General features: G+C 38.7%; 2 protein-coding genes and 1 long non-coding RNA gene across 6 annotated transcripts; 2 read left to right on the top strand and 1 right to left on the bottom strand.

Moving 5' to 3' along the window:
• The first annotated feature begins 92,095 nt into the window (after window positions 1-92,095).
• On the top strand, window positions 92,096-217,423 carry ARHGEF26 (Rho guanine nucleotide exchange factor 26). Of its 2 annotated transcripts, XM_037842194.1 has the most exons (15): window positions 92,096-92,188; window positions 92,599-93,705; window positions 95,006-95,045; window positions 98,542-98,687; window positions 126,599-126,655; window positions 129,795-129,955; window positions 164,464-164,616; window positions 167,006-167,135; window positions 170,049-170,123; window positions 177,477-177,566; window positions 182,453-182,607; window positions 200,174-200,383; window positions 214,029-214,096; window positions 215,369-215,473; window positions 216,245-216,387. In XM_037842194.1, the coding sequence occupies exons 2-15, from the start codon at window positions 92,650-92,652 to the stop codon at window positions 216,385-216,387; spliced, it is 2,589 nt and encodes an 862-aa protein (XP_037698122.1). In that variant the 5' UTR covers window positions 92,096-92,188; window positions 92,599-92,649. The 2 variants fall into 2 exon arrangements, with proteins under 2 accessions (XP_037698122.1, XP_037698131.1); XM_037842203.1 differs by lacking the exon at window positions 92,096-92,188 and having other exon boundaries at window positions 92,650-93,705; window positions 164,464-164,613; window positions 216,245-217,423.
• Window positions 217,424-246,869: 29,446 nt separating this feature from the next.
• DHX36 (DEAH-box helicase 36) lies at window positions 246,870-285,818 on the bottom strand. 3 transcript variants are annotated; one of them, XM_037842157.1, is made up of 25 exons: window positions 285,506-285,818; window positions 280,643-280,767; window positions 279,766-280,000; window positions 276,940-276,978; window positions 275,404-275,574; window positions 273,604-273,683; window positions 272,778-272,852; window positions 272,463-272,629; window positions 271,562-271,643; window positions 267,684-267,824; window positions 267,272-267,374; window positions 266,782-266,869; window positions 263,678-263,733; window positions 262,209-262,273; window positions 261,312-261,455; window positions 259,080-259,197; window positions 257,586-257,684; window positions 256,675-256,848; window positions 256,429-256,515; window positions 255,348-255,431; window positions 251,568-251,667; window positions 251,380-251,470; window positions 248,717-248,837; window positions 247,901-248,053; window positions 246,870-247,524 (listed from the first exon to the last, which is right to left on the bottom strand). In XM_037842157.1, exons 1-25 carry the CDS (start codon window positions 285,767-285,769, stop codon window positions 247,339-247,341), a joined length of 3,048 nt encoding a protein of 1,015 aa, XP_037698085.1. In that variant the 5' UTR covers window positions 285,770-285,818; the 3' UTR covers window positions 246,870-247,338. The 3 variants fall into 3 exon arrangements, with proteins under 3 accessions (XP_037698085.1, XP_037698095.1, XP_037698102.1); XM_037842167.1 differs by lacking the exons at window positions 246,870-247,524; window positions 247,901-248,053; window positions 248,717-248,837 and adding an exon at window positions 248,962-249,823; XM_037842174.1 differs by lacking the exons at window positions 246,870-247,524; window positions 247,901-248,053; window positions 248,717-248,837; window positions 251,380-251,470; window positions 251,568-251,667 and adding an exon at window positions 253,593-253,951.
• Window positions 269,658-279,592, top strand: LOC119539060. The gene is made up of 3 exons (XR_005217782.1): window positions 269,658-271,619; window positions 275,702-275,796; window positions 278,760-279,592. It is a non-coding gene; the product is annotated as an uncharacterized LOC119539060 (long non-coding RNA).
• Window positions 285,819-288,358: the final 2,540 nt, after the last annotated feature.

Genomic DNA, 288,358 nt, shown 5'->3' with positions numbered 1-288,358 from the left:
CGCAAAATAATCATTGTCAGTTCCCGAGGGGAAGGCTATTAGAGATATCTTACTCTTCCTCTTTGCTGCTCTCCCTCCCTCCATTCCTATCCCAGCCCTTGCTGTTTAAAAACTTCTTCTCCTAGAAGTCTTTTCTCTAACTTTTTAGTTAGAAAATGGGCTCACATTTTATTTCTATGACCACAGGATGGAGAGCCTGGATTTGGTTCTAGGCAAAATTGTTGAGTATACAAAGCTAATTTTGTTATTGTTGTTTTCTTTATTAGAGAAGTTGTGGGTTTACAGAACACTCATGCACAAAATATACATTTCCCATATACCACCCAATCACCAAACCCTACATCTATGTGGAACATTTGTTATAATTGATGATAGCACATTTCCACAATTGTACCATAAACTATAGTCCATGTTTAATCTTGGATCCACTGTTTGTATAGTGTAGTTCCATGGATTATTTTTTTAATTTTTATTCCATCACCATATACACAATCTAACATTTCTCCTTTTAATCACATTCAGATATATATTTCAGTGCTGTCAATTATGTTCACTGTGTTGTGCTATCATCACCACCATCCATTACCAAAACATTTCTATCATTCCAAATAGGAACACTGTACATTTTTTAATTTCCCATCTCCATTACTCCATTACCATTCCCTTTTTCTTCTTTTTTTTTTTTTCTTTTTTCACTTCATATATTCTTCAACTCAATCTAATTAAGAAACCATGGATTCTGGAAGTATGTAGCCACTATTAAATCACAGCATAACAGGGAGGAACTCAGGGAGATATGTACCCTCATCTTCTCTCCTCTCATTGACTGAGCCCAACAGCAAACCAGAGACAAGGAAGCCTGGGTAATGAAGTTCAGAGAAACTAGCTTCCCAGGGCACAAAGACAGGTACAGACAGGTGGACAGACAGATGGAGAATATCCAGCACACCATTTTCTTTCTGTTTTCTCCCTGTTTGTCAAACAACCCTTCTCAGTCTCTTTGATAACTTCATTTCCTCCTGTCTGACCACTAAATGTCACAATGGCATAGTGCTCAGTCCAACGTCCTCTTTTCTTCTCACCCCATAGTTTCTCCTCAGGAGAACTCTACCCATTTGTAAGGCTGCAATTACCACCTGTATACCAATGACCTACAAATTTATCATTCCAGCCCAGACCACTCTGAACCTGAGGCCTGAATCTCTGAATGCTTACTGGATAGCTCCAGTTAAATGCCTCAAAGTGCCCACAATTGCTCCCAGAATCTTCTCCTCTAAATGGGACCACTTCCAGTGTTCCCTGTCCCCAAGAATGACTTCATGGTCAGATAGTTCTGCAAGTCCCAAATCCTTTCCTTCACGCCCCATATGCAATACATTACTATGCCCAGTGGTTTTGCCTTTGAAAATTTCTCAGATCTATCCAGTACTCTTCACACCCACCATCATCAAGATCCAGGGAACTTCATCTTCACTAGGACACTATCATCAGCACCTCACTTCTACCTCCATTCTAATCTGTTTTCAACATAGTAGCCAAAGTGATTGTGGTGGTTTGGAGCTATGTACCCCAGAAATACAACTTCTTAAACTTAATCTATTGCTGTCTGTGTGAACCCGTTGTAAATAAAACCTTTAGATTAAGTCACTTCAGTTAGGGGGTGACCCAACTGACTGAGGACTGGAACTTATTCCTGACATTGAAGGCCGTATAGGAAAGAAAGAGAAGAGAGAAAGACACAGAGGGAGTAGCCAGAAGCTGACACTCAACAGAGCCCAGAAGAAAGAGGAGAAGACAAGAGAGGCCACCACCTACACTGCCACATGACAGAAAAGCCAAGCACCAAGGATCACTAGCACCCAGCCCCAGATGTTTTCTGAAAGAAAGCATCACCTTGATAACACCTTGATTTTGGGCTTTTCCAAGTGTCAAAATCATGAGCCAATAAATTCCCATTGTTCAAGCCAATCCATTGCAGGGTTTTTGCTTTGGCAGCCAGGAGAACTGTAACAGTAATATTTAAAAATAATCACAAGTGAGAGGTGGGGCAAGATGGTGGCATAGGGAAGTGTGGAATTTAGTTGATCCTCTAGGGCAGCTAGTAAATAGCCAGGAACTTTCTGGAAAAAATGTTCAGGGCGGAACTAAGGTATGTCTGAGAGACAAAGCAACTAGTTGAGTGACAGAGATAATTCCCTTAAGGGTGTAGAGCAGAGCCCAGCACAAATGGTGGCTCACATTCAGAGAATTCAGACCCCAGGGGCTGGAAAACAGAAACAGTTTAAGCCTGCCATCTACCTCAGCCTATGTCTCAACAGCCATCCTTGGCAGGAAAAGGGTCTGCTGAGATTTAAAGGCACTGTACCATTTTATGCTGGTAAGGAGCTACAGGCTGACACATGCCACCTGCTGGGCAGGATAGGAAAAGCACAGAGTCAAGAGATTTCACAGCAAAGACTAGCACCCTGCAAGGTCTCTTCCCCAAGGAAACTTGATTCTGTTTACACCCTCTTCCTGAGTCCTGGGCCTGTCTTGTTTGAGAAAATCTGACTGTGTTTTCTTTGAGACCCTCCTCCTCAAAAAAAAAAAAAAAAAACACACAAACTTCCATTTAGGCAGGGCAAGAATAAGAAAAAGAAGAGCTGAGGAATTCTGATCAGTTAAATGGAAGCTGTGCTACAGGTCTAGAATAAGTGGAACTGAATGTCAAAGAACAGATAGAGAACCAAGCCAACCAACAAGAAAACTCTAGGTAAAAGAGAGAAAATGACCACCAGAATGAACTAATCAAGGAAACCAGATGCCTAGACACGAGTAAAAAATCATGACTCATACTGGGAAGCACAAAGATATGGCCCAGTCAAAGGAACAAAGTAGTACCTCAACTGAAATACAGGAGTTGAAACAACTAATTAAAGGTGTTCAAACAACTCTTCTAAATCAATTCAGTGAGTTGAAGGAAAATGTGTCCAGAGAGATGAAGGATAAAAAGACACAGTTTATCCATACAGAAAAACTCAAAAGCTTGAAAAAATATGTGGCAGAACTTATGGGAATGAAAGACACAACAGAAGAGATGAAAAACACAATGGAGACATACAACAGCAGATTTTAAGAAACAAAGGAAAGGATTAGTGAACTAGAAGACAGGACATCTGAAATCCTACACAAAAAACAACAGATCGGGAAAAGAATGGAAAAATACGAGGAGGTTCTAGGGAAATGAATGACAACATGAAGCACATGAATATAAGTGTTATGGGTGTCCCAGAAGGAGAAGAGAAGGGGCAGAAAGAATAATGGAGGAAACAATAACTGAAAATTTCCCATCTCTTATGAAAGACACAAAATTACAGATCCAAAAAGTGCAGCATACCCCAAACGGAATAGATCCAAATAGACCTACTCCAAGACACTTACTAATCAGAATGTCAAATGTCAAAAACAAAGAGAGAATTCTGAAAACAGCATGAGAAAAGCAATCAATCACATACAATGGAAGCTCAATAAGCCTATGCAAAGATTTCTGAGAAGAAACCACGGAGGTGAGAATGCAGTGGAATAATATATTTAAGATACTGAAAGAGAAAAACTGCCGGCCAAGAATTCTATATCTGGAAAAACTGTCCTTCAAAAATGAGGGAGAGTTTAAAATACTTTCCAACAGACAGACACTGAGAGAGTTTGTTAAACAAGAGACCTGCTCTACAAGAAATACTAAAGGGAGCACTACAGGCAAATGGGAAAAGACAGGAGAGAGAGATTTGGAGAAAAGTGTAGAAATGGAGATTATCAGTAAGGGTAAACAAGAGAGAAAAAAACAAGATAGGACATATAAAATCCAAAAGCTAAAATAGTAGAAGAAAGTACTGCCTTTAAAAGTTAAGAACACAGGTTATCAGGTGATAGAAAGAGGATGGAGATAGAACATTTAATGCTGAAGGAGTACAGAATGTTCAACAGAATTGACTGTAAAGATCCAGAAATGAATAGCACAATGCTATCTGATAGCAGCACAATATTTTTATAACTATAATGAATAAAGCTGAGTGTGAATATAGTTGAAAGAGGAAGGGTAAGGGTATGTATGACATCAGAAGGATAGGTAAGAGGATAAAAACTGGGACTGTATAACATAGCAAAACCTAGAGTGAACAATGATGGTGATAAAATGTACAAATATAAGGAAGTTTTTACATGAAACAGAACAAATGAATGTCACCGTTGCAAGGTGTTGAAAATGGGATGGCATATGGAAAAAATACAATCAGTACAAACTAGGGTCTATAGCTAACAGTAGCAGTGTAATATTCTTCCATTAATTGTAACAAAGGCAATATAGCAAAGGTAAATGTCAGTAAGAGGTGGATATAAGGGAGGGGTGTGGGATTCTTGCTGTTGTTGTGGCTGTCTCTCTTTTTTATTTTTTGATTATTATTTTTTTCACTTTCTTCTTTCTTTGTGGAAGAAATGGAAATGTCCTCATATAGATCGTGGTGGTGAATGCATATTATATGATTATAATGGGAGCCATTGATAGTTCATTTAGGATGCATTGTATGGTGTGTGAATAAAACTGTTTAAAAAATAAACAGAAAAAAACAAGTGCTGGAGAAGAAGGGGAGAGAGAGAGATACCTATTCACTGTTAGTAGGGAAGTAGAATGGCATAGCCCAGCTGGAGGGCAGTATGGTGGTTCCACATGAAGCTGGGTATAGGGCTGCCATATAATTCTGCAACCCCATTATGTGGTGTATACTTGGAAGAACTGAAAGCAGGGACACAAACAGACATTTGCACACTGGGGTTTATGACAGCAGTATTCACAATTTGCAATGGACGGAAATATTCTAAGGTACATCGATGGATGAATGGAAGGGTGAACTGTGATGTATACATACAACAGAATATTGAGCAGCAGCAAGAAGGACTGATGTTGTGAGGCACGCAACTAGGTGAATGAATCTTGAGGACATTATGTTGAGTAAAATAAGCCAAAAACAAAGGGAAAAATAGTGTAAGTCCTTACTAATATAAACTAACTATAATGAGCAAGTGCTGAGAATTGAAACTGAGAGCATAGGTTATCTAGGGATGGAGCATGAGCAGAGTTTGGGCAACTGATGATTAAGCAGTACAGAATGTTCAATGAGGCTTATTGTAAAGGTCCCTAGATTGTAAGCTCTTAGAGCAGTCACATCTATTCCTGAGTTTCAACTGTTATTTCTAAATTCTGAGATGCTGAGCTCTTCATGTATAACCTGGTAGTTCCCTGGAACTTTGGGTATCTGTGTGACACCTGAGATTCAGAATTAGAGTTCTGCAGCTCTGAAAGTCAGCATTACCCCATACACCAACTGTTAAAGAAGCTGAAAAAGAGATCAGACTACAGTTAGAGATATGAACGAAATGGACTTGGTTAGGATAAAGGTAAATAAGAAAACAGGGTAAAGGATGATATTGACTCTAATTTAAAACTCCAACTTCTGTATGAGATCAAAGTAAGAGGTTTATTTGGTACAAAATTTATATTTTCTGTAGCACAGTATCTAATTTAACCTGTCTGGTCAGTTTATTTAAACAACATAATTACATGCACCTAGAATAGGGAATGAGATCTTGTTATTCTGTACAGGCTAAAGTAATACCCCAATACATCCCAGAATATTTTGGGCAGAAAATAAAAAAAATAATTGCAAAGTCTCCTTGAGGGACTGGGGGAAATGTTGAACTATTAACTTCCCCATCTGGAGAATTCCTGCTATTCTCTTAAGCAATAGGGCTCCAAATTTAATAAGCCAAGCCCTCGACCTTGGGGCTTGCCCTTATGAAACTTATCGCTCCAAAGGTGAAGCTGAACCTACATATTACTATGCCTAAGAGTAACCCCCAGAGAACCTCTTTTGTTGCTCAGATGTGGCCAGTATCTCTAAGCCAACTATGCAAATTAACTCACTACACTCCCCCCTACATGGGACAAAACTCCCAGAGGTATAAGTCTCCCTGGCAATGTGGGACATGACTCCCAGGGTTAAGCCTGGCCTGGTATCATGGGATTGAGAATGCATTCTTGATCAAAAGGGGGAAAAGAAATGAAACAAAATAAAGTTTCTGTGGCTAAGAGATTTCAAATAGAGTTCAGAGGTCATTCTGGAGGCTATTCTTATGCATTATATAGATATTCCTTTAATTTTCTAGTGTATTACAATAGCTAGAAGGAAATACCTGAAACTATTGAACAGCAATGCAGTAGCCTTGATTCTCGATGATGATTGTATTACTAAAGAGCTTTTATCATGTGACTGCATTTCATGAAAACCTTGTGACTGAGAGTCCCTGGATCCAGTGTATGAGCAAGAAAATAACCACAAAAAAATATAAAAATTATGGGGGGGGGGGGGAATGGGGGTATGGGATGTTTTGGGTGTTCTTTTTTATTTTTATTGTTTAATTATTTTTAATTTTAATTTTCTTGGAGTAATGAAAATATTCAAAAATTGACTGTGTTGATGAATACACAGCTATATGATGATACTGTGATCCATTGACTGTATACTTTGGATGGATTATATTGCGTGTGAACACATCTCAATAAAATTGCACTTAAAAAATATGTATGTATATATATACCTGAAAAACAACAGCAACAAACAAAATAGAATTACTCTGGCTAAGAGATTTAAAACAGAATGGGGAGGTCATTCAAGTTGCTTTATGAAAATCTCAGCCAGATATCACAAACTGCCAAGGTATGCAAAGCCTCAAGTAGCAATGTTCCTCTAAACCCTAAGGACTTGGGGACACCAGAAACAAATGACAAGATAAAGAACCCAGTAAACTATCTAACTTAAAGGACATTTGGAGCACCCCACATATCTACCAACCACAAACAATTATGTAATCATCTTCCTTTTCTTTAAAAACCCTTGCTTGGAAGCGTCAAGATGGGACTCAACTTGGGCTGCTACCTGAATCTGTGCTCTCCAAATTGTAATTCTAAGACCCCAAATAAATGCCTTTGTTGCCTTGCAAAAATAGAAAAATAATCATAAGTCTGTTCATTCTGCTCAGATGCTTTATAGTTTTTAATGATTTCCCTCAGACTTCTGATCAGAACCCTTGGTGTGATCCCTAAGGCCTCCTTAGATCTGCACTACCCTATTACTTATTCTCTCTGCTTTTGTGACACTGTTCTTCCTTCAGTTCTTGAGATACGCCAATCCTCCTCCTGCCAGAGGAGCTTTATGCTTGGCTTCTCTGTCTGAATACTCTCCTTCTCCATTCTTCATTCCTTTTCCTAGATAATTCTAACTCATCCTCCAGATCACAACTCAGACAATTTTTCTGGGAGAAAATATTCCCAACTTATCCCCCCAATCCCTGTATGCTCTCCCATAGTATCAAGTAACTTTCCTTTATAGAACTTAACCTTGTTTCTAATTTTAAATTTATTGGTGGTGATCAGTTGATTAATTTCTCTTATCCTCAGTAAATGGTAAGAGCCATGTGGATAGGACTATGTCTATTTTGCTTACTATTGTATTCACAGCAGTATGCCTGGTGTATGGTATATGATCAACAAATAATCTGTTAAAGAAGCTGTTGATGAGTGAATGAATGAAACAATGCAATGCTAATCTGATGGCTGGAAAGCACTGTGATATCTTGGGTGGAGGCCAATAATACAAGACTGAGACATGAACTAAAATGCAGAAATGTAATTTTTAATGATTTCAAGATTTCTGTGAATTAGAAAGTCTATTCAGACAATCCCTTGGGTGTGCCTTGACTCAAGGAATGCTGGGACCTTCACAACCCAGGCCAGAAGAAAAGGGGACGAACCCAGAGCCTGAGAGAATCTCACCTGGCCTACAGTACACATTAGAGGAGGGCCTGCTGTGAGGTGAGAGCTCAAGAAAACAGCCCAAGCTGCTTAGGTTAATGCTTGGGTGCTCAGAGTTGACAGAGAGTTTATCACATAACTCAGTACTTGTTACAGAGAGCTGTCCCGCAGGGCTTTGCCATTCCTGTCAGTCAGATGCAAAGATTTTCCAATCAGATAGCACAGGAGAGTGGCAGAGTTAGAGGTAGAAAAAGAAACTGGTCAAACTGGCTGTGTTTACATGGCTGAGTGCTCTCATTTCAGGGAAACCATTTTGTGCAGCCTAATGTTCCCTGCAACCATGCTAGCACCCTTTTCCCACTTCCAAAATGTTTTGGAGTTGTCATGTAAACCCAATCTGTAATTCAAAATAAACAGTAAAATTATTTTTAGAAACAAAACATGCTGTTTCATCTTTTAACCTAACATGAATAAAAATATAGTTAAGAAACATGTTTTGTAAGTAGTGCAAGATTTCTTCTATATCTGAATTTAACATACTACCGTGGATGAGAGACAAAATCTGTGACTAACAACCATAACTGATTAGGTTGAATTGTTAGCCTGTGGAGCTACCAAAGATTTACAGGATTAGGATTTTTTAAAATGCCATGACAACTGGTATCCCCCAATATCAGATAAACTTTGTTTAATCTATCTATAGAAAATATCAAGTCTCAGACTCTGGCCAATTGGGTCTTGTTTGTTTGTTATTTGCTTAACTTTTAAAGCATTTCTCCATTTTTGAATGTCTGTGTTATTCACATCTTGATGCAGCCATTTTCAATTATTTATAGAACTAGATTGGAGGCACACACCGTGCATACAAAGAGTGAAAGAAAGAAAGAACAGATCCAGGAAATGCCTGCCCTTAGAGGCGTGATAATGCCAAGACTCAGACTTGACTGCAGTTTTCCAAACTCCTCTCTGTTTCCAATGGCAACTGAAATACAACCAGCAGTGTTTCACATTTAGATTGCTTTTGTCAGTAGGTTGCATAATTAGGTTGACTATCTTAATCTCTCTTAGAGCTAAAACATAGAAATACCTTATTTGATAAAGAAAAAAAAGAAAAACACTGTGAAGTATTTGAAATCAAAGCATCTGTGGATTTCTAACATCAACACATAACATCCTTTCCTGCTTTGGTTTCAGAGTTTGAACACTGGAACTGCGTCTAATGGTGAGGTTTGTAGAAAAAATTGCTGTGGTTACTTTTTACAATCAGAGTCAGAATGAAAATGGATTGAATCATAATATCTCTCACTACAAAGTTAGGAAAAGGAAACAAAGCGATCACACTCAACAAGCATTTTATGAGGATTTATGATGCCAAAGCGTCATGTTTGGCCCAGTGGAAAAGAAATGAACAAGACAAAATCCTGCCTCACTGAGCTTATAACCTATTAAGGAGAATTTTACTGTTAAAAATAAGAACATAACAGTGACTATTTTGTATGTCTTGAGATTGTCAAACAAGTTCTTATAAGAGGAGAGAAAAATTACTCTGTGCTGACGAGATCAGAGAAGACTTGGTGGGAAAGAATGTCAGTAGAGTGAAGCCTTAAAACAACAGAGGCAGGAAGCCCCAAACCCCATTACAGTTCCTGTCTTAGTCTAAAATTTTTCTAAAACAATGAGTAAAGTGCCCATTTTGAAAATCGCAAGCTGCTTTTCTGATTGCTTTAAACCCTCAGGTTTATCTCCTAGAAGGACTAGTTATTTATTTACATTATTTTCAAGTAAGTGAAATACCGGCATTGGTTCTAGCAGAAAGAACTCCGTAAAGCATTTAAACTAATCCACATATTTCCACCCTTCAAGACAAGTAGAGATTGGTTTTGTTTTTGTTTTTTTTAATTTCACAGTCACATAGGCATGTTGTTTTTATCCCAGGTAAGGATTAAATCAGGCCCCCAAATGCTAGTTTTATAAAGCATCACTTTTCACATTTTCATCCACCCCCATTGTCTTAGCACTTCAAACACTTCCTCTTCCACATGTCTAATGTTCAGTTACCTCCTACTGGATACTGCTAAGAGACTAAGAGGTTCCTACTTTCTTCATACAAATATGTACCTGTTCATCCTAACACTTTTCTTCAGCACACACACACACACACACACACACACACAGGCATCATGGAGGAAGAGTAAAATTCTCTCCCCAGATAGTTCTTTCGTTGTCACAAGACTATCCCCTGAAAACCCATAGTAAAATATTGATGTGTTACAGAGAGAGAGTGTGTGTTAAGTTTTGTTATAGAAGGTCGAACTTATCATAAAGTCACCCACTGAAGATTGACTCCAAAAATATATATATAACATATATATAATATACACTACATATTATATATAAGTAAATAATATAATATTAATATATTATATATAAATATATAATATGTTACTTATAAATGTAATATACATATATATATATATATATATATATATATATATATATATAGCCACTGGAGAGTTTTCCTATCTCCTTTTGACTGCCTCAGAAATAGAGGACTTAATGCATGCCAAATAACCCCTTTGGCAAGGACTAATTTATTCAATTAGCTGTCATTCAACAAATGTTTATTAAGTAAACATTGTGATCTCAGGCTTTTTATTTTTAAGTAGTAATTTATATTATTTTAATTTTTATTAACATAGTAAAAGTTGACTGGAAATTTAGGAGATATAAATAAGCAAAAAGAATAGAAATCTGCAATTCAGCCACCACTCTCTGTATTAAAACAGTTTATGAGTGCCTTTTTTCTTCTAGATTATAATTCCCCCAAGACCAAAGAACATATTTTGTCTATCCTTTTAGCATTCCATGCATATTGCACATAATTGGGAGTTTATAAATGATTAAAACCATCATTTTCAATCTGGCTGGTGGAAGATTGTAGACACATACATGGAAAGCCATTTCCAAACCACACAGCCTGCCTTAGATCTCTCTTCCACAGCTATTCCAGGGAGATTCTAGAACCTTACTTGTATATTGGCATCACCAGATTAAACCCTAAACCAAAGTTTCTCAGTGTCGGCACCACTGACATTTTGGACTGGATAATTCTTCTTTTGTGGAGGCCTATGCTTTATATCGAAGGATGGTTAATCCCCTGGCCTCCATCCACCATAAACAAGAACCACCCCTCTGCCCAGTTGTGACAACCAAAAATGTCCCCAGGCATTGCCAAAGGTCCCTGTGGACATGAGGATGGGGGACAAACTCATTCCAGTTGAGAACTGTCCTTGACCAATTAAATCAGAATCTCAATTTTTTTTATTAAGCTCCTTAGGAGATTCTAATGTACAACCTAGGAAGTTCAAGAGAATGGGACTGTGTCTGTCACTGTCATGTTCACTCACTGCTCTAGCACCAGCCCCTAGTAGATTGTCTGGAGCATATTAGGCTCTCAAAAAATAGTAATGAATTAAACGGTATATGACAGAATCTCAGTAGGGGTAGGAAGACTAGTTTGAAAAGTCTCCTGAGGTAATTCTGATGACCCAATCAACACACACTCTCCCAGCAGTGGAGGACATATAGACTGATGGAATAGAATTGAGAGTTCAGAAATAAATCTAAGGCCAACTGATTTTTGACAAGGGTGCCAAGACCACTCTGTGGGAAAGAACAGTCTCTTCAACAAATGGTAGTGGCAAACTAATATCCATATGCAAAAGAATGAAGGTGGACCCATACCTTATACCACATACAAAAATAAACTGAAAATGAATCAAAGCCTTAAGTATACGAACCAAAACTATAAAACTTCTGGAAGAAAACGTATGTAAGCATATTCAATACCTTCTGTTATGTAATGGTTTCTTAGACTTTACACCAAAGCACAACAAAAGAAAAAAAATAGATAAATAGGTCTTCATCGAAATTGAAAACTTTTGTGCATCAAAGGACCTTATCATCAAAGTACAAAGACAGCCTACACAAGGGGAGAAAATTTTTGGAAACCACAACCTGATAAGGGTTTAATATCCTAATATATAAAGAAATCCTAACTCAACAATAAAAAGACAAATAACCCAATTTAAAAATGGGCAATACACTTGAATAGATATTTCTTCAAAGAAGATATACAGATGTCCAAAAAGCACATGAAAAAGATGCTCAACATTATTTACCATTAGGGAAATGCTAATCAAAACCACAATTAGATACCTTTTCACACCCACTGGAATAGCTACTATTAAACAAAGAGAAAATTACAAGTGTTGGAGAGGATGTGGAGAAATAGGAACACATTCATTTTTGGTAGAAATATAAAATGGTGCAGCTGATGTGAAAAACTGTTTTGCAGCTCCTCAGATAGATAAGTATGGAATTACCATATGAGACAGCAATCTCACTTCTAGGTATATACACAAAAGAATTGAAAGCCAGGACTCAAACAGATATTTGCACACCAATGTCCATAGTAGCATTATTCACAATTGCCAAAAGATGGAAGCAACCCAACTGTTCATCAACCAACAAATGGATAAACAAAATGTGGTTTTTACGTACAATGGAATATTATGTAACCATAAGAAAACATGGAGTTCTGATACATGTGACATGTATGAAACTTGAAGACATCATATTGGGTGAAACGAGCCAGACACAAAAGTACAATTACTGTATGATCTCACTGATATGAGATAATTAGTATAAGCAAATTGGTAGAGTCAAAAACTAGAAAATAGGTTACCAGGGACTGGAACGGGGGTAGGGAATGGGGAGTTAATGCTTAGTTGGTACAAGCATTTCTGTTTGGGGTGATGGAAACATTTTGGTAATAGATGGTTGTGATGATAACACAACATTGGAATGTAATTAACAGCTGAATTATATACTTGAATGTGGTTAAAAGGGGGAAATTTTAGGTTGTAAATATATATTACGTGAATAAAAACTAAACAAAACAAAACCATAGGAATGTACAACAAGAAGAGTATAAAGTATGGACTATAGCTAATAGCACAATTATAACAACATTCTTTCATCAATGTTAACAAAGCTATCTTACTAATGCATAATATGAATAATAGGGCAAAGGTGTGTGTGAGGGGAATTGTATGGGAGCTCTGTGTTTTCTGCATGTTTATTCTATAAACCAACAAACTTCTCTAATAAATTTTTTTTTAAATTTAAAAATAAAAAAGCCCAGTACCAAGACTAAAACCTACTTCCTTTAACACCAAGCCTGGTGGTCTACCCCCATAACATTCTGCAGTTCATAAATAATGGTTCTGTGAAAGAGCTGAGGCTGCATGGAAGGCCAGGAGATCTCCTAGGCCTTCCAGCTTCCTCATAAATAGAGCTGAGTCATGTAAAAGGCAACTTCCAGTAGCTTGGTATACCTGTAAGTATGAATTTGGGTGCAAGTAACTGAAAACCCAGTTCATACTGGATTAAACAATACAAGAAATTTATTGACTCACATAACTGAAAAGTCCAGAAGTAGGTATTGTGGCAGAAAGAAGCTTGGTCTGTTTATTCAAACAATGTGATCAGAATGTAGGTTCAGCTTCTCATTCCTCAGCAATGTTTCCTGAGTGGTGGCTCCATTCCCAACAGGGTTTCCCCATTAGGTTTCAAGAAGGCTGCAAGGCTATAAGTTTCCAGCAGAAAAGAGAAAGTACTTTCTGCAATTGGAAGTTCCAGAGCACAGTCTTACTGGTTCTGATTTGCCTGATTCATCTTACATGTGGTGTTTTGAAGCTGTATGCACCCCAGAAAGGCATGTTCTTAAAGTTAATCCATTCCTGAGGTTGTAAGCCCATCATAAGTATGACATTTTGATGAGGCTACTTCAGTTAAGGTGTGAGCCACGTCATTCAGGACGAGTCTTCATCCTATTACTGGAGTCCTTTCTAAATAGAATGATTTCAGAGAGAGAAAAAAAGCCACAGAGGCAAGAAGCTGAAATCAACGAAACCTGAAAGAGAAGGAAGGAACCAGCAGACGCTGCCATGTGCCTTACCCTGTGGCAGAGGAGCCAAGGATTGCTGACAGCCGGTCTTTGGGAAAGAATCATCACCTTGGTGATGCCTTGAATTAGACATTTCCCTGGACTCTAACTGTAAGCAAATAAATTCCCATTGCTCAAGTCGAATCATTTCATGATATCTGCTTTAAGCAGCATAGGAAACTAAAACATCTAATATGCTAATTGGCTTAAGACAACTGAGGCCCACAATAATCCACAATGCTGGGAAATTTTTTTTTTTTTTTATCATTCAAATAGCTAATATAATTAAGATCTTACCTACTAACATCTGAACCAAAACCTTCAAGAAATTCCAAATGCTGGGAAATTTGAAGTGCTTTTAGGAAAAAGGAAGAGTAGAATGGATGGAGGGAAGGAACCAACAAATGAACACACTGTACTGGCTATTCTAAAGGATTGTATCTGAATCTAACTGAGCAGCCCAATTACCCTGTGGGAATTCTAATGAGAGACATATATTTTTAAGAGTTTATTAAACATGCAAATAAGAACGCCAAAACTTTAATGGTGGTAGGTTTCCAGGTTATGACTTCCTTAGTTACAATTTTATGTATAGTTCAATCTTTACAAATTAATATTTAAATAAAGTTTAAAAACAGTGGGAAAAGTGTTTATTGGTAATGCACATTTGATTCCTGTACATCCTCCAAGGTTATGCAATAGGTGGCAAATAAAAATAAATAAAAACGTTGACTTAGTCACAATCCTGGCTCAAAGTAAAATAAACTTGATCTATTTGCACTTGAGTTCTAAATAACCACAAAAAAACAGTTTTTGCTCGAAAGTACAATTGATATTATGGCACACAATGTGGCTGCTCAATTGTTGCTTCTAATTATGAATATCCATGTCAGGTTATATTTTCTCAATGTGTTGATTTGACATAAAAACAAGTAGATACCATAAGATTAAAATTCAGCCTATGTTGATTTTAATGACAGAAATTGCTTTCTCTTCTCACTTCTGAAATTATAACCTTTCTGAAATTGTATAAATTGGTCAAAATTATTTTATGTGCGTGCACAATGACAAGTGATTTCATCTGTTTTATTTTTTACATTTTATTTCTTAGATTTAGACAATTCAGAAAAAAAAACATTTTTAAACTAATGATTGGATGTTTGAAGGAGAATCATCTGGTGTTGTGGGTGATTAAGGTAGCATGCATGAAGTCCACTTTTCAGCAATGCCGGAAACATGGCCGCCAGGGCTGATGCAACAACAGCTTGGGTTGTCCTCCGCCTTCTTTACGGAAGCGGTTCGCACCAAAAGCACTAACCATACATCTGCCTTCCACCCCAGCAACAGCAACCGCCAATCCCCCTACATCTGCCTTCCACCCTAGCAACAGCAGCAGCCAATCCTAGATCGCCACCGGTCCTTACTAGCCACCCCCATCCTACCCTAGAGTATATATGCTCAGCCTCCTCAATAAAATTTTGCAGCTTGATCAGAAACCTGTCTTGCTGTCATTCCTCGTGTCTCTTGTCCCATACCATTCTTCCTTCACAGGACTTGGAGCTTCCGTTGATCGTCCCGCGGGCCGGGACAACTGGCCCCCAACGTGGGGCTCGAGCCTTGTGAAGGATAGAATGCCGTGCTTAAGAAGAAAGCTCTCACACTCACCACACCCGGGATCGCCACGAAGAAACTCGCTCGTGAGACAGATCCGTTCAGCAGTCACCAGCGCCGGCGAAAAGGAAAAGAAAAAGGTAGGCCCCGACCCCCACCATGGGACAAGCAACTTCCCAACACGAATTATATGTTAGTCAGGTCAAACAATCGCTCAAGGCACGAGGAACTAGAGTTAAGAAAAAGGATCTCACACACTTCTTCAATTTCCTACTAAAAACCTGCCCTTGGTTCCCCCAGGAAGGTACCATAGACCAGCGATGCTGGCAAAGGGTCGGTGATTGCTTAAAAGACTACTTCAGAACCTTTGGTCCTGAAAAGGTCCCGGTTACTGCCTTTTCTTATTGGAACCTAATTAATGAAATCCTAAGAGTCCATTCTTCCGCCCCAGACATTCAAAAACTCTGCAAAAGAGGAGAGGAAGCTTTAAGGGAACACTCTCGTCCCGCTTCAGCATGCAGCTCAGTAATTATTAATATACCTGAAAACCCCCTAAACAAAGACCCCAACAAAAGTAGGCCAAATACCCCAACCAGTCAGGCCAGTCTATCGCCCGATCAGCCCAAAGCCGAACCAGAGGCTAAAATCTCTCCCCTTTTGAAAAACCCGGAGGCTAAACCAGAGGCTAAAATCTCTTCCTCTTTTAAAACCAATTCCCTTCCCCCGTTTCAGCCACCCCCTTATAATCCTGATTTTCCCAATCCATGTCCTCGTTTTTATCCACTCACATCTCTCCCTCAGTTCCACGCTTTAAAAGAGGCCACAGAAAATCTCTGGCTACACGCCGATAATTTTAAAGAAACCTTTATTCAAGAGCGGCTGCGAGCCACCAATTTGCTCGCCGACCTCCGGTCGGCAACTCAAAGCATTGCTGCCCTTGCACTCCTGAAAAATGCCCACTCACCACGTCCCCATTACACTCGCCACACCTACACCTTTCCAGTTACATGTAGTCAGACCCAAAACCCTTTCGCTGACACCCAAAATGGCGCCGCTAGCTCCCAAAATGGCACCGCTAGCTCCCAAAATGGCGCTTCTAGTAGCGAAAGCAAGGAAGAGGAACAATCAAACCCCCCCAGTTCTGATGAAGAGGAGCAAGAGGAAGCTAGTACTACCCCAACAGCTAAATATAAAAAACTCAGTTTAAAATATTTAGAAAAATTAAAAAAGGCAGTGAATGATTATGGCGCTACCGCCCCCTTCACGCTCACCTTATTAGAAAGCCTCAGTGAAAAGGAACTCACTCCTAACGATTGGTCCCAATTAGCCAGAGCTGCCTTGTCCGGCAGCGATTTCCTGTTGTGGAAATCCGATTATGAAGAGCACTGCAAAAGGTATGCCACCCGTAATGCCCGTAAAGCCACCTCTAAAAAATGGACATTAAACAAATTTTTAGGTCAAAGCCCCTACCATCGAAATGACAAGCAAGCTCAATTCCCCCCAGGCCTCCTAGCACAAATACAAACGGCCGCGCTTAGAGCATGGAAAAAACTTCCACAAAAGGGTGCTGCCACTGCCTCTCTCGCTAAATTAAGACAGGGACCCGATGAACCATATACCGATTTCCTCAGCCGCCGACAAAACATGGCTGAGCGTCTATTTGGGGCCAGCGAAAGCGAGAGTGATTTCATTAAACACCTGGCCTATGAAAATGCCAACGCTGCCTGCCAAACAGCAATCCGCCCCTTTCGCAATACCAGTCTTAATAATTACAGAAAACTCTGTTCTGGCATCGGGCCCACTCAAACTCTTGGAATAGCCATTGGCGCCGCCCTTCAAAATTTTGCAGCACAAACTAAGCCTCCAACATGCTATAACTGTAAGCAACCTGGCCATTTTTCAAAAAATTGCCCCGTGCCAAAAACCAGTTCCTCTTCACCCATCTCTAAAAAACCCCCATTGCCACCCTCTATTTGTCCCCGCTGTAGAAAAGGGTTCCATTGGGCATCTGAGTGCCACTCTCGTGCAGACATTAATGGCCAACCCCTTAAGCCTAAGCCCCAGGGAAACTCACAATGGGGCTGGCCCCAGGCCCCAATCAGAACAAACCCAGGGGCAATATGGTTTGTTCAACCATCCCCAGTCGCAGTCCCTGCGCTCCCAACCACAAACCACGCTGCCATATCTCAGACTTATGGAGAGCTACAGCAGGAAGCGCAGGAATGGACCTCTGTACCGCCTCTGAATCAATATTAACCCCAGAAACCAGCCCTCTCCTCATACCTACAGGGGTCTATGGACCTTTACCCCCAAATACCTTTGGTCTCATTCTAGGGAGAGCCAGTGTCACCCTGCGCGGAGTCCAAGTCATCCCAGGTGTACTAGATAATGACTTTAAAGGTGAAATACAAATAATCGCAGCCACCTCAAACAATATTATCCCTATTCCCTCTGGCACTCGAATAGCACAACCTATAATACTCCCCATTCAGCATGTCAACTCCAACTTCAAAAAACTCCAGCGCCCCACAGAGGGCCCTGGATCCTCTGACATTTTTTGGGCATAACCAATATCCCATAATCGGCCCACCTTAAAACTAAAACTTAATGGCAAGCTATTTGAAGGAATCTTAGACACAGGGGCCGATTCCACAGTTATATCCTCAAACCACTGGCCAAAATCCTGGCCCCTCACGGCCGCTGCCACCCACTTACAAGGAATAGGCGAAGCCACAAATCCTCTACAAAGTTCACAAGCCCTAAAATGGGAGGATGAGGAAGGGAACTCTGGTACAGTTATACCATATATTATCCCCTATCTCCCCGTTAATCTCTGGGGTAGAGATATCCTAACTCAAATGAAAGTTTTTATGTGCAGCCCTAGTGATACAGTTACTGCTCAAATGCTCAAAATGAACTTTCTCCCTGGCAAAGGCCTAGGCAAAGCTAATCAAGGAATAAGACAGCCCATCTCTATAACACCTAATACAGCTAGAACAGGACTCGGGTTCTCCCAAAATTTAGCCTGAGGGCCGTTGACATCCCTGTACCCCATGCTGAAAAAATCTCCTGGAAATCCATAGAACCAGTATGGGTTGATCAATGGCCCCTGACTCAGGAAAAAACCCTAGCGGCTATAGAGTTAGTACAGGAACAACTTAATGCCGGACATATTGAGCCTACTCAGTCCCCTTGGAACACTCCCATTTTTGTCATAAAAAAAAAAAAAAGGTCAGGCAAATGGAGACTGTTACAGGATTTACGAGCTGTGAACAAAGCAATGGTGCCCATGGGGGCGCTACAACCTGGTCTCCCCTCGCCAGTTGCTATCCCTATCAGTTTTCACAAAATAGTTATAGATTTAAAGGATCGTTTTTTTTCCATACCGCTTCACCCGGAAGACAGGCAACATTTTGCCTTTAGTGTTCCACAGATCAACTTTCAAGGCCCTATGCCCCGATTTCAATGGAAGGTCCTGCCACAAGGTATGGCCAATAGTCCAACTTTATGCCAAAGGTTTGTTGCAGACGCTGTTAACCCCATCAGGCACCTATGGCCACAAATCTACATCCTTCATTACATGGATGATATCCTGTTAGCAGGTCTAAACATGTCCAACCTACACTCTTGTTTTCAAGACCTTCTAAAAAATTTAACAGCAAGAGGTCTTCAAATAGCTCCTGACAAGGTGCAAACTTCGGACCCCTTTTCCTATCTGGGGTTCGAGCTTTGGCACCAGCAAGTTTTAACACCCCGCATTCAACTGCGAACCTCCCATCTATTAACGCTAAATGACTTCCAAAAACTTTTAGGGGACATTCAATGGCTTCGCCCCTACCTAAAACTGCCCACTGAAACTCTTCTGCTGCTCAATAATATCTTAAAGGGAGACGCAAACCCCTCCTCTCCCCGAAGCGTAACTCCAGAGGCAATGCAAGCGCTTACCATCATAAATCAAGCTATCCAAAGTCAAACCTGCTATCAAATAAATTACCACCAACCTTTAATCTTTATAATTCTTGCTACAACTCACACACCTACAGGAGTTTTCTGGCAATCCAATTTAAAACAGCCAAATGGGCGAGGCCACCCATTGCTCTGGGTTCACCTCCCCGCTACTCCATCAAAAGTGCTCTCGCCATACATTTCTCTTATAGCTGCCCTCATAATTAAAGGCCGACAAACTAGTCGCCAATTGTTTGGAAAAGACCCCGATTCCCTTACTGTCCCGTACACTCAAGATCAAATCCATTGGCTCTCCCAAACCGACGACGAGTGGGCTATCGCATGCTCTTTGTTTCCAGGCAATATTAATAACCATTACCCCGGCGATCCATTAATTCAGTTCGCCAAAATCCATCAATTCACCTTCCCAAAGGTCACTAAAGCAAAACCCATAGACTCTGCTGCCTTAGTCTTTACTGATGGTTCAGCAAATGGGACCGCAGCATACGTCATCCAGGGTCAAGCATTTTCCGTGCGCTCTCCCTATATTTCAGCTCAACTTGTTGAGCTCTATGCAGTCCTGCAGGTTTTTTCCCACCTTCAAAACCAACCTTTTAATTTATACACTGATAGCGCATACATAGCCCAGTCTATACCGCTATTAGAGACAACTCCATTTATCAAAGCTTCCTCCAATGCAATCCCCTTATTCTCACAGCTACAAAAACTAATTCTCAAACGACAGCACCCCTTCTTCGTGGGGCACCTCCGTGCCCATCAAAATCTACCGGGTCCTCTTGCAGAAGGCAATGCGCTAGCAGACGCTGCCACTCAGTTAATATGCCCCAATCTCTGCGATTCTCTAACCTTAGCTTCCCAAGCCCATGCTCAACACCACCTAAATGCAAATACTCTCCACCTAAAATTCAATATTACAAGAGAACAAGCAAGGGAAATTGTTAAAACCTGCAAAAATTGTGTAACCCAATTGCCAGTCCCTCACTTGGGAGTCAATCCAAAAGGACTCATCCCAAATGAAATCTGGCAAATGGATGTCACCCACTTTGCCAGTTTTGGGCAACTCAAATATATTCATGTTTGTGTTGACACATATAGTGGATTCATTCAAGCTAGCCTACAATCAGGAGAAGCTTCAAAACACATTATCTCTCATTTACTACATTGTTTTACCATCTTAGGCCAGTCTAAGCTCATTAAAACAGACAATGGACCTGGATACACTGGCAAAAATTTTCAAACCTTCTGTCAACAATTACAAATCAAGCATACTACAGGAATACCATATAACCCCCAGGGCCAAGGAGTAGTAGAACGAGCACATCGCACCCTAAAAAATGCCCTGTGCCGTCTAGCTAATAGCACTCTCAATCTCACAAAACAACGCCCCCGAGATCTTTTACATCATGCTCTTTTTGTTCTTAACTTCCTAACTCTGGATGATGAAGGGCACTCTGCAGCTGATAGACACTGGCATCCCAAAACACAAATGCAGCAAGCCACCGTTATGTGGCGCGACCCCTCAACATCAAAATGGAACGGGCCCAACCCCGTTATCATCTGGGGACGAGGCTCTGCTTGCATATATGACGAAGAAAAAGAGGGTCCTCGCTGGCTTCCAGAAAGACTAATTAGACATGTTAATCCTCCACTGTCAGAACAAGCCCCAAAATCCCCCCTTCCCTTTGACAATAAACTTTCCAGGGAACAAACCCCTCCCTGAGAAAAAATTTTTCTTTCTCTCTTCCAACACGTCGCCAACTTTGCTGTAGCCTGCCCAGAACACGCCCAACCTACGTGCAGCCGGCAACCAAAAAAGGCCCAACTTACAGGTTTGCCCCATCACTAAGGCCACATGAACTATTGGCTCTTACTAATTGGCTCTCTGGCCTTGCTGTTTGCAGCCGGATTGACAGCTGTTGCCCCAGAACATTGGAACCCGTTAGAAAAAATCCTGCTTGCTATAACGTACTTGTGCGTTGTAGGGTGCATCACTCTGCTAGCTTGCTTTCCTTAACAGAAGAAACCTATAACCCCTATTAGTATGGCCCTGTTAAACCTACTGCCATTTAAGGTTGCCATCTTACATTTTCTCCTGCAGAGTGTGCTTACTGACCCAGGTACCGCTATCCACAGTCCCAATCCCCACCAGCCTTGGAAATGGACCTTGGCACGATGGGAAGATTCCAAAATTGTGCAAACCCACGTTACCGCAGGACGTCCTTCCTTCGTTGTTTACACCTGTGACCTAATCCTGTTCCCGGAGGGCACACCTTGCCTTAACCAAGCCCAATATTACATGTGCCCATCCTCAAACCCCGGGAAACAGTACTGCAATGCTCCCAACCAATACTACTGTGCATACTGGGGGTGTGAAACATTAGCCACTACTTGGAAGCCTTACACCCCTGATCATTACCTAACTTTAAAATGGGCCCCCTTTGGCTGCAAGCCCCGTGACCATTCCATCAATCCTTATTACGATAAATATAATTGTCAAAAACTAAATCTCACCGTACAGCTCCCTACTGATCCCTCTTGGCTAATCGGTCGAACTTGGGGCTTCAGAGTCTATTTAGAAGGAGTCGACCCAGGGATTCTTATCATAAGAAAAAAGGAAGCGGTACAGCAAAAACCATTCGCCATTGGGCCAAATGTATTGCTCGCTCCCCCGCCCCCAACTACCCCTCCTCGCACACCCGCCAATTATTCCTCTACTACCATCTCAGCTGCTTCTTCCTCTACTACCAACCTAACATTGTCACCCTCAAGCTCTTCCATAGAGCTTAAGCCAATCTATAACTCACTTTGGTCAGTACTCCAAGCCACCTTTCCCTCCCTAAACTCCTCCCAGCCTAACCTTACTCGCAGTTGTTGGCTATGTTTCTCTGTCAACCCCCCTTTTTATGACGCTGTAGCCCTTAATACCTCATTTAATATTTCTAACGAAGACAATCCTCCCCAATGTCCTTGGAATACAACAAAAATCGGCCTCACCATGCAATCCGTTATTCACTCTGGTATTGGTAACGTTTCCCCCTCCTTAAAAAAGGTCTGTGCACAGTCGTCCTTTCCATCGCAAGGTAAATTCTATATTCCCCCAACAGGGGCAAAATGGCTGTGCTCTTCCACGGGGCTTACTCCTTGAGTTTCAGCAAGAGCCCTCACTGAAACAAAGGAAATGTGCCTCTTAGTGGCTGTGCTGCCCCGTGTCCTCTACCATGAAGAAAATGACCTTTATCAACACTGGGACGCGCAGCCTCCAACCATGCTAAGAAACAAAAGAGAACTTATCACGGCTGTCACTATTGCCTCTCTTTTAGGTATTGCTGGCCTAGGCACCGGAACCGCCTCTATCATTCTCCAACACCAAGGCTTCTCCCACCTAAGAGCTGCTATAGACGAAGATTTGGCCCGCATTGAAACCTCCATCACCCATCTTGAGAAATCCCTTACATCTTTATCAGAGGTTGTTCTCCAAAACAGGAGAGGCTTAGATATACTTTTCCTTAAGCAAGGAGGGCTTTGTGCTGCACTAGGGGAGGAATGTTGCTTTTACGCTGACCATTCTGGCGTAGTTAGAGATTCCATGACCAAACTTAGGGAAGGAATTGCAAACCGCAAACGTGAACGGGAAACCCAAGGAGGTACCTCCTGGGGGTTTGACGGAATCCTTCCTTACCTCCTCCCTATACTAGGCCCCTTAATAACCATACTCCTTATAATATCCTTTGCACCTTGGGCCATCAAAAGAATAATACAGCTAGTAAAGGACCAAATTGATTCTGCCCTAGGCAAGCCTATTCAAGTGCACTATCACCGGCTTCACCTCGCTGACCAAGGTATAAATCCAGCTTAACTAACTGCTACCCACCCTTACGGGTGAAAGGCCCCCTCCTACGGGAGCAGCATATAACTCGAAAATATGCTTCAAGTGTGTGCCTTGATTGGTACCGCTGGGTGCAAGGCAAAGCACTGCAAAGGAGGGCCAAAACAATTAAAGGCCATTTTCGAGCTCCTTGAGAAGTATGCCTCATTTGCATAGGGGTTCGCTCTGCACAAATCCGCCTCCCCAGAAAAACAGAGCCACAAACAACTTGGGGAATGAGGCCTCTACTTCCCCCAGCAGGTTAATGCCAAAAGAATGCTCAATCAGCATTCTTCCTCCATCCTTTTGAAAAACAAAGGGAGGAGATGTTGTGGGCGATTAAGGTAGCATGCATGAAGTCCACTTTTCAGCAATGTCAGAAACATGGCCGCCAGGGCTGATGCAACAACAGCTTGGGTTGCCCTCCGCCTTCTTTACGGAAGCGGTTCACGCCAAAAGCACTAACCATACATCTGCCTTCCACCCCAGCAACAGCAACCGCCAATCCCCCTACATCTGCCTTCCACCCTAGCAACAGCAGCAGCCAATCCTAGATCGCCACCCGTCCTTACTAGCCACCCCCATCCTACCCTAGAGTATATATGCTCAGCCTCCTCAATAAAATTTTGCAGCTTGATCAGAAACCTGTCTTGCTGTCATTCCTCGTGTCTCTTGTCCCATACCATTCTTCCTTCACAGGACTTGGAGTTTCCGTTGATCGTCCCGTGGGCCGGGACAATCTGGCAGCCTTTATATGAGTCCTGGCTATGCAGCCTATTATTTTGGATCTAGCATAGTCTCTTGTCAACATAAGCTACTCAAAAGCTTGTTAAATTGTATTAAACACCACAAAGTTACCTATAAGAATCATATATGTCAATTTTTTATGCCTTCTCAAAAATTGCTATTTTTTACATGCAATTTTAAACCATATCTCGGATGGTTCTTGAATAATTTGAAGCTGTTTTTCTCAATTTGAATAAGTGTCATGAAAGTGCCAAATATAAAAACAAGCAGTAAATAAACAGGGTTTTATAGTAAGATACTCAGAGATGTATATGAATTTTCTATTTAAAAAAATGAAATTTTTAAAACCTATGAGGTAGGTTAACAATATCAAGTTACATATTTCCTAAACTTGTTTCTAGTAGTTGAAGCAAGAAGAAGGGGGAAAATCAGGAATGTTTAATTTAAGATGTCATTGCAAAGTACTACTTAATAATTAAGATAATAAACACAGAATAAAACAACTTCATAAAAAATCTTTAGAAGAACACACAAAAGTCAAGGACAAATTGTAAGCAAAGCTTTTCTTAATGAACTCATCTGTGCTTTGATATCCTAAAAAAACTTATGTATAAAACCCTTTGTGTATGCTAGGCACAGGATCTCTTAAAGAGATTTTACTCTTCTGCAGCCCATATGAGAATCGTGACATTTTACTTCTTTTCCTAGAGCAGAGATAAGATCATTATTTTGTTCCCAGCTGTCACATTTCCATTATTGTTGATTAGGGATGTGTGATTCATTTTATGATGCCTACCCTCCTAAAAAATTATGGTTGCTCTGTGCCAACCAACTATGTGGCATATGGTAGATTAAATATACATTAAATATATATATTAAAGAAAATATATTGAAGCAAGTATATTGATTGCAAGTGAGAGAAATCCAATTCAATCTAGCATACGTAAAGAAAAAGAGGAGAAGGGGACAGGATGGAGTGGAAAACTGATTTCCTCATGAAACTCATTAAGTCAAGAGTATCTACCTGGGTGTTTTAAAATTTCACTTTCTATGTGTGATCAAAGGAAGAGATGTTTGCTAGGCACAAAATCTATATTTTTTTGTAACACACTATATGATTTACTTGTTTTGTCAGTTTATTCAAACACCATAATTACATAGAACTTTAAATAAATAGGGAGTGTTATCTGGTTGGTTTGTACAGGTTAGTGTGAAGCCCCAGTATATCCTAGAGTAATTTGGGCAGAGAATAAAAATGTATTTGCAAAGCCCCCTTGAGGGACTGGAGGAAAATGTGGAAATATTAAACTTCCCCACCTGGGGAATTACTGACATTCTCACAAGCATTGGGGACTACCAATTTAGAAGGCCAAGCCCTTATGAAGTCTGTTACGGCAAAAGGAGAGGCTAACTTAGAAGTCACCCCCAGAGAACCTCTTTTGTTGCTCATATGTGGCCTCTCTCTCTAAGCCACCTTTGCAGGTAAACTCACTGCCCTCCCCACTTCATGGGACATGACGCCCAGGGGTGGAAATCTCCCTGGCAACATGGGACATGACTCCCAGAGATGAGCTTGGTCCTGGCATGTGGGACTGAGAAAACCTTCTTGGACCAAAAGGGGGAAGACAAATGAAACAAAATAAAGTTTCATTGTCTGAGAGATATCAAATAGTCAAAAGGCCATTCTAGAGGTTATTCTTATGCATTATATAAATGATCTTTTTTAGGTTTTAGTATATTGGAATAGCTGGAAGGAAATACCTGAAACTGTTTAACTGCAACCCAGTAGCCTTGATTCTTGAAGACGATTGTATAACTATATAGCTTATACAGTGTGACTGTGTGATTGTGAAAACCTTGTGGCTCACATTCCCTTTACTTAGTTTATGGACAGATGAGTAGAAAAATGAGGATAAAAAGTAAATGAATAATAGGGAGAGATTGGGTGTATGGGATGTTTGGGGTGTTCTTTTTTACTTTAATTTTTGTTCTTTTTCTTTTTTTGTGTGGTAAAGAAAGTGTTCAAAATTGATTGTGGTGATGAATGCACAACTATATAATGGTACGGTACACTGTGGATGATTGTGTGGTTTATGAATATATCTCAATACAATTGAACTTTTAAAAAAGGACTATAAAAAATCAATTGAAAAAAAAAATGAGTATCTACCTGAGGAGGAAATCAAACTTAGGGAATGACTGCATCCAAGAACTCAACCTAATCTTCATGGCTGTTTCCATTCTTTGGTTTTTCATTCTCTCAGGATGTATTGACTTCATTCTCTCCTACTATAGATGGCTCCATCCTTGTAGCAGAGGAAGGAGAGGCATGGCTGCAGACAACTCCAGGTTTATTCTAGTAATCAAACAAAGAGAAAAGGGAGATCTCTTTCTCCCAGTGTCCACATATAAAATTCTAGGGAAGTAAGCCGGAATCTAGAAGTTCTTGAATGGCAGACCCACCAGAAGAAACTCATGGAGTAGGAGAGTATCAGTTTACCAAATGATGGGGAAATGCCTTTACCAAAAGAAGTGAATGAGCAATACTGGGCAGATAAAAACAACAGATGTCCTGATTGCCACATGGCAGATGCTGTTGATGTCCCCATATCCTCTTGGCCTACCATCAAGTTCACCAGTGGCTGTGGTAGATGGTTTCTGGCACACTGGTAGCTTCCCCTCTCAAGTTCCCAGCCCTTTCCGCTTGTCTGCCTGAGTGCTTTGCTCCACCACAGGCAGGCACAACATAAAGAAGCATGGACAAGTTAACCTCTCAAGGTTGGGGCAACTCTCAACAACAGAGGATCATCATCATCTAGTGGAACAATTTTGAAGCATACTCTATTTGGTTTATCAGGAAGTCCCCAGGAGTGAGCCTCAGTTGCCTACAATAGTAGCCTGCTCATTAGCACAGCTTTTTTTTGGGTGTTCTCCTTTCTCCATCTCACTTTCTCACTCCTGTTCTTGGCTGCCTGAGTTCACATCCAAATAAACCACCTGCATCCAAGAACTTGTCTCAAGGTCTGCTTTGCAGGGAGCCTAAACCAACACAATCAGGTTATTTATTAAATTTGTAAAACAATAATTGTAGTAGACATTGGGAATATAGCAATGAACAAGATAGGTATAGTCTTTGGGAGAAGAGAGCAAGGAAATATAAACCCCCATTTATAATTTTTGCAATATTTTTCTCATTTACATTCTTTGTGCCCATTAAAATGTCATACATTAGAAAATTATAGTTGTGGTTACATTCAATACTTTGTCCCCAATTCTAAGAATAAATCAAATTAAAAGGGTGGTAAATGTACTCAGGCCCAGCTTGCTTCTTAGCCCATCTCTTTCTTATCCAATTTGTTGCCCATCTTTAGGTTCAACTTCCATCTTAAATTCTAGAACCAATCCTAACCTTCAACTAAATAAATTTATATAATTCTTTTTTTTTAATAGTTCTTGCACAACACAATGGGATTGATTCAGTACTAGATTCCCTCTAACCTCAAGTCTCCCAATTCATAAACAAGGCTTTGGTCTTATTCCTGAGACTTTGGCACCTACTATAAATTATATTCTAACAAATGGGCTTCTTCATTATTGCCGACAAGTACCTATTGTATCAGGTGCTTTCATTCACAAGTGCAACTATTCACAAACTGGTTGCAGCAGAAAAAAAAAAAAAGAAGAATGCATTTGGTCCAGGCAACTAAGAAGTCCAGGAGTAACGCTGTCCTCCAACATCCCACAATCCTCAGGTAACCGTATCCTTAGAGCTTTGTGGACATTTCTTTGCCAATTTTCAGATCTGCCCATCTCCCTGTATCAGTATTTTCCTCAAGATGGCTCCTCTCATGGTACCAAATGTCTACAATAATGCCAAAGGGAGAAGAAAGCCCCTGCACTCCAGCATTCTTAGTAGAAGTCCTGACACTTACATTGATTGTTCCAGCTTAGATCATGGACAATATACTAATTTGCATAAGCCATTTAGCACTCACCCCAGAAGCAGGGTAGGATCAATTCTGTGCTTACAACATAGCTGGTTTTCCAAAGGAAATCTGTGGTGGGAAAGAAGGTAAAGAGGATTAGGTAGCATGGGCAAGTGCCCACTACACCTGCCCAGTAGTTCTGTAACTCTGTATTTTCTGCCTTGATTCCCTGACCTTAGTATTTTATCTTAGTTACCTTCCTTCTTACCCAAGCTTTGCAGTCCCCTGTTAAGGATCTGGGTTCTGGGGTTTGCTGTCTGACTCCCCTGAGGCAGACTGTCTGGGCTTCTGACCATCAAGCATCACTTGATTTCCTCTTACTTTACCCCACAGAGCTCCCAGGATCCCCTCGTGAAACCTCAACGTTTCAGTTTTCTTTTACCATATTGTTTTGGCTTCCCTAACCTACAGATGGGTGCCTTTCAGTCCTCAGACACCAGGTCTGTTTGTAGGCCGAGCATCAAGTCTGGCTCCAACTCCACAATTTTTGTCTACTCCACCTGCCATAGATTGTCATGCCCTGCTGTGCCAGACCCAAGATACATTTACACACAAAAAAACTAGACTTGAACTCATACACTTAGAAGGGGGAAATCTAATAAAGCATCAATAACACTATGCAAAGTAACTTAGAGAAATTGCTTTGAAAAACACTGATATTGACTCTGGTAAGAGTCTGGAACGAAAAAATAAGAATTATAGAGCTCTTTAAGAAAAGTAATCTTATTATATACTAGTGACATTTTAATCAAAGTATTTTCAAATAAAGATATTTATAAGTGGTGGGACTGAAGGCCAATGAATAACCTTTTGGTTCCTTCCAATTATGACAGGGTTTAGAATAGGTTTAAGTAATTTGCAAATGGCTCATCTGTTTCTTTAAGTCCATACTTTTAAAGTGTTCAAGAACAGTTTCTTCTCTTTTTTTAATCATATTTAAACATTTCATTTGCAGACTCATTTTTAAGATTAATTTGTTTTAAAATCTATTTTCCCCTTTTAAATAGTTAAAACAAATTTTACCCCATATCTCATCTGATTTATTATAATTATGAATTAACAAAAACAAGAGTTATAACATTTTACAGTACCAGAAACTAGCCCTTGAAACCAGAATTACATGAGTGGCTGAGGCATACTTAGGCCATTTCCTGGTCCTGAAGACAGAGTTTCCCCATTGAGCTAAGTTCCCACTGAAAATGTTGCTGTCTTCCATTTTTCATTTAAAAATGAAAAGAAAAACAGAATTAAAAATAACATGCTATACTGATTGACCCTTTCAAAACAGTGCCACCCTTCCATTTCAAGTTCTCACGAGCTGAGGGTTGCTCTTTGGGGCAACAACATCATTGGTAATTATAAATTTGCTAATTAAAGTAATTTAGCAATTTTTTGATCATACATTTATCAATGTTTCCTCTTAATGTCCTAGATCTGTACAAAGGACAACATATTGCCTATTTCATAGAAAAGAAAAAAAAAAAAATAGAATTTCAGGTCTCAGAAAGATCTTGAAGATCTGCAAATGCAGACACACATCTGACAGATTTTCAAGGGGATGTCTAAAAGATTTAATTATTTCACTGCTGAAATATGCATATAAAAGTTCTCTATCATCTCCAGAAGATAATGTCTGTGTCTTTCACTAAAGAAAAGTAGCCTTATCTGATCATCAGATAAAGGCCAGACACATTTTCAGTCTGAGAAGCAAATAAGAGAATTAGAATACTGATACCATTTATTTAATGTTGTCTGAACAGTGACTCTTGTAACTTTGAAATAATTATCTTGTCAGATGTCATGTTATTTTCTAAGGGAATAAAATATTTTGCTGTTTGGTGAACAATCTTTTTCTGCTTCCCCAAACATTTTGGACTCTTAACTGAAAATATTAATGCATTTATTGTTTGTCAACTCATGAAGCTGAAAGATGATACAGGATTTCCATGTGTTTCTTTAAATTTCAATATTTGCTTTAACTCCTCTCAATGATAACTAAAGCACATATTGAAAAAAAATATATGCCTGACCCTTCACATTTTTAAATTATTATTTAACAATGCAGTGTCATCTCCTCCAAGAGTCTTACTGGACTTTCTAAACTAGGTGCCTTACCCTGTGCTCCCATAATAATACTTTGGGTACATCCCTGTCATTGTATTTGTCACTCTGTATTAGAATATTATGTTTATCTGTCAAACTATTTCCCACCTACGTTGTAAGAAAAGGATGATTTTATGATATCTATGCCAGCAAGATCATTTTACTTATATGCTTATTGAATATACAAATAACAATAACATATGAGCCCTTGCTGTGGGAAGTTAGAGCCTTATACTCTGGTTTCTGTGTCCTCCCCTCTACTCAGAGATGGCAAATTAATAATTGTGGTTTACAAGAAGCTTGTAGATACATTTTCTTTGACTTGCATAATATTTTAGAAAAATTTGAATGAGCATATATGGGAGATTTCATACAAACCTCAGGATTTTCAGCTACTGTTTGATATTCTGAAGATCTGAAGATTTGGATGCACTTAGCCTGATTTCTCAAGTGGCTCTAACGCACTGCTGCTGAGCAATAGTTACCCTTTCACACAGGGCATGTGCACTCCAGTTACCCACAGTCCCCACTGCTCCCTATTGTATGTCTGACACCAGTATTAAAGTCATTTGCCATTTATAGTTGCACTGCCTTTCTTAATAGATAGAAATATTTCTATGCACCTGTGTTTTTTTAATCAAAAAAAAAAAAAAAAAGAAAATAGGAGGAATTATAGGAAGATACTGGAGTAGGATCTCTAGGAATCAGTCCCTCCACCAGAACAACTATTAAATAAGCAAGAACTGTTTGAATCAACTATTTTGAAACTCCAGGGTCAGTAGAATACTCTGCAGCATCCAGGGAAGAATGGAAGGAAGAAGCTGGTAAACTGTGGTAAATACCAGTGAATTGCTCCCTCTGAACATACCATCACCCATCCCAACTCTCACAGCAGACAGCAGCGGGGCCTGGCCCCTGGAAGAGCTTACTAGAGCAAAAGAGGGATATAAAAATCCCCCTCCCCAAGGTCCAGAGGGTTATGGGGGGAGGCGGCATGGATTGATCACTGACCACTGCTTTTGATTAGTTACTTTGGATCACTGGGGTCCTGGCTTTGAGGGTGGCCACTGTTCTAACCCATCAGAGACAAAAGCAGTGGAAGAGATTTAAAGATGCTATACTTCCTCAGAGCTGCAGAGAACAATTGAAGGGGTGCATTTACTGGGCAGGTGCTGAACCAAGAAAGCACAGCTTTGGGGAGCCAAGGAAAAAGCTGTTGGCCCCTCCCCTAGGCAGTTTGGAGCCAGATTGGCACTCCCTTTGTGGGTCTCTGGACTTGTTCTGACTGGGAAAGACTGACTTGGGAAACTCAACTTCGGCATGCCCCCCCCCCCAAAATTTTCCTTCCAGGCAAAAGCAGCTTGAGACAAAAAAAAGCAGGGTAAGAAACAATTGAGGCAGGAAGCCTCAGGTAAAGGCTTACCTGCTTTAAGCCCAGCAGCAGAACACCCAGGAGAGGGAGAATGTCTGTTCCCTGGAAAGTGGAAGGAGAGTTCAAAATCCTGTAAACAGGGGAGTGTCTAAGGCCACTAGCAAGCACAAGCCCAGGACAAGACATAGGCCCATAAAAAGACAGGGAGGATCCTGCACTTTGCATTTGTCTTGGGCTCACTTTTCTGATAGGAAGGCTGAACTCTGATGGAGAGCACCAGCCAATGCAAAGCTAATTTGCAAAGACGGTGAAAGGCATTTTTTGCTTAGGTTTATTTGGTTTTGTTATCTTCTGACACTCAAGAAAATCTCTGTCACATCACCAGCTGGTTACAAACTCAAAAAACATCTCAGGGAAAAAATCCTACAGGTAATATTATAAAATATTTAAATGTACAGCATGCAACAAAAGATTGCCAAACAAAGACACAGGAGAAGATGACCCACCTAAGGAAGAGGATAAAAATCCAGAAAACATCAGTGAAGAAGATAAGATTGTGGACATACCAGACAAAGACTTTTTAAAAAAAGGTCTTCAATAAGCTCAAGAAGATGAAGGAAAATACAAAGAAAGGACTAAAGGATATCAGGAAAACAATGAATGAGCAAATGAGAATCTCAATAAAGAGGCAGAAATTTTAAAAAGAACTAAACAGACATGGGAGGTGAAGACCACAGTAACTGAAATGAAAAATTCGTGGGAGGGTTTCAACAGTAGATCATAAAATGCAGAAGATATAATAAGTAAACTCAAAGACAAGAAAATTGAAATAACAAAATCAGAAAAGAAAAAGGGGACTTTACTACTGACCCCACTAAAATAAAAAAGACTATAAGAGGATACTTTGAACAACTGTACACCAACAAATTAGATAGCTTAGATGAAATAGACAAATTCCTAGAGACCCACCAACTACCTACACTGACTCAAGAAGAAATAGAAGAACTCAAAAAAAAACAACAATTAGTAAAGTAATTTAATCAGTAATGAAAAACCTCCCAGTTGGGCAAGATGGCAGCATAGAGAGGAGGGAAGCTAAGTAGTCCCCCTGGAACAACTACAAAAAACCAGAAACAACTAGTAAATAATCTAGAATAACTGCGGGGGGACAAACGAGACCATCCACTCATCCATCATACACCAACCTGAATTGGGAGGAATGCCTGAGAACACAGCATAAAATCTGTAAGTAAAGCCTGCGGATCCAAGTCATGAGACCCCCTCCCTCATAGCCCAAGCTACAAAGCCTCGTGGAGCCAGAGAGAAGCTCTCTCCCAGCAAGCGAATATAGCTCAGCTGAGCTCAAACCGGGGTTTTAAGTAGCGAGTGTGAACTGCTCACTACAGGTACGAATCCCCAGAAACAGACAGAGGCTTTGGGTGGCAACTGACCTTGGAGAGCCAGAGGGTCACCTTGGACTGGGTCTGAAGGGGACTATCTGTTTCTTTTTTGGCTCAGTGGAGAAAGCCCCATTTTCAGTTTCCAGGGCTGTGAGTTGGGGAAGGGTAGAGACAGCACAAGCAGAGAGAGAGAGACCATTGAAATGCTAATGACCTCCACCTGGGGGGTCTGTCATCTCTAGGAGGAAAGGGGTGGGGCCCTTTCCATTCAGAACCAGACCCCAGAGGCTGGGGGAAAAGGCCATACCTCCTCACACCAGTCAAGAATTATAGGCTAACAGGCATCACCTGCTGGGCAGAAAAGCACAGTGACTTGAGGCATCACAGGGTGGAGCAGTTTTCTAAGACACACCCTCAGGGAAACCAGATACTGAATATTTCTTCCCTCTGGGACCTGAGCCTGTTCTGGTCTGGGAAAACCTGATTTGGATAATCAAGGAAACCATGCCTAGACAACAGAAAATTACAACCTACACTAAGAAAAACAAAGTTATGGCCCAGTCAAAGGAACAAATGTACACTTCAACTGAGATACAGGAATTTAAACAACGAATGCTAAATCAATTCAAAAAGTTTAGAGAAGATATTGCAAAAGAGACAGAGGCTGTAAAGGAAACACTGAGCATATATAAGGCAAAAATCAAAAGTTCAAAAAATCAACTAGTAGAATCTATGGAAATGAAAGGCACAACACAAGATATGAAAGACACAGTGGAAACATACAACAGTGGATCTCATGAGGCAGAAGAAAACAGTCAGGAACTGGAGAACAAAACACCTGAAAGCCTACAAGCAAAGGAGCAGATGGAGAAAAGAATGAAAAAATATGAGCAACGTCTCCGGGAACTCAAGGATGAAACAAAGTACAATAATTTACGTATCACTGGTGTCCCAGAAGGAGAAGAGAAGGGAAAGGGGGCAGAAGCAATAATAGAGGAAATAATTAATGAAAATTTCCCATCTCTTATGAAGGACATAAAATTACAGATCCAAGAAGTGCAGCATACTCCAAACAGAAGAGATATGAATAGGCCTACGCCAAGACACTTAATAATCAGATTATCAAATGTCAAAGACAGAGAGAATCCTGAAAGCAGCAAGAGAAAAGCGATCCATTACATACAAAGAAAGCTTAATAAGACTATGTGCAGATCTCTCAGCAGAAACCATGGAGGCAAGAAGGAAGTGGTGTGATATATTTAAGATACTGAAAGAGAAAAACCACCAACCAAGAATCCTATATCCAGCAAAGCTGTCCTTCAAATATGAGGGAGACCTCAAAATATTTTCTGACAAACAGACAATGAGAGACTTTGTGAACAAGACCCCTCCCCTACAGGAAATACTAAAGGGAGCACTACAGAGTGATAGAAGACAGGAGTGCATGGTTTGGAACACAATTTTGGGAGATGGTAGCACAACAATGTAAGTACACTTAACAAAGATTACTATGAATACGGTTGAGAGAGGAAGGTGGGGAGCATGTGAGACACCACAAGAAAGGAGGAAAGATAAAGACTGGGACTGTGTAACTTGGTGAAATCTAGAGTATTCAACAATTGTGATAAAATGTACAAATATGTCTTTTACGAGGGAGAACAAGCAAATGTCAACCTTGCAAGGTGTTAAAAATGGGGACGCATTGGGGGAGGGATGCAATCAGCATAAACTAGAGACCATAACTAACAGAATCATTGTATTATGCTTCCTTTAATGTAACAAAGGTGATATACCAAGGTGAATGCAGATAAGAGAGGGGGATAGGGGAGGCATGTTAGACACTTGACATTGGTGGTATTGTCTGATTCTTTATTCTACTTTGATTTAAGGTTATTTTTCCTTTTGTTGCTTCCTAGCTTTCATTTTTTTTTTCCTCTTTCTTTTGCCTCTCTACCTTCTTTGACTCTCCCTCCTGCCTTGTGGAAGAAATGTAGATGCCCTTATATAGATAGTGGTGAAGGTGGTGAACACGTAAATGTATGACCATGCAGAGAACCACTGATTATTTACTTGGGATGGAATGTATGGTGAGTGAACAAAAGCATATTAAAAAAAAATGGGTTGATGACAAAACCTCGAGGGCAATATACTGAGTGAAATAAGCCAGACACATAAGGACAATTATTGCAGGGTCTCACTGATAGGGACTAATTATAATATGTAAACTCATAGACATGAAATATAGGGTACCAAGATATAGGGTGAGGCTTAAGAATGGGGAGTGGTTGCTTAGTATGAACAGAATGTTCAATTAGGATGAACTTAAATGTTTGGAAATGAACAGAGGTGTCAGCAGCAAGATGTGAGAATAACTAACAGTGCTGAATGGTGTGTGAATGAGGTGGAAAGGGGAAGCTCAGAGTCATATATGTCACCAGAAGGTAAGCTGGAGGTCAAAAGATGGGAATGTGTAAAACTGAATCCTGTGGTGGGCAATGTCCATGATCAACTGTACAAATACTAGAAATCGTTTCCATGAACCAGAACAAATGCATGACAATACAATTAGAAGTTAATAATAGGGGGCATATAGGGAAGAAATATATACCTATTGCAAACTATATACTACAGTTAGTAGTATTTCAACATTTTTTCATAAACAGTAACAAATGTACTATACCAATACTATGAGTCAACAATTGAGGGGGGTTGGTTAGGGATAGGGGAGGATTAGAGTTTCCTTTTCTTTTTTTCTTTTTTCATCTTTCACTTTATTTCTTGTCTGGAGTAATGAAAAGTTTCCAAAAATTGAACAAAAATTAAGTGTGGTGATGGATGCACAGCTGTATGAGGGTACCCAGGGGCAAGTGATTGTACACTTTGGATCTTTGGATAATTGTATGGTATCTGAATAATCTCAATAAAAATGAAAAAAAAAAAAAAAAAAACCTCCCAATAAATAAAAGCTCAGGACCAGATAGCTTCACAGGTGAATTTTAGTAAACATTGCAAGAAAAATTAACACCAATACTGCTCAGATTCTTCCAAAAAATTAAAGAGGAGGGAACACACCCTAACTCATTCTGTGAGGCCACATTACAGTCATACCAAAGTCAGATAAAGATACTACAAGAAAAGAAAATTATGGAACAGTATCCCTTATGAATATAGATGTAAAAATCCTCAACAAAATACCAGCAAACTGAATCCAACAGCACACAAAAAGAATTATCCACCATGATCAAGTGGGATTTATCCTAGGGATGCAAGGGTGTTTCAATATAAGATACTGCACTAATGTAATACGCCACATTAGCAGAATGAAGGAAAAATACCACATAACCATCTCAATTGATACAGAAAAGGCAACTGACAAAATCTAGCACCCTTCTTGTTAAAAACACTTAGGACATTAGAAATATAAGGAAACTTACTCAACATGACAAAGAGCATATATGAAAAACCCATACCTAAAATAATACTCAATGGTGAAAGAATGAAAACTCTCCCTATTTGCTAAGATAAGGAACAAGAAGAGGCTTTCCACTATCACCACTGTTATTCAGCATTTTAGTGGAAGTTTTAGCCAGAGCAATTAGGCAAGAAAAAGAAATAAAAGGCATGCAAATTGGAAAGGAAGAAGTAAAACTTTCCCTATTTTCAGGAGACATGATCCTATATACAGAAAATCCTGAAAAAAAAAAAAAAATCCACAGCAAGGCTCTTAGAGCTAATAAACAAATTCAGGAAAGTAGCAAAGTACCCCCAAATCAGTTTTTCTATACACAGGCAATGAACAATCAGAAGAAGAAATATTTAAAAACTCCATTTACAACAGCAACTAAAAGAATCAAATACCTAGGAATAAATCTGACCAAAGGACTTACACACAGAAAACTACAAAATATTGCTAAAAGAAATCAAAGAATACTTAAATAAATGGAAGGACATCCTTATTCCTGGACTAGAAGAACAATTTTGTTAAATTGTCAATTCTTCCTAAAACAACATACGGATTCAATGCATTTCCAATCAAAATTCCATCAACCCTCTATGCAGAAATGGAAAAGACAACCATCAAATTGGTACTGAAGGCAAAGGGATCCCAAATAGCCAAAGTTATCTTGAAAAAGAAGAATGAAGTTGGAGGACTCACACTTCTGATCTTAAAACATATGACAAAGACACAGTAATCAAAATAGTGTGGTATTGACACAAGAACAAATATATAGACCAATGCAATCTATATGAGAGTTCAAAAATCTACCCTCACATTTATGGCCAGCTGATTTTTGACAAGAGGGGAAAGACCACTCAACTGGGAAAGAATAGTCTCTTCAACAAATAGTGCTGTGAAAACTGGATCTCCATAAGCAACAGAATGAAGGTAGACCACTGTTTCAAAACATATAGAAAAATCAACTCAAAACAGATGAAAGACCAAAATATAAGAGACAGAACTATCAAACTCCTAGAAGAAAACATAGGGACGCATGTTCAGGATGCTGTGTTAGGCAATGGCTTATTAGACTCTACGCCCAAAGGACAAGCAACAAAAAACAAAATAAATAAATGGGATCTCTTCAAAATTAAAAACTTCTGTGACTCAAAGTACTTTATCATGGAAGTAAAAAGACAGCCTACACAATGGGAGAAAATACTTGGAAAGCACACATCTGACAAGGGTTTATTATCGAGAATATAAACAACAAAAAGTTAAACAACCCAATTTTAAAAATGCACAAAACACTTCAACAGATATTTCTCCAAAGAAGATATACAAGTGGCCAATAAGCTCATGAGAAGATGCTCAATATGACTGGCCATTAGAGAAATGCAAATCAAAACCACAATGAGATACCATTTCACATCCACTAGAATGGCCACTATAAGAAAAACAGAAAATTTCAAGGAGAGGATGTGGAAAAATAAGAACACCCACTCATTTTTGGTAGGAATGTAAAATGGTGCACCTGCTGTGGAATACAGTTTTGCAGATCCTCAGAAAAAGTTATGTGTAGAATTACCATATAGCCCAGCAATCCCAATTCTAGGTATATACACAAAACAGTTGAAAGCAGTGACATGTACAGATATTTGTACACCAACATTCATAGTAGTAGTATTCACAATTGCCAAAAGATGGAAGCAACCCATGTTCATTAACAGATGAACGGAATGTGGTATATATGCACAGTGGAATATTACTCAGCCATAAAAAGGAGTGAAGTTCTGATACATGCAACAATATGGATGAACCTTGAAGACACATGTTGAATGAACTAAGCCAGACACCAAAGGACAAAAATTGTATTATTTCACTGACATGAAATAGTTAGAATAAGCAAACTGATCAAGTCAAAATATAGAATATGGGGACAGGGTGGGGATTGGGAATAGGGAGTTATAGGCTTAAAAGATACAGTTTCTATTTGGGACTATGGAAAAGTTTAGGTAATATATGGTGGTGACAGTAGCACAACATTTTGAATGTAATTAACAGCACTGAATTGTATATTTGAATGGGGTTAAAAGGGGGAAATTGTAGGATGTATATATATTACTAGAATAAAAATTCAAAAAAAAAAGAGAAAATCAAACATAGAAAAAGAATGCCACATTATTTTGTTAAATCTACCAACATGCTTTATTTGCTCATCTGAACAATTTCAATAGCCTTCTGACTAATTAATTCAGAACACTAAAATGTTTGCCAGGATTTAACTGGTCTCCCCATCTCCACTTTCTGCCCCATTCCAACTCATCCCATGTGCCCTTAATCATTTCATTACTCTTTTCTAAGATCTTTCTTGTAGTCATCGTCATAGTAGTAGTAACTGCAAAAAAAGTAGTTAACATTTAATGTATGCTGACTAGCTATCAGGCACTGTTCTACATTACTTACATGTGTTAACATTTAATTCTTACGTCAACCATGTTAAGTAGGTGTTTTATTGCTATCTCTTCATGGACTCCGACCAATTTCATGCAGACACAACTCAATAGTTCCTTACTTCATGCCTCTACCATGCACCTCTCTTTTCCCACCCAGGGCTCCCCTTTTCTGAAGCTATAGACCCCAGAAGTAACCGCACAGTGCAAGACATTCTTCTCTATTTCCTCCTTCTCTTTTTTTTTTTTTTCAGTTGTTTTATTTATGTCATCTTCAAAGATCACCTCATCATATTTCCCTTTTTTATTTATTGTTATTGCAAGTGATAGGAAAACAAATAGGCTAAGCTAGAGAGGACATCTATTAGAAGGATTTTGGAGTATGTCCCATAGCAGAGGGTGGAGCAGGGCTACAATTGGGCCTCAGGAAAATCTCTTTCTCTCTCTGTGTTTGTGTCTGTGTCTGTCTGTCTCTCTCTCTGGTTCTTTCTATCTCTCTGTCTCTCTGTCTCTTTCTCTGTCTCCGTCTTTCTGTCTCTTTCATTCTCACATCTGCTCTTGTTGGTATATCAGCTTCATTTTCTCTATTATGTTCCAGATTCTTCCAAGTGGTGGGGTGTATTGATGACAAGCCCTAGCACACATTTCCCATGGTTCATATGCATAGAAACTGGTGGCTTCTGTTTCTTAAAATTCAACTTGAGAAATCCCAGGAAAGGGCTCTCACTGACCTATCGTAGGATGATCGGTAAGGAGGAGAAGGGTAGGAGATCACAGGATAGAGATATGGCCACTGGGGCTCACCCCAAAGGAGAAGACTTATAGCATGGGAATCCACCACTGTCAAGGCCCAGCCCCAGTGTTACTTCCTGCATGAACCTCTTCTGATCCCTGAAAGGCATCATGAGATAATTTATGGGCAATGGGGAAAAAATACCCGCCAAGTATCTAGCAAGAAGTGCCAGCAATGAATTTTTCACATGAATACTGTTCTCAGCCTCAGTTTCATCTGTAAGGTAGGTATAAATTCGACTTTTGTGAGAGAGCTGTGATACCTTTTTAAAGTGCCCAGAAAAGGCATTCAGCAAATTTCAGTAGCCAAAATCAGTATCTCCCTTCCTTGGACACTTACACAACGTATCTTTGTATCACTCTGTATTTTTGTTACCATCCATGTGCACATATTTTATCTCCTCTACTTGAACAAAAATTCCCTGAAAGCAAGGAATGTCTTAATTCTCTTCTTAGCTATCTTAGTCCTGGTACATTTCTTGGCACATTGGATTCAATTAATATAAATTTTTAAAAGAGTAACTTCAAATGGACTCAATAGATTGATTTGTTTTTCATTTGTGGACTTTAATCACTTTTTGAAAATGATTAGTTGCTGTCCAGATTCAAGCAAAGGTAAGTCTTTTCCCAACTGTTTTATAAGGAAAAACATCTCCTTCCTGCCTTAAAATATGCCAAATGCCTTCTTTATGCAGATATTGTTGGGAGTACAAGAATTGGAAAATAAATGAGACCATCTCTGCCCTTAAAGAGTTGAATAGTAACTTGTTAGTATAGCTAGTTAATTTTCAGATGTATATTTCTGTGTAGTTAATTGCACATGTTCCTCATATGCCAAAAAATAAACATCTTTAAAATTGGCTCCTTCCCTATTCCATTTTCTTTCAAATCCACTCCCATGATGCAAGTGGAAACTGCTCATGTGTATTTGATTACATGAAAAGAGCTTATGTATTTCCTTCCATTAATTACAGTGACTCTAAAATGTATAAACTATTTCCTTCTCCACTCTAGTTGCCATATTCTCACAATATTGATTACACATCCACATTTTTACTGGAGTCCAGAAATACTTACAATGTGTAAATAAGGGGCTTTAGCTCCATTAGTTTTCAGGGTTTTAATATATGAAATCCCTTATTTCTCAAAAACTTTTTTAAAAGGTTTATGTAAACGAACATTTTAAAGCATTCATATTTTAAGAATGACAACGTTAAGTCTTTCTGTCAAACTAAAAGAAACATGTTACTTTGCTACAGTCTGTTTCACTCTTGACGGCTTAAACCATGCTTTCTTTGACTACTGTAATAGATTCACTGCAAGTTGGCCAGTCCTGTGTAATTGAAGGCACTGAATGAAATAAAGAACCCCACCCACTCTGCACAGCTCCAACCAAATAAGCCTCACTTTGCCCACTATCCTTAACAAAATGCAGAATTTGCTTGAAGCTAGTTACACCAAACCAGTCTCCCTATTTCAGCACAGGCCTTTGTCAATGTGTGATGAACAGAACCAATACAAACATCTGTTCCGGACATCATTGGCATCCCCTGGACCTCAGTCAACTGCAAAGGATCCCACCTGGATACATGCTCTGGTAGAGCTGGAAGAAGCCTAGGAGATCAAGAAGTCTGGAGCCTTCATTTTGCAGATGAAGAAAAATCCTTCACAAGGTAAATATTGAAATGAATTGAATGACTTGCCCAAGTGTACATACTGTTAGTGATAGAGACTAAATGAACGAGTAGAAAGCCTGTTTCAGAAGGACCCCCTGACATCTAGGAGCCAGCTATCTTTGTTTTACTATTACTCCACCCAAGACAAAATTCTAAAACAAAGAAAACATATCTTGAGGATTTTTGTCCCACCCTTCCCCAAGTGTTCTCATGCAGCCCCACACCTATGCAGTCCTGCTTTCCCGGTAGTGCACAAATATTTAAATATATTCGTTCTTTTCCACCATCAGAACACTTTATTTTCTAGTCTTCCCAGTCATATCAGTTAAGCTAATCCCAACTTCACTGTGGATCATTGATCCAATCCTTCCAGGAGGGTTTGCTTTTTAGATGAAGAGTATCATTAGCCCCGAAGAAAGGCTCTTATGATGGAAATAGGACAGGATAGTGGTAGGGGGCTTGGCAGTAGCTTTGAAACCCCTGTAAAATAAATTTTAGCTGGTGGCAGAAATATTATGTCAAAGGCTCAGAGGAGTCATTCTGGTTGGGCGGCGGTGCTGCGTGGCCGGCTTAGTTTCCTAGGACTGCAATAACACACTGGGTGGCTTAAAACAACAGAATTTTACTGTCTCACAGTTCTGGAGACTAGGAGTCTGAAATCAAGGTGTCAGCAGGGCGGGGCTCCCTTTGATGTCTCTAGGCAAGAATCTGTTCCATGCCTCTCTCTTGGCCTCCGGCGGTGGCCGGCGATCCATGATGTTCCCTGGCTCATGGCCATGTAACCTCAACCCCTGCCTCCATGTTCACATGGCTTTCTCCCCTGCATCTATCTGTGTGTCTCTCCGCTTCTTATGAGACCACCAGTCATACTGGATTAGCGTCCACATTTTAATTGGCCTAATTTTAATTAACCACATCTTCAAAGACCTTATTTCTGAATAGGGTCGCCTTCACAGACTGGGAGCTAGGACTTGAATATGTATTTTGGGGGAACACAACTCAACTTAGAAGAGGGGCTTTTCTTGAAGTTGCATTTGCCTGGAAAACCCAGTGCATTTACATGAATTCTACAGGGAATTTATTCGGAGTGGCTTTGGGGATGATGAGGAAAATTGAGCCCAGCAACCCCTCAACACCACAACTGATTACAGTACTTTTCAAAATTGGTAATATTTGGTCAAAGGAGTTGATACAGACTCTTAATAATCTTATCTCACTTTCTCACAAATTCCTGACTTCCCAATCCTTTTCATGGTTGTCTTAACCTTTTCCTGAAGTAAAAAAGCATTCAGCAGAAGCCATGAATAAACTCTGAATACTTTTTAAAATAGTTTTACCAGAAGTAAAGAATAAGGCCAGTTTATGCAGAGCTAGTTCAAACATTTCCCTTTTTATGAGTAGATTAGAAAAACAGAATTTTACTATTATAACTTACACAGATTTTGCACACCCTGGAAGGAGGCAATGAAAGGCACTGCTGAACGTTTATCAGACTAGAGATCAGGTACCAGCCTGGGATCCTGCCTGGTCCCATCCTGACAGATGGCCTTCAGTGTCGGGTCAAAAGGGAAAGTCATTTTGGGATAGTGAGTCAATCCACTCATTGGTGCAGGTCACCATCTACTCCAACCAGCCAAGCTAAAACACCAGTCACTGTCACCGGGCCTCAGTAACTGGAGCAAATTATGAAGGTTGTACTGAGTCTTATTCATATTATTTTTTCCTCTTTGTCCCCACATTGATGCCAGCACAAAACAGGTGCTTAATAAATGTTTGCTAAATGGAAAATGAAAATAACTTTCTGAATTTAATTTAATATTCACTCTTCCAAAAATATACCATACAGGCAAGTCATTTCTTTAATGTATATCTCAATTTGCACAGGTATTATAAAAACTCTCTTTTCCATGCATACACATACTCCATCTGCTTTTTATTAATTATATAATGTTCATAATTTTCCATAATTATTTTCCTCAAACCCCAAAAGGAATAAGAAAGAAAAAATGAGGAATGAAAACTATGATAATCAAAGAAGAAAAATGTTTACATACACATTTTAGGAAAAATATGCCACCTGTAGTTTCATATTTAAGTTTCTTCATGGGACATATGTTCCCTGAAAACAGAGATTATGAATGCTTTTCCATATTTTATTAAACTGGATTCTATATTTATGTATTTTTATATATTCATAGTTAACAAACCAACAATTTAAAATAGTCATTAAACCCTCCTATTGCCCAGTAGCACTCTGTATATGCTTGCTCGCCATATATGATGTTTCATCTTATGTGTCTACTTGCTGAGGTTATGGTGTCCAGTTGCTAGGTCAAATACAAGCTTAGTTGTTATTGTGGAGTGTTTTAGCTTCCTTTCTGCTAAAACAAATTTTGCAGCATCCAGTTGGTTGGCTTAAACAATGGGAATTTATTGGCTCACAGTTTTTAGGCTAGAAGAAGTCTAAAACTGAGGTATCAGCAGGGCAATGCAAGTCTTCCTGAAGACTCTGGTGTTCTGGGCTGGATGCCAGTGATCCCTGATCCTTGTCTTTTCTGTCACATGGCAGTGGACATGGCAACCTCTCCTGGCTTCTCTCTCCATCTGACTATCACTCTGCCTATAAAGGACTCCAGTAATCTGCATTAAAGCCCAACTTGATTCAATGGGTTCACACCTTAACTGAAGTAACATCTTGAAGTGATCTTATTTGCAATGAGTCCACTCCCACGAGAATGCAGATCAAGACCCAAGAACATGTCCAAACTGGGGTACATGATTCAATCCACCACATGGAGTTATTTTGTAGATGGGACTAGCATCTATAATCAATTGACCTTAAATAAAGGAGATTACCCTCCATAACATGGGTGAGCTTCATCCAGTCAGTTGGAGATCTTAGCAGTAAGAACTGAGGGCTCCAGGGAACCAAAGGAATTCTTCCCCAATACCACTCTCTAATCCTTGCTGAGTTCCAGTCTAAGAAATTCAGAGTAAATAATTTAACATCCTTCTCACTGAAATTTCCAGTCCCCAGCCTGCCTACAAATTTGAACTTGCCAGCCCCCACAATCATGTGAGCCAATTCCTTATAATAAGTCTTTCTCTCTCTCTTTCCCTCTCTCTCTCTCTCAAACTTGATTTGATGGATCTATGGCAATATTTCACCTATCTGGTTTTCAGTCCAGATCCCAGTTTGATCTAACAGCTTCATAACATTAGAAAAGAGCTAGCACATGCCTGGTTTTATTATGCCACCCTCCCTGCTCCAAGTTGCCACTCTGGCTGCCTTTCACCCTTCAATCTTTAAATCTTTAAAGCCTTTCTTGTTCCATCTCTTAATGCTTCATTACCAACAGGACTAGCTTGGATCTCTTCTTCCAATGATTTAGCTATTGGGATGGGGATCACAATGGTTGAGGATTCTCCCCTACACAGGGTATTTGGTGAATTAAAAAAGGTAGTTCCATCCATCTATTTGTGTATTTATTTTCTAAACATTTGAGAGTATGTTGCGCATATCATGCTCCTTGGACACTTAATACATACATGTATATTTTGTAAGAACAATGATAATCATTTATGTAACCACATTAAGTACAGCAATCAAGTTCAAAAATTTTACAGTAATATAAAGCATACATTCTATATTCCAATTTTTTTCAATTGTTTTAATAAGGTCCTTGTGGCCATTTTCTCTCCCATTATTAAATTTAGTCCAGGATCATGTATTGCATTAATTGTCATTTACTCTTCAGTCTCTCTTTCTTTAATTGTGGAAACATATATACAACATCTCAACAACTCCTAAGCATACAATTCAGTAAGATTAATCACATCCACAATATGGTGCTACACTCTTCATTGTCAATTACCAAAATTTTTCCATCACCCCCAACAGAAACCCTTTACTCATTATTCATCAACTCCTCATTTCCCTTCATCCTTTCCACCTTGGTAACCTATACTCTATTTTCTGTCTCTATGAATTTTCATATTCTACTTATTTCATATAAGTGGAATCAAACAACATATGTCCCTTTGTGAGCAACTTATTTCACTCACTATGATATTCTCCAGGTTTATCCATGCTGTAACATATACCAGAACTTCATTCTCTTTGGATACTCTTTCAGACTCAGTCTTCTCCTTCTGGGACTCCAATGATATGAATGTTAGTTCTTTTGTTACTGTCTGTTACTGTTCTCTTCAGAGTCTCTGAGCCTCTGTTCTTCTTATTTTTTTCCAGTTTTTCTTTTTCTCTGTTGTCCATATCAGGCATATTTTATTAATATATGTTAAAGTTCACTGAGCCTATCTTCTTTCATTTCTACTCTACTACGGAGTGCATCCAGAAAGGTTTTTATTTCAGCTATTGTATTTTTCAGGTCTCTAATTTCCTGTTGGTTCTTTTTACAGCTTCTATTTCTTTGCTACACTTTTGTATTTACCATTTGTTCCTAGAGAATCCATAATTGCTTGTTGAGGCATTCTTATGAAGCCTGCTTCAAAATCCTTATAAAATTATTCCGACATCTAATTTGTCTTGGTGTTGGAATCCATTGATTTTCTTTTCTCATTGAAGTTGCAATTTCTTGGTTCATGAGTGATTTCCTCTTTTATTCTGGACATTTTGGATATTATATTATTAAACTGTGGATTCTATTTAATCTTCTTTTTAGCAAGTAGTCCCCATACTGAGCTGTAGTGCGAGGCTGGGGTGTAGTGCAGAGGCTCGGCCTCCTGCCAGGTTCTGCCAACACTGGCACTACAGGGTGCCAACACCACCCTGACAGAAGTGGAGCACTGACTACACAGAAAGTGAGGCACCAACTTGCTTTACCTCCCTACTTCTGAATGAAGGTGTAAGCTGTGCCCTGATGACACTAGAGAGGGGGGAAGCAGAGAGCAAACTCACACTACTTTGTTGCTGCAGGATGGGGGCAGAAGCTCAACTCCTCAGTGGATCCCACTGGGAAAGGGAAGGGAGTATTTACTATTTCCATCTTACAGTGTCTCTCATTCAATCTTTTTGCTGCCAGATGAGAGTGAAGGATCAGCTCCTCACTAGGCCCCAATGACATCAGGGTTGGGGGGTGGGAGTAGAGACTGGTTAGCCCCAACTCACACCACCTTGTTACGTCTCATTGCTGCCAGGTGGAATTGGAGGTTCAACTCATTACTAGATCTCTCTACCCTAGTAAGAGAATCATAGCACCAACTGATTCTGAGGGTAAGATCAGCTTCCTATTCAACTCAGCCAACATTACCTGGACAAAGGTATTGGAATAACCTGTTTCTATGGGATAGCAGGCACAGGGAGGAGGATGGAAAATCAGTTCCCTGATGAAACTTACTGAAACCACAGAGATGGAGGTGGGTTTTGGTTGGTATTTGGCTGGAGTAGGGAAGGTTTTGGCAATAGGTTTTCTTTGTTTTGCCACTCTTTTCCTGATCCTTTGGTTAGAGGAACAGGCTTTTCTTAGAACTATTTTTTGTCAGTGCCTATTGGCAGTTCTGGGTTGGAGACAACAACCTGTCTGAAACATATAGAAGGCAAGTAGGAAACACACAGAACTCACTGATATTTTTTTATTAGTAGTATTGTTCTTTAGAGATGTTTTCTGAAGGTTCAATCATTTGATGTTAGGGATTTCCTATAAAGTACTTTTCTTGTGGGAGGTGTCTAAGCCCATTTTTTAAAAATTAAATTTTATTGAGATATATTCAGTCATCTGAATACCATACAGTCATCCAAAGTGTAAAATCAGTTCACAGTACCATCGTATAGCTGTGCATTCATCACCACAATCAAGTTTTGAACATTTTCATTACTCCAAAATAATAAAAATAAGAATAAAAATTAAAGTGAAAAAGAACACCCAAAACATCCCATACTCCCATACCCCCTATTATTCATTTAATTTTTGTCCCCATTTTTCCACTCATCTGTCTATACACTGGATAAAGGCAATGTGAGTCACAAGGTTTTCACAATCACATGGTCACACCATGCAAGCTACATAGTTATACAATCGTCTTCAAGAATCAAGGCTACTGAGTTGCCATTCAACAGTTTCAGATATTTCCTTCCAGACAGTCTAGTATACTAAAAGTAAAATGGGATAGCTATATAACACATAAGAATAATCTCCAGAATGACCTCTCAATTCCATTCGCAATTTCTCAGCCACTGAAACTTTATTTTGTTTCATTTCTCCCCACCTTTTGGTCAAGAAGGCTTTCTCAATCTGTCTCCCAGACAGATTGAGATGGACTTGATAAGGAATAAAGTAAATTAGGCTAAACAGTAAAGGATGATATTGGTGGTTTTGAAGTTTTAAAACTTCAAGTTCTATGTGAAACCAAAAGAAGAGATGTTTATTCAGTGCAAAATCTATTGTATCCTCTAGCACACTATATAATTGAACTTGTATAATCAGTTTATTCAAACACCATAATCACATGGAACTTTGAATAGGGGGTGAGATATGGTTGGTTTGTACAGGTTAGCGTGGACCTGGCATTGCCAGGTCCAGGCTCATCCCAGGGAGCCATGTCCCACATTGCCAGGTCCAGGTTCATCCCAGGGAGTCATGTCCCACATTTCCAGGGAGATTTACACCCCTGGGAGACAGTTCCACATAGGGTGGAGGGCAGTGAATTTACATGCAGAGGTGTCTTAGAGAAAGAGTCCACATCTGAGCAACAAAAGAGGTTCTCTGGGGGTGACTCTTAGGCACAATTATAAGTAGGCTTAGCCTCTTCTTTGCATTAAAAAGCATCATAAGGGCAAGCCCCAAGATCTAGGGCTTGGCCTTTTAAATTGGTAGTCCCCAGTGTTTGCAAGAGTATCAGTTTAATATTTCCACATTTCACCTTAGTCCCTAAAGGGGCTTCGCAAATACATTTTTATTCTCTGCCTAAATTACTCTGGGATGTATCGGGTCCTCACACTAACCTGTACAAACCAACCAGATCTCACCCCCTATTCAAAGTTCCATGTAATTATGGTGTTTGAATAAACTGATCATACAAGTTCAATTATATAGTGTGCTAGAGGATACTATAGATTTTGCACTGAATAAACATCTCTTCCTTTGGTTTCACACAGAACTTGAAGTTTTAAAACTTCAAAACCACCAATATCATCCTTTACTGTTTAGCCTAATTTACTTTATTCCTTATCAAGTCCATCTCATTCATATCTCTAATTGAAGACTGATCTCTTTTTCAGCCTCCTTAACATTTGCTGTATGGGGTAATGCTGACATTCATAGCTGCTGAACTCTGGCTCTGAGTCCCACATGTCACACAGGTACCAAAAGTTCCAGGGACTGACCAGGTTTTACACAAAGAGCTCAGCATCTCAGAATTAAGAAATAACCATTTGTGCCAGTTTGAATGTATTATGTCCCCCCAAATGCCATTATCTTTGATGTAATCTTGTTTGGGCAGACCTATCAGTGTTAATTAGACTGTAATTCTTTGAGTGTTTCCATGGAGATGCACCCCACCCAACTGTGGGTGATGACTCTGATTAGATGTTTCCATGGAGGTGTTGGTCCGCCCATTCAGGGTGGGTCTGAATTAAACTACTGGAGCACTATATAAGATCAGACAGAAGGAGCAAGCTGCTACAGCCAAAAGGGACACTTTGAAGAATGCACAGGAGCTGAGAGAGTACCTGCAGCTAAGAGACAGTTTGAAGATGGCTGTTGAAAGCAGACTTTTGCTCTGGAGAAGCCAAGAGAGGAAAAATGCCCCAAGAGCAAACTAAGAGTGACATTTTTGAGGAGCTGCAGCCTAGAGAGGAACATCCTGGGAGAAAGCCATTTTGAAACCAGAGGTCTGGAGCAGACACCAGCCACATGCCTTCCCAGCTAACAGAGATTTTCCAGACACCATTATCCATCCTCCATTGAAGGCACCTGATTGTTGATGACTTACCTTGGACACTTTATGGCCTTCAGACTGTAACTGTGTAACCAAATAAACCCCCTTTATAAAAGCCAATCCATTTCTGGTGTTTTGCATTCTGGCAGCATTAGCAAACTAAAACACCATTACAACTCAGGAATAGATGTAACTGCTCTAAAAGCTTACAATCTAGTAACCCTTACCATAAGCCTTCCCCTGATAAGCTGTGCTCTCAGATTCAATTATCAGAGTTTGCACATTAGAGTTAGTCCAAATTAGTGAGGAGTTATAATGTTTGTCTTTTCATTTCTGGTTTATTTCACTCAACCTATTGTCCTCAATGTCCATTCACCTCACAACTTCACTCCTTCTTGCAGCAGTTCAATATTCCATTGTATATATAGAGCACAGTTTGCCATTTCCATTTATTGGTCAGTGTACTCATAGGCCACCTCCAACTGTTGAGAATCATGAATACTGCTACTGTGAACACCAGTGTGCAAATGTCCATTCATGTCCCTTATCTCAGTTCTTCCAAGTATATACCGAATAACAGGGTTGCATGACCTTATGGCACCCACATACTTAGCTTCCTGTGGAACCACCACACTGCCCTTTAACTTATTGTGTGTGTGTGTGTGTGTGTGTGTGTGTGTTGGCATTTACAAAGCCCTCTTGAGCGACTGGGGGAAAATGTGGAAATATTAAATTTCCCCACCTGAGGAATTAATAATGTTCTCACATTGGGACTACCAATTTGGAAGGCTGAGCCCTCGATCTTGGGGCTTGCTCCTATGAAGTTTGTTGCTGCAAAGGAGAGGCTAAGCCTACTTAAAATGGTGCCTAAGAATCACCCCCAGAGAACCTCTTTCGTTGCTCAGATGTGGCCTCTGTCTCTAAGCCTACTTGGCAGGTGAACTCACTGCACTCTCCCCTACATGGGACATGACTCTTAGGGGTGTAATTCTCCTTGGCAACATGGGATATGACTCGTGGGGATGAGCCTGGCATTGTGGGATTGAGAAAGCCTTCTTGGACCAAAAGGGGGAAGACAAATGAAACAAAATAAAGTTTCAGTGGCTGTGAGATCTCAGAGTCAAGAAGTCATTCTGGAGGTTATTCTTACACATTATATAGATATCCCTTTTTTAGTTTTTAGTGTATTGGAATAGCTAGAAGGAAATACCTGAAATTGTTGAACTGCAACTCAGTAGCCTTGATTCTTGAAGACACTTGTATAACTATATAGCTTATACTTTGTAACTGTGTGATTATGAAAACTTTGTGGTTCCCACTCCCTTTATTCAGTGTATGGGCAGATGAATAGAAAAATGAGGACAAAATGTGAATGAATAATAGGGAGGGATGGGGATATGGGATATTTTGGGTGTTCTTTTTTGATTTAATTCTTATTCTTTTTGTGTGTGTGGTAATGAAAATGCTCAAAACTTGATTGTGCACTGCCCTCCCCCCTACGTGGGATCTGACACCCAGGGGAGTGAATCTCCCTGGCAACGTGGAGTATGACTCCCAGGGAGGAATCTAGACCCAGCATCATGGGATACAGAACATCTTCTTGACGAAAAGGGGGATGTGAAAGGAAATGAAATAAGCTTCAGTGGCAGACAGATTCCAAAAAGAGCCAAGAGGTCACTCTGGTGGGCACTCTTATGCACAGTATAGACAACACTTTTTAGGTTTTAATGAATTGGAATAGCTAGCAGTAAATACCTGAAACTATCAAACTACAACCCAGAACCCATGAATCTTGAAGACGATTGTATAAAAATGTAGCTTATGAGGGGTTACAATGTGATTGGGAAAGCCATATAGAGCACACTCCCCTTTGTCCAGTGTATGGATGAATGAGTAGAAAAATGGGGGCAAAAAAAAAAAAAAAAAAAGCACCCAGTGTTCTTTTTTACTTTAATTGTTCTTTTTCACTTTAATTTTTATTCTTATTATTTGTGTGTGTGTGGTAATGAAAATGTTCAAAAATTAATTTTGGTAATGAGTGCACAACTATATAATGGTACTGTGAACAATTGAATGTACACTTTGTATGACTGCATGGTATATGAATATATCTCAATAAAAATGAATTAAAAAAAACTTGATTGTGGTGATTAATGCACAACTATGTAATGGTACTGTGAACAATTGATTGTTCCCCTTGTATGATTGTATGGTATGTGAATATATCTCAATAAAACTGAATTAAAAAAAAAAAACAGGAGAGAAAAGGAAGGAAGGAAGGTAGGTAGGACAGATTAAACAAGGCTGGCAGGATAGTCATAATTGTTGAATCTGGGTGATGGGCCTATGAGGGTCATTATATTATTTCCTCTACTTTCTGGTATGACTTATTTTTTTAATAATACAAAGTTTTATTTTAAAAAGGATTACCCTGACAATATTGTAGAGAATAGCCTGAAGAGGGCAATAAAAGAATGGTGATAGCAGGGCAACGGCAGTAAATTAATGAGACATAATCGTGGTTTTGACTAGGATGGTGGCAGATGAGATGAAAAGTACAGAGAAGGTGATGTTTTGGGTAGAGGTAAGTGAATAAGGGAAAATGAGAATTTGGTTTTGAGTACGTGAAGCAACCAAGTGTTATTGGAGGTATTGTGCTAGCATGATACAAAAGTCTGTAACGCCAAGTTCTAGAAGATACAAGACTGATATACAAGGAACTTACAATCCAGCCAGGAAGAGGAGATACATACACATGTATACGTGGTAAATCAAATCAAAGCCAAGAGTCAAATTTCACCTGAAATTTATCCACCCTGATAGAATTTTTGCTGTACATGTTTTATAGCATGCATTAAGGATGGTTGATACTCCTTAAAAGAAAGCAATGTCCCTCACTTGATACAACTTATTTGCAACACTGGATCTGTGAAGGATTCTTTATGCTTAAATCCCATACCCTGGTAACTGACTAGTGTGGAATTGGAGAAATCACTTTCCCCTATGGCCCAAGAAGTAAGTTTATAAGTGACTTTACATAGCTAAAAAAAAAAAAAAAAAATTAAGCTCCAGAGAGCAAAAATAAAGAACTTTTTTCCATGCTTACTATACCTGGTTCCAGATAATCATCTCCCACAGAAAGGTAATTTCTAAGATAGAAGAAGAACCCAAAGTCAATCTGTTGTGGTGTTTTTCAAGACTCCTAATAAAGCGACAAAATAGCACGATCACTAGAGGGCACAGCTGTGTGGTTCTTAGGCATGTCTACACAAAGGAATTTCTCCAATTTTATGTCTAAAAGGAGTTTAGACCATCACTTCACCTTTGAAATAAAAAACGGATAAATTAGTTGATTTCTAACAGGGTGCAATGCCTTGCCTGATACAGATGATTTAATGGCAGGGGAAAAAATAACATTGGTATTTTAAAACACTGTCCCATTTCTAGATTCCAATATCATTTAAATTTTTCTGTTTCTCAGGTTATTTCTATTATGTTGTAGCATTTAAAATAGGGCAATATGTTTACTCACCCTTCACTTTTCATGGTAACTACTAGCCAGCAGTGCAGACACCATTTCTTCACTGCTATCTTTCCATGTATTTTAACCTTCAATTTTTGACTGGGGATTAATCTTAAAGGAATATTTTTTAAAAGAATTCCTTGGTAATTCACGGTGATCACTCTCCGTGCCACTCTAAGTGCTGAATAGCCAAGTTTTGAAATCTTAGAGCCTAATCTATAGAATTTTCTCTTTTCAGTTACACATGCCTGCTTGGTTAATCAAGCAGTTATGAACCAGAGTTTTCTCCACTACCAAGTTCAGCAGGTTAGGGCATGTATGTGAAAGGTGGACTAGAAGACCCTGGTCAATGGCCGAAGGGGCCAGCTGGTGCCCTGCTGCTGTCACCTCGACTCCGCCCAACACCTCCCCTCTCCCACACTGCTCCCTTCCCACACAGCTTTCCCAGTTCCCTCTCCAAAACAACCTAACCAAAAGCATTGTTAAATATCTGAGCAATGCAAGGAGGGAGAGCAAAAAGCCATGTACCTCACAATCTAGATAGAAACACAAAAAACAAAACCAGGAAAAGGGTTATTGTGCCTGTTTGAATGTATTATGTCCCCCAGAAAAAGCCATATACTTTGATGCAGTCTTGTGGGGCAGACATAATAGTGGGGATTAAGTTGGAATGTTTGGATTAGGTTGTTTGCATGGAGATGTGCCCCACCCAGCTGTGGGTGGTGACTCTGGTGGGATACTCCCATGGAGGCATGGCCCCGCCCATTCAGGGTGGACCTTGATCAGTGGAGCCATATAAATGAACTGACTCAAAGAAAAGGAAGTCAGTGCAACTGTGAGTGACATTTTGAATAGGAGCAAGCTTGCTAGAGAGGAACGTCCTGGGAGAAAGCCATTTTGAAACCAGAACTTTGGAGCAGACGCCAGCCACGTGCCTTCCCAGCTAACAGAGGTTTTCCGGACGCCATTGGCCATCTTCCAGTGAAGGTACCCAATTGCTGATGTGTTACCTTGGACGTTTTGTGGCCTTAAGACTGTAACTGTGTAGCAAAATAAACCCCCGTTTTATAAAAGCTTATCCATCTCTGGTGTTTTGCATTCCACAGCATTAGCAAACTAGGACAGTTATTAAAACAAGGCTTTTTGATTAACAACAAAAATCCTGTATTTAATGGCTATATTGTCTAAATTCTCCAGACTGGCATCGATTTAAAACATTCTGTCTCATTGCCATCTTATGTGCTAAAATATAGGTTAGGGTGGTGTTTAGCTATTAGATCTTTAGGGGATATGAATACCAGACCTGGGTTAGAATACTCCTGTAAACATAGGTACGCTGATTGCTCTGAACTTCAGTTTACTTGTCTGTAGAGTGGAAACAGTAGCCTACCTTGAAGAGTTAAAATGATAATCCTAACATAGAATAGGGATTTAGATGTAAAGGATAATTGTATCATCATCATATGTCAGAGTATATGTTCAACATTTTTTACTGGAAAATCCCATCACTGTGATACAAATCAGGTTCTGTACTAAGCACTCAGTAAAGATGAACCACACAGTCATTGCTCTCAAGGAGCTTAAATGTTAACACTATCATTAGTGTTATTAGTATGTAATAAGTACATTTATATTAGAAAGAAATAAACAAAAATATATACAGAGGAGGCTGCCTCCCAAATTTTTACCAATAGTGGTGCACGATCAACAGTTTGGAGACCACTGACAGGTATATATGCAAATACTTACAGCACCATGTTAAAAGATTCTACATTGGTGGTATGAATTAAGTGGTTGTAGGAGCCCAGTTGACTTACAAATCTCGACAGTCTTCAGTCTTAAGAATTTACCAGTTGGGCAAATGTGGGAATAAAAATTCAGGCAGGGAAATGAGTCTGGGCTTGGGGTAAGACAAAACTGGGTTGAAACGCTGACTCCATCACTTTCTTTGCTGTGTGACCTCAGTTTCCCTGTGTGAAGACGGAACACTACTACCCACCCCATGTGTTTCATGAGGACCCTCAATACTCCAATGCAGTTGCTGTAGGTCTCCCTTCTGTTTGTCTCAGGAGGATGCTCCTGACTAGATCTCTCTACAAACCCCAGACCATCAAAGCACATGAAGTTTATCAATTTTGGATTCTTTTGTTATCGAAGCCCAGGCCCAAAAGTTAGTCTGTAGTTCATACCTGGATTTTAGCTCCTTATAACCCATTCCTTTTATGTGGATTTCTGGTACCTGCTGTCTACCTATATGGACTTCTGATCATCTTCTAATATTAGACATTTCTTGGGTTTTGTACATCTACTTCTGTTCTTCCTACTACTGGTAGCAGCACTCTGGTTTCCTTTAGGAGCCCACTTATCCCCTGGCTGGAGCAATTGGGTCAAGATGGCACATGGGTACAATGTGAGTCAAGGAGAGCTAGCCCCAAGACATTTTATTGAAACTTGGCACAAATTACTCTGTCTTTTTTCTAGACCTGGAGTTGAGAGGATATATTCTTGGAGCTGTCAGAGGTCAAGAAAGAAACACCTGGCTGAGAGTAAATCCTGTTTTGTAAAGTATAACCAAAAGATAGTGAAAGACAGCTTTCTCAGGATTCTTTTGAGCACCTGGAACCAGCATTACCTCTGAAGATCTACTACCGACTGAATCTTTGGATTATGTAAGCCAATAAATTCTGTATTTTCCTTAAGCCTAATTTTGGTTTTCTGTCACCTACAACTGTAAGAGTCCTAATCTTTCTGAAGTTTGTCAGACAATCCAAGCTTCTGACTCACTTCCTTTAGTACTGGCTGCCTCCCTAAGCCAGATGTTCAGCCTTACTGCCACCATTGGCAACAGTGTTCCCTTTGAATTACAGCATAAGTTACATTTATGATCATTGTGGTAATTGACCCTGTCTTTATGGACTGCTTCCACACTCAGTCATATGGTAAGCTGCAAATAAATTGAATCCACAACTTTCCTGTGATTTTTGGAAGTTACTACCATTAACTACCTCCTTTCACAACTGCAGTGCTACTATTATAACTGTTATAACACTAATAGCAAAAATAATACCAGCCATTTACTGAACAACTACTGAGTACCAGGCATTATACATTAGTGGATTGTATTCAGAGGGTTGCAAGCATCATTTAAAAATAAATAAATAAAATGGGATAGAATAGAATAAAATAGAATGGAACATACTGAATGCATACTGCATAGTAATAAGTATTGGTTTGAAAATTTTTACTTCTGCTTATATTGTGTGCACTGATTTGCAATATAAAGTGTAACTTTAAATGTTGATTGTGATTAAGAAAAAAGTTCACATAGTTGGTAGGTAACAGAGCCAGCTCTGAATTCAGGCAGTGAAACTGCAAGCTGATTCTCACAGTCAGATGCCTTGTATAGATAAGGAACTGAAGTTCAGAGAAGTTAAGTAATATGTCAAACATGATAATACGTACTATACAGGACTGCAAAGATTAAATCAGATAATGATAGATAAAAAAATGCCTCTAAGAGGATAAAAAATTAGTTAATGTTTTGTCATTATGCAAGTTGCTTTTTAATGTAACAATATATTATGAACAGCTTTTCATTTTTTCAAAACTCTTCCACAGCAGTATTTTAAATAGCTGCAATGTATTCTTCTGCCTGTACTTGTAACTATTTCTTTGCTTACCCAATGTTCTATTGTGAGACATTAGGTTGTTTACATCTTTTTGCTATTTAAACAGCAATGAACAGCTTATAGCAAAATCTCCATGTATAAATAATTCCTTCAGATAAATTTTGAGAAGGGGAATAGCTAAGTCAAAGAGCATGCATGTTGCAAACTTCAGAAAGTTTAAACCCGTTTATACTTTTACTAGCAATTGCTGTAAGTCTGACATCTGTAAAAATGGGGTGTTATTTGTCAGAAGCTTTGTAATAACTTAAAAATCCATTTGTAGGGCAAGTTACTGCTGTCTTGGCAAGACCAACAAAGATTGCTTTGTGGAAATTCTCATCAAAGCATTCCCATGCCTGATCTCCAACTCCCTCTATCCCCTCTTGTTCCTGCCCTTGACTCAGCTTTATGTCTCTCCTTAGAGCACTTTCAGCTTCCTTGCATAAATAATCGTTAATGCCATCACCAGGTGCATGCTCCTGGACATCGACAACCTATCGCCTGAATGCATAGCAATTGAGCAGGAACTTATTCCATTTCCCAAGCATAATCATAGTGCAGTGCAACAATGCCACTTGCTTAATTGCTTTAGTGAACGATGATTCCTATTATTTGTATCTGCCAAATGCCTTTCCCCATCTCCATTGTTTTAGCATCCTCCTCCTCCTTTCCCTCTCCTTGCTTTAAGAGAATGCCTCTCCAATTCATGTGGTCTTAGTGAGGGGTCCTCCATCAGAGCAACTCATTTTTCCCCCTGACAGAGCTGGCAACAGGATCCAATCTGTATCTTATAGTTAGCTAGAGATACAGTATCTGTATCATATTCTTCTGGATGCAGACTTTTTTTTTTTTCCCTTAACTCATTTTAATTTAATTTATCTCTGATTACCTAATTTTTTTTTATTTTAAATCTTCATTTTGTTGAGATATATTCACATATCACACAGTCATACAAAACAAATCGTACATTCGATTGTTCACAGTACCATTACATAGTTGTACATTCATCACCTAAACCAATCCCTGATACCTTCATTAGCACACACACAAAAATAACAAGAATAATAATTAAAGTGAAAAAAAGCAATTAAAGTAAAAAAGAACACTGGGTGCCTTTGTCTGTTTGTTTGTTTGTTTCCTTCCCCTATTTTTCTACTCATCCATCCATAAACTAGACACAGGGGAGTGTGGTCCTTATGGCTTTCCCAATCCCACTGTCACCTCTCATAAGCTACATTTTTATACATTTTTATACAATTGTCTACGAGATTCATGGGTTCTGGGTTGTAGTTTGATAGTATCTACCACCAGCTACCCCAATTCATTAGAACCTAAAAAGGGTTGTCTAAATTGTACGTAAGAGTGCCCACCAGAGTGACCTCTCGGCTCCTTTTGGAATCTCTCTGCCACTGAAGCTTATTTCACTTCCTTTCACATCCCCCTTTTGGTCAAGAACATGTTCTCCATCCCACGATGCCAGGTCTGCATTCCTCTCCGGGACAGCCGTTGTTTCAAAGGGCAGACACAGGACCCAAAAAAGGACCAGTCATAGGCTTTCTTTGAGATTGACATCTGAATGTTGAGAAAAGGAAGTGTTCTCTATTGTGATTGCTAAATTATGATAAGCCTGGTGCTGCTAGCAGCCATCTCCCCAGCTGCTTAGAGAATGTTGTCTGCTCCAGAAGGAGGCCAGCACACCAAGAGAAGCAGAGACAGATCCGAGTGAGACCTAATCACATCAATGAGCTCCTATTTCCACTGGTGCTGGAAGTTAGTGCCATCAATGGACCTCTGAGTAAAAAGCAAACAAAACATTTTTGACCAAGGCAAATTTGAGTTGGTTTTCTGCCTCAAGGAACTAAAAAGTCTGATTAACATAGTGGGAAATGAACCATATTAACAATCTTGAGTTTAGTGGAGGGAGGCAGACAATGGCCTTTAACAGTGATGAAATATTATATGGTAATAGGTGAAGAATCTGTTTGAATTATGTAAGTATATAAATAATAGTAATTGGAAGAGATTGATCAATGCAAAATACCTTTATGAAAGTTGTTTGTTCTTAAAGGTAACATATATATATAAATCTATAGAGAGAGGGAAGAATAAGATTTGGGTTCGAATCTCAGTTCTACCTCTAAAAAGTGACACATTGTTGACCAAATCACCTCCTCTCTTTGGGGCTTTATTTCTTCATCTGAAAATAAGTGGGTTAGACTGCTTGAGTTCTAGTTCTAGCTGTCAAATCTGCAGACCAGTCAAATAAAGATCATCTTTTTAGAAGAAAAGCAATAAAGTAACATCCAAAGACCCAAGGAGAGCTGAAAATTACATGTGGATGACTAGATGGAAGAGAGGCATGAGCAGCAAAGAAATGAAGACTAAGGATTGAGAAGCATGACGATCATTGGCCAAGAAATCCACATCCCTTACAATGCTTTTGGTTGTAAGAAAGAGAAAATCCAATACACACTGGCTTATGCTGTGGGGACTTTGTAGGTTTATGCAACTAAACTATGAGGAGTGTGGCAGAGTGCAAGCCCTGTTTGGCTAAGACTCTAGGTCCATTTCTTTGCAATTCTCTTGGCTCCACCTTCCTGTGTTTTGGCTTGATTCTCAGGCTGGTCTCCATCATGGTTGCAAGAAGAGCGTCAATAGCAACTGACATCATCCAGGGTGGAGACAGTGAGCTTCTATTGCAGGTTTCTCTTCTAGCCAACATCAAAGGTTCTAATCTTTGCTCTAATTTGTGGGAGCATTGTGGCCTAATCTGTGCATCTGGGAAAATGTTCTTTGCTGATTGGCTTAGGTCTGGGTTGCTATTTATTGAAGTGGGAATGGGGCACACTATACTGGAGATAGCTGTGAAGCCAGTCCCATCCAAACCACATGGTTATTGTACACTAGGGGAGGGGTGGAATAGATAAAGGATATTTTAAAGAGCATGTGTGTGTATGTGTGTGTGTGTGACCCCAAATAGCCTACTAGGGGCCATAAAGTCAGTCAGCATTTTATACTATTAATCTGGGTTATAAATATCTAAACCTGGACTTATCTTCAACTTCTCTGAAGGTCTGACCTTTGGAAAAGCTCTTAGGACGGAGGTCACAAACTGGTAGGCCACATATGTTTCTTGTTAAGACCACATATTGTTGGTACAAAAAATAATTTTAAAATTTTCAAGTAGTTGCTGACATTTTAAAAATTGGGAAATTTTACATAAAAAATATGGATTTCTGGCTTCTCTTGAATCAGAAGCTCTCTCTGGCAGCATTAAACTCACAGTCCCACATGTCAACAATAGAATGGAGCTGAGCAGCAGCTGCCCCCTTCAGAGAAGACACATATTCTCCAGATTTCTACAGACCTCCCTGGACCACTTTGCACAAATACATTACGTTTTGGCCCCCCGTAAGTTGTTAGTCTGTGATCATTGCCTTAGAGCCTAGTTATGAACTTTGCCACTCCCCTGTCCCTCATTGCCACCCACTGGGCTCATGTGCTCAATATGGTAACAATCAAGCTTACCCCATACTGACCCTGGACTCCACAGGGCAAAAGTGCTATAAATGTGGCTAAGAAGTAACTGCTTAGTCAACAGCTACTTCCCAGAAGCTCCATCTGCAGAGTCAACTGAATACCCGCTTTAACTCATAAAACTACAGAAAACGGAAAACCCCTCCTTCCCCATTATTAGGGATCAAAAGATTTAACAGTACTTGAATAGTGTTTTTAAATTTGCAAATTCTAATTCAGGATTCTTTCATTATGAGCAGAAAAAAAAAAAAAAAAATCAATAGCCAAATAAAGGAACCAAAAGTCCAAAAGAAAATTGTTCTGAGGGATCATAACAACTATTTCCTAGGAAGCAAATTTACTCTAAGAAACTAAAAAGAAAAAGACTTCTAGGTCAAATATTGACCTCTCTTAGGGTCAAAAGGACATCTTCTCTATTAAATAGGTATATTCTAAGGCCAGAGAAAGGATTTTTTTTCAAATGAAAACATAACTACCAAATTCTTTTTATCTCTTTTTCTAAAGTCACGTTTATTGAGGTACAATTTACAAAGAATAAAATTTGTCCTTTTTAATGTTTGGTCTCCATGAATTTTGACAAACATATATAGTCATGTAACTACCATCACAATCAAGAAATAGAACATTTCTAGTGACATCTCCTAGAGTAATTTGGGCAGATAATAAAAAATATATTTACAGCCTCCCCCTCCCCAGCCCGAGGATCTGGAGGAAGGTGCGGATGTGTTGGACATCCTCACCTGGACTGGTGTTGATGTTGTCACAACGTTGGGACTGGGGGTTTGATGTGCTGAGCTCTCGAGCATGGGACTTGCCCTTATGAAGCTCATTACCACACAGGAGAGTCTAAACTTGTATGTAATGGTGCCTAAGAGTCTCCCCCTGAGTACCTCTTTGTTGCTCAGATGTGGCCCTCTCTCTCTCTAACTGAGCCATCTCGACAGGTGAACTCGCTGTCTTCCCCCCTACGTGGGACCCGACTCCCAGGGGTGTAAATCTCCCTGGCAACGCAGAGTATGACTCCCGGGGATGAATGTGGACCCGGCATCGTGGGACTGAGAGTATCTTCTTGACCAAAAGGGGGACGCAAAATGAGACGAAATAGTTTCAGTGGCTGAGAGATTCCAAATGGAGTCGAGAGGTCACTCTGGTGGACATTCTTATGCACTATATAGATAACACCTCTTCAGCTTTAATGTATTGGAATAGCTAGAAGTAAATACCTGAAACTACCAAACTCCAACGCAGCAGTCTGGACTCCTGAAGACAATTATATAATAATGTAGATTACAAGGGGTGACAGTGTGATTGTGAAGACCTTGTGGATCACACCCCCTTTATCTAGTGCATGGATGAGTGGAGGAATGGGGATAAAAACTAAAGGACAAATGGGGTGGGATGGGGGGGATGATTTGGGTGTTCTTTTTTCACTTTTATTTTTTATTCTTGTTCTGGTTCTTTCTGATGTAAGGAAAATGTTCAGAGATAGATTGTGGTGATGAACGCATAACTATGTTATCATACTGTGGACAGTGGATTGTATATCATGGATGATTGTATGGTGTGTGAATGTATTTCAATAAAACTGAATTTAATAAAAAAAAAAAAAAAAAAAAAAGAAATAGAACATTTCCATCATCCCAAAGAGTTCCTCCCAACCTCTTTGCCTTCAATACCCTTTCAACACACCCAGGCATCTAGCAACCACTGACATTTTTTCTATCACTATGGTTTTGAATTATCCATAGTATAGCTTTTGGTAATTGACTTCTTTCATGTGGTCTAATGCTTTTGAGATTCAGCCATGTTGTTGTGTGCATAAGTTCTTTGCTCTTTTTCATTGTACGAATGCATTACAATTTGTTTATCCACTCATCAGTTGGTGAAAATTTGGAGCTATTATAAATAAAGCTACTATAAACTTTAATGTACATGTATTTAAAGGAACATGTGTTTTTGTTTTTCTTGGTTAAATATTTAGGAGTGATATTGCTGGGTCAGATGGTAATTGTGTGTTTAACTTTTTAAGAAACTGCCAAAGAGTTTTCCACTAGCAATTTATGAGTATATCAGTTGCTCACAACTTTTTCAGCACTCTTACCATTAGTTCTTTTAATCTTAGCCATTTTGGTAGGTGTGTATTGGTATCCCATTGTGGTTTTAATTTGCATTCCCCTAATGACTAATGGTACAGAACATCTTTTCATGTGCTTATTTGCTTTTGTATGTCTTTTCTCATTAAAAGTCTGTTCAAATAATTTGCCCATATTTTATTGAGTATTTTCATATGTTGAGTAATTTCTTTAATCTGGATTGAAGTCCTTTATCATACATGTTTTGAAAATATGTATGGGTGCAATCTTATTGCAGAAAAGGTTTTGTATAGACTTAAAAGCAGCTATCAAATTATAAAACACAGTGGCAGTAATGAAAAATATATTAGATATTTCAGAAAACAAAATTAGTGACCTGAAAGGCTATTCACGAAACTCTTCCAGGCCTTATAGAGCAGAAGGATAAAGAATTGAAGTTAGGATCAGAAAATAAGAAACTTGGACTTATAATCAATAAACACAGCAAAATACCCTTAAACTCAGAAAACATATCACTCCTCAAACTGAAAGGACCATGGGGTGCCAGGAAAATAAAATTAATTTCAAGGTTTCAAGCTGAAGAAAAAAAATTTCTAAGAACTTCCCAGTGGAAAACACACACACACACACACACACACACACACACACACACACACACACACACACAGATTTCCTCAAAAAGGAAATAGATAAACAGAACGGCTTCAGATATATCTTCCACAGGAAAGCTCAAAATGCTCACCCACACCCACCAACCCAAAATGGAGCATTGTTTACAACCATGTTTTTCAAAAGTTGACCCATGAGCGAGGAGTGAGTCATGAAATCAATTTAATGGATTGTAACCAGCATTTATATTTAAATGGAATAGAACAGAATAGAAAAGCAATATAAAAGTATCTACTGTATATTAAGGTTAAGTATCCATACAAACACACTGGGTAATGCATTCCTTACACTTGGTTGCATTTAAAAATGTTCGAGGAAAAAAAACACGCACAGAATCTACCACCCATGTACCATTTCTGCAAAAATACTCAGATGAATACTATAGTTGACTGAGTAATGAAAAAACATATGGGACTAACATATTGCTAAAGAAAATGCAGTAAGCATCTGTGTCAGCTAAGGTTCTAGTTTGCAACAACTACTATTAACTCAAGTTAATTTAAGTCAGATGAATTTAAACAAAAAAGGAATCTATTGGAAGTATATTGGATAACCTATTAGTTACTTAACTGCTACACAACAAATTATCCCAAAACTTGGTGGCTTAAAACAATATTTACTATTGTGAGTTTCTGTAGGTCAAGAGTCTAGGGATAATGTAGCTGTGCTCTCTAGTTCTGGGTCTCTCAATTGGCTGCCATTAAGATATCTGCTGGGACTGCAATACGTTCATGTTCAACTGAGCGTGGATTCACTTCCAAAGTAACTTCAGCATTTGTGGGCAAGATTCAGTTCATTGTAGGCTATTGGACTGAGGGCCTCAGTTCCTTATGAGCTGTTGACCAAAGGCCTCCCATGACTTCTTTCCATGTGGGGAGGCTAGGTAGAAGCCAGTCCAGGAGGAAACCACTGCAGCAATAGCTGAATGCTGCACACCACTTCTGGCTCTGCCAACTCAGCTAGCTTCAGACTCCAGATACTCTCTACAATAATACTTAGAAGTAATGTCTAATTGATTATTGACATGGTCTGAAAATATCATAAAAATTGTAAAAGTAATTCTTCAAAAAGAGCAAATAAAATGAAAACTTTATTATAAGCACAAATAATAATAATCTGAGACTATTAGAGGAAAGAACTTTTTATCTTCCAAGGGAGGAATTAAAAATGAGTATATATGCATATTTTTTAACTTGTAATATGGAAATTTTCAAGAATAAACAAATGAGAATAGTATAATTAACCCTCACGTATCATGATTCAGCTTTAGTAATTAACATTTTTACTAATCTTGTATCATCTATTCCCTATAGTTTTTTCTGGCTATTTTAAAGCATATTCCAAACAATATAAATTATATAAATGTATAATGATTTAATATATAATATATATTATTAATACAATTTAAATGATTTTTCAAAAATTTAAGGCCATAATTAAATGTGCTTATTAAATGTTGCCGCAGCCCAAGAGGGCCATGCCAGTCCAAAGGCCACAGAAGACAACGAGCATTTTCTGATACATGAACTTTTATTCAGGGCTTACTTACAGGGTGAGAAGTCGTGGAGAGATCATGATGGCTCTCTCAGGCCGGGCAGGCATCGCGTTTACAGGGAAGACGACCGAGGGATGCAAAGAGGACAGAAAGCCTTTTATAAGGGTTTAAGACAAAGGCCTTCCTAAGGGTGGGGGGAGCATAGATGCAGGAACAGGTCACTCTGACCTGGGGAGTGGTGCAGGAAGGACTAAAATAACACTTGAATAATTACATTTTGCTCTTTTTGTGAGACTAAGAGCCTCTCACTTCCTGCCTACTTCCCATAAAGTTACATTTTAAGGTCAATTTACTCTTTTTCTCTTTACTGGCTTACAAAGACAATAGGTTAAACATTTAGCTGCCTGGGTCAGACATACTGCTGTGCACCAAAGATCTGCAGGCCTGTTTTGCTCAGGCCACGGGTTGCCACAAATGTCTACTATGTGCCAGGCATCCAGGCAAACATACTATGATAAAAATTGGATAGACTCTTCTTAGTTACATTAATGAGCATTTATATGTCAAATAACATAGTATAAAAATAAAAAATAAAAGTTGTGAGAAAGTTTGTTAAGGAATTGAAAAAAAAATCATGAAGACATTAATCTACCTCTCAGTCTCCTAAAGATGTAATTAGTACATAATTTAAATGCTTAGGTAAGTATTTGTATTGAATTTTATACTACACAGATATTATATATTTTTTTTCAAATATTCATGGCACATTTACAAAAATATTATAAAGCCAACCTTGATAGGCTCCAAATAGTACACTAGTAAAAGCAGATTTTCTGACTACAATATAATAAAAGTAAAAACTTATAAGAGCAAGAAACCCACAAATAAACTAGAAAGAAAATCCCATTTATTAAGTAGAAATAAAATGTATATAATCATTGAGTCAAGAAGCCAAAGCATCAATAACAGATGAATTAGAAAACAACAATAACATATTAACGTGGCAGCACACATGTAAATTTAGGAAAAGTGCACACAACTGTACTTAGAACAAAATGTATAATTTAAATGTTTTTATTATTCAATTAGAATTAATGAAAACTGTGTGCCATTTATTAATTGATTGCCTGTTAGTGCCAAATTAGCCCTTTTTGATCGCTCTGTGAAAATGGATATGGACCCTTTATATATTTTTTTGTTTGCCAGCTGGCATGGAAGTTCTATCAACAAGGTGCTGGAGAGACACTAAAGTAGAAAAGCATTTTCACTTCCTGGTTCTTGTGTGCTTGCTAGGAGGCTCCTACAGCATGGCTGTTAAGTGAGTGTGTATGAATGTGTAGCGTGTGCAAGGCTTTCTCCAGCACTAGGCTCCTGTAGCATTTGCAGCTCCTTGAGGGCCCTGGTTCTGCAGTACATGGCAGCCAGCAGCACTAGGAGGCTAGCAGCTCCCCCTGCTCTCACCCTGCAGCCACCCTCAGTTGGTTTGATAGAAGAGTGCTTCTGCCTCCTGCAGTCCTTGCAACCAGGACTAGGCTCCTCCAGCAGCTCAGTGGACAGCACAGTGCAGTGGACAGAGCACTTAGTAGCCCAAAGCTTCCACTCCTATCTCAACCTTGGAAGGTTTTGCAGCAGAGTGCCTCCAGGGAGACACCACCCAGTGAAAAGCTTTCCTTGGAACACTGTAAGGCAGATTTTTGGCAAGTTCCAGGGGACAGATTTACAGTAAATTCCTTCACTAGCACAGCAGCACAGTGACTTCCCTCCAATCATTGAGCTATTGTCTAGTCCTCTCCAACAAGTTCTATATCTCAGCCCCAGTGGGTATCTTCCTTGGGCAGTCTGCCTCAGCCCCAAGGGTAACGGCTGCTCCTTATTTCTGCTATTCCTGTATCCTTTGGAGTTTTCTTTACTTCTTACTAGGCAGTCTCTGGTTGCTTTAATCCCCCATTGTGGTTAATGATTATTTATGGTAAACTTTCCCCATTTGAATTATAATTTGGTTTATCTCTCTTGATTGCACCCAGGCTGATAGAATATGTGAAATTAGAAAAGGACAGCAACAATGAAAGAAAGAGAGGGAGAGAAAGAGAAAGATGGAGGGCAATAATGGTAAAAGCAGAAGCAAATAAAATAGAAAACAAAAAGCAGAAGAATTGATAACTACATTTGAGAAACATTTGGAAAACCATACGGAAATAAAATAGACAAGTTTGTATTGGCAAGGTTACTTAAATGAATAAGAGTGAACAAATGCAGAATATTAAAAGTGGGACAGAAATATAATTGACCCTAAAAACAGAGGGAATTCAGATAAAGAGATATAAAACTTTTTAACAGTAAAAATTAAATCTTGATTAAATGAATCTGGGAAAATAAAAAAACCACAACTGACTCAAGAAAAGTTATAAAACTCAAATAAGTGAATAACCCTGAAAGAAATATTAAAGATGTATCCTTCAAAAAAGTCTGATACAGACAGTTTCACTGTTAAGTTCCACAGCTTTCAAAAAACAGATAATCTTATGGTATTTAAACCGTTTCAGCAGACAGAGACAGAAGAAAAGAGTCTTACTCTTTGTAAGGCTTCTGAGGGTCTCACAGAAAAGTGGAGACACTAATATCTGATGAAATGGTAAGATTAAAATAGTTAACATATTTAAAGCAACTGGTCCAGGGATTTATACACTGTAAGAGGAAAGGACGCGGGTAACAAGCAGTATTTGTTGAGTTGCCTAGTGCCAAAATACCTAATTTAAGACACGCCTTCTGGCCATAAGTGTGCCAGAAAAAAATTTTGCTTTATTATCACAGAATAGAACAAGAAAGGGAGGTACTGGCTAAAATAGTTAACCTGAGTTGAGCACCAAATTCAGTTGTGGCTCAGCAACACCTGGGTCAAAGACACTCAGTAACAGAAGCCCCAGCAGTAGCGAGAGCAGCAACAACGACCCCAAGCCAGAGACAAGAAGCCAAGCACAACACCCAGAGCCTCTGCCTAGGTGGATTTTTTAGTCCAGGGCAACCCAAGTTTCTGCAGCCCTCCTCTGCCCAGACCCCTTAAGGATCCCTAACACAGCAGAACTCACTCTTTTGAGTCAGCACGAAAATACAAGTAGGGGTTCTGGTAGCCCCAGCTCCAGACCTGGCTTCTGATCCCCATATCAGGAACTTCGTGACAGTGGCTGAATTTTCCCTGCCTCCACAGTTCACCCTTTATCTTCAGACCCTTTCATTGACTTCTGCAGCTACATCTCCACCTCTGGGCACTTTGGCCCCCAGGTGAAGCTTGCTCTGGATGGGAACTATCCCAGCACTTGGATGTTTTTGAATATCTAGAGGAGTCTGTCCACTGAAATGACCTGCTGATCCTCTGGGGGAATCATTACAAAACCCTATGACAGCTGTGTTGGTGAGATTCATCCATGTTCTTGCCTAAAGACACTGCTTGGTATTTTCAGTGCTGTGAAGAAGTCTGTGCTAGTTTGCATCTGTTACGTACCCCAAAAAAGCCTATGTTCTTTTAATCTACTCTTGTAGATTACTCTTGTGGGGGCAGACCTATTGTGGGTGGGATCTTTTGATTAGATTGTTTACATGGAGATGTGACACTGGGTCTTAATCATTTTTACTGGCTTCTTCTATGACAGGATAAAAGACAGAGACATTTTGAAGAGAGTTCAGTGATGCTTAGAGAGAAAATGCCAAGAGACATTTTGGAGATAGCCATTGAAACCAGAACCAGAAGAGAAACTAAGAGATGAAATCCAGAGTTTGCCCCGGAAGAAGCTAGTGAGGACCCCCAGATGCTTAGAGAGAAACGCCCTGAGAGAAAAAAGCAAGGACGCACAGAAGCCCAGAGTCACTTTGAAGAAAGCAATGGAAACCAGAACCTAACCCCAGGAGAGGTCCAGCAGACTCTGGCCAGGTGCCTTCCCATGTGACAGAGGAACCCCAGATACCATTGGCCTTTCTTGAGAGAAGGTGTCATTCTATTGATGCCCTTCATACAGTTCATGGTCTTTAAAATGTTAAGTTTGTGAACTAATAAACCCCATTGTAAAAGCCAATCCATTTATGGCATTTTGTGTTTAAACAGCTTTAGCAAACTGGGACAAAGTCCATAGTGGCACAATACCATATTTTCAAATTCATTCTTCTGTTGCTAGATATTTGGTTAGTTTCCAATTTGGGTATGTTATGAATATTTCATGTTACAAATATGGCCGCTATGCTAATGAATTTCTGTCTGACATCCAGGAGTAGAATTGCTGTATGTTCAGTTTTAGTGAGAATACTGAAGAGTTGCCAAAGTAGATTAGCCAATTTGCTCTCACTAGCAACATCTGTTGCTCAGGATCCCCATCAACACTTGATATTGTGAGACTTTAAACTTTTTGCCATTCTGGTAACTGTGTGATTTTCATTGTGATTTTCATTTGTCTTTCCCTGACAACTAATGAGATTGGGCATTTTTCATATGTTTGCTGGCCATTAGGTTTTACTCTTACATGAAGAGTCTGTTTGAGGGTTTTTCCAGTTCTTTTACTTGATGGAAATGAGTTTTTTCTATATTTTAGGTATTAGTCCTTTGCCAGTTTTATGTAGACCAAATGCCAGTTATATGCAGTGCCAAATATAGTGCCATTGACACTTCATTTGCTGCTTCTCTCTTTTTTTTTTCTTTTCCTTCTATTTTTGAAGCTCAGGGATTTTATTTGTAATATTTCCTACATTTTTTTGTGTTGCTAATTTATTTTTTTAAATTCAGTTTTATTGAGATACATTCACATACCATGCAGTCATACAAAGCGTACATTCAGTTGTTCACAGTACATTATATAGTTGTGTGTTCATTACCAAAACTAATTTTTCAACATTTTCATTACCACACACACAAAAATAATAAGAATAAAAATTAGAGTTAAAAAGAATGATTAAAGTAAAAAAGAACACTGGGTGTTTTGTTTTGTTTTGTTTTGTTTGCCCCCATTTTTCTACTCATCCATCCATAAACTAGACAAAGGGGAGTGTGGTCCATATGGCTTTCCCAATCACATTGTCACCCCTCATAAGCTACATTTTTATACAACTGTCTTCAAGAGTCATAGGTTCTGGGTTGTAGTTTGATAGTTTCAGGTATTTACTGCTAGGTACTCCAATTCACTAGAACCTGAAAAGAGTTGTCTATATTGTGCGTAAGAGTGCCCACCAGAGTGACCTCTCGACTCCTTTTGGAATCTCTCTGCCACTGGTGCTGCTTCTCTTTTTACTTTTTAGGGTTTTGTTTAATGAATGATTTTTTAAAAACATATTTATAATGAAACTTTTACTCCTTAGGAAATTAGCGAATTATTCTTTCATTTTAAAAGATTAGACTAAATGGTTTTTTGGAGGGAAAAGATTAGAGGAAACTTACATACTCTATGCCATATTTTTAAGTAGTGCTTGAATATTTATAATGATCATGTATTAACTCATTCAACAAACATTTACTGAACACTTAGTATGTGCCATGTTCCACTCTAGATTCTGGGGATCCATCACTGAAAAAATGAGACAAAGACTCCTGGCCTAGTGGAAGCTACAAGGTAGAATGAAATATTACTTTTATTAAAAAAGAAATTCTGATGAATTCTAATAAAAATGTAAATATATTTTTAAAAACAACAACAAAGGAAAGAGATACAAAAAGGCACATTTAGTTCTATTAAAAGTTCATTTTGAATTTCAAATACCTACATTAAAAAAGAACACAGAATTTGGAATAAACACTTAAAACATAAGCAAAAGCTTTTGTCAAAGTTTGCTATTGATTTGTCATTGATTTCCACACTGAATTCTCTATAAAGAACACTGTAACATCAGACCCCAAGTTTTTCTAACAGATATAAATTGTGCAAAGCATATAAAGAAATTTACTTAAAAACATCTTATTGTACTGAGCCATATTAAATCAAAGATGCAAGTAATTTAAACATGAGTTGGATTCTGGCCTGAATTTGTCTAAAGTCATTACATTTAATTTTTTATTTTGAGTCAGTAATACACACACATAGTAAAATAAATCGATGACTACACAGGGTGTGCAGAGCAAGCATCTCTCACTTCCGTTCAGTACCTTCTCACCCCCCACTCCAGTCCACTTCCCTCCCAGCAACTACAGTTAGCAGCTTTTATGCATCCTTCAGTAGGTATTCACTCATGCATAAGCACATAGAGAGATTATACATGTGTTCTATGTTTTAACTGTTTTGTGCTACTGTGTTAAGGCAAGCAAGGGCTACAGATTTCTTGGGCAACTGGGAGACAAAGGGCTATGATTTAAATTATGGACAAAGCGACAGCCTCGCCTAAGCAAAGAACTGGGCCAGGAGAAGTTGAAAGGACCCGTCCTTGACAAAGCCTCTGCAGTGCCGAGCTGACCCCCCACACTGTGCAGGCAGTCTGAGGATTGTTTGGGTGCTGCATGGATGCGACAATGCTCTCCTCCAGAGGATACTGGGTTGCACCCTGCTCACCTCAGCCTACGCTTCAGAGTGAACATTTACATAGACAGCTTCACTTCTTCACTTCCTTCTCAAGGCTCAAAAATAAAACGATGATTGCTGCTGTCACCTCGCTCCCACTTCCTCCCAGATTTCTGGCAGTTCTCCTCCCCATTGCCCTGTGAGGCAACCCCGTCCCTAGTTGACATTTGATCTTCACCTGTCCTCCCCTCAGTTTTGCTTTCCTGGGTGCAACCTTGTAGTGAGTTTTTGTTCCCATCTGTCAGTCCCTGCCCCACACCCACTTTGGTTTTCTATGTTTTGGGCTCTTTCTTAGGTCCAATAGCCAGTGCCCAGGGAAAAGTACTTTAGGTCCACAAAGTCAGCAGACTTGAGGGGATCGAATTAACATATGTCATGCATATTTTATAAATATTCTTTTGCTCTGGACTTCGAAGTAGGGTTGCCAGATTTAGCAAATAAAAATACAGGTTGCCCAGTTTAATTTTCATTTCAGATAAATAAAGAATAATTTTTTAGCATCAGTATGTCCAAAGAAATACTTAATCTGTATTAAAATATGCACAACTAGTTGAGCAGTTAAGTTAAACAATCCTTCTAATCTGCATGTCCTTCCTTCCCTTAAGAAGGAAAGTTCTAATCCCCATTTCAGTGACTGTGGCCCATACACAGCAAAAACACCCACCAATTTCAAACTGGGCATTTATGTGAGTAGTCTTGGGCCAATGTAAGAAGCATTTCAAAGTGGTTGCTAGGTGGCAGATCCCAATTCTGGAAAGCATTTTCCAAATTCTATTAGTACTGCTTGCCTAGAGCAGCTTGGTAAACAGCCCAAACGTGTATGGTTTATAGAGCTTTACTCTCGTGCCATTTTTTTTATTATTATTACAATTTAAAATCTATGGCAAAACTGAATTTAAATAACACTTTCTAAAAAGTTTTGTCTTTTGAGCCAAATGCCAGAATGTCTAGGTAAACACAGGACCAAGTAATCACCGACTTAATTTATTTTTGCTATTTTTTCCTTCTGAATTTTTGAGATAGGTTAGACTGGATTTATTCCAAACAAATCTAGGCAGGAGAAAACTTGAAAGTACCAGCAGTTTTAAGTATCCCCACATGATTTCTGATACAATTTTACCTAGAAAATAGAGCACACACACAGAATTTTTTTTTTTAATCTCAAGTCCTTTTGCAAACACCAAAGTTGTCACACAAAAGGAACAGTGTGGCCTGCTCAGATAACTCTTTATTCAAATTGCTTCACAAACTGCATGAAACAAGACTTGTGATTCAGCAGGCTGTCTTGTCAATCCAGAGAAAGAGCAGGATCCAATAAAGGACAGAAAAGAGAGGAATTAGGCACTAGGAAATAAAGCCAAGGGGTATCACCAAAGGAAGTTAGTGACAATGATGCCACCCCTAACCAATTTCCCCAAAAAGAAATGGAACACTCCTTAGAGCATGTTCATGCATGATTTCCCCATTAAGATTGTATTAAACAGACCCTAAATTAAGCATAATAGGATAAACAATGCATACAATTACTTTACCTGTTCCAGGCACTAAGAGCTGGGAATAAAGCAAAGAATTATAGAAATCTGAAGTTAGAAAGAAGTTCACATTCTTTTTCTTACTGGTGCTCAGATTTTGCACAGAAATAATATATAGCGACAGGACCTTTGCAAATACATTAAGTAATATTGAGTGGAACCATATAAAACGGCAGGTATTTCACTTGCTTTTGACTTACGAAAATGGCAATTTCATTTGATTCTACCTAATGCTGTGCAGCCATTAAAAGATTACATGGTAGGATTTCCAGTCAACCAAGATGGCAGCATATACTGTTTAATGGTGCCTGTTCCCCCAGAGAGCCTTTGAACAACTAGCAAAACTGACAGAGCCATCTTCCTCAAAAGTCCAGAAAACAGTTAAAGGGTGGCAGAAACTATGTGAATTCCAAATCAAGAAAACGCAGCTTTGAAACAGTAGGAGAAATTCATGGTGCCCCTTCTGGCCCCTCCCTGGTGCAGTGGAGAGCCCGCCTATGTCCCCATTGTGGGTCCCAGGCCCTGTTCCAAAGATGAAGAGTAACCCCTATGTTCATACTGGGGAGCTTGTATGTCCCTGCCAAGTGATTGGGTGGCAGCCTGAAAGACTGTACCAGGAAACTCATCTCTAGCTCTCTCTCCCAGAACATGCTCTGCAGGGAGAAGCAGCTTGGGAGCACTTAAAACAGTGTAAGAAACAATAGAGTTGTTTCTTAAAATACATAAAATAGAACATCCAGGACGGGAAGAAAGAGTAGAGGGAGTATTCAAATTCTTATAAATGGGGGAATTTCTTTGCTTTCAGCTTCTGGCTTCAGTGGCTTCCTCTGTCTTTTTGTGGTTTCTCCGGGGCTGTTATCTATGAGCTTCTCTTAAGTTGATCTCTCTGCTTTTCTGCTTTCATCCTCTTAAAAAGGACTCCAGCAAGATGATCAAGATCCACTCCAATTGAGGCAAGTCACATCTCAATTGAAATAACATAATCAAAAGGCCCCACCCATAATAGGTCTATATCCACAGGAATGGATTAAAAGAATATGGCCTTTTCTGGGGTACATAACAGCTTCAAACTACCACAAGGCAGAAAGAATGTTCAAAGAAATGATGGCAGAAAACTTCCCAAATTTAACAAAATACATGAATATACACATTCAAGAAGCTCAGTGAACTCCAAACAGGATAAACTTGAAGAGGATGATAGATACATAATAGTCAACTGTCAAATGCCAAGGACTAGGAAAGAGTTCTGAAAGCTATAAGAGAAAAGCAATGTGTCATGTATAAGAGAGTACTAATAAGATTAAAGTGCCAACTTCTCATCAGAAAGCATGGAGGCAAGAAGGCAGTGGGAAAAAATATCAAAAGTACTGAAAGAAAACAATTGCCAACCAAGAACATATTCAGTGAGACTGTCTTTCAAAAATGAGGGAGATATTAAAACATTCCCAGATAAATAAAAGTGGTGGGGTAGAAGATCAATGTGCAAAATCAGTAGTCTTTCTACATACTGATACTGAACAATCTTATGAGGAAATCAAGGAAAAAAAAATCCATTTCTAATAGCAACTAAAAGAATCAAGTATCTGGAAATAAATTTAAGCAAGGATGTAAAGTATTGGTACATGGTAAATTAAAAAACATTGCTAAAGGAGAGGCTAAACCTGCTTGTAATTGTGCCTGAGTCTCCCCCTGAGTGCCTCTTCGTTGCTCAGATGTGGCCCTCTCTCTCTAACTAAGCCAACTCAGCAGGTGAACTTACTACCCTCCCTCCAATGTGGGACCTGACTCCCAGGGTGTAAATCTCTCTGGCAAAACAGGATATGACTCCCAGGGATGAATCCGGACCCAGCAAGGTGGGATTGAGAACATCTTCTTGACAAAAAGGGGAATGTGAAATGAAACAAAATAAAGCTTCAGTGGCTGAGAGATTTCGAATGGAGTCGAGAGGTCACTCTGGTGGACATTCGTATGCACTATATAGATAACACTTTTTAGGTTTTAATATATTGGAATAGCTAGAAGTGCGGTCGCGTCTATTGTGTCGGGGGGCGGCCGGTTGCTGAACCCTCGGCTCTTGGCATTGCTCGGAGGGTACCGGCGGCGGGGGCTCTTTCCCGGAGGCGAGGGCGAGGCGGGGGACTTGGCCAGGTCCCCGGCGGTGGCGTGCAAGGTGTGGAGGGCGGCGAGAGGAAACAGGCGGGACGCTTTTTTCAGGAGGGTAAAACCAAGAGCGTTTATTCAGGGGTGAGCACAAGTTATATAGGCTGGCATAGTGGGCGGGGGTTGTTTGAAAAAGGGGCGGGAGTTGCTCTGGCAACGGTGCATGTGCACTGGCAGTGGCGGGAGTTGCTCTGGCAACAGGGGTGGCGGGCAAGATAAGGGGGGGCGGTTTTCTCTGGCAAGCTTCCTGGCGACCAACATGGGGCAAGATATTTTGGGTGAGGAAATGGGGCCTGCATCCGGCTCCACTTTCTCAGGCCCGGGGGGCTGTGGAGGGCGCTACCGCCCGTGCCCACCACCCTCCCCAGGGGCGGATCCGGTCCCCTGGCCCAGGCCCGCCAAGTTGAAGCACGTAATCAGTATCCCGCATTTCCCCCTTCTTTTCTAATTACAGGAAGAAGCTTACCGGAGAGATCCGCTAAGGGATGAGGGAAAGGGGAGGCCGGGGAGGGGAAAAGGGGTTGACGGTTGCTCAGAGAGGCTGGAGCTCGACGTTGGTGTGGCGCCCGGGCGCTCGAGAGGGGCCTCGCGACTTGCGGGATGGACGAGGGTGGTGGCGCTGCGGAGGGTCAGCTTCTTTAGTGGAGGCAAGTCGTTGATACTGGACTTGCACAAATGATGAGAAGACAGCATTGGCTTGGTTTTTAGCAAGTTGGACAATTCTGCGGATAATGCAGGTCCCTAGGGTGAGAGCTAGAATAATCATTAGTAGGGGGCCGAGGAGAGGGAGGAGGTATGGGAGGATGGGGGCAAAGATGTGGGACCAATAGTTGGCGGCTTCACGGTCCCTTTTACGTTGTTCTAGTCCCTCTCGGACCTTCTTTAGGCTGTCTTCGGCGAGACCTGTGGAATTGGCATATACACAGCATTCTTCTCCTAGGGCGGTGCAAAGGCCTCCTTCTTTGAGGAGAAGAAGGTCGAGACCTCGGCGGTTTTGGAGCACGACCTCAGAGAGGGAGTTAACAGAATTTTTAAGATGGGAAATAGCGTTTTGTAGGTGATGAATGTCCTCGTCAACAGCCGCCCGGAGATGAGTTAGGGCGGAGCCCTGACTGGCTAACGCAGCAATTCCGGTGCCAGCGCCTGCAAGACCTAGGAGGGAGGCGATCGTGAGGGCGGTGATGGGCTCTCACTTTTGCAGAGGGGCAGGAGCTGCAGTTCTTTCCAGGCGGAGGAAGAAGTCTTCCTCGCTGTGGTATAGGACCCTAGGGATAAGGACAATTAGGAGGCAAGTTTCATTAGTGGTATTGAGGGTTTGCACGTTAAGGCAGGGGCTAAGTCCTGTAGAGGAGCAGAGCCATTGGGAGGAGTTGTGAGGAATAAGAAATTTGGCAGAGCTGCTGGGAGATGCGTAGTTGGCACAAGCTGTGAGGTTGGGAGAGTTACTTGAGCGAGGGCGGATGCATTTTCCTGTAAAGGAGACCGAATGAAAGGTTAGGGGGACGGCAGAGGTATTCCAATTGCATTCCGAGGGGCTGTTTTCTGTATTTTCTGAAAAGGAAAGGTTGGAGGCGACGGGCTCATACAGGGAGGAGGAGGTGGAGAGGCAAAGCCAGCAGGAGGAGGTAAGATTGGGGTTGGAGGAATTCACTGAGGTGAAGGCTGCTTGGATAAAGCCGAGGAGGGGAGAGGAATAACGAGAGGGGGGCAGAAAAGGTTGGGGTGGCGGGGTTGGCGATGCGCTGTTTGTAGCTGAGGTGCGGTTGGAGGGCTGTGGATTAAGGGGGTTAAGGACTTGGTTGGGACCGATGCCAGAGGGTGTTTTTAATGCAGTATTTTGGCATGGTTGGTTTGCAGCCTCTTTTTTTATGAGAATAAGTGATCCTCGGTCGGCTCCTTTCTCATAGATTCTGAAGCCCCAAGTTCGACCGAGTAACCAGGAGGGATCAGTGGGGAGCTGCACTGTAAGATTAAGGTGTGTGCAGGATCCCTCGCTTTCTTGGCCGAGCCAGTTAACTGTAGGGCGTTTGCACCCTGTAGGGGCCCACTTTAAGGTAAGGTATTGATCAGGAACAGGAGGCTTCCAATTAGTGGCTAATGTTTCACACCCCCAGTATGCACAGTAGTACTCGTTGGGGGAATTGCAGTACGATTTTCCAGGATTTGAGGATGGGCACATGTAATACTGGTCTAGGTTTTTGTTACTGCGTACTCCAACTCGGCCTCCCCTTCTAGAACTACCAGAGTCGCTATTGGCGGGGGCAAAGGTTCCGGGAAGAAACAGTTCAGAGGCATTAAAAGAAAAGGAGGGGGGTTGTGCAGTGATATTGCAAAAAACAATATTTGAATCCTCCCAATGCGCAAGGGTCCATTTCCAAGGCTGGTGGGGGTTGGCCTGGGTAGAAGAGGCGAGGGCCAGCATGATCGTTAGAAGGGAAGCAATGCTTGGGTGGGGGTTATGGAGGTGTAGGGGGCTGGCTTTTGCCTGTCTGTATAGGCGCATGATTTCCCTGATTTCCCGTCTCTCCGGGGGTATCTCCGGACCGGGGTCCAGGCCCAGGTGCACGGTTGTCATCTGGTACACCAGGTTGCGGAGACGACGGCATTCTCGTCTCGTTAGACGCGTGGTTGGTGGTAGCGGGTCGGATTGCTCTTCCTGGGATCCAGATTGGCTGCGATGCATCATCTGGGAAAACACAAGCAAACCCGCACCCCTGGGCGAGGAGTGGGGAGGGACCCTTCCAGGCATTACTCTCTGGGTTCTTCCAGTAGACCATTGGGGCCTGAGTGGGCCTATATGAGGGCCCCCAATGTCTATGTAGGGGCGAAAGCCCTTCTTTATTGAATGTGAATAGGTTAAGGTGAATAAGGGCTGTTATGATAAGGTCCCCTGGAGTTGCCTGGGGGAGCATGGCCCTTTCTTTTTCAATTTGTGTTTTTAAGCGGCGATGGACTGCTTCCACAATGGCTTGCCCCTGAGGATTATAGGGGATGCCGAAATGATGGGTGATGTTATATAGCTGAAGAAAGGCCGCAAAGGAGGCACTGCGATAGACAGGCCCATTGTCCGTTTTTATGTCCCAGGGGACTCCCATGAAGAGAATTCCTTGTCTCAGGGCCTTGATACAGTGTTTGGCCGTTTCCCCGGCAAGGGGGACTGCATAACACATAGCCGAGAAGGTGTCAATTATTACATGTACATACTTGAGGCGCCCAAAGGACAGAACGTGAGTTACGTCCATTTGCCATCTAGAATTGGGTTTTAGGCCTCGTGGGTTGACTCCCTGAGGTTGCAGGGGGCCAAGCGGTGCAAAGGGCGCACAAGTTGTGCAATTGCGGACAAGATGTTTACAGGTGTCTAGGGGGAGGCCACATAGATGATGCAACGATGTAGCCGAAAAGTGAAACCTAGAATGCAATAACTTGGCCTGGTTAACAGCGTCCCCCGGAGGGGCCGCTGTGTGGGTTAGCATAGCTTGGGTATCTTGAGCTGAGACCGCTTGGTCTACTATACTGTTGCCATTAGCCAAGGGCCCCGGAAGGCCTGAGTGACTACGAATGTGGCTAATGAACCAAGGATCCTGTCGATGCTCCAGGATGCTCCTGAGGTCAGAAAGTGCTTTATCGATGGCCGAGTTCCCCGGGAAAAAGGTGGAAAACGCGAGGACTCGGCAGACCTGATAAGTGTAAAGGCTGTCAGTGAAAATGTTTACTGGGTGGTCCCAGTGGGTGTTCAGCGCGTATGACATTGCCAGGATTTCCCCCACTTGGACTGAATGAAGGTTGACATAGCTGAATAGGCGGGGTTCTGGGTGGTCCGGGGGATAAGAGAGGAAGGCGAAACGGGTTTTGGAGGCGTCAGTAAAGACGGTAGTGGCACCCGGGATGGGTGCAGAGGAGGGGAAAGGGTGGAAGGGGCTGCGGAAGGGAAGCTTGGCGAGCCCCTGTAACAGTCGATGGCTAGGATAGTGGCAGCTGAATTCCCCCTGAAATCCTTCTAAAAGGATTTGCATGTCCGGGTTATCACGTATAAGCAGGCGGGTTTGGCCTGCGTCCAGGGGCCAAACAATTTTTTCCGGCGGCTCTCCAAATACATGAACAGCCAGGGTGACTAGATCTGAAGCTAGGCTGATCCAGAGCCGCACTGCGGGGCAAATTTTTCTAAGCCGGCTTTTAGCGGGGTGCGCCCAAAGTAGGGGGCCATCTTGCCACAGGCAGCCCATGGGTGTTCCGGGCGTAGGAAGGATGAGTGCCATAAGATTGCCCTCTTTAGTGCTGAACCTGTTGAGACAGCAGGCGGCGAGCGCCTTGTTAATGGCGGCAATGGCTTCCTTTGCCTCCTGAGTGAGCTTAATGCGCCGGGAGACCGCTAGCGGCGGGGCTTCTGGGACACTCAGCAGCATAAAGAGTGGTTGGAGCTGCGCGGTGGTGATCGGCAACGCAGAGCGGAGCCAATTGATTTGACCGCAGAGCTGTTGGAGCTCAGTGATGGTGACCCGATCTGGTATGTTCAGCTGGGGAGCGGACGGGGCAATGGTTTTATCAATGCTAAACCCTAAGAAGGCCAATGGTGGCACAATCTGAACCTTTTCGGGCTGGACTGTGAGGCCGAGGTCAGCTAAATTAGTGGTGAGGTCTTTGAGGATTAGAGGAAGCGCCTCGGCGTCCTCAGAGGCCACCAAGATGTCATCCATGTAATGGATGAGCATGGCCCGCTTTCGCAGGGGGGCCACTGCGTGATTAACATACATTTGGCAGATGGCCGGACTGTTACGCATCCCTTGAGGGAGGACTTTCCATTGGTACCTGCTAGCCGCGCCCGCGTGATTGGGGACGGGGACTGTAAAGGCAAAGCGAGGGCGGTCTCGCTCATGTAGCGGGATGGAAAAGAAACAGTCTTTGATGTCAATGGTGGCTACGTGATAGTGGGCCGGGATGGCCACCGGATGGGGGAGGCCAGGCTGCGGGGAACCCATGGGAAGAATATGCTTATTGATCTCCCGCAGATCATGGAGGAGCCTAAATTTCCCTGTGGCTTTTTTATGAATAACAAACACTGGCGAATTATAGGGACTAGTAGAAGGTTCTATGTGGCTTGCGTCCAATTGTTCTTGGACAAGGGCTTGGAGTGCAACTAATTTGTGCGTGGGAAGGGGCCACTGCTCCACCCATATAGGTTCCTCAGTATCCCACTGCAGAGGAACGGGCGCTGGAGGTGTTAAACGAGCAGTGGCGCACATTATTGGGGGGGCTGAGTGGTAAGCACTGCCCCAGAGGCGGCGAGGATATCACGGCCCCATAAAATTTGGTCTATGGTGTGTAGGAACAACGGGCGGAAGGTGCCTGAGTGGCCTTCTTCATCCTCCCACTTAATGGGTCCCATGGCCTGAAGAGAAGTGGAGGTACCGGTGGCTCCCACTACCGAGGGACCATCGAGAACCAAGCACATGGTGGCATACTGAGCAGGCATGCAAGAGACTTCTGCACCTGAATCGAGCGTGCCCGTGTACCATTGCCCCCCCTATTTTTAATTTACGGGTAGGCTTTTCCGGAGTGATTGGGACTGTCCAGAGAAGCGTTTTATTGCCGGTGAGGTGATGAGTTTTATTAGAACCGGCCGGCACGCTGCCTCTTAGGGGCGGGGCTGAGGCTTGCCCCGCTTGGAGTTTAAAGCTTGCTCAGCGCCTTGGTGCTGATTAACACCGGGGCAGCGGCAGAGGGTTTTGGGGTTATTTTTGCAATCGCGCGCCCAGTGATAGCCACGCTGGCAGCGTGGGCAAGGAGTGGGAGGGGGGCGCCCATTGCGTGGCATGAAAGGCGGGCGGTAGACCTCCGCATTGGGGCACTCTCGGGCAAAATGGCCGCTCTGCCCGCACCTGAAGCAACCGGCGGTGGCGGCTAAGGCGGCAGTGACAGCGCCAGAGACAGCCTGGGCTAGGGACGCGGCAGCTGGGTCAAAGGCGCTGCAGGCAAGTACCCAATCGTGTAGGCTCTTCTCCCGCAAGGGAAGGATAGCCTGCTTGCAAGGGGGATTGGCTCCCTCGAGAATGAGTTCTCGAGCGAGGGCCAGTTGGGCCTGGGGATCACTAACCTTTCGAGCGCAGGTTTCTTCGACCCTGGAGACAAAGGTGGCGAAAGGCTCACTCGGCTCCTGGAGGAGCTTGGTGAATTTAGTAGGCCGACAGGCGGAACAGTTGGCAAACGCTCGCAAGGCGATTCCCCGAAGGATAGGCCAAAAGGTGGCAGGTGCATTAATATAGGCGGATGCGTGTATATGCGTGTATAAACGCTCCCGTGCCCAAGTAGGCTTCGGGGTTATGATTGGCCCCAGTGGCTGCATCTTGCTCGCTCTGCCTAGCTGCTTCTGCCTGGAAGTGGGCACGCCAATCAACAAACTGGCCGGGGCTAAGGATGGTACGGGCAAGCGAGGCCCAGTCTTGGGGGAGGCAAAAGTCCATGGCGATATCCTGCAGTATTTGGGAAGCGTATGGGCTACCCAATCCGTCCTCCTTGACAGCCCTGCGAAGTTGCTTGATAGTATCTGAGTCTATGGGATACCAGTCGTACGGCCTTTGCGGTGTGGGCGTAACGTTAAGCGGAAAGCAGCGAAAGGCGCGAGGGAAAGGAGGACGCGCTTGCAGAGGGCCTGGCACGGGAGTGGGGGCAGCGGCAGCGTTGCCCCAAGGGTTGCCTTGAGGTGTAGAAGGCAGCCAGGGGTTGTTTGCCGGCGGGGCGGGAGGGGCGGCGGCAGCCGCCGGCAGCAGCTCTAAGGGGGAGGGGGAGGCAGGTTGCGAGTGGGGGGTGGGAGTGGGTTGCGGCGGCGCAATACAAGAGTCCGCCGAAGGGGGAAGCGGAAGCGGGAGGCCCCAAGTGTCGCAAGATGGCGGCGCGGTGGGCGTAGCTAAGGCATAAGATGGCGGACTAACTCTGCCCTGTGGAAGGGCGGGGTAAAGCGCATGCGGTTTCCGGCCCGGCTTAGGGCTGACGTCATTGCTGGAGCACTTCCTCCCCTCAGTGGAAGAAGAAGGAGGAAGTTCGCCATCTTGGCGAGACTCGGTATTGTTTAGTTTTTGGGGGGTGACTTCGAGCGCGTTGTTAATTTGCTCGACTAAGGATTCTGTGTCTGAATCGTGGTTCGCATTGGTCTGACTGTTCGAATCTGTCGATTGAATTGACAGGGCCTCCTTGGATTTAATGGGGCCTCGATTAGGGGGGAGGGAGCCCTGAAGGCAGGAGCGGACGGTTATTAAGGTGGGGAGCAAGCCAGGAGGGAAGCGCTTGCTCTCATGTTCCATGGCGTTGGTGACCCGATTAATAAAGTGATCATAAGTGACGGGGTCCCAAAGGTGGCAAGTGGTGAGCCATGGGTTAAAGGGCAGCAGGAGGTCCCAGTATACTTGCAGCTGCTGGACAGACACCTTACAACGATGTGTGTCTAGGAGACCCGCCAGAGCGCGAACTTGAGGCGCTTGGCGTGCGGATAGACGATTACCCATAGCGGAGGGGAAAGGAGGGGGGGGTTGTCTACCGAGCAAGGAGAATGAGGTAAACCGTGGCCGCGAGGCCGAAGGAGACGGCGAGAACAGAAAGCAGGACTCTCTGGTAACGGGAACAGTCTGGGGGGGCGGTCACGGCGAGGCACACTGTGCCGAACAGAGAAACGAAGACACAGAGGACTACACCAAAGTAATGGAGGGGTAGAGGGAGAGTGTTAGGAGGAATGGGGGTCATAGAAAGAGAAGACGAAAGGTAGTCGGGGGCAATAGCCGGGTTAATTTGGGAAGGGAGGAGCGGCCCAGGCGCGGAGCAGCAAGGGAGAGGCGGCTCCGGACGTGGAGCGGCGAGGGAGAGGCGGCTCCGCGGGGCGGCGAGGGAGAGGTGGCCCTTACCTTGCAGGCGAGGAGAAGGGGAGTTGGAGAGGCGTCCGGGCGAGCGGGCGACCTGCTAGACCGTCGTGTGGAGATTAGCCTCACACGGGGCACCAGTTGCGGTCGCGTCTATTGTGTCGGGGGGCAGCCGGTTGCTGAACCCTCGGCTCTCGGCGTTGCTCGGAGGGTACCGGCGGCGGAGGCTCTTTCCCGGAGGCGAGGGCGAGGCGGGGGACTTGGCCAGGTCCCCGGCGGTGGTGTGCAAGGTGTGGAGGGCGGCGAGATGAAACAGGCGGGACGCTTTTTTCAGGAGGGTAAAACCAAGAGCGTTTATTCAGGGGTGAGCACAAGTTATATAGGCTGGCATAGTGGGCGGGGGTTGTTTGAAAAAGGGGCGGGAGTTGCTCTGGCAACGGTGCATGCGCACTGGTGGTGGTGGGAGTTGCTCTGGCAACGGGGGTGGCAGGCAAGATAAGGGGGGCGGTTTTCTCTGGCAAGCTTCCTGGCGCCCAACGTGGGGCAAGATATTTTGGGTGAGGAAATGGGGCCTGCATCCGGCTCCACTTTCTCAGGCCCGGGGGGCTGTGGAGGGCGCTACCGCCCGTGCCCACCACCCTCCCCAGGGGCGGATCCGGTCCCCCGGCCCAGGCCCGCCAAGTTGAAGCACGTAATCAGTATCCCGCATAGAAGTAAATACCTGAAACCACCAAACTCCAACCCAGTAGACTTGACTCTTGAAGACAATTGTATAACAATGTAGCTTACAAGGGGTGACAGTGTGATTGTGAAAACCCTGTGGATCGCACTTCCTTTATCCAGTGTATAGATGGATGAGTAGAAAAATGGGGACAAAACCCAGATGAAAAATAGGGTGGGATGGGGGGGTGATTTGGGTGTTCTTTTTTTTCTTTTTATTTTTTACTCTGATTCTGATTCTTTCTGGTATGTGGAAAATGTTAAAAAATAGATTGGGGTGGTGAATGCACAACTATAAGATGATACTGTGAACAGTTGATTATACACCATGGATGATCGTATGGTATGTGAATATGTCTCGATAAAACTGAATTTAAAAAAAAAACAGAGCAGAGCTCCCTAGTGACCCTCAAGAGGCATGAGAAAAAATAAACATTTGTTTTAAGCCAGTAAAAAAAAGAAAAAAATAGGGTGGGAGGGGAAATGATTTGGGTGCTCTTTTTTACTTTCAGTTTTTATTTTTATTCTGATTCTTCCTGGTGTAAGGAAAATGTTCAAAAATAGATTGGGGTGATGAATGCATAACTATATGATGGCACTGGGAACAGTGGATTTTACACCATGGATGATTGTATGGTATGTTAAGATATCTCAATAAAACTGAATTTAATTTTTAAAAAAACATTGTTAAAAGAAATCAAAGAAGACCTAAACAATTGGAAGAATATTCCATGCTCAGGGATTGGAAGACTAAATATTCCAGTTTGCTAAAGCTGCCATTATGCAAAATATAAGGAATGTATTGGCTTTTATGAAGGGGATTTATTAGTTCACAAATGTCCATAAAAGTGTCCAAACTATGGCATCAACAAGAGGATACCTTCACTGAAGAATGGCTGATGGTGTCCAGAAAACCTCTGTCAGCTGGGAAGGCACATGGCTGGCATCTTCTGGTCCTTTGTGCCTGGTTCTGGTTTCAAAATGGCTTTCTCCAAAATACCTTTGGGCTTCTGTCTCTCTTAGCTTTTCTCTTACTCTCAGCTTCTGTGCCTCAACACTTGTTCTCCCAGGGCACTTCTGTCTTAGCATCTGGAGATCCTCTCTTAGCTTCTCTGGGGCAAACTCTGGGCTTCATCTCTTAGCTTAGTGTTCCAGTTTGCTAAAGCTGCCATTATGCAAAGTACCCATAATGGATTGGCTTTTATAAAGGGGATTTATTAGGTTACAAAGTTACAGTTCTAAGGCCATAAAAGTGTCCAAACTGAAGCATCAACAAGAGGATACCTTCACTGAAAGAAGGCCAGTGGCGTCCAGAACACCTCTGTCAGCTGGGAAGGCATGTGACCAGCATTTGCTGGTCCTTTGTTCCCAGATCATGTTTCAAAATGGCTTTCTCCAAAATGTCTCTGGGCTTCTGTCTCTCTTAGTTTCTCTCTCTCAGCTGCTGTGCATCTTTGCTTGTTCTCCAAGGGCCTTTCTCTCTAAGCTTCTTGGGGTCCTCTCTTGGCTTCTCTGGGGCAAATATAGGCTTCATCTCTTAGCTTAGCATCTCCAAACATCTTTTTGTCTGCATCTCCAAGCATCTGGGTCTGTGTCAGCTCTTAGCTTCTTTTAAGTACTCCAGTGAACTAATGAAGATCCACTCTGAATGTATGGGGTCCACCCCTCCATGGAAATAATTTAATCAAAGGTCATATCTCCATGGAAACTCTCAATCAAAAGGTTCCACCCTAATCAAAACACTAATAAGTCTGCCCTCACAAGATTGCATTAAAGGATGTGGCTGTTATGGGGGACATAATAGATTCAAACCAGCATGTTTAGCATCTCCAAATGTCCTTCTGTCTGCCTCTTCCAGCATCACCAAGTGTCTGTGTCTGTGTTGGCTCTTAGTTCTCTCCAAATGTCTCTCTCAGTTTGTCTGAGCTTCTCTTCTCTGTGAGCTCTTTTAAAGTACTCCAGTGATCTAATTAAGACCATCCAGAATGGGTGGGGTCCCATTTCCAAGGAAATAATTTAATCACAGTTCTCACCCACAGTTGGGTGAGTCACATCTCCATGGAAACAATCAAAAGTTTCCACCCAAAAAGATTGAGTTAAAAGTTCATGGCTCTTCTGGGGTCCATAACAATTTCAAACCAGCACAGTAAATATTGTTAAGATGTCAATTCTACCCAAAGTGATTTACAGATTCAATGAAATCTCAATCAAAATTCCAACAGCTTTATTGAAGAAATGGAAAAGCCAGTCATCAAATTCATACGGAAGGCTAGATGCCCTGAAAAGCCAAAACCGTCTTGAAAAAGAAGTTGGAAGACTCAACTTCCTGATTTTAAAACATATCACAAAGCTACAGTAATCAAAACAGCATGTGGAAAGATAAATAGACCAATGGAATAAAATTGATAGTACAGAAATGAACGCTCACATCTATTACTAGTTGATTTTTGACAAGGATGCTTAGTTGCTCACTGGGGACATAATAGTCTCTTCAACAATTAGTGCTGAGAAATTGGAAAACAATGAAGGAGGACCCCTACTTCACACCATATTGAAAAATTAACTCAAAATGGATCATAGCCCTAAATAGAAGAACCTAAACTATAAAACTCTTAGAAGAAAACATAGGGAAGCATCCCACAACCTTGTTTCAGCCAATGGTTTCTTAGACTTTATACCAAATACATGAATAACAAAAGAAAAAATATATGTGTGACTTCATGAGAAGTAAAAACTTTTGTACACAAACATACATGTCATGGGTGTCCCAGAAGGAGAAGAGAAGGGAAAGGGGGCAGAAAGAATATTTGAGGAAATAATGGCCCCAAATTTCCCAACTCTTATGAAAGACATAAATATACATGTCCAAGAAACACAACGTATTCCAAACAGACTAAATTCTAATAGACCTACTCTGAGACACATACTAATCAGAATGTCACATGCCAAAAATAAAGAGAGAATTCTGAAGACAATGTAAGCAACTGTATTCTTGGGATAGAATACATATTGAGTGAAATTGAGAACCCACTATTTAAATCAAGCACTCAACTTGAGACTTGCTCTTGTGAAATTTAGGTTGTAAATGGGAGGCTGAGCACTCCTATAATTATGCCTGACAGGCACCTCCAGGGAACATCTTTTGCTGCTCAGATGTGGCTTTTCTCTCTCTAAGCCCAACTGGGAAAATAAATTCATTAACCTCCCCTCCACAAGGCATGTGACTCCCAAGGGAATAAATCTCCCTGGCGACGTGGGACATGACTCCCAGAAATGAGCCTGGCCCTGGCAGTGAGGGATTGAAAAGGCATAATTGACCAAAAGGGGTAAAAAAGAAAGGTAACAAGCTGAGGTCACAGTGGCTGAGAGATCCCAAATAGAGTTGAGAGGCTATCCTGGAAGTTTCTCTTATGCAAGCTCCAGCTAGACATCACAAATGGCCACTGTGTGCCATGCCCTTATAAGAATAGTTCACAAATACCTAGGTCTCTACCTGAGATTCTATAAAAGATACACTCACTAAGTTTTATCTCTCAGAAACTTAAATCCCCCAGAGTGTTCCTAAGCCAGACAAGTCCTAAAACCCAGAGGCAATAGCCTCTTTAATAACAATCAGATGCAGCCCCCTTCCCCATGCTGTTGACACTCCCTTTCAGTATGAACAGGTTAGGGTGCTCACTGCCTAGACACCCCTGAAGATGGAGAAAGAGATTAAGTGAGAGGAAGGGGTAACAACAAACAAGATATGATTTAACAGAGGTCTATGAATACTGAAACTTTATATATGTATATGTATATATTTAGATGCTGGGGTGTTAGAACGGCTGGAAGGAAGTAAATGACATGGTGGAACTATAACCTATAGCATCCTTTGAAATTTGCTCTATAGCTGCTCGTTGAATTGTGCTTCAAAAGTCTTCACCTTTCTATATATATACCCTATATTGCATAGTAAGTAAAGAACTGAAACTGTGGAACTTTAACCCATAACAATTTTTGAAATTACCTATATAACTGCTTATTGAACTGTACATCGAAAGTTGACACCTTTCTGTATGTATTTTATATTTTCCAATAATGGAAATAGCTAAAGTTGTGGAACTGTGACCCATGATATTCTTTGAAATTTGCTCTCTAACTACTCGTTGAATCATATTTTGAAAGTTATCACTGTTATGTGTATATGTTAAAGTTCACAATAAAAAATGCATTTAAAAACAAAACAAAACAAAACAAAACAAGGAAACTACTGTTTAAAGACGTAAAGGAGCTTTTTCAAGCTATTCAATGACCTCAAACTAAAACCCACTGAGCAACATGGCTGCTCAATTGCTTATCTCATCCCCACAATTCAAAAAACAATAACCAGCAGTAGCTCCTTGGGCCTGACTGGTTCTGGGAGTCACTCTCCAGTCTGACTTCATGGTTTACCTGGGATCTTCATCATTCTAGTTAAATGGAGAGCTTTCCCTCAGAACACAGTGTCATTGGAAGCTCAATATATCAAATTTGAACCATTCTCACATTCTAAACGAAGTGATGACTTGATTTAATGGATGTTGATTCAGGGCCTGCAAGCAAGAAAGAAGCCCTTCCCCTTCTGTTCAAGTCTCCTTAGGAGCTTCTGTTAGGCCAAGAAGATTCCCCTGATTCATTTTCTACAAATCCTTACCCTTTGATCTTTTTTTTTTTATCTGAGAGTTAGAAACAGAATTTTATTGTAATTATTTGCTTTCCAAGATAAAAGCAGAGAGATTTAGAAATTCATTTTTACACAAGTCCTTGGCCAGGTCTCCCCCATCCCTGCCGTCCTATCCCCTGACCTATATTCTCCCAACTGTCTGACCGGGTAACATCCAAATTACTCTGATCTATACAAGTGTTTCCCAAACTGTGCTGGGAAGGAAAAACAACTTCATTTTGCAGTGGAAGAAACTGGTTTTAGAGATTAAGTGACTGTCCTCATTCCCACAGCTTGAAAGTGGCAGATCCAAACTGAAACCCAGCTTCCTGACTTTCAGCCAAGTGTCCCCAGTCTTGACATAAAACTGCTTATTTTCTCCTTCCCCTCCAGCTACAATCTTGTTTTTCTCCTGCCTTTTATTGTCAAAATTCCCATACTTACCATGAAATCCCTGTACACTGAACTCTTTCTCCATAATCCCTGTAAGTTGGATTCCACACCCAGCAAGACAGATCTTTTAGGAAATTTGTCCAAAGAGAACTAATCAATTTTTCCAAATCTCTTTTTCAAGTATCCTTTCCAAGTTTTTCTTCGTCATTTTGACTTACCACTGATTGTATCAAGAATCAGGAGAATATTGTCTGGTAGGTATAGGATTCTGAGAAAGGGAGAATCGAGGATCCTCAGCTAACAGTCAGCAACAACCAACTGCAGCACACATGAGTGAGGTGATTTGTGCCTTTATGGCCTAGCACACCCTCCAGGTGGTGTGAGAGAGCCTGTGGAATGGTGAGAAATAATAACTAAAAGCTGTTATATTAAGTCACTAAATGTTTCACAGCAAAGCCCAGCTGAAACACCTCCTTTAGTCCTGCTGTCCAGAGGTAGACATACTAATATTTTGGTGAATATTCCAAATTTAGGCATTTTCTAGCCATTATGTATATAAACACAAAGCTATTTGCATCTTTCAAAAACTCAAAGTAGGACACATTGCATAATTTTTTAACCCCCATTTAACAATATATTTTGAATTTTTCTATGAATAATTATATAGCTGTGCATTATTTTTTCATTGCATATTATGACTTATTAACCAGATAGGCACAGCTGCTTTTAACTTTTTGCCACCTAAGAAATGCTTTGATGAACATCCTTGAAAATACTTCTTTGCATACAGCAAGAATTATATCCTCAGGATTGATTCCTGCATGGGGAATTAATAGGTGAAAGATTTCAAAGTTCTGGTAACGAATCATCTAATTGCTTTCCAGAAGATTGTAGCAATATACATCCGTACCATGAATGATTGAAAATACTCTTTCCATGCACTTTTACCCATTGTGGCTATGATCTTTTTTTTTTTTTTTTTTTTAGAAAAATCTCTGCCATTCTACTGGATAAAAACCATGATCTCATTTTGTTTTTACTGCGAAGTTGAGTATATTTTTATGCACAGCAGGCACTTGCGCCTTATCTAAAATGCTTATTCTTGCTCTCTGCTCATTTTTCGTAGAACTGTAAATTTATAAACTAATAAATTCCCTATATAAAAGCCAATCCATTTCTGGTTTGCAACATTAGCAAACCAGAACAATAGCTTGCAGTGATATATCATTTAACTGCACAAGAAAACTATATGTTTAGTCATATAGATAGTATCAGCATCAAACTTGAGTGTCAGTAGCTAGGAAGCAAATCCCAGAGACAAGATTGGAATATTTCTTTTAAGAAATGGAGTGTGATCAATGCACTCAATGAGACAGAGAATGATATTCTGTAGAAACACACACACATTGATGGCTCTGCATGAAGACATTTAGAAGAACCAGACTCTGCAGATTTTGGGGGGGAATACTTTGATCAATTTATTTTGATGATATTTTCCTTTTCTGTATATGCACATTACTTAAAGTCTGTTTAAAGTCTAAATCACTCTTTCAAAAAGTATAAAATAAAAATTCTATGGGATGAAACATTGTGTTGTGGTTTAATTGGTAACTTTTTCCTTTCTTGGTGGTGCATACAGCTGAAGATGTCTTAGTTCTGATATGTTAAATAGAATGGTATCTAAAAAAAGCATTGGATATGTGAACTTTCAAACTTCCATTAGAGAAGGAACAGAACTTGGTGTTTTTTTGTTGTTCTTAGTTTTGGTGGGCAGCATATTGTTGTGTAGGAATGAGGTAGGCAGATCCTGTGATTTCTTCACAAACATCAGTTACGCTAGTTATCAGAGCCAACGTACTCTGAACAGGAACCAGCCTTTCTCACATCACCATTTATAACTTCTTAATGTGAGTCACAAATTGAGTTCTAAATTAGGCAAACACTCATTTGTCATTGAATTTTTAATTAATTTTATTATATTTTTGAATATAAAAATAATGAATGTTAGTACAGAAAATGTTTTATATTAAAATGTGTGTCTGTGTATGTAATCAGTGGTATTTCTTCTAGCCAAAATATTTGGTAAATTTCCTTTTAAAAATTTTTTTTTTGAGGCCATGTCTCTTTTTCTTCTAGTTTCCAAACATTTTTTAGATTAATCAAAGTAATATATATTCATTGTACAGCATTTGGTAAGTACAGAAAAGTATAAAGGAGCACGAAAAACTCATCCTTAATCTTACCTCCCAGTGATTGCCTGGTGATTGTTTCTAAGGCAGAAACAAGTGGCATATCTTACACAGAATAAATGCTCACTACATCCCCACTGAATGCATAAATGGTTGAAAGAGCACTTGGAGAATAATCCCTGTGTATTGATAATAGAATTAATTATACAGATTTTATGGTTTTAAATCATTTGTCTTCTCAAGTTTGCCTTATTTTTCTCACATAGCAGGAGGCTGGTCAAGATAACCAACTTTCTACTATTTGGCAGTGAGTACACTGTTTTCATTCCTCATTCATTCACTCATTCAATAAATATTTATTAAGTATTCCTACTAAATTCCAGGAGCATTATGTGCCTGGAATCTGGAGGGGGAACCAAACAAACATGGTCCCTGCACTCTTGCAGCTTACAGTTAAAGAAGACAAAACATATAAACATAAACACACAAGTAAATATATATTTGCTAAACGTGTGGAAAAGGATGAGAAGCGGTGGCTGGAAAAATAAATAAGCAGGGCAGTAGCCTAACCCAAGAGAGGTCAGGAACAGTGTCTTTCACATTGTTAAGTCCAAAGGTCAAGGGGAAACCAACTTCAAGTGGGTGTGGTCAAAGAATAGTGAGAAAGGAAGAGATAAGCCGGAAGACTAGGCTGAAGAGGTAGGCAGGTCGTCCAGAGCCTCGAAAAACATGGAGAGGATTCGGAATTTTTTTCTGTGTATGATCGGAAACCATAAACTTTGTGTAGTTTAAGTTGCATTTATTTAATTATTTATTTGAGGACAACTGTGACTTATGGATACACACACACACACACACACACACACACACACACACACACACACATTTTTGTCCTATTGGTTAAAATAAGAATACAAATGGGCTAGCAGACCAAAATATTAAAATAATGAAAAAGCAACCTTTAAAAGTTTATCTTCTAGATGCAACATGCCTTTGGGGATCGCATCCTGGAACAGAAAAAGGACACTGGTGGGAAAACGGGTGAAATCTTAATCATGTCCGTAGTTTAGTTAGTAGTGATGTACCGATGTCAATGTCTTAGTTTTGACAAATCCATGGTGGTATGTTGGATATTGACATCATGGGAATACGGGTGAAGGGTATCGAGGAACTCTCTGTACTACTTTTGTGATTCTTCTGTAAACTTGAACTTATCCTGAAATAGGAAATTGACCAGATAAATCTTCCCCCTTGACTAAAAAGTCGCAGTTATTTTTAATACATAACATACGCGGTTCAAACCATACAAGTTCCAAAGAATATAGCATGAAAACTCCCTCCGTCCGTTTTCCTAGCCATCCAATTCCCCTCCCCAGAGCTGCCATTATGAATCCCTCGGAAAATACTCTATGCACACACAAATGTATCTACATTATAAGATTATTTTAAGCGAAGACATTAGATTTGTGTTTTAAGACCATCCCAAATACTGAAAGCGGAATAGGTTTCCGCATTTAGAACCACTCGTTCCTGCTCACGCAGTTCACAAAGCCTCCAAGGCCGCGCGTTCTCGGTTTCAACACTGTAGCTCCCCCAGGGACCAGGGCTTCTCAAATAGCGTCTCTGCAGGGCTCCCACGCTCGCTCCCACACTGCGCTCCTAGCAGCGTCCCACGCAGCCGCGGCCACCAGCCCGCAACTTCCCGCCCTGGTCCCGGGTGCCCAGTTCGCAGGTCAAGTGTGTTCACGTGTTTCAAACTAGGAGCCTCATCGGCTTCCAGACATGAGAGGGCGAGAAGGCAGCGGCTCCCTAACCGCGGCGAAAGAGGCGGGTGCGGGAGGAGCCAACAATGGGGCGGGGTTAGCTTGGGGGCGGAGCCGATGCGGGGCTGCGCTGCAGGCTCTCCTGAGCTCCCGCTGCCGCAAGCTTCCGTCCCGGCCCCGGGCCACCCACGGGGCGGTGGGCGCGCCGTGGCCCGGGCTCTGCATTCACCCAAAGGTAATCCGCCTGGAAGCCCAGCAACTATATCGCTAGGGGGACCGACGGCAGGGGCGGGCGGCTGGATGGCGGCGGAGGGGCACGTACCGCGGAGTTTCTCATGAAAGCTGAACTCGTCCCAAGCTTCTTGTGCATCAGCTTGCACCCGGCGTTTTGTGTGTGTGTGGTCTTTGGACGCGGGAGAGAACCGCAGGTGATTGGATTAATCCTCCCGGGCGGCTGCCCAGATATCTGTCCTGGACCGCGTAGCGAGGTGGACGCCGTTTTTGCCTTGGAAAGGGCGGTTAAGTGCTGGGCAGTTGTACCCCGCGCAACAGCTCGGGGTCCGCCGGGCACTGAGTGTGCGGGTCTGCAAGGCGTGCCCGGTTAGTTGCTCCGAGACAAAATTCCGTAACTTCTTTCCTCTTTAGGCAAGACTAACGGAGTGTTATTCCCCCCTCGCTGACGCCAGAGGCCCCACTATGGACAGCGAAAGCGAAGTGGATATTTCTAGCAACAGCTTAACCCCCTTGTGGCGGAGGAGGTCGACCCCGCAACCCCAGCTTCTGGCCCGGAGCAAGCCGAGGCCTCAGTCGTACCAGAGCCCCAGCGGGCTACTGATCACGGATTTTCCCGTGGAGGACATAGGGACGCTTCCCGCGCCGCAGTCTCCCGCCCAGGTGCCCACCTCGTCGGACGGCAGGACGGTCCAAAGGAGTCCACAGTTTCTGTGCGCCAATGGGAGGACGGTCTCTCCGGAATACAGAACTGTCTCTCCCCGACTCCGACGGCCCAAGACACCCCAGGCCCCCAAAGCGGCGCGGGGCAGTTCCCCGAAACTCCCAGCGAACGGTACTGTGACCTTCTCTGCTCCGCAGCCGCCTCTGCTGTGCCCTCCGCGGACTCCTAATGCGTCTGCGCCCTGCAGCCCCGAGGAGGACCCTACCGGGTTGACCGCCAGCCCTGCGTCCTCGCCCCCTGCAAATGGATTTGCGCCTAATAACGACTCCCCTGGCCCCGGTTCGCCATCCAAGGAGTCTGAACGCGGACTCTCGAGACTCTCTCCTGCGCTCCAGAAAAGGGCTTCGGAACAAAAACTCCCCCTTCAAAGGCTGACCTCACAGGAGAACGAGCTCCCGGAGAATTCTCAAATGGTTTTGAGTACGAATAGCCCCGCTGCCCTCAAAGTGGGGAAGCAGCAGATCATTCCGAAGAGCCTGGCCTCTGAAATTAAAATAAGTAAATCTAACAGTCAGAATGTGGAGCCTCACAAGAGAATCTTCAAGGTACGCAGCTTGGTGGAAGGCCTTGCAGCGCCTTTGGGCCATGCTGGGGATGAAGGCGAGTCCGAGAACGACCTGGACAGCCCGGGTTCTCTGCGGAGAGGCTTGCGGTCCACGTCCTATCGCAGGGCAGTGGTCAGTGGCTTTGATTTTGACAGCCCTACCAGCTCGAAGAAGAAGAACAGAATGTCCCAGCCAATTCTGAAAGCAGTAATGGAAGACAAGGAGAAGTTTTCCAGTCTGGGAAGGATAAAGGTAAGAGTGGAAGAAGAGTGTCGCATGCTACCTGATAAGCCAAAAGTGTATGCCTTAGGGGTTGGGGTGGGGAACAGAAGAAACCAGAAATTTATTATTTTCTTTTAATTCTGTTGTTTGCTATTGATACTTGCACACATTCGTCTTTTGGCCATCTTTTGTGTTGGCAGACACAGCCTGGGTAAATGCAGCTTAATGGAAGGAAACGAAACTCATGTAAGTGATTAAATTTTCTAAGCCGAGGCAAAATTTGGGGGCAAAAAGAGGAAATTTAGGGCAAATTAAGTATTGGCTGAGTGAGTCCTGAGCACTTTTTAAAACAGATAGCTGTAAACATCCAGATCTGCACTCTCGACTGTGTGATAAAGTTGTCTGGTGCTTGTTTAGAGGTGTCAGTCAGCGGTCACTAATTCATCGTGGTAGATAAAGGAAAATACTGATTCACATTTTAGCCTGATTAATTCATTTCTGTTTTTCATTATTGAATTGTTTTTTGAGTGGCCATTCAGGTAAAACGTGAATTTTAAAAACAATTGCCAGATCACAAAAGACAGAAAGAGTTTGTCATCTTTTTTTGTTGCATGTTTCTGTCACCATAGCCTTTGGTTATACTTTTATACCCATTTTCTACCCATTTATCCTTGGGTGAATTTAACAAATTGGTAGCTCAAACCTTTAAGTTAGAGTGAGTTATTTGGTATTATATGATTAAGACCCAAGAGCTGTACTTATTAAAATACTGCCTAATATGACATTTTTTTAAAAAGGGAAAATCAGAGCAGGATATTTTGGAGTGTGTGTGTGTGCTGCCTTCTCCAGAAGCAAGACAGATCTCCACAATAGGGCAGGCATTCATTTTGGCAGCCTCATCTTTTTTTGATTAATCAGAGAACTGGTACCAGTTTATATAAATGTCACGTATGCAATACACAGGCAAGCCTATTTTATTTTAGAGCTTTATGGTCTTAAAGAAAAGAAATTACATAACATTTATGTGTTTTTTTCCAACTCTAAGTACAGCAAAGTAGCAAAATGAGCTGATCAGTTGGTCATTTGAGGATATTCAGTCTGTTTTGATGGGACATGGGGGATATTGTATCTTTTTGTTTCACTGTTTTAGTGAGTTGTAGTGGTCATATGAGCAAACTGCTCCAGGGATCATCTGTTGTGTGCTTTTGGAAATCTAAGGAATGTAACAACAAAAAAAGTACTTTTACTAAAAGTAGCTGAATTTTCTGTTTGGCTCATTCATACATAGTTTGCTTTACTTTTTCCTTTTTTGTTTTTTTTTGTTTCTTAGAAAAAAATGCTGAAAGGACAAGGAACGTTTGATGGGGAAGGTAAGCATTTGATTTTCCAGACTTTTATTGCTGTTTCAATGTGGAATATCAATTATAAGTTGAAATCCAACTGCAGTAGCAGAAACATTTAAAACAAGAAAAATGTCCAACTCCTTCCCAAATTATACAGTGCAAAGCACTGTGCTAAGCTAAAATTTCATCTAGGAATACCAACAGTGAATAAATAAAATTAAACAGTATTGTTTATAAGCTGATAACTTGGTCAGTGTCCTGAGATTTTTAAAACTTCCCTATTCCTTTCCATCTTCCCCACCTCCCTCAAAAAACAGAAAGAGTAAGAGAGAAAGCTCCAGCTTTTTAGTTAAAAACCCTGAGAGCTTAGCATTTAGATCTTAAGTAATTTTTTCCTTTGGTTATATATTTTTTTTACTTCATTTTTTTTCCTCCCATATTTCCACATGTTATTATCATTCCTGATTTTCTGTTTCCTTATCAAGTTTCAGTTTGGGGGAAATAGAATTCTCCTGGCTGACAGAATGTAACCCTCACAGAATGATTGTTAAGGATCTCAAAAACAAGCAGTCGCTTCAACCACGTGTAAAACCTAATCAGATCAGTGGACTTTCTGTAAACAGATGAGTTAAGTGTCAGCCGACTGGAAGAGCCTGAAGGGGGCAGCCACTGCAGCCCTTGCCAGACTTGAGGGTCGTGGTAACAGGGAGCATAGCTACTTTCTGCCATGCTTTGAAATTCTAGGGTTTTTCAGCCTTTAAAGAATAGTGAAGGAGGGTGTATACTTTTGAAGTAAATCTAAGGTAAAACCATCTATAGTTATAAAGTATATGACCTTTGGTGATTACGAAAGCTCTCCTTGTACAATTCTTGTAAAAATAATTTCCTGTTGGAGCATTGAAACATGACCCTTTTATAAAAACTCATTCATTTCACCCAATTCTAGATAGCTGTTTTATTTGGAGAAGAAACCCAGAAACAGTGTTTTTGTTGATTGTGGCAAGTCCATCTCTCTGATTTTACAACTGAGGAAACCAGAAGCTCTGAGAGATTCAACGACTTGTCTAGCATCACACACCTAATTACAGAGCCAGCACTATGACCCAGGGCTTCTGATTCTTAATTCAGTTTGCTTCCTCTTGTACCACTCTATGAACATGAACTAAACAGAGCATCTGTCTAATATCATCATCTTGAGAAGTTTTGCATTCTCTGGGATTTGACATTGATCCTGAGACTTGTGCCTCAAAGGGTTAAAATATTGAGTTTTTTTTTTTAAAGTCAGAGGACAGATCTTCAATATAAGTAGCTTTATGTTGTCTCCTTTCATTAGGAGCTGTTTCTGATTATATTCTTTTGTCTCTTGTCAAATGTGAGGCCTCTAGAAATTCGTTTTTGCATGTTTGTAGATGAGCAACATGGGGTTCTTAACAGTTGATGACTAATAAGAAGCAATAGGATGGAGTGGTGAGAACCTGTTATGTTGGAGCCAGGCAGACATGGATTCCTGTTCCACTCCTACTCAGCAGTTGGGTGACATTGAGCAAGCACTTTAACTTCACTGAGTCCCACTTTCGTCATTTTGAAATGAGCTTAATAATGCTTTTGTCCATATTGTTGAGAGGATGAATGAGAAATCATATCAACAGTGTTAAGTCTATTCTATGTGCCAGACACTTGGAACTTTAAAGGGCATTTTAGGGCTGGGGGAAACTCAGGCTTTACCCTTTTAACCTGATCTACATGTGCAGAATAATCAGAGGACAATAAATTCTTATACAGACTTCAGTGTTACCTTAGTCCTTAGTGCATATAGAACTTGCTGTAGGAGATGAGAGAAGAGGCAGATGTTCGCTTGCTTCAGTAGATGGGAAAGTTGTTCCAAACTCATTATCTTCCCCACTAAACCTGAATCTCTTCTGGGGTTCCCATCTCCTACTTTCCAGTTATAAGACCTGAAAACCTAGAAAACATCCTTAATACCTCCCTTTCCCCAACCTCCCCATATCCAGGCCATCACCGAGTCCTTCCGGAGTTACACAGCCCAAATCTCCATTGTCTTTCATTGACCACCCTGACCACATCCTAATTTGCCTCCCAGGCTGTCCAGTGTTTTGCTCTTCCCATCTAATCAAATCTTTCCTCTCAGTGGATTTTCATTGCATTCAGGATAAAATGCAGTCTTCATTGTGAAGCTTAATCTTCAGTGTGAGGCTGTCTGACATCTCTCTAGACTCACCTTGCACTCTTGGCCCACTAGACAGCCAAGCTCAGCCACACTGACCTTCTTCAGTTCTAAGGTGTTAAGTTTCCTCCTGCTTCATTGCTTTTGCATATGCTTTTTCCTTTAGCTCTGTAATTTCTCAGCTCTCAGATCTTAGACTTTTCCTCCTTGACACCTCCCTAAATCCCAGACTAAATCATACGCTGTTGACAATCTGTTCTCACAGCACACTGTATATAAATCTTTCAGCTTACAAGTATATATTTGTTTAAGATCATCGTGTCCTCACAAACCTGTAATGACTTGCCATCTCAGAGTAGAAACCAAAGTCCTTTAATGGCATTGAGGCAAGGCCCTACATGATCTGCCCTCTACCCACCCTGCCGCCTATTGCCTATAGTTTTCCCCTTTTCTCACCCTACTCCAGCCACACAGACCTCCTTGCTATTCATTGTATGTACAGACATACAAGCCCAGTCCTGCCTCAGGACTTTTGTACATGCTGTTCCCTCTGATGAGATGCTCTTTTCCCAGCTATACAGGTGTCTCAGTTTCTCACTTCTTTTAGGTCTTTGCTTAAAAGTCACCTTCTTAGACCACCCTGTTTAAAATCCACATACACTTAGGCCCTTTCCCTGTTTTATTTTTCTCCCTGGCATTTAGCATCTGACATAACTATGAAAGCACCTTGTTTGTTTAATGTTCTTTCTGTGCTGTAGTGTCAGCTTCATGTTGATTGAGGTTTTATCTTTTTTGTCCATTGTTGTTTTCACTGTTCTAACTGTCACTGGAACCTAGTAGGTTTTCTCTAAATATCAGTTGAATGAATAAATAAATGAGTGAATTTGACTGTTTTCTCATTAAATTGCTAGCTTGTGTTTTCTCTTTTATTCCCAACCCTTGCCATGTATAGATGAACAGTAAATATTTGTTAAATAGGTGGATAATGGGTGATGGACCTTGATGGAAAGATAGGGTGTGAGTTCATTTTAACCTAAAAACCAGTGATTTAATGGACCAGACTCCATTCATGGGAAGTGGCTAGAGACAGAGAAATTTGCTTCAGTTGACATTTCATGTACAGGCTCCTCCTCTGTCCCTACAAACTAGTTAGAGACAGGACTGTATAAGTGAGAAAATCACTTTTCTGCAGTTACTCTTCAGTGACAAAATCCATTTGCCTCTTTGTTGTTTATCAAACTGGAGAACAAACATTGTGGAAATAGGAATGTTTGTTTAGAACAAGTAGCATAACGATTGGGGGCAGTTAGTGACACATAGGGTTTGGTTTTATTACAGAAAATGCAGTCCTGTATCAGAACTACAAAGAAAAAGCTCTTGACATTGACTCTGATGAAGAGTCAGAGCCCAGAGAACAGAAGTTAGATGAAAAAATTGTGGTTCACCATAAGCCACTAAGGTCCACATGGAGCCAGCTCTCTGCGGTGAGTGTTTACCTTCTTTTCTATCTGGGTGGTGGGGGTAGGCAGCTTGTGGAAATTATGCATGGCTGTTAGTTTTTATTTTTTCTGCCAACAATCCTGCAATTATAAGGTAGAAGACCTCTCTTTTTAGATTGTGAAATGGTTCTGGAAACTCTTTAGTCACTAATAAGACCATGAACTTTGACACTCTGATTAAGGAAATTAAATTTTGATAAAATAATGATGTACTGTGAACTATGAGTTCTCTTCCTTCTTGGTATCCTCTTTAGTGTATATGTAGTGGTAATAATATTTTCTCAACCTTATCATAATTGTGGTTATAGAGACATTTATATGAGTGTATATGGTATGTATATGCATATATGCAAAATAGGGAGCTTATTACAGCTTTTTTTTTCCTTGGAACTTTCATTTGATATAAACATGTTTCTGATTACTTGAAGTTGATTAATGAATGCCTTTGTGTTTCATCTTCTCTGCATCTTAGGTGTGTGTGTGTCTGACACTATTTTTATGGTGATGATTAATAACTCTGCATCAAGTATCTTTTGATTTTTAACCATAATTTCTTTACTTCCTAACTTAAAAAATGTCACAGTTTGATACTTAGTTTACTTCATATGAGTTCGGGCGCAGTATTTGCAGGTGTCTGATGTGTTAGCAAGTGGCTGGCTGTGCACTGCATTGAATGGTGGGAGCATTACATCAAAAACAAGTCAGTACACCCCTGTGAGCCCTTAGGCAATATGGGAAGAGAGGAAATTCTCTGCTGAGCCACAGAAACCTTGTTCACATTCAGGAATCCCATGTATTTAGGGAAGTCACCACCATACTGAGAAGGACTCATGTATTGTGAAGTTGCATACCCAGGGAACCTTGGAAACTTGTGTATGTTAATGGTGGGAGATGACTTCCGGGCCAGGCTCTACCTCCCCTCTTCCAAAACTCTGGAGCCTGTTCCTCCTGCCAACCTCCATATTTTGTTCTCTTCATTTCCAGGGTCTCCAAGGTGTGGCTACCCTTAGTATTATGCCACAAATTAAAATGCCTACAGAGGCAGGGCAGATAATATGAGTAAGTGATGCTGATGAGTGTAGGATTAGCAGGAGTGGAGGAGACTGTGGTGACCAGGCCTTATATAAACTGAGCAGCTGCCACTCAGCTGAGGCCAGGTAAGTACAAGGGCCTGGTGTTGCCAGATTTTTCTGATATTTAAAAAAGAGAATCCAGAAATCTGATTTTTATGAGAATTAGCCTAGTTCACCTTTAAAAAAAATATTGAGTGAGCCCAGCAAAGTATGTATGCGCCAGACTTGGCCCATGAACCAACAGTTTGCAACCTCTGTTCTTAGTGATATTTTTATGATTTTTGCATAAGATGAGGTAGTAACTCCTATCTACAGAATAGGAGAAGTAGTAGCCTTATATCCTAACCTGATGATCTCATAATGTGTATATACTAAAGCAGGTATTTGGAAAAGCTGGTGACAAGGCCCATGGAGGCTGTGTTGTTTCTAAATGGCTGCCAGTCAGTTGTCGGTATGGACACTGGGTAGAGGATCCAGGAGAAGTAAGGTTATGGATTTTTTGAGTTCTTTCTCTGTGATAGCAGCTGCACTGGTTAGAGCACAGGCCTAAATTCTGCTGTTGGTCTCTGAAGGCTAAGCAGAAATGTGGACTTCAGTGTTAGTTGCATTCTGATCCCCCTTAGCTTTAGCACTAAATTTCAAGCTATCATATTTATACTTATTGGAGTTGGCTTTTATTTAGATTAACAAATGTACATGCAATTAAAGTAATAGTGCATATCCTTTAGTAAAAGTTCAAATATGAGCATACATTTTATTTGGCAAAGGATAAAGGTTCCAATGTGCTTTTTGTTGACAAGACTGATATCAAAGGACTATCTTGTAATAAAATGTAAAACTATAAAGTGGGATCTAACTTCAGTGTGTATCTTGGATTTGAGTGTTCCCAGGAGTCTTGTGTGTACTTAATGTATTTATTGTGTTGCTTGGCAGTTACATTTAATCAAACCAGTATGATTGGAGTTCGCCACACAGCATTGCTTAGGCACTGGCCTGCGTTTCCTTCATCTGTTTTTTGCCTCCTCTTCACTTTTAAGAATTTTGCTTTAACATTTTTATTATAGAATACCTCAAACGTGCAGAAAAATAAAAATATATATATATATATATAAAAGATTTCTGTGTACCCCCCACCCAGATTGAGCATTTGTTAACGTATTAACATACTTACTTTGGACCTGTATTTTTTAGACAGATACAGCTACCACCCCCTTCCTCTCCAATCCTTTTCTCCTCTCCCCCTTCCTAGGGGAGATCACTGTCCTGAAGTTCTCTTGTATCCTTCATATGTGGGTTTTCTTTTCAGCAAAAAGATGCAACCAGCTCTGACTTTTAGGAAAGTAGATATTTTAAAGGCAGAAGCAACCATTACCTTTTTCAACGTCTAGCCAATTGTTAATGTCCAGTGTGCAGTTAGGACCCTAAAGCAAGGAGGCTTCATAAATTAGTAACAATGTCAGGATGTTTCTCATAAGTGCTCAGTACTTCCATTTCTCTGCCTGCCCTCGTGTCCTGTTCCCCCCTTGTAGAGGGACTGCAGTGTTTAAGGCAGACTTTGGAACACTTCTGCTTTTTATATTTACTGCATCATCCTTCCATGTTTAACTTTTAATCAAATGAGTAGGGTAGCCTCCATCTAATTCTGGCATATTTCACTTTAACACATAACTCTTGGTGGAGTAAGGCCTTGATCCCAGAATGAGAGTAGGACAAAGGGTTTTCTGGCAGTAGGTTAGGTCTGAATTTGACACATACCTTGACTTGCTACTTGGGAGGGGTGTGTGGGGGTTGCATGTGTACATTAGCCACCCTAGATTGTTTTATTTTCTAAATATCTCTTTATCTTTGTTTCAAAACCTGCCTGCCTCCTGCAATGATGAAACTTTTCTTATCAGTTGACTGTAAGATGCATTCAGTGTGCTGAAGACTCTTTTGAAGTGCAGCAATTTGAAGTAATTACGGTTGTTACATAAGGTCTTTAAGCCTTCCTTTTGTCGTGCAATTTGTCTTAGCGTGCTTGTTTAGGGCATGTCTCCTTTTGTTTCCTTGGCTAGTGTCAGGTAGGGCAGCATGCAGCCCTGCAGATGACATGCGGTTCCACGTTTACAATGCTGGGGCAGGTTCAGCTGTCCTGTTGTCGTTATCTAGGAATAAGAGAGAATTAGAACTATGTGAGAAAAGCATTTAATTGGGCCTTAGTAGGGTAATGAATGTATAGGTTGCCCCAGACTTGCATAGTAAGATTAAAGTGAAATAATTGGAAATGAATTTAGCTGTAGTGGCTTTGCCAGCAGGTTCTCCAAGTAGAGGTAGGGTAGACTCTTCAGGAACATGACCTGGGCTCCTTAACTTCCTGAGTTGGTTGGCGGGCTTACACTTCATTCACTTGATTGTTAAAGTGTAATAAATCTGTTCTTAATTGGAAGTACAGAATTTCTTCCCTGCAGGTGTGTTTGCTGGGGAATATAACTTTATGAGGCCTTGGGAAAAACTAATACAATAGAAATAAGTTAAGTAGTCATGGTTCCCAGTTTTGGGTTGATCATATATGGAAGGGATTTGAGTTTTGAACTTGAAAAGTCATTTTTTTTTTTTAACCTCAAACGATGATTATCTGAAAATGTGCCCAAAGACAAGGAACTCCTACATACCAGTGAGTTGCTCAATGACTCACCTGAAACGGCAGCATGGGGACCAAGCCAATAGTTCTTGAATCTGTGGGAAAGCTTGTGGGTTTGAAGAAAAATATTGATTGTATTATTTGTCAGGGATAGAACATTGAGTACCTGTTACAGTTAGTACCCACGTGTGAAGCCAGCTGAGTCGTGGGTGCAACGTGAACTTCCAGCTTTTCCTTAGGTTCATTCTGTCATGAAATCCTGGAAATATTTATAGTCTCTACTCTTTTATATAGATCTGGACTGGAGATTTTTGCTTTTCATCACAACTTCCTCCACTTCCACCCGAGATCATGTGTGCACGTCCTGAAAAATGACTGTTGCGAAACCAGTGTGTGTTTGGTTAAATTCAGTGACAGTACCAAAAGCCACCCTCGCCAGCCGTGCCCTGACCTCGTTTATCTGCCATCGGGTGTGTTTGTGTACTTTCTGTTCTTGAAATGTCAGGTACCTTTGAAAAGAGTGTTCAGGCTTCAGAGGTAGAAACTGAAGCACGCTGGCATATTTTTCTCTTGAATTCAACACCTAACATAGTCACCCTCTAGGTACTCTTATTTTGTACTTGTGGACATTTGGCTTTATCAGTAATCTTAAGTCATTTTGAATATTTCTTCAGTTTTTTCAAGAATTTTAAACCTTTTAGTCAGGAACTGGTTTTTATGTTTTCATTAGCAATGCTTAGAGTGTCTGATGGTGTAATGGGGAGATCTAGAATTAGGACCTAGGTCTCTTGAGCTTTGGGCTCAGCTCTTAAGGTAGACAAAGTTTATCTTTGGATGACTTTCTGGAACTTGTGGAATGAGAAAGGAAGATTTGAAAAATGAGAATTTTATTATAAATATCATTTCATTCAGTTGAAAATGTAAAAGACACTGGATTTTTAGCAGTTCAATCTGATGGGATTATTTTAGAATTTACAGTATGTTTATTGCGAAAGACTGCTATTTTTGTCTAAAAAATCAGAGCTTATGGCTGTAATCAACCTGAGTATCATTCTGTTTGCAGAAATGCTTAAGCATTTAGACATCATAGAAAACTTTGATTCTTTACCTTTACATTTTCACACTTGTCTGAATTACTTTTTGGTGACTTGTTTAAAATAGTAATCTATTCAGTCATATCGTTTTTCATCCACTTTTTTGCAACACAGCAATCTCATGAATTTTTTTTTTAACCTTAGATGGTGATTAATGCTTTTCACCATATCTATGTTTTGTGTTTAAAAAAACAGAAAAAAAAAACCACCATACTCATTTTTCATGTCTGGCTTACTTTTAGCACTCAGAATGTAAATAGTTAGTAGAGATTCAAGCACATACTAGTCCACACTTTTAAGTTGGTCACTGGGATTCCTGGAATGTATGTGTCTTTACAAACAGAAATAGAGGTCTCTGTGTCTACAGCTGAGACCCCCAAGATGAGCTCCTATTCCACCTAAGAGGAGTATGGTTGGGGGTTGGGGGTAGCCAGTCCCTGGCCCAAGCTCTATTATGTATGGTCTTGGTGTGTCAGTATAATTAGATTATGATGTTCTCAACACTTCTGAAAATTAATTTAGGCATATAAGCGATGCATAACATGTTTGTTCTCCATGTAAAAAAGAATTCAAACATTTCAGGCCTTTCAGGAGGGCTATTTTGATCATACCTGCCATCCCTTTCTCCATAGGTCATGCTGTTCTCAGTTTGTTATCGCTCGACTCAAAATTCATGTCTATACATTTAAGGGAAAAATATAGATTACATATGTTTACATAAATAATATTTACTCTACAGATCTTATAACTTGGTTTTTTTCTGACCAGTTTACTTTCTAAATCATTTCATGCCAGTACATGCTGATCTACAGTGTACTTTCTCATGGCTGCATTATTCCATAGGATGGATATGCATTTATCCATCTTTCTTTTGAGGACTATACACACTTTGAGAATCTAATAAAAGCAATGAGCCATGAACTCTCTCTTTGGAAAAATGCACACACAAATACATGCAAATAATTTGTGTATCATTATTTATCTATTTATTTTTTTCCCATTTCAGCGTTAGTGATTTTTCCTTTTAACTTTATCTCCAAGTACTTAATCTAGCTCTCTGTATTGAGTACAGTTTCCATGTTTTTATATGGCCTTCAAAAGCTTTTCTTTTTCTTGGTTTTAGCAGTGCTAGTACTTTAACTATAGAACTCTTGAAAAATATAGGCATTGAGAAAAAAGTCCCTGTGCTTGAAGATGAGTAATTAAAGGGCAGCTGAGTGGTAGATATGCCAATATTTATGTTATTGACTCTCCTGAGAGAACAATCAGATGTGAAAATGTGAGTGTGTGTGCACCAATCCCATCTAGGGGAGAAAGGGGTCAGAAGAGACATGCTTCAAGAAAGCAGGAGATGAGTTCAGGGTTTAATTTGGTTTGCAGAACTGCAAAAGGAGATAATTCATTCCGAAATCTAGACCCAGGACCCAGACAAAGAAGGTCTTATTATTTCATTGAGTAGAAAATTGATGAGAGAGATTGATGAATGGTCTCAAATGAAATACTGTCTCTGTTCTGAACCTGCAAGTGGCTTCTCACCACCGCTTGGAGAAAATGCAAAGGCCTTACAGTGGCCAGTGAGGCTGTGTGATCTGGCCCCTGGCTACTTTTCTGAACTCATCTCCCTTTCTTCTCTGTCTCGATCTTAGTGCTCAGTCACACTGATACTCCTCAAATCCAAGGTCCACTTCTACCATGGGGCTTTTGCATGTGCTGTCACCTCAGCCTACAATAGCTCTTCATCCAGAAAGCCACATGGCTTTCTGCCTCACCTTATCCCCACTACCCTACTTGGCCATTCCGTATCCCTTCCATGGCATTTACTCCTCTAACATGCTGTGTGATCTTCTTTTTTTATTAATTATCCATCTACTCCCACTAGAATAGAAGCTCCATGAAGGCAGGTGATTTTGCCCATTTTGTTCTCTGTTCTGTCCCTAGCACATGAAGCAGTGCCTGATTGCAATAAATATTTGATGAATGTATGAAGGAATGTATGAGTGAGTGAATGAATGAATGAAGAAACGTTAGAGACTATCAGTGATAACAACAGAAAGTTACTCAGCAGTAAGAACAGCCAGCGAGTTTCCTATTTTGTAGTTACCTGGAAACTTTTTATTTTTACTTTAAAAGAAAAATGAATTCTTGCTGATCTTTTAAATACATCTTGGCATCAATAAATTCTTTGGTACACTAGGAAACTTGGCATCTTCATAGTTGAGCACAGTGTAAACCCAAGGTAGATTTTTGTATACCATGAAATCAAATTAAATTACAGCCTCATTCTCAACTACATATTTCTTGTGGGGAGGTGGAAGGGATACATTCAGTCTGTAGGAATACAGGATAGTTAGGTAAAAGCAGAGAAGGCTCAGTTAACTTCGAGGAGTCCTGAGAAACTGGGGAAAAGCTCTATGAGAAACTGTGGGGAAAAGCTCTATAATAAAGAGTTTGGGACTGTGGAAGTCATCTATCAGATTCTTGTATTTGCCCTCTTGACTTTAAGATATCCTCTTGTGTGGTCTCCTCCCTCACTCCAATGATGGGACCACTTCTCAGGGCCACCTCCACTAGGTGGATGGTCTCCGTGTTGATTGGAGAATATCACTATCACAATTCCTGTTGAATCTTTAAATATGGAATTAAAGATTTGATACTCAAGTTTATTGATTTATGTAGAATAGTTATAGCCTGTTGACTTTCTAGCATACTTAGTCTGTATGCTGACATCTTATTGAGGCATTGATCATCAGTATTTCTATTATTTGAATAGATAAAGACTAAAGTTAATGAATAGTTTCTGCAGAAGGAATATTGTTGCCAGTGAAAGAAAATTGCAGATTATCTTTCCCCTTGACACTCATCCAACTGGTCTACATGAAAATGTAGTTTGCACTTTGAGTGGCAACAAGGCCCACTTTTGGTGGTAGAGTACAAAGACTGTGGTCATTTTCTGCTCAGCTGAGCACCAGGGAACCCTTTTATCCCTATGAGTTCAAGGTCTTAATATGAGCAGGCAGCTATTGCAAGGTAGCTGTAGCTCTGGAACCTGATATGCATCATTACAGTATCAATCTGTTTCCACACAGTCAACTTATTGACCAATAATTATTGACCACACAGGATTTATTGTGTGCCAGGGATCTTACTAGGTGGTACAGTTTACGTAGCTTTCAGCAATGCCATGAGAGCAAGTATTATTTTTCTACTTTATAGCTGAGGCAGCTGGGACTCCGAGTTAAGTATATTACTCTCCTAGTATTTTAGGAAGGGTCTTCATTTTACCTGGAACACAGCCTCTCAAATTTTCCCAGATGATGGATACAAGTGCCTGGTGTTCTGGGAGAGTGGTCACCATATCTTCCCTCTGAAACTTGGCCAATAATGTAACTCAGCGACTCTTTCTGTTGGCTCTCTGCTCTACTTTTCATGACGTGGCTTATTTTCCCATTTTACTATGCCTCTGTTTTCTCCTGAGAGTGCCTGCATACTCAAGAGATTCTGATTTCTCATCGTTTAGGATTGGCTAGCATGCCCTACTTCATGTTACCCTTTCAGTTTCTATATCTAGCCTTCCAGTTCACTTTCTTGACAGAGAGGGTCTTATGGGCTCAGCTACTTTCCCACCATTTAAGAGGTCACTTAAAATGTATTGTCCTTTGGCCAGGTGTCTAACTAACTCTATTCCAATCAGCTTTGGCCTTGTACCTTGTATTATATGAATCTTGGCTACCTGGGGCTGCTTCTTCTGCAGAAGCTGTGAGCATCTTTTCTTATAAGGGTCTGTGGGAGTGTCAGGTGACATGACTGAATGTCAGGTGTAAATTTACACACAGTAGAGTCGGCATGGGATCCTTTGTCTATATCAGTGGCTGCACATAATGAGAGAAACATTTTGCCTTGTGACCCAGTACATGTGTATGTGTGTGTATTGTCTGTGTGTGAGTGTGTATCACAAACAAAAGTCTTACAAAGCAGAAGCTACCCTCACTTCTATCCTTTCCATTCCTCTATTTTTAAATAAATGCCCATCAGAAGTCCATGGACTTTGTTTTGCCATTTACTGAGAGTTTATAATTTGTAGTGTGAGAAACTCTGGTACCTAACTCTGAAATTGATTTGTATCCACTGTATCTTATCTAATGGGGAAAACAGAAGAAGTCTACAACTCAGTACCTGCACTCCAGTAACTTAGAACCTGGTTTAGAAGACAATAGAAATGAAACGTCTCAATGATATTTGTGAAAGAGTATAGGACAAAATGCCAGAACGAATGACAGATAGAAATCGCGGAGGGCAGTAAACATCAGGAAAGTGCTCTGTAGAGGATATGACTTGAACAGTGGGCATTAGAGTAGAAGAGAAAAGCTATAAAAGTAGAAGGGGCTTGAACAAAAGAGAAACTGTTGACCTATAGTTAAATAGAACAAAAAATTTTGTGCATGTTTTTCAGATCTCTTTTGTACAATGAGATAATCCCTATGCAGTGAAACCACTGCATGCTTTGTATATCTAATGTGAAACACTGATTCACTTTATTTCCAAAACAGGTTAGAATTTTTAACCTATTCATGTTAGATTTTTAATGCAAACCTATGAAGCTTACTTCAGTGGCACTGTTGTTCTCAGTAATCTAATGTTTTGGAGTTTATCCTTCCTATTCACCTGCCACTTTACAAAAATAACAAACAAAAGTAAAACAGCAACTAAGATGTTGGCACCACCTGTAGAAACAGGTGTTCTCCTCTTCTGCAAGAGAAGCACCTCAGCCACCACGTATCAATGATGCCATCTAAATTAAGCTGACTTTAGTCCAGTCTTACTCCTCCTTTATCTCTCACACTTGAAAATCTCTGTCACCACTTATCTTCAACGCTGCCTCATAACCCATTGTCTTGGATTGGACTGGACTAAAATCTTTCTTTCCTGTTGCTTCCTTTGCCTTATTAGCTCCTTTATCTACTAAAGGTCACCTTTCATTTCTCTAACTTTCCTTTGGGGCAACAACAACAAAAAAAGGCAGCTATTAATGGAATCCTTAAACACTTCCACATGTCTGTTCTGCTTGTTTCGTTCTTTTTTTGAAGGGGGTGGTGGTAGTTTGAACCATATTTTAGTTTTCACTATTGAAAATGATGCTTTAATTACAAAGCCAAGACATGTTTATTATGGAAAACCCAGAAAACACCAATATATAAGATGAAGAAAATAAAAATTAGTTGAAGTCCCTTTCTCCCTCACAATGACTCCTGACATTTTGGAATATAGCTTTCAAGACCTTTTTTAAAAATGTGTTTATAGAGTTTCTCTTTTCTTTTAAGCAAAAATTGAATAATGCAGTAATAATACTGTTTTGTCATCTTGATTTTTTTCCCCCTGACAGTGTTGTAAATATCTCTTCATGCCATTAAGCATGCTGTTTTATAACTCTTTTTTTCCTCTTAACAATATTGTGAATGTCTTTCCACATCATTATAATTTCTTCCAGAAAGTTTTGAAAAGTTATTACTTTTTTAAAGTCCATTTAATAGTTCATCAAATAGGTGAATCTTCAGTTCTTTTAACCAATTTCCTTTTGTTAGCCATAGTTTGTTCCTGATTTTTCAATTTAAAATTCAAAAACTTAACGCTGGTTAAATTCTTTAAACCGTTTTTTTAAAATTACAGAAGTAGTACAAAGACATTCACCTTGTTAAAAATTAAACATAATAGTTAAGATTGAAATCCGCTTTGACCTTACCACCATTCCCAACCACCTCACCTGTTAACTACTGTTATTAGTCTGGTCTCCCCCTCAGTATTTTATTAAAAATTTCATTTTTGAGAGAATAGTTAGCAGTGCTGAATGGTGTGTGAATGTGGTAGAAAGGGGAAGTTTAGAGTTATGTATGTCACCAGAAGGAGAGTTGGAGGTTAAAAGATGGGAATGTATAACACAGTGAATCTTGTGGTGGACAATGTCTGTGATTAACTGTACAAATATTTAAAAATCTTTCATTAACTATAACAAATGTATGACACTATTATAAGGAGTTAATAATGAGGGGTATATGAAAAAAAATGTACCTATTGCAAACTCTTTCATCAACAGTAACAAACGTACCCCACCAATACTATGGGTAAATAATAGAGGGTGATAAGGGATATGGGAGGATTTGGGTTTCCTTTTTACTCTTTATTTCTTTTCTAGAGTAATAAAAATGTTCTAAAATTGATCTTGGGGTTGTATGCACAACTATGTGATGATACTGTGAGCCAGTGATTGCACATTTCAGACGGTTTGTGTTGTATATGAGTGCATCCCAATAAAACTGCAGTAAAAAGAATTCACCTTTGAAAACTGTTAATCTTTTAATAAATAATTTTATAGAAATGCCCTTTTCCCTAAAATTGGCTTCCTTTTCTTCCTTTCTACTACTGTAACATAAGCTTTCATGTATTTCTTAATCTTATTTTCTCCTCTTAGTAGCTGATAGATCAATGGGAACCACATCTCTTGCTCATCTTGGGGAGAGAGAATGAATGAATTTGGGCCCAAGCCCAGTAGTCCACAGGCTAGTAAGAGCTACGAGTAAAAGACAGGAATTTGTTTGGTGGGAGAAATGTCAGGACTAATCAACAAGTTAAATTACTGGGAGCGCCACTGACAGCTTAGCTTTCACTGCAGCAGAAGCTGGAAGTCCAATGAGAGATGTGGTTTTCTGTTGGTTTCCATGGGGAGAAATTCAGTTTAGAGGGGAGAGTAGCTGCAGATTGCAACTATTAGAAGATTCAGAAGAGTTAGAAGACAGTGTGCCACAGTGGTTAAGAGCTCAAGCTCTAGGAGTAGTCAGGCAGGCTTGGGTATGTATCCCAGCTTTGCCACTTATTGGGGCTAATTGCTTACCTTTTCTGTGCTACCATTTTTTATTTGCAAAATAGGGTTAGTGATACCTTCCGCTCAGTGTTGTTGTAAAGAAAGGACATAACTCAGTGCCTGACATGTGGTGTTCTACTTTGCTAATGCTGGCAGAATGCAAAACATCAGAAATGGACTGGCTTTTATAAAGGGGGTTTATTTGGTTACACAGTTACAGTCTTAAGACCATAAAGTGTCCATCAACAAAGGGTACCTTCACTGGAGAAAAGCCATTGGCATCCGAAAAACCTCTGTTAGCTGGGAAGGCACATGGCTGGTGTCTGCTTGCTTCTAGGTTGTGTTTCAAAATGGCATTCTCCAAAATGTCAGCATCAGTTTCCAACAGCCATCTTCCAAATGTCTCTCAGCTCTAGCTAGCTATGAGCTCCTTCTGTCTGAGCTTATGTAGTGCTCCAGTAAACTAAACAAGGTCCATTCTGAATGGGTGGGGCCATGCCTCCATGGGAATTATCCAATCAGAGTTATCACCTACAGTTGGGTGGGTCACATCTCCATGGACACTGAACCAATAGGTCCAACCCAATCCCCACTAATACGTCTGCCCCCACAAGAATGCATTAAAGAATATGGCTTTCTCTGGGGGACATAAATAAATAAACCGGCACACGTGGTAAGCATTTGATACGATGGTAGTTTGAGAAATGCATAAAGGGCCAGCAAGAAGCACCGTGAATCAGGAATTGGCTAGACGTGGGTATCGAGCCAACGAGGACTGGCTGCAAATGAAGGAATGCACTCATCTCCCAAAGCACAGCAGTTTATTCTTGTACATTTAATTGCCTATCTGTTTGTGGTTTGTACTCTCAGCTTCATGACTATATTGAAATAATTTCAGTTCATTCAGGCATCCTGGCTCTGTCTGTAAAGGTGACACAGGCCATAGAGGAGACAAAGCCTCAAGCCCTGGCATGCCTTGTTTGGGTTTGCCATCATTTTAGTAGAGCTGATGTTAACCTGCTTGAGGCTGAGGGTGCTGGCTGTTTTTTGAGACCCAAGAACTCTGCTTATAGAACCAAGCTTAACAACTGTAGATCAGAGAAGAGATCCGTGTTTTGAATAAACTGTAACAAAGAGGTCACTGGCACGTTACTTGATACATTTCAAAATTAAGCATATGGTTTCTTAAAAAGGGTTGTCTTGTGCCATCCTTTTAAAAAAATACTAGTGTCCTTTTTATTTATCCATCACTTTTCTAAAGGGTGACTTCTCACCACCTTGATCTCCTCTATCTAGTCATAGCTCACGCAGCAACCTGGTCTTTTGAGACATGTTCTTTGCACTCCTAGCTTACACAGAGTATGTCTCAGGACTTTTCCCTGTGGGTGAGGAGGGGCTGGAGAAAGTCTGTGGGGCCTGGTTACAGAATATTCTGTTTCCGGATGCTGGTGGATTTTTCTTTTTAGGGGCTTCAAACATATTCTCAAAGAGCCTGCTGTTCCCAAATTATTTGCAGAGTGAAAGAACTCTAGCTTATTTGTAATTCAGGGGCTGTGCGGGTTATGCCAAGTCTATAGAAAGGAACTGGGAGTGATTGTGTCCCATGGTATAATTTTACTTTGCAATTCATTCCCTTCACACTTAAGCTTCTGAGAACAGAATCACATGAGTAGCCAGTCACAAATAGTCGTGAATAACCAGCTGATTTTCAGCAAGAGGGTAAACTCTGGAAACTTTAAGGTCTTAGCTCAAATGGGTTTTCAGTGTAAATTAGTGCTTTTGGTTTGTAAATATCTGATGTAGTTTTTAACAGGCTAAATTTCTTAGCTTTTCTGGTCAGTCCTTTGAGACCGCCCCATTTTATTTTCCCTGGCTGATATGGAAGAAGTGGAAGGAATTTATATCCATCTTATCTAGAAGCAATGTCAAGTCATGCAGGGCCCAAGAACATATCTTTGTTTTACGATACTGAAAATGGGAGGGCCTCAAGAGACTGGTGCTAGTAACCTTGGCTCTTTTTACAGCTCTTTCTACAGGTCTATGCACAGCTCTGTCCAGTGTGGATAGGTTCTATCTACTGTAAATCGCTTTTCACGGCTCTGTTTGAGGCTTAGAGAACTTGGCTCATGCCTATTCCTGTACATATAATCAAGGTCAAGGAATATTGCATAAGGTTTATGGATTTCCTGAGACAGTTCTCTACAAGATGAAAATAAGTATAATTGTGGTAAGTGCGGTAGTGAAATCACTGCATAAAGCCTGCCTGTTCCTTCTTAGAATATTAATCTAAGAAGCTCAGATTTGCAAGTTATCAACAAAAAAAGGCATACATTTTAGATTGAATATCTAATAATTAACTTTGAAAAAAATTTTTTTATTGAGATTTTTCACATACCATATAGTTATCCGAAGATCCAAAGTGTACAATCAGTAGCCCACGGTACCATCATACAGTTGTGCATCCGTCACCACATTTTTTTTATTCAATTTTTAGAACATTTTCATTACTCCAGAAAAGAAATAGAGACAAAAGTAGGAAACTCAAATCTTCCCATACCCCTAACTCCCTGCCCCCATTATTAATTCATAGTATTGGTATAGTACATTTGTTACTGTTGATGAAAGAACGTTAAAGTATTACTAACTGTAGTATATAGTCTGCAATAGGTATATTTTTTCCTATATGACCCTCTATAAACTTTTAGTGATAGTGTCATACATTTGTTCTAGTTCATAAGAGAGATTTCTACTATTTGTACAGTTAATCACAGACATTATCCACCACAAGATTCACTGTTTTATACATTCCCATCTTTTAACCTCCAACTTTCCTTCTGGTAACATATGTAACTCTGAGCTTACCCTTTCCACCACATTCACACACCATTCAACACTGTTAGTTATTCTCACAATTTGCTGCCATGACTTCTGTCCATTTCCAAATGTTTAAGTTCACCCTAGTTGAATATTCTGCTCATAGTAAGCAACCGCTCCCCATTCTTTACTCTCATTCTATATCCTGGTAACTTATATTTCATGTCTATGAGTTTACATATTATAATTAGTTCATATCAGTGAGATCCTGCAATATTTGTCCATATGTGCCTGGCTTACTTCACTCAATATAGTGTCCTCAAGGTTTCTTTATCAACCCATTTTTTTGAGATGGTTTTATTCACACACCATACATTCCATCCTAAATAAACAATCGATGGTTCCCTGTGTAGTCATGTATTTATGTATTCACCACCATCGCCACTGTCTATATAAGGACATCTCCATTTTTTCCGCAAAGAAGGAGGAAGAGTCAAAGAAGACAGAGAGACAAAAGAGAAAGAAAAAAGAGAGAGAGAGAGGAAAAAAACGTGACAGCTAGGAAGCAACAAAAGGAAAGATAGCATTAAACTAAAGTAGAATAAAGAGTCAGATAACATCACCAATGCCAAGAGTCCCATACCCTTCCCCCATGAACCCCCCCATATGCATTTAGCTTTGGTATATTGCCTTTGTTATATTAAAGGAAGCATAATACAATGTTTCTGTTAACTATAATCTCTACTTTTCATTGATTGTATTTTTCTCCCAGTCCCACCCTATTTTAAACACCATGCAATGTTGACATTCATTTTTTCTCCCTCATGTAAAAACATATTTGTACCTCTTATTACAATCATTGAGCACCCTATGTTTCACTGAGTTATACAGTCCCAGTCTCTGTCTTTCTTCTTTGCTTCTAGTGTCCCACATGCTCCTAACTTTCCTCTTTCAACCATACTCACAGTCATCTTTGTTCAGTGTACTTATATTGCTGTGCTAGCATCACCCAAAATTGTGTTCCGAACCTCTCACTCCTGTCTGTTCCTTTCAGTCTTTATTGCTCCTTTTAGTGTTTCCTGTAGGGCAGGTATCTTGTTCACAAGCTCTGTCATTGTCTGTCTGTTTGTCAGAGAATATTTTGAGCTCTCCTGCATGTTTGAAGGACAGTTTTGCCAGTTGTAGAATTCCTGGTTGGTGGTTTTTCTCTTTAAGTATCTTAAATATATCACACCACTTCCTTCTTGCCTCCATGGTTTCTATTGAGAAATCCGCACACAGTCTTATCAAGCTTCCTTTGTATGTGATGGATTGCTTTTCTCTTGCTGCTTTCAGGATTGTCTCTTTATCTTTGACGTTTGATAATCTGATTTTTGAGTGTCTTGGCATAGGCCTATTCAGATCTGTTCTGTTTGGAGTATGCCACACTTCTTGGATCTGTAATTTTATGTCTTTCATAAGAGATAGGAAATTTTCATTGATTATTTCCTCTATTATTGCATGTGCCCCTTTTCCCTTCTCTTCTCCTCCTGGGACACCGATGACATGTACATTCATGCGCTTCATGTTGTCATTCAGTTCCCTGAGATGTTACTCAATCAGTGTTGATTAGATTGTAATTCTTTGACTGTTTCCATGGAAATGTGCCCCACCAAACGGTGGGTGATAACTCTGATTGGATAATTTCCATGGAAGTGTTACCCCACCCATTCAGGGTGGGTCTAAATTAAATCACTGGAGCCATATAAATGAGCTGACAAATAGAAGGAACTCAGTGCAGCTGAGAGTGACGTTTTGAAGAGGAGCTACAGACAAGAGGGACACTTTGAAGAATGCACTGGAACTGAGAGAGGCGCTTCAGCTTACAGAGACATTTTGGAGACAGCCTTTGGAAGCAGACTTTTGCTTCAGAGAAGCTAAGAGAGGACAGATACCCCAAGAGCAACTAAAAGTGACATTTTTGAGGAGCTGAAGCCTAGAGAGGAATGTCCTGGGAGAAAGCCATTTTGAAACAAGAACTTGGAGCAGATGCCGGCCATGTGCCTTCCCAGCTAACAGAGGTTTTCCGGACACCATTGGCCATCCTCCAGTGAAGGTACCCAATTGCTCATGTGTTACCTTGGACACTTTATGGCCTTAAGACTATAACTGTGTAACCACATAAACCCCCTTTTATAAAAGCCAGTCCATCTCTGGTGTTTTGTGTTCCAGCAGCATTAGCAAACTAGAACAGATTTTGGTACCAGAAGTGGGGTGCTGGTGCTGCTGAGTTTGCAAATACCAAATACATTGGAATGGCTTTTTAAATGGATAAGGGGAAGATTCTGGAAGAATTGTGAGGAGCTTGATAGAAAAGGCCTAATCTGCTTTGAAGAGACTGTGGAAATATGGACTTGAAAGATACTTCTGATGAGGCCTTGAGCAGAAATGAATGTGTTGTAGCAAACTGGAAGGAAGGCAATCCTTGTTGTAAAGTGGCAGAGAATTTTGCAAAATTGAGTGCTGGTGTTGGATGGAAGGCAGAATTTGAAAGCGACAACTTTGAATATTTAGCTGATGAGATCTCTAAGCAAAATATAGAAGTAGCCTGGCTTCTACTTGCAGCTTATAGTAAAACGCGACAGGACAGAGATAAACTTAGAACTGAACTTTTGGGTACAAAAAAAACCAGAAACTGATAATTTGGAGAATTCTGGGCTTCCAAAAAGTGAAACCCCAGAAGCTACAGCCCAACATGAGGATTTAACCAAACATGGAACCCAGCCGCCATTTCAGTACAAGCCAAGATTGGAGATGGAGATACCCAGAAAGGATTTGTGGAAAGTTCTATTGTCTGACGGCTTTGACCCCTGTGTGCTTCATGCGAAGTCAACAGAATGTTTGTGAGATCTTTATAGATGGAGCTGCTGCCAGTCTGAACTGGAGGGGACAGACAAGGAACAAATTGAAGGAAAAATTTCTTCAAAGACAGAGCCATGGAGGTTGATGTCTGGAGTCAAGAGGTCTCAGGCTGGGAGAGCAGAGCAGCCCACATGCACGAAAGGGATGAGTTTGCCCTGGAGGTTGAGGGTGGGCCTTCTGTCTCGATGCTCAGGAAATGTTCTGCCATCCCAAGCCCCAAAGAGGGTGGAGCACATTCCCAGGGAATTGGGGAGAGTCTGGCTGCCACCACACTGTTCTGAAGGGGTTGAGTGTGTGCCCCGGAGATGGAAGAGAATCCGAGTGCTGCCCTGATGTTTGAGGAGGAAGGGGCCAAAAAGGTAGTCTCCCCAATGTGTGCATATGTTGGAGAACTCACCCAGCGTTTGGAGAGGAAAGGGTTGCTGCAAAGGCCCTTAGAAAGGGTTAGACTCCCACTCTCTCAAGCCCCAAGGATGCAACATCATTCTGTAAATGACTATCAGAAACTTTGAAATCTAGTGGAGTTTGCCCTGCACTTTTAGGATCTGTTTTGGTCCCTTAAACCCTGCTTTCCTTACTGTTTCTCCTTATGGCAATGGGAATGTTTATCCTATGACTGTCCCTCCTTTGTATATAGGAAGCAGATAACTTGTTCTAAGTTTCACATGTAGAGAGGCAGAGGAGAATTTTGCTCTTGGACAGACCATGCTTGTAACTGATTTCGATGGGATCTTGTACTTAACTGTTGTTACTGAAAAGATTTAAGTTTCTGTGATATTTTTGTGGGATAAATGTATTTTGTATATGGAAAGATCATGTCATTTTGGGGTCCAGAGGGTGGAATGTACCGGTTTGAATGTATTATGTCCCCCAAAACACTGTTATCTTTGATGTAATCTTGTGTGGGCAGACATATCAGTGTTGATTAGATTGTAATTCTGAAGAGTATTTCCATGGAAATGTGCCCCACCCAACTATAGGTGATGACTCTGGATAATTTCCATGGAAGTGTCACCCCACCCGTTCAAGGTGGGTCTAAATTAAATCAGTGGAGCCATATAAATGAGCTGACAAACAGAGGAAATTCAGTGCAGCTGAGAGTGACATTTTGAAGAGGAGCTACAGATAAGAGGGACACTTTGAAGAATGTACTGGAACTGAGAGAAGAGCTTCAGCTTACAGAGACATTTTGGAGACAGCCTTTGGAAGCAGACTTTTGCTCCGGAGAAGCTAAGAGAGAAAAAACGCCCCAAGAGCAACTAAGAGTGACATTTTTGAGGAGCTGAAGCCTAGAGAGGAATGTCCTGGGAGAAAGCCATTTTGAAACAAGAACTTGGAGCAGATGCCGGCCATGTGCCTTCCCAGCTAAGAGAGGTTTTCCGGATACCATTGGCCATCCTCCAGTGAAGGTACCCATTTGCTGATGTGTTACCTTGGACACTTTATGGCCTTAAGACTATAACTGTGTAACCACATAAACCCCCTTTTATAAAAGCCAGTCCATCTCTGGTGTTTTGCATTCTGGCAGCATTAGCAAACTAGAACACCAGGTACCAGGGAATGTATTGATTTGCTCAATCAATGATACCACATTTGGAACAGCAGCTGCAATTGGAGTCGAGTCACCACTGGTTAAGCTTATGATAATCCACTGTCATCCTCCAAGACCCGTCTGTTTTCTGCACAGGCCAAATAGGAAAATTGAATGAGGATGTGGTGGGAGTCACCACCCCTACATCCTTGAAGTCCTTAAGAGTGGCATTAATCTCTGCAATCCCTTTCAGGAATCTGGTATTGTTCCTGGTTTACTATTTTGCTAGGCAGGGGCAGTTCTAGTGGCTTCACTTTGCCTTTCCTACCATAATAGCCCTCACTCCAGGAGTCAGGGAACCAATGTGAGGATTCTGCCAGTTGCTAAGTATGTCTATTCCAATTATGCCTTCTGGATCTGGGGAAATAACCACAGAGTGAGTCCACAGACCAACTAGACCTACTGTGAGACGGACCTGAGCTAAAATTCCGTTGATCACCTGCCCTCTATAAGCCTCTACTCTGACTAGTGGGCCAGAGTGATGTTTTGGGTCTCCTGGAATTAATGTCACTTCTGAGCCAGTGTTCTAGTTTGCTAATGCTGCCGGAATGCAAAACGCCAGAGATGGATTGGATTTTATAAAAGGGGTTTTATTTGGTTACACAGTTACAGTCTTAAGGCCATAAAGTGTCCAAGGTAACACATCAGCAATTGGGTACCTTCACTGGAGGGTGGCCAATGGTGTCTGGAATACCTCTATTAGATGAGGAGGCACATGGCTGGCTTCTGCTCCAAAGTTATGGTTTCAAAATGGCTTTCTCCTAGGACGTTCCTCTCTAGGCCACAGCTCCTCTTTAAAACATCACTCACAGCTGCACTTGGGATATTTGTCCTCTCTCAGCTTCTCTGGAGCAAGAGTCTGCTTTCAACGGCTGTCTTCAAACTGTGTCTCATCTGCAGTTCTGTGCTTTCTTCAAAGTGTCCCTCTTGGCTGTAGCACCTCTTCAAAATGTCACTCTCAGCTGCACTGAGTTCCTTCTGTTTGTCAGCTCATTTATATGGCTCCACTGATCAAGGCCCACCCTGAATGGGTGGGGCCATGCCTCCATGGAAATTCTCTAATCAGAGTCATTGCCCACAGCTGGGTAGGGCATATTTCCACAGAAACACTCAAAGAATTACAATCTAATCAACACTGATAACGTCTGCCCACACAAGATTACATCAGAGATAATGGCGTTTGGGGGACACAGTATATTCAGACTGGCACAGCCAGTGTCTAATATTCACTGAAATATTTGATCATTTTCTTTTCCCCAATGCACAGTTACCCTGGTAAAAGGCCATAGGTCCCCCTGGGGAAGGCTGGGAGGAAGAGTAACAGTATAAATTTTGTGCACTGTAACAGGGTCCTTCCCAAGGGTACTCGGCCTTCCCCTCGTTGAAGGGGCTCTGGGTCTGTAAACTGTTTCAAGTCTGGGAGTTGATTAAGGGATTGTGACTCTGTTTTTGTAATTCAAGGTAGACTTTTGTTCACTTGACCTAGAACTCTCCCGCTTATACAGATCAAACAAGAATCTAGTAGACTGCCCATCTATTTTACTTCTAGGTTCTCCATGATATACTAGCCAATGCCATAAGTATCTGTGAGTAAGATTATTTTGATTGCTTCTTTGAGCCTGCTGTCCATTATGGTAGGCACGACCACCTTCTCTTTGGTGACTAACTGCTGCCACATGGCTTCTGCCAACTTGGGATCCGATTATGCCCATTTAAGGATTCCAGCTCAGTGACAGCAGTTCCCACAGTAATATCTGACCTACAGAGAAGGGGAACGACAGAGCTCTTTCAGTGATGATGGAGCTAGTCTCACAAATGTATTCCTCACAGTCCTGGTAAAAGGTGTGTCCTCTGGACATTCCAGGGGTGTGTGATCAGGTCTTCCATGATAAATCCACTCTAACATTCCAATCTCTCTAAGCCTTTGAATCCCCTCTTCTGCATTATACCAGGGCAGTTCAGTCTGTTCCAACTTTATGTTCCTTCCACCATTATCCCACACCCTTAATATCCATTCCCATCCACATTCCCCTGATTTTTATCTATATAAATTGGAAACTCATGCGGTTCTTTTGAAGTATAGCATACTTCTCATGGGTCACATTTTGTACTCACCCTTTGAGGCCTGCTGGGACTTAAGTCTAGTTATTGGTCTTGAAGAAAAGAGTGGTGGTGGGGGTAGGTCATGAAAAGAATTAGAAGTATCCTTCAAGCGATTTACCTCAGGACATTCCATTGCAGTTTCCTCTAGTGAAACAGGATTAATCCCTCCAGACAGAGGAGTGAGGGCTGCTTCCTCAGATGAGGTGATTACAGATTTAGCTGGCACTGAAGGGTTAATCTCCTTAGGTGGAGGCTGGAGGGCAGGCTCCTCAGGGCAGACTGGAAGCGGGGAGGGGAGAGGGTGCTGTTTCCTCAGGGCAGATCACTATAGGTATATCCAGCAAAGACTCAGTAGAATTCAGGGTTCCGATGTCCTCACTGCCATTATTATCATATGTCCCCATCCCAAGTTTCAGGATCCCATTCTTTTCCAGTTGATGCCTTTACTTTAACAGCAGACACTGCAAGGTTGAGATTTTAGTTTACGTCATAAATCTGCTACTTGCACAATGAGACTCTGGGTCTGGTTTTCAGAAATCTCAAGTCTGCAGCCATGGGAAATAGGATTTTGTTTTAAGGCACACATAGAAACCTTTACATCTGTCATCCCTTTCTTTTATAACTTTATCCATCATATCTGTGAGCAACCATCCAACATCATTATACCTCTTAATACCACAAGACTCTGTTAAGGTGTCAAAAACACTGTCACTCAGAGCCTTGTTTCATACAAGAGTATGATTAGGAGAATCAAACGGTGATATTTTGCATATCTCCATTGCCAACTCATGCCATGGACTGTCAGTGCCATCTGGATTATTGGAAATTGAGTCATTAGTGCCTTTGAATCTAATCAGAGTAGAAAACCAATTGTAAAAGTCCATTTTAAGATTCTGCTTCTCAGGAACCAGTCCCGATACCAAGCTGTATTAGTTAGGGTTCTCTAGGGAAACAGAACCAATAAGACATATCTGTAAGTATAAGATTTTATAAAAGTGTCTCACTTGCAACTGTGGAGATGCATGAGTCCAAATTCTGTAGGGCAGGCAGCAAACTGGCAACTTTGATGAAGGTGTTCAATGAACTCAGGAAATGCTGGCTAGCTGAAGAAAAAAGGTTCTCTCTCTTTCTCCCTTAAAAGTCTTCAGCTGATTGGATTAAATCCAGCTGATTGAATTCGACTATATGCCCTTCTTTGATGTGATCAGTCACAGGTATAGTCAATTGATGATTTAATAAACCAGCCTTCTGGTTTATTAACCAAGCCACAAATGTCCTTGCAGTAATGATTAGGCCAATGCTTGCTTGACCAGACACTTGGACACCATCACTTGGCCAAATTGACACATGAACCTAACCATCACACCCCCACAACCCCTAGTTTCCCAGCTCCTGGTAACCTATAATCTATCTGTCTCTAGAAATTTGCTTCTTCTAGTTACTTTATACAAGTGAGCTCATACAATATTTGTTTCTTTATGTCTGACTTATTTCACTCAGTGTGATGTCTTCAGGGTTCCTCTATGCTGTGCATTGCATCAGAACTTCATTCCTTTTAAAAGCTGAATAATATTCCAATGTATGTACATACTACATTTTTGGAAACGGTTGCTTTCACCTTCTGGCTATTGTGAATAATGCTGCTATAAACATTGGTGTATGAGTATCTGCGTTAGTCCTTGCTTTCAGTTTTTTTGTTGTTGCTGCAAAACCAAGAAGTGGGATTGTGAGGTCATACAATACTTCTATTTTCAACTTCCGAAGGAACCACCAAACTGATTTCCACAGTAGCTGCACCATTTTACAAAGCCACCAGCAATGTATAAGGGTTCCTATTTCTTTTTTTTTTTTTTAATAATTGCCATTCTAGTGGGTGTAAAAGGTATCTCCTGGTTTTGATTTGCATTTTCCTGATGATTAGTGATAGTGAGGATCTTTTCATGTGCTTATTGTCCATTTGAATATCTTTGGAGAAATGTTTACTCAGGTCTTTTGCCCATTGTTTAATTGGGTTATTTGTCTTTTTGGTGTGGAATCATTTTTTTTTTAACCATAGGACTGCTGTCTTGGGCATTTTGGTTATACTCATTCCTTTTTAGTTAGTTACTCTGTTTTATTTAAATTAATTTTTATCCACTTCAGATGTTAAAGAGCCATTGCCATGTGCCTGTACTTTCTGTTTAGTCTAGACTCTGCCGTGGCTAGATTTGAACAGTTTTGTGAGTTGGTTAGATTATACAAAATCAAGAACCCCAAATTGAATCCAATTCTTAGTGTTGCTTTAAGCTACTTTTGCAGTTCTGTCTGTTGATGACATATTTAAATAAAAAGTTTAAATCAGTGGGGAATGAAAAAGTTCAAGCTAGGTCAAAGATGACCTTTGAAGAAGTGTTGCTTTGACTATCTGTGTGTTCCTATTTGTTATCAGCCCAAACTATGAATATGAAGTATAGTTTTGAAAAATAAAAAGGAACCTGTACAATTTTAATTTCCTTCATTTTATATAGCAAAATAGGGATCATAGGTTCTAGAAGTCAATAGATCGTGTTTTCTTTTCCAAAAATGGAAACAAGGGGAACTCTTGAACTATGATAAACTTCACAGTACTTTAGATTCTCTTAGCAAAAATGTAGAAACTGCAAAAAGCATGCAAATTTTAAAACAATAGGTATGAACAGGCTTTATATACACACATAGAACAAAAGCACGTCCACTGGGGGCAAGGGTGGGTGGAAAGTCTGTATCTTCAAGATATTTTTATTCAGGTTTACTGCTAAGGTCACTGTTTTTGAATTGGAACATTTTCAGACGTGTTTACTATTAAAAACTTTGCACACATTCTTTCCCCTGCCTGCCTTCCTTCCTTCCTTCTTCCCTCCGTCTCCCTCCTTTCTTCTTTCCTTTCTCCCTTTCTGTCTTCCTTCGCTCCTTTGGGCTTGTTTTGCTCCCGTGTTCTCGTTTTCCCCTTAATGTTCTCTTCCTTACTTTCAGCCAGTCATCTCAGGGCTGTCTTTTCAGATCGCTTTCTCTACCTCTCTGTCTGGTTTCGTCTCTCCACTCTCCTTAGTCTCTGAAGTCACCTCACCTGTCACCACCTTCTACCTCCAGACATCCCTGAGCTGTGCTATGCAATAGAGTTGAGTGTAGAAGGACTCAGGTAGACAAAATGATTTCTTCTGGCTCTGGAGGAAAAAGCTGGAGCCTGTCCTATACGGGGTGTGGAAGGGCTGGGGTAGGAGGACAGACAGTGGGAGGACAGGCCTGGGGCAGTGGCCAGGCAGCCTGCCATCAGGAGCTGGTGTGTCAACTTCCCAGAGCAAACTTGCAGGCATATGCTGCATTTCAGTTTGCTTAATCAAGATCCAAGGACGTTTTCTGGAATCTCTTTTTCCCTGTCACAGTAGTTTTGCATGGGCTGCTGGTTTCTTACCAGTCACTTTTTTGTTAAGGGAATATTTTATTGTTTGTAGTATTAGCATTAGTGAAAGCTGATAATCCTGTGCATTAATATTCTACCTTTTTCAAAACCACTTTCTCTTCCCCTTCAGATGAGCAACTACTTTACCTGTCAGGTTTTGTTTTCTTTTGTTTCTCTTTTTTGATAGGATGAAGGTTCTCTTAATCCCTGGGCAAACTTGTTGTGGTCTGTGTAGCTGGCTAAGCCCAGGTGTTTCATGGTCTTCCCCTTAAGATTTCCTGGTCTGATCTCCTTAGTAGTTTTGGATGGAGACGCCAGTGGAATGGAAATTCTTGGGGTGACCTCACTTACAGAGACTTTGGTGCCCATATGTTCGTCAGTCAGGACTTTGTGTCATGCAGGAACTCCTGTGAAATTCCTCCTCAGGGTTCCCTGAGTGGAGCAGCTCTGAATGGTTTTGTTCTTCCTGCCTGCCTCCTACCTTATTAAAATGTGTGAAGAAACCTTATTAGCCATGAATTCTTGCTGATAGGCTGACCCAGGGTCAGGCTGGCAGGTAAGACTAAGAACATTCCTGGATATGGGTGGGCCAGAAAAACACACAGAGAGTTGGTACAGACCTGGTATTAGAAGGGGTCTTAGAAATCATAACTAACACCTAGAAATGAGGTGTCTTGAAAGTCTAATCTCTTGGAGATCAAGGGGCCCCTAACCCACATATTATTGTCGTTAACAGTATGAGTCCTGGAGTTGGAGCAATGTGGGTGCCAGCCTTACTACGTTATTTGTTTTGCTGTGTGATGTTGGCTGCTCGGCCTCCTTTTTGATCCCCAAATGGGGATAAGATTAGTGTGAACCTTGTTTTTATGAGGATTCAATGGGAAGAGGGGTATAAAATGTTTAGCACATTAAATGGTACACAGTAAATGTTCAGTAAATGATTGCTCATTTAGGGCTCTTTTATTCTTCTCCACTGATTCCTAGCTTGTTCCAAAAACCAAAAAGAAAACAAAAACAAAAACAAAAAACACACACACAAACAACAAAAAACCAAATTAAAGACAGTAAAGTGTAATTGACATAATATCTGTGACAGCACAAAAATGTAGAGAGAACTGTGCACCAGCATCACAGCCCTGGGGATTCATGAAAACTTTCCAAGGATGGACAGGAATAGGTTTAAGGATATCATTTACAGATCCTCAACTTCTGAGTATTCTCTTTTTTAAAACTGAGACTGCATCTGCCTTTAAAATGTTATGCCAGTTCTTCTTTCCCACCTCCCCCTGCACAATGCCTTTTTCTCTCTTACCCATCTTAAACCTTACTATGATGCCTTGTCCTGAGATGTAAAACCACTGGGGCACCAGATGGGCCCAAATTGAAATATTAGTGTCAGTGAAGCCTCCAAGACACCATAAGCCCCTCATCTCATTTAAGAGATGCATTCTCAATACAGTTTACTTCTAGAGTTAATACCTTAAAGTTGTAAGTAATTGTGTTGTTTTGATCACAGTTTTATTAATGATATTTGTAGTGATTCTACAATCCAGAAGAGTCTTTTATATATTAGAGTTCAGCGGTCACAGGAAATTGAAAAAAAAAAATTACAAGTTTAAAAACATATTTGTGTGTCAAACTATGCCAAAGTGATCAATAAAAGACTGCAGGGCATAGAATTATATTACGTTAGAATAATGTCAGAGGACAGGGAGATTAATATAGAAATATGATTTCAAAGAGAAAGAATGATTGCTGACTGTTAAGGAAAACTTATTCATTTATTTATAAAGAAATGATGCTGGTTATCAAATCATTATGATTTTTATAAATTCCACTGAATTCATTTAAGAGTATAGTAACACTCATTTAAAAATGCCGTTGCTTATAATTACCAGGAAAATATATCTTTTGAATTTCTTAAACTTTTGAAGATGACATTTTAGATGTCAACTTAAACATTCTTTTAGGGAGTATGTAGCAAAACAGTTTGAGGACCTTTACTGTATTCTGTTGTTTTCTCCATGAGGGAGTGCACTCTCCTTTCGTACTGTTCTTCCTTCTGTTGAGTGAAGGACTTAACTGGCTAGTATTTTATGTATGTCTTACCTTTCACTAGTTTAATCTTTGAGCCACAGGAATGTCTTTCAGGTGCCAGGCTCAGTGCCAGGTGTACCAGAGAGACTCTGTCTTATTTCCAGGCTGCTGTGACAAATACCATGCAGTGGGTTGGCTTAATCAGCGGGAATTGATTGTCCCACTCTTTCCGAGGCAGAAAGGCTTGCTCCCCGCTGGGTCGGTAGCATCCTAGCTAGTGGCCATCTTGGATTCCTTGGCTTTGCCATCACAGGGTGATGTCCTGTCCTTTCTCTTCCAGGTTCTGTTGCCTTCCAGCTTCTGGCTCCTCCCTGTGGCTTTCTCTTTTTAAGACCTTCAGTAATAGGGTTAAGACCATCCTGATTCAGTGGAGCACACCATAACTAAAAATAACATTGTCCAAAGGAATGTTATTAAGATTAACAGCATGTTTTTTCCGGGGTACACAACTCAGTCACCCCTAGACACCCAGGCCTGCCTTCATGGAGTTCATAGTTCAGCCTCCACTCTTTGGTTTAGAAAATGAATTATGATGATGGAAACTGAATCAGATAAAATTGTGTAGCAATTGAGATAGGGATTGTGGTGGTTCAGCTAAATACATAACTACGTTCCCCCAGGTAGGGTACTGACGCTCATGTGAGTACTGTTGCTTCTTAAAAGAATATCGCATAAAGAAATAACTGAAATTATGGAACTGTAACCCATAACATTCTTTGAAGTTTAGTCTCTAACTACTTGTTAAATCGTACTTTGAAAATTATCACTTTTCTGTATGTATATTTCACAATAAAAAATATTTTAAAAATGAATATCAGATTAACATCTTCATTTGTCAAATATAAATCTACTGAAACGACTGCTGAAATTTGGGGAGACTTTCTTTTCTTGTTTGGTTGAATTTTCATAAAGAGCATTGGTATTCCATGGAATCTTTATTGTGACAAAATACTTTTTCAGTGTTTGAGTCTGAACAGCAAACTGTCAGAGCAGTGGGTTCATTTTCTTTACTAGCATATTTCTTCATTTATGATTTAGGATATTAATTTGATAAGTATTTGAGGAACATCCAGAACTAAGAAGAGAGCAGAATAACTGAACCTGACAGGGTTATGTTCTAGACACTTTCAGTTCTTTAATGTTGAACTGTGCTCATCTATTAATGCGATTACATATCATTGTGGATTCTGAGGATTAAAAAGTATAATGTGCTGAGTTCCCATTTTGCATAATTTCTCTTAATGCATTTTTGAAGGGTACAGAGTTATGCCTTGTATAGTAAAGAAATTGTTAAAGTAAATGTGTTTGACTTTATTTTGCTTTTTCCCCTAGGTGAAAAGAAATGGATTATCTCAGACCATTACTCAAGAGGAAAGAAAACGGCAGGAGGTATGTTCTCTACCAGGCAGAATCTTTAGAGCTGTAAAGTGTGGGTTCTTGTGCTTTTGTGCTTTCACCTACTGTGTGCAGTTGTTCAGTGTTGTTCTTTGAAAACATATGTATTTTGTTCTTTTTACAAAAGCAATGATTGTTGCTAAATAAAAAATTAGAGCTACAGATAAGCCCCCCGGAAAAGAAAACTTTTAAATGTCCCAACATTGTTTTAAATTAGAAAACAAAAAGCGGTTGGTCCAGGTATTTAACCAGAGGAAATACGTTGAAAAATGAAACAGACATTAGATTTTGGAACTGAACAAGGATGTTATTGGAAAAACTGGTGACATCTGAATAGTTTGGTTTAGTAAATAGTATGATACCAATGTTAATTTCTTTAGTTTTGAGAAAGGTATACCCTGGTTATATACAAGTTAACATTAGGGGAAGCTGGATGATGAATATATGAGCACTCTTAACTCTTTACAGGTTTTCTGTAAATCTAAAATTATTCCAAAATAAAAAGTTTATTTAAAAAATAAAATAGATAAAAATAATGCTTTACAACTCAAAGTTCAAATTAATGCAATCTAAGAAACTTGCTCTTGTAATAACAAAGCACTTCCCTTCTGTATTATGCATATTAGTATATTTTTTAATAAGAACTTGCAAATGCAAATATACATAAATTAATTTCAAAAAGGACCAGAGGTATTGTTTTCTTATTTCATTGGCATGGAATAAAGTAAAAATATCCGGGCACATTATAAAGGTAACATTTTTTTAAGTTAAAAAATAAAATATTTTAGGTTGTATGTTACTAGAATAAAAATTTAAAAAAAACAACAAAACGACTGTACAACACAGCGAACTGTAGTATAATTATAAAAATCTTCTTTTACGAATTGCAACAAATGTACCACACTAAGGCAAGGTGTTAACAATAGGGTGATATACAGGAAGTCTGTGTTTTATGCATGGTTTTCCTTTAAACTTAAAACTTCTTTAATTAAAAAAAAGTACAGAATACCTGTATATCCACCACTCAGAATTAACAAATGTATTATATTTACAAATTTTTTCTTTTTTTTAAGTAAAGGAAGTAAACATTTTTGATATTCCTACATTCTCCTCAGTCCCGTTCTCTTCCCGTCCTCCCCAGAGGCAACTATAATCTGTGTTTTTAAATCATGTATCACATATATATACACATGTACTCTAAAATGTGGGTAAATTTTACAATTCTGTACATATTTTTATGTTACTTGCTTTTAACATTGAACCTTGTTTTTGATCATTATCTATGTTAATACAATAAATATGGATCATTCTTTCAAACTACTACATATTATTCCATTATATGAATAACACATTTTTTAAAATCCATCCTTCTAATGATGGAAAATTAGTATGTACCTTTCTTTTCTCCATTATTATCACAGTGTAAACAGTGTTTCCCTCTCCTTGTAGACAAATGCAAGAGCTTCTCGAGGGCCCTTATCCAATTTGGAATGTTTCTGTTCTTTCAAAACTTTTACATTTGAACCTCTTCCATTTCCCTTGATTTTTAAAAAATGTATATTCAGATTTGTGATATCAAAAAGTAATGACAACAAATCTAACTTTATTTTTTTCTCTCTATTATTCCTATTTATCTAACCTGACTTGCTTTTAAGCAGTCAATGGCTCTATTACAGAATACTTTAACAAATATTATATTAAACCTCCTTTGCTACTTATTCATCCTTCATGTGCTCTATTCTATATAGTTCATCACATCTTTTTGTCTCAGTGTTAGTATTTAAGGTTTAATACAAAAGGCCTTTCCTTTTGAAAATATTTTAAGTCACTGCAAGGCACCACACCCATCAACAGTTTTCTTTTATTCTCATTATTTTTCTGGAGGATAATTGTATTGATTGAATAGACCCACACAAGGTACAGATTGTGAGACTCTTTACCGTCTCACCTTTTACTCTTCAGACCCATTACTCCCTTGATTCCCTGTAGCACAGCTGGAGCTAGACCAGCACATTTAAGTATGACTTCCTAAAGAGTTTTGAATGCTAAAAAAGGAGTTGAACACCGAGACTAGCACCACTAACCCAGCTACAAAATCCAACCCATCCCTCAGTGGCCGGGAGTCTGCCTGCCCCGCTGCCCGCTCGGGCTCTGCCACACTGCAGGGAATTATGGGAAGAACCCTGGGCACCTTTGGGTCTAGGGCTGGAAGGGGAGGAGCCCCGGAAGCAGTGTCAGTAAAGAGGTCTCCAGGAAGGATGTGAAGCTCAGGCCTGCAAGGATGTTCACCACCCCTCCCTGCGCTGCCATTCTTGGAGGATCTGAGTTTGATTTTGTCTAGGAGCTAGATGGATTTCTTACACAGGGCATTGGCATGTTTTCACATACGTGGGTTGGCATTTCATCATTAACAAATGCTTATCAGGAAAACCCCTGTGTGCCTGACACCAAGAGTTTCAGCAGAGGGTCCTTCATTCCTTCTTGAGATACTGAAGAGAGCAGAGGGGGTGGCTTGTTGAATGGATGGAATTACTTTGAATTGTATGAGTTATATAAAAGAATTCCTGTGGCAGGTAAGAACCTTTTGAGAGTGTATACAATCGTGGTCTCTCAATATAGCAAGAATGTTTGCTGTTACTGACCACAAATTAGTTGGATTAGAACATAAAGATAAACAACATACATGAGAGGGGAATGAAGGGATGCATTTGAGAGAAATTTTCTCTAAATGCTAAGTGGTGGCCATAAATCTTTGTCAAGAAGCATGCTTGGAAAGCAGGGCTGGAAGAGATGACCCAAAGGCTAATTAATGTCACCCTTAGATTTTATGACATGCCCTTGCTTCCTTCCGTAGATTCTACCCCTTGGCAGAGGCATGACCTCAGGATGCAATCTGGAGTCATCCAAATGCTTTCACTTTCTCATATATACATTACAGGCAGTGACTCTATTCCTCAAGATTTATATATAATAAATGTCCATTTTATAAAGACAGTAGCTTGGTAATACTGTTTTCTTAATGCTTTCTTTTTGTACTTTTCAAGATATGTCATTCATATAGCAGAATTATGAGAACTATATTTAGTTCTTTAATTAAGAGGATTAACAATACATTTATTTTCCTTCTTACCAGGCTATCTTTGAAGTCATATCCTCTGAACATTCATATTTACTCAGCTTAGAGATCTTGATATGCATGTTTAAAAATTCTAAAGAACTGAGTGACACGATGACCAAAACAGAGAATCACCATCTTTTCTCCAATATTAACGATGTCTGTGAGGCAAGCAAAAAGTAAGTTCACTTCAGTTTGCCTTTGATTGTGCCAAGACATTGCTTGCTAATAAATACCTGTGTTGTCTCAAGAAGAAGGAATTTAGGGCAATAAGATCTCTTGTTCATTTAGTTGGTTTTGTCTTCATTCCTTGAAATCGTTTTTAAGATATGTTTCAAGTTGGTGTGTAGGCAGATGCTAAGTGTGCAATTGTCACAGACAGTTTTATCTAAGATCTCTTTATTTTTTCTCCTTCCCCCATTTCTTCTCACTTTTCCCTTTATTCTTCCTTTTAAATTGTGACAACAGTTTACCAGTGTTTTGGGATATTTAGCTGAGGGGGAAATAGTAACCCACACATCTGCCATACAAATACATATGTACGTTTTAATAGTCTTGTCTTTGTTCCTATATGTAAATATTATTTTTAGCATGCAATCAAGATAAACATAAAAATTTCTGTGTTTTTTTTCTCTATTTCACATTCTGTGAGCACAATTACAAAAGTCTTCATGATTATATTTAATGACTGCAGGCAGCTCAGTTCACGTATCAGAGGTGAATTCTCGTACATTTTTGAGTGAACTACAGAGCCTATACTAGATACCAGAGGTGCTAGACTGAACCATATGCAGTTGCCATTTCATTAGGTCAAAATGGATATTGGCAATTTTATATGGTTTACCATATAAAGATTTACCCATATAACTAATGAAGCTTGAGCTTCTAGGCTCATCACCTTTTAAATATTTGCTTTTGTGTCTAATTTTTTTCTTAAAGAAGTCCAACATATTTTAAAAGGTTCAGTGTCCACAAAACCTAGATCTGGCCCTGGGGTGATTATTCTTTATGAATATGGATATTGTTCTTTTGTCACTTCAGAGTCAGAGCCAAGTAGACAGTGATGTGATAACACTTTCACGCCTGCTGGCTCCACCACAGTGTTGCAGGTAGATTTTCTTTTTTTAACTGTGAAGTCGAACATCCACGGTAACATAGTTTAATGTATGGGTTGGTACTACTTCAGAAGGGTCGAATTCATGGTCAGATCACTGAGATCTCTGAAAATTTCTTGATAATTACACAATTTCAGAAGTCAGATTCTACTAGAAGAAAAGACCCTGGAAATCCTTTTATTGACATGGATACTGTAGTGGGTTGAATGGAGGCCTCCAAAAAGATACATCCCCATTCCCTGCCTAATACTTGGGCCCTGAGAATGTGACCTATTTTGGAGAAAGATTCTTTACAGATGTAATTAAGTTAAAGATTTTGAGATGATAAGATCATCCCAGCCAACTCAGGTAGACCCTAAATCCAATCACAAGTGTTCTTATAAGACACAGAAGAGAAAAAGACGGACACAAGAGGAGAAGACCATGTGATGATGAGGCAGAGATTGGAGTGATGCAGCCACAAAAAAAAATGTCTCAAGCCAACGGAAGATGGAAGAGGCAAAGAAAAATCCTCCCCTAAACCCTCCAGAGAGAGTATGGCCCTACCAACATCTTGATTTCAGACTTCTGGTCTCCAGCACTGTGAGAGAATAAGTTATTGTTATTTTGAGTCAGTCAGTTTGTGGTAATTTGTAGCAGCAAAAGGAAACTAATAGGTGCTTAAAAATACATGTTAGGAGGTCCCTCTGAGCCTCAGGAAAGTGGGCCTGTGGTATCTGGGTGATGGCATGCATGAAGGCTTGGAAGTCCTTTCACAAGGACTTTTGACGCTGGGTTCTTACTTGTTTTCAGCCCGTTGGTCTTTTTGGTGCAAGAAATGAAAATCTCTTTTCTCCCTTCAGTGAAGAGGTCAAAACAAGAGTCTTTGATGGTGTTTCACTGTTTGAAAGGTACTCGGATTTCAAAATGCATCTCTTTCATTTTAACTTGTATCTGGATTGAACTACAAAAACAAGGCTCCATGTTAGCTGCCTCCCTATAAAGAACTATTATTGTTTTGATAACTATAAATGTAAAATGACTTAAAACCAAAATCACAGTTCTACTTAGAACATGTTTTCTGGAAACCACAATTGAATGTATTTATTCATCTACAGAATTGCATTTTACATCATGTAGCCATTGACAGCCTCTCGCCCCATATAAATGACTCCAGAGAACGCTATTAATAAATTCTGGTAAGGAAAATGTTCGGAGATGGATTGTGGTGATGAACACGTAACTATGTTATCATACTGTGGACAGTGGATTGTATATCATGGATGATTGTATGGTGTGTGAATGTATTTCAATAAAACTGAATTTAATAAAAAAATAAATAAATAAATAAATAAATTCTGGTTGTTGAGTAGCAACAGTTCTTGAACAGAGGACCCTTCTGGGTCCTTGAAGTCTTTTGGGCCTTGACAGTGTTGGTCATTTGTCAGTGTGGTAACGAAAGAGCCCAGGCTTTGGCATGAGACAGATCTGGGCTCTGACAGTCACTTCTCCTTTTGGTAGTTGATTAATCTTGAGCAGATCGTGAAATCTTGAGCAGATCCCCTGCTCTGTTTCTTATCTATAAAATGGGGACAAAGATAGCACTTAGCTCACAGAGTGGTTGGAAGAATCAGATGAAGTGATTCAGTGTTTCCTCAAATGTGTTGCCCAGCAGATCACTTTTGATGATGGACCACTGAGTTGCCTGGTAAGAAGCTCAATCCTCTTCAGTTTTAAGTCACTCCTGAACAAATCAAATAGAGAGTCTTGATTTAGTGCTAGTCTGTGTTTCATGCCTCTTTTAGGAAAGTACTCACCTTAGGGTTAAACCTGCCATAGGCAGTAAGTATCTGAATGGAATTTAATATTTTCATTATATTTCAAGTTTTTTTGTTTTACTCTTTGCCACAAAAACTTTGAAACATACAAAAAAGTAAATAAAATAGTATAATGAATTTCCATACACTCAAAACATATTTAACAATCATTAACATTTTTTCCAAATCTGATTATCTATTTTTTTGGCTTAAATATTTCAAAGTATATAAATAAGACCTTTTACTTGTAAATACTTCATTATTCAGCTCTAAAAAATAGAGACATTTCCTTAACAGAACCACAGTGTCATGTTCATTCCTATCATTGTTTCATTGTTTTATTCTGTCTGTTTCTGTATAAGTAATAGATTTACATGATTCAAAATTCCGAAGATACAAAAGTAAAAGTAAAAATGCCCTTCATATTACCATCTCCTGGCCATCTGAGAGGCAGCCAAAGTTAACATTTTCTTTTTTGTGTATCTTTTTAGAAATAGTTTATGACTAGGTAAGAAAATTATATTTATATTTTTTTCCTTTAATAAACTTAACTGGTAACATGCTATAAATACTGTTCTGCCCTTTACTTTTTTCACCTATCTTGGAGGTCATTCTATACCAGTACGTAAAAGGTTTCCACCGATCATTTTTATACCTGCTCTTTGCAAATTATTTGTTGAAGGGACCAGGCCTTTTGTTCTGTAGCATTTCCAGGAGGCAAATAATGTCTGGTTGGTGCTCAATACCAGACCCATTAATTCATTAAGGACTGCAAAATGGTGATACTCTAATTTATCATTCTTTATTCACTTATTAGCCAGATCTATTAATGTACCTGGTGGTAAAGTGCAGGTGTTTTATCTATTAATGTTCAAATCATCCCATCTTTGATTTTAACAATCTTTGATGGTTTCCTTGCTTTGTGGTATATTTAGAAGAGAGGTCAGAGGACCATCTTTTACAGTACCTGCCTCAGTCCTGGAATCAGCTATTTCCCCAAAAAGCCTGGTGTTTTTTAATGTGAAGTGGTATTTTAAGACCACAGTGTGGCAGCTAGAGGTTCTCGTTGCCACAAAGTTGGTCATTGGTTTTAGGCGTTTCAGAAAATAGCCAGAAAGAAATATATATGTAAAACATTTACATGGATCCAAATTCAAATCTACAAATAAGGCATATTCAAGGAAGCCTAACTTCTGTCCCTGTGCCCTCTACTCTTTTCCCTCCCTTGCTTCAGGCTCTTCACTGTTGGCTATAGAGGGTTTGCCTCTCATTAATGCCTTCTTGTTACCCTTGGTGTGTCATGGGCTGACCACTGTTTGCTATCCAACCTTCTTAAAAAGGTGTATGTGGGGAGGTAGCCAGAAGCCTACTTGTCTTGCCCATCCTCCCTCTTCTCGCGGAGGGATGATTTTTTCATGAGATGATTGGTTAAATCCTTTTCAAGCAGTACCAGGATGGCTTTGGGTCACTACCAGGGCAGGGCCTTTGACCTCCCAACTCTGAACCCCCTTGCGTCTTAACTGAGCTACTTCTCTCTCACTCACATACCTGGTTTCTCCCTGAATTCATGATCTTCCTCAGAAATATCCTAAAAGTGTGACTTTTTTTGTTTACTCCAAAAGCGTTCCGATAGGCTTGGCTCTTTATAAATACATACAAAACAAACTTCTATTCAAAAAAGGGAGCATTAGATATATTCTTTCCTTTAGAAATGAATAGGCTCATTTCATAACTAAAGACCACAGTAATAAATGTTTTGCATATTTCCTTTCATCATCATCATCATCATTTTTATTATTATTATTAGTTCTTGCCCACAAATCTATGTGCATTTAAGGTAATTTATAGAAAATTGATGTATTAATAGGAAAAATCTATCCTATAATTGTTATTATTTCACATGAATTTGCAAGAGAATATGATCTAACTCCATTTGTTTTTGAGTTTAAGATTTATCAGTATTAAAAGACTGGAGCCATCAGGAAAGAAAATTGTCTTTTTTTAGAAGACTGATTATTAACCCTACTTCTGTGTTTAGAAACTCATAGTCCCAAGGTCTTAACCTAAGGGCTTCTGTGTTAAAAAGAATTCTGCAGAGTGAAAATTAGATAAGACTTTGTTTTGATGTCTTTATAAAATATGTTTTTATCCCCAATTCTGAGTTTTCATTCTAAAGATCTATGTTATGCTAACTTAATATTTCATTTGATTTTTTTCAATAACAAAAATACTAAAAATTTGTGGCCTATAAAAGTAATGCTGTTAAAGAACTTAGCAAGTTGTTATATTTTACCCATTACAAAATTGAAACATTGGTATCTCTTTGGAAAGCCATTTAAAGATTAAACTATGCTTGTTTTCAGTTTCTGCAGAGTAAAATAAAAATATCCATCAATGGGCTTTTGTGTCCTCAGGAGCTGAATTTGTTCCCAACATGTAAGTTGCTGTTGCCACGTTCCCCAGTTTCTGCTTTATGTAGCAGAGTAAATTTCAATAATAGTAAACATATGAAATGGTACTCACCCAGCACTTGCTTCTCCAGTAGGTTTTTTCCCTAATTTTAATTGGATTATATTAAAATTGAAATCTCATGGGGCATTAAATAATTGTTTCAAATGCAAGTGCTTTACGTTTTTTAATGAAATGAGTTCATATTACATATTATTTGGAACTTGATAAACAGATGGCACAGTGTAACTATTATAGGAATCTGAGAGTTTAACCCTAAATGGGTGGTGAGGAAAGCCAAGACAACCAGATTAAAACCCCTGACCCTCTGAAAGGTGCAAGAATTGATGATAAAGTTTGGGTAAAGGTGTGACTGAAAACAGGAGTTTTGAGAAGTAGTGAGACCCCAGATCCTCTCTTCCCGTGTCGCTCTACACAGCAGGGTGACACCCCTTCTCACCCCAGCAGCAGGATAAAATAGAAGGACTCTGGACTGGGAGACCAGCCACGTGAGGAAGGGACTGCTTGTACAGGAAACCAGGGCACATGAGAGTCAACTCCTGATGCCTTCTGTTCCCATGTCCTTTCTGAACACTGGTAACCGGGTGCTTTTGTGTACCCTTGGCTCTTTTTTGTCAAGTGGTGATTGACATAGACTTTAATTTTCAACAGTATTATGTATGTTCAAATTCATTATTATCATTATTTTTAAGTTTTGCAGTAATCATCATATCAAAGATTATAGCACAAATATTTAAGCCTCACTCTTTCAAAAAATACATCCTTTTTAGTAACATGTTAGGCAAGTACTTATTAACTCCAAGTCTTAGTTTCTCTGTCTAGTGGAGATGATACTCATCTCTACCTCATAGGGTTTGTTAATGAGAATCCAGTGTGATAATACATGTAAAATTTTAGCACAATGTTAGGTAAGTTCTCAAATAGCTATTTTTTTTTGTTGGAGTTATTTTTATAACTGTTTCTTTAATGTTTATCATCTGTCTGTCATTCTAAAGTGTCTCTGGATTTGTATTTATTGACTTCTGTTATATTCTCTATATATTTGCTTCTGTCAGCACTGGTCTAGGACTATGTAAAAGAACAGGATTTGTTTTACTTCAGACTTATCACAGTGGTATGCCCGAGTTTATTTTTAAAGATGGTTGTGCTGTAGTGTTACAGCATTTTAGCAATCATTGTCTTCATTTTGACATTGAATGAGGCCAAAACAAATTGATTCCTTTAAGTCGTGAAGCATATTACTTGTGGCTTAGGTTAGGGCTAAAATCTGAGCTGTTTGCTTCCAATTTGCCTGGTGTTTTCCTTGTGAGTAGAAGATTCTTTGGACCAGTGCTTCAAAACAGGCCCTGACATGTTCCAGCTGCCAATGAGTCCATTTTCTTGGTTATTTTTTGCAGACATTTGGGCCTACTACATGCATTTTTGCCTTTTGGCATTGCCTTTGTAAGCAGCAAGCATATTTAAACTTGGATAATGATCCTGTTGGGACAGACTAAAGTCGTTACCAAGCCTATAGTCGTTAGCTGTTATCAATCTTAAACTGGGGGAGAACTTTGTGGAAAAAGAAACAATGAATGAGGTTTAGTTGCATATTTCATCTGTGTTGCATTTACAGCTGTGGGTTTTTGATCCATTTACATGGGTTTTTGACTTTGCCAATTGTGAATAAAACAAGCCCGACCACACAGTTTTTCTGGCTGATGGAAAAGATTTTAATGTAAATTTTGTGACCTAGCCAAGTTAAATTTAGCACTTGATTCAAGCACAAGGAAGATGGTTATGAAATTAAGTTTCAAAAGCAAACTCTTTTAAGCTTTCTGATTGCTTGTTTATCATGGAATGTTGCTTTTAATTGCTTTACATTAATTATTACCATCTGGGTTTCAACTTTGTATTTTTCCAAACACTTTTCTTGCTTTGTCTGCTTTATTCCTTTATAGCACCCTGTCATCTCCCTTTTGCAGGTAAAAGAGTGGAGGCCCAAGTTAATTATGTGAATTTGCCTTAGGTCATTTACTTAAATGGAATTGAAATTACTGAGTGTTTGAATTTTTCGGAATGTGCTTCCTTAGGCATGTACATATATGTTAAAAATATACATATATTTTAAGTCCAGCTAAGGGTTCATTCCAAACTAAATTTCAGTTTAGGCCTCTGCTAGAGATTACTTATCAGGACAATTATTAGGATTCAGTCTTTTTGGTGTACATCTCATCCCATGTACCTTGTCAGAAAGTCATTGGATTCTGTATCTGATATTTGAACGTCTTTGACCTCTTTGAATGAGGAGCTCTTAAAAGCCAAGAGCATATCTCATTCTCTCTCTTCTCCCCTCCTCCCCCTTCTCTGACAAAGCTCCTTAGCACATCAAAGACACCATTATCTGGTCATTTCCTAGTACTTTGTTCCCTACCAAGAAATGTCCTCCAGTATCTTTATCATAGGCAGTCTTTGAATGTATCTTCATGGTTGCAGTGTTGCAGTATTCTCTACAAACAGGCTTATTGTCTATAAAAAATATTCTATGGTTCATATGATACCAGATGCCCTCATGTTCACTAATAAAATTAAAAAGACATTCAAATAACATTAAACTCCTTGAACTACTTTTACAGTGATACGAGGAAGAAAAGAAAATGTGTGTTTGGAAAGTGCTGACTAAATTCGCATTGTAGTTTTCAGCTTCTCGGTCTGAAAAATCTCGTGCTGCCAAAATAAATTGTTTGTAGAAAATGAGTTTTCAGGTCCTTCTTAGGACTTAAATGAAAGAATTCTTTATCCCTTAGGTGGTAGTGTAAATAGTAACCCCAAAGCAAAATATTGTAATTTTTTAAAATTTCGAGAGTGTAGAAAGCTGTGAAAACATGACTTTCTTAAAAAAATTCTGAAATCACTTTCTTTGTGCCATGAAGACTGGTGAATGCTATTTTAAATACTGATTCATTCTATCACTACCATATTTTGAGTCTAATTGTTTTTGAGAATGTAGATTAAATTATACGAATCTTGTGATTTTTAGATTTTGAAGGTATATTTATAGAAAAATTTCTTGAGGAAAATGTGTATATCGTGAATGGTATTTGTTAAGGAACTTAGATACTTTATCTATAGAGTGTTTTCTTTGGATTTCAAAAAGGTTTCGGGAAATGATTTGAACTTGGGAAAAAATTTGGTGGAAAGGTTCCATAGAAATGTCAAGATTGGCTAAGATTGACCTTGTCACTTGTGGGGGATTCAAACAAAGATCCCTTTGTAACAAGAAAAACTGTCTCTGTATCGGGAGTTCATTGGAATTTCTTTTCTAGCAGAGAAGAGTGATATGAACAACGAAGAACAGGGTACAATAGGCGTGTTTGTGTTTATCTGCTGAAGTCGTCCTGCCATGTAACTCCTACATCTTATTCTTTTGCATCTTTGTGTATTTGATGCATACCACTTAGTTGTACATATCTATGTATGTATGAAAATATCTTTGAAAAGTCTGCTAAGGGTAAGATAATTTCCAGGACATCCTTAATAACCATTCTCACAAGTTGAAATTTTACTTGAGTACATTCTTTTGCACTGGTGACAAAGAGGACAGAAATGATTTAGTCATGAAATTATTCTCTTAGATTTCACTAAGTAGGATTCAGTCAAAGGTCTTTAGGAGGACTGGTTTTTAAAAGTTTATATCACAGATTTTGCTACCTTATCTTTAATTTTTTGATAATCATTTGGGAATCTATATTTTGCATGTTTAAAAAAATGTTTAATATGGGAGAAGAGTGTGGTTTACTTCATTCATATTTATGCTGTCCCTGGGGATCACTGTACATAAATGTTCCTGTTTTGGGTCTTTGCTTATTCCTTTATTCCTTTTTCATTCTTCTGACCAACATCCAGTTTATTTCTACATAAGTGCTTTTGTGATCAGAATATAACTTTACTGATTTAGAATGTCAGAATATCGTTTTATCAGTTTAATCAATTTAGAAATCAGGATATTTTTTATTATTTCTTAGAAGTAGACACTAGGTGATTTTCTGGTTCTTGCCCTCTTGAATTATCCTTTCCAGCTTAGACTGGGGGAAAAAGTATAATCATCTAAACTCAGAACACTCTTTCCTCTGCATACGGTTGAGAAAAATTTATTCTTCCAGATTCTTTTAAGGTATCTAAATTTGGCAACTCAGTTGTTTCTAACTGGAGAAACTTTTGCTTGCCTTTATCTATTTATTTCAGACTTTCTTGCCATGAACTAGTTCTTAATTTTAAAGACCCATGTTTTATCGATCACATTTCTCTTTCCTGAGACTAGAGGGAAGAATCTTAATCCCACCCTTAGGTAGATCACTCCATCCCTCTGTACCCTCAGCTGTTAAGTGAATTTTCCATCAACAGGGAGATGTTTATCAGCATTACCCAAGAATCTGGAACCAGGCCTCTTACTGTCCTGGCTTGCTGTGAGTCTGTTATCACTAGCTCACCTTGGAGAATTAGTTATTTCGACCAATGCTTTATAGACAGTAAATTCTTCCCATGAATTAGATTTGAGAAAGTTAGTAACATGGATGGCAGGCTTTGCAAACTTTACTTTAGGCTCAGAAGTCTGACTTACGTTAGGGCCTGCATGTGAATGGTACGAAAAAATGTAGCTCTACATGTTACTAGTATTTTTTTTTTTTTAATGTGGGAAAGATTGGCTAGGGGAGGTAAAGATGTGAATAATTGCTAATAGGAAGGATAACGTAAGCAAATGACATTCTGAGAATGAACATCCAAGCTATAAAAAACAGTTGACATAGGTAAATTTAATGTTCTGGGAATGCCCAGGAATGACTATGGTCTGTTAATTTCTGATGGATATAGTAGGAGCAAGTTCACAGAAATGTTGCTATATTAGGTAACTTTCTTGGGGTAAAGTAGGAACATGTTGGAAGTTAAGCAGTTATCTTAGGTTAGTTGTCTTTTTCTTACTCCCTTGTTATGGTCTCTTTGAAATGTTCTTTTATTGTATGTTTTTTTTTTAATTTTTTTTTTAATTTTTTTTATTTTTCATACAGTTGATTTAGGAAAAAAAAGTTTTAAAAAAAAAGGAAAAAAATATGCAGAGCCCCCTTGAGGAGCCTGTGGAGAATGCAGGGGTATTGGTCTGCCCTACCTCGATGGTTGCTAACATGCCCACAGACATAGGGAACTGGTGGTTTGATGGATTGAGCCTTCTACCACGGAATTTGCCCTTGGAAAGACTGTTGCTGCAAAGGAGAGGCTAGGCCTCCCTATAATTGTGCCTAAGAGCCTCCTCCCGAATGACTCTTTGTTGCTCAGATGTGGCCCTCTCTCTCTAGTGAAGCCAACTTGGCAGGTGAAATCACTGCCCCCTACGTGGGATCAGACACCCAGGGGAGTGAATCTCCCTGGCAACATGGAATATGACTCCCGGGGAGGAATGTAGACCCGGCATCGTGGGACGGAGAACATCTTCTTGACCAAAAGGGGGATGTGAAAGGAAATGAAATAAGCTTCAGTGGCAGAGAGATTCCAAAAGGAGCCGAGAGGTCACTCTGGTGGGCACTCTTACGCACAATATAGACAACCCTTTTTAGGTTCTAATGAATTGGGGTAGCTGGTGGTGGATGCCTGAAACTATCAAACTACAACCCAGAACCCATGAATCTCGAAGACAATTGTATACAAATGCGGCTTATGAGGGGGGACAGTGGGATTGGGGGGGGGGTGTATAGGGATCACAGTCCCGTTTGTCTAGTTTGTGGATGGATGAGTGGAAAGGTGGGGGAAGGAAACAAACAGACAAGGGCACCCAGTGTTCTTTTTTACTTTGGTTGCTCCTTTTCACTTTAATTATTATTCTGGTTATTTTTGTGTGTGTAGTAATGAGGGTGTCGGGGATTGATTTGGGGGATGAATGTACAACTATGTAATGGTACTGTGAACAATCAAATGTACGATTTGTTTTGTATGACTGCGTGGTATGTGAATATATCTCAATAAAATGAATAATAAAAATAAATAAATAAATAAGTAAGTAAGTAAATAAAAGACCTGAAAAGTTAAAAAAAAAAAAAAAAAACCTGGACAGAGCTCAAACTGGTGTGCCCACCTCTTGGGGCCTGCCTGCACTGACCTCTCCAGCATGTATTCCATCTTACCAAATTTTGCTATTTCCCCATGTGTGGTGGCCTTTTCAAATAAACTTTGCTGCTCGCTACTAAAAAAAAGGAAAACAAAACAGTTGAGGCAGAGGGCTCTATAAGCAGAGCTGCCTCTTCCTTTCCTCCGGGAACCATCTAACAGCATGTTTGAGGAAAGCTGGGTGTTCTAGCTTGCTAATGCTGCCAGAATGCAAAACACCAGAAATGGATTGGATTTTATAAAAGGGGGTTTATTTGGTTACACAGTTACAGTCTTAAGGCCATAAAGTGTCCAAAGTAACACATCAGCAATCGGGTACCTTCACTGGAGGATGGCCAATGGTTTCTGGAAAACCTCTGTTAGCTGGGAAGGCACATGGCTGCCAAAGTTCTGGTTTCAAAATGGCTTTCTCCCAGGATGTTCCTCTTTAGGCTGCAGTTCCTCAAAAATGTCACTGTTAGTTGCACTTGGGATGTTTGTCCTTTCTCAGCTTCTCCAGAGCAAGAGTCTGCTTTCAATGGCCGTCTTCAAACTCTCTCATTTGCAGCTCCTGTGCTTTCTTCAAAGTGTCCCTCTTGGCTGCAGCTCCTCTTCAAAATGTCACTCACAGCTGCACTGCACTGAGTTCCCTCTGCTGGTCAGCTCATTTATCTGGCTCCACTGATCAAGGCCCACCCTGAATGGGTGGGGCCATGCCTCCATGGAAATAGCTCATCAGAGTTATCACCTACAGTTGGTTGGGGTGCATCTCCATGCAAATCTAATCAGCACCAAAACATCTGTCCCACAAGACTGCATCAAAGAGCATGGCTTTTTCTGGGGGACATAATACATTCAAACCAGCACACTGGGCATAACATTTTTATAATCCTCATGTCTATATTTTTTCAAACAAACCTGGAGTTGAGTTGTAGGCACAGTTGACATGGTAAGTTTGAATTGTCCAGAACTGCTTTATTTCCATTTGAAGTGTCCACTTTTTCCCTTGTGAGATATGTGCATACTTTTTAGGGGGCCCACTGTTTGTCTGTCTTGTGGAAGCTATTCTGCTTTAATCCAAGGAACAGTGGTTGAAGGATGCCCCTTCCCCCGCCCCTACCCAAAGTGGAACACATACCTGGTGAATAGGTGAATATTTCAAAATCCTTCAAAGTATTCTCTAGGATGGCTGGTTTGTGGAGTAGCTTCCAGAGATATTCTGTGCATATGAAAGTACAAATTTTTTAATTCAATGGTAGATGAAAGTAAAAAATTTTTAATATGATAGCCTATCACACACCCTGTTATACAACAGTACTTTTTTTTTCAGCCTGTCAAATAGCCAGAGGCTTAAATAAAGAACAACCCTGGGTGATCTTTTTTTTTTTTTTTTTTTCCTTTCTTATCCTCCCATACTTCCCAGAGAAGCCAGGGCTTCCTCTGTTCCTCTGTCTATTATCTTCTATTCAGAAACATTCAATAAATGATTCCACATGAGTTATGGAATTTATTTTCTTGGAGAAATAGTCTTTGCTCTGAATATGAGATTTTTATTGAACATTACACCTTTCTCTTTGATACAATATGTTGTTTTTTTTCTTTTCCCCAGCATAAGTTATTGAGCGCTTACTGTGTACCAGTGCTACTGTGTACTGTGCTAGGCTTTGGAACTTTAACAGTGAACATGGATGGTGGTCACATCCTCTTCCTTGTGATCTGGTCAAGTAACCACACCTGGAACAGGTTAGGACCCAGCCTGGTCTGGTGAACCCAGTAGGTAGCCTTTCCTGACCCCTTGATTACACTTCCTCATTCCTTTTGCTCCATACAATTTCTCTTAAGATTTATGGTCTTTGATAGTCATTTTAATTTGAATATAATTCAATCTAGTCTCTAACTTTATGTAGAAATACTGTACTAGCTATTTTGTTAATTTTTTTATATTTGTATGGGACAGAGCTCAATAAACCAACATTTCTAAAATGTAATTCAATTATTCACTTAAATACAATATTGAAGACTTTTATTTAAAGAGAAACAGGCAGCAGTATATCAAGGTTCAAAATACTAAACATATTCTAGTTTGAATGCATGGTTCTTTGATTTGGTTGCCTCTGAAAGATTTCTAACTCCAGGATTTGAATACTGTCAGTTTATCGGGCTTAAGGAAAAGTCATCTGATTTATGCTTCAAGTTCATTAGGAACACCTTTTACATCATGTACTTAGGTAATGTTTAGTTATAACAAAATATGTTTTCTGTAACTCATGAATATAGCTTTATTTCAAAACTACCAGGTGATTCATTTGAAGTAGGAAATAGAAATTATAAAGTCGGTCAGCTTTCTGGCCCTTCGGTCATTAACTTTACTAAGATACAGCTCCTTTTCTTTAATTAGTTCCCATAGTAAATACTGTGGTGCACCTGAGCTGGGTTTGCTCCTTTATTGTGTTTTCTGATTAATAAGCTATTTCCGTGGAAGTTTTTGGATCAAAAGAGATCTTAGAGGCCATAGATCACACTCTGTAATTTACAGACATTACCCTGGACCTCATTGCTAATTACAATCAGAGCTAAGACTGGAACCCAGGACTTTTGACCTCCTGTTCATTATTTTATAGGAAATGGTATTTCATGTTGATTTCGGTAAGTGATCTGTTCAGATGGCTCTACGGTCCAAGCCCTGTCAAGTTGTCTAGACTCATTACTGAGAATCCTTGCTCACATTCCTGTCTCACCAACCCTGCTGCCCCTCACCTTTTACCAAGGGATTAGTTGCCTTGTTTATCTTTCCAGCCGTCCTTTATGCAAATACAGGCAAATGCAAAAAGATTCTTATTGTATCTCTTTTCTTAAAAGAGAGCATACTAACTAGGTACACTGTTGTGCACCTTGCTTTTTCCCTGTCACAATGAAGTTTAATTTTAACCTCATGAGAAGAGTTCAGGGTGCCTACAGATGCCCCTTCATTTGCTGCAGTTAGATCAGAACTGAGTTGCTGATTTAGCCTGCCTCTGGAGCATAGGAGAAATATGGGAGAACTTAATTCTATAGAGACTGTTAGTGAAAAATGATTAGAAATGAAAAATAAAGCCCGAGTTGAAAGTTACGGAAGTTGCTATTATTTAGCCCAAGGAAGAGAAGGTCAGGGCATAGGCTGTTTATCATCAGCAGTTTCTTATTCATTATTTCATTTATTCAGTGAGACAGGTATTATTTGCTTAACAGATAAGAAAACAAAGGCTCAGAGGGAGGTAAAATAACCATAGCTATCCAGCCAGTTGTGTGTGAGTGGGGATTTGAACTCAGATCTACCTCTCTACAAAGTCTCAATATCCTTTGTGCTGCAGGAGCTTGTGAGTGACATGCAAGTGCAGAACGAGGCGTTGTCAACTCCCTGCTAGCTCTAGTTGGGTTTATTTCTTCTCATTCTACTCTAAACTACAAAAAGGAATAATTTAGGTTAGATGTAAGAAAAAACTTCCCAGCAATGGGAAATTTTGCTACCTTGAACAATTACTTTTAAATTGCTTATTTTAAAACATCGTCAAGATTGAGGATTTTAGAGTGTTACTAAGAGTAGTGTTACTGATATTATAGCATAGTGATTGTTTCATCAGATTGCCTGGGTTCAAATCCCTGCTCCATCACTTAGTACCTGTGTGACCTTGGGCAAGCTACCTAACATCTTCGTGCTTCATTATTTATGTTATAAAATAGGGATGATAGCAGCATCTATGTCATTGAGTTGTTGTGGAAATTAAATGTCAATACCTGCAAAGTGATTAGAATAGTTCCTGGTACCTCATGAATACTCTTTAATTGATTAGGGTAATCACGGATCTTCTGTCTCCCCAGGACAATTTCAGTTTACCCCTGTTGTTTGGGTATAATTATTAATAGCATCCCCTTTCACTCTCAAAAAGTAGCAATCCTAGCTGTGATGACGTTGATGCTTCATTATCAGCTAATAGTTCATCATTGGCTAGTGCTGTTGGTACAAGCTGGGATGATCAATTTCTCTTTCCTCTTCAAGAACTAAGTGGAAATGATCTACTCATGGTTTGAAGGGCTGCTTAGATAAGAGGAATTAAAGGGGAACCTGTTCAGTAGTCAGATGTGGCATAAAGCTGTGTGACTTTACTCATTTTGTTTCTTGCTATGAAAGAATCTGGTTCTGGATACTGGAATAGAGAGGTTATGTCTTTCCCACTAGTCCATTCTTTCTCCAATAGCCAGGAAAGTCTTGTGAAATAGACTTGTCAAGGAATCCAAGAGATCTCAGATATGTTAAGAAACTTCCTGTCTTAAATTGTAGCCTTGCAAGAAGAGTCAGGGTGCCTGTGGACCCTATTTGATGTGGCAAATATAAATTGGTAATTAATGTCACAGCTGCTGAAGGATGACAGAAACTCTCTTTTCTTCCAGTGATCTTTAGGAAAAGCACATGTACCTTTCTAGCTGAGTTGCTGTGGATGTAAACAGATATAGAGGATCAGGAATTGGGCAATAAGCCATTAGAATTCCCTCTTCACTTTGCTTTTTCAGTGTTCCGTTTTTAAGTAGTGATTTGTCTGCCTGCCCTGTATCTTTTGAGATGGCTGTTAGACATCAAGAGGCACTGCTGAATAGGCCATTAGATATATGAGTCTGGACTTGGGCAGTTTGAAAGGTGGAAACACATTTTGGAGTGGTTGGCATGTAGATGGAATGACAAGCTATGGTACTTTGAGATTTACTGGGGAAAGAATGAACATAAAGAAGAGAAGGCTGAGCACCAAGCCCTGGAACCTCCCACCACTTGGAGACTGGGAAGATGGGGAAAAGCCAGCAAAGGAAATGAAGAGCAGGCAGGGAGGATAGGAGGAGTCCCAGGAGAATGATGTGCTCCAAATGCCAAGTGACATGTAGCCTTTCCTCTTCTAGATTTATAAGGGGAGAAATCAACTTGTCTTAGGAGTGACTTTAAGTTGTAGTGGCATCTTTTTGAGTATTTGTATTTTGGTACCATGTATGTGAGATGCAGAGTCGCAGCCTAGGAAGGCTCTGTACAGGAAGCACTTGCAGGTCACTGTACTGTGTGATCACTGTGTAAAGGACAAAACCTTCAGAACACCTTGTTCTCAACATGACAGTGAAACATAGACCTTTCTTCATTTGGCTTCATTTGTTTTCAGAATCCAGGAAGCACAGGTTGTGACAGGCTGTCCTAAGAAAATCCACTCCCATAGAAGAAATGCAGTCTAAGGGGGAGCATTTTTTTTCCCAAAATTGCTTTTCTTTTTACAAAATGAACTATCCAAAGATTTTTTGGTCATTTGCAAATGATTTGGTTTACAAAAATATTAACTTTATAAAAATGTCTATTGTATAAATAAGGTAACTTTTTATAACTTCAACCTGCTATTGTGTAAAGGATAGGCTGTGCTTGCCTACTGTTAGCTTTGAAGTAAAATGCTTGTAAGGATCATAATTTAGCCCTTGTCTATACCAATTTTCATGTATACAGTAGTCAAAATCAACATTTGAGAAATTGTTAAGGCCTTACAGCACAATTTACATATCATTAGAATATGGCGCATTCAGCTGTGTGCTATTACCTTTTTATAATCTTAAATATGCTGTTTCAAGGGAATTCATTAGCACGTTTGCCATAGATTCTTTGCCCCTCTTTCACCCTCCTTTAAAAATCATTATGGTACTGCCTTGGACTTTTGCCAACATGCTATAAATAATTGGATTTATATTCTGATGTAGTTTCTTCTGAAACTTATGACTGTAAGTTGACAAGACTTTTCTGCTGATTTCAGCTCACCGAGATTGCATTAAGACTATGAAGAAATGGCTGCATGTAATTCTTCTTCTCTTTACTCCTTCTGTAATTGAACTATAAAAGTCCCTGATTAATTATAGTTCTTGCAGAGGTATCAGTTACTGCAATTTGCAAACTCCAAAGCGTTTAGAATAGAAGACAAACATTTTACAGCTATACATTTGTCAAAATTTGTTGTTAATGCAGCAATTAATTCTTCAAAACAGTTTAACATTTTCCAGGTTAATAAAAGTTAGTATTCTCTCCCTCTTTCTCTGTCTTTTGTCTTTTGATTAATTTGGGAAACTTCAGGGGTAGGCTGGGTAGGGAACAGATTGATAGATGTGTAAAACTAATTTTAATGAGCAATGTAATTTTTTCCTTGGGAACTGAATGAAAACCAGAGATTGCAAAGGTTTGTTTTTGGTTTTCCTATATCTGTAAAGTTTGGGCATGTAAGTTAATGACAAATAGAAGGAAAAGTTTAGCAAGTCTCCAGCAACTCAGTTAGCTTCTAAATAATGCATAAATTTGTTGGGGGGAGTGGGTGATAAGTAATTTCAGAAACCTTTTTAAAAGCCTGGATGGAAATTAGCATCTTCTTAAGTATCCCCAAGTGCCTTATCATTTGGTGATGATGATGATAATGATGATGATGATGATGATAATAATAACAACACCCAGCACCATTTATTCAGCCCAGTGTGCTGGGTACTGTGCTAAGTCCTTTTTATATTGTCACAATCTATGCGTTAGATAGTAGTATACCTTCTTTAAGAGATGAGAAATAGAGAAGTCAAGTAAATGTACCCAAATAGAAAGTACTCAGATACTAAGAGACAAGCCAGAATTCAGACCCAGATCCAACTCAGAAACCCACTGTACAGGGGGACAAATTCAGATGCCTGCCCCTGGCAGCTCAGTAAGATGACTGAGAAAAGCAGGATGGGGAGTGAGACAGTTCTGAGAACTGGAGGTCAGGTAAACTGGGGTATAAGTGTAACCCCAGTCACCCTGGCACTTGAGCAGTGTGGACTCTTGCTGCCCATCATCTGCTATTTCACAAAAAGTGGGAAGTTCTGGAGTGTGTGGGTGCTAAATTGGGAGCTAATCAGAGTACCAGACAGTTTTGAACCCACCGATCATCCGTTTAAGAGCTCTAGGGCACACTTCATTGATCTGATCATTTGTTCTAAATTAACTTGATACATTGCTAGGGGCTTGTGTCTGTGCAGAAGCTGCACTCAAAGTTCCTTCCAGACTCTCTTGCTGTACAAATTTAGCAAGTGTTGAGGAGACAGGGAGAGAAACCAGTTTAATGTATTAAGGTGAATGTTGTCACCAGTACTTAAAGCAATTAAGTATAAAGACTTTCATTTTGCCTTATCTCCAGTATTATGTAATTTGAGGCATTAGAAAATACAATTGCATAATTTTCAACGAAAACAGATACTTCATTTTTTTCCCCTCTGTTAAAATTAAGTAGGTACTCAGTTAAATAATAATCCCTTGTCAACTTTTTGACATAGAGCAAATACAGGATCAGGTAGATTTGCCTTTTTTATAGTACTAACATAGAAGTAAAAACGGAGTAGCTGTTCTTTGAAAGAACAGGGAATTGTTTCTATACATACACACTTTTTTTTTTTTTCCCTGCCTTTAAAAATTAAGGGAGAATTATCTTCCAGGTATTAGCCTGGCAAGAAGGAGAGTCAACCACAGATAGCAGAGAAATGCTTAAAGTTAGAACATATACAGATAAGAGAAAGACACTTACCACATGAACTGAAAAAGAAAAAAAAATAAATAGAAAAGGAGAGTAGCTTTATGTTGAATCTCTGTAGGTCCTAGATATAGTGAAAATACCCTTGGCACACAACTCTTGATTGACCATAGGTCTCCCACGTATAATGGCTTTGGCCTCTACTATTTTTGTTGTTCAGTTGAATTTAACTCTCTGTGTTATAAAGTAGAAGGTAAAGTCCAGATTTTGAAAGTCTAAATAAAACTGTTGGCATTCCTTTCATCTTGTTTTAAAGTCTCTGTAAATGTAACAGTTAGATTTTTGACCCCATCCCTATATCTGAAACTACACTTAAATCAGAATGTTTAAACCTGGCCTGCCCTGCACATATAACTTACGGTGTGAAAGCTGAATGTTGTAAGCCATTTTTACCGTGGGAGAGGGAGAACAGGCATTGTGGCAGTTCCTTTTAGTCAGGATTTCATGTGCCTATTAACTTTCTGTATCATTATGTCCAAGGAAATGAAACACTTCCTCCTTCTTTTTCTATTGTTTGTCTTCAAGCTAAGCCTTTAAAAAGAAAGTACAGGGAATTAATGTACAGAAACTGGAGATTTGTAAAAGAAAAGCAAACCTTTGCATAATTGTATTTTTCAAAACTCTTTAGTTTTTTTTTTAAATTCCTATAGATAATTTAATAAAGATAAATTCTGCTAACTGCCTCTGATTTATTAGTGTATCACTGATTATATAATAAGATGTACAAGTGACTTGTGTCGAAGAGCACTTGTCATGGAAACAATTCTCTATAGCTAAATTATGTTTGCCACAAAGAAAGAAAGAATTATTGACACTCTATGTTTTGTTTTGTAAACAGAAGCCAATGTGTTTGTTTTATGGTAATAATGAATTCTAAGGAAAGTCTATGGAAAAGGTACTAATGTTTAATGGAAAGATATTGTATGTAAACGACATCTGAAAAGCACTATACAAAGTATAGTTAACTATCAGGTATAATAACATAATAATTCTATAGTTATAATGACAGATAATTCTGTAGTTGAAATTTGGGCTGGCTTTTGTTAGCATAGGTGCCAAGGCATTTTCAGTCTCCAGCGTTTTATAGAAACTCGAGCAATGGCTGATGACTTGAATTGTTAGATATGTGCCTGGATCCTGCAGCCTAGCTTCCCAGTTGTGATTCTGTTCTCTCCCACAGGTTTATCCTCCTCCACTCCTTTTAAACCTGAAACTGTCACCTTGTGAAGGGCTGGATCACCATGCCACTGTCCCCTGAGTAAATTACAAGTAGGCAGCTTCTTTCGTCTTTCTCAAATTCCTGCAACTAGCTGGGAGCCAGCTCTGCTTCTGAGGCAGAAAGTAAGGAGTGAGAGTGTGGTTGGGCACCACCCTTTTGAGAAGTGACCAGCTGCAGGTGTGTACATATATTGGTCAAAGTCCAGATGATCTATCTGTTTGACCATTAAGATATCAATTTAAAATAAAAGAGGGGTGGGTTGGGAGGAAAGCTAGAGAAGAATAAACCACCTGCAGGTTGCAAGTGATCACCTCTCTATAAATCAGCCACAGGGTATCCTGGTTAATGACATACTCGTGGTGATCTGGTGTTGACATCCTTAGCAAGCAGTGAAAGAAGATTCTACAATGACATTGTTGCTTCAGGCTTCACAGAGTAACAGTAGGACCTAAGACCTGTTGTTGAGCAGCATGTAGGTAGTGCTAGGCATTTTGGCTTCTATTTAAGTGGCTGAGAGGATGGGATGGAGGGAATGAAAATGAGTTGGGCATCTGTGGGCTTTTCTGAGTGGGAATCTTGTGGTTAGAAGCCAATAGTTAGAAGTTTGCTTTGGAGCTGGGTCCCATTGAAGGTTCAGAGGAAGGGAGTGATAGAACTAGAGGGGGTTTTAGAGGGAGGTTTTATAGCTCTTTAAAAGTAGATTCACACAATCCACAGAAGAAAGAGAAAAGATGAATTGGACTTCATTAAAATTAAAAACTTCTGCTCTGTTAAAGACACTGTTCAGATAATGAGAAGACAAGCCATTGACTGCATATCTGAGAGAGGGCTTGTATCCAAAATATACAAAACTCTTAAAACCCAGCAATAAGAAAACAACTCAATTACAAAATGGGCAGAAGATCTGAACCAATACCTCAGCAAAGAAGAAAAACAGATGGCAAATAAGCATGTGAAAAAATGTTCATCATCATGTCATTAGGCATTTGCAAATTAAAACAATGAGATACAACTACACATCTATTAGAGAGGCTAAAATCCAAAACAATGACAATACCAAATGATGGCAGGACTGTGGAGCGGCAAGAACTGTTATTCATTTTTGGTGGCAATGTCAAATGGTACAGCCACTTTGGAAGACAGTCTGGCAATTTCTTACAAAGCTAAAAGAGGTTTACTAAACGATCGAGTGGTCGTACTCTCAGGTATTTACTTAATTACACTGAAAACTTATGTCCACACAAAAATCTGCACACAACTATTTATCACAGCTTTGTTCATAATTATCAAAATTATGAATAAATAATTTTGGAGTATGTCCATAAAATAGAGTGTTATTTAGCAATAAAAAGAGCCCCCTAACAAGGTACAAAAAAGTATGGAGGAGTCTTGAATGCATATTGCTAAGTGAAAGAAACCAGTCTGAAGAAGCTAAATACTGTATGATTCCAGCTTCATGACATATTGCAAAAGGCAAGACTGTAGAGACAGTGGAAAGGTCAGTGGTTGCCAGGGATGGCGTGAGAGGAAGGGGGAAGAATATGACTAGGTGGACCACAGTCCATATTTAGGGCAATGGAACTATTCTGTATGATACTGTAATGGTGAATCCATGACATTACTCATTTGTCAAAACCTACAGGACTGTGCAACACAAAGAGTGAACTCTAATGTAAACTGTGGACTTTAATTAATAATGATCTGTCAATATTTGGTTCTAACAAATGTACCCCAGTAATGTAGGATGTTAGAAATAGGTGAAACTGGGTGTGGGAGAGGGGTACATGGGAACCCTCTATACTTTCTGCACAATTTTTCTGTAAACCTAAAACTGCTCTACAAAATAGAATTTACTGTTTAAAAAATAAAATTAAACATAAGTAGATCAAAGTGGGAAGAAGAAGAAAAATAAATACCCCAAAGTACACATTGCAGACGATGTGTGCCTTTGGGTTAGGGTTGTGGTAGAGAAATAGAGATTGAAAGGGTGTGTATATAAAGCAGAATGCACCCAGCATCCACTGGTGAAATGTGACTATTTATGGTTTATAAGTTATCGACAGGATATGGCTATTTTAAAAATACATGTAGATGTTTCTTTAAAGAAATAGGATAAAGTACTTTATAATTCTAAATTCACCAATATTTTTGAAAAGTTAAGGATTGCAAGCATCTTTGTTGTGATCAAACGATAAGTACGATTTTGGAATGTAAAAGATTTTCTGAACATTTTAACACTTGTAGTCTAATTTGCCATCATTGGACTTCTCTGAGGGCTCTATGGGAGAGCATAAAAACAAACCTTTATTAGCTGTGTATAAGTGAAACCATTATTCACCCTTATTAGGGTATCACGTATGGTGAAGAAACAGAGAGTATCAGTTGTTGCTTGTGTTATTGGGCCATGCAGTGGGGCAGGGCTTGCGTTAGTATGGACATGCTAACTACAATTCCCTGGTATGACTAGGGGAATTTTAGCTAAATTTTCTCTCCCTGGCCCTATAAAGTTGCTTCACATTCCCATGGCTTTCAGCCCTTTGGACGTTTAAAGTGATTTCAGATTGAGTTCCATGAGACCCGTAATTCCCTGAAGGCACTCCAGGGACTGCCAGTTTGGGTGAGACAGAAGCCAAACAACTGGATTCTGGGCCTCCTGACCCTGCTTCAGCCAGAACAGCTCTCCTTTATTGTTTACGTCTTGGGACTATTCATAAGAATCACTTGAACACCCAAAATCCACTATCCAGGGAAGTAGGAACAGAGAGCTCCTATACCTGAAGAAATGTAGCTGATAGCAGCTTCCTGCCCCTTCTGTCCCTCCCCCTTGCTGCTGCTCTGATTTGGGCCCTCCTTGTATCTTTTTTTTAAATAGCTGAATTGAAATAATACATACAATTATAATTGAAATTATACAGTTCATTGGTATTTAGTATATACAGTATACTGTGTTTGGTGAAACCATCACTACAGTTGATTTTAGAACATTTGCGTCACCTCAAAAAGAAACCCTGTGCCCATTTGTACTCACTCCCCATTTTCCCTTATACTACTTCTCTCCCTGCCCTAGGGAGCCACCAATCTATTTTTTGTCTTTATGGGTTCGCTTATTCTAGACATTTCATATAAATGGAATCATACAATATATAGTCTTTCATGACTGGCTTCTTTTTTTAACACAGCATAATGTTTTCAAGGTTCATCCATGTTGTAGCATATATCAGTAATCTCTTTTTTTTTTTTAATTGTCAAATAGTATTCCACTGTATGGGTCTGCCATATTGTATTTATCCACTCATTAGTTGAGGGATATTTGGGTTGTTTCTACTTGGAGGCTATTATGAATAATGCTACTATGAATATTTGTATACAAGTTTTTACATGGACATATGTTTTCATTTCTCTTGGGTATATGCCTAGAGTAGAATTGCTGGATTGTATGCTATGTTTTACATTTTAAGGAACTGCCAACCTCCTCATCTCTCAAGCAACTTATGTGTGTAGACTTGTGACTGGCCTTTCTGCCTTCCTGTCTGCACCTCAGTGTAGCCTTCTCCAGCCCTACATCCCATTCTTTACTCTCTTGACTCTAGAGTTGCCCTCATAAAATACCAGTGCGTACAGGAACTTCAGTGGATTTGTATTATTTAAAGAAGGCAGTCATTACTTAACAGACACTCCAAGTTCTTCAGTCAGGTCCAGTCTGTATTAATAATTTCATCTTCCAGTAATTTCCCATTTTTGCATATCCTCCTGTGTTTAGGTGTCTAGGTTATACAGAACTAGTGGTTCTAAACTTCTTTATGTCACAGACCTCCCCTTGGAAAGATACCGAAAGACATAGATTTCTTGCATCCTGAGAAAAATGCACATATAATTGTGCTGTCACAGCAAACCTGATGTGCAAATTCAGAGCGTTAGTGGTTGCTGTGAAGGCCATCAGTTAAAGTGAGCCCTGAGCTCCACCACTACCTTAACCTGGGCTCAATCTGTGTGCTCCCATCTTTGTTCCTACCATCCCCTCAGTTCTCCCATCCCATCCACACCTTCTCCTTCTCGTCTGCATCCTTCAAGGACATGCATAAACAACTGTTGGATACCAGTGATGAAAAATGGGTGACATTCGCTTTAGGTCGCCACTGGGAAAATTTCCTGAGTGAGTTTATGCTGGGTGATGAAGGATTTCAGAAGATTTTTGTTGGAATTGTCTAGGGTTGTGTATTCTGTGTGCCTAGAATAGCACCTTGTTTATAGTAGGTGCTCAGTAAATAGTCTCTGAATGAATGAGTGAAGGAGGGAGCTGGGTCTACAACCTCCAGCTATCTGGGGTTGATGACACTCTAAAGTAGGGCCAATGGGTATTAAGGTGGCTTGTATGCAGACACTGGATATTGGATATTGAATAGGGGGTTAGAATAAGAGAGGTTCTAAAACAGATTAAAGGGGGGGATGTATTCATGTCCTTTTATTGCTCTTTGTGGTTATTTGTTACAGTAACTGCATCCATAAAAGGCTTATGGCTGCTTACAGTAAATGGCGTGTATATAGCAAGGTTATTTGAGTGAAGTAGAAAGCAAGGCAGGAATGAAGAAAGCAGACATGCCAGCCACTTCTCCTGGTAGGGTTATTTTGAGTGTGAGGATTAAACACTGCCATATCCTTCAAGGCAGCCGTTATGGAAGGCTCACAGAGTTAGTTATACAACTGTAATCGAATAAAAGGAAAACCGTTCCTCAGAAATTCTTTTCCAGGTTTTCAGTTTTCAAAGAATTTTTGCCAAGCAATGGATTAGTAAAACTATTCTTGAGGATATAAGCCCTGCATTGCAGTATCCCGTAGGGAGAGTAAACACCCACCTGCGATATTTGCCAACTAGATTCCAGCAGCTGAGAAACTGGCCTCTCCAGAGCCATTTGGTGCTGCCTCATCCCAGTTTACTCCCATTGTAAGGACGCTGTTAGTTTAGTTTAGTTATTAAAGCAGTCCTGGGAGACACTTAATTCATAGTATCACCCACTGTTCCTCTCCTGGGAAGATGGCACTTCTGCACTGTGGTTAGGAGGAATAATAGATATCTATCATTGATTCATTCAACACATTTATTGAGTGTTCATTCTTTGCTAGGTCCTGGGATCCAGTGGTCTTCATGGGACCCATTTAGAATTGGGGGGGGGGGGGTCCATTAGATGGAAATTAATAGTTGTGCTCAAGTAAGAACCATAATTAAAAACATAATGCCCCAGAGCATCCCAGGTCCATGTATTCACAGACATTCATTTCTTTTAAGGAAGTTTTGATAAGAGTGCTGGCACATGCTTTCTGTGGTTCATTAGAGTGCTATCCAGATTTCTGGGAGAAATTAAAATATGAATGAATGCATGTGAGTAGCACTGAAATGAATCAGGTATGCAAAAGGTTACCATGGGAACACGCCCTATTTTCTCGTTTTTGTGAAGGAGGTACAGATGATAAATCCTTTGAATTCTCATTGTTTTAAGCAAAATCTCAGCCTGGTGGTGTTAGAATTTCAAGAATCTTTATACAGTTTTGGTATATTTGTTTGGTCCTACTTACATTCCTTCCCTGAGAGGAAGGACTAACTAAACTGGAGCGTTAAGAGATGCACCTAAGTCTCGAGAGGCACCTGGCTGTACAGTCACTCTTTGCCCCTCCCTTCGCTGGGCCCCAGCTGCACCTTCCTTTCCTTGGATTTGCCAGGTACCTTGGATGGAAGGTGCCTTTGTGGTGCTGGATTTAAACCTAAGTGGGTTCTGTGTTGTATGGTATCAAGGGTGAGGAAAAGCTTTGATTCAAAGTCCTAGAGATACCCTTAATCACTTTCATCTCAGTCTCTTTTGCTGTATATTCAGGCTGACCTTAAAGGTTTTAATATGTTGAGAAGAATCTTTTAACAGAAACCAAAATAGAGTTTTTACGGATCAAATAGTAGCTATCAGAATGGGATTGTGGGGGGATTGAGAGCGACCAGAACATTTTTGTTTAGAGTGTTTTTCCTCTCTCATTCCCAAGTGCATTTGATTTCATCCCTTAGCGCCTTGTTATCAATCCAGAGATAAGATTTCAAGAGGAAAAAGCCAACACTAAATGTGAGAAGACATACAGTCTGTTGAGGAGGAAACTTCCTGAGACCTTTAGCAAGTCAGAATGTAGGGTAGCAACAGCTCTGTATTTTTGTTGAATTAGCAGATTTCCTATCAAGGTTAGTCTGGTGAAGGATTCATCAACAGACTTCATCTTGTTCAGCAGTTTTGATTGATTAGTAATGGCTGCCTGTGCATCGAGGCAAAGAGTGCCACACTCATTGAGTGATGCCTGCCAGGGGTTAGTGGCTGCACGCATGCCATGCGTTTGCTATTCCAGATCCAGCCTGTTAAAAGAAACTGATACTGATCTATACTGTCAACATGACTACTAAAAGAAATCCCAAACCTGAATCTGGACCCGATACCGTGGGAGGGAGAACATCTTCTTGACCAAAAGGGGGATGCAAAATGAAAAGAAACAAAGTTTCAGTGGCTGAGAGATTCCAAATGGAATTAAGAGATCACTCTGGTGGGCATTTTTATGCACTATATAGATAACCCTTTTTAGGTTTTAATGCATTGGAATAGCTAGAAATAAATACCTGAAACTACCAAACCACAACCCACTAGCCTTGACTCTTGAAGACGATTATATACCAATGCAACTTACAAGTGTGACTGTGAAAGCCTTGTGGATTGCAGTCCAGTGTATGGATGGATGAGTAGAAAAATGGGGACAAGAAGCTAAATGAAAAATACGGTGGGAGGGGGTATGATTTGTGTGTTCTTTTTTACTTTTATTCTTATTTTCACTTTTTCTGGTACAAGGAAAATGTTCAAAAAACAGATTGGAGTGATGAATGTACAACTATATGATGGTTCTGTGAACAGCTGATTGTACACTTTGGATGATTGTATGGTATGTGAATATATTTCAATAAAAATTGAATTAAAAAAAGGAAAAGAAACCCCAAACCAACAAGCCCCAAATCTCGCTCTTCCATAGCAGAATATAAATTCATTTTGGTAGAGTACAGAATGTTCTGTTGGTGCTGAATTAGGAAAGTATTTCCAGCACATAGTTTGCTGGTACTTATCTGGACTATTTCTTTGTTTAGTGAAGATATTTTATTATATAACAGCAACTTAGACATGTGAAACCTGCCTGGTATGTTAAATGTCTCCAGCATAAGTGAATATGACCTTCTCTGGCAAGGTACTGCAGCCTCTGAGATTGACAGCTCATTCAAGTGAGGAAGACGTCCAGGAATGAGTTGGGTTTGCTTTAGACAGATGGATATTGATGAGGGAAAAGTACCTTGAAAGCATGCCATTCCTAAACGGGCACAGGACAGCATTGATTATAACCAGAGCCCTGCTTTCTGTGCTGCCGCAGCTGGGACACTGAGTGCGCACCCCTTAGCTGCTCTGGAATCTTCCCTAAGTTGCTGGGAGAGGGGCTGGGCTAGGCTTTCAGGCTTTTCAGAAAGTGCAGCTGGCATTGAAGAAACTTGGGTCTCATTTTAGTGAACCTGCTTGACAGCATTGTAACAGCTTGTGCTGGGAGTTCATGTCTTCATTGGTGGCCCTCATTGCACCAAGCATAGTTCTGGGGACCCAATCTGTGGTCAATTAATATATGCTGGCTTGGTTTACTAGTGAGTACAGCAAAGCAGAGCTTGACCAATTTGTGGGTGTTACAGAGTTTTGGTAAAATAACAATAGAACAAAACTCCTTGATCGTGTTTCATCTTTCAAGTTTTCTATTTAAAATAATAAATTTGATTTATTCATTCGTTTTGTCACTTATCAAATATGTGGATGTCATGTTCCAGGCACTGTAGCTGGGTCTTGGGCATATAGTGGTGAACAGATCAGGCATGGCCCCTGTCCTCTAGAGTTTGCAAAGAGACAAAAATAAACCAAAGAAGAAAAAGAAAAGAAAAGAAAGAAAAACTATCGTAGTACACACACCGAAGGAAAGTATAGGGAATTAAGAAAACATAAAACAAGGAAGCTTTACCCAGCCCAGAAGGTTCAGAGAAAGTTTCTTGGAGGAGATGAAATTTAATCTGAGACTTGAAAGATGAGTGGCGGTTCACTAGGCAGAGGGGAGGGCAGCAGGGAACCAGCAGGGCCGAAATGAATGACTCTTTTACCAAGGCTCCTGTAAATCACTGTGCCGACAAGGACCAGAGCACATCTCTGGCTGTAACCCTGCCAACTGTCCTTTCTGGAGGCTGCACCCACTGTGAGTGTTGATGCCCCTGCGGTCCTGCAGATTTCGCTACTGCCTAAATCGACCCTGAAAGTCTTCACTGTGTTGATTTGTGTATTATTTGCTGAGTTGGTTCAACAGGTGATCTTCTTGGAAATTAACACAATTCTTTTTGGTTCCAGCTGTTATTCTTCTTGCTGGATATCTCAGTTGAAGGCATAGAAGAGCAAGATCAGCGGGAATGTGAGAGTAGAGACAGCAACGTGATGGTCAGCGTTGGCTGTGGACTCACAGAGGCTCTGTCTTGAGTTCGAGCTGTGACCCAGTCACTTAGAGTTTTGGCATAAGCCCTCTTAGCCTTGGTTTTCTTAACTGTAAATTGGGTATACCGGCCATCTCAAAAGTAGACTTGAGAATTAAATTAAATGAGGCAGAGTAGGTAAAGTGTGTAGCACTGGGACTGGCATGATGAATGGTGGTAATATTTCTCCTTTCTTTGCATCGCCAAAGCCTGTCGCACTGTGCTAGGCACATGGGAGAAGAGCTTATTGGTTGACTGATTAAAACAGATTTGTTTTCTGTTACATAAATTTTAGTCTCCTTTAGGGATTGGTGAACTTACTGTACAATCTTTCCAAGAACTTTTGGGAATGCTCCTATCTGACATGCCAATTATATTACCAGTTCAATTTTAAGAAGGCTGCTGGTAATGGTACAGGAGCATTTATATGTCACATTTTAGGTCTTTTCTATCTACTACACAAGGGAGAAAAGAATTTTTCAGTCCCATATGAGGTTAAACTTTTTATAGGTGACACTAAGATAACTATCATCACCTTTTTTGAGGATTAGATTGCCCTCTGTTCTGGTTTGCTAATGCTGCTAGAATGCAAAACACCAGAAATGGATTGTCTTTTATAAAAGTGGGGTTGTTTGGTTACACAATTACAGTCTTAAGGCCATGAAGTGTCCAAGGTAAGGCATCAACAATTGGGCACTTTCACTGGAGGATGGGCGATGGTGTCCGGAAAACCTCTTAGCTGGGAAGGCACATGACTGGCGTCTGCTTGCTCCCAGGTTGTGTTTCAAAATGGTGTTCTCCAAAATGTCTGCATCAGCTTTCAACAGCCCTCTTCAAAGTGTTTGTCTCAATTACAGCAATGAGCTCTTTATGTCTGAGCTTATATAAGGCTCTAGTAAACTAATCAAGGCCCACACTGAATGGGTGTGGCCACACCTCCATAGAAATTGTCTAATCAGAGCTATCACCTACAATTGGGTAGGTCACTTCTGCATGTAAACACTGAACCAAAGGTTCCAACCTAATCCACACTAATACGTGATTGCATTAAAAAAATATGGCTTTTTCTGGGGTACATAATATATACAAACCAGCACACCCTCCTAAAGAAAGAAATAAGCTTAACCAAATTGGCGTTCTGCATTATTCCCACATTTTGAAGATAACAAAAAGTACATGCACTGAGTATATCAGAAGTGGCTACTTCACTGTTGGCTGTTTTTTTCCTTCAAAAATGCATATGTCCCATTTCAGATCATCACTTGATAAAGCAGCTGCACACGAAAAGTGAAGAATATACATTCCCTGCAGTTCTAAGTAATATTAGAGATCATGAGCAGGCTCCGCATCAGAAATCAGGCACTTTGTTCAAACAAGGACTTTAGTTGAATCATTCTAGCTGGCTCATCTTGTGTATCTAGTGGTCTGTCTGCCCATTCTCTGGTCAGCCATGGAGCTCACCTGGGGAGGCTGCAATTTGAAGCACTCATTTGAAGTAAGGGTGATGGTGAGTTAATAATCAAATGTGGCTAATTTGGATTCTGGTTAGGAGGAAGTGTTTCTAGGATGTCTTTTCTGGTCCACAGGATGGTTTCTTGAAATCTAGACTTTAGCCATGAGATTAGAATTTCTGTGTTTAAAAAATTGGAGAAGGTTGTGTATATAACATGATTAACTGTAAAACATGATCATCTTGGTAATGCTACAGAGAGGAAGTAAACGAAGGTATTGTTGCAGATAGGAAATACATAGAGCTGTGAAGTACATATTTCCATTAAAAAATTGTCCTTCCAAATCAGCCGAGACACTTCACAAACTCATTCAAGTTTTATCCAGGGAACCAGCATGCTTTCACTTTTAGTTACGGAAATAATACCTCATTCTTCAGTAATATTTTCTTGGTCTTTTTGTAGTTCAGCTCACATGGTAAAATATGCAGATTTACCTTGATTTAACATAGAAAACTTTCAGTTATGCTGATGTCAAAATAAAAAGATGGTTGCTTTGGTTTATTTTATATTAAAGTAAGTAGGATAAGTAGATAGTTCATTAGTACCTTGTTTTTAATCAAGTACTTTGGCAAACCCTTTACAGTGATAAATGAAATTTTCCTTTTCATTGGGGAAAGTCAAGTTTCTGTTGTTTTTGGTTTTATAGTTGCATTCTTTCAGGCTGCTAACAGTTCACTGAAGACAAGAAATTGTAAGAGATATTTGCCTCTAAGATATTTATTTCCTAGAGTTACATGATAATGACCTTATGAATGGTTTCTTATTTTTACAGTTTTCTTTGAAGATTTTCTTAAAATTTGCATTAAAAAAATATTTGGGTTTAAAATAAATTGCAAATAGTTTACGTCTATTTGAAAACCAGCTAAAGAATAATCCTGACTATATATAACTTAGAAATCCAGTTCTTCTGGATTCTCACAGACATGTATTTTCAGCTGTCAGACATCTCCAAGGCAAAATTAAACTTCATCTTCCCCGCTTCTCCGCCCTCCTCTTCATTAATGGCTTAATGGCCCACCTCACTGGCCAGATAGTAGTAGCCTAGACTAGAAACCTCAGCATCTTCCTTGACTTCCATCTGATCAGTTTCTCGATTCTATTAATTTTACCTCCAAATCAATACTCCAATTTGTGTCCTCTCTTTTGATTTCCCACTGGCAGGCTTTTTCGTCACTTGCCCAGATCAGCCATCTTACTGGCCCACTTGCCAAATCTGGCCCATTTTTCCCTGATTGAGTGATTACTGGTTTATACACCTCCAGGCATTTGTTATTGATCACAGGTTAAGGTCAGCCTCCTCAGCATGCAGGAAAACCTTTGCAGTCTAGCTCTAACTTGCTTTTCAGGCCTCCTTCTCTTCCCCTGTTCCTCTCGCAGTCTCCACTTCAGTCTCACTGGATTACCCGGTTTCCTGAATGTGGTCCATGCTCACGATGCTTCCTTGCCCTCAGTGCCCTATTCCTCTTCCACCTGTGATGTCATCCTCATTCCAATGACCCAGCTCATGTGTTTCCTTACCTGCTTACCACAGTCACCCTGCTCTCTGAAGTCTCTATTACAGGCCTCTGTTATAGAACTTGTAATCGATTGGTTCCATGACTGCCAGCCGCCACTTGACTCTGAGTGTCTGGAAGGAAAGGATTATCTTAGTCAACTTAAACTAATGGGATAATCCTTCCTTGGCATATAAGAGCTTCTTCTGTATTGGTTCTTGGTACTACACTATCATTTCTTGATATATTATTTGGCACAGAGTGAGTCCAGTTTAAAAATAAAAGTGATACCATGACAGGTGGGAGAGAAGAAAATCCTTGGTTCAAGGGCAGATTTACAACTTGGAAGTGAACAGATGTTTGTTTATCAGTATAAGGTTTATGGTCCATAGATTGTCTTTGTGCAGCATGAGAGAAAAGCAGTATCCAACTATGCACCAGAAAGACCCAGTTCCATTCCAGTTCTATAACTTACAGGGGTCTGGTTAATGAACCACTGGATGCATCTGTTCCCCATATTTAAAATAGAGATAATACCATGTACCTCACAAGTACCTTTTGAGGATTAAATGATGTGGTATATATAAAGTACATAGACAGGGCTTGCAAGAAGGACATAGTGAGTGATAGTCTCTATTTTTTAAAATTATTCAAAGAATTCTGCTATCCTCTCTACTGATGCACTTTACATATGCAACTTTAAGAAGCGCAGAATAGTTTCAATTGACATTTTAAGATACTACTACTTAGGCCCTTTTGCACATGTTTCAACTTATACTTACATGCAAGAAAGTTATCTTTCTGTGTCATCTGTGTTTATAATTTGTAGCTTTCTAACATATCACAAATTTCTTGAAGTCAGGGACTGGTCTATATAGCAAATATCCTTTAAGAAACGTGGTTTTTGTTTGAGTGGGGGTTTGGAGTTGGTTGTTTTCAAGATGGCTGGAACTTTTAGGAGAAGTTCTGATATTTATTTGGATGTTAAAAGACTCTATCCTAGCAAAGTGATAGGAAGCCATCGACTGTTTTCTGGAAGGTATTCATTTGTTTTCTGGCCTAGTGTCTAAGAAGTTTTCATATTAACCCTGATAGCATTGAAAGGAAAGCCAAATAGTCGAGTAAATTATGCTTTAAGTTTATCCTCTGCTGATTTAAACAGAGGACTAGGATCACTAGGTCAATTATAATCTATGGATGGGAATCATATTGATTATTTTCCTTAAGTTCTCTTTAAAAGAAATGAAAATGTAGGTGTTTTCTCAATGTATAAATTATTCTACCATTCCAGGAAGTTAAAACGTATTTCTTCGTCTTTTAAGCTCCTATGGAAACTTTACAAAAATAAAATAGATGAAGTGATAAGCTAATATAGTTTGTACTAAATAAGTCATTGATACATGTAAATATATAAAAAGAAGGCTCTAAATGGTTCACTTTTTCCCCCTGAATGCCAGGATGTTGTTTGAAAATAGCTGAGATGTAAGTGTGAGAAAATATTAGCTCATATTTTTTACTAGTCATCGTGTATAAATTTTTGTTGTCTCATTCACTTGTTATCCTTGAAGTTTGTGTCATGGAGTCCACCCAGGCAAACTGACAAGGAGCAAAGATGTGTAGAGTGCTTAAGCCAAAGAGTTTATTGCTAACTAAATTTTCCCTGGCATTCTATCCCAAGAGTCCATGTTAGAAATTAATGTCGATTTCACTTTTGCAACACTTTTTGGAAAATGCTTTAGTGATAGATTTTTTGTGTGTGATAGATTTTTCTAATAGACAAACCCACCATTCCAAAGCCTGGACAGTAAGTGTGCAGTAGAGCAGTTCTTTTCTCAATTCTTAATGTGCATTCAAATCCTCTGGAGACCTTGTTAGGATGCAGATTCAGATTGGAGTAGTGGGTAGTGCAAGTCTGCATCTCTAATAATCTCCCAGATGATAGCAATACTGCTGCTCTGTGGACCATGTTTTGAGTAGCAAGTATCTGGGTGAAAACCTATTTCAGATATGTGATTTTTATATTCTGCTAAAAGAGTATACAATCTGGGTTGCCCAGTAAAACACAGGATATCCCAGATGTCCCATGCAAAATTTGGGACATACTTCTACTAGAATATTATTCATTATTTTTCTGAAATTCAAATTTAACTGGTGTCCTATATAAAACATATACGTATTATGTATGTATGTATATACATGTAGAATGTATGTATGTATTAAATGTATACAGAAAAGTACAAAGATCTACTTATATATGCATAAATATATGTTAAATCTGGGAACCCTAAATTTCAATCTAAATAAACCATGAAGATATTTAAATGCCATGCATATTATTAAATTTAAAATATTATGATTTTTCATAATATAAAAGCCGAATATCTCAGAATTTTATTCTGAGAGAAAGGACATAGAATTAAGGTTTTTTTCAGTCTTATTTTTTAAACATGTATTTAGGTATTTTGCTTTTCAATACAATAAAATACATAAACTTGACCCTCCCCCCCATTTCTAGGGAATTCTTGAAAACTACTGAGATGTGTATATTCTAAAATGTACCTAAAGACAGAGAACTGCCCTGAATTATCAATGTTTTAAGCCAAATGCTTAAAGCAATAAGGGTGTACAACAGATTTAAATTTAGGCAAAATTCTTTTTAGGTTTTTTCCTTGGATCTTTTGAACTTCCTAAGTTGGTACTGTGTACTGTTGATATTTTCAAACCCTGACTAAAAGCATTACATGAGGATAATCTGTTGTCTGTTAAGGTACATGGAAGAAAGTATAAATGCTTTTCTTTTCCCTGTTTTTTTCAGATTCTTGACCGAGTTGGAAGCAAGACATCAAAATAATATCTTCATAGATGACATAAGTGACATTGTGGAAAAGCACACAGCATCCACATTTGATCCTTATGTGAAATACTGCACAAATGAAGTCTACCAACAACGAACACTACAAAAACTGTTGTAAGCAATGCCAAATGTTGTAATTTTAATAATCTAACCTGGTTTGAATTTGGTCACATTGATAAAAATGAATTGATCTCTTACATCATGTTTAGAAAGGCCTCCTGATGGGCTGTTTTCCAGCGGGGAAATATTGGCTTGGAAAAATCTAGTCAGTGGAGGATTTTCTCTCTAAAGCAATTATGAAATCACAGGCAAGGTATGAAGGAAAGCAATAGAAAAAAATGTTCTTGAAGATGTTAATTATGCAGTGTAAAAGTGTTAAGCATTAAAATTCATTCCATACCGTTTCCCTTTCCCTATTTTGTTTCCTGAGAACTTGACATATATGCCATCTCTATCCTTAAAAGAGTCCGTGATTGTTCAGTAATGTCTGTATTTTCAGGGGCCCTGTTTATCACAAGTAGCTGTTTGTTTTACAGTGCAATTGTATATTGCCATAAACTTCAGTTTGGAAGTTTATGGGCTGTTTCCATTTTCATTCCACCTGTGACTGGTGACATTTATGACCAGAGCATGGAGCTCCTCCGGTAGGTTCTGTGCAGTGTTTGAGACCCCTGTAGAGGGTTTGGGGTTCGAGAAGATTAGCTCACAGCTGCTTGGAGACAAGGTGGTGAAGAAGAGCTGATAATATCCCCTTGCCCCTCCAGATTCTTGTGAAACTCTTCTGTTGGCAGGGGAAAATCCCAGAACTGCCTACGCCAAATGACTTTTTTAGTATAAAGCCGAATGTCTCAATCTTGGCACTATTGACATTTTGGGCCAAATAATTGTTGTGGGAGGCTGTCCTGTGTATTGAGAAGGTTTAGCAGCATCCCTGGCCTCTACCCACCAGATGCCAGCGGCACTCCCTCACTCCAGTTGTGACAACCAAAATTGTCTCCACACATTGCCAATGTCCTCTCTGGGACAAAACCACTCCCACTCACTCCAAGCTGGGAACCACTAGTAGAAAGAGAGATACAGGTTTCTCTGTAATTGTTATAGAATGCAAATTGCATGTTTGAAAAGCCTTGAATTAGAGGTAAATTTAGTTTTCATTTTGTTTTGCATGATTTTAAAAATGTGACTAGGTACTACTGTATGTTATCTAACTCTAAAAATAAAGGTTTAATCTCAGCTTGCTTAATGATACCATCCTTTGAGCTCTCACATGGGAATTAGTAGTTTTCAGGAACTTGGTTGCAATTGGTGAGAATCTGTGTTAGAGCAGTGGCTTTCAATTTCAACTGCACATTAGAAGCGCCTGGAAATCTTTGAAAACAAGCAAACAAACAACACCCATGGTCCATCCCAGACTATTTATTCAGAAACTTTGGAAGTGGGGGCCTGGGATCTGATTTTAATATACAACTGGTTTACCAACCATTTGATTTTTTTTTTTTTTAATTTCCTAAAAGTCTTTTGAAAGCTACAGAGAAAGGAAACTTTTAATTTCCCATTTTGAGAAAATGAAAATAAAACATTTCTGTGTAAATTATTTTCAATTTGCTATTCTCATGTTTCCTAATTTATTTTTAGCAGATTTGAATCAAATCATCTCATTTCCAAAATATATTAACAATCATGACTTGCAGTGCTCTGCTTTCTGGCTCTTCTTTTCTGAGCTTGGAAGTACAGTATTCAGTACCCCAAATCCCACCCACTCAGTTGGACATCTGTCTTTGCCAATTATTAAGTCTGTTACTTGCAAGTTAGGGACCTTTCTGATTCTCCATTCTCTTACTGGAATCCCCACCTGGCCTCCCTGAAAAATTCTATGGGTGGTTCCACATGAGATAATATATACCAGAGTGTCTTGCTAAGTTCTACAAAAATGTTGTGGTAGTATTACCACTCTTCTTTTGTAACTGGGAAAGGAGGAGAAATATTCTAGCTGACATGCTCAAGAGGTTTTCTAGGTTAGAAAGAGGACCTTTGACAATAACCAAAAGCCTCCTAATAAGTAGTCTGGTCTGACTGACATTTCTTTCTTAGGTCATTGTCTTGGGCTACAGGAGTGGCTTAAAACACACTTGTTATCTTATTAATGGACTGCATTTATAGATTATCATATATGAGCTCTAGTCTGTACACTAATTTATAATTGATACCACTGTGATGCCATTACCTCTTCATTTGCTTACTTTCCATTTTTGTAAATTTCTAGCTCAAACATTTCTATCGTATTATTTATACTGTTATCTTAAACTCACATTTTATAGTCAGCTCTTAATATAAGGCAGGTAAGCCACTGTGTCTGTGTTTGCAATTATGTGTCTGTTTTCATGTATTTAAAAATCACTAGAAGTACATGAATTTATCACAGTATTTTGTAATACATTTGACTTGCTTCTTAACTTGAGATGGAAATATTTTGAAGTCTCTTTTTTTATTTGTCTTCCCTCAGAGCCACCAATCCATCTTTTAAGGAAGTGTTATCACGAATTGAGTCCCACGAAGACTGTCGGAACTTACCCATGATCTCCTTTCTCATTCTCCCCATGCAGAGGGTGACTCGCCTTCCCTTGCTGATGGACGTAAGACATGGTCCAGGGGCTTTTTCTTTGTAGATAGCTGTGCTGCTCTAAAACTGGTTGAGAAAATTATTCCTTTTTCACTTAAATTGATGCATATCCCTTGTTTAAAATCCCCCAATTAAGTGAAGAGATACCATTTTGTTGGAAAGCCTTATCTGTGCCTGATATCTTTGGGTGTTTTCTTTCATCTGGGCTTGTGTGGTCACTCCAAAGAATTCAGATTGTATCACCCACTTGCTCAGCATTTTTGAAATGAATTATTGGTTTCTAGAAGTCAAGAGGCCTGGATTCTGTTCCTGGCTGAGACCCCAGGTGTGTGCCCTTGAGCAAGTCTGTCTCTTTGTGCCTCAGTTTCCCTGAGTTGATCACTTAAGGTCCCTTCCACCCGTACTGTTCCAAGATGCTGTGGCACCTCCATTCCATGTAGGATAAATTTGCCCCTATTATGTATCGCATATAGTAGGTGAGGAAAGCTTAGCGTCTTTCTTATGTTAGGGAACATTCATGAAGAATAATGGCTGGGAGAAGTGCATAGAGGCTACTGGGTGTGAAGCGCAGCTAAGAAGACAGCTGGGCAATGGGCCAGGAGTACTGCCTACTGGCTGGAACTCGCAGTCGCTGGTAGAGCGGGGCCAGCAGGAAAAGACCAGGGTGGCTGGACACAGGTCTGATCCATCCAGTGGGCCCGAATAGTGCCTTTCTGATCAAATTAGAATATTTTGTCATAATTCTGCTTTAAAGTTGAATTAAGTTAAATAATGTCAGTTTTACATACTTGATTTTTACAAATCAAAACACAGAATAAAAATATTATAGTAAATAAATGTTGACCAAGTAAGATTATGAAATAAATAAATCTCGTCTTCTGTATTTCATTGTAAATTCTGAGAGATATTCCAGGAAATCCTGAAATTTTATGTAATTGCAGTTATTTTGTTGGCTCCACTACACGGCATTAGGTAGGTCGTGGCTGTCATTTCAGAATTCACAGCACCTTGCTGTTCTCCCAGTTCATTTCAGTCTACCACCTTCAGACCTCCTCATCCATTAGGTGTAATTTAGGAATTTCTCTCCTGTCTAAATATTTAGAAATTGGCAGTTTTGATGCTGCTCCCCTACCCCGTCTTTTTGAGACCAGTGTTATCATGTCTAAGAATAACCAGGTTATCAAAACCAAATTTTGTCTTAAGAAAGGTTTAAGACTTTTATAAAGTAAGAAACTTTGCATGATATAAGCAAATATTATTTCAAACATTGCTGTCTTTTAAATGAGAAATGGGCTTTTGGGGTTTGCTCTTTCTTTTATGAAAAATGAGTTCTTTTTGAATGTGTTAAACTTCTGGATTTTCAGGATTCTTTTTCTTCTGCTGAAAATGCATTTTGGCCAGGCTTCCTTAGATTCTGTGTATGCTGTGATCTCTCAGCCTTTTTAAAATTCTATTTTTGTTTAATTTTGAGAAGTTTTTTGAATAGAGTGGGACTCACAATATTTAATATATACTGTATTATACAGTGTTGGAGAATTATGACTTCCCAGTGGGCTCTAAACTTTTTTGGTTATAGAGTCCTTCGAGATTGTAAATAAATTGATAGACGCTCTTACTAGAAAATTCATGTATGCACAAAATGTTACATAATATTTCAAAGTATGCAAAGACACTATAGATTCTAATCAAGGATACCTGCTCTCAGAGATATAAGCCAGTAGTTTTCAAACTGCTTGAAGTATCCATTAGTAGGTCATGAGATTAACTTATAAATCATGGTTAGTGTTTTAAAAAATGAAATAGAATAGAATGTATGAATGTACATAGTTCATAATGTGGTTAAATATTTTTTATAAAAAATTTTGTTTCGTTTGTATGTGCCTGTGTACTGGTTGAAGAGTAGAATGTATATCTTATAGTGAGTCATAGTCAAAAAATTTGAAAGCCATTAATATAAACCCCAGATGGTACACTTTGTCCTTCTCTTATCTCACATATAGTGATCCTGACACCTGATTTCCTGATTTACAGGCCTGATATTAGTCTCCATTTAAGGTGCCAGTGGTTTGCTGGATGCCAGCTTCCTTCTACCTCTGCAAGATGCCTTTTGCCCTGATTTGTCTGCCATATGTGAGGATCTGGTCATGTAGGCAGAATCTAAATATACTTAAAATAATTATCTCTTCAATTTTACTTCATTTGGAACTTTAGTTAAACTTGTTGAGGCAAACATTATTAACAATTAAAATGATTTCTTTGGCTTTGAATCTATATGGTTTCCAACATTAGATATGTCAGTTTACCCTGAATTGACCCTCTTTGAACTCAATTTTACCATCACAAATGAAATTTTGCAATGTAAATATACCAAGGGAAAATCTAGCCACCCTCTTTTCTTGATCTTTTTATTCACACTGTTATCATCTTCAAATACAGTTACCGATAATAATGCTGATGGTGATGGTGATAAGGTAACTCTTACCATGTGTTAAGGGCTTACTGTATACCAGGCACTTAAAAAGCACTTTGGATGCATTACCTCATTTAACCTTTGCAACAACCTTGTTAACATAACATTTTCTTGATTTTACAGATGAGAAAATTGTGGCTTCTAGAGATAGAAGAGATGACTTGCTCTACGTCAAATAGCTAGTAGGGGGCAAATCTGGTATTTGAGAACAGTTTCACCCATCTCTGAAATCTATTCTCTTTTTTAACCATTCCCCAGATTTACTTGGATCCTGTGTGTTTAAATATTATTTCCTAGTTTTTTAATTTGATTTTAATGTCGTCCTCATGCTCATCCCATAATTCTGTGTTCAGCACTGTTAAGTTTGCTTTTACTAAGGAGATATGGTTGGACATTGGTTTTATTTTTCTTAAAAAAATAAAGCAATTGATTTTATTCACTTTTGCTTCATTTCAGACCATCTGTCAAAAAACACCTAAGGATTCTCCAAAGTACGAAATCTGCAAAAGGGCCTTAAAGGAAGTAAGCAAGGTAACTGTTGAATGGTTCATCAGTCAGTCAGTCATTCAAGTACCTCAGAACAGAGGGTGTCTCGGTTTGATGTTGAAAATTGGTAGATTCTCACAGCCATTTGCACTGCATTCTTTAGGTAGTTGAAAAACCAAATAAAGTTTGCTGTTCTCAAGTGAAAGTGGTGTTCTTACTCTTTCAGACAGACTGGCTTTAAGTGCCTATAGATGTCTCATTTTCTTTTGGTTTCTGAATAGCTATTCATGCATTCCCTCATTCAACAAATATTTACTGAGTATCAACTCCTGTGCTGGGCACTATGCCAGCCCCTGGGAATATGGTGATGAACAAAACAGATGTGGTTACTACCTTCATGGAATGTGCAGCGTAATGGAGAAGGCGAACACCAAATAAGAATTACAATAAAGAATGGTGAGTGACATGACAGGAAAGTACATAGTGATACTTAAGGTGAGGCATAAAGCAAGAGTAGGTGGATTGGGGGAACGAGAGTGGCTCAGGTATGTTAAAGACCCAATGGCAAGAAAGTGTTCAGAGAATTTTAAGAAGTGGAATGTTCGTATGTGACTAGATCCCAGTCTAGGAGGGAAAAGGGTGGGAAGCCAGTCATGAGGGGCCTTGTACACATTTTAGGGAATTGTAGACCATATCCCAAGGTGACATGGAAGTTATAAAATACATGAGTTACAAAGATTGCTGTGGAAAAGACAAGTTAAGAGGTTCCTTTGCTTGGGCCAGAAATGATAGTGGCTTATACTGATGTAACAGTAGTAAGAGAGAGAATTAGATCTATATATTGGGAAGTAGAATTGGAGATTGATTGGGTGAGTGTATTGGGGCAGGCATCAAGGAACATAGTCTCTAACTCAGGCAACTAGGTGGATGCTCTTTTTTGACTCTATAATAGGAAACATAGGAAGACGCTGATAAGATCCATTTTGAACATGTTGTCATTGAGATTCCTTTGGAACATCCAAACTGACTGGATAAACAGGTCAGGAGCTCAGAAGAGAGGCCCAAATTGGAGACCTGGATTTGGAAATCATCAGCATGTGGATGAGATTACCTAGGAACGGTGTGTAGAATGAGAAGAATGGTGGGTCCGAGACACCTCCATGAAGGACACAACATTGCAGGTCTTATTTAGGGAAATGGAGTCAGCAGAGGAGACTTGGAAAAGAAAAAAAGCAGCCAGAGAAGAAAGAGGGAAACTCTAATGGCCTGGCATATGGCTGGTAGTTTGATAGAAGGAAGGTCAACTCTGTTCAGTGCTCCTGAAAGATCAAGTGAGAAAATGATTGACACATTCACTGAGTTTATCAGCAAGTAGTTTGTCTCCTTGCAGGGGTGAGTGTGGAAGCCAAATGGGAGTGTGGTGAGGAATGAGTAGGTGGTGTGAAAATGCACCCAGCCAGCAATGTAGCTAGCTATTTCAAGAAGCTGGCTGTGAGGGGAAAGAGAAAGAGAGCTATAGCTGACAGGGAGGCTAGAGAGGGTGAGGTATTCTGGGTTTTTTTGTTGGGTTGGTTGGTCAATTTACTTTGCTTCCTTTAAAGATGAGAAAAGCATGTTTATGTTGGTTAGAAATAGTCTGCGTAACTGAGAGGAAACTGTAGAAGGTATAGGAGTGAGTGAGGATGCTGTGAGAGCAGGCCCAGGGGAGCAGAGATAATCAGCTTCCTCCATTTCTCCCAGCTACCACCTTTGTAAGTTTGACATGTCTGTGTACTGTCTTCCTGTGAAGTACAGTTTCTTTTAATCAACTTTAAATTGATTATTTTACTTATCCTCACCTTTGTCAATAATATCTGCAAAACCATGGGTTTTGTGAGCTAGTGCTTTATTTATCTAATACACATTGTTTTTTGTAAAAAGTAAATCTATCTGCAAACCACTTAAATTCATCTCTTGTCTGATCAGTGGTCTGCATACCCCATGTTGGGAAGTACTAAGTGAAGTGACCTAGACTGACAGATGTGAGGTTTTGCCTAAGTTCCTGTGGCCCCTGGGGTCTCTACTCTATGACCCTAAATCCTGTGCTGCCTTCCTCAAGCAGTAGGGGAGGGAGGGTCGTTAGGAGAAGTGCTGGAGTTCTTGCCTTGGACTTAGACTGAAGAGAAAATAAGGTATTTTAGTTTCCTAGACTGCTCAAGCAAATACCATGAAATGGGTTGGGTTAAAAAATGGAAATTTATTTTTTCTCATGGTTTTAAGGTTAGGAAAAAGGTCTAAATCAAGGCATCATCAGGGTGATGTTTTCTCTCCAAAGACTGTGGCTTTCTGGGACTAGCTGCTGGTACCTGGCAATCCTTGATCCTCAGTGTGTCACTTGGCAAGGCACATGGCGGCGTCTCCTGGCCTCTCACTGCTCCTCCAGGTTCTGCTGATGTCCAGCTTCTGGCTGCCCCCTCTCTGACTTTTTGTCTGAATTTCATTCTGCTTATTAAGGACCCCAGTAATAGGATTAAGACCCATCCTGGTTGAGGTGGGCCACAACTTAACTGAAGTAACCTCATCAAAAGCTCCTACTTACTGTGGGTTCACACTACAGGAATGTATTAAGCTTAAGAACAGGATTTTCTGGGATACACACAGCGCCAGACCACCACACAAGGCATTGGTAATGGGTGTAGAATTGAACTAGGAATGTTTCAGTTTTTTCAAGAATTTTCCATCCAAGTTACAGTGTAACTATGTTCCTTCAGGCATCTCTTTTCACTTGATGTGGCACTGGTAGTTTTAGGAAAGGCTGTCAAAAATGTAATGGCTCCATGAACTGCCTTACCTTGATACTTTAAGCACATAAGCTTAGAAAAAGTTTTCTATTAAGGAATACTGTTTGCATAACTTGTTTTCTCTATATATAGAGTAACATGTCTTTCTCTGTTTTGAACAAAAGTCCTGAATATCAAAATTATTCCACCAGTTGCCTAGCGTTTTGTGGGAACTGAGGTCATTAGTATAGCCATCTCTTTCTCTTTATTTCTGAAGGTTTGGGTTTTTAGATTCTGGGAAAACAATATCAGTATTTTCAGCAGAAAGATTGGGTAGAGAGAGCCTTCATGACTTGAAATTAAAATGAAGAATTTTACTTGTCTGCTTTACCTGAAATCAAAGAAACTGGGAGCTCCTAGTATTTAGTTGGAGAGTTAAATTGGGTATGTTGAGGCTGAAGTTTTTAGAACTAGACTCCTAGGCAAGTCTCCCTAGTTACTCCTTCTTGGAAAAAATGTGTGATACTTTTTTTTTTCATAATTAAAACACTGATGCAACTAATTTGCATACTGTGAATAATACTTCAGTGAAATTGTTTGAGTATGCTGCTGAAATGACTATGACAGATTCCTGGTTTGGGAGCCTCAAAAAAACTTACTGACTTAATCAAACGACTCAAAAACAAGACAGCTCTTTCTATTTGTTTTTTATTATATTGTATATTGTGTTTTTTACCCTTAACATTTTCATGATTATTTTCCAATGTCATTAATTTTTTATAAATAAGGTTTTCTACATTTCTCTGTTTGCAAAAGGAATTAAATTGAAATGTTAATAATAGCCACTTTTGACAAGAGTATGGGAAATTGAGCTATCTCATGTACTTTTAGCAGAAGTAAAATGGTGCAATTTATTGGAAGGCAGTTTGGAATATTTAGCAAAGTTAAAAATACACATGGATTTGACCCAAAATTGTCACTTCCTGGAATCCTACAAATAATCACACAATGCTTAAAAGGCTAAGGCTATTTGTTACAGCCTGTTTGTAGTAGCAAAAGGGATACAGGGAATATCAACCTAAATGGTCCAAGTAAGGGAATCATTATCATACCACAATCTATATATATATACAATATATATATAGAGTGTAGATTGTTATGGAATACACTTCAGCAATTTACAAAGAAGTAAATATGTATTTATTAACATGGAAAAATCCCCAAGCTATATTGTTAAGTGACAAAAAAGTAAGTTACAGAACCATGCAAATAGTATAGTGACATTTAGGTAATTAATAAAGTGTGTGTGTGTATACACACACACACACACACACACACACACACACTGGTTGTTGTTGATATATAGGTATAGTCCCAGAATCACACACATCAAACTTTCAACCATGGTTACCCATGGTAAAGGAAGAGGAGTATGGAAGGGAAGAAGTAATGAGGCTTTTATTTCTTCACTCTAAGTACTGCTCTGTAAGAATGTATTCAAGGATTACTTAGATATATTTTTTAAAATAAATAAAAGTAATGAGTATTCATTACAGAAAACTTGGAACATTTAAGTAAAAAGCATGCATCAATAGTTTTATAACTTAAATGTTAAAAAAACCATCAGTTAATTTTATAGCTGAAATGTAATGACTACTGACATTATACTGCCATTCCTTCCCATTGGGTTTCTATTCCAGTACTAGTATTTGGGTATAAATGTACACTTAAAAATGGGTTCATAAGGCACATAGTCCTTCATTTACTGTTCTAAATGGTGCTTCCTTGATTGTGCTGCATTAAATGAATATGCTTATCTGATTATTTGTAAAGATAAATTTCTAGAAGTTTGCTTTATTGGAACAAAAAAGTAGGAATGTTTTAAATGTCTCTGTATAGAATGCAGATGTGCCTTCCAGAAAGGTTGTTCCCATCTCCATGTCCACTAGTAGTAGCTGAGAGTGTTTTTCTTACTTTACTCCCCCCCAGAATCAAATATATTCTGTTAATCTTTGTGAATTTGATAGGTCTAAAATGATAGTATATTTTTGTTTTAATTTGTACTTCTTTATTAGTTGCACTAAAATTTAGGGAATGAAAATTTAATAAAGCTTTGACAGAAGCTGAGTAGAAGGCATGGCTTTAATATACTGAAGCTGATTTTAATATAAACACCAGAGCATGCATATCCAAATCAGCATTTGTTCCTTCAAAATAGTCATTAAGACAGACTCTACTGATGACACCATTTGGGATCATTTTTACTTTTACTATGTCTACTGAAGCACCATCAGTTGACTAAAATTTTGGAGGATGCTCGAGAGTAGGTTGGGGTGATGGCAGAAAATTAGGAGACTATTGCAGTCATGCAGGGTGGGGAGAGGATTGAATTTGAATTCATGGCTCTTTGGATGTGGAGGGCAAAGGAGAAATCAGACAGAGGTGACAATCAGGTTTTTGGCTTGGGGAAGTGGATGATGCCGGGTTTATACACAGGTAGAGAACTTGGGGCAGAAAACAGTTGTGGGGAAGAGGGGTGGTGAAGGTGATGCTCAGGTTTGGTCATGCTGAATTTGAGATGGCTGTAGGACATCCAAGAGGAGATGTCATCTGGAGCGCTGGATCAAAAAACCACAGGACAGACCCAGGCTGGGAACTTAGATTTGGGATCTATGGACAGGATGGACATATTCCGAAGGAGTAGCTGCAAAAGTGTCCTGAACAAAGGTGGTTGGATTGTCCTCTGATGTGTCGTGTCTCTTTTCCTTTCAGGATATTGCAGTTTCAAGTTGGCCCTAACCCCAGCCACAATACTTTCAGCTCTTAGCTTTGATCAGATATTAGCCATCAGTCCATCAGTGAACTCACAGACTTTTAACCAGCTGTTTAAAGCAAAAGATATACTGTAACTGAAGATAGATATAACCTTTAAATCTAGAAAGCTGGTTAGCAACTGGAAACCATTGAAGTGTCTGTTTGCAGGGGAGGGAATAAATAAATGGTGAAAAGTATATTTAATAGTCTTAACATAAACTGGATCATATTTCTTCTCTGCCTAAAGCCTGCCAGTGGCTTCTCTTTGCACTTAGAACACCAACCAAACTTCTCAAGACCTTGCGGAATTGGCCCTTTCCTATCTCTCCAGCTTCGTCTCCTGCTATCTTCCCTTCGTGTCAGGACCTTCTTTCACTTTCTCAAGCATGCCATGACTTTCCCATTTTAGGTCCTCTGCACATGGTGTTCATTCTGCCTGCACTACTGCTCCCTGCTTACTATTTGGATACTAACTCCCTCCCCTCCTCAGGTTTCCATTTAAATGACTTCTCAGAGGTCTCCCTGGCTCCATCTCCACCTTCCCACCTCCCCACTTCCCTGTTTTTTATTCTTTATGATCTTAATCTATACTTATTTTACATGTCTCTTCTCTATTTCTCCATGAGGTTATGGATTGTGGATCTCTTGATAAGTGACACAATCCTTGTACCTGACACATAGTAGGTGCTAAATAAATGATGAATGATATTTTTATAAGGGGGAAATATTGATAAGTGAAAAAGTCCAATTACAGACCAGCGTGGGATAATCCACTTCCAAAAAGAAAACTTTCTGCACATATCTATGTGTGTTTATTTGTTCATATAAGCATAGGAAAAAAGCAGAAAGCATATAACCCAACCTGTTAACTATTGTCTCAGGGGATTAGGTCAGGACCTTCTATGGCCTATTTTATTTACTTCTGTATTATCCTTATTATTATTTTTCTTTTACAGTGGGCATGCATAACTTACATAACAAAATAGTAATATTAAAAATAAATCCAAATAGAATTTCCAGCCTTTATTTTTAACAATCTCGTTAGCCTTTATGGCCAGTGACTCTCATATGTATTTTTTTCCCAGGTTTTCCAATTAATAAGAAATTACAAATACGAAGTTTGTTTTGATTTAGACTAGTGAACTAAGTACATATTAGGTACTTATCAAAGGAATGTGAATGCATTCAATTTGGAGATAATTCAGAAGTTCAAATTAGACTGAATTTCCCTTAAATTGTCCATTCTTGAAGACTCACTGACCGTCAGGTTCCACCTGAAGGCTTTCCTCTGTCAGCACCTACCTCATCCCTCCCTGTCCCCACCTTCTCCAGTATCTCTTACCCTTCATCCCTCCTCCCCCCCTTTACTGGCACCTGTTCTGCTCCTACACTCTGCTTGGAATTTGCCTGTGAAGTTGGTAGCCTGTCTCCAGCTTATCTGATTTGGAAGGAGGAGAGGGGTGCTGCTTCCACTGAGGTTGGGTGAGGTTCCCATGGGTAAAGACGAGGAGAATGGGCAGAGGACAGGAGCAGAATGGACAGAGATCTGATGTGTGTGCGGAGGAGGACAATGCAGTAAGAGGGCCCAGATGATGTGTGTCCCTGAAACTTTTCAGGACATTTTTTTTTCTGTCTTCACATCTCTAATTACACTACTTCTAACTGGATGCAATGTCTTAACTGTGTAAAACCGCTAGTTCGTTAACTCTTAGAAATGAGTCTTCAGGCTCTCCTTGTGCCAAGTATTTCCTGGGGGAGATTTGCATTTGAAAGTAAGGTTTCTCTCCTTGACCTGTTAACCCTGTTTATTATGCTGTGTTTCCAGTTGGTCCGGCTGTGCAATGAAGGAGCCCGGAAGATGGAAAGGACTGAGATGATGTACACAATTAACTCCCAGCTGGAATTTAAAATTAAGGTATCTGCATGACTATACAGAAACAGATGTTATTACATGCTCTGGTTTAAAGCGCATGTGAATGGTGAGAGGTGGTTGAAGCCAGCAAAAGTAGATAGGCATTTGCTTTTCAAAGAAGGGCCATAAACTGATAAGAAGGAGCCTGGATTCCCCAGTAGCAGATGTTTCAGGCAATTCCACTTTTGCTTACCGTGGTGAGAGTGACCTTTCTCCAGGCCAGGAATAGAGAAGTTCGGTGTTATCTGTCAGCACATTTTTTTTCCCCCAGGAACATACAAACTTGGGGCAGATAGTTAAAACAATAGAATTTTGGAATTTGAAAATCGAATGGAACTTTTTAGGAATTTCTTCAGTCCTCCTCAAAGCGTCTTGCAAAATAGTGGTATCCTGTGAGCTGGACTAAGGTGTTGTAAATCAAATAAAGGCACTCCTTTTCAAGTTTGGGGAAAAAAAAAAAAGGTGATTAATGGATAGTTCTTTTCAAGTTTGTTTTCCTCCCATAATTCTTCCTTTAATAGTCGCTGCCTGTTACTGCTTGTCTGATACTGCTCATGAGTATATGACAGGATCAGCAATAAGAAGAAAAGGACAATTAACTACCAAAGGAGGCCATGGCTAGTCCTTTGTTGGCTTAGAACTGTGTTCTTAATGGATGTGGGTGTCCAACATTGTATTTTGTTTTATAACATACAAATTTAATCAATCAACTGAAAATGACTGGCCATATTTTTTCCCTGGTAAAATTGTTCTTAATCCATGCAATGGAATTATGGTGGTCAGCATTTCACAGTATTCTTTAGAGAACAGATTTTCTACCATCTCATATGGTTTGTGGACTACTGACATAGTACAGCTACAGTCTTTAATTATATAAATGAGGAAAATGAAACTCAGAAATTAATTGCCAGCAAATTCACTTGACTAGTTGGTGATAGAATCAGGAGTGGATCCAGGCATCCCCAATATATAAAAACAAAGTGATTAAAAAAGATCACAACCCATTAAAACTGCAAATTAGAAAAACCAATAACTAAAAAGAAACTACCAATGTTCAAACATTCAAAAAGATGTTTTGCTTCAATCAGAAGAAAATTGCTAATTGAAAGCAAGATAACGAATTCCACCTAAGAGGTTCATAATAAACCAAAAGTCTGATAACACATTTTATTGGTGAGATTGTAGGGAAAAGGCACTTTTAATATGCTATGTATGTCACTTTTATATGTTATATAGATTGTTACAACTCCAGTGGTGGGCATTTTGACAATGACTATCAAAATTACAAAAGCAAGTTACTGTGACTTCTATGAATTTATCGTACAGATATACTCATGAATTTATGAAATGATACATACATATCCCAAGTTATTCATGCAATATCTGTTTATATGAGCAAGAGATTGAAAAGAACATAAACATCTGTCAATAGGGGACTAATTAAATAAATTATAGAACACCCAAATAATGAGATACCACTCAGATATTTTTAAAAAGTGAATGAAGATTTGTGAGTATTGATATGGAAAGCTTTCAACTGTTTTGTTAAGTGAAAAAATACAAGGTGCAGAACAGGAGGAAAAAAAGAATATAAAATTTGCTTATGCATAAGAAATCATTGAAAAGTTGGCGGAAGAAACTAACAATAGTCATAACATTACCTTGTCAGAGGCATTGGTCAGGGGGTGGGAATTGGGTAGACGGGAAAAAAGTGGGAAGAAGACTTTTCACTTACACTTTTTTATATCAGTTGCTTTTGCTTTTAACTTTCCTACCCCCACACCCCACCAAATTAAATTATTTTAAAAAATGTATGTCAGTAGCTTTGTAGAGGATTAGTTGGGGAGATAATAAGACCAGAGGCAGAAAACTAACTAGGAGATGAGATCTGCAGAATGCCTGGAGGAAGGCAGTCATTTGTCTACTTCGGTTGACAAGAAAGAGAGTCCTGCTGTCTACTTAAGCATCCAGGAGGAGAAGCAAGTTTGGGAGAAAGATACTGAGTTCTGTTTAGGCCATATTGGGTTTATGGTACCGCCATAGCCACTAGTACTTCAAAAATATTTGTTTAGTATTTACTATGAGCCATTTTCACACAGTCTCATTTAATTCTTGTAAGAGCCCCTGATGTATCCTATAATTATCCCCATTTTATAGATGAGGACTGAAGCTAGAGATACTAAATAATTTTTCTCAAGGTCATGTACCATGAAGTAGTGAAGCTTGGATTTGAACCTACTGTTGACTTCAGAGTCCACACAACAATGTAATTATGCTGTTCTTTTTCTAATTTGAAGAGGAAAAGTATGTGTGTGTGTGTTTGTTTCATTTTTCAATTTGTAATTTTCAAGAAGAGTGTCCTGTCATGTTGTAGGGGTAATGAGAGGGGGTGGAAAAAGTCCATCAGATTTACACTTGGAAAGGCAATATAAATTAAGAGCATGGACTCCAGCTGGCTGCCTTTTATTAGTTGCACAACTTTAAGAAGGAGGGAGAAGTGCTGAGAGAGAGAATACCAGAGAAAGGGTGACTAATCAAGGGAATATGGTCTTAGAATTGAAGGCAGGACAGTGAAGGCTTTGAGATGGGAGCAAAGGAAGTGAGAAAAGTCGATTTCTAAGTAGAAAATCAGAGACCATAGCTTAGATTTCACCTCACATCCATTATTTTTTCCACTAGACCACGGCTGCCTCTAAAAGTTACCTCTACAGAGTTGGGGAGGATTCTTTTTTGTCTTGTTATGAAAAGTTTGACCTCATAAATAAGCTCATGGAGAAGTTGAGGGCCCTCAGGCTACTCCATGAGCTGTGAATTAAGTGTGATTGAGTGGGGTGGTGGTGTGTTGGTTGATGGATGACTGTGTGGTTAGTGTTTGGGGCCTTGTTTACAAGCATTCCAAGATATAACAGGAGGAATTTTAAGGTGTTAAAAAGTCTTTGCTCTTGAGTAGCTCTTCCTTGTCTCACTAGCTGATAAAATTAATTGTTTTATGCTGGGGTTAGTTTTCTGGGATGCTAAGCAATACACACAAAAAATGAAGTCTCTTCTTTTTAGGAATGATTTCAATACTGTTTTGGATGCATTTTTGTTCATGAATTTTTTTTTTTCTATTGTTTGGTTCACACTTGGAAGGAAAGTCAGAGCACAGTTCTAATCTTAGAGCTTAACTAGGAGAATCATTTACGCTCACTTTGGGTGGGTCTGATTTCTTTTCATTTGATCATTTTAGTATTCTTTTTAAAAAAATTCTGTCTGAGTGAGTTTACCTTCCAACAGTAAATTCTGAAACAAACAAACAAAAATGTATGTCAGATTTTTGTTAAGAAACACAGACATATTGAAGGCTACTGTCAATTTTAGGTGTTTTGTTAGAAATCTGTTTTTGCATAGTGGAATATGAGGCTTCCATGCAAATAAATTTGCTTTGAAAACAACAAGACAACAACAACCTTCATTGTCCACCCCCCAGACTAGGAACAGTCATAGGGTGGCATGTACACTAGAACCTAACCGTAATGCTGTTCTTGGTTCATCCTGTAGGATTAAATGTTCTAGCCTTTAACTTGTCTGGGTAATTATAGCCCTTCTGCAGGTCCTAACCTTACACACAAATCTTTGTGGCAACCTCTTGCGTGTGCTGACGGGGTCCTCTATCTATATGTGTTTCAGGTCTCAGCTGCCCCTGTTCAATAATTGTCTGATTCAAGATTTGGGGCTTGGAAGCTCCATGAGCTTCTTTAATAGCCACTTTTGAAAGTTTGGAGTCAGCCTAATCTTTCATCTTCCTTTTGAAAAACCTTCAGGAAAATAGTCTGTAACTGTCAAGCAACCTTATAAAAGCCCTTTATGAAGAAAACATACAAAATCCTTTCTTAGTCTTCTCATTTCCTCCCTAATATCCTTAATTTCCTTTAGCTGTTTTTTAATCATTATTCCCTGAAAAGAATGACATCTGGTTGTACTAAACTACTACAATTTTGCTGTTTGTGTCCAGGAACTTGTGCTTATTGTTTGGATGTAGTTTTTTAAATCATATTTTTGGCAGTAAGCAAAAACGGTATCTTAAAAAAAAAAAAGAGCTCTCAAGGGTAAAAATTATTCCTTGGTTTTTTGGTTTTGAGAGTGTTCCAGTTGGCCTGTACAGGACTGAATAAAGGAAAAAAAAAAAAAAACAGTATACAATTCCTTGGATACAGCCTTTTTAATGAGATTGTGATGGATTATTTTGAGAGAACCTGATTTGCATATCCTGAAAGTCTCATGCTGCTTTAAGGATGAGACTCCATGAGGAATATTGCCATAAGCTTAAGAACCCATGTTCCCAAGAATATGGCTAAGTAGATAACCAGGAGATAAAACAGCAGATTGTGAGGGTTTTGTTTTACTCTTGCATAAAGCCTTTTTAGTTCATAAAGTGAATGCAGACTTTTGTATTTGTATTTATTATCTACAGTTATTCATATTATCTACAGTTATCTTTGTTTTTCCATATGTTTAGGTACCCATTTGAGATATTTAAAATAACTGTAGTTGATAGTGAGAGATTTCACTACTTGGCTTTTCAATTTTACCGGCTTCAATATCAATCTTTCAGTTGCAAGTTAATGAAGGGTCATCATTTGTGGTTGACTCAATAACATTTTCTTACAGAGTTTTCTTTGTCATGTTGGAAAATTAGTAGTTTTCATATTGAAAATAAGTTGTTCTTTTTCATTTTCTCTTGGAAAATACACTGTACTTCTCTAGTTATATTTCACTATTATGCACCTGTGAATTAATGATTTACAAATTAATAATTTAATCTGAGTTTAAGTTTTATATTTTGCTTTTGATAGTCCTAAAAGGACTTTAATTTGGCCTTGGGCATTGAGTCTTTGTCTTTTTTGTAGCCCTTTCCTTTAGTCTCCTCTTCACGGTGGTTGGTAAAAAGAGGTGAATTGACGGCCTATGTTGAAGACACTGTGCTTTTCTCGAAAAGAACATCCAAACAGCAAGTCTACTTCTTTCTCTTTAACGATGTTCTCATTATCACCAAGAAGAAGAGGTAAGCCTTTTTCTTATGTTGCTGGTTACCCATCTGTTCTGGTTTGCTAATGCTGCCATTATGCAAAATACCAGAAATGGACTGGCTTTTATAAAGGGGGTCTATTTGATTACAAAGTTACAGTCCAAAGGCCATGAAAATGTCCAGATGAAGGCATCAGCACAAGTATACCTTCACTTAAGCAAGGCCAATGGCTTCCAGAAAATCTCTGTTAGCTGGGAAGGCATGTGGCTCGTGTCTGCTGATCCCGGGTGTGTTCCAGCTCCACTTTCAGCTACTGTGCACTATTAAAAGTGTCTCTCTTAGCTGCAGTACTTCCTTCTGTCTGTGAACTCTTTTATAGGACTCTAGTGATTCATTTAAGACCCACCATGAATGGGTGGGGTAACACCTCCATGGAAATTATCCAGAGGTTCTTGCCCACAGTTGACTGAGTCACATCTCCATGAAAACACTCAATCAAAGGATTCCAACCTAATCAACACTAATACATCTGCCCCCACAAGATTGCATCAAAGAATTTGGCATTTTGGGGGACATAATACATCCAAATCGGTACACCATCCCATTTTTAAAGTTCTGCAATTCATAGGCCTGTTAGGGGTAATATTCCTTTAAAAACTTGAGTTACTAGACATACAGTTTGTACACAGTGGATCATGGTAGCATCTGCACTTCATTTTCTTTAAATTTTCTATATTAAACTCAAAATTAGCAGCAACATCATTCTAGCCAACTTCCATTGAGCTTTTATGGTGTGTGGTGTGTAGCCACTGTTCTGAGTATTTTACACATTTTTATCATTCAGTCTCACAACATCCCTGGGGAGGTAAGATTCTTATTATTCCCAGTCAGTGTTTTTCAAACTTGTTTCTTCCATAGACTCTTTGTATAAAATAAATAAAAATTGCTCTAGTTGAGGATGGCCTGGGGGGGAGCACTCTAGGGCTTCTTGTGTCTTAATTTAAAATCCATTGCTCTTAAAGATATTAGTCTAAAAACTTTCCCTGTGACTGGGAAGTTATTAGCCATACCCCCTTCTGAAGGGAATAAAATAAATCACTTGGTTCTCAGAGTGTTCATTCTTACTTCAACTTCTGGTTGTATTTTCATGTCCAGCTCTAGGGAAATATCCAGGAGGAATACTGTGGAAGACCTTTCTTCATAGTATTTGTTCTCTCCAACCGCCCCCAGTCTCAGACCACACACACACACATACACATATAGCCTTCAGCTCTGCCTTTCTCTGTGGAACATTCTTTATTGTACCCAATGTGCATAGAATTGTAAAATATTTTCCTGTGGGTTCTACATAAATATTCCATCTTTCCTAGAATATGAACTTAGAGTAAAAACATAAATCTATGGTGTGTTATTTCTTTTTTTAATGCAATTTATTGAGATTTGTTCACATACCAGATAATCATCCAAAGTGTACAGTAGTTGTTCACAGTATGATCATATAGTTGTACATTCATCACCCACAATAACTGTGGAACATTTTCATTACTCCAAAAAAATAAAAATATGAATAAAAATAGAAAAGAAACACCCAAAACATTCCATACTCTTTATCCCCTCCTAGTGTTTATTTCTTTCTTTACTTTATTTTCTTACTGATCTGTGCATACACTGGATAAAAGGAGTGTCAGTCAACAAGGTTTTCACAATTACACAGTCACACTCTAAGAGCTGTATAGTTCTAGAATCATCTTCAAGAATCAAGGCTACTGGATGACAGTTCACCAGTTTGAGGTATTTTCTTCCAGCTATTCTTATACATTAAAAGTTACAAAGCGATATCTATATAATGCATAATAATAACCTCCAGAATGACCTCTGGAGACTGAACTCTTTCAGCCGGTGAAACTCTTATTTTCTTTCATTTCTCTTTCTCCTTTTGGTCCAAGAAGGCTTTCTCAATCCCACAATACCAGGGCCCAGCTCATCCCTAGGATTTATGTCCCATGTAGGGGGAAGGGCATTGAGTTTACCTGCAGAGTTGGCTTAGAAAGAGGTGTGGTGTGTTGTTTCTACACAGGAGGGAAATGATGGTGGGCTGAATTGATGGCAGGAGTAGTTTGATGGAGCAGGAGTAGTTTATAGGTACAATTTAGACAAGGTGAAGGGAATCGTGGAAGTAGACCTCTTAAGAAAATACAAAATAAAAGCCCAAATTTATTATGAAATGTTTATTTAAATGAGATTTGGATTTGCTGACATTTTAGTTTGAAAATTTCAACTAAATTGAAACAGGTTGAGCTTTTCTTTTTGCTCCTTTTAATCAGACCATATTTTGAATTATTTCAGCTGTTTGGCTGTGTAACTGAAATGGGAACTTTGTATGATCTACCCTGAAAAGCCGTTGTGTAAATATGACCGATAAACATAAAGATGCTGATGATTATTTTTCATACTTAGGAAAGTGGTGTTTTTATATCTCTTAAGGAGTTGAAATAGCTTTAGTAGCTCTAGTAGCTAAGTAAATTTCATAAATAAAGATTGGAGAGGAATTAGGATTTTTGTATTTTCATGTTTTGCTGGTTTCCTATGAGATAACATGTTTCCTTGGCTTTCTTGGAGATGTTCTGTTTTTAGGGGACAGTAATTATATATATCTCTGCAAGTGCCAAAACTCTTGACTTTCAATATCTTCCAGCTGTTGAAATATTTCTTCTGTCTCTATGGACCAAAAGCTTTAACTAAACTTTTGATTTTAATGATAAAATGTATATTGACAGTACCAAGCTAATTTTAAGATGTTGATAGTAAGGGTATTTAAATCAACCCAGTACAACTTTTATTCTTGAACTTGACAGAAATACCCAATAAATAATAGACTTATGAAAGATAGGATTAAGATACATGCTATTCTACTTCGCAGTGTACTTAGCCCTCCAAGGGAGGTTTTGCCATTATATTTAATGTTTCACTCATAGCCACCCCACTTTTATTTGCTCTGATAGATTTTAATTTGTATTATTAATAAAAGAAAGAGCAAGATATACAGCTCCAATTGAGAGGGAAACCTGAGTACTGAATTTTGCCTTTACCAAAATGGTTTACTTATTCTTAACCATGTGGCTTGTCCTGTATCTAGGGTATTCTTTTTTTTTTCCCCTCAATTTAGTTTTGAGATTTATTCACATACCCTAAGTCCTCCACTGTGTACAATCAGTTGTCCACAGTACCATCATATGGTTGTGCATTCATCACCAAAATCAATTTTTGAACATTTTCATTACCTGCCCCCTCCAAAAAAAGAATAAAAATACAAGTAAAGAACGCACAAAACATCCCATCCCCCCTATTTATCTAGGGTATTCTTAACTCAAGGAATTGCATTGGAGCTCCAAGTTGTTTACGATCTGAATATGTGGTAAGGGTGACAGGCAGACTTCATGACTTGATAAACAGGCTTGGTTAAAAATGTGCAGTATGCACAGCCATATTTACACGATAGCTTCAAGGAGGCAACTGCAAATACCTTGCATGCCAGAGGCAGCAGCAGAGGAGATACACCAGTTTAAGCACGGCAATAATTTAGGCTTAGCTCTGAGGTACAGATTAAGGGTCATGACCTGTGCCAGCCAGGGTTCAGTCAAGGAGTTTAGCTGGTGGGTCCCCAGTGGTGTTCAGCTTCAGGGAGGCTTCCCGCTACTGGGAGAGGCTGCCTGGGGAGGCCGGCTGCTCTTCCTCCTCTGAGCCAGACTAACAGATGGCTCATGCTGAGCATGTTCCAGATTGCTGGGGTGTGTGGCCGCCTCACTTTGCAGTGTGTGATTCCTGCTCCTGCTTGCAGAGTTGGGCTTGGCTAGCGACTGTGGGGCTGTCTTCTAGGACAGGAATTTTAACTTTTTTAAACTACTAAGAGGCCATTTAAAGTCTCGAGAGGCTCAGGACTGCTTGTGAGTCATTGTATTAATAGTCTGTCAGTTTGATTACTGAGGATGAGAAAGTGAATTCTTTGGTATTTGAAGCTTTGACTGCACGGTACCCGGATCTACTAGAGCAGAATTCTCAGCCTCCGCACTACTAACATTGTGGACCAGATAATTCCTTGTTATGGGAGGCTGTCCCGTGCATTGTAGGATGTTTAGCAGCATCCCTGGCTTTTGCCCACTCTTGGCCAGTTTTGACAACCACAAAGTCTCAAGATATTGCCACATGTCCCTGGGGAAGGGCAAAATCAACTCCCAGTTGAGAATCATTGTGCTAGAGTGATGGCCTACAGTAAACCAGCTTTGCCTTCGGAATAGTGAAGGAGTGCAAATATATCAGACCCAATACACCAATAACAGTAATATTACAACATATAATTAATAAATCATTGTTATATATTAATAAACAATAACTTATAATGTCCTATTTGTGCCTGAACATAACCTCTTATAATTACTTCCCCATTGCAGTGTACAGACTACACTCACTTATACACTCCTACGGTTTATATATATTGTCCCCATTTTTGAAATAAGAAAATGAATCCAAGGTCTAAATAGATTCAGACTCCAAAAGATTTATTTTGGAGGCAGACAACTGTCTTATTATAATCATTCAGAACATCTCTTATGAAATATTTATTTAATGAGAATTCTGATTTGCTGGCTTTTTAGTTTGAAAATTTCAACTAAATTGAAATAGAGGTTGAGCTTTTCTTTTTGCTCCTTTTAGTCAGACAGTATTTTGAATTATTTCAGCTGCTTGGCTATTTAGCTAAAATGGAAACTTTTTATGATCTACCATGAAAAGCCATTGTGTAAATATGACAATGATAAACATAAAGATGGATTAAGTCTTCTCTCCCATTTTCTTCTGTAGCTAAATACAGAGTACCCGCCCCCCTGCCCCAGCGCATCACCATTACCTCCCTTAAACACCTAAATGTCAGCAGTTTTATGTGACTTGAACACCTCTATTTGGTGTCTCACAGGTGACCTCCATGTCTACATCTTTTCCTTCAAATTGTTCCTTCTCCAGGGTGTGTTCCCTCCTCAGTAAGGGACACCTCCATCTACCTGGTTACTCCAGGGTACCTTGATTTCTCCCTTTTCCTCACCGTACTTCCACTTGCAGTCACTCACTAGTCTTCTAAGCAGCCCATGAAATTGTTCTCTCCACTCACACTGCCACTACCGTTATGCAAGTGACCCTGAGCTCCACCTGTAAGGTACACCTGTAAGATACAGATTCCTGCCGCCACTGTAGATTTACACTTCCATCCATTCTTCATTCCACAGCCAGAGTGTTCTTTTTCAAAGACAGATCGACTCAGTTTGTCCCTTGCAAAAAGCACTGCTAAGGTCTTACTTTGCACTTAGCATAAAAGCCTCAATGAACACCTCACCCACTCCCTTTTGCAGTTCCTCCAACTACCTTTCCAGCCAACAGGGCTTAGCATGGGTTTCCTTCTCTGCTTGTAATACTGTTCTTCTCCTGTAACCCTAAACTTACCCTGAACCTTTTCTAGGCACAGTACCTCTCATCCTTTTGGTCTTAGGTGAACTATCACATCCACTGTGGGTTCTTATCCAGCCCTCTAGTGTACGTTTCTTTCTCCTGCTATGGGGTCCCATAAAGCCTTCCCTGCCAAACATTTTATGTTAATTTCTGTGTCCACATCTGTCTTGTTCACCTTTGTGTACTCATATACTGGCTCCTGAGCCATAATGATGATTTAATAAATATTTGTTGAATGGGAACCAGTTGTGTGGATGGTTAATTATAAAGGACTTGAATGAATGTTACCTCACCCCCAAGTTAAAATTTCCTTGAATTCTTTTTTATTTTTAAATTCTACTCCATTATTTATCTGTTTTTTAATGAACATTTTTAATTATTTAATTTTGACAAAAACAAATCTGGAACTTCATTGTGTGGCTTTGCACATCTGCTAGAGTTTTACCCACATGCTTATCCATAATGCCACACACCTCAATGTAAAAAAAAAAACCATTTAGGACAATATTTTCAAAATTGTGCTCTAACGAAGAAGGTTTTTTGTTTTTTTTTTGTTTTGTTTTGTTTGTTTTGTTTTTTGCTCATCTTTGTTTTGTGGTTTTACAACAATGTTTTGGGCTTTAAATAACAGTAAACTCATGCAAAAAGGTTTAAGTAATAAAAACATTGACTTATCTCAAAAGAAAAAAAAAGTCAAGTGAGTTTGGGAAGCTCTCCATGTTCATTCATTCCACTTTGAGAGATTCACTATTAGATCGCTTAGGAAGGTTTTTGTCTTCAAGAGAGAATTCCCAAACACCAGTGACTCAGGTAATAAGGATATTTACTTCTCTCACATACATGAAGACTGAGGGTGAGCGTTCCAGGTTCCATTGTCATCAGGAAACCAGCCTCTTCCCATTCTTCAGCTATACCTTTCTCTCTGTTGGCTTTTTTCCGTTCAGAACATAACTTCATGATTACAGATGTCTCTTGCAGCTCTGGGTATGATTTTGTCCAAAGGTGTAAGAGGGAAGCAAGAATAAGAAATAGTGACCACCCAAAGGTCACTATATATTTTTCCTAAAATGACTTTTCTTTTTTTATCAGCAAAGGAAAACCTTACACAGTCCCCAGAAGCCTTCTTGTATTTCATGAGTCAATCTTGGTTCACAAGACTTCTAGTCATAAGAGAGGAAGGAGGGAAATGGGAGAGCCATGATTGTTTTGGCTTGGTCCTGCTCCATCCCCTGGCTCTGGGTACACTGGGCTTGATGGCCAAGGAAGCAGGGGAGGATGACAGATGAATAGGTGATAGTGCCAGCCAAGAAAACCCCTCTTTCCACAGAACATACCTATTAACCTGCAGGTCAACAGGAAGAGCTCTTTAGATGTACTGATAAACATCTTCCCTCCAGGATAAAGGGGGTGGGGTCATTAGTTTTAAAGGAGACAGAGGTGATAGCATTATAGAACCCACTTCCTTTTGGTTGGTGCTAGTCATCCAGTTGTGGTTTCTGTGATATATCTTTGCTTGGTGCCTGTTTGCACCTCCCAGCTGAAATGTGCCTGTCAGCACCTTTAGCGCTCACATGTAGATGAGCCTGGTCTGGGGTTAGCCGTCATACCAGAAGAATGCTGAAACCGAGTCTAGTTATCTGCAACAAGAAAAAAAAGAAAACTTTTTTGTTTCCTTCATTCTTTTCCTTGGCCTTCTGCCATAATAGTAACCTTCTCATGTTTTCAGGCATTTCTTACAGTTAGATCAGTAGTGAGAGTAATGATGGTCAGAGCCCGTTTTATTGCACACGCACAGTGTAGCATTCACTGTGCTCAGAGCTTATCATTGAATTATCAAACCCCAACCCATGAGCTAGGTACTAGTACTATCTCCATTTTACTGATGAGGAAACTGAGGCAACAGAGAGAAAGTATCTTTTTTCAGGGTCTCAGCACAGCCGGGATTCTAATTTGAGTCTCTCCGACTCCAGCACCTGCTCTTAACATTTCTCTATGTTCATTCCATTTTTTTTTTTTTTGGCTTTAAACGACAACAATTTATTCTCTCACAGTTCTGGAAGCCAGAAGTCTGAAGTCAAGGTGTTGGCATGATTGGTCCCTTCTGCACTCTGAGGGAGAATCCTTTCCTTGTCTCTCTCCTGGTGGCTGCCGACAGTCCTTGGAGTTCTAGCTCCAGGCTCTGCCTCCATCTTCACATAGCCCTCTTCTCTGCCTGTCTCTTGTGTCTCAAATCTCCCTGTCTTTTCTCTTATAAGGACACCAGTCATTGGCTTTGGACCCACACTAAATCTAAAATGATGTCATGTCAAGATCCTTAAGTCAGTTACATCAGCAGAGACCCTACTTCCTAAGGTCACATCCACAGGTACCAACGTTAGGACTTGAACATACTTTAAGTGGTAGCATAATTTAACCCACTACAAGGGGTTTGGGAAGTTAATTACTTTTTATTCAGGTCAAATGATTTACACATTATCTTATCTAGCTTGAAGTTTTCTGTAAAAGAAAAACTCCTTTTTCTTAGGAAATTAGGGAAAATGTGAATAAATGAGTTCAGAAAATTTTTGTGAATTAAAACAAATTTTTAGAGAGAAATATAGCTACCTGTGAAATTTGTTTTCCATATTTCCTGTTTCTTGGATGTCATCTTTTAACGCTTGTTAGAAGCAATTTAAATTTTAAATGCCTACTATTTAATAATTTTTTTCTATATTGATATCTATTCATAGATTGGATCTTTTATGGATATTAGCTGACAACTGCCTATTTTGTTTTCACATAGGCTTCTCTGGTAACATTATATGCTAGAAGGTTATTTCTACAATTTTAATGTTCAGTCATTTGGAATTAAAAAGTCAGGTATCTGGGCTCCAACCTAAGAGATTCTTATTCAGCATATATTGCCTGGGGCATTGGAATCAGAAACATTAACCATTACCTTAAATAATTCTTTTGTAGGTGGTAAAAAGGATACATGTTGAGAAACATTATGTTAATGACTTTTTTATTTCATTTTTCAAAGATATTTTCAGCTTTCCCCCCATCTTATAATGTCACTGGAAAATGTAGCCTAGAAACCTATACCTTCTTTGTTTTGACAGTCCGCTTTCCAAAGTAAAATTTTGGTATGTGGGTCTTTTTTATAGTTTTACTGTTTGTTTGAGAAAACTAGAACCACTACCAAACTGTTTGCAAGCTTTCCTCTACCTTTAGCTAATCTGGCATCAGAGTGTAGGGGAAGATGGTTTCCTTTTCATAACATTTCCTTCCTGCAGAAATTTAACACAGTAGCTTGCCTGATTCCTAGTTGCTGATGCCCTAAATATTGTGTATATTGGCATAGCTTAAGCCCTGTGACATATTACAAGTCCTAGGATTTATAGAAATGATTTTCTGTCATCAAGTATTACCAAATCATTATCATAAGTTCAGGGATTTAGGTTAACACTTGTGTTTTCCCAAGTAGTTTGAATGCCCACTGGCTTAAAGCCAAGCAGGCTCCTGGGAAAGGATTATCTCCGGGTTTGGTCCTGTTTTGAGTTTTGCTGTTGGAATGCTCTTTCCCATTATAGAAACCTGAAATGACCTGCTGTTATTTGCCTTCCTCTGCAGGATAAACTCCTTCTGGAAATTAAAGGTATCTTGGATAAAAGAAAGGCAGTAAGACTGTCTGATTCAAAAACTTTTATTCCTGGAGGATACACTTTGGTTATTTCTGACCCTTGTGGCATTGGGTTCTAAGTTCAAATGGTGAGACGGGATAGGAGAAAAAGGAGAGCCACATTTCCTTTTTCCTCATCCTCTTTGGTCTTCATGCCCCAAACACTCTTGATTCCTCCAATGTTATGAGTAGTAAGCAAAGTTTGTTTTCTTGGTCAGAAACATAGACATCATTATTGGTTGAAACTGTGGCTACAGAGAGGCAGGTTTTGATGTCTGGAGTCAGATCTGGGTTCTAATCCCTGCCATGTGACCTTGGGCAGGTTACTCTTAACCTCTCAGACCTCAGTGTTCTCATCTGTAAACTGGAGATAATAAAACTATCTTCATGGGGTTTCTGTGAAAATTACTTGAAATAATGTGTATAAAGCACTTACCACGGTGAATAGTCCATGGTAAGTAGTCAATACATGCTGTTTGTGGGATTGCTGATCTTGCCACAAATCAGGTCATTGCCCTCTGCTCCTAGACTGTTTTATTGGTTTTAAAAAAAAGGTTTGAAATCTTTTGCTATTGCTATGCAGCTGAAGGTTGTGGCATACTCTGGGGCAGACCTGGAATTAGGGTCTCCAACATAAGAGCGGTTTAAGATTAGTTGTGTTTAATTCCATGCATTTCTCTCCCTATCAAGAACATATGTCAGGTGGCCAGTAAGTGAGGGAAACCATTGATCTGCTTTTATTCTTTTAAATTGGTATGAACCATGTGTAAACTTTTGTAGCAGCAATCTTTACAACATCCCTCACAAACTGATTAGGAGGCACTGTTAACACTCTGGCTGAGAAAAGTGAGTTAAGTTTATTTTTCCATTTCATTCAAGGGATTCAGTGGAAGTGAACCTGAATTGAAGTATGAGGATTGTTTCAGTAATTTGAGTGACCGTGTTACCAGCTTAAAAAGCCACCCATTTCTCTTCAGAATTTGATTAGTTCTGGTTATACTGGGAAGAAAGCTTCAATGAGGTGCTAACAGCCTGTTAGACCTGCCCATCTCCTCTTTGTCAGGTACAGAGTTCAGGGCAGCCCACAGGCAGTCCACGGAGGTGTGGGGCTGGCGGTCCGTGGTCACAGGGACTGGGTTTCTGGTCCTGTTGAGTGGGTCACTGGCCATCCTTTTTGGTGACAGTGAATCACAGCATATCCTTATCTTAGCAACGAACGTAGCCCTCATCTCCACTCTTTGTTATATTCTTGACAATGAAGTAGGAAGTGTGTGGCATGTTTGTTAGTCTTTAGAATTATTTTGAGCAACTGAACAAGTAAGGCTGTTTGAAATCAATTTCTGGATAAATACCATACCTTGTTCTCGCTGGTCAGAGCATTTGGCAGATTAAGAATTTCTTGATATCGGTATTCAGATGTAGTAATACTTAGTCCTGTTGCCCATGTGCAAAGCACCTGTAATTATCAGTCTTTTAACAAAATGTCAGGCCATTTAAATATATGATGTTATGTCAGAAAAATAAGAAATAATAGCTAACATTTCTTGGACATTTATTGTGAGTCAGGCATCATTGTAAGGGCTTAACACACAGTGAGATTATAAATGTATTATATTATCTCATTTAGTTCTCAAAACAATCACAAGGGTGGTATTATTCTCATCCCCATTTTATACATGAGAAAACTGAAGCACAGAGAGGATCAGTAATTTGCTCAAGGTCACAAAGCACATGAGTGGTGCAGTTGGGATCTTATCCAAGTTAAGATTCTGCTCTTACCTGCTGTGTTGTGGTTCATTACTTGAAAATTGTATCTAATTCCAGTAAAAACTTGTTTGTATAATTCTAAACCAAGCTTTAAAAGTGAAATCAACTTCAGTCAAGCAAAAAAGCATTTCAACCATAACCTGAAATAAATTTAAGCATAGTCTGATGTCTTCCATCCCAGAAATGTTTAACTAGGTATTTTTATTCCAGTTAAACACAAGATAAATTGAAGGGATTTACAAATTATGTTTTCAGATTGAGAAGGAAAATCAAGTTGAAATCTGCAGAGGAAGAGTTCTCATCTATATCTGGGAGGAAAGTATGGGGACTCTCCTTTGATCTTCCAAAGTCGGGTGACCTCCTGTGAATCAGCACTTCTGGGGGAACAGTTAAATCACTGAGTGAACAGCAAGAGGGTCTAGCAGAGAAATGGTCCCAAAGATGGATGACTTAGAAATGTCACAGAAACCCCTAGAAGATAGAGTTTCAGGATGTCACAGGGGATCAACTTCATCAAATCTTTAGAGATGTCAAGAAGAATAATGGTGAAATCCAGGCCTTTGGATTAGTTGGGGTGTTGGCCCACGATGACCTTCCGAGGCAGTTTCACTGATGTATAAGCAGAGGGTCTGAGGAAAGCACAGGCAGCTGCTAGCTCATGAGATATTTGCCTTGGAGCCAGCAGATGCAAGTCAAGGTGTCTTCAGGTCAGGGAAGTTGCATGAATGTTTAAAACGAAGTCTGTGGAAAGGGAGCTACTGAATAGGTTAAAAAAATGACATCTTGAAGATCTAAGCAGAAAATTGTTTTGTTTTGGATAAATCTTGATAATGTCTTGTCTTTTAAATTTGATTTAACCCTTCTACAAAAGGAAGAATTGGGAGTACTGGTAGGATTTCTAGCCTGTCAGGTTTTTGCCTATACATGAGAGAATTTCAGAACACCAAAGCGGTGTGTGAACGGACTCCACATGGCACAGAAGCCAGGGCCTTGGAGCAGTGGATTCTGGGAAGTCTGACCTCCACTCTCTAACCCCTCCACTTGCCTCTCCCATCACCCTTTCACCCTTCTGAGTCCATCTCAGTCAAATAGCCTATGTCCCATTCCTGTTCATCCTTATTAAGTACCCAAGATGTTTACTAATCAGGGAATACTCCCTAAAGTATTAGCATTTTTAAAAGTACCCCCTGTGATCACAATGCAGACTCTTCATGACCCTTACCTTCCAAGATCTTGGGACCAAAGAAATAGCCTGGTATATGGAATGAGGTTGGGATCCAACTTTTTTTAGTCAGATGTTTCTCCAAATGTTCCAGTATTATTTGTTGACTAACCCCATCAGTTCACCCACAGATTTGAAATGCCACTGCTATCATGCACTCAATTCCCAGATGTGTTCTTGTCTTTTGTGAATCCATCGTTATTGTTATATATATTATGTATATTGTTATATATATATACACCCAACCTTCAAATTACTGCAGCTTTACAATATGTTTTGATATGTCATAGGGCTAGTTCATTCTCATTCTTTTTCACAATCTTTCTGCCTGTTCTCACGTGTTTATTTTTCCATATAAGTTTTACAATCAGCTCAAATCTTGCTGCTGCCTCTTCTCCAAAAAAAAAAAAAAAAAAAAAAAAAAAAATCAAATCCTGTTGGTATTTTCACTGAGATTGTGTTAAAATTGTATATTAATTTAGGAAGAATTGATGCCTTTGTAATGTCAGACTTTCCTATCCGTTAACTCAGGCCTTCTCCTCTATCTCTTTGAAATATTATAAAGTTGTCTTCATGTAAAAGAAACTTGTTAAATTTAATCCCAATATTTAGGATTAAATATTTAGGAGTTTTGTGGCTAGTAGACTTCTTCCATTTTATTTTCTACCTAGGTGTCATCTGTATATAGGAAAGTTATTAATTTTTTACCCAACCACTTTATTGAATTAACTTTCAGTTTGTAGTATTTTTCAGTCAATGATATAATCTGCAAATAATCAGTTATTTAATGTGAGGCAGAAAAGGCATTCAGTCACCCAGCAGTCACTTGAGCCATACCTTAGACATCCACTGACACCCAGAGTGATCCATATGCATTTTTTTATTTTTTTTTAGTTTTATTGAAATATATTCACATACCATATAATCATCCAAACTGTCAAACAGTTGTTCACCATACCATCATAGAGTTGTGCATTCACCACCACAATCACTTTTTGAACATTTTCATTACTCCAAAAAATAAAAATAAGAATAAAAGTAAAAGTAAAAAGAACACCCAAAATATCCCATACCCCTCCTCCCCCCTGTAATTCGTTTACTTTTTGTCCCCATTTTTCTACTCATCTGTCTGTACCCTGGATAAAGGATATGTGGGCCATAAGGTTTTCACAATCACACAGTCACACCATATAAGCTGTCTAGTTATATGATCATCTTCAGGAATCAGGGATACTTGATTGCAGTTCAACAGTTTCAGGTGTTTCCTTCTGGCTATTCTAATACACTAAAAACTAAAAAGGGATATCTATATCATGCGTAAGAGTTACCTCCAGAATGACCTCTTGACTCTGTTTGAAATCTCTCCGTCACTGAAACTTTTGTTTTGTTTCTCTTCCCTGTTTTGGTCCAGAAGGCTTCCTCAATACCACAAGGCAGGATCCAGGCTCATCCCCAGGAGTCATGATCCACATTATCAGGGAGATGTACACCCCTGGGAGTCATGCCCCACATAGTGGGAAAGGCAGTGAGTTCACCTGCTGAGTTGGCTTAGCGAGACAGGCCACATTTGAGCAACAAAAGAGGTTCTCTGGGAGAGACTCTCAGGCACAATTTTGAATAGGCTTAGCTTCTCCTTTGCAGTAAAAAGCTTCATAAGGGCAAGTCCCAAGATCAAGGTCTTGGCCTGCTAAACTGTAGTCCCCAGTGCTTGTGAGAATATCCATATGCGTTTATTATTTAAAAATTTGTATTTAACTTTTAGTTGTGAGATATTTCAAACCTACAGAAAATTACCAGACACTAAGCAAGGAAATATCCTGGTGTAATAATATACTATAGTTCAGATTTAACAGATACTAACTTTTGCCATGTTAGTGTTAGATCTTTTTTTTTTTTAAACAAAAAATATATAAAATACTTCAAATATGCCTAAAGTCCCTCTCCCTTCATCCCTTCTTCCTCCTCCTCCTTTCCAGAGTAACTGCTATGCCAAAGCTGATACCTTTCATTCTTGCACTCATACTGCATATGTATTTATGTTGTTTTTGGTATTTTAAAATTGTATGTATGTTGTTTGCAGTTAAAAAATGTTTTTTCCTGGCTTAAAAGTAATAAATATATGTCCATTATTAAAAATTCCAACCTTTATAGAAATTTATGCACCAGAAATTTAAAGTGTTATGTAAGCATAATCATAGAGAACAACACAGGTAGAAAAATGATATACAGTGTGAATGGTGCCTTTCTCGGAGATTATTCTTACGTTTACTAAATGTTACTTCTAGTAAAACCACACACTGCCTGAGCTTTGACAAAGAATGCCTTCCAGAGAGAAAAACAGTTGAGATATGTATTTACCATCATATCCTGCTCTCTACTAATAGCTCTTTATTTTGTTAAAAAGAAAAGAAAGAAAGAAAAGAAAAGAAAGAAATCTCAACAGAGACTAACTAGGACTTTAAGTGAGTTTCAGTAGGGAGATCTATCACTGTTTACACCCCAGAGCAACAGACTTATATAGACTCCATTCTGCACCTGATAGGAGCCGCTGTCTGCACAAAACAGACGGTTTTGATGAGCAGCTGGTAAACTTGGAGCACATATCAGACAATCAAAGGAAGTCTTCATATAAACTTCTCCCTGCAAGGAAAGGTGGTTTTTCCATTTGATTTTTTCTGAGCAGTTTAACTTCCTAATTACATGATCCAAATTGTTTCAGAGACCATGTAAACCATATGTTTGGTAAATGGTAGAGACAAACATGGGGAAGTCTGATTAGCATCAACTTCCCTCAGGAAAGGGGTTTCTTTCTCAATCCAACTTAGCCTGCTTTACACTTATTGGACATAGGTGATTAAGCAGAGGAGGGAAGTAGGGCTATAAATCTGGCTGTAGATTCTCTCCTCCTCCTGCTCAAGCACATATTTTAACCCAGTGTTACCCTTTAGTATTAGGATGAGAGAGATAGTAGGTGCTGGCTGTAGTTAACACTGTATGTCACATTAGGGGACTGAATTTCATTCAGTATTTAACAGATACAGAGAGGAGGAAATACTCATTATTTTGGACCTTTACTTCATGAGATTAAGTGCGTGGGGGAGGCAGTGTGAGAGAGAGGGAGAGAGCAGAGACACACAAGCGAGCTAGCATGTGTGAGCCACTTTTCAGTTTTTGTTCCATTGGATTTGAATGTAGCTGACAGGATGAATAATAATCAACTTACTTCACTACTGTTAAAATGGCATTAATTTTTTTATATTAAATTCACTAAAGGAGTAGTGAAGAAGTTGTAATCACATATTATTTATTACAGAATGAAGAAGTTTACAAACCTAGATAAAATAATGACATTGGATGACTGATTTTGAATCACTTTAAAAAAACAAAAAAACAAAAAAACAGGCAAACATGTTTTCTGCATTCTATTTTGGATCCAGAATTGGAAGCAGCAGCCAGAGTTCCCTGTTCAGGCATTTTCAATCATAAACATGTACAGATACGTTGGAACTGATACCTTGAAGGTGAACTCACTAAGCTATGAGTAGGGTGGCAGCAGTTACCATCCACACTGGACATTGGAGATGACAGCAGGCGTAAACTGGGACCAACGGCCACCCCAGCTCTTAATTAGTGACATTGTAGTTGTCATCGTTAAGAGAACAATTAGAAAACATTTTAAGAATTTATCTTATGTCTTCTATCGCTAATTGCCCCCAAAGACAAATATCAAAGCATCCACGAAACATGCTAGCTTATGTTATTTTTATTTAGGCAAACACTGGGGAAAATAACAACTCTGAAATTTAAGAGAGAGCAGAAGACTTAACTAGTTTATTCATATTAGTTTATGTTGGTTTTCTGTGAACTCTTGGTCTTGAATTCTGTTGAGACTGCCTAATAGGTGAAATCATATTATGCTGAAGACTTTTTGGAATTTGAATCATTTGAATAATGACTTGATAGCATAATATTTCTCTGATTTTTATTTCTCTGGAAATTACCTATGATACCTAGGCAAATGGTGCATCTTTTCTAACTAGTGAATTGGAGCAAAAAAGTAACTAGGGGTTGCTATGAAAGAACAGTAACAAGGAAGCCCCAGTTTATCTTATTTTTTGATTTCGATAGTTAGTGAGATTTTGTTTTTTATTTTTTCTGCTCTGCCAAAAATGCTTTTAGTAAAAGTGACTTTTAAAAAATAAAACCTTATTTATTTGTAAAGTGTGTTATACTGCTTCCTACTTTTATAAAAGTCACGTGAGCTTGGATAAACCTCATTTTGTGTATGAGAGATATTTTGCATATTATGTGTGTGGATCCACTACATGGAAATTGAAACCATCAAGAATTAAGAAAGAAGTAGTGTCAGCGAGAGACAGTGAGCCAGAAACTAGCTTTTGAGGGAGGATGGTCCAGAGGTCTGTAGATGGCTGTGATTAGAGATAAATACTGAGGGCATGTGTTTCACCCGGGGGCTTTTTGGGAGGAGAGGGGGACATTGGTCTAGAAACAGCCATGAAAAGCAAGTGGAGCACCAGGCCCACACCTTCCTCCTGGCAGAGTGCCCACGGGAGAGGCAGCAGCTTTGGGGAGGGCTGGGTTTCTGTTCCAGCAAGAAGGTAAAAGGAGTGTTCAGAGAAGAGGCCAAGGATTTGGGAGATTTTAGAGTGGCTGTCTGCACATTCAGGGAGGAGGAGGACACAGTGGAAAGGGTTCAGGAACTAAGGAGCTGAGGGAGGCGGGGCCCGTCAGGGATGTGTGTAGCATTGGGGGGATGAGCGTCCAGAGGAATGAGGGATCCCTGGGTACCTGGGGGTCTCAGGCATAAGCAAGGACAAGAGGGCATGTTGGGATTAGACCTGCTGGTTTCTGAAGCAGATTTGGTTGGTGAGACTGTGAGTGTTAGAGAGAGTGTTGGGTTGGTGTGTTGCCAGCAACGACCAGAGCTCTGTCTTTCTTCTTCCCTCATGCACATGGTTGTTTGGAAGCTGGGATGAGGGGTTGTTACCCGGAATCAGGTTTGGGACTCCCTCATCTTGCAGGTGGAGGTGTGGAAGTCTGGGGAGAGAGGTAAACCTATTTGGGCATCATCAGGAATACATGCAAGTCACTTGGTTATAATACTTCCAGGATGATTTAAAATGAAATCTGTTTGTGAAAATGAAACCTAAAGGGCTTAGTAATTTTTTGACATTGCTTTTATACCTGAGATATAATTTAGTACATTACAGAAAAATTGTAACAAGCAAGTTTAATTTGGCAGAGGGGAGCCTTTTATATTGATTATAATCAGTAGAAAAAGTTCAGATTCTAATTCATATTTTTTTTAAAAAATGACTCTCTCCCTCTTTTCCCACCTTACCTCTTGCCACCTTTCCCAAATATATATTTTGAAAACTTACAGTCTTGTCTACTGAATAACTGACCTTTTTTTTTTTTTTTCCTTTTTCTTCTAGTGAAGAAAGTTACAACGTGAATGATTATTCTTTAAGGGATCAGCTATTGGTGGAATCTTGTGACAGCGAAGAGTTTAATTCTTCTCCAGGAAAGAACAGTTCTACGATGCTTTATTCAAGACAGAGCTCTGCCAGTCACCTCTTTACTTTGACCGTCCTTAGTAACCATGCGAATGAGAAAGTAGAAATGCTGCTAGGGGCTGAGACGCAGTGAGTATGTGCAGAGAAAGAGTTTCACACTATCAGGTATCGATTTTCCCCACCTAACTGTCCTTGGTTTGTGGACTCCCTAGAAACAGTTGCTACTCCCTAGAAACAGTATGAACCACTGGGAGCTTATACAGACGCCCTACTTTTCATTTTGATTCTCTCGATGTCTCTTAGAGGTGGGTGTTGTTATTTTGTCCCCATACATCCAGATAAATGGATTGTACTTTAGTGTTGTAGTCTTTATTTTTATAGAGGGGGTTAAAATTATTTTATTTTAATCATGGACAAAAATACGACCCTGGGGAATAGAACTCAGCTGGTGGTTTGAGTCCAGACTCTAGGCTTCTTAGATAATGGAATTGAAGTTATTTTTCAATCACCAGCTCTCAACCAGACAGCAGAAAGCCCAGTGATTTTGTCAAAAGAGATACTCGGTGATTTGGGGAAATGTATTGATGAGTCCTTTTCCAACCCAGAGTTTATGCAGAGGCGAAACAGGCATCCTGTTTGTGCCTGCAGTTTCACTAGCAATTAGGATACAGTTTGTCCTCACCCTGGAAGAGGGGAAAGGGGCTTAATTTACAAGTCCACTCTAGAAATTTGGACCATTTCAAAACAGTTGACCAATCTATTCGTTCTGGAAACTGGAAACCTCCTCTTGCAGCAGTCATTACAGACAGGTATTATGTTGGTTTACAAGCTGGCAGCCGTGGAGGAAAATGGGAAGTTCCCTAATTTTTTGTCCTCTCGGGTTCCTACATAAGCTTCCCTCCCCGAATTGGTCAAGATTTCCCTGTATTGCCATTAAAATGGATCAGCAGCTGCTGAATAACGACTCTGTACAATCATGGCAAGACCCTGGCTGTTTTGTTTAATAGAGAAATTAAACCCAAAGATATTTCTCCACTTTTTAAAAAGTGTTTATGCTAGGTCCTATTTCTGGACCATTAAAAAGAGGCATAAGAAACTATTAAAATAGGAAAGCATCCACATAAAATGATAAACAATCATTTTTCATCTTTTGGCACTAGCAATAACTTTTCAAAGGCTGGAGAAAACCAAGAGGGGTGGGCTGCTCCTAGAAAGCTATTTAAAGTTTGAAAATGGCCAAAATAGAATAATCCAAATGAACTTGAGAGTTAATAGAGGGTATGAATAAGAAATGGAGTTCTACCCTAATGTGTTTGTTTACAAAACAAAGAAATACCTTTTTAGAAAGTCCCAGTGTCCTTCTGTGGGACAGTAAGTACTGCTGAAAAGACTTGGCAGCATTCCGTGCATGCCCCCGTGTTTTCTGCTCTAAGGAGGACCACTTTGGGTGGTGTGGTACTTGCTGATCTTACAGGTGACCCTCATGAGACTCACCGAAGACCGTGGCTGAAGGAGAGCATTTTGTTCAACACTAAAAGTGATTTAAACTTCCTGGCCAATGAAGCCAGACCAAGATTCTCTGTTTGGGCGGGGAGAGGGTTGAGGGGTGGGCAGCCTCATAAAAGGGAATTTAATATGTCTAAGCTTTGGATTTTCTATGACTTTAAGGAAGAAAAATACTGAAACTCTTTGGAGATTAGTATATGTCCAGGCTTTCTAAAGAATTCTCAGAAACTAGAGATTTCCCTTTCATCGTTTAGTTAGTAATGGTGAAAGTTGTTGGTTTTACTTTGTGTTTCCCTTTTCTCTGTGTTTATAAGGATTGTTTGTGGTTTATTCAGGCTCTGCCAACGTATCAACAGAGCTTTTCCTGAATGTCTCATTTGTAATTTATGTACTCTCCACCACTTGTTCCTTAGATTATTCCAAGAGCATAGGAAGTAAACGGACATGTCCAGTTCTTTTTAGACCAAGGCTGGAGACTTTTCTGGAATGTCCTACAGCATATGCTTCATCCTCTTGCCTTTTGATCTTGCTGTGGACTGAATGAATGTTCATTTCCTCAGTCAGAATGTTCTCAGAATATCTACTTATGTCATTTGTAAACTCATGGGTATGACTCATTCATGGTTCTTTAATTAATAGCAAGAGAACATTCCAGAAGGGGCAGAGTTCTCCTTGGGTACAGAAGGAGTAACTCCCTCGCTCCCCTCCTCCCTTATTCAGTTGCAGTAGAGAAGTAAATAATAGACAAATACTTACTTATTTTTCTTAGCTAATTCAATTTTATTAAGATATATTCACAAACCATACAGTCATCCACAGTGTACAATCAGTGTGTTCACACTACCATCATATAGTTCTGCACTCATCACCAAAATCAATTTTTGAACATTTTCATTATCAAACACAGAAAAGAATAAGAATAAAAGTTAAAGTAAAAAAAGAACACCCAACATATCCCATACTCCCCATCCCTCCCTATTATTCATTTACTTTTTGGCCTCATTTTTCTATTCATCTGTCCATACACTGGATAAAGGGAGTGGGAGCCACAAAGTTTTCACAGTCACATGGTCACACAGTATAAGCTATATAGTTAGACAATTGTCTTCAAGAATAAAGGCTACTACTGGGTTGCAGTTCAGCAGTTTCAGGTATTTCCTTCTAGCTATTCCAGTACACTAAAAATTAAAAAGGGATATCTATATAATGCATAAGAATTACCTCCAGAATGACCTCTCAGTTCCTTTTGAGATCTTCTTCAGCCACTGAAACTTTATTTTGTTTCATTTCTCTTTCCCTTTTGGTCAGGAAGGCTTTCTCAATCCCACAATGCCAGGACCAACCTCATCCCCGCGAGCCATGTCCCACATTGCCAGGGAGATTTACACCCCTGAGAGTCAAGTCCCACATAGATGAAAGGTACCCCCGATCGCCAGAGATGAGAGACAACTGAGGAGTTCAGGCAAAGGCGTTTATTCTGAGAGTGGAAAGGAGCCCTCCTGGGCAGTACACAAAATGGCGACTGCCCTGACTGAGCAGATGGGACAGATATTTTTGCAGAGTGGAGAGGAAGTTAGCTTTTGCTGGCAAGGAAGTTAGTTTTCATGGGCTTTTTGTGGGTGGGGTTTCTGACATCTAAGTTTTGGGCCCTTCAGTAGGTAGAAGGGCAGTGAGTTTACCTGCAGAGTTGTCTTAGAGAGAGGCCATATTTGAACAACAAAAGAAGGGGTAACTCTTAGGCACAGTTATAAGTAGGCTTAGCCTCTCCCTTGTGGTAACAATTTTCATAAAGGCAAGTCCCAAGATTGAGGGCTTGGCCTTCCAAATTGGTAGCCGCCAATGCTTGAGAGAATATTGTTGATTCCCCCCAATACTTACTTGTAAGCACACAAGACATAATATCAAGTTGATGTTGAAACAAAATATATGAGATGCACTTTCCTTAAAAAAAAAAAAAAAAAAGTCTGCTTAAAAGCCTAGCAATGCTCTCTTGCCACATCTACTGCGATGATTGAAGACCATACCAGAAAATGTCAACGTCAGCTGAAGGGAGGCACAGTTATTGTGAAGGGCCCCAGAGGAACCCCCAGGGGGACGTTGATCATATCAACATTAAACTCAGTCTTCTTGGGAAGCGAAAGAAGAGGCTTCAGGTTGACAAATCGTGGGGAAATTTCTGTCTGTAGCCATGTACAAACACCATCAAGGGCATTACACTGGGCTTCCCTTCCAAGATGAGGTCTGTGTGTGGTCACTTCTCCATCAACATCATTATTCAGGAGAGTGGGGCTTCTGTTGAAATCCTAAATGTCTTTGGTGAAAAGTGTATCTGCAGGGTTCGAATGAGGCCAGGCTTTGCTTATTCAGTATCTCAATCCTGGAAAGATGAGTTAATTCTTGCAGTAAACAACATTGAACTTGTATCAAATTCAGCTGCTTTGATTCAGTAAGCCTTGTTAAAAGCAAGGATATCTGAAAAGTTTGGAATGTTATCTATGTCTCTCAAGAAAGAGCAGTTCAGCAAGCTGATGAGTAAGATCTGAGAGTTGTCCAGCTATGGAAATAACAAGATGCCAGACCTATTGTGCTATTTTAAAGGTACAATAATTTGTTGATTTGGGGAATAAAAAAAGAAGCCTAGCAATGGTGGCCATGTTGGGAAAGCGCAGACCAGCTCTGGGCCACCTGGTTTTCAGCAGTTGGAGTTTCAGTACAAATAGAATGGATTCTTTTCTTCTAAAATTTGCTAAATGTATAGATAAGTATATGTGGTTTTTTTCACATTTTTTTCTCTTTTATTTCCTATTTAGTTTATATGGTCCATTGGCAACCTAGGTGAGAAAAATGAGGTTTTGGCTGCACTCTTGTCTTGAGTAATTTCAGGACTTCAGACTAGTCATATATCCTTTGGCAACTGATTCTTGGGCCTGTAAAAGAATGGTGACCATGCCTAAACATTTACATTCTTTGAAAAATGTTGTCGGTTGAGGCCACCTGGGGATCTATAAACTGTTAAATCAGCGGTAGGAGGGGTGCAGGTATTTGGCACAAAGACAGTTCCACTATCATAAGACAGTGCAATTGTGAAAGAACAATTCAGTGGCTTTGATTACATAAAGAATGCAGGCAAGCTCACCAAGAGGAAGTAGGGTGAACACTTAATGAGCATCTGGAATGTGCCAAGCATCCAGCCAGCTACAGAAACACGAAGAAGGGACTGTGGGTGTTTCTAGAAAAGGATCAAATCTTAGCGATGAAAATGTACAGTAAGGTGATCTTACATCTCAGTTGCCCCAGGATCCGTAATTCAAGTGTATACCCGTTGTCTTGGTGAAATGATGTCCTTGACTCTCGAAATTGTGTTGTTTAGACAGTAGAATATGTGGTCACCTTAATTCTAGGTCGTAGAGTCCAATTTCCTCACTTTTCCTCAGATGTAAAAGGAGATCTCGAGGGTGAAGTGGACTGCAGTCACCCAGAAAGTGAATTCATGCTGAAACTGTGACTGGACCCTTGGCCTCCTAACTCCAAGTCCAGAGCTTTTTTGGAAGGAGCAAGTTTTAATCTTCTGCTTGAGAGCTGCCAACTGGTAGACTGTTCCACCCCCACTTGCTACTCAGCTCGCCTTGTTCTGGCCCTGGAAGGGAAACTCCAGGAAGCCCATTGCTACTGAATGTGAGACTACTCAAATGCGGCTTTTGTTGTTTGGCTATTTTTGTTTTTTTTTTAAGTCCCTAGGCTCTAATAAGGAAAAAAATTGCAGAAACTCAGACGATAAATTTAGGTTTTCATATATTTTATAATAAAATGCTTAATACATACTACATTCCAAGAAATAATTTCCATTTAAAACCTCCTCCTTGTTCCTTTTTCTTTATTTTTCTGCTTCCTGGAATGCCCTCCCCATACTTCCTCAGATTGCAAAATGCCTCACCTCTACCAGCCCAGGCCAAGTCTTTCTTCTTCTAGGAAACCTCACAAGCCGTTCTCACACCCCTTAGAAATCCAAGTGCTTGCTGTGTGGGCTACTTGTTAGTTTTCTCTCACTGTGTTTTTTGTCTCTCCCAACCTCAGCTGACCTCCTGACCAGTAACTCACCCCTAAGTCTCTCCTCCTTTGTATAGCTGAACTTCTCAAAAAAGTAGCTTCATTTCTCCCTATTAATTGAATGAATTTTTATTAGGCACCTGCTTCCTGCCAGGTGCTATTCCAGTGCTGAGGATGTAAGCAGTGAATAGAGGCACGATCCCTGCCCTTTAGGAAAGGGCTTCTGTTCAGGTGGGGGCCCTGTGCCCTCAGGGCAGTGACTGGGTGGGAGTGAGCATTTGCTAGTCTGCCTGGGCAGAAAGCCTGCAGAGAGTTAGGATAGTGGAGCGTTTCTTCCTGAACCAATTTCCAGTTTGCTAAAGCTGCCAGAACACGATAAACAAGAGATGAGTTGGCTTTTTCAATGGGGACTTATTAAGTTACAAATTTACAGTTCTAAGGCCATGAAAATATCCAAATTAAGGCATCAAGAGGTAGATGCCGTCTCTGAGGAAAGGCCGATGGCATCTGGGGTTCCTCTGTCACACGGGAAGGCACCTGGTAATGTCTGCTGGTCCTTCTCTCCTGGGTTCTGGTTTCAGTGGCTGTCTCTCCAGATGTCTCTGGGTGTTTCTCTCTCTCTCATCCTTATAAAAGACCCCAGTAATGGGGTTAAGACCCACCTTGAATTGGGTGGGTCACATCTCAATGGAAACCACTTAAGTCGAGAGGTCCCACCCATAATAGGTCTGCACTCACAGAATAGATTAAAAGAACATGGATTTTCTGGGGAACATAACAGCTCCAAACATGCATGCCCAATTTTTTAGAAAGATCATTTCAGGTAGTGGTAAGTGCAAGAGAAGACAGTAAAACCAGGTGGTGTGGTCCAGAGTGAATATTAGGTGTGGGGGAGGAGGATTTAAATTAGATGGTCCCAGAAGACTTCTCTGAGGAGGTAGCATTTGACTTGAGCCCTAAATTACAAGGAGAAACCAACCAGGGGAAAATCCAGGGAATGCTCCAGGCCGAGGGAGCAGCAGGTGCAGAGCCCTAAGGAGATGAATTTGGTGTCGCCAGTGAACACGGAGAATGTGGCAGGGTCAGAATGAGCCCGAAAGTGAGTAAGCAGTAAAGAGGTCAGTGGGGTGGTAAAAAGGCCAGAGGTGCAGTGCAGTCTATGGGATGTCATCAGCCCACAAACCATGACAGGCCAGGATGAGGGAAGCAATTAGACACTACAGCAATTTGACATTACTGAGGCATCAAAACGTGATTATTTTTTAAGAGACATTTTTTAAGAACGGTTTCAGTTTTACAGAAAAATTGCACGGAGGATATAAAGAGATCCTGTTTATTCCTTACCCCACCCCCAAACAGTTTTCCCTATTAACATTTTGCCTTAGTGTGGTATATTTGTTTCAATTGATGAGCTAATATGGATGCATTACTTTTAACTAAAACTCATTGCTCACATTCAGGTTCAACTTGTGCTGCACAGTTCTGTGGGTTTCGGCAGATGCTTATTGTCATATCATCACAGCGTCATACAGAATCGTTTCACTGCCCTAAAAATACCTCGTGCTCAATCTGTTCTTTATCCCTACCCACCACCCTCTGTCCTGGCAACCACTGGCATTTTTACTGTCTTTATAGTTTTGCCTTTTGCAGAATGTGAATGTATAGTTGGGATTATACAGTATGGCACTTTTTCAGACTGGCATTTAAGGTTCTTCCACGTCTTCTTGTAGCTTGATAGGTTATTTCTTTTTATTGCTGAATAGCATTTTGTTGTGTGGATGTACCACTGATTACTTTAACAGTAATTCATTTTTATTGTATTTCTGAAAGTTTTAGTCCCCAGTGGCTTGGGGAGAAGAGGTCAGGACTGGCACGTCACCACAAATTCTGAAAACACTGATTCAGAGCCTTTTAAGCAATAGGAAGGAGTTTGGATTTCTTTCCTTGAGAAACCCTGGGAAGACTGGAGGGCACAGAAGGTTCGGTACGAAGAACAGTTAGGGGACTGTTGGGATAGTAGAGGGGAGGCCTGATGGTGGCTTGGGCCTTGCCATATCAGAAGAGATAGAAACAGTCTATTGGGGAGTCAGAGACAACAGGGCCAAATGGTGGATCGGATGAGCTGAGGGGGTGGCAGCAAGTGGGAAGAGAGGAATCAAGGATGCTTTGGACTTTTGGCTTGTGCAGGTGGCCCTATGGATTGAGTTATTCCTTAACTGTCTTCAGTATGGTTTCTTCCTCGTTCACCCTGTTGAGGCTGCTCCAACTGAAGAGTAACAGTGGCTTCCTCGTTGCCACATCCAGTAGTCCAGCCTTCCTCTTTCTTTGCCTCTGGCATCATTTAATTTTGTTGGCCGTTCTTCTTTCTTGGGCTAACCCTCTTCTTGACATGGTCCCCTTATCTGTGCTCTCTTAGTTTTCCTCAGCATCTCTAACCATTCCTCCTCACTTCCTCTTTGGAAACGCCATCTGTCTGAAACCAGACATCACCACCACCTGCTGCACCTGCTGCTTTTCCTAACGTGTACATTTCTGTAAATGGTGCTGCTGACGTTGTGAGTTAACCCATCTAGAGACTTGATGCCAGCTCCATTGCTTCTGTGTCTCCACAGATCCATCACCTGCTACTTCTTCCTGCACAGAAGTCTGTTGCATCTTTTCACACGTTTCCATTCCACACCCTCCCTCCCAGGTCAGCCTATCACTTACTTATCTCTTGAGCCACCGTGATAGCCTCCTAACTGTTCTGCTTGCCAGTAGGTGCTGTACTATTTTATTATTACTAATCCCCAAATTCAGCCCCAGTCTTATCCTTTCCTTGATTTGTACATAGCAAATTCCTAATAAATATAATGGAGATTGGCCCACAGTTTATACAGTTAGCTTTTCTATATCCAAGGCAAAGTAGAATAGTAGCCACATGCAAGGAAAGACTGCTTCCCTGTCAGTGTCCAGTCACTGACCTTTCTGTTGCTGCTGGAGGAAGTTTCCCCTGAATTCCACTTGTTTTTCCAACTTTTGCAGTTAAGAATATGATTAAACTGTTTTAAGTATGTGTGTCTAACCCATGTTAGTATGCTTTATCTGTTTGCCTGTTAAAGATCTTAAGTCTTCGTACTGTCAGTGAGACAGCAGTCTGTGAAAAATACCAAAGCTTACCCTTTATAAAAGGACAAAGGAAGAATGTTTTACCACTGTCATTTTCCTCCCTCTGGGCCTTTCAAGAGGAATGTGGGAGCCGGAGAGCCCCCTTTGTCTGCTTTCATTTCAATGAAGCACAGACTGCTGCAGCTGGCACAGAGAGGAGCCTGTAGCAAGTGGCGTCCTTGGCTTCCTGCGTTTACGGTAGAATTCAAATGTCATTTTGATCCAATCTATAGAGTGATGAGACGCTTAGGGCATGTTCAGTGATTAACACAAACTTTCTTCACCCGTTTTACATTTAGCTTTAGGATATAATCATCTTCAACCATAATCAGAGATCCTCAAAATTTCTCTCACAAAAAGAACCCAAAGCCCTAATGAATGTGGTTTGTGCTGTCAACTGTCCAGACAACCAGTTCCTGGGCCTCCTGATAAAGGGGCATTGTTTGCAGGGAGCCTTTTTGCTCTCTTCCCGCTTCTGTTAATGATTTAATTAAAAACAGGAAGTAAATGGAATGGAATAAAATTCTGAATACCATGTCTGACATAATCGTATATTTCATCTGTTAAGGAAACTTTGCTATCTAGAGATGACAATTTACATGGAAAAAATGTATTATTGCAGATTACGGTATTTTTTTCCTTGCTGAATCTGAAATCCAAAACCAATAACAGTTGTTTACATTTATATAGTATCTGTCAAATGATCTTCACCTCTGACCCCAATAGGACAGGAGTGCAGGAGAGGGAGTTGGTATTTTGTCAGCGAAGAAACAGATAATTGACCCACTTCAGGTTAACTCAGGGATTCTGGACCAAACTTTAGGTCTCATGAACTCTTTGTTAAGATAAACAAGAAATCATTCATTTGGCTAAATAGCATGCTACAAAATCTAGAACTCTTCAGTGGAATGAGTTTTATTTTGCCTTATATTTCGTTAATTAGGTAAATTGAGCTGGTAACCTGTTTCAAAAATTGTTGTCTCACAGTATTCATAATAAGTCACAATTTTTACCTTGTGGGTTTTTGTTCACCGATCAATTTAAGGAACTAGTCTAAATGGATGTGTGAGGGAATGAACAGAAACAGCCTTTTTCACAATCCTACTCCTTACAAATGCTCGGAGGACTTTTTTTCAAAGTCCAGGGGTATAGAAGTTTCAAAATCCACTTGTTCAAAAGGAACCGCAGGTAAACTTGTAGGGTGGGAGAAGGAACAAAAACAGTATCTGGTCGAATGTCATTTTAGGAGGGATAAAAGGAGGGCTAAAGAACAACTGAGGCCTCTGCTTCTATTGAAAAATCAGGAAAATCATCCCAGTGGTAAAGTCCTCGGTTGGGGCCCCACTCTGCGGATCTCATGCACAGTCCTGCCTTTCTGTTATTTCAAAGCCTGCTTTCTGCTCTCTCAATATGTATTAGTCTTTTCAAGCAGATGTCCAACAGTTCAGTGAGAAGTTGGACTTTACATTATATTTGACCTTTGTGCAATTAAGTTTAAACCTGCTGTGCTTAATTAATTATATGAGAGGCAGTACAAGGTGTTACCACAGCTAACTGTGCAGTGAGAACCTGGAGATACATTGTTTCATGCCATACATAGAGAATTCTGGGGTTTTGAAAGGACTGCGTTTACAGATATTTAAGTTAAAAGATTTCTCTTCTCAACTTTGTCTTCTGTCTCTACCTGAGTCAGATGTGTTTTAAGCAGCACACTGCACGCCGTATTGGGGTTTTGTGCTATAGGTCTGCTTCTTCATAGTGAGGCCAGTGGAGAGCAAGGGGCCTGTTTTATTCACTTTCCAACCCCAGCCGAGCACAGGGCCTGGGTAAAGGCTGGTATCGGCGAATGCTGGTTGAAGGAAGGAGCGGGCCAGCGAGTCTTGGAATTGATACACCAGATCTTAGGTAGACCTCAGGGCAGCATCACTTAGTCACCTTGTGTGGGGGAAGGGAAAAGTCTCTGAACTGGGTGGGTGTGGTAGGGTGGATTGAGAATTCATCTTGATTATTTAATATAGTCCCTAGAGAAATGTTATCTGGGAGTGAGTCCTGGGTTTGACGTCTAAATTTAATAATGGGTCCATCTGTGTCCTGTTTTTTCTTGTTGTTAGAATTCCATCTTACAACAGAGCGCGTGTCCTCCCTGCCTTAGAAATGCAGTGCTTTCTGTTTCATGATGGCAGGGAGCTCTCTGACAGGGCTCTTGGAAGCCCCGAGGGGAAGTCCTGCATCTAAGGGTGGCGGGGTGAGACCAACTCAATTGAAGCAGTTTCAAGAAGCGGCTCCCTTCAGCGAGGGCAACAAGGAGTGTCTTGTTCTGTCCTCTGGAGTCCCTGTGAGGGGCCGCCATGCCTAAGGGATGTCATTAGCATCCAGGCAGCATGCCATGGGAGTGAAAGATTTCATCTGGGCTTCTGGACGCTGGCAGCTGGGAGAGGCCTCTGCCAAAACTGGCCACTGAATGCCAGAGACAGGTCTTGCCTAGAACGTCTTAGATGCAACATCTGCTTCCCCAGATCCAAATCACCCGGGAAGTACTGCAGACTGCAGGCACGGGCCATTTAAAGATGTGGTGGTAATCCAAGGATGAGCCTAACTTGTCTGGGTATGTCAGAGAGAGCCTTGTGGTGAACAATTCTTCCATCTGTGAGAAATTTAGTTTTCAGTTGGCTTTTGCTTTGGAAATTCCAGTAGAACCTGAGTAAAAACTAGTTGGTTTTTTTTTTTTCCCCCAACAAAGAGATGATATCAAGGACTTAAGTGCTTGTTTGGGATTATTTTAAAGGAAGTTGGGCTTTAATTGTTCCCTATAAAATCACTCTAAAGCTCTTTGTCCTTTTAGGGAGCCACAAGGTTAAAAACAAGATGGTGTTGTCAGTTTCTTTATAAAATGTGCATTTTACTACCTGACACACTAGCTTGACTAGGGCCTGGCCTCGTCTTATTCTTTTACATAAGTCTTTCTTTCAGCATACTTCCGTTTCCTCCCTTCCTGTCTTCCTTCATTATTTTAAAAGCTTCTGCTATGTACCAGGCACTGGGAATCCCCCAGCAACACCACCCGTTGAATTCCACACTGCCTGAGTTTATATTCTGACTCCACCACTTACTAATAATCTTGCTCTGAATAGGCGCTAACCACTCCACACTTAAGCTTTTCCTCCTCAAAAAAATGGAAATAGTCATGGTGACATTTTCCTCTTGACTGTTAAGATTAGATTAGATGATACCTGCAAGTTATTTAGCACCGTACCTGGCACTTAGGTGCTCCATAAAATGATTTGGAGCAGCTCCTAATTATTGCCCTCAAGGAGCTTATTACCTGCTAAGAGAAACTGAGAGTAAATAAATGACTGATTCATTGTGATGAAGGAGACAAGTTATTCAGTCGACAGATATTTACTGAGCCCCTGTTTTGTGCCAGGCAGTATTCTGGCAGTGACACTGTGAACCAAACACTGCGGGTGACATGACAGTGCCGGGCAGTGGGTGCTGTGGAAGCAGTGTTCTTAGACTGGATGGAAACACAAATGTGGTGAGGCTTGTGTTTTCAGTACTGAGTGGAAATGTTGAGTAAAAGAAACCAGATACAAAAGTGCATAAACCATAGGATTTCATTTTCATAAAATACAGAAGCAGGCAAAACTGGTTTATGGGGATATAAGTCAGAATAGCAGTTTCTTTTGGCATAAGGTTATTGACTGGAAAGGGACAAAAGAGAACTTTTGTGAATGTTCTCTGCCTTGACTGGCAGGTGGTTACCTGGGGTTATACCTAAGTAAACACACACTGAGCTGTACAGGTAAGTGCACTTCGTGTCTTGTCTATATGTTTTGCCTCAATAAAAATGTTTAAATGGTGGTAATAAGTAGGCATAGTTAGCTGACAACAGAGGGAAGGGCATACGTAAGAGCAGGAACAGCAAATGAGAAAGGTTGTGAAAGCACACTGCATCCAGTGCCACAAGTAGTCTGCTCTGCCTGGGAGGAAGGATGCACGTGGGCAAGTGAAGGAGATGGGGTGACAGTGAGAAGCATCTTTAGGAGCAGGCTGTCATGGGAAAAGTGTTTTTCCAGTACTGGGCATAAAGGCATCCTTTCTTAAGTTGTTAGAGTGGTGTAGTGGAAATTGACCCTGATCTGAACTGTTTAACGCTGAGCCTCAGTTTAGTCTTCTCATCTGTAAAATAGACTTTTTGGAGAATTATATCAGATAATGGATGTTTACATTGATGATTACATGAATGATTACATCTGTGGATGATTGCCTCAGATACGTATTTAAGGGATGTTTCTTAGAAATTTTGAAGTTTGTGTGTGGGTGTGTTGTTTATTTAATTGAATTGCATTTGTAATACTTGACTTTCCAAATCAAAAACTTGGGGTGACTGTATTACGGAATAGTGCTTGCTTATCTAAAACTTTTAATCCTTTAAATAATTACTTCATTTCATGTAATTATTGCTTAATATTGTATAAAAATCATGGCAATTTTTTTCCTTAAATGTTTATTGCTGTACTAAGTAAGTCATTTTAAGCATTGGAGAACAGTCTATACACGGACAAAAAATTTCTATTTCAGAAAGTCTCATGTTTGGCAGAATTAGTTGCGTGAGGGTCTGAAAAACTAGAGGAAATTTTTCATCTTCTCCCAAATGGTTGGGGTGAGAGGAGGAGCCACTTTTTAATGGGATTTTTTTAAAAAAATCAAATGTACCATTTTGAAATGTTAAACATCAGATTATGAGTGTGTTAAATACCTTTTTGAGATTTTAAAGTCTTAGTGTATTCAGCTTTTTATTAAATGTTAATCTGTCATATGAGAAACTCATTTAATCAACAACTAGTCAAATCCCTTCAGCATCTTTTGACATCAATGACTAGTTTTCTGCCTATTTTAGATTTCCCAGAGTATAATTTTTAAGTAACTTTTACCCTTGTGAAGGCTAGCCCTGTACTCTCTGGAGAATTTCTCCCTTGTTTTCTGGGAATGGCTTTGCATTGGCTGTTTAGAGAACTTCATTCTGGTGCTAAACACCTTGCATCTCTCAGTTGGACCTGCCCTCTGTGTTTAGGAGTGAGCGAGCCCGTTGGATAACAGCCCTGGGACAAAGCAGCGGGAAGCAGCCTCCGGACCGAACCTGTAAGTTATCCCGGGAAGCGGCCTGCTCCGGAACGTGGAGGGGCTCTGCCCCCTAGTGGACACTGGGTTATTAGTGGACGATGCCACCGCGGTACCCGCGTTATAAGTTTCCTCCAAGATTTCCTTCCCTGTGCCCCACACCAGAACCGTGTGATCCCAGCCTTGGAAGTCAAGGGGTCTGATTTTAAATCCAAGTTGCAGTTCTTCTTTGTTGTGTAAACGCAGCAAATCATTGATTAATCTTCCTGAGCCTGTTTAATCATCCACAAGCCAGTCACACATTACATACAACACGGGGTTATTGTGAGGATTAAGTTAAATTTAATATACATTGAAAGCCCTGCTTAAACTGTAAAGCTCTTAAATTTTTAACTGTTGTTAATGGCTAATAGTTGCATGTTTAAGCCTTCCCCATACTGACAGTCTGAATCTAAACTGAAAAGTATTTTTAACCTAAAAGAAAATTACTGTATCATTCCTTTTGACCTTTTTTTTTTATTAAATAATAGTAAGAAATTTCCTAGTTTTTTAAAGCACTAGAAACTGAAGCAGTAAAGGGTGGTGTCCTGTGCTTTAGCTACTTAACTTCGATGTTTTGCTTATCCAGATGATTCTAGCTCAAAGGTCAAATCCACAGTATTAGAGCAGCAAAACTGGTTATCATGGAACACTCAAAAATCATATCTTTAAGCTTAGAGTCAAAGCTAAAGTAACTGGTTTAGAAGTTCCCTACATTAAGTTTTTTGTTAAAGAATACATTATTTAAATATGAGGTCCTATCAGTCAGTACCATGTCACTGAAATTAATGGTTTTATGTCACAAATCAGCATTTTTGGAGAACTCTAAAATGTCTTCCAGGCTTTGAGTTGGAGCTCCATTTATTTCTAAACATCTTTGGCAGTCTCCATTCCCTGGTATGGGTGGGAAGGGGCCAGGAGAGCTGGGTTTGTTGCTGATTTTATTCTCAGTTGCATGGCCTTGACGTAGCACCTTGCCTCAGTTTCTCCAGTGTGCAAGGGCTCTTTTCTGTTCTATTGTGTGATATCATTGTCAAAGGCCTCTCTCAATTCTGAGCTTCTAAAATTTTAAAGCTTACAGCTAAGTGAAAGAGTTCCTGGAAAAGACTGTTTCTCGGTATAAACCTAACTTGTTTCTTTCAGTGCCAGCCCTAAATTACACAGGAACAGTGAGCGAATGTGCTGTATTGGTTGGCACCTCTGTTTTGTTTTCCGTCTGCTACTGGAAGCTCAGTGTGCCTCTTGTCCCCACAGCACTGACCCAGGTGGAAATCATTAGATCGTTTACAGCCAAGCAGCCAGATGAACTCTCCCTGCAGGTGGCGGAGGTGGTCCTCATTTATCAGCATGTCAGTGATGGTGAGTGACATGTTCTTATGGAGGATTCAGGGTGTGAGAGAACCAGAAAGCCTCATTTTCTCATTAATTCCCATATTCCATACCCCAGGGTGTTAATGTTTGGGATCATGTGCATTACCTTCTTATTTCTAAGGTTAATTTTGCTGCTTCTTGCTTTGGTCTGTTTCCTCTTTCCTGCGGCTTCATTTCCTAAGTCAGTGGCTTCTCAGAGCCCTAAAGATGGCTTAGAGAAGTGCTTCAGGGAGTTCAATACATTTGAAAACTTTTACTTCAAAGAGCCTCTTTTCATTATGTCCCTTCCCTTTTCTTTTCTCCTGCACACCTGCTTCTCATCTATTTACATTTTATTGATTTTAGTTTCATGTGTTTGACTAAGGATGTGTCTCATTGTCCATGAAAACTTCTACTTCCTCTCCAGTGCCCCAGTTAGCGAATTCTCATCCCCAGAGGTTCTTCTTTACCTTAAAAAAAAGAAATTCATTTTACCTGCTGTCCCTATCCAGAGCATACCTGTCCCCAACTCAGCCCAAACTCACAAACTATCAACCCTCTCACTTCAGGGCTTTGGATCACTTTCTGTCCCTGGTGTCATTCCCCCTTGAAACCTTTCCCTCTGTCCCAACTCTTTTTTCCCACCTTCCATCATCTATGGTACCCATCCTTGAGCGGGATGGTGTCCCTGAACTTCTCTCAGCCTTCCTCGGGCCATGCTCAGTCAAGACTCATTGAAACACTTGTTGCTTGATGCAGCATCTTTTCTTTTCTTTGCAGGCTGGTATGAGGGGGAACGACTGCGAGATGGAGAAAGGGGCTGGTTTCCTATGGAATGTGCCAAGGAGATAACATGTCAAGCTACAATTGATAAGAATGTGGAGAGGATGGGACGTTTGCTAGGACTGGAGACCAACGTGTAACCTCTCACATGACCTTTTGTTATTGCGAGATTTGCACTACATAATGGTGGGCTGTTTGGTTCTGGGCTGGTTTTATTAATAATTTTAAGACAGCCTAGTTAATTAAAAGAATGAAACCACTTGCCTGTAAGCTTGCCAGGTTGTTGTGCTCTCTCAGGAGAGCAGCTGTTGGATTCAGCTAGCTCACATAAGCTTAGTTTTTACGTCACCATCCACTTGCATACCTCTTCAGGTACACGGAATAGCTGAGCAGTTCACTTCAGGGATCAGGCAGTCTCAGCTCCTTCTAGTTTCACTACATGTTCTGGCACAAAATAGTGTATATAAATGTATATAAAATGCTGTATCCTGGCTTTCTCTGTCCTCACTTAACTAAGAATGTTACTGTCCCTCCTTAAACATCTTCATATTGTTCTCCCAGTATTAGTGAGATTTCATGTCCTTAAGGGATGTCCAGTTTGTAAATATTTTTTCCAGCTTCTTATTTTTTAGATCTGATTTTAATGCTATATTAATATCAAAAAGGAACTAGTAGAATTCAGAAGATGAGCTCTTCTGTTTTTCTAAACCCTTCCCAGGAAGGGGAAATTGACACTTGAACTTTTGCCACTTTTATCCTCATTAGAAAGGAAAGTAAGGAGCCTTACTTTGCTTTTTTTTTTTTTTTTAATCCATCTCACCCAATATTGATGTTAGACAAATGAAGCCTAATAAAACCTAAGCTACTTTAAAAGTATAGAATTTTGAAGAGTTCACATTTGTGAGAGAATCTTGAATGTAGGAGTCCTCCTTTTTTTAAAATTCCCAAATAAGGTGATAAGCTGACGTGGATGTTGCTTTGCGTTCAATAGCGTGAGGTTTTTGACTGTTCTACTCCCATTTCCAAATAGGTAACTGGCAGGAACACTTTAACAATCTTGAGGAATCGACCATTAGGCCTTAAAAGGTGTCAAGAAGCCAGTGGGGTAGCAAATTGAAACATAAAATTTTGACCTTAAAGGGAACCTGTTCTATTTGCACTAAAAGTTTTGCTGAATTTGGAGTCTCCCTTAACTGTGGCTTTCTACAGAACTTTATTTCTTCCACTAACGCAAGGAGAGAAAAAGATCATTTTAATAATGTGTTTTATAAAGAGAGTAAGGTGAGAGTTTGGAAGACTGAGAGAGGAAAAGAGATTTTTACTGGCAGTTGTGTTTCCTCCCTGCACCATTTTCTTCCACAAAGGGATAAAACTTGGCAAAGGGTGTGTTATTCAAGGACTCAGATCTATGTGTGATGTGTTGCAGCTACTGCCTGGCAGCCAGTTACCCAAATCGTAAAGTTGAAGAAGCGCAGTGCAGGAGGTAAGTGGATGTGACCCACACTCCCTGCCTCCTGCCACCTCCGAGGTGAGCCGGTGTGGGGCACCGGAGGCTTCTCACCTCTGGGCTGCTCTTGTTTAGCCGTACGTACATTTCTGCTTGTAGAAGACATGCTAGGTCCTGAGTTCTTGAGCTCCAGGTGATTCCATTGGTTAAATAATAGCATTGGACAACAGCAAGAGATGTGAGTTTGTTTAAAAACAAAAAAACAAAAAAGACACATTTGTCTCCTTTTTAACAATGTCACAGAAATTTCAGAGGAGAGACTAACCAAATGGACTCTAATCTAATGTCATGCTTTCATTTAGGAAGGAAGCTAAGTTGTTGCTTGCAGAGTGATTGATTATTTTGTATTATTTTTGCCCATATTCAATTGAAGCTAAAAAGTAACTACATGAAGCCTGTGAATTAATTTATGTGTAGAGACATTAAACAGGTTTGGAAATATGTGCATCTTATAAATCAAAGCCTTATTTAGCAAGCGGGTTACTACTGTTTTTAGATAAAGTGTTGTTATACATTATATAGCAGGTATTTAACAGAGGTACAATGTTTAATTTCAATTGAATTGTCATTTTTTACAAGACAATTTACATTTTTTCCAAACCTAGTTCAATTTCTATGAATACCTTATCTGAATTGTACAGTGACTTCATTCAGTAACCTGTGGAGAAGGAAAACGTTGATTTTTTTTTTCTGTCCCAGTAAATTGAGACTGCTTGTCTCAGTTTACACTTTTGGCAACATACGTGAATTTATAAAGATTTTGTGTATAGTTGTACCTTTATGCTGGTGTGATTTAATTTACTGTAAGTTGGTATTCAGTCAGATACAAGAATTTTTGGCCCAATACATTTCTACTCAAAAGGTAACATCAAAGGGGGGACTATGGTTAACATTGAAGGGGACTAATACTTCTTTGGGTAAAACTTGGCATTAGTTGCCTTAGAATACTGGAGCATTTTTTTAAATACAATTTTATTGAGATGTGTTCACATACCATGCAATCATCCAAAGTGTACAATCAGTTGTTCACAATATCATCACATAGTTGTGCATTCATCGTCACCACAATTTTTTGCACATTTTCATTACACCAAAAAATAAGAATAAGGATAAAAATAAAAGTAAAAAAGAATACCCAAAACATTCTGTACTCCTTTCCCCCCCATTATTCGTTAACTTTTTGTCCCCCTTTTTTCTACTCATTTGTCCATACACTGGATAAAGGGAGTATGAGCCACAAAGTTTTCACAATCACACAGTCACACCATGTAAGCTATATAGTTATATGATCTTCAATAATCAAGGATACTGGATTGCAGTTCAACAGTTTCAGGTATTTTCTTCTAGTTATTCTAGTATACTAAAAACTAAAAAAGTGTATGTATATAATGCATGAGAGTAATCTCCAGAGTGACCTCTCAACTCCATTTGAGATATCTCAGCTACCGAAACTTTATTTTAATTTCTCTTCCCCTTTTTAGTCAGGAAGGCTTTCCCAATCCCACGATGCTGGGTCCAGGCTCATTCCAGGAAGTCATATCCCACATTGCCAGGGAGATTTACATCCCTGGGAGTCATATCCCGCGTGGGGAGAGGGCTGTGAGTTTACCAGCCGAGTGGGCTTAGAGAAAGAGACCACATCTGAACAACAAAAGAGGTTCTCTGGGGGTGACTCGTAGGCAAAATTATAAGTAGTTTTAGCCTCTCTTTTGAAGTAACAAGCTTCGTAAGGGCAAACCCCAAGATAGAGGACTTCACCTACTACAATGGTAGTCCCCAATGCTTGTGAGAATATCGGAATTCTCCAGGTGGGAAAGTTTAATGTTCCCACATTTTCCCCCAGGCTCTCAAGGGGGCCCTGCAAGTACTCCTTACTCTGCCCAGATTACTCTGGGATGTATCAGGGTTTCATGCTAAGCTGTACAAACCAACCAGCTCTCACCCCCTATTCAAGGTTCTATGTAATTATAGTGTTTGAATAAACTGACAGTACAAGTTAAATTATATAGCGTGCTACAGAAAGTATAGATTTTTCCACCAGATAAACTTCTCTTCCTTTGGTCTCACAAAGAAGTTGAGGTTTTAAAACAGTCAGTATCATCCTTTACCATTTAGTCTGATTTACCTTAGTTCTAATCAAGTTCATTTCGTTGATATCTCTAATTGAAATCTGATCCCTTTTTCAGCTTTTTTAAATGTTTTCTGTGTGGGGTAACACTGACATTCATAGCTGCTGAACTATCAGGTGTCACTTAGATACCCAAAGTTACAGGGACCAACCAGGTTATACGCAAACAGTTCAGCATCTCAGAATTTATAGATAACCACTATAACTCATGAATAGATGTGACTGCTGTAAGAACTTACAAATCTAGAAACCTTTACCATAAGTCTTCCCCTGATAACCTAGGCTCTCAGATTCAGTTCTCAGAGTTTGCACTTTATATTTAGTCCATATTAGCAAGACATTATAATGTTTGTCTTTTTGATTCTGGTTTATTGCACTCAACATACTGTCCTCAAGGTCCATTCACCCAGTTGTATACCTCAGAACTTCATTTCTTTTTGCTGCTGCCCAGTATTCCATTGTAGGTATACACCACAGTTCACCATTCCATTTGTCAGTCAGTGTACCCCTTAGGCCACCTCCATCCATTGTGAATCATGAATTTGGTTGCCGTGAGCACCAGTGTGCAATGCCCACTCCTGTCCCTGCTCTCAGTTCTTCCAAGTATATGCCTGATAATGGAATTGCAGGACCATATGGTCACCCCATAGTTAGCTTCCTGTGGAATCACCATGCTGCCCTCCAGCTGGGGTGCACCATTCTACTTCCCTACCAACAGGGAATAGATACATCCCTGTCTCCACATTTTCTCCAGCAATTGTATCCCTCTATTTTTTTAACAGTTTTATTCACACACCATACAATCCACTTTAAGTAGACAGTGATTCCCAGTATAATCACATAATTATGCATTCACCACCACAATCTATATGAGAACATTTCCATCTCTTTACCAAAGAAAGAGGAAAAGGAGGGGAAAAAATGAATAAAAATACAAAAGATAGAACAAAAATAAAAATAAAGTACAATGAAAAGGTCAGACAACATCACCACCACCAAGAATCCCATATCACTCCCTTATATCCCCCTTTTATAGACATTTAGCTTTGGTATATTGCCTTCATTACAATCAATGGAAGCATCTTTCAATGTTGCCATTAACTATAGACTTGTTTGCATTGATTGTATTTTCCCCCTCTACCATCCATTAACTATAGACTCGTTTGCATTGATTGTATTTTCCCCTTCTACCATCCAATTTTCAACACCCTGCAATGTTGACATTCATTTGTTCTTCCTCATTTAAAATATTACTGTATTTGTACATTTAATCACCATGATTGACTATTCTAGGTTTCTCTAAGTTACACAATCCCAGTCTTTATATTCTATCTTTCCTTCTGGTGTCATACATACTCTTAGCCTTCCTCTTTCAACTGTACTCTCACTGATCTTTGTTCAGAGTACTTACAATATTGTGTTATCGTCACACACTATTATGCTATCTGTTCCATTTCTGGATTTATACAGTCCTGTTGAACCTTCTGTACTCCTTCAGCATCAAATGCCCAATTTCTCACCTCTTTCTATCTCATGATAACCTCTGTTCTCAACTCTCAATTTCACTCATCAATGTTAGTCCATAGTAGTGAGGCCATACAGTATCTGTCCTTTTGTTTCTGGCTAATTTCACTCAATGTAATGTCTATTGTCTACCATTTTGCCTTTTGGATTTTATATGTCATATTTTATTTTTTTTCCTCTCTCTCTTTTTACCCTTACTGATAGTCTTCATTTCTACACTCTTCTCCAAACTGCTCTCTCTCTCCTGTTTTCTCCTATCTGCTTGTAGTGCTCCCATTAGTATTTCTTGCAGAGCAGGTATCTTGTTCACAAACTCAGTGTCTGTTTGAAAATATTTTGAACTCTCCCTCATTTTTGAAGGACAGTTCTGCTGGATATAGAATTCTTGGTTGACAGTTTTTCTCTTTCAGTATTGCCTTCTTGCCTCCATGGTTCTACTGAGAAATCCGCACAGTCTTATTAAACTTTTGTATGTGATGGATCGCTTCTCTCTTACTGCTTTCAGAATTCTCCCTTTGTCTTTGACATTTGATCAGCTGATTATTAAGTATCTTGGAGTCTTTCTACTCTGCTCTGTTCTGTTTGGGGTACGCTGTGCTTCTTGGATCTGTAATTTTATGTCTTTCATAAGAGATGGGAAATTTTCAGTGATTATTTCCTTCCTTATTTTTTCTGCCCCTTTTCCCTTCTCTTCTCCTTCTGGGACACCCATCACATGTATATTTGTGCACCTCATGTTGTCTTTCAATTCCATGAGACCCTGTCATATTTTTCAATTCTTTTCCCTATCTGTTCCTTAGTGTGTAAGATTTCAGATGTCCTGTTCTCCAGGTTATGAATCATCAGCTGTTTCAATTCCTGTATCTCAGTTGAAGTGCATGTTTGTTCCTTTGACAGGGCCATATCTTCGCTCTTCCTAGTGTGATCTGTAATTTTCTGTTGTCTAGGCATCTGGTTTCCTTGACTACCCAGTCAGATTTTCCCAAACCAGAGGCTGTATTCAGTATCAGGTTTCCCTGAGAGTGAGACCCAACATACTGTCAGACTCCTGTGCAGCCTCTGGATGCTTTGCTTTTCCTATCCTGCCTAGTAGGTGGAGCTTGTCAGCCCGCAGCTCCCCACCAAAGTAAAGAGGTGTGATGTATTTAATTCTCAGTGGACCCTGTCCCCACCAGGGACCAAGGTTGTCAGAAACCAAGCTTAAGCTATTTCTGTTTCTTTTTTTTCCTCCCCCCAGGTCCTAAGGTCTGAGCTCTCTGAAGGAGGGCCACCACTTGAGCTGGGCCCCACCCCACCCCCCTTTTCTTAGGGAAGATAAACCCTTTAGGGAATTGTCTCCTACATTTGGGTTTTTCCTTTGTCTCTTTGACTATCTTAATTCCACCCTTGCCGGGTCAGTGGTGACAGTTGAAAATGCCTGAGGCTTTCTCTAATGAACTGTTTAGAATGAGAGAGAGAAGAAAAAGGAAAAAAGCAAGAAGCCCCCTTTTCAGAGCCAGTCCCCAGCCAGGAGTTGGTATCCGGTTCTGTGTGCCCCTTTTCTTGGGACACAGCCTTTTCCCAGTATTCTAAGCTCAGTGGACTCCAAAAGCCTCTTTATTTATTTATTTATGTAGTTTTTTTCCATCAGTCTCACCTCCTCTCTGCTAAGATAAACCCTGCTTGCTCTGGGCTTATCTGTGCATGTATTCAGTAGGCCAAATTTGTTAATTAAAACTGCAGTTGTAGCTTGGTTGAGCTATATTCCATTGCTCCTGGCAAGTACTGCTTCTTTCTCCCACAGTGAAGTTTTGCAGCTCAGCGTGCGCTGCTGGTGCAGGAGGTGTGCCAGCTCTGCAGTTTGGGGAGCTCTACTTAAACAGTTGTATGCTGCAGTCTCAACTGTTTCACCCATTCCTGATTGGTGTACGATGTTGTCTGGTCATGGATGTACCCCCATCAGTTGTTCCAAACTATTTTATAGCTGTTTCTGGCTATTTACTAGTTGCTCTAGGGGACTAACTGAATTCCACACACCCTTATGCCACCATCTTGCCCCGCCTCCTACTGGAGCATTTTTAAGAGTGGAGGCCATACTGTTTCCTGTCATAACACAGAACTATGACAATAGCTTATCTTGATAGTTCACAGTTGTCTTGCTGCTGTTTGACCCCTGGACAATATATTATTCTTTCTGGCCACCTTTGTGCTCATGAAATTCCGTCACCTTATCTGTCTTTGTGGAAGCAAAGAATGACTACTCTATTAGTTTTTATCACTGCATAAATTACCACAAACTTGGAGGCGTAACACAACACTTGTTTGTTATCTCACTGTTGTGTAGTCAGAATTCAGGGATGGCATGGCTGAGTCACTGCTCCTGATCTCACAAGGCTGAAATGGTGTTGGTTGGCTGCTTTCTCTCCAGGACCTTGGTGTGTCATTCCTGTTATTGGCAGAATTCCATTCCTTGCTGTTGTAGGCTTGGGGTGGGGCGTGCAGCTCACAGTTGCTAGTGGCCACATGTATTCCTTACCATGTGGCTTCCTCCATCTTCAAGGCAGCATTGACATGTTTAATCCTTCTTATATTTGGAGCCTTTCTGACTTCCTCTTATGCTGCCAGCTGGAGAAAACTGTCTTTTTAAAGAATTCACATAATTAGGCAAGACCCACCCAGATAATCTCCCATTTGATTTATGCAAAATCAGTTGATTTGGGACCATAATCACGTCTGCAAATTCCCTTTTGCCATGCAATGCAACATAATCATGAGTCATCAGGAACCAGAGATCACAGGGGCCATCTGAGAATTCTGCCTACAACACTCTATTGAACTTTGAAAAGCTAATACTCCGGTTCCTAGCATTCCTTGCAGCCAAGAGCCAAGTGGTAGGAAACACAAATCAGATCACCTTTACTGGATTTTCCAGCTTGAGATGGAAGAGGAAAGAAATGGGGAGTACTATCTCTGGAAGTAGTAGGATGCATCACCCTTTGTACTCCATACCCTATCCCAAATTGCTGCTGCATTTTGCCCAGGCTTTGTGAAACAGCAGAGAGGCAGAGCTACTTGGTGGAATTGTAGGATTGAATAATGCAGGTCACAGTTTAGTGCCTTCCATAATCACCCCTATTGTGGATTAGGTCCCCAAAAAGCTACACTCTGAATTCAGGATATGAATCTGAAAGACCATTTTGTGCCCAGCAGAAGGAAACAAAACCAGTCTTAGGAGGAATCTAGCATTATCTTCTCAATTGTTTCTGTAAACAAACTGTACAATAAACATTTTAGCAAACAAGCCACCACTCTTGAGACACAACACCATGATACAGGATAAAGGAAACAGTTACTCTAGATATTGAATAATTCCTTTAGTCCTAAAGGGGGATCTGGGAAGTGCATCACAGCATTTACTACATGTAGCTATGTCAAAAGGCACTAGTAGGGATAAAGGAGAACCTACATAATGATGAAGATTCATTTAACCAGGAAGATGTTACTATTCTAAACATATATTCTCCCAATAACATGGTCTAAAAATATATAAAGCAAAAATTGGCAGAAATATAGGAAGAAATACATCTAAATCACAGCATGAGAATTTAACCTACCTCTCACAGTGTTTATAGGAAAAGTAGATCAAAATCAGTAAGAGTGTAGATTTGAATTACACAATAATTGAACATATATGGGCATATATAGGTCACTGTGCAGTAATTTCAGCATATACATTATTTTCAAGCACATATAGAGTATTTACAAAAATTTACTATTTCTTGGGCCATACAAGTTTCAACAAATCTTAAAGGACTGAAGTTATACAAAGTGAGTTGTCTGATCACAATATAGTTTAGAAAATCAGTAACAAAAATAAAATTAAGAAATGTCCATTATTTAGAAATAGATATCTTTTAAATAATGCTTGGTATATTAGTTTTCTTTTTGCTCTAACAAGTTAACACAAACTTGGTGGTAATACAAATTTATTCTCTTACTGTTCTGGAGGTCAGAAGTCTGAAATGAGTCTTACAGGGTTAAAATCAAGGAGCCAGCAGGGCCCATTACTTCCAGAATTTCACAGAAGAATCTATTTCTTGCCTTTTCCAGTTTTTGGAGTCTGCCAGCATTCCTTAGCTTGTGGCTGCATCATTCCAATCTCTGCTTCCAACATTAAATCTCCTACTACTAAAAATCCTCAACAATCACACATACACTTAGGTATCTTTCACAGGTTCAGTTTTGGGGATTAGATGTGAAAATCTTTGGGAGGCCATAATTCAGCCTGTCATACTTGAGAAGAAATCATGATAGCAATTAAAAATATTGTTAACTGAAAGATAATGAAAATAATTATAAAATTTAGGGATGCAACTAAAAATACAAAAAGGACAACTTGTTGCTTTAAGTTAATGATTTGGGGAGGAAAAAGTAAAAATTGACCTAGCTTCCATGTCAAGAAGTTGGAAAAAAGAACAAAACTAACTCAAAATAGAAGAGGGGAAAAAAGTTAAGGTTAGAATTTGATGAAGTAGAAAAAATAAAAAATGAAAAAGTCAAAATTTAGTTCTTTCAAGAGACTAATCTGTCTCTTTCAAGATGAGAGAGTGAGAGATAAGACACTCTCATATCTGGAATGATATGGGAGTGGATAATTTCTAATCTTACAAATATTAAAATATAAAAGAATAATATGAAAAACTTTGACAATAAATTTAGAGGAAATCGACAAATTCCTAGGAAGACACAAGTTAGGAAAACTGACACAAGAAGAAATAGAAAAACCATTAGCCCCATAATAAATCAGTTATTAAAAACCTTCCCCTGCTGCAGTCCCAGATGGTTTTACCAGTGAATTCCACCAAACATCCAAAAAAGAAATAAGTTCAGTTCTGCAAAGGAGGGTACTTTCCCAAATTAATTTTCTCAGTCTCACATAACTGTGATACTAAACCATGACAATGACAGTACAAGAAATGGGGAAAAAAATCTAATTTATGAACTCTGAGTCAAAAGTTAAGACATTTGCAAATCAAATCCAGCAATACATACAAAGCATAATACTCATGACTAAGTTGGATTTATCTGAGGCATATCAGGTTGAATTGAAATTTAAAAGTTAATCCATGAAATACATTATATAAACAGACTCAAGGAGGAAAAAGAATATGATCATCTAAAGGAAGACACTGATTTGCCAGCTAAAGGATAGGCAAACTATTGGAAAATAAACATATATATGGCCACTTAATGGAAAAGGACCGTATGGCAATGGGGAAATTATAGACTTTTCAATAAATGTTATGTCAATTTGGTAAACAAGAAAAAAATAAAATTAGACTCCTACCTCTCATTTTTAAATTCCAGATGGATAATAAAATAAATATGAAATTCAAAACAAAGCTTTTAGAAAAAAAATGAAAGAATATCTATGGCTTCAGGGCAAGGAAAATGTTCTTAAAGAAGGCACAAAATTTAAGAACCATAAAAGAAACAATGTATAATTGGACTGTATTAAAATGGACTTCAATTTATCAAAGTCTCCATAATTGACATAGTTCATATCCGCTGTATATAAACCTTACAAGCATAAATGAAATAAAACTTTGGGCAAAAGATCTGAACAGACACTTCTCAAAAGAATCAATGCAAATGGTCAATAAATCTATGAAAAGATGTGCAACCTCATTAATAACCAAGAAAATTCATATAAAATTTATAAGGATATACTGCTACATTCCCAACAGAAAGGTTAAAATCTAAAAGTGGCAATAGTAATGTGGGAAAAATATGAAGCAATGGGAAATTTCAAACACTGCTGGTATGACAACTTTGGATAAAAGTTTAACTGTATCTAGTAAGGCTACAGATTTGAAATACTCTGTGATTCTGCAATTCTACTTCTAGGTATGTACCTCATTGGAATGTGTGTTTATATGCACTAGGATGTGTATACAAGAATGTTCAGAGACAATTCATAATAGCCAAAGTATGGAAACCATTCAAATGCTCATCAACTGTAGAAATAATTTTTAAAATGTGCTACATTCATATTATGGAATATTATGAATTGATTAAAATGAGTTAACTACAGATAGATTTTTAAACATGGATGAGTCTTAAAAACAGATTGAGAAAAAAGCAAACAGGATACATTGTGAATCTAATTATATAAATTCAAACACAGCAAAATTAAACTACATTATTTAGCAGTTAGGTAGTGAAATAATTTTTTTAAATAGAAGACAAAGCCATGAAAAGCTAGGAAAAGATTTTTGCTAGAGAGGAAGAAGGAATATTTTGTTTGAAAAGAGACATATATGGGGCTTCAGGGGGGCTAGTTAGGATTTTTTCCTGGGTGGGGGTTACATGAATGTTCATTTTACAATAGTACATTAAAATTCTTGTTCATGTTTTACTTTTCTAATAGTCTATTATATTTCACAATAAAATTAAAATATAAAAATTTCCAATTTAATAAATATAGGACTTCAGGTTCTTAACAAAATAGGGACATTTCACCCTATTCCTCCCAAGTTAATTTACATAAGAACCTAGGACAAAAATCAACAGAACAAACATCAGATGACTCAGAAAAGGGGAAAAGGTGCACTGTCCAGGAACCTCATGACTTGAGGAACAGCTCAGTGGTGAGTTCCCGTTAGTTTTAATTTTTGTTTTTCTACCCTCTATACATCCTGCCCTGGGCACCAAAGAAGCTTGCAACCAGAAATGTTAACTGGTGCAGGCCAAAAAAAGATATGCCTGCTCTCTCTAGCCAAAGGACTGGGAAGGGGGCTGCCATGCAGGAAAGAATCATTTTAACAACACGAGCTGTACCCCAGCCGAACACTGAAAAAAACAAAAAACTGTGCCCCTCCAATAACCTACTGTGCATGGCACCAAGACTGTGTCAGCAGAGCCTGACTGTCATCTGCCCCAGTAGTTAGAAGGCAGACCCTGCCTCTTGGCCACCAGGTATCTATAGAAGCTGTGTATAAATGGAGACTGACACTATCCCTCCTCAGCAGTGATAAGGCTGGTGGGCATATACAGAGGCTGTGTGTGTAAGCAGAGTCTGTCTACAATCCCACCTCTGCAATACTGTGTAAATAGATTTAAATGGGAGCCAGATACTCTTATAGTACCAAAAATGTCCTGCATACAATAAAAGATAACTTGTCACACCAAGAATCAGGAAAATCTCAACTCAGATTAAAAAAAGACAGTCAACAGACTCTCACTGAGATGACACAGATATTAGAATCAACTGACATGGCTTTTAAAGCAACTATCATAAAAATGCTTCAATAAGCATTTACAAATCCCCTTGCTATAAAAGAAAACATAGAAAGTCTCAGCAAAGAAAAAGATAAATGAACTAAATGGAAATTTTAGAATTGAAAAATAACAAATAAAAAATTGCAAGAGCACAATAGCAGAATGGAAATGACAAATGAAGGAATCAGTGGTCATGAAAATAGATCAATAGAAATTATCTGGTCTGAACAACAGAGAGAAAATAAATTTGTATTAAAAAAAATGAACAGTGCCTCAGGTACCTGTGGGACAATAACAAAAGGTTTAATGTTGTTTTTTAAGTTCCAGAAGGAGAGGAGAAAGAATGTAGAGCTGAAAAAAATATTCAAAGAAATAATGGCTGAAAACTCACCAAATTTAGAAAAAAAGGGCATAAATCTACAGATTCAAAAAGCTGAGCAAAACCCAAACAGGATAAACTCAAAGAAATACAAGCCCAGATACATAAAAATCAAATTTCTGAAAACTAGAGACCAAGAAAGAATCCTGACAGCAGCCAGGGAGAAATGACACGTTACCTACATGGTGATAACAGTTCAACCATGAGAAACAGCAATTTTTTTTCAGAAATCATGAAGGCCAGAGGGGGCAAGGCACCTTTTTCAAATGCTGAAAGAAAAAACTGTCAACCCAGAATTATATATCCAGTGAAAATATCCTTCAGAAATGAAGGTGAAGAAAAATCATTCTCAGATTAAAGAAAACTCAGAGAATTTGCTCTTCAAACAGAAAGGAAATGGCAACAGAAGGGAAGGAAACTTTGGGCATCAGACAGAATGGGTAAATGGGTAAATATAATAAGCTGTCCTTTTCTTGCATTTTAAAAATTATGTTAAATGGCTGAAAGCAAAATTAATATTGTCTGCCATGGCTCTCAATGCATGTAAAGGAAATGCTTAGGACAACTAAATTATAAAGTGGGGAGGGTAAAGGAACCTAAACTGTGGTCAGGTTCTTATATTTCACTTGAAGTGGTAAAATGTCAATACTATTAGACTGTGATAAGCAATCCCTAGAACAACCACTAAAAACAACCCCCCCCAAAAAAAACTTCACATATATATTCAAAACTACTTATAGACAATGCAAAATGGAATACTAAAAGATATTCAGATGACCCACAGAAAGTCAGAAAAAAGGAAACAGCAATGGAAAACAGAGAACAAAGAGAAAACAAATAATAAAATGGCAGACTTAAGTCCTAACATGTCAATAATTTGTTAAATATAAATGCTCTAAATTAATTATGGATCTTGGCAGAGTAACTTTTTAAAAAATGACCTAACTATAAACTGTCTACTTGAAATACATTTAAAATATAATGGTATGAGTAGGTTTTTAAGGAAATGAGTGAAAAAAGATACACCAAGCAAAATCCAGTCAAAAGAAAGCTGGAGTTACAATAATGTCAGATAAAGTAGACTTAGGGCAGAGAAAATTACCAGGGACAGAAAATTACACAGTGATAAAAGGGTCAGTTTGCAAGAAGACATAACAGTAGAGTGTATATCCAGTGGGAGAGCTTCAAAATACATAAAGCAAAATCTAAAAGAACTGAAAGAAAAAAATACACAAATCCTCAATTATAGGGGATCTCAATACCACTCTTTCAGTAAAGGATAGAACTAGTAGGAAAAAAAAATCTGCAAGGATATAGAAGAACAGAACACCATCAAAGAATGGAATCTAATTGACATTTACAGAACATGCCACATTCTTTTCACATACATATGGAATATTCAGTAAGATAAATCATATCTTGCATCACAGGACAAACTGACAAATTTTTAAATAATTGAGCAGGAAGATGGCAGATTAGGAGAGACAGAGCAAAACTCTCCTCCGTGAAAAACACTAGATAAAGGACAGAAAGTGCTCCAGAATAGCAGTTCCAGGGCTCCACTGTTTGGACAGGGCCTTCTATACGCATAGTGAGTATATACTTGGAGAAACTGAGGACTACATCTAAGACTGGTGAGTGTTTGGTCTGGAATGCTGCCAGGGAATGGGCAGTTGGAGCCAGCTGGGGGGTGTGGAGGGGAGCAGACTTCCATGCCCTGGGCACCCTCCTCAGGACTTGGCTTGGGTGATAACCCTTCACAGATCCACAGCCAAGAGCCTCCATGCCAGGGACTGGTGGTTGGAGCAGGCAGACAAGCGCAGAAGGGGGCAGCTTTCCATGCCCCGTGTAGCCATCTTTGCAGTTGGCTGGAGAGCTAACCCTTTATAGCCCCGTAGCTGAGAGCTTCCTTGAAGGAATTTGGGATTCAGTAGACTTGTGACAGCATCCAGTCTTCCTCCATGGAAGCTGGTGGTGTGCCTAGAGGTAAGGGCACTGCATAAAGTGCCGTGAGCTCTCCCCCAATCCCAGGTACTCGTGGGTGCATGACAGGCAGGAACTGTGGGGCATTTGAGATGGAAGGTGAGATGCACAGTTCTGCAACCCCAGAGTACCCCACCTGCAGCCCCAGGAAGAGCTGGGACCACTGTGTCCTGGAGCACACACTGCCAAACTGTGCAGAGTACACCCCCTAACCACAGGGCTGGCGGTCCCAAGTGCACAGGGAAAATTGGCACACAGATTGGACTTCCACATGGTTTGCACCCCCTCTCGGTGCATACACAAAGTTTGGGGAGAACTGGCTTGAGGGTTCTTAAGAGGTGGCTCAGGAGTACCATCTGCTGGTAGGTCAGGGAAAGTGCAATCCACCAAGCTGTAGCTCTGCCAAATTATAGATAAATGTTCAAATAATCCTGCATATCCCAAAAGAACCCTATTTCAAGATAAGCAAATGCCAAGAGGCCAAAAACAGAAAATTATAAAGCATATGAAAAAACCAGAGGATATGGATAATCCAAACATCCGAATTAAAAAGCCAGAGGAGACACAGAACCTGGAGCAATTAATCAAAGAAGTACATGCGAATGTCAGTGCCATGGCTCAGAATATAAAAGACATGAAGAAGACCCCAGAAGAGCATAAAGAAGAATTTGCAAGAGTAAATTTAAAAAAAAAGCAGATCTTATGGAAATAAAGAATAGTGTTGATCAAATTAAAAATATTCTTGAGACACATAACAGAAGAGTTGAAGAGGTAGAGGAATGAATTAGTGACCTCGAGTACAGGACGATGGAATGTGAAAGCACAAAAAGAATGAGTGGTGAAAAAAATTGAAAAATTTGAAATGGATCTCAGGGAAATGATGGACAAAACATTATGCACACAAATATAAGAAACATGGATGTTCCAGAAGGGGCAGACATTTTTGGGGAAAGTTTTCCAACCCTTCTAAATGACATTATTATGCAAATCAAAGATGCCCAATGAACTCCAAATAGAATAAATCCAAATAAACCCACTCCAAGACATATTCTGATCAGGTTGTCAAATGCTGAAGAGAAGGAGCACATTATGAAAGCAGCAAGAGAGAAGTGATTCACTACACTCAAGGGAAACAACAAAACTAAGTACTGACTACTCAGCAGGCACCATGGAGGCAAGAAGGTAGTGGTATGACATATTTAAAATTCTGAAAGAGAAAAATTGCCAGCCAAGAATTCTTTATCCAGTAAAGCTCTCCTTCAAAATTTAGGGAGAGTTTAAAATTTTCACAGACAAAGAAATTCTAAGAGAATTTGTTAACAAGAGACCTGCCCTACAAGAAATACTAAAGGGAGCTCTACCAGCTGAGAAAAAAAGAAAAAAGAGAAAGACCTGGAGAAGGGCACAGAACTGAAGAGTATTAGTAAGGGTAACTTAAAAGGAAATAGAGAAAGGGAAAAAATAGATCTGAAAAATAAATACCAAAGATTAAGATGGCTGATTCAAGAACTGCCTTCATAGTAATAACATTGAATGTGAGTGGATTAAACTCCCCATTTAAAAGATACAGACTGGCAGAATGGGTTAAAAAATATGAACCATCAGTATGCTGTTTACAAGATACTCATCTTAGACCCAGCAACACGAAGAGATTAAAAGTGAAAGCATGGAAAAAAACATTCCATGCAAGCTATAGCCAAAGAAAGCAGGGGTAGCAATACTAATTAAAGATAAAATAGACTTTAAATGCAAGGACGTCATAAGAGACAAAGAAGGACTCTATATACTAATAAAAGGGACAATTCACCAAGAAGAAAGAACAATTATAAATTGATATGTACCCAATCAAGGTGCTCCAAAGTGCATGAGACAAACATTGGCAAAACTGAAGAAAGCGAATTAAAAGAATTTACTCAGAGAAGATGGCAGCACAGAGAGGAGTGGAAGCTAGTTTGTCCCCCTGGAACAACTAATAAACAACCAGGAACAAATTAACAATCTGGAGTAACTGCAGGAGGACAAATGTGACTGTCCACTCATCATACACCAACCTATGAATTGGGAGGAATGCCTGAGATCACAGCATAAAATCTGTAAGTAAAAGCTGCAGATCCAAGTCAGGCGCCCCTCCCCCCACAGCCCAAACTGCAAAGCCTCATGTTGCTAGAGAGCAGCACTCATCAAGCAAGTGAATATAGCTCAGCTGAGCTCCAACTGGGGTTTTAATTAAAAAATGTGGACTGCTCAATACAAGCTATGAATCCCTAACAAGCAGACAGAGTCTTTTGGTGGCAACTGACCTTGCAGACCTGAAGGCTGGCTGCGGAATGGCTGTGAAGGGGGCTTTCTCTCCCTTTTTCAGCTCAGTGGAGAATGCCTCAGCCATTTTCAGTTCCCAGCGCTCTGACCCAAACAAGGGTAGAGGTAGGATAGGCAGAGAGACTATTCAAATGTAAATGACCTCCCTAGGGGGTGTATCTTCCCTAAGAGTAAGAAAGTGGTGCCAAGCTCTACTACCTGCCTTCCATTCAGTAACAGATCCCAGAGCCTGGGGGAAAACAGCCATGGGCCACACCTCCTTACACCAGTTGGGAGCTACAGGCTGACAAGCACCACCTGCTGGGCAGAAAGGCACAGTGACTTCGGGCCTCACAGGGCGCATCAATCTTCTAAGATACCCTCAGGGAAACTGGATACTACTGCATCCTTCTAAGACTTGCGCCTGTTCTGGTCTGGGAAAACCTGATTGGGGTAACCAAGGAAACCAGATGCCTAGACAACAGAAAACTACAACCTACACTAAGAAAAACAAAGTTATGACCCAGTCAAAGGAAAGACTTAAACTTCAACTGAGATACAGGAATTTAAACAACTAATGCTAAATCAATTCAAAAACTTTAGGGACAATATGGCAAAAGAGGTGAAGCGTATAATGAAAACACTGGGCATACGTAAGGTAGAAATCTAAAGTTAAAAAAAACAACTGACAGAATCTATGGAAATGAAAGGCACAACACAAGAGATGAAAGACACAGTGGAAACATACAACAGCAGATCTCAAGAGGCAGAAGAAAACACTCAGGAAAAGGAGAACAAGACACCTGAAAGCCTACACACAAAAGAACAGATAGAGAAAAGAATGGAAAAATATAAGCAATGTCTCCAGGAATTGAAGGACAAAACAAAATGCAGGAATGTACATGTCATTGGTGTCCCAGAAGGAGAAGAGAAGGGAAAAGGGGCAGAAGCAATAATAGAGGAAATAATGAAAATTTCCCATCTCTTATGAAAGACATAAAATTGCGGATCCAAGAAGTGCAGCATACCCCAAACAGAATAGATCTGAATAGGCCTATGCCAAGTCACTTAATAATCAGATTATCAGATGTCAAAGACAAAGAGAGAAACTTGAAAGCAGCAAGAGAAAAGTGATCCATCACATACAAAGGAAGCTTGATGAGACTATGTGTGGTTTTATCACTAGAAACCATGGAGGCAAGAAGGAAGTGGGGTGATATATTTAAGACACCAAAAGAGAAAAACCACCAACCAATAATCCTATATCCAGCAAATCCGTCCTTCAAATATGAGGGAGAGCTTAAAATGTTCTCTGACAAACAATGACAGAGTTTGTGAACAAGATATCTGCTCTACAGGAAAGACTAAAGGAAGCACTGCAGACAGAAAGGAAAAGAAAGGAGTGAGAGGTTTGGAATAAAATTTTGGGTGATGGTAGCACAGCAATGTAAATACACTGAACAAAGGTGACTGTTAGTATGGTTGAAAGAGGAAGGTTAGGACCATGTGGGACACCAGAAGGAAAGAAAAAAGATAAAGACTGGGGCTGTGTAACTCAGGGAAACCTAGGGTACTCAGCGATTGTAATAAAAGGTACAAATATGTTTTTACACGAGGGAGAAAAAATGAATGTCAACATTACAAGGTGTTAAAAATAAGGTAGGATTGAGGGGGAAATACAATCAATGCAAACTAGAGACTATAATTAACAGAAACATTGTATTATGCTTCCTTTAATATAACAAAGGCAATACACCAAAGCTAAATGCATATGGGGGGTAGGGGGTTCATAGGGGAAGGGTATGGGACTCCTGGCATTGGTGGTGTTGTCTAACTCTTTATTCTTTAGTTTAATCCTATCTTTTCCTATCTTTCCTTTTGTTGGTTCTTGCAGTCATTTTTCTTTTCTCTTTTTTCTTTTTGTCTCTCTAGCTTCTTTGACTCTTCCCCCTTTGTGGAAGAAATGGAGATATCCTTATATAGATAGTGGTGATGGTGGTGAATACATAAATATGTGACTACACAAGGAACCAATGATTGTTTACTTAGGACAGAATGTATGGTGTGTGAACAAAACCATCTTAAAAAAAATGGGTCGATGAAGAAATGTTGAGGGCACTATGTATGTGAAATAAGACAGACACATAAGGAAAAATATTGCAGGATCTCACTGATATGAACTAATTATAATATGTAAAGTCATAGACATGAAATATAAGTTACCAGGATATAGAATGAGGCTAAAGAATGGGGAGTAGTTACTTATGAGCAGAATGTTCAACTAGGGTGAACTTAAATGTTTGGAAACAGGCAGAGGTGATGGTAGCACGTTGGGAGAAAAACTAATAATGCTGAATGTTGTTTGAAGGTGGTGGAAAGGGTAAGCTTGGAGTCACATAGTTACCAGAAGAAAAGTTGGAGGTTAAAAGATGGGAATGTATAAAACTGAATCTTGTGGTATATAATGTCCATGATTAATTGTACAAATATTGGAAATCTCTCTCATGAACTAGAGCAAATGTATGACACTGTAACTAGAAGTTAATAATAGAGGGGCATATAGGAAAAAAATATACCTAGTGCAAACTATATACTACAGTTAGCCATATTTTACTATTCTTTCATCAACAGTAACAAATGTACTATACCAAAACTATGAATCAATAATGGGGGGAGGGGGGTTTAAGGGTATGGGAGGATTTGAGTTTTCTTTTTTTGTCTTTATTTCTTTTCTGGAGTAATGAAAATGTTCTAAAAATTGAAAAAAAATTAATTTTGGTGATGGATGCACAGCTGTATGATGGTACCATGGGAAATTGATTGTACACTTTGGATCTTTGGATAATTGTATGGTATGTGAACAATCTCAGAAAAAAAAAAAAACTGAAGGAAGCAATAGATGTTTCCACCATAATCATGGGAGACTTCAATATACTATGCTCTTCTTTAGATAGATCAAGCAGACAGAGGACCAATAAGGAAACTGAGAACCTAAACAATGTGGTCAATGAATTAGACTTAACAGACATATATAGAGCATTACATTCCAAATTACCAGGATATACAGTCTTCTCTAGTGCTCATGAAACTTTCTCCAGGATAGATCATATGCTGGGGCCTAAAAGAAGCCTCAATAAGTTTAAAAAGATTGAATATATTCAAAGCACATTCTCTGACCACAATGGAATGCAACTAGAAGTCAATAACTGTCAAAGATCTAGAACATTCAGAAATATCTGGAAGTTAAACACACTCCTAAACAATCACTGGATCAAAGAAGAAATTGCTAAATGTCTAGAGACAAATGAAAATGAGAACCCAACATATCAAAACTTATGGGATACATTGAAGGTGGTACTGAGGAGGAAATTTATAGCTCTGAATGTATACATTAAAAAGGAAGAAAGAGCTAAAATCAGAGAACAAATGGAACAACTGAAGAAGGCAGAAAATGATCAGCAAACTAATCCTAAAGCAAATAGAAGAAAAGAAACAACAAGGATTAAAGCAGAAAGAAATGACTAAGAGAACAAAAACAATAGAATAAATAAAACCAAAAGTTTTTTCTTTGAGAAGATCAACCAGATTGACAAGCCCTTAGCTAGACTGAAAAAGTCAAAAAGCGAGAAGACTCAAATAAACAAAATAATAAATGAGAGGGGGGACATTACAGTGGATCCCAAAGATATTTAAAAAATCATAACAGGATATTATGAACAAATGTATGCCATCAAACTGGACAATTTAGAGGAAATAGATAATTTCCTGGAAACACATGAATAACCTAAATAATTGAAATCATGCAAAATATGTTCTCTGACTACAATGAAATCAAATTAAATCAGTAACAGAAAGGCAATAGGAAAATCTGTAAACACTTGGAAATTTAACATCACATTCCTAAACAATCCATGGATCAAAAAGGAAAATAAATATTACATTGAACTGAATGAAATGAAACTATAACAAATCAAAACATATGGGATGCAGCTAAAGTCAGGCATAGAGGAGAAATTTATAGCACTAAATGCTTATATTAGAAAAGAAGAAATCTAAGCTTTCACCTCAAGAAACTAGGAAGAGGACAAAATACATCTAAGAGGCAGAGAAAGGAAATAATGATAGAAACAGAAATTGAAATTAAAAAAAAAAACTCAACAATGGTGAAATAGAAAGCTGGTTCTTTGAAAAGATGAATAAAATTGACAAACCTTTGAGCAAGACTGACTAAAAAGAGAGACTAATTACCAATATCAGAAATGAAACGGGATATATCATTATGGATTTCACAGACTTTAAAATGTAAGTGGATATTACAAACAACTCTACATATATAATTTCAACAACTTAGATGAACTGGACCAAAGTTCTTTAAAAACCACAACATACCAAAACTGAATATTTCTGTAACTACTAAATAAACTGAATTCATAATTTAAAAAAACAAAAACTTACACAAAAGAAGTGTCCAGACCCAAATGGTTTCACTAGAGAATTCTATCAAATATTTAAAGAATTAACACCAATTCTACAAAATCTCTTCCAGAAACTACAAGAGAAGGCAGTACTTCCCAACTCATTTCATGAGACCAGTATTACCAAAACTAGACAAAGACAGTACAAAAAGAAAATTATAGACTCATCTCTTCCATGAACTGAGATGCAAAATCCTTCAACAAAATATTAGCAAGTTGTATACAGCAATATATAAAAAGAATTATAAACTTTGTCTAAGTGGGGTTTTTTCCAGGAATGCAAGGCTGGTTCAGTGTTTGAAAATCAGTGAGCTCCACCACACTAACAGGGCAAAGAAGAAAAATCACATGGTTACATCAATCAATGCAGAAAAATGTATTTGGAAAAAAAGTCAAAGATCCCTTTCTGATAAAATTCTCAGCAAACCAGGGCAGGAAGTCATCTTTAGTACTTTGCTGACCTTCAGTTATAGGAAAACGTTTACACATTTAAAAAAATTTTGCCGTCAAGAATGCATATATATCAAGATAGGATAGAACATTTTATTTGTTAAATTGCTTTAACATTTCTAAATTTTTAGACATCTAGTTTGTTGACCTCTATTTGTATTCTTACCCCAGACCCCACAAAAACATTAGAGGTATGTTCTGATCACTTCTTATTTACCCATTAGGGAAATCCCCTACCCTAAATAAAATGAGATGTCTGAACACACAGGACGGATGAGACTGATAGCACTTTATGAGTCACGTATACTCACAGCCCACAGTAGGACACTGTACACCATGCAGGGCCACATGGGGGGTTGCACATGGGAATAGTGAACAAGAAGAGGTGAGAGGCAGGCTCGGTAGTAATAAGAGAGTGGGTTATCTACTGGTTCCCCTGAGATGATGAGATTGGTTTATTTGAATAATTCTGTAGGCTGGCAGGGGTTAAAACCTGTTAGGTTGAGGACTAGGTGGCGTGCAGCTGGTCTGGCTGACAGAAGAACTAGCCAGATGTGGAGACTCCTGCTGGGTGGAGACATATCTGGTGAGAGTAGGGGAACTCATCAATAGGCTTTTGAGGCCCTGTGAGGCTCAAAGATATCAAAGCCACACTTGAAATTTTAGGTCTTAAAATACAAGATAGGTCTATTCTACTTAAACATCTTTGCTCTGAAATAAGGGGGGGGAAAGGGCTTCCGGCAACAATTGAAAACAACCAAATTAATTCAATAAGAAAAACAGCTGTTAAAAGGAAATGGGAAGTCTATGGCCAAGATTAAGCATTGGAATATATGTTACTATGTTACCACAATAAAAGGAGGGGGGGGATGAAATACCAATACATGGTACAACATGGGTGAAACTTGAAAACATGCCAAGTGAGAAGAAGTCATTAATTAAAGGACCACATATTTTTTTTATTCCATTTATATATGTCCAGAAAAGGTATTATCTATCGAGACAGAAAGTTGGTCAGTGGTTGCCTGTGACTGGGAATGAGAACTGTACTTGGGCATGAGGGATCTTGAGGTGATGAAAATGTTCAAAAACTATGTAATTGTGACAGCTGCACAACTCAGCTAATCGACTACAATTCATTGATTTGTAAACTTAAAATTGATCATTTTTATGGTGTGTAAATTATACCTCAATAAAGTTGTTGAAAGGAAAAACAAAGAGGTGAACAAGTCTATTACAAAAATTATAGCTTAAAATACCTCTCTCTCTCTCTCTCTCTCTCTCTCTCTCTCTCTCTCTCTCTCTCTCTCTCTCTCTCTCTCTCTCTCTCTCTCTCTCTCTCATCCCATACCCCCCATCCCACCCTATTAGTCATTTACTTTTTGTCCTCATTCTTCTATTCATCTGTCCACACACTATAAAGGGAGCGGGAGCCACAAAGTTTTCACAATCACATGATCACACCGTCTAAGCTATATAGTTATACAATTGTTTTCAGGAATAAAGGCTACTGGGTTGCAGTTCAACAGTTTCAGGTATTTCCTTCTAGCTATTCCAACACACTGAAAACTAAAAAGGGATCTCTATATAATGCATAAGAATGAGCTCCAGAATGACCTCTCGACTCTATTTGAAATCTCTCAGCCATGGAAACCTTATTTGGTTTCATTTGTCTTCCCCCTTTTGGTCCTAGAAGGCTTTCTCAATCCCACGATGCCAGGGCCAAGCTCATCCCTGCAAGTCATGTCCCACATTGCCAGGAAGATTTACACTCCTGGGAGTCAAGTCCCACGTAGGGAGGAGGGCAGTGAGTTTACCTGCAAAATTGGCTCAGAGAGCAACAAAAGAGGCTCTCTGGGGTAACTCAGGCACAATTATAAGTAGGCTTAGCCTCTCCTTTGCAGTTAACACAACGTAAGGGCAAGCCCCAAGATCAAGGGCTTGACCTTCTAAATTGTTAGCCCCCAAATGCTTGTGAGAATATCATTAATTCCCCAGGTGGGAAAATTTAATATCTCCACATTTTCCCCCAGTCCTTCAAGAGGGCTTTGCAAATACATTTTTATTCTCTGCCCGAATTACTCTGGGATGTTTTGGGGCTTCACACTAACCTGTAAAAAACAACCAGATTTCACTCCCTATTTAACATTCCATGTAAGTATGTTGTTTGAATAAACTGACCATACAAATTAAATTATATAGTGTGTTACAAAAAAAATACAGATTTTGCACCTAATAAACATCTCTTCCTTTGGTCCCACATAGAAGTTGAAGTTTTAAAAACACGGTCACTATCATCCTTTACCCTTCAGTCTAATTTACCTCAGTCCTAACCAAGTCCATTTCGTTCATATCTCTAATTGAATTCAGTCTGATCTCTTTTTTCAGACTCCTTAACATTTGCTGTATGGGGTAATGCTGATTGATATTCATAGCTGCCGGATTCTGGCTCTGAGTCTTAGGCGTCACACAGACACCCGAAGTTCCAGGGACCGACCAGGTTATACAAAAAGAGCTCAGCATCTTAAAATTTAGAAATAACTGTTACAACTCAGGAATAGATGTAACTACTGTAAGTGCTTACAATCTAGGAACCTTTATAATAAGCCTTCCTCTGATAATGCATGCTCTCAGACTCAATTCTCAGAGTTTGCATATTATAGTTAGTCCATATTAGTGATGCATTATAATGTTTTTTTCATTTCTGGTTTATTTCACTCAACATACTGTCCTCAATGTCCATTCACCTCACAACTTCACTCCTTTTTGTCGCAGCTCAATATTCCATTGTATGTATACACCACAGTTCACCATTCCGCTTATCAGTTGACGTACCCTTAGGCCACCTCCATCCACTGCAAATCGTGAATACTGACACCATAAACCCCACTGTGCAACTTAATGCAACAAAAGAAAAAATAAGAGTAAAATACAGTTTAAATGTCAGCCCATAACACCAATGCCAAAAATTCCATTCCCTTCCCTATATTCTCTTATAAACATTTACCATTTGTGTCCCTCTTTTCAGTTATTCCAACTATATACCCATTAACCGAGTTGCAAGACCATATGGCAAACCCATGCTTAGCTTCCTGTGGAACCACCACACTGCCCTTCTGATGGGCTGCACCATTTTCCTTACCCAACAACGATCAGGTACATCCCTTTCTCCACATTTTCTTTAGCACTTGTATCCCTCTGTTTATTTTTTAGATGGTTTTACTCACACACCATACATTCCATCCTAAGTAAACAATCAATGGTTCACTGTATAATCACAAAGTTATACATTCATCACCACTATCTATATAAGGACATTTCCATTTCTTCCACAAAGAAAGAGGAAGAGGTTAAAAAAGTAAAAAAAAAAAAAAAAAGAAAAGAAAGAAAAAAATGACAACTTAATGCAACAAAAGAAAAAAGAAAATTAGAGTAAAACACAATTTAAATGTCAGCCCATAACACCAATGCCAAAAATTCCATTCCCTTCCCTATATCCTCTTATAAACATTTACCTTTGGTGTATTGCCTTTGTTACAATTAATGGAAGCATATTACAATGTTACTGTTAACTATAGACTAGTTTGCATTGATTTTATTTTTTCCCCAATACCACCCCATTTTTAACACCTTGCAAAGTTGACATTCATTTGTTCTCCCTCATGTACAAACCTATTTGTACATTTAATCACAATCATTGACCACTCTAGGTTTCACTAAGTTATACAGTCCCAGTCTTTATCTTCTAACTTTCCTTCTGATGTCCTACATGCCCCTAACCTTCCTCTTTCAACCATATTCACAGTCATCTTTGTTCAGTGTACTTACATTATTGTGCTACTATCACACAAAATTGTGCTCCAAACTTCTCTCTCCTGCCTTTTCCTATCTGTAGTGCTCCCTTTAGTGTTTCCTGTAGAGCAGGTATCTTGTTCACAAACTCTCAGTGTCTGAGAATATTTTAAACTCTCTCTCATTTTTTGAAAGAGACTTTTGTCAAATATAGAATTCTTGGTTGGCAGTTTTTCTTTCAGTATCTTAAATATATCATATCATAGCCTTCTCGCCTCCATGGTTTCTACTGAGAAATCCACATACAGTCTTATCAAGCGTCCCTTGTATGTGATGGATCAGTTTTCTCTTGCTGCTTCCAAAATTCTGTCTTTGACATTTGATAATCTGATTATTGTCTTAGCATAGGTCTATTCAGATCTATTTTGTTTAGGGTATGCTGCACTTCTTGGATCTGTAATTTTATGCCTCTCATAACAGATTTTCAGTGATTATTTCTTCTGTTATTGTTTCTGCCTGTTCTTTTCTCTTGTCCTTCTGTGACACCCATGACACGTACATTCTACACTTGAATTCCTCCTTTGTCTGACTCTCTTAACTCCACCTTTGCCTGGGTCAGTGCTGACAACTGAAAATGCCTGAGCTTTTCTCTGAGCACTTAGAATGAGAGAAAAAAAAAGGAAAAAGAGAGAAAGCCCATTTTCAGAGCCAGTACCCAGTCCCCCAGTTCCCAGTTGACTGTTGGTACCTGGTTCTCCGTGCCCCTTTTCTTGGTACACAGCCATTTTCCTGCATTCTGAGCTCAGCTGTCTCTAAAAGCCTGTTTTTGTTTTTGTTTTTGTTTTTGTTTTTTTTTTACATCAGCACTTTCCTCCCCATGTCAGGAAGAACCTCAGGTTCCTTTCCTGCTTGCCCTGGGTTTATCTGTATTTGCAGCTTGTATTCAGTAGTCAAAATTTGTTAATTAAAACCACAATTGAAACTTGGTTGTTACTTTCCCTTGCTCAAGGTAGCCTGCTTCCTTTTCCCACAGTGAAGTTTTCCAACTCAGCCTGCCGTGCTTGTGGGAGAGGGGCGCCAGCTTCAGTTTGGGGAGTTTTACTTATAGTTCTATGATACTATCTCAGCCATTCCACACATTCCAGGCTAGTGTATGATGTGTCCAGTCATGGATGTCCCCCAACAGTTGTTCTAGACTATTTAGCTGTTCCTGCTATTTACTAGTTGCGCTAGAGAACCAAAACTAAATTCCACACCTCTCTACACTGCAATCTTGGCCCACCTCTAGGAATCACTTGATTTCATTAAATTAAATGAAAGCTTTGCTACAATGAATTTTATTCCCAACCAAGTTGTCTTCTATGTGTGATGGTAATGTACTTTGCAAGGACTCAGAAATGTCATTGTCTCCTTCTTAAAGTAAATTAATATTCATACCAGTGCTTCAAGCTATAAATCAAAATTAAGAACTAGAAAGTTCCCCAACTCAGGGTTGGTTGGATTCTAACTTCCAGGTTAAAGGCTGATTCTGCAGTGCTTTCACATTAGCTGTTTTGCTTTTGCTTCCATGTCTCCCAACATGAAGTAGTGTTTTATCTCATGCCTTCTTCTTAACCTCAAGGTGCAAATGGAACTTCTTGCCATAACTACCATCTAAAACTGGTACTATTCTCTTCTGGCACTTAATAACAATAGCTTAACTTTTTACACTGGACTAGAAGAATTACCAAATAGTGACATACCTGGTCATTTTCAATGTCAAGGAACTTAAGGACTTTCTGCCTCTCTAAAATTCATAAAGGATAATCACCCCTCTTTTCCTAGTCAGATATATCCTTAAACAGGTTTGAAAATTAAAACATATAAATGTATAAGACAACTAATGAAGATAGCAAATAAGCCCATGAAAAGATGATCATTAGTCATTAGAGAAATACAAATTAAAGCCACAGTGAAAGAGGACTAAACATTCATTAAAGGCTAAAATTAAATAAGACAAAATAAAAAACTAAACTAAAAAATACCTAGTATTGGTGAGGATGTAGAATACAAATGGAACCCTCATATATTGCTGGTAAGAATGTAAAATGGTACAGTACTTTGGAAAACAGTTTGACAGTTTCTTAAACATACACTTAACATATGACACAACAACCTTAACCTTAATTATTTACCAAAGAAAAATTAAAACATATCCACACAAAAACTTATAGACAAAGGTTTATAGCAGCTTTATTCATAATAGCCAAAAAACAAAAACAAAACAAACAAACAAAAAAAACCCCAAAAAACAGAAAATAACTCAAATGTCCATCAACTGGTGAACGAACAAATTGTGGTATGTATCTATACAATGCTATACTACTATAAACAATAAAAAGGCACTAACAATTGACACATGCAACACGAATCTCTCAAAAGCATTATGTTGAGAGAAGTCATACACAAAAGACTACATGATTCCATTTACTTTAAACTAGAAAAGGCAAAACTACAGTGACAAGGAGGACATCAACTGGTTGCCAGGGGCTGGAAGTGGGGGCAGGGGATTGACTGCAAAGGGGAATTAGGGAAATCTGGGGTGATGGGAATGGTCTATATCCAGATTGTGGTAGTGAGGATTACTCAACTTTATACATTTGATAAAACTCACTGAATTATACACTTAAATTGGTTAATTTTATAAGTAAAATAATAATCTTAAAGCTTAAAAAAAAAAAAAAGACTAAGGAAATACACCAAAATTTGAGTGGTAACATGATTTTCTTGGTATGCTGAATTTCCAAATGCAGTAATCTACAATAAGAAGGTAATGTATTAATACGAGAATAAAAATGTCATTTTAAAACAGTATTATTATAAATGTATGATTACACCACATGATCACAATTACTTCAAAATAAAAACATACAAATTCAGAGCTTAAAACAATGGAAGAAAATTTACCACTGTTTACTCTGTGGATAGGGGTACTAGAAGAAATTCCTTCTAAAGGTTTTCTATAATTTCTAAAATTTAGGGTGGGCTTTATTTAAAAATGCAGTAGGAATAGAAAATTATTTGTAATAATTGGTACAAATTTGTGCCTGGAATTTTTGCCCAAGTTAATAAATTAGGAAAGCTTCACATGGAGTCACTTTTCAAACATGATTTTAAGACAATTCAGCATTTTTTTCATTTTTTCCAGAAGTTTCTTAAATATTTTTTCAAGCATTATCCTCTGTATCTCTCAGAATGGTAAGGCAAATAGATATCCCTTCTTAATTTAGAATTTCATTATTTAAAACTACTACAAAACAAATAGTCCTTAAACCTGGAATATATCTTCCACTCAGTAAAGCCCTATCTTGTAAACAAACATAAACAGCATCTACAATTAAAATTTTCACCCTGACTAGAAAGACAAAAATTGGGGGTGACTGTAACTGCTTTAATCTCTCTGAATACCTCATCAATTAAATAAATCTTCAGGAATACTTCCTTCATTTAGATACAGATTGAATATTGATTTGCAAACCAATTTTTTTTTTTTACAGATTCATTATGTCTTTTAAGACCATTTTGACATACAGACTGTGAATTTAAGCTGACAGTAAAAGCAAACACAAACAACACACACACACACACACACACACACACACACACACACACACACACACACACAAATACTCTTACAGAGCAAATAGCACCTGATGATTACCTTGGGTTTATGGACAAAACAAATCACTCAATACAAGAATTTAGTGAGAGATCACTTTTGGGAAACTAGCCAAGAAGACTGAACTAGAACACAAAATACATCCAAATTCTTGGTCCTTTTGTCAGACAGGTCAAAACTGTTAGGTCACAAAATAAATGGTAGAAAAAGACCATGGCAGAGCAAACAACACTCAATGGCTAATACATGTTTCAGTTAAGATGCTTTCTGCCAAGCTAAACAAAATACCCTACTAAAAGTGGCTTAAACAATGAAAGATTTATTATATCAAAATAAGTTCCAAAGTAAGCTAATTTAGCAACTCATGAGCTTTCTCAAGAACTTTGGTGATTACCATCTATCCACTAAGCCAACCTCAGAAGATGAATATGACTCTATCTCCCCCTGTGATCATAAGGCAGCTTTAGCAGTTCTAAGTGTCAGATTTGGACAAGATAACATCCAGACAAGGACAGCAGTTTCCTCCTCTAGGACTACCAGTGAAGAAAATCTTTCTCAGAAGCCCCCTTGTAGATTTCTCCTCAGGTGCCATTGCACAGGACATGCCTTATCAACTACAAATAAGACCAATTCACCCTTGGGGAAGGAAATCCACTACCCTGGGCAGAAGGCTGTGCAGAGAGGAAACACCTGAACAAGCAAGCAAGACAGGAGGATCAGAATGTCTGTGGAAAGCAGCTAACAACCCGACAGGACTGAAAACATACAGTAGAAGTTTTCATGCTAGCTTCCACTGACTGAGAGGGTGTAACTGCATTCAGAACATGTAAAGAAGTATAATATGATGGACTGTTACATTAAAAAAACACATTTCAGGGACAAATAATAGCTAAGGTTCAGTGAGTACACTCCTGTGCCAGGCACGATTCTATGTGTTTTTCATGTATTAACACATTTAATCCTCACAGACTACAGATAAAGAAAACCAAGCACAAAGAGGCTAAATAATTCTCAAGACAAGTCACTGACAGGGCTGATTTGACCTAGGTAGTCAAATGGCTACATTATGCTATACAGGGTAATGTGAAAATATATATTACAAAAGGGGGAAAAAAATCAAATAAATCAAGGTGTAAGTGGACATGCAGAAACCAAACCAAGAAGTTAGTTGAGATTTACACACTGTACATTTTATTAAATACTGGGTTTTATTACAACAAATTAATTTACTTCTGATAGAAGTTTCATTTAAAAAAGTGTGGCTATGTTAAGATTTTTACCTAACATTGCTTTTTGACTAACTACTCAATATTTACTGATTCTATAATCAGTCATTATGGACAGAAAGGTTTATTTTTCTTAACAGAACAAAGGGATTTCTGAAGTTGTACAGCTCTCAATATGTATGAGTGCCACCAAAGTGTGGGCATGACCATTATAGAACGTATGACCACAGAACATTCATAGTATATTGATAATAGCTACAGTTAAGTCATGCACATTGTCTTTACTACCTACTGAAAGTTTCTATCTTACACACAAAAATTAGTCATATCCCGGGATTTAGCATCTAGTCAAAAATTAAACTATGACAAATGGCTGTCAAATTGCCTTTTCAGACTGTCACAGAATAGTTATCAGCTGTAATATCCATCCTGGATTCGTGGTGGGAAGTTCCTGGGAGTTGCCTTTTCCTGCGTTTTGATCAAGTCTATGATGGCCGACAGCACTGCACAGTCTTTGGATTTAGTGTCGTTCCAGTCTACAGGATGAGGACTTTCGATCTTCTCTTGCAGAAGTATATCTAGTTCCTTTCTTAATTCCTAAGGTTGGAAAAATAACACATGTTCAAGAAAAGCAGATGTAGTACCAAACAGTGTAATAACACGTATCCAGTACAAGGAATTTCGCAAGATACAAAACTGAAATATTTAGTGTGCAACCAACTAAAGAATAACCAGAAGTGTGGATAACCCACAAATGTGGTTAAGTTTAAAAAGCCCAACTCCAATCAAATTGAGCCATTCAAAATGGGTGGTCTTTTACCAACTCAAAAAACAATTCAGAAAAATCTAGACATCAATTTTTCAACACTGCCGAAACTGAGCAAGGAAATTCATAAAATATTTAACAACAAGACTACAAGACCACATGCTGGCTTGTGTGTAGATTGAAAGACAACCATGTAAACTTAGTCACCTTAACAAGGTGGGCAATTCTTGCTGGAGACTGAAAGATAATCCATTCATCTACGGCAATAGTTTCCTGATCATTATCCTTCTGGATAGAAATATCACCTCCAAAGAATAAGAGACAGTATGGGGAAATCTCTGTGCAATCATATAAGTATATCTGCAATGAGAATTAAAGTGAATTAATACATTTAGGAGCCTGGAAAAATTACTACTACATTAATTCAACAATATTGCTTGCATTGATCTATTAGTATATTCCTTGTAAAACAGGTATTATTCTGCTAGTGTAATTTAAAAAAACTGATCTTGAAGAAATGCCATTTTAAAAGAGCCACTTCATTAATTCACCAAGACATGAAGTTTTATATTTGTTTCAGTTCAAACTATAGCACTACTCTTTAAATATTTTCTTAGTGGCAAAACCAAAACAATAATGTAGCTGAAATTATTTTTCTCAACATGAGTATAAATAAAATCACATTTAATATTCTTACCATTTATAAGGTATACTGATATGTGAATGAAATTCTTTATATAGTGTCAATTCCAATATACCATGAAACCCCTGAATTTTGAGAGCAGACTCTGAAAGAAAATTCTGCCAATTAAAAAACTGCCCTAATTAATTAAATTGAAGTTTTGTCAAGACAGACATTCACAATTTAAAGTACAGGTAATTTGGTTAAAGAAAAAAATTGTAACTCATGACACAGAAGAAAAGAAAGTACAAATTTTGTTTATAAATCTAAAAACTATACAATTATAAAAATGTAACAAGACTTGATATTTAGACCTGTGAGTATTTTAAATGTTCACTTACACTACTTGTTCTCATCTTCAGGTGATAGATAAGCCAGTTGTAGTGAAAGTTTGTTTGTTCAACATTAACAGATTTAGGATGAATGGCAACCAATCCATCAGTTTTTGTGTAAACTTTTACCCTTTAAAAAAGTTCAAATGCATTTTGTTAAAAAAAAAGTCTTCTGGGAGATTCTTTTTACTACTACAAAAACTGATGAAGGATTACTAAAAACCAACCAAAGAAACCCTAGAACCTTAAAAAAAAAAAAAAAAAATCCCAGAGTTGAGTCTAGTTTATTTTTTGGAATATAAATTTACAAATTCACACGAGGAAAGAAACTGCAGCTAAACGTAAAACCATAAAACTAATCTTCTTGTAGCTATAATTACTCAACATGTTAGAAAGGTAACAGACTATTCCATAAAATTGTGGTAAGATATACTATGTCACTAAGAGAAAATTAACAAAATAAAAATCTGAAATAATTAAGTGATTCTGACCAAGGGAATAGTTTATACATTTTACTATGACAATCAGATTGATAAATAAACTTCAATTTACAGAATAATTTCTGAAATGATCAATTTTTAAATTTCATAGGGTATGCACCCAGATGAATCCCTTAAAAAGCGATTTTTGTTAAAAATAATTCAAAAGAACCTATTTTTAATAATGTTTTAAAAGTTCTCATAGTCCCTAAATCCTCTAATTTTAAAACAGGAATATTTGGAATAAATGTATTTTGACACAGCTCTAGTTCAGTCTCTCAAATCCCGGAGGTATTTTCTTTGATATTCACAAAAATTTTACCCCATTTGTAGTAGTCTTCAATAAAAATTAGTCAACAGGGAGATGTCTGATGGTTTATTTTTAAGTTGTTAATTTTAATTTCTATATTAGTTAACAGCATAAAAGCTGGTAATCCATTAATCCTTCCTATTATTTTTTAAGTGTATCTTTTTTGAGGCTGTAGGAATTCACATTACCTCTATCAAAATCATGAAATCATGGTCATGATGCATTATTCAGCATAAAAATGAAACTATTTTTCCTCATCCCATAGTCAATTTAACCAATGCCATACTGCAACCATGTACCACTAGAGCTGGAGCTGGCAAACTTTTTCTGTAAAGGGTCAGAAAGTAAATATTTTAGGCTTTGTGGGCCATATGATCTCCATCACAACTACTCAACTCTGCTGGTGCAGCAGCAAAGCAGACACAGACAATATGTAAAAAAATGAATATGACTGTGTTCCAGTAAAACTTTATTTATAAAAATAAGCTTTGGGCCTGCAGGCCACAGTATGCTAACCCCTTGGAATAGACTAAAAGCGCCAATCCAAAAATAACTACTTTTCATAATAACACTCCCAAGATGCCAGTGGGAAATTGAAACATTTAATGTTTGAATATGAAAGAGCCTCCATGTTAAGCTACACATAGTTAGACATAAAGGAGAATTTGGCAAAGTACTGATGTCAAAAAAAAAAAAAAAAAAAAGCTTGGATCAAGTAACATACAGATAATCTGCTCACAAATGATTAAAATTTACCTGTTACTCACATTATCCTATACTCTCAAATAGGGTTTCTCAACCTCAACACTATTGACATGTTGACCTGGATAATTCTCTGTTGTAGGGAGCCCTGCTGTTCAATATAGGATGTTTAGCATCCTCCCTTCTAGTTGTGACAACCACAAATGTCTCCAAACATTGTCAAACGTCCCTCAAGGGGTAATATCAGACCCCCTCCACCCTATTTTGAGAACCACAATCCAAGAACAATGTCTGTCTGCACTTTGGTCTATCTTTGAGGTCCCCCCCCCCTTTTTTTTTTCATGTTTATGATCATATGCAATTTGGTATCCTCCTTTTTCATTTAACATCATATATTTTCTATGCTATTACACAATGATTATTTTACATGCCCATCAAAATGAAATGCCATAAAATATAGTATAAAACCATAATTTCCCCATTACTACTAGACATTTATGTTGTTTACAATTAAGCTCTTTTTAGAATACATTTGGAATTGTTTCCTTAGGATATATTCCTTAAACTGAAATATTCAGTTATGAATTCACTCAGTGACTATTTTAATGGCACCCGATACATAATTCTAATCCAGAGTGCCTTCCAAAACAGTGGAACACATTTATATACTTTAGTATGAGTTCATTTATTAGGCAAAAAAAAATGCTTTATTGCTGTCTCCAATTACTACTGAGGCTATTTGCACATGTATATATTAGTTACACATTATTTCTCAAAATAGGGAAAGTACCAAAATTTTCCTCAAAGAGCTAGACTACAAAATTATCCACTTTTATAAGAAGAAAGGGGAAATGTGTGAAACAAAATCTACTCTAAACAATTTCTATCCAGACATTGGCTTTTAATAGCTGGCTTTTCTAAAATTTACACTAGTATTATACTTCACTAACATTCTTTGTGATTAACGGAGGATGGAAGAAATGACTCCAAGAAGTTGCTGTGAAAGAGTGATGTCTATGTTAAACAGTCTGCCTTCTCATAAATGATCAAAAGTAAAGAACAAGAATGTGGCCCAAATATGAATAACAAATTTACAATATAAGAAAGTCCTGTTACATTAGAGGATTTCAAACGTTTAAGGGGATGATTACAAGTAATAGATAATAATCTTCAATGCTTACATTTTCCTTTTTTTACCCAAATTTGGTCGGATTTTAGCAACTTTGGGGTATAAACCAGCACAGATGACAGCTTTAATTATCTTCTCATTATCTATGGGGGGAGGAGGTGGAAAGGTAGAGGAAAACAAAAGTAAAATACTGGTATAATGAACAATGGCAAGGTAGTTACACTGTTTTTTCTGCTTTACCTGAATTTATATTGGACTTTGGATCTTTCGGACTTCTGTTGTTTACAAATCCAGCTCCAAGAAGATGCTCAGCAAACTGTCCTTTCATGTTATGCAGCATCTGCGGAGCAATGGTAGTGAACAGAACCAGAATACCTTTCACACAGCTATAAGGCATACTCCCAGAAATCAAATTTCATGTTTCCCTTGCTATATAAAAATGTGGTATTTTAGAGCGGGCATTGTAAACTACAACTTGCAGGCCAAATCTAGCCTATCCACCAACCGTTTTTGTAAATAAAAGTTTTAGGGAACACAGACATACCCATCTATCTATTGTCTCTGGCTGACTTTGCACTATAATGGCAGAGTTCAGTGGTTGCAATGGAAGACATATTGTTGGCCAAGCCTAAAATATTTACTGAACTTTTACAGACATTTAAAGATTACTCTATTTTGAAAAGACTCACTAATGTAATTTTTAAAATCGGCTTTCCCCTCATATTTTGAAAAACTATAGAAAAGCACACACAAAATAGCCACCATCCATATTTCTATGTCTAAGACTATTTTTTGTTTGGTACAAAAAAAAATCACTGGGTACAAATGATGCCATGACTCATTTAAAGCATGCAAGAAATGCACACAAGTATAAAGATGAAAATTAAAAAAAAATCATTATTAAGTAAACAAGATTGCAGAGACATACACATGTACTTACAGATAACTGAAAACTTTCTTCACCTCCTCATTTTTCTTATAATTAACACTCTAAACTAGTTCCTGGTTTTTATTATCATTAGTTTTTATATTTTCCAGGATAATAAACATTTCATTCTAATCTGCTCCATTATTCCCAACACTGCTTTGTATTAGTTCTACATTTAAATAATTTCAGGGCACAACACCAGTTGATTTAGTATGGACTCTACATTCCTGAATCACTTTGATTCATCTCTTAATAGGCAGCATTTCATTGTCAATGAAATTTTCAAAATAGCTAATGGGTGCAGTATTTCTCAAGTGCTTTTATTTTTTTAATTATCAATGCAACATATATGCAAACTAACATTTTCCATTTTACTATTTTCAAGCATACATTTCAGTGGTGCTATTTACATTCACAATGTGCTACCATCGCCATCATCTATTACCAAAACTTCTCCATCACCCCAAACAGAAACTCTGTACCTATTAAGCATTAACTCCCCATTCCCTACTCCCACCTACCCCTGGCACTCTGTAATCTTATTTCTGTCTCTGAATTTTGCATATTCTAGCTATTTCATATAAGCGAGATCACATAGTATTTGTCCTTTTGGGCCTGGCTTATTTCACTCAACACGATGTTCATCCATTTTGTACCATGTTACCAGACTTTCATTACTCCTATCGTTGAACAATATTCCATTGTATGTATATACCACATTTTATTTATCCATTCATCTGCTGAAGGACACCTGGGATGCTTCCACCATTTGGCTACTGAGAATAATGCTGCTGTGAACACTGGTGTACAGGTATCTGCCCAAGTCCTTGCTTTCAATTCTTTCGGGTATATCCTAATAGCAGGATTGCTGGGTCATATGGCAATTCCACACTTAACTTTCTGAGGAACCAACAATGCATGAGGGTTCCTATTTCTCTGTATCCTTGCCAACATTTGTTGCTTTTTAAATAATAGCCATTCTAGTGGTGTGACGTAGTATCTCATGGTTTGGCTTTACATTTCCCTAATGACTAAAGATGTTGAACATCTTTTCATGTGCTTTTTTGGCCATCTGTGGATCTTCTTTAGAGAACTATCTACTCAAGTCTTTGTCCATTTTTAAATTGGGTTGTCTTTTTGTTGCTGAGTTGGATTTTTTTTATATGTTCTGAATATTAAACCTTTATCAGAAATATGGTTTTCAAATATTCCCCCCATTTAGTAGATTGTCTTTTTTTAAAATTTTATTTTATTTTTTTAATTCATTTTATTGATACATATTCACATACCATGCAGTCATACAAAACAAAGCATACATTCAATTGTTTACAGTACCATTATATAGTTGTGCTAGATTGTCTTTTTACTTTCTTGATAATACCCTTAGATGCACAAAGTTTTTAATTTTGTTGAGGTCCAATTTATCTATTTTTTTTTTTTTTTGTTACTTGTGCCTTTGGAGTAAAGTTTAAGAATCTATTGCCTAATACAAGATTCTGAAGATAGTTCCCTATGTTTTCTTCTAGGTGTTTTATAGTTTTAGTTGTTATACTTAGGTCTTTGATCCATTTTTGCATTGACGTTTACATACGGTGTGAGATAAGGATTCACTTTCATTCTTTTGCATGTAGAAATCCAGTTTTCCTAGTATCATTTATTGAGGAGACTTCTTCCCCCACTGAGTGGACTTGGTACCCTTGTTAAAAACCAACAGGCCAAAATAAATAAGTAAATAAAAAATAAATTTTAAAAGATCAATTGGCTTTACATGTGAGAGTTTATTTCTGAACTCTCAATTCTGTTCCACCGATCTGTATGTTTATCTATATGTCTCTCCTTGTGCCAGTACTTTCTTCAATGCCTGCCTGTTGTCTCTGTACTCAAATTAATATCTTGACTGGTTATAAGATTTTCAAATAATACCTGGATTTAGTAATCTTTTTGTACTTTTTATTTCATTTTTACATCTCAGGAATGTTCTTATATTTTATCTCTGAATACACAATTACCCTTGAATTTTCTATGAAAGATAGCTATTATCCCCATGATGGATCATCCCTGTTTTCCTTTTTATAAGCTTTTTAGTTACTGCTTTAATCTTTGTCTTTTTCAGCTGCATTCATGAACTGTGATTACCTCAAGCCCTTCTTTTACGGAAATATGATTTTAAAGGGTGATCGTTTTGTTCCTTGCTATTTTATTTTGGTCTTCAACTTGTTTTATTATCTTAGCAGTCTTCCTTGTCATTCAGTATATTGGTTTACTTTCTTATCCTCATTTTTCTGAATTCATATTCTTATTCAGTTGTTCCATATTATGAAGCAGTTCTAAGGTATTGTTTTGGTTGAGAAACACTGTTACATAATTTTATTTTTTTTTCCTTTGGCTGTAGTATCTTACAGAGTTGCCATGACCCACCCTTCTTTACAGTTTGCTCATGATTGGGACAGTTCTGATTAGATATGCTAGATTCTTAATTTGTTCCCCTCTTTATTGATTTGTAAAAGTACCAAGATTCATGCTACATAGCTAAGGTGTGTGCATTGGGGGGCGGGGGTGGGGTGGTGGTGGTGGTGGTGGTATTCTAACTGGGCTTCAGACTCAATTTCTCAATTCAGTGTAGAGTCTGAAACCTGAATATGTATGTGCTCTCCTTATGAATTTCTTTCTGTTTCACATACAACTCCCATGCAGTTTTCACTATACTAAATAAGAAAAAGATAAAAATACCTATCTTATTTGGTATTTTTAAATAGATTAGGAATATTACTGAAAAGTCTCAGGTAGAATAATTAACATGGCTACTAGAAAGTGGGGGCAGGAATAGTAACTGAGCCTTACCGCACTTTCCTACTATATCCTGAAACCTTGTTTCTTTCCTTGACCATCAGTTTTCTGTTTATTATATTAGGTTATACACATTTCCTTGTTTTGTTGCAGTTGTTTGAAGAAAAATTTCTCCTATTATTTTCTACCATAATTCAATTTCAAAAGAAAAGCTCACATAATTTTTTGCTATATATCTATTGTACTATATACATATATTTCTAATCTAGCATATGTGAAAGTAAGTACAAAACATTCTCTATTACCTGCAGTGTATTTGAAGACAGAAAATATTCCCAACAATAGTCCTTCTCATATCTGAAACCTCGTTGCCTAGCGTCTTCCCAGCCCTATGGGGCAAAGAAATGAAAACTGATTCATTTCACTGCCTAAAGAAAGACTGCTTACTAGTTTCTGAGATTTTATGAGTAATAATTTCACTGTCTCCTGACACTTAATTTTCTTTGTAAAAAAGCCAAGCATTTTTGAAATTTACAAACTCAAGAAACATGACTTCCCCATAATCCTAATCTTAAAGAAATAACAACCACTGAATGTTCAGACCTTTCTTCATAGAAATAAGTATGAGCTGTACAGTTATACACTGTGTATTTACACAAAACGGCATTATACTGTGACAGAAAGAACACATGTTGTAGAACAAATTTCAAAGCTATTTTATATTTTCTACTTTACAAATACGCTTTCTTAGCTAGGGAAAGTGGGAAAATAAAGAAAAACATGCTTAATCAGAGGAAGAAAAAAACAATTTTCCCATATGTTGTACAAAAATGAATCTAGAGCTACAATAATCCATATTACTCTATAAACCAAATTAATTTTAATTGTGTAAAATCTGATGATTTTTTGGGAGAGGAAAATCCCTCCCTAATATGATGCTCTTTATCTAAATGGTTGAATGTGACCACAGGTGTAAGTTTATTAATGAATAGAAAGATTTTTCTGTCATAAATGTAATAAGACATAAGATACACATGAATAACATCAAATATGAAATTTTAAAATAAACTGCTCAAAACTTGTTTTCTACACTTAGCAAAACAACACAGACTTCTTTTTCAAAAGGATAGGAGTAATGAGCTATTGTAAAATTGAAAAGTATTTTCAGGCCATGGCGAAAAAACCTAAGTATTTTCCAAGTTCTTAGAAAGACGTTCTATAATAGGATTTACATTTGTTTCCTCCAAATGTTCACCTGATTTTAAACATTCTCAGTTAGCAATTTATTCCTGATACCTACAATAATAGGTTAAATATATTCTTTGTTGTATTATCAGCTTTTCTCTTGAACTGCCACAATCCAGACAGACCAAGTTGTTGTTTTACCTTAAACGCATTCACGACTGTCAGATGGTCACTTCTTGTATCCTTGGCCAATTCCTTTCTTCTTGCATCTGCAATCTTTTCTTTTCCCTTAAAGAAATAACAGATAAGGCAATTTAAATTGTTCTGATGATATAAAACAGAGAATGACATTCTAAAATAAAGCTAATGAAAAATATTTCTATTTAAGGAACAGCTACTCTCTGTATCTAAAAATGCCTAGGCTTTTATTATTTGAATCCTTCTTACCAATGGAATGACAAAGGGGTCTTTGAAACTGAGACTAGCAGCAATAGTGAGTACTGGGTCTAAGCAACAAAACAGAGCTCCAAAAAGAATCATTTTTCCAATATGTGGTTCAACTGGTAATCGTGCTAAGTGGACACCAAGAGGTGTCAATTCTTCTTGTTTATCCAAAGCATTCTGTAAAGAAAAGATTTAGGTTTAAAACAGACAGTTTAAAGCATTACATTTAAAGCTATTTTTAGGTTGCTTGTAAGTCATCCCTCACTCTCTTAAGTCAAATACCCTTATACTTGTTTAGTTTTAGTTTTCTTCATCAAAACGTAAGTTTTGAGATAAGTAAGGGTGAGAAAGTTATTTAAATAAAAATGAAATTAATACACAACTTGGCTTTACTGTAAATATTAGGAGAGAAATAGAAATAATGAACTAGCAACTTTTAGTCAAAGAGAGAAAATCACTAAGTACAAGAAATGTAGGAGAAAACACTACTATGTGTGCACAGTATCAAAGATACTATTAAAAAATGAAAAGGTCAAAATAAGATAACACATTTGTAACACATTACTGACAAATGCCTCATGTAAAGAGTACACAAGAAGCATATAATGATCTCCTACAACCCATCAAAAACCAGGCACCAACAATTTATAAAAATTTATGTAATTTTAAATCAGGCCTGTAATTTAAAAATTTTCTGAAAAGGGCCCAATATTAAAAGAACATCACCAACTATCATTCTAAAACTTCCTCAAGCATATCTCCTTTACTGAGTTGAACAGCCATGAGTGAATTTGGCACTTTGAACATTCAATGACCTACCTCACAGTAATGAGAGTTAATTCTATAATTAGCTGGCTTACATGCTCTAACATTTAAATATAAGTTAGAATTAAAAAACATTAAATTAAATTTACCAGTTCCATCAGGTGTTTTATAGACAGCAATACTGCCTCATTTGATGGTGGGTCCATTAACCTACTCAAAAAATAAGCAATTCCACCTAGCTTTAAAATCTGCGGGGAGACAAATATAATTAAACATACATCATATATTTCTGTAACAGTTTAATCCTGCCTGTGTTCATCAGTCAAAATATCAAACCTATACACATGGTTTGCAAGTTATTTTACCAGAAAGAATTAATGTCATTATTTGTGATTCTGAAAACATGTTTAATGGCCAATATACTACTTTCTACCAACAATTCTATTAATGAAAAAGTGGTTAAAACCTCAACAAATTGAATACTAAATATTTTCAAAACAATAAGACTAATTATATCTAAATATAATAATGCTGAAAAAAATAAGTAGCTGATAATAAGGGACAGTACCTTACGTGTAGAAAAGTAACATTTACTGAATACCAGGCACTGTTCTAATTTTATATATTTAGTAACCTGCTGTGCCAGTTTGAATGTATTAGTCCCCCAAAACGCCATTATCTTTGATGTAATCTTGTGTGGGCAGACGTATCAGTGTTGATTAGACTGTAATTCTCAAGAGTGTTTCTGTGGCGATGTGCCCCACCCAACTGTGGGTGATGACTCTGGTTGGATAATTTCCATGGAGGCATGGAGGTGTTATCCCACCCATTCAGGCATATATAACTGTAGGCATATAAATGAGCTGACAAACAGAAGGAACTCAGTGCAGCTGAGAGTGCCATTCTGAAAAGGAGCCACAGCCAAGAGGAACACTTTGAAGAATGCATAGGAGATGAGAGAGTAACTGCAGTTTAAAGACACATTTTGGAGTCAGCCTTTGGAAGCAAACTTTTCCAGATAAGAGAGGACAAATGCCCCAAGAACAACTGGGAGCAGCATTTTGGAGAAAAGCTGAAGCCTAAAGAGGAACGTCTTGGGAGATAGCCATTTTGAAACCAGAACTCCGGAGCAGACACCAGCCACGTGTCTTCTCAGATAACAGAAGTTTTCCGGGCGCCATTAACCATCCTCCAGTAAAGGTACCCGATTTTTGATGACTTACCTTGGACACTTTATGGCCTTAAGACTGTAACTTTGTAACCAAATAAACCTCCTTTATAAAAGCCAATCCACTTCTGGTGTTTTGCATTCCGGCAGCATTACCAAACTAGAACACCTGCCCAATGTAATAGAACCAGCCTGTCAGGGGAGGAGTTGGGATTCAAACCCAGGCAGGCTCCAGAGCAGTACATGACTAAAAACTGTTTTACGTGTGATTTTTCCTTATTCTGAAATATGTTTAAATACAGAGGTTTTTATTAATACCCCCCCCCCCAAAATAAATGCATGGTAATGCTTTCTTATTTATTAAATAAGATTAATAAGTCTTTTAATAGTATAACTAAAGACTACATTACTTCTATAAAAAATGTTCAAAATTAGAAGATCCTATTTAGTTTCTTAATTATCCCACCTAATTTACCTTTATTTGTAGACAAAGTTCTTCCAAAGGAGTTCTCAAAATTTCTGGCAGTTGATAGGCATCTAGAAGGCTTGCTCTAAGACCATTGTACAGATGAAAGCAATGACCAGGTTGAACTCTTAAAAAATGGGGGGGGGAGAGGTATCAATGTCTTTCTAGAACTCTAGCGAAAATAGTACACAAGGAAAGAAGCCAATTCTGATTTCCCACATCATAAAAAATTTGCCTAATTATTATTTCATTTTTATTACTCATTTATTCTTTCCTCCCATCTGCTCTGAATAACCTCAAATCCCCTATACCCATGTTTCAGTTTTAAGAAAGAAAGAAGATTCCCTCTAACCTACAGATTGGTCTGCTATTTCTATCATACAGATTCCAGATTGTGATGCTCAATAACAGCAGTCTACTTAGGTTAAGACCAGGAATTATAGCCTCAAATATACCTTTTGAGCAATTATGCAACAAATCCTGGTATTTTGTTAACTTGCTTATATTATTTAAAAGCTTTTAAGTATGTGTTGTTTAGTGTGCTCTCAGAGGGATGCTGGAATTTTTTTTTTTTTAAACTACTGAACTACTGACATGAATGATACCATTCTTTGGGCAATGATAAGGACAGAGGTAAGGGTATTTTTATATTTTCAAGTAGAATAATTATTTGTATGGGCTCTTGCTGTTTCAGGGTGGGGGTGGGGGGTAAAAATATATTTTCCCACAGAAATAAAAATAAATTCTAAAAATTTAAGCTATTTCTGCCACAAAATCTACAAAAACTATCACCTAAACATGGCCTGAATATTTCTCCAGCAGTAACTAAATTAACAGTACCACCACTGAGGATCATATAGTATTTTCATAGCTCGTTAGGGCCTTCAAAATAATCATCAAGCTAACTTGGCTTTGTTAAAGGAATTTACATCATGAAGTCGACAAGGGACTATTTTCCCTCTGAATTAAAACACCGTGATTCTATAACCTCCACCATGGAAGTGAGGATGAAGAATTAAAATTTAATACTTCAGTCATTTTCTGTAACTGTTTTATGGATCTAACTTAAGGCCTAGTTGTTTATCATTCATATATAAAGGTACACCAAAACTCATTCACTGCGGTGAATACTTTTTGAACCAGTCTCCAGTGGTGATGAGTCTGCAAAGGAAATTCCCAGGCTTGCTGGATCCTGTATCTCCTGATAACTGATTAGAAGAGTACATTTCTTTGACAAAGACAAGATTTTGGCTCAACAGCACCAAGTGCACAATCTAATAAGCTACCTGGACGTCAGTTATACCGGGATAATCCGCAAAGACAAGTACAAGTGATTCAACACTTTTCAAGTATAGTAAACAAAGGATTAATAAAATGGTCCCTCAAATTTTCTTTCAATTCTCCTTTCTATAAATTGGTCCATATCTGAAGATTTACAGAAATCTTTTTTGTTCTACTCATAAGATGCAAAAGAAAAACTCCAGATGCACGATTCTTCCACTCTTAATAAGGGTGTTAAAAAACAAAACAAACAAAAAACTTATGAAGTATGCATTAAAATAAAACATTAAATGCAACTATTTGTCAAAGTTCAATGCAAATTATTTTTCCTACCATTTCAAGAGAGATTTCTATTTCTTAGATACCATATCATCAATGAGAAAAAAATACTTTCCCTGTGTTTTCCTTGGCAAATAAGTGAAAAATCAGTAGAACTGTAAAGCACAAAGATAAGAGCCCAGACTTCCTGGATTCAAAAGGGTAAGACTTTGGGCAAGTTACTTCTTTGTATCAATTTCTTTATGTTAAAATGGAAATAATAATAACAATATAACTTAAAGCATGGTGGTGAGAATTGAACAATACATATGAAATGTTTAGGACATGACCTGACAAACAGAATTAATGGTTAATATTATTAGGTAATATAAGTTTTAAGAGAAAGGAGTTAAAAAAAATTACAATTAGCACACTAATAAGAATAAAGAAAATTAATTTTAATTAACTATACTGAGGGATTGGAAGTGGAAAATTCATAAAGGAGAAAACTTAGAAGAAACTTTTCCAGGTAAACTATGATTAAAATAACTTTCCCATTCAAAAATGTGCTGTTTTAAGTTCAGAATATTATGAAAGATGACTCTCCTAATGAATAATATGTTTAAACGACAGCAACACACTTTGCTATACAACATTTTCTGGTGTGCTCTAAAGGCTTCAGACAAAAGGGCCCATTCTTACCTTCCAGCTCGACCTTTCCTTTGTTTGGCATTAGCTTTACTAACCCATTCAGCAGACATTGTACTGATGTTGTTCTGAGTGTCAAAGTGTGTCTCTTTTATTTTTCCTCCATCTATCACATAAACTACATCATCTATGGTAATGCTGTTTGGAACATAAAGATACATAAACAGTAAAAAGTACTACTAAGCTACAACAGGCTTACCAACAGGGATTTCAGAGCATTTTTAAATTGCATCAAATGATTTTAGCAGTTCAGAGTTTACTCTTCCACACTGACCAAAGTTACAGGGATAAAGCACCTTACTAGCAAGCATTATCAGCAGTTGTAGCATAGTACAGTGCCAATTATGCAGATCACATGCTCAATTCCTATTTGCCCAGAGCCAAACTTCATAGCTTATCTAATGACTTCTGAACCCAATTCTTTGCTCCTGGGCCCCCTACCCCTAACCCCCACCCCCCATCAAATGCCATGGTCTAATATCAGCTTCCATGGAACAACTTCTTTCAATGACTATATGGGTTGGTATATTGGCACCTTCAAAGGAACACCAGGAATTTTAAAGGGTAGATATACTAATTACCAAATTAGTGGCAAACAATGCAGCCCCCAACTAGAAATAGACAAAAAGCACAAACCTGACCTTAATTTCATCGTTTCTTTAGGAAAGCTTTGAAAAACCATTTAAAAGACTGTTTTTGGAGATGGCTAAACACCAGTATAGATTAAAAAACAAAACAATGCTCACTGCCATGACTAAGTTTAAAAAATAAACAAAGAAAAACAGCTTTATATTTAATAAATTACAAAGATTTATAGAGAAAAAAAGATCTTGTAAAATACATTAATTTACTGGTGTGCAAAACTTGTGTAAATATTTAAAACAACCTTACCTAGTCTCCGCAATGTTGGTAGCAATTACTATTTTCCGAACACCAGGAGGGGTTTTTTTAAATACCTGTAGGTATAAAGAACATCAAAAACCCCAAAGTGCAGTAATTTCTGACACATTATTTTTACAATTAGAGGAATTACCTCAGTTATGTGTATTCACTCAGTGACACGCATCTAATATTTATAGTTGTATTCATAAGGTGCACATCATTTATAATACTGCAAAATTCTCTTTTGGCAAACCAAACTAAATCGCTCATATGTATGTCAGACTCATCATAAACAAGATAAAAGAAATATAATCAAATTTACAGTATGTCTTCTAACAAAAGCTGGAGAATATACATTTCTCATGTAGACAAATTATAAAGTAGGAGAGAAGTTTAGTTTTGAGGCCAAATTTTTAGGTAAGGACACCTACCATTCGGGCAGATGCCCAACCCATCAGAATGGATACCTGTTGGCATGCTGTACCACCGTATACTAATACCAGCTTGAGGTCAGACTCTTCAAATGCAAATCCCATCAACATCCCACCCCTAACAAGGTAACCTCAGCAGAAATAAGACAGTCAAATACCACTACCTACAAAGCAAAAAAAATGGATAGATTTACCTTCTCATTTATAAAAATGGTATCAATAGAGAAAATGTTGTTTCCCAGTACAGTCACATAATCTCCAGCAAAGGAATAAATAAGTTACTTTTAGGGTATCAGGGATGAAAGTTCCTCTATAATGGATACTCTTCTGTCCAGCCTGAAAAAGTTTTCTCTCTCTATCATTTCCTTCCATCTGATATGTAGTTTGTAACTAATTTAACAGGAAAAGCCTTACTCAGGACTAACGCAGCAAGAAAGGATATTACAAGGGTCTCAATAGAAAATATCTTGATATTTTCTTATAAAAAAAGGAGAGAAAAAACTAGAAGGAAAGAGACTTTTTGGTCCATTTCATTCTGTCAGGGCCTGCAAATGCTGTAGTCCAGAAAACTCTCTTTCCTCCAAGAATGAAGTACTCATTCTAATTAGGGAGATCCTGCCGATGGAGCAAAAACATTCAGAACTATGATAACATGTTATTGATAAAACGGGAAAAATCTCCTATCTGCATATATAGTAATTCTGTCTTATAAAAGTCTTAAGTATCAAGCTGTAGTGTATCACAGATAATTAATTTCAAGGGTGAGCTATTTTTATTTGTACTCATTTACCCAAACAGTTATGGTGAAACTAATTAAACTTTTCCCTATTGTTGACAAAACTAACTTCACATGTGGATTACCGTTACTGAAGTTTTTGTGTAACCATTCCCTGAAGATGCATCTGAAAAGATTCTGAAGAAGTATTTTAATCTATGAATTAATATTTGATAATGTCCTTTAAAATAAAGAAAATAAAAACACAGTAAACAGGTCTTAAAACCTTACTCAGGTTCATAGTCAGAAAATGAATAAATTTAACAACATACCTGTGTCTGGTTAACTGTAGGCATCAATGAATGTAAAGGTATAATAACAAACTTATCTGGAAAGTAAAAAGAAAAACTGAACTTTAAGATAAATAGTTGCAAAAAAATTCTATCAGACATTTCTGGAACAGTGAATTTAGATGCTAAGCCACATAATTCTTGACTTACATTCATTCCTACCTATAACCAGACCAACTTTATTCTTTTTATATTCTAGTTTTCTAAGTATTCCAACAAGCTTCAGTTGACGTTTTATTCTGTTAATCTATTTCACACTGACAAGCATTTTTCCCCAATTCTTAAAGAATGTTCAAAAGTTGGAAGTAAATCTTTAAAATTACGTAAGTAAAACACCAAACTCCATTTTTATCATCTAAATGAAGACCCAAAAATTTTATTTAATATGAATGGATGTAAGTTTGTACACTTTGGATAATCCTACTATTTTAATCATACAGAAAATATCTGAATTTTTAGAACAAATTACTCATTAAAAATCCATGTCCTACTTTAAAAATAATGAAATAGGGCTGCCTAGTATAATACATTCCAAAAGTGACCCACATTTAATATATTTTTTTAGAAATATAAGAAATTATATCCCTGCTTTGTAAATTTCAAAATGAAATATTTCAAGCCCATTCATGACTATTATCCAAGAGAAAAAGTTTGGTGTAGACTGCAATGGGAACAAGGAAGAATATTAAGCAAGGGCAAATGTTATGGTTATCTATGGTTATAAAAGTGAAAACTTACTTATTATGACTTGACAGCACTTCCCCTGAAAAGAAATGTTATCCAAAGTAGATACAATGCTCCCCACAAGACCCTCTCTGACTCTTCTGAACCTAAAGTTTCTATGATTCTAGAAAGTAGTAAAATGGTAAAAAATGTCAAGCAATTGACGTTGCTAAAATAAGAATGCTCTGAATTACTCGTCTTGACACAATATGAAGTACATCAACTATAAGATACTCAAGCCAAAATGACTAACATGAACTGAACCACAGACTCTAGACGTAACTTCCAGCTTACGGGAAATACAGAGAAGACAGGAACAAATGAAATGATACTGTAAAGATTCAGACAAATCCAGAATGTTGGGCCTATTACAGGACAATTGGCCTGGTCTTTTCTATAAGTCATTAACAGGGAGGAAGTGTTGTTCTAAAAATAGATTAAAACATTTATTTTGCTTGACATTTTCTAGTTTGAACAAACATTTATGAAGGACACTTGGGGCAAATGGGGAAATGTGATTGTAGACTAGGTTATTAGATAACATTAAGAATCAGATGTGCTAATGGCATTATTATATGAGAAACTGTTTTTGTTTTTAAAGATTCATACTTAAATATTTAGACATAAAATGTGATAGCTGCCATGTACTTTCAAAAAGCAAAAACTAGACCACAAAAATAACACTTTCCTCAAAGTCATGGGTATATTGTTCATTATATGATTCTCCAGTTTTCTGTATGTTTGAAATTTTTCTTTACAAAAAATTAAAAAAAAAAAAATCAGGAGCCAGGGATAATGAAAGTAAAATCAATCTTATTAAAGACAATATAATTGGGATGAAAGTAATTTATATTGCTGATATTACAGAACTAAGAGAGTTAATAAAGTCTGCACTCTTATGAGAAGAAATTAATAAGAAAGTTGATGGGCTCTTGATAAATCAACTTTAAGATTTACTTTTCAGTCTAGAGAATTAGGTCAATTCTTCCCCTTTCTACAGTGGCCAGCACAATATAATAACTGATTATGAAGGCAATTTTTTTTCAGCATCATTTGAGAAAAAAACATTCTTGTTAAATTTTGGAAAAATTTCCTTTAAGAGGAATTCAGCCAGTGAATTAAGTATAAATGATCATCTCCTTAAGAGTAATAATAATTTAATGTGGAAAGTTAATAAAGTCAGTTATAATAAACTATAAATCTCACCCATCCAACCTACTCCCCCAGAAATGAACGTTACATTTTTGCATCTATTGTTCATACATATATATATGATATATATATCATATATATATATATGTAGTAAATACATACACACAACAGTTTCTAAAACCTTAAAATAGATAATGAGGGTTAATATTTTGAAAACATCAACTATACAGATTCCTCATACTATATTTTTTCTATAGAGAAAGGTTATCAGAGACAAGGAAAAGTAAAAAGAAAATTTCTTTATAGAGAACTCAGGTAATCAGATCAAAATATTTCATCAACTAGAGAATAGTAAATAATTTTAGAGATGCTCCTTTGAAGGCATTATAATAATCTGTTTTAACAAAAGAATTAAAATGCATCTTTATTAGTTTAGTCAATACTAACAGATCAAAGTATTTTTCTAGTGTCTTATGAAAATAAAATGTATCAAAGCACTTTAGCAGAGTAAGGTTAGAAATTATATTCAAAACCAGAAAAGACTAAATAGTATTTCCTTTGTGTACTTATCTATTTGAAGTTAATAATGGCTCCCAAAAACAGTTTTACTGAATTTTATGAGAAAAATGCCCTCAGGCATTTCTCTAAGACATAGAAGAGCTTTAGGTCTCTTGGAACATGCTATTAAAGAATCAACTGAAGAATTTCTAAAAACTTTGGATGTTAAGGCCAAATTCCTAGATTTGGGGTGAGGCTGGGGTCTTGGTATCTGGATTTTTAAAAAGTTCCATGGGTGATACAGATGAATAATCAGAACTGAAAAACACTAGGCTGAGTGATGAAGTACAGCTTCTTTTCTGCCGAACTAAAACCAGCAGTGAATGAAAAAATGACGACGAAAAGCCTCAAATGCCAACATCTTAACTTTAAGGGCTCAATTTTACTAGACAAATTTAGGAACAGAGGTAAAATATTCTTTTTATAATACTAAACAAAGAGCTTTACTACATATCTACCACCTTAGAACTTTAGGAAAGAAAGACAGTGACTTTTGAAAAACTCAAGCTGGGCTTAGATCAGTAAGTTCTTAAACTAAGGTAGTCTCAGAACAATACCTCTCCAAATGACAGGAAACAAAACAAAACAAAACATGCTATATATGATTCAAATACAACTCTCTGAATTGCAATAAAAATACATTTATAAAATACCTGACTTAAACATCACTTGTGACATCAGGAGATCATGTAAAGTGCTGATATTGTCCCAGCCTGGTAGAAATACCAATATTGCACCATCCTGTATGGAAAGGAAATTACCATTGCAAAGGATCAAATCAACAAAACACACAATACAATTCTGTGCACACTCAAATCTTCATTAAAGTTATACTAGTTTCAAGATAATTTTAGTTATCTAAATTTAAGTTTAGTTAGATTATAATAACAACAAAAATATAAGCTTGCTTTTTTAAAATAAGAATTTATAATCTGGGTAGTATCTCGTTTGTTTAGCCTTTTCTTCAAATAGAACAAATGCCTTAACCTTCTGGCATTTTGAGATTCTTGTTTCTGGTGTCAAAAGCAATTTCTTCCATAGACTATATTTTAAACGCATTTAAGGAAGTTATTTTTTCATGGCCTTGATACACGAATAAAATTAAAATTATGCTACTTGAAGAAGGAAAAAAAAATGACTAACCTCTTCTTCCAAAACAATGTATCGGATAAGGGCAACAATCAAATTCAGATCAATTTTATCATCGTCCATCATTTCCATAACATCTACAGTACTTGCAGAATATCTATCAGAGTTGAACAGAAAGTCAGGAAATACTTGAAACAGAGACTACATATCTACCATGATTTCCTGTGATTTAAATTGCTACAAACTCTTAATATTTAACTCAAGCCACAAATGGGAGAACATAATTTACAGATAGGAGAATCACTGGGATAATACGGTGTTTAAAAGTCAAAACAGTATTGAGTTGGATGGAATAGGAAATTTGTAATGCCTGTTTCAGTATGTGCAAATCCAAGAAGACAATCTCTGGCTTTGTGTTTTAGCAATTTAGCCACTGTGTCCTCATTTTCAAACAAATTATATTTACCTTCTTCGCAGTTCCCTTACATAATCTGGCCAGCGTTCTTTATAGACTGCTTCTTTTTCTTCTTTTTCTTGTCTATTTACGTGACCTTGCATGAAACCCCTCTTGAACTGGGATTTGTGTTCTCTGTGTTCTGGAACATATCTAAAATAAAAGTATTCTTAAATAACATTTTTTTAAAATTCTTTTTGCTTTTAGCTAATATCTGTAACTTTTTATAACATATAGATTTAGAAAAAGAGGATTTTAAAAAACATTTATATATAAATACCTGACTTTTAGATAAACATTATTTTTCTGAAGGACCTCTAGACAATCTTTAGCAGTCAAATTTTAAAAATAGGGTAACTTTAACCTTCAATTTTATATGCTTAAAACAAAAGTAAACATTAATTGTAAGTGTGATACAGTAACAGTTAATGTCTGCCTAGTAAAAAGACCCAGATTTTAAATATGGGAGGTTCCCAAGCTAACACACAAGGATTTCCTCTGGAGAGCTTATAAAAGTACCAGATACTTAAATCCCATCCCTGGTGATTGTGATTTGGATTTAGGTCTTGCTAAGGTCTGTTAATTTAGGAATTTTAATTAGCAACCCAGGAGATTCAGATACTGTATCCATAGACTTACAGACCCATGCTTGAGAACTATTTAATTCTGCTCAATCACACAGTTATAACTTAATGACAGAGCCAGAATCAACATGCAAATCTCCTGTGTTAGTCCAGTGCTTACACTATGACTCCACTATGCTGCAGTGACTGTTCAAAACATATCCACCCAAGAATGCTAACTACCATGGCAGGTTCTGAGAGGTATGGAAGTAGAGAGAAGTAAAGAAAAAAGCACCCAGCTCTTTAATTCCAGAGGTCCTCAGAGTTTACCTAGAGGTCAGCATCTAGATGGAATAGTGGGTTTCGCAACATGGGCTTTGGAGTCAAACAGAATTGGACTGATGTCTTTGCTCTGCCATTGACTAGTTGTGCAACCCTAGACAAAGTTACTAAACCTCTGGTCTTTAGTTTCCTTATATGGGAAATTAATACGTACACAGCGCTGTTATGTAAAGACATAAAAGTAAAGCACAGTGCCTGAGAAAGAGTGGCTGCCCAAGAAGTGTTAATCCCCTTCCCTACTCAGTACCTGTGACCCAGGATTCCCCTAACTCTTCGAAACACATAGACGCACCAACATGAAGTGGGGCAACCTGAGACAGAGATTGGTCCTAGTCAGCAGGATGGACCCACAGCTGGCTCCCTTCCCAGCAATTCCAGAAACAGGTGTAACCTTCAACCCCCCACCTCCAGACCCCACTCAACCCTCCATTATCATCTCACCCTACTCTCAGTCTGGCCATTGTGTTCCTTCCCTCCTCCTTCCCTTAGTGCAGCTCTTCTTCTGGGAAGATAATAGTTGAGGGCTTTGGATGAAAACCTCTTACCAAGAGGGTATTCCTAGTGCAAGATACAAGCCCTTTCCTCCAGGGGCCCTTTATGGACAGATTCTTGCACAGTCCCTGCTGTTTAGGAAGCTTAAGACAGCAATTCATCATTATGTAACTTTAGATTACTCATTTACAAAACTTTGCTGTCATTATTGTCAAGCTTTTGTCTATTAATCTCTAAGAAAACTGGTAAATGTGCCATGATAGAAAGTGAAGTCGCATAGGGAGGGCACAGAAAATTATGACCAGTGATCATAAAACCAGGACATGAAGACCATTACATGCTGTCTCTCTCATTTCAGCGTGCTCTATTCTTTCTGATATACATGCTTCCCTCCTTCTTCCTCCTATGGATTTCCTGGTTTTCCTAACTTGTCCAGGCTGTGCCTACTATATAATTTCATTCTGAATATACTGTTACTTCCCCAGGATAGGTCAATCATACTTTAAATAATAGCTTACATCTCCCTATCTAAATATAAGCTCTGAAGGCATGTACCAAGTCTTTCCTTATTTTATGCTCAGACCCTAGCACAGCGCAAGGCACAGAGTAAAGCTTAACAAATATTTGTTAAATAAATCAATGTCCAGTACCAATTCAGCTGCCTTTTCCCCATGGAAAATAGGCTGTAGGATCTCTGCTCTCACCTTCCCACTATCACTTCCTGGTCTTCTCCATTACAAGTGAACTGTAGTCTTGAAACATCCCATCACAAGTATCTCTACACTCCATCTATCCATTTATTTATTCAGATGTTTACTCTAGGCCAGGCACTGCATGAGGTACTAATTATAAAGACAAACAAGACAATATCCTTGACCTTGAAAGTTTGAAGTCTAGTGCATGAGACAAATACATAGAGGTACACACTCCATGGCAATAAGGTGTTATAAGAGACAAAAAAAAAAAAGAGCTATGGGAGTCCAAATGAGAAAATAACTCACTTTGTGAGAGGTATCAGAGAAGGTTTAACAGGCAAGGATGTTGGGATTTGTTTTTACAGAATTAATAGTTTACAGATGAAAGGATGGAGAAGGTAGCAAAATCAAATCTAAAAAAAGGAAGTAGCATGTAACAAGGTACAAAGTCATGAATGAAAGGGCACAGACTGCACATTAGAAAACGGAGCATTAAGCAAAGGCAGACCATGGAATGAGTGACTGGCAGATGAGGCTAAAAAACAAGATGGGGCCAGATTTTAAAGAGCCTTAGGTTGAAGTACTAAGAATTATGAATCTGATCCTACAGGACTGTGTTTGCCAACCTTACTCCCATCAAGGAATACAAATATAATTTTGTACAGTCCCCCAAGGTGGTTGCTAGCAGCTAAAAGCCAAGAGGCCAGATAGCTGAGGGGATCAATAACTTAAGCATATCTGTTGGGACATCCAGCTACAGGTCATAAAGAATCAATATAAGATTTTAAGCAGATTTTTAAAAAGAAATCTCACATGCAAGGCTTGTCCAGGGAAGAAAAGTTCGCATGATCAATCTGTTTTTAAGGAAATACATGACAGCAGTTGGAGAAAGGGGGTACGGAGATGGAACCAGTGCTGAGTGACTATCACAAGACCAAAAAAGGAACTACTATATAAGCTCAAGAGGGCTAATAGGGACCTGAGTAAAAGAAAAACAAGAATACGCATTTGAGGAGAAAGTTCTGAAGTAAGCTCAACAGGGTGTGTGGATATCAGGGGGAACTCCCTTGATCTACAGTTTAGAAAACTGGGAGCTTGGTGGAAGATAACATTATTAACCATTATCAGGTATACAAGGGGAGGAAGCAGTGTTTTTTGTTTGTTTGTTTTTGGTGGGAGTGAAATGGGAATCAAATATACGACAATGATTTTGGCTTGAAAAATGTTAAGTATAAAGTACCTGTAGTAGCAGAACACTGTTGAGTATAGAGTTAGGAAACAATATTAGAGTTCAGGAACTATTTCAACCTTGAAGCTATAGTTGTGAGAGCTGTGAATACAGAACTATGAGCATTGAAATAGAGAGGATTATACAGTGAAAACACAGAACACTGAGAAAAGGATATGAGAGAACCTTAGGGGGAAATAGAATTTAAAGGGCAGGCCACAGAAGCCAACAAAGGAGAATGAAAACCAGATAAAAGGAGAACCAAGAGAAAGGTTCACACACTTTACACAAAGATTCCCAAACTTTGCTGTCCATGTCAATCACTCAGGGATTTACAAAAACAAAACAACAACAACAACAAAAAACTGTTGCCTGGCTACTATCACCCAGACATTGTGATTTAATTGAAGGATGACATATGTACTGGATATCCAGATTTTAAAAAGCTCCAGCTGATTTTAATATGCAACAAAGTTTGCGAACCCCTGATTTAAAAAAAAAGAATGAGACTAAATGTTGACATGAGAAAAGTGACATACTTGTACTTGTAATTTATTTCCAGATACTTACCGTATTTTTTCAATGATATCTTCCAAAAGATACTCCACAACCGGAAAAGTAAAACCAGGTATGTGTATCATTGGACAGTTACCTATTACGGTAGATAAAACATAAACATAAATCTGTATTTATTTGTTAAAAAAAACAAAACACCATATTCTAAATAGAACCTAAACAGATACTTGACAATGACTATTATTACTTGTAACTTCAGAAAATGGTCTGGTAACTTTTATAGCTCTACCCTGTTTTTCTATATCCTGTTTAAAGAAAAGCAGCAGTCTAAGTCTTTTGAAGTTTTACATGATCTTGGAAAAGACCTTATTTTTATTTAAAAAAAAAAACAAAAACAAAACTGAGGTCCTTAGAAATTTAACAACTTTCCCAAGGTTATAAAATAGAAGCCAAAAAAAAAAAGAACAAAAGGTTCAACACAAGATCTCAACTCCTAGTTTAATGTGAGTTCCATTATACCACACGGTCTCCAGTCTTTCATTCTATCTCAATTCAGTCAATAACTATTTTACTGCTACCAAACCATACACATATCTCACACAGTTCTACAAAGTAACCTAGAATATCAGAGTGGAACATTTTAAGTTGGACTCAAAATCCATCAATAGCCAAAATGGTGCCTGCCACATGAGAACCTAAGTTTTACTGAAATCTAGATAAGCAGCAGCATTACTTCTTATTGCACCCAGAATGAGAGAATGAAAAGCAGCAGTCAAAAAGAGAACCAACCAAATATTAAATTACTATTTAAGAATCACATCAGACAAAAATCACTTTTAGTACTGATTTAAATTCTATTTATCTCTCATAACAACTAATCTCACAAGGCTTTGAGGATTAACTGGGATATATGTACTTTAAAGGATCTGTAATAATAATCATAAATTTTACTCACCAAAATATTCTGAAAATTTCTCAGCATTCAATGTTGCGCTCATCAATATTACTTTCAGGTCAGGTCGAAAATTGAGAAGATCTTTAACAACAGTCATTAAAACATCTGATTGTAGATTTCTTTCATGTATTTCATCAAGCACAATGTGACTAACACTGGACAAATGCCTGAAGCAGAATTATGAAGCATGTACCTCAGTATGAAATTTAAAAACCAAACCACAAGAAATTGTCTATAATGACTAGTAAAATCCAACTTAATATTTACATCTTTTGATAATATTTAATGAAATTTCCTCAACTGAAACATACTCACGGGTCTGACTGGAGCCACTGAAGGATGATTCCTGTTGTACAGTACAAGATAGAACCCTGTTTCCTTGGCAACCGACTGTGAATTAAAAACATGAATAATTCTTAATTTTCCTTTCTAGCAATTTACTGAGCACCACAAAAGTTCAAAAGAAAACTTTCAGTTTCAGAAATGCTTTCATTTTTAGTGAAAGTCTTCAATACTTAATATTTAGTTACAAGAACACCTACTACAATAGGGTAAAAGGAAATAAATTTAAGATCATTATACATGATTTGAAGTCTCATGATAAAACCTTAACTATTTCTTTTTAAAGGCATATCCATTAACATTTGGAGAATGACTGAATCTCTTATGAAGCCTAAATTTCTAGTTCAGTGATTAGAAAGACTATTCATTTAAAAAGGCAAATGGAATCTTCGGGCACCAGAAAAGGACTCAAGAAACACCATGGAGAGGAAGAGGTGGTTAAAGATACCCAATACTTAGCTACCCAAATAAATAAATAAAATGGGTGGGTTGTACTAAAAGGTACAGGACACCAACACCTTTAGGGAGAATGATGGGTCTACTAATCTATGTCCAGGAAAAAGTTATTTTTCAAATCATTCCATAATGTAAAAGCACAGTTGAAGAAGGCAATCCAAATCTCAGTTTGTGTTAAAAAATGTTTGTGGATTCCTAACCTCCTTGTGCTAAGCTGCAGTAACTTTAAATGTTAACTCTAATTCTAACCAAAATAAAAATACAGAAAATTTCCTTTCTTTTGGATCTCCAGCTTCAAAGTTTCACTAAATCTACCTGTAAACAAGACGTGAGCATTCTTTACCTTTGGAGACGAATTTGATATCCGGTACTTTTACCATTGCCACAAGATTCTGCCCTTTCTGCAGCTACTCGCTCTGCAACCTTTATTTCAAATAAAATACAATTACAAACAAAATATAGTTTCCTTTAGAAAAAATATCCTGAATGCCAATGAAAATTCAGAACTGCTGAATGTACATTAAAATTTTTGGAGTCTGAACTGTGCTTTACTTAAGAGCTGCAAATTACTTTTTTACGTCTACTTTTCGTTTCCTCTCGTAAAGTCTTTCAAGTTCAAATTCTCTCTCATTACTATCTGGAAGTGCTTTCTGAAGGCAGCCTCTCTTTTTGTCTCTTCCAAAAGAGTTGGAAATCATGGTCTAAACTTGTTACATCTGTGTGTAATTTGAGGCTAAAATTTAACATGCTGATTTTTTATTTTTGTTTGGTTGGCTGCTTGTTTTTGCAGGGTAGAGACCAGTGTCGCTTAATTCCTGGTTCTTGGATGTTTTCTGAAAGTTACTGCTGCCAAAGATGAGCTCTGGATAGATATGTTATTATAATCCAATACTCAGTTGTGTAACACAGAGTAACCAACAGTTTATCACCTTGTGATAGGACAGTGATTAACATCAGAAATGTAAGGTTAGAAACAGAGTATGACATGGTTAATTTATGAGAAATGATACCTTAGCAATAAAGTTTTCCAATCAGTATATCCAGTGTACACTGACTTAGACCATTATTTCACTTTTTACTACATTGACCTGACTATTCCAATTCCAACAGATCTTGGAAAAATAAACAAAAATAACCTAGTTGCACTTCTTCCTACTGTTGATATATATTGTAACTGCCAAATATCAGTGAAAATGTTAAGTTATAAATTTCAACATATGTAAGTCCAGCTATATAATTGTATTTGACAAAGTGATTTATTTTTTTTTTTACCATTCTGTGATCATATGAAGTTTCCAGGCATACAGTCCTCCAAAGAAAGGGTGAAGATTGTTACTCTGCTTTTATATGTTACAGTATTTCTTAGAAACAACAGCTTAACATGTACACTGTCTTTCCCCCCAAAATACTGCCAAAATAACTGGCAATGTAGTTTCTGAACGCAGATTCTGTATTAAATGACTTAGAAATGTGATAAATAAATAGCACCATCATGAAATCAAAGATAACCATAAATCTTCATAATTTAAAATCATGCATAGAATTATATAACACAGAAATAAATTTCCTATGCATATTTAATGTTACAAGAAACCCCAAATATCTTTCAAGAATATGTATGTTGTGTATTTAGGTCACATAACTAAAAAAATCTAATGCTTTTCATAATTAATATGTACTTAACTGTTACTCGTGCTTGTCTTCTTGAAATTTAGGACTTTATCAAGAATTATGAGGTGGCCTAAATCACTCAAAAAAGCAAACAAGATAAACCAGAATAATGTCTTATGTTTCCTCATGATAAATTTCCTTGTTGAATAATTGCATTCAAAAACCATTAATATCAGAAATGTAGTTTAAAAGATTTCATCAATGTTTCGTGCTTTTGTTTTTACACTGAAACTTGCTAGGATTTATAATTTATCTTGAACTCACAAGCATTTACACATCTATTATCTGCAAAACAGAGGGTACTTAATCTTTTGGTGTTTACTACCAAATATTTGTTTTCATAGCAATAAATCCTAAGGCTAATTAAGAATTAGCCCTAATTTACAAAACCATTAAGTTCTGGAAAGATTAAAGGAGAATGGAAGATAAAGTGGGGGTGGGGAGGGAATTCTGAAAACGAGAGCTTACTTACTGAAATGGCACTAATTCTTCTTGGTTGAGTACAAACTATCCTGCATGCAGATCCTTTTCCTCTTTCAATGTAGTTATCCAAAATGAACTGAGTAACTTGAGTGGTTTTTCCACAACCGGTTTCACCACTTATTACTGTTACTTGATGGTTACTGATCAAGTTTACCAATTCCTATTTCAAACAGAAAACAAAAAATGAAGAATATCACACTAAGTCTGAAAACAAAGTAATTAAAATTCTACCAAACAGATGATTTTCAACAGACATAATAGCACTTTTTAAATTTTGTTATATATAGTGCTAACAGTCAGGATATCTAGATCCACCAGCTTATAAGAGATAACTAGCACCAAATTATAAATAGAGGCAAAGACTGACAAGAACAGACAACTGGTAAGTTCCATGCATTAACAATTACCATTAATTTAAAAGAATGTTGGCATTTGGGGTTACTGAGTACAGAGGCAAAACAACTGATTCCATGCATTAACAATTACCATTAATTTAAAAGAATGTTGGCATTTGGGGTTACTGAGTACAGAGGCAAAACAACTGATACCTAAATAACTATTAAGGATATTATAGATTTATATCACAATTCATAAACACAGCTTTGTCTTCAGGACAAGTTTTGTACAGTGATTTAGAAAATAAAGAAGAGTATAATTTATTTTAAGATTATATTTGTTTAAAATAGTCAAAATAAAGAGAAGTTTTCAAACACCTAAATGAAATAGATAAACTTTAGGTAATAGGAAAACCTGATATATGGGAAAGATCTTTCTTAAAAATTTTAGATAAACACTATTATTTTTAATATTAATAATATTTGCTGTATTAACAAGACTATCCTAATATTTCAAAGGTGTATTGTGTGTTCATTTTTCTTGTTTATTAACAATTTAACTTGAAAGTCCACCTTTTAAAAATTCCCCATTGTATTTCACAAGTTCCAAGTCTGATCACTAAAATTACAGCTGGTCAATGAATGTGTGAGTCATTCATTCAACATTTACTGGTTATCTGTAGAATTCTAGATACTGTTCTGAGTCAAGAAATACAAAAGTAAATAAAACAGACTCTGTTCTCACAGAATTTACATTGACTTAGGATGGGGAGACACACAGTTTGATAATGTCAGATGGTAATAGTGCTACAGAAAGTAAAGAAAAATTCAAGTAGGGACAAGAGGATAGAGACTGATAGATACTATGTTCTTTTTTATAGGGTGGCTCTGTGATGAGGCATAATAAATTAATGGAAACACTCCATTTTCAATAGTGTCTCAATTTTTAAATTGTCTGGTCTCAAATTATGAGCAGGGGATTAAGTACGTGAAAATAAAAGAAATACTTTAGGAAAACTATTTCATGACTTTTTCTTTTTAGCCTTCAACCATTCAAAAGAATAAAACTAACTTCCAGTAATAACCTTTAGGAAGAAGTTCATTAATTTTCATTTCTAGATACACAGATTCAAAAAAAAAAACACATAAGCATTTTGCACATCAAAAAACATCACGTATATGTATTTTACCTTTTGCATTCCATATGAAGGCAGCTTTTCCCGGAAATGCTGAAATTAAAAAAAAGTTTTAAAAATTCACCAAAGAAATACAGTCAAATTATAAACATGATAATCAGTTCATATCACAGTTATATATGCTAGAATCCAAAAGTATTCTCATTATCTCACAGCTTGTACGAAGTAGCAAGACTTAAAAATTCTGTATAAAAATCTAACTTACCAATCCCTTTTAGTTTTGAAACACTCAAAAATAGAATTCTCTTATATCCAGCAGAATGGAGACAATTCCTTAAAAGTTAATGGCAGTGAAATAACATCTACCAAAAAACATTCTTAAAATCCCTAAATTACTTCCATCATTTCTGCTATTTTATAAATTCATCTTAAATTTGATTTCTACAACACATTCTTTTACTCATCCATTATACCACCATTTACTAATGCATTAGGCATCGGAACAGATAATAAGACTATTTCAGGACTCTTGCCTTTGAATATAAGAGAAACTTAAAACAAGTAATATCTGGAATCAGAAAATGTGGTAATGAATTCCCACTCTGCTATTTAAGAACTGTAATCTTAGCTAAGTCAAACCTTGAGTGTGAATCCCTCAAAAGTTTTATCTATCTCATGTGGTTGCTGGAAGATATGAATGAAAAAAGTGAATCTGAATCTGAATAAAAACCAAGTAGCAGTTTCTGACACATGTAAGCTAATCAATCAATTTTTGGTGATTTATAGCTAAAGTTCTAAAGAAAGGTGACTAGTTCTTTCTTGCATTCCTTTTACATATATGAGAATTTCTCTTTAATTTTAAAAACTTTCACGGAACTCTACACTTAACACTACATAAAAATGACAAATAACTTTTAAAAAGCAGGATTATGACAGTAACTATGACGTCCTTTTTTTTTTTCTCTCAAAATTTAAAATATGTCATATAAGAAAAGATGTCTTCAACTTTATAAATTTACAGAAAAATCTTCAATGCCAAAAAATAAATAAATAAATCAGTTTAACAGCCCTCTTTATTGAAAAGGGGGGAAAAAACCCAAAAAGCTCAGAACATAAAATTAGAACTGTCTTAGGTAATCTAATATATTATTGCTATGCCTGTCATGATCAGGTGATTCATACCAGTACCATAAAAATGGGAGAATCAATGTGATGTCTTAAATTCTAGTGCTTTGAATTAACAAGTCACCATACTTTTCACATTAATTTCTTTTAAAATAATTTTAATTTCTTTTCAAATAATTTTAAATTCTTTCAAAACCATAACTTAATGAAAATATTAACACTCTATGCAGTTAATGTAACTACCTTAAATACATAATATATACAAGGTACCACACTGCATTTGAAACTGGCATTAACCATATTTGCTTTCTACATATGAAAATGCCCCTGATGAGAGATTTACAATCCAAGTCTTTCCCAAGGCAGTCAAACCTTCTATTCTTCTCAGACAGAATACGAGATATGAGATGAGAATCTAAGCTGAGGACAGAATTTATGCCTTGTTAAGGTCTTCAGAAAAAAATAAAATGACAGGTATCTAGTAAGTGGAAAATTAATGATTAAATAAATTATAAAGAAAAATATGGCACAATACCTAGTAGGATTAAGTTGATCTCTTAAACACACCTGGCTCTGTTATTACCTTTGCATCCTCGGGTAGGTCACTTATCCTAAGCTTCTTTTTCCTTGTAACAGTGTCTCTTACAGAGCACTGCTGAAGGTTTAAATGGCATTTACAACAGTGCCTGGCACATAGAAAGACCACTGATTTAATGTTGTGCACATTTTCTCTCCTTTCTCTGAACTAGATGACACAACTTCAATGATATTTCTGTTTTGTCTTCCACACAAGGCAAAGAGATAAGCTAGCTTTTCTTGTCCTACAGTTATTAAAGAAGCTCTTCTCTCAATCACCATATTTCATCCTGAAATTTTCCTTGAACTCTCCTCTAATCACCAAGCATATTTTTTACTCAAAAGGCATCAAAGAGCTACACAATTTGTTCCCAGGCAACCTCAGCCCATCTGTTATCAGGAAATAACCCACCCTCAACAGTAACAATGGATCCCCCTCTTTCCTTCAGGAGGTGTTATATTATGCCTTTCTCAAAAACTGCAGTATATATTTTCATAATGAAGTATGGCCCTCAGAATTCCTCAGTATTTTCTGTTTTTAAAAAAAACACAAAACAAAAATACCAAAAACATGTGACCAACTGATCACTTCTTAGAATACCCTCAAAGCATAAACTTCTGCACTTCAACTGGAAGGGACCTTAAAATATCATCTAGTCTAGCAAGGAAAGAAAGCACTTGAATAAGTCAGAAGAATTTCAGTTCATGCCACAGCTCTAAAATGTTGGTGAATATAAACATATCATATAACTTTGGGGGATTTAATTTTATCATCTGTTAAAAAAAGGAATTGGATTAAATGGTCTGGAAGAATCCTTACAATTCTAATCTCCTTGATTCTTATGACATCTCCCTAGACTAGCCTAGAAAAGTTTAACTCAAGAGGGGTATTTTTTTCATTTGCACCAGTATTTCCCAAACCTTTCTTCTCATCATTTAAGCTGCTGAAGATGAGATAGACTGCAGGTTATGTGTAACTTTCACTCCTACTGCTTTTCTATATTCAAATAACAATAATTAATAAACAACAATAATAATTATTATTATTCCTACAAGGGATGTCCTGGTTTGGAATCTCACTGATTTATACCATATGGCTACCTCTAACCACCAGTACATTTTTATGAAATGTTAGAAGAGAGTAAGTAAATACTTTTTCCACATCTTGCTTCCCATTACCTGCATTTCAATATACCGAGGATCATTTTTTTTCTTTTGTAAATCTTCCAACAGTTGTTGGTCTATGGTTACATCTGGTTCATTCTCTTGGAAGAGATATTCAGAATCTTGTTCAATATATGATTTGTCCCTGTTTCTAAATATCCTTTTTTCTTCGTTTATCAATTTCTTTTCTTGGTCCTCAAGTTTCTTCTCCAAGCTTGGTTTGTTTTCAGTAGGAATTTCAGTACCGTATCTATTTTGACAAAATTAAAAATTAAAAAATGTCAACTGGAGAACCACTCAGCCCTAGAACAAAACATGACAATACACTGCTTTATTTCAGAATCAACAAAATCAAAAGCTTGCACTCTTTTCTCTTAGTAGGGCTTAATGAAATACACTTAAAATTCCTATAATGAATTCAAATCCTTCCTTTCTTTAAACAGATATGGTCAGATAAGTTGTTCCTCATTGTAGTTAAAAAAAAAAAAAAACCACATAGAATAGTCATTCCTCCAATGCAGTAATTTCTTCTATTTTTCTATTACTAATTTTCTGGGCCTAGCTTAATTTTACAATTTCATTTACATCCTGTCAGAATTTCTGAATAGAAAGATGTTCAGTAGGAAGAACAATAATAGCTTAATAAATCTCACATCCAGGAAGACTATTACTACCACTTAGTTTTCCTATGGGAATGAACAAATCATCTAAATTTTCTCATCTTTCACCAAATCTGCTAGATCTACAAAAAGAAAAAAAAGAGTTACTTCAAGGCTAACTTTCACTTTTGAAGAGTCTAACGATGTTATTTTTATTATCATTCTTTTCTAGCCAATGCCATGAAAGAAGTGTTACTCTTTGCCCATTCTTTAAAAGAATACTTTTAGTTTACCCATGGTCCTCAGGAGCAAACCAGGATATTTGCTCTTCTGAATCTTTATCACTCTTAGCTTGGACAGAATTCAGTAGCTGCACAATTTGTTCTTCTCGACGTTCATCCATGTGTACTACAGCTCTCTATTTTGTGGAAAGGAAAAAGGATCTCTTTATCATAAAAGAAAATATGCAAAGTTATTATTCAATAACTAAAGAAAAAAGGCAAAGTTGTAAATGCTTAACAAAAATACATAAAAGAAAATTAAAGTTAAGACAATTATATTAACAGCTTTACGAAAGCACCAATATGATCAGATGGTTAAAAAGTCCAATACAGTAAAACTGGATGTTTTAGGAACTTATAAGTTGCCACAAAACCTATTTCAAAGTCACTGATGTCCTAAAAAATTTTTACTGTACTGCACAGACATCTTTTAAAAATGGTTTACATATAAGGCTAAGCATATCTATTCTTCTATTAAACGATACGCAGTAAAGGATTAACTAAGCAGGTGTGAGTTGTTTAAACTCAGCATATTTAAAAAACAAACAAACAAACAAAAGACCTTGACTGGCTCCTAGGAGAAAACTGACCCCTGCCTGACAAAAGTATCTGTATACCTGGGACCTTGGGATATACCACAGTTTATTCTAACAATGTAATTTATGGTGGAGGCCTTGGCCAATGTTATCAGTTTGCTCTCCAGAGGGACTGGAGACTGAGTAACTGAGAGGTCAGCTACACAGTGTCAGCCGTGCCTACATGACCCACCCCCAATAAAAACTCTGAACACTAAAGCTCAGGTAAGCTTTCCCAGTTGACACTACTCTGTACACTCTGTCACACACAACTCCACTGGGAAAGGACATCCAGAAGCCAGTGGCTGGTTTCTCCTGGACTCTGCCCTATACGTCTTTTACCTTTGCTGGTTTTAATCTGTATCCTTTTGCTGTAATAACTGTAAGTATACCAGCTTTTCTGATTTCTTTGAGTCCAGGCAAATGAATGAACCTGAGGGTGGTCTTGTGGACCACTGACACAAAGGGCCATCATTACAAAGAAAATTACTGCCCTATGTTTTAAATTCTGTCAAGTCTTCAGAACATATTCACATTTGTTTTGTCACTCTGTGTATCTGTACTTATAGATTACTGTGTTTTGTTTTGTTTTATGGCAGTTAGAAATTTGATAACCTACACCAATTCCTGATTTAAAGAATCCTCTGGAGAAGAAGCCCCAGGACATAAAGTCAACTCCAAATCCAGGTTTCTGCATTTTTGAGCCCTATCCAACCACCTCAAGGGTTCAAAATTCTTATTTCTTTCATACCCTTGCAAAATGGCAAAGGTCAGATTAAGTAATTTTTATCTGCAGAAGGATATTTCCAACTGAAACTCATCCACATTAAAGCATTTTTCAACCAACCAGAGTTTTATATTTTGAAGCTTTTGCACCTCTAACAGCAGAACAAAGGTCTCCTACCTTGTTATATGAATTTTAGATATCCACAAAATGATGGGGAATTGAGATATGAAGTAGGCTCGGGAAAAAAGTCTATACTTTTTATAAAAACATAATTTATATATTTTTAATAAGTTATTTATAATGAGGTTCTCTTCACAGTGAGGCTACAGAAGCTGTTGGCAGTGGAGAAGGTACCTACATTCCAAATCTTGACCCTGCCTTTCTTTGTAGGTTCCCTCCTTCCCAACTTTCTTCCAGTTTCGCCCCCATTCACTTTACCTCACCTCCTGCCGGGAGAATCTCATGGTATTTGACTTTGATTATTTTCCTCTTTATGAACATTCTCAAATACACTTTCTGCTTCCAGTTATAAGTTCCTGGCAAAGGAGACCCTCAATAATACTCAGCAAATTGTATCTACTTGGCTTTTTAATTAGGTGCAACTATTTCAAACTTTCTCCATTCTCTGTAACATACCACCACTACTTTCCTATTTACCCTCAACATTTCACATATGATATTGCACAAAGAAAACAAAAGCCCTAAAATGGAAAAGCCCTCAGCTGCTCGCCACCAACCCTAAACTTACGAGTATCAGAATCCATCCTTTCCTCTTTCCGTCCTTTTAAAATGGAAGAGGGATCCATTTTCCTGTTTAAGCTTGCACACACATACACACTTTACTATCTTTCAAGTTTCAACTTAAGGTCTACTTCCTCTGGAAAACCTTCTAGAATCCCCCTAGTTTGAGTCAAGTGACAGCACATATTCTCCTTATTGTAATACTTTAACACTGTATTCTAACTGTCTACAGCCTTTAACACATTGCAATCTCTATAAAGTGAGCAGTGTCCATCCTGTTACTACAGTGCCTAAGATACTCTCAAACATGTTAGGTCCTCTATAAACATTTGTTGAAAGAACAATAAGAATGCATCATTGGAATGCATTTACTTTATAAATACAAGAATTCCTTAAAAAGTAAGAGCTATGGAAATTCTGACTGGGATGCAATCATAGCACGCTGATCACATCAGGTGGTAAAAGGAAACAGGTAGACTGAGCCTAATATTGCTAATATTTAGATAGAGAAGATGGAGAGACATTTTAGCGAGTGGAATATTATGAGAAATGTACAGGGAGCAAAAATAAAGTTTGTTTTCAAAAGCTCTGATCACATCATATGAACTGAGGATATGGGCTCAGAAAGATAAGTACAGGGAAGCCTGACATGTTGAGGCAAGACCCTCAAAATTCTGGAAGATATGTTAAGATACCAATGAAATGTCAGACCAAGACTGAAGCTTCCAATCTCAGCTCTATCAGATGCTTTTCTGTACAAAGAATGAGCAGTAATCATCTCATGTATAAAATGAGAAGGATCAGACTAGTTTCCTTCTTGTATGCTCCCTTAAAATATAAAAAGAAAAAAATTAAAATATATCAGCTACCAAAGACGTCCATTTCCACATTTTTGCTCAGGTCATTTCTTATCCTATATATTCTACTCCATTAACCCAAGGGGTGGTATGGCATTATTTGAAAGCATGGAGGCTGAAATCAGACTGTCAGGCTTCCAATTTAGCTCCACTATTTATTATTTAACCTTTCTCTATCTCAGTTTCCTCTTCTGTAAAGGGGGATATTACCTATAATCTCACAGGGTTGTGAAGATTATGAGTTAACAGAACAATGCCTGGCACAAAGTAAACTCTATATAAGTGCTTGCTATTGTTATTGCTATTATTCTGCCTATCCAACTAAATACTAGCCTCCCTCAAGGTCCAACTCAACTGCCCCTCATTCATAAGTTTTCTTTTCATGTGCATTCAATCGACAAATAATTATACCCTGCCTATTAATGTTCCTGGCATAGTTCTAGGTGCTAGGGTTACTGTGGTAAGCAAGACAAAGTCCCTGGCCCCTTGGGACAGTTTCAATGAGGGAGAGAGGAAACATACCAAAGTAAAAAAATATTTCAACATTTCAGCTACCTGATAACTGTAATGAAAAGCAATATTTAATTGCACAAGAATGTGCAACTAAATATTTAAAATAGGATGGCCAGGGAAAGTCTTTCCAAGGAAGAAACATCTGTAGAAAGCTGAATGATTTGAAGAAGGAAACCATATAAAGAGCTCAGGGAATTGCACTCCAGCAAAAATAAAAGCTCTAAGGCATAAACTTAATTTTGGAGAATTCAAGGAAAAGCAAAGCCAGTGCAGTTGGAGATCAGGAAGCAAGGTGAACAGTGTGGTAGATGAGGAATTCAGACCACCAGGTTCTTGTAATCCATGATAAAGTTTGAACTTGCAGGGCTGTGAGCCAGGGAATGAGATGATCTAATTTTTGCTTTTAAAAGATCACTATGGGTGGCTCTATAAAGGACAGACTCAAGACAGCACAGGAGAAGAAGCCAGAAGATCAATCAGAAGGTCAAAGTCAGAAAACCAAATTGTGGCAAATTGATCTATGGCTGTGAAGCACTGGTTGGATCTGGGATGTATTAAGGCAAAGTGGATAGATTTGTCTGATGATTGTGTAGAAATGAAAGAGAATAAAAGATGAATTCCAATTGTTATTTACTGGCAAAGGAATAAACTGTAGTAACATTCAACATTTACTAAGGATGGAAAAGGTTTGGGAATGGGGAGTGGAAATCAAGAGTTCCATCCACAATGGATCCACTGCACAAATGGCCACAGCCTTCATGTGGAGATAATAACGAACAATTTTCCCTGACACATTTAATTTGTCATCTGTTGAGATTTTATTTTCCCAACTAGCTCTATACATGCTGCTTGAATACCATTTTTCTTCAGATCCCTGCAGCAACATGCATAAAACCTTGTGTGAAAAATGTTATAAATACACTTTGCTAACTGGATACGAGTTTTGACTTCTCAAAGAGGAGCTGCGAATCAATAGAAACCACTCCCACATTAACATAAAAACAAAAAAGCCTGGGTTTGTGGCTAACAATTTTAATACTAACATGAACGTGGACTATTTTTCCGGACGATCTACTTTCAAAATAGTACTTCTCTGCTTCGGATCCCCGCAAAGCCATCTTTGCGTAGGAAGGTCACTATTTTGGAGTTCCACAGACAAAGAACTTAAAATACTATGGCACTGTTACGCCAATAAAGCTAATTTCAGTTGGAACCTGGGCTCAACATTTGTTTTATTCAATCCTCACGTCCTTCAAGCATTCAGCCCTAACAAATCCTGCTTCTGTCAGATGCGCAAGGCTAAGGTTAAGCGTTATAATATCCGCTACAGGAAACTTTAAAAATAATAAATGTATACCTCATTAACACTTGACAAAGCACATACATCACTTAAGAAACAAAAGCATGGATAAAGCGAGAGGCAGATAAGTGAGTCCCTTGCCGTTATCGAGTCTCTAATTACCTCCTGCCTCTCCGCCTCCTTGCTCTTCTGTTCCTGTTTCTTCGCGTACCACAAGCCGATTTCGCGGCCCTTCAAGTGCCCAGGATGCCGGCCCCGACAGCCGCGACCACCCCCACCTCCTCCTCCTCCGCCGCCGCCGCCTCCAGAGCCTCGGCTCCCTCCGTGGCCCCCGCCATGATCACCTCCATAGCTTCCTCCGTAGCCCCCGCCGGAGCTGCGGGATCCGCCATCGCGGCTCCAGTTCTGATGGTAGTCATAGCTCATTGTCCTGGCGGACTACAACTCGTGAGAACCCGCAACCGCTAGAAATGGCGTTCGGGCCCGGAAGTGGATGCACGTTCACTTCCGTTTTGCTTCCGGCGCCCAGCGCGAAGGGGAGGGCCGTTGAGCGTCACAAGAAGCCGTTTCCGGTGACGTTGTGGTGTGGCGGCTCCGGGCGGTGGGTAAACGGTTCAGGTGAAGTTCTGGTGGAGGCGCTTTCGTACATCTGGAAGAGAAAACTCGTAGATTTTCTTCCCTTGGCCCGGCAAGTGAGGGAATGGGTTTTGGGTTTTACTTTCTGATTCCTCTTGGTAAAATCCGGAGTTTGCTTCCAATTAGGCCCTGGAATGTAAACACGATCAAAACAATAAAAGAACCGTCCTTAAAGAAACGAAATTAGTTCGTCGTACCTCTTTTTTGTTGTTTTTATTGGCTATATGTTGAGAAAAGCCTAGCATCTGTTCCATTAAGATGCCTCTGCTTCCTTTAAAGGATTATCATTGTACACTACCTTTATCCAATAACGTAAGATAAGCATGTATACTCAAATTCAGTGCAGAGCATTTGGGCAATTTAATAAAGAGCAATTGAAAATTCAGATAATTCTATGAAGCCACATACTGCTTGTTGACCAGGTTTCTGAGCGTCTTGGGCAAGCTGTTCCTAAACAATCAAGTGTCTAGGCTACATGGGCTTGGATGTTCAACAAGGGGTATCCAGTTCATTTCTACATTTAACTGATTTAAAGGTGCTGAGGATACTCATTGAACAAGACAACAGTTTTCATTTGCTTGCCATCTTGAGGGAAAGAGAAAGGCTAAAGAAATTATTTCAGTGCATTGAGTCATGAAAGGATAACGCTACATGCTGTGGGATGTTATAGCAAAATTTAATTTTGGAGTCAGGTAAGTCCTTCTTAAAAGAATGAGGGTTTACCTGCAACTTGTGGGATAAGCAGGCTTTTGGGAGGGGAGAGACTACTATAGATGAGGGAGCATGTGTGAAGAAAGATGAAACACTGGAGAGCTGAGAAAACTACACTGAAACTTAAAGACTAATGGAGAAGACCAAAGAGGTTGATAGGTGTTTGTACTTCATCCAAAGTAAGTAATACATTTTATGTAGGTGAATGATTGTTTTGGCTGCTTTGAGGAGAAAGGAATGGAGGAAACAAATGTGGATGTAAGGAGTCTAGTTAAAGGCTGTGATGTAGGGGAGGCAATACAGGGACAAAAGGGCATTGGAGTTGGAAAAGAGTGGAAATAGGACATAAAATTGCCAAGATTTGATGATTCATTGGATGTGGAGAATTAGAAAAAGGAGTCAGATGACTGCCAAATTTAAATTTGAATGACTACTTGTGAGGAAGTATCATATCCTTAAATGAGGAACACAGGAAGAGGAGTACTTTTTTGGGGGGTGGGGGGTGGTGGTTGGGTTGAGTTAATGTGTTTAATTTGTACATGAAGAGTTTGAGAAGCCATGATACATGCAAATTGAGATGTCTAAAAGGCAGTTAGCCGTGTGAGTTAAATGAGTTAAAAGCTCAGAGAGAGTAGACAGATTATACATTTTGGCAAATACAGTTAAGGCACCATGAGCAGGTAGTTCACATAAATGGGGAACACATAACATGACAAGTATATGTGTTCAGCAGGTGAAATTGGCTGGGTATATTGGAGATGGATGGGTCAAAGCAAGAAGGAAATGGTATGAATAGTTAGTTGAGAGTAAGTGGGGAAGAGAACTAGCATTTACTTATTGCTTAGCGTATGTTAAGTACTGAGCTAGGTGATTGACATTTGTGGTAACCACCCTCCCCAAAGAAAGATGTCTGTCTTAACCTGTGGAACCAGTGAATATGTTACATTACATGGCTAAGATGAACTCAGGTTGCAGGTGAAATTAGGGTTGCTCATCAGCTGACCTTCAAATAGGGAGATTATCCCAAAAATAGGGAGATTATCCTAGATTATCTGGGTGAGTCCAGTCTAATCCTTAAAAGTGGAAGAGGGAGGCAGAAGAGAAGGTCAGAGTGATGTAATATGAGAAGGACTCGTTCAGCTTTTGCTGGCTTTGAATATGGAGGAGGAGGAGGACCACAAGCCAGGGAATATGGGCTTCCTCTAGAAGGGGAAAAGGCGTGGAAATTGATTCTCTCCTAGAAAGGAAAGCAGCCATGCCAACCTCCTGATTTTTGCCTGGTGAAACCATTGTCAAACTTCTACAGATTTGTAAGATAATAAATTTCTATTGGTTAAGTCACTAAGTTTGTGGCAGTTTGTTACAGCAGGAATGGAAAACTAATACTATGTTCTTTTACATCTCATTTGACATAGTCCTTACGACATACCTGGAAAGAAGTGGTGTTATCACTGTTTTCTGACAAATAGCATTATTTCTCTTAACCTCATGTTTGTTGATCCTAAGCAGAATCTTAGTTTTAAATTTAAAGTTACTAATTCTTCCAGATTTCTTCAGTGTGAAGTGACACAGTATTGCTTGAGGCTATTGCATTAGGCAGACACTTTAAAACAAGCACCATTGTAACAAAAATTTGCACAACAGAAGTATTTTCAAGAAATGACCTGA

The sequence above is a fragment of the Choloepus didactylus genome, chromosome 1 (assembly GCF_015220235.1).
Source record: "Choloepus didactylus isolate mChoDid1 chromosome 1, mChoDid1.pri, whole genome shotgun sequence".
Classification (NCBI taxonomy): Eukaryota; Metazoa; Chordata; class Mammalia; order Pilosa; family Megalonychidae; genus Choloepus; species Choloepus didactylus.
The sequence above is the reverse complement of the archived record's forward strand: the minus strand, read 5'-3'. Positions and strand labels throughout refer to the sequence as shown.

Excerpts from the sequence above, each read along its gene's own strand:
- ARHGEF26 (XM_037842194.1), top strand. The coding sequence starts at position 92,650 with ATGGACAGCGAAAGCGAAGTGGATATTTCTAGCAACAGCTTAACCCCC. Across the intron at positions 93,706-95,005 it reads CCAGTCTGGGAAGGATAAAG|AAAAAAATGCTGAAAGGACA; the intron begins GTAAGAGTGGAA and ends TTTGTTTCTTAG. Across the intron at positions 182,608-200,173 it reads ATTATCACCAAGAAGAAGAG|TGAAGAAAGTTACAACGTGA; the intron begins GTAAGCCTTTTT and ends TTTTTCTTCTAG.
- DHX36 (XM_037842157.1), bottom strand. The coding sequence starts at position 285,769 with ATGAGCTATGACTACCATCAGAACTGGAGCCGCGATGGCGGATCCCGC. Across the intron at positions 266,870-267,271 it reads ACATTGTTTTGGAAGAAGAG|GATGGTGCAATATTGGTATT; the intron begins GTTAGTCATTTT and ends CTTTCCATACAG. Across the intron at positions 262,274-263,677 it reads CTACAGTTAACCAGACACAG|GTATTTAAAAAAACCCCTCC; the intron begins GTATGTTGTTAA and ends TTATACCTACAG.